The sequence below is a fragment of the Dendrobates tinctorius genome, unplaced genomic scaffold (assembly GCF_039654945.1).
Source record: "Dendrobates tinctorius isolate UK_male_01 unplaced genomic scaffold, ASM3965494v1 ptg000442l, whole genome shotgun sequence".
Lineage (NCBI taxonomy): Eukaryota > Metazoa > Chordata > Amphibia > Anura > Dendrobatidae > Dendrobates > Dendrobates tinctorius.
In genome coordinates, this window is record NW_027362105.1 from 1 (window position 1) to 288358 (window position 288358).

At 44.5% G+C, this 288358-nt stretch overlaps 2 protein-coding genes across 2 annotated transcripts; both read left to right on the top strand.

The window, feature by feature from the left end:
* The first annotated feature begins 361 nt into the window (after positions 1 to 361).
* TP53 (tumor protein p53) lies at positions 362 to 28313 on the top strand. Its single transcript, XM_073564265.1, has 11 exons — positions 362 to 520; positions 1577 to 1659; positions 4108 to 4156; positions 4265 to 4441; positions 4547 to 4733; positions 14038 to 14147; positions 14223 to 14332; positions 15560 to 15681; positions 16603 to 16685; positions 16757 to 16839; positions 28100 to 28313. Exons 2-11 carry the CDS (start codon positions 1589 to 1591, stop codon positions 28185 to 28187), a joined length of 1080 nt encoding a protein of 359 aa, XP_073420366.1. The 5' UTR covers positions 362 to 520; positions 1577 to 1588; the 3' UTR covers positions 28188 to 28313.
* Positions 28314 to 30469: 2156 nt separating this feature from the next.
* On the top strand, positions 30470 to 198502 carry LOC141077368 (uncharacterized). Its single transcript, XM_073564264.1, has 6 exons — positions 30470 to 30704; positions 146526 to 146870; positions 151072 to 151335; positions 151412 to 151471; positions 195730 to 196086; positions 198370 to 198502. Exons 1-6 carry the CDS (start codon positions 30668 to 30670, stop codon positions 198372 to 198374), a joined length of 1068 nt encoding a protein of 355 aa, XP_073420365.1. The 5' UTR covers positions 30470 to 30667; the 3' UTR covers positions 198375 to 198502.
* Positions 198503 to 288358: the final 89856 nt, after the last annotated feature.

Genomic DNA, 288358 nt, shown 5'->3' on the forward strand with positions numbered 1-288358 from the left:
GGGAGGGGAGGGCAGGACGGACGGATGACGCCGGATATAGAGCGTCTGTCACCTCAGGGCGCTGCTCACCATGGCAGCTCCGGTTACCGGCTGCTCACGCCTGTAGGACTCGGTTTTCCCACCTGTGGCAGCCCCCTGTGCACACCGGGTGTTGCTGCCGTCGGTCCCTCGCGTCTCCCGGGGCTTCACCTTCTGTCACTTTCTTGGTGACTCATTAACATTTAAGAGTGGGCGCAATAAAACAACCGACCAATGAGAAAGGCGAGAACAGGAACCGCGAGGCAGGTGGGCGGGGACCACTGACTGACATTTAACACTTTCACACTTAGTGAGCCGCTCCACCAATGCGCGGCCGCCCGGCAACGTGACCCGGAAGTGATCCTCTCTGTTTGCGTTCCAGCTGCCGGAAATGTTCCTAGCTGTCTATTAATGTGGGCGGAAACAGCGCAAAGCGTGTCGGGATCTGGGAAATTCCCAACACGAGGAAAGGAGCAGCGAGAACAGCAGCAAAGGAATACTGGTGAGAACTCTGACCCCCCTCCCCAGCACCGACTGTCGGTGCTCCCCCCCCTCCCCCCTGCGCCGACTGTCGGTGCTCCCCCCCCCCCCCCCCTCCCCACTGCGCCGACTGTCGGTGCCCTCCCCCTGCGCCGACTGTCGGTGCTCCCCCCCCCCCCCTCCCCCCTGCGCCGACTGTCGGTGCTCCCCCCCCCCTCCCCACTGCGCCGACTGTCGGTGCTCCCCCCCCCTCCCTCCCTGCGCCGACTGTCGGTGCTCCCCCCCCCCTCCCCCCTGCGCCGACTGTCGGTGCTCCCCCCCCCCCCTCCCCCCCCTGCGCCCGACTGTCGGTGCTCCCCCCCCCTCCCCCCTGCCGCCGACTGTCGGTGCTCCCCCCCCCCTCCCCCCTGCGCCGACTGTCGGTGCTCACCCCCCCCCCTCCCCCCTGCGCCGACTGTCGGTGCTCCCCCCCCCCTCCCCCCTGCGCCGACTGTCGGTGCTCCCCCCCCCCTCCCCCTGCGCCGACTGTCGGTGCTCCCCCCCCCCTCCCCCCTGCGCCGACTGTCGGTGCTCCCCCTCCCCCCCTCCCCCCTGCGCCGACTGTCGGTGCTCTCCCCCCCCCCCTCCCCCCTGCGCCGACTGTCGGCGCTCCCCCCCCCCCCTCCCCCCTGCGCCGACTGTCGGTGCTCCCCCCCCCCCTCCCCCCTGCGCCGACTGTCGGTGCTCCCCCCCCCTCCCCCCTGCGCCGACTGTCGGTGCTCCCCCCCCCTCCCCCCTGCGCCGACTGTCGGTGCTCCCCCCCCCCACCCCCCTGCGCCGACTGTCGGTGCTCCCCCCCCCCCTCCCCCCTGCGCCGACTGTCGGTGCTCCCCCCCCCCCTCCCCCCCTGCGCCGACTGTCGGTGCTCCCCCCCCCCCTCCCCCCCTGCGCCGACTGTCGGCGCTCCCCCCCCCCCCTCCCCCCTGCGCCGACTGTCGGTGCTCCCCCCCCCCCTCCCCCCTGCGCCGACTGTCGGTGCTCCCCCCCCCTCCCCCCTGCGCCTCTAGTCTGCTGTGACCTCAATTTTCCCCCTCCACAGTGATCTGCCCCCATGGAGCCGCTGAGTGATGGAGGGATGGAGCCTCCGCTCAGTCAGGAGACCTTCGAGGACCTCTGGAGCCTGTGAGTCGCGTCAGCCATAGTGATTGTCCACTGTGCAGACAGTATGGCTGCCATCGTGCAGCAGAGCCGTGTGTGCGATATTACAGCTTGGCACAGTGATGTAGTGTGGTGTGTGAGTCAGAGCTGTGTAGTCGGGTGGCTGTGACTCTGCCCGTGTGTGTATGGGGGGAGGGCTGTGGAGTCGGTAAGCCAAACCTGCGACTCCCACACATATATTGCTTATATTTAAGTGAACACCAGACATTGAATCATTGCTTTGTTACAATAATCAAGACGTTTAGACAGAACAGAATATCTGTTTATTGGAATACAACTTTAGAACAAAAAACTAATAAATTGTAAACATGTAATACACTGTATAATATCGATTACATATACACAGTACAGACCAAAAGTTTGGACACACCTCATTCACAGAGTTTTCTTTATTTTCATGACTATGAAAATTGTAGATTCACTCTGAAGGCCTCAAAACTATGAATTACCACATGTGGAATTATAGAATTAAAGTGAGAAACAACTAAAAATATGTCTTATATTCTAGGTTCTTCAGAGTAGCCACCTTTTGCTTTGATTACTGCTTTGCACACTCTTGGCATTCTTTTGATGAGCTTCAAGAGGTAGTCACCGGAAATGGTCTTCCAACAGTGTTGAAGGAGTTCCCAGAGATGCTTAGCACTTGTTGGCCCTTTTGCCTTCACTCTGCGGTCCAGCTCACCCCAAACCATCTCGATTGGGTTCAGGTCTGGTGACTGTGGAGGCCAGGTCATCTGGCGTAGCACCCCATCACTCTCCTTCTTGGTCAGATAGCCCTTACACAGCCTGGAGGTGGGTTTGGGGTCATTGTCCTGTTGAAAAATAAATGATGGTCCAACTAAACGCAAACCGGACGGAATAGCATGCCGCTGCAAGATGCTGTGGTAGCCATGCTGGTTCAGTATGCCTTCAATTTTGAATAAATCCCCAACAGTGTCACCAGCAAAGCCCCCCCCACCATCACACCTCCTCCTCCATGCTTCACGGTGGGAACCAGGCATGTAGAGTCCATCCGTTCACCTTTTCTGCGTCGCACAAAGATCTCAAAATTGGACTCATCAGACCAAAGCACAGATTTCCACTGGTCTAATGTCCATTCCTTGTGTTCTTTTGCCCAAACAAGTCTCTTCTGCTTGTGGCCTGTCCTTAGCAGTGGTTTCCTAGCAGCTATTTTACCATGAAGGCCGGCTGCACAAAGTCTCCTCTTAACAGTTGTGTGTGTGTGTGTATATATATATATATATGGGCGTAGCCAGGATCAAACCTGGGGGGGGGGGGCAGAATCTCATACTGCACACCTCAGCTGCTGCAGAACCTCATACTGCACACCCCTACACTTGAAAATAAAGCCTGCACCTTAAGATGTGGTGATGAATGCAGTCTATTTATTCCAACTATCAATTGATATTGATGTTACTGAAGACAAGCAATGCCTGTCCTGGGCGTCCTTTTGGGCAGCTATGAGGTGTACCTGACTGGTGCTTAAAAAAAAAAAAAGTGTTAGTCTGTGTGCTACCCAGCTTTCATTCTTTTTGGTACAGATACGATTTGGATAGACAGATATGGATAAATGGATATATAGATTCCTAATCTGCTTTTGCTATTGAAAACATTATCTATGAGCTCAAAAACCTTTCAGGTGATGCAGTTTTTTAAAAAGATGATCAACTTTTGCAACTGAAAAACGTATCCTCAAAAAACGCAGGAAAAACGCTGAGTGTGAATGTAGCCTTAGATCAGGAATAGAACAGCCATTTATAGGACATTTCATAACTTTCCCAAATTCCTATGAGAAAATATTCAGCACATCCTGCATTGAATTACTGCACCCAATTTATTATATATTGTCGGAGTCGGTCCATTTTATACCGACTCCACCAAAATGAGCTCCGACTCCACAACCCTGGTGGGGGAGGGGTGTGTGTGTTTGTGTATATGGGGGGGGGGGGGGTTGTGTGTGTGTGTATATGGGGGGAGGTGTGTGTGTGTGTGTGTGTGTGTATATGGGGGGGGGGTTGTGTGTGTGTATATGGGGGGGGGAGGGTTGCACGTGTGCTTTACACTTGTGTGCGCGGGGAGGTTTAGGCTAGTTTTACACTAGAGTTTCCTGGAGCTGCGTGTGTGGGGGGAGGGTCACACACGTGTGTGTGTGTGTGTGCATGCGCGCTGGGAGGGTTACACACGTGTGTGCGCGCGCTAGGAGGGTTACACACGTGTGTGCGCGGAAAGATACACACGTGCGTATTTGTGGGGGAGGGTTACACGTGCGTATTTGTGTGTGGGAGAGGAGTACACGTGTGTGGGGGGGGGGGCTTACGTACATGTGTCCATACATGTAGAGTACACCCAGGTGTCGTGCGTCGGGGTGTTGTCTCTGCCAGGTTCCGCCGTCATGCCCCTTCTGTCTTCCAGGCTGCCACCCGCTGACCTCCCGGAGGTGCCGTACAGTGCGGCGTTTATGGTGAGTGCCCCGTGTGTTTGGGGCTGGGGTCCTCCCTTCTGTGCTGGGTGTGGGTGGGTGTCACCGTCCGGCAGCTGCTGCTTCAGTCTCATCAGTTCTCTCTTCCAGGACTTCGGGTTCCCGCTGCCCCCCATGATGCCAGGGGCCTTACAGGAGGGCGGGGTGAGCAGCACGTTTGCCCCGGTCCCCAGCTCCGCCGTGCCCTCCACTGAGGATTACCCCGGGCAGCACGGCTTACAGCTGGAGTTCCAGCAGAACGGGACGGCCAAGTCTGTGACCTGCACGGTGAGTGTGAGGGAGACATGCCCGGACTAGTGGGTGCACAGCTCCTCCCACACACAGACCCTCGCGCGCACACACAGACCCTCACTCCGTCCCCTGTCCTTCCAGTACTCTCCAGACCTGAACAAGCTCTTCTGCCAGTCGGGCAAGACCTGTCCGGTCATGATCGGGATGCAGAACCCGCCCCCCGAAGGCGCCGCCATCCGCGCCATGGCCGTGTACAAGAAGTCCGAACATGTGGCCGAGGTGGTGAGACGGTGCCCGCACCACGAGCGGAGCGTGGAGGCCGGAGACGGTGAGTGCGGGGGTCCTCTCCCTGTGTATGGGGGTCTTCATGCTGTGGTATAGGTGTGTGGTGAATACTCTCCCTGTGTATTGGGGTCTTCGTGCTGTGGTATAGGTGTGTGGTGGGTACTCTCCCTGTGTATGGGGGTCTTCGTGCTGTGGTATAGGTGTGTGGTGGGTACTCTCCCTGTGTATGGGGGTCTTCATGCTGTGGTATAGGTGTGTGGTGAATACTCTGCCTGTGTATTGGGGTCTTCGTGCTGTGGTATAGGTGTGTGGTGAATACTCTCCCTGTCTATTGGGGTCTTCGTGCTGTGGTATAGGTGTGTGGTGAATACTCTGCCTGTGTATGGGGGTCTTCGTGCTGTGGTATAGGTGTGTGGTGGGTACTCTCCCTGTGTATGGGGGTCTTCGTGCTGTGGTATAGGTGTGTGGTGGGTACTCTCCCTGTGTATTGGGGTCTTCATGCTGTGGTATAGGTGTGTGGTGGGTACTCTCCCTGTGTATGGGGGTCTTCGTGCTGTGGTATAGGTGTGTGGTGGGTACTCTCCCTGTGTATGGGGGTCTTCGTGCTGTGGTATAGGTGTGTGGTGGGTACTCTCCCTGTGTATGGGGGTCTTCGTGCTGTGGCAAACCAGGGGAAGAGTCTTGAGGAGATCATTTGCATATTCCCAGTGCCTTCTGGGATAAGTGAAGAGTCTCCGCGAGCTCAACGATCACTGGGTTTTGGCCGTTGCAGCTGAAAAGAGGAAATCGGAAAACCAGGGGAAGAGTCTTGAGGAGATCATTTGCATATTCCCAGTGCCTTCTGGGATAAGTGAAGAGTCTCCGCGAGCTCAACGATCACTGGTTTTGGCCGTTGCAGCTGAAAAGAGGAAATCGGAAAACCAGGGGAAGAGTCTTGAGGAGATCATTTGCATATTCCCAGTGCCTTCTGGGATAAGTGAAGAGTCTCCGCGAGCTCAACGATCACTGGGTTTTGGCCGTTGCAGCTGAAAAGAGGAAATCGGAAAACCAGGGGAAGAGTCTTGAGGAGATCATTTGCATATTCCCAGTGCCTTCTGGGATAAGTGAAGAGTCTCCGCGAGCTCAACGATCACTGGGTTTTGGCCGTTGCAGCTGAAAAGAGGAAATCGGAAAACCAGGGGAAGAGTCTTGAGGAGATCATTTGCATATTCCCAGTGCCTTCTGGGATAAGTGAAGAGTCTCCGCGAGCTCAACGATCACTGGGTTTTGGCCGTTGCAGCTGAAAAGAGGAAATCGGAAAACCAGGGGAAGAGTCTTGAGGAGATCATTTGCATATTCCCAGTGCCTTCTGGGATAAGTGAAGAGTCTCCGCGAGCTCAACGATCACTGGGTTTTGGCCGTTGCAGCTGAAAAGAGGAAATCGGAAAACCAGGGGAAGAGTCTTGAGGAGATCATTTGCATATTCCCAGTGCCTTCTGGGATAAGTGAAGAGTCTCCGCGAGCTCAACGATCACTGGTTTTGGCCGTTGCAGCTGAAAAGAGGAAATCGGAAAACCAGGGGAAGAGTCTTGAGGAGATCATTTGCATATTCCCAGTGCCTTCTGGGATAAGTGAAGAGTCTCCGCGAGCTCAACGATCACTGGGTTTTGGCCGTTGCAGCTGAAAAGAGGAAATCGGAAAACCAGGGGAAGAGTCTTGAGGAGATCATTTGCATATTCCCAGTGCCTTCTGGGATAAGTGAAGAGTCTCCGCGAGCTCAACGATCACTGGGTTTTGGCCGTTGCAGCTGAAAAGAGGAAATCGGAAAACCAGGGGAAGAGTCTTGAGGAGATCATTTGCATATTCCCAGTGCCTTCTGGGATAAGTGAAGAGTCTCCGCGAGCTCAACGATCACTGGGTTTTGGCCGTTGCAGCTGAAAAGAGGAAATCGGAAAACCAGGGGAAGAGTCTTGAGGAGATCATTTGCATATTCCCAGTGCCTTCTGGGATAAGTGAAGAGTCTCCGCGAGCTCAACGATCACTGGGTTTTGGCCGTTGCAGCTGAAAAGAGGAAATCGGAAAACCAGGGGAAGAGTCTTGAGGAGATCATTTGCATATTCCCAGTGCCTTCTGGGATAAGTGAAGAGTCTCCGCGAGCTCAACGATCACTGGTTTTGGCCGTTGCAGCTGAAAAGAGGAAATCGGAAAACCAGGGGAAGAGTCTTGAGGAGATCATTTGCATATTCCCAGTGCCTTCTGGGATAAGTGAAGAGTCTCCGCGAGCTCAACGATCACTGGGTTTTGGCCGTTGCAGCTGAAAAGAGGAAATCGGAAAACCAGGGGAAGAGTCTTGAGGAGATCATTTGCATATTCCCAGTGCCTTCTGGGATAAGTGAAGAGTCTCCGCGAGCTCAACGATCACTGGTTTTGGCCGTTGCAGCTGAAAAGAGGAAATCGGAAAACCAGGGGAAGAGTCTTGAGGAGATCATTTGCATATTCCCAGTGCCTTCTGGGATAAGTGAAGAGTCTCCGCGAGCTCAACGATCACTGGTTTTGGCCGTTGCAGCTGAAAAGAGGAAATCGGAAAACCAGGGGAAGAGTCTTGAGGAGATCATTTGCATATTCCCAGTGCCTTCTGGGATAAGTGAAGAGTCTCCGCGAGCTCAACGATCACTGGGTTTTGGCCGTTGCAGCTGAAAAGAGGAAATCGGAAAAACCGCGCGCCTATCGGCGCGCGAATTTGGGCTCATCTTTCATCGTTTTTAAGAAATCTCAAGATGGAAGAGGCCAGGAGCCATTTGGTGAGCTGCATTTCTTGCTACATGTTCACAGACTTACCAGTGGAAAAGCCAAACTTCACATGCCACAAATGCAAACTTGTGACCCTGTTGGAGGAAAAGTTGCAAAATCTCGAAGAGAGGTTAGCTACGTTGAAGATCATTAAGGAAGGTGAAGAGTTCTTGGACAGAGCAGAATTATCTCTTCATGTTACAGAAAGAGAAGAAATTCGAAGTGCACCTGAAGAAACAGAGGAATGGAGACATGTGACCCAGAGAAGCAGGAGGATCAGGAGGCAGTCAGCACCCATACTGCTCAGAAACCAGTACCAGGCTCTCACGCAGGAAAACAATGAAGAAATACATCAGGATAAGACTTTGCCAACAAGCAGCAACCTTGTACGCCTTCAGAGTCCTCCTGGATGGAGAAAGAAAAATGTTGTGAAGAAGAAACGGAGAGTGGTGGTCATGGGGGATTCCCTGTTGAGAGGAACTGAGGCCGCTATCTGCAGACCGGATATAACTTCAAGAGAAATGTGTTGTCTTCCAGGTGCAAAAATTAAAGATGTGTCTGACAGGATATCAGGACTCTTCAGACCTACAGATGACTACCCATTCCTGCTACTACATGTGGGGACAAATGACACTGCAAGAAACGACCTGGAAACCATCTGCAGAGACTTTGAAGACTTAGGCAAGAAAGTGAAAGAACTGGGAGCGCAGGTGGTCTTCTCTTCCATCCTCCCAGTGGATGGCCATGGAACAAGGAGGTGGAATAAGATTCTGCAGGTGAACAACTGGCTACGTCGATGGTGCCGTCAGCAACGATTTGGATTCCTGGATCACGGAGTGAACTACTTATACGATGGACTACTTGCTAGAGATGGGGTGCACCTTACGAAGACTGGAAAGCATGTATTTGGAAGTCGCCTTGCTACACTTGTAAGGAGAGCTTTAAACTAGAACAACATGGGAAGGGAAGCAAAAGACCAGAAAAAGCCATACACCTGACAAATGCTATTGAGAACTCTTCTATTAGAAGTGGAAAGGAAGAACAAAGACGAAAGAATCTAATTAATAAAAATATTGGCGAAAGAGAAACCAATCACAAACTAAAATGTTTCTATACTAATGCACAAAGCATGGGCAACAAACAAGGAGAATTGGAACTACTAACACAGGAACAGAAATATGATGTCATTGGAATCACTGAAACTTGGTGGGACAATACACATGATTGGAATACAAGACTAGAAGGATACAACTTATTTGCAAGAAACAGACTTGATAAACGAGGAGGGGGTGTCGCATTGTATGTTAGAAACGCGTATATCTGCACAGAGATTGAAGCTTCAGAGACTGGGAGTTCTGTGGAAACTGTTTGGGTAAGAATACAAGGACAGAACAATGGAAAGGACACCATTGTAGGCATTTACTACAGGCCGCCTGTGCAAGCTGAAGCTATGGATGAACTCTTTATGCATCAAATGGCCAAGTTCTCCAAAAAATATGACATAGTAGTCATGGGAGATTTCAACTATCCAGACATTTGTTGGGAATCTCTCTCAGGCAAAACTAACAGGTCAAGGAAATTCTTATCCTCTCTTGCTGACAACTTTATCTTCCAAAAGGTAAAGGAGAAAACAAGGGGAACTGCTACCTTGGATCTAATCCTTATAAACAGGGAGGAAATGGTTGAGGAGGTAAAAGTGGCTGGGACCCTAGGAGGTAGCGACCATGCTATTTTAGAATTTTGGATAACTAGAGGCGGAAGACCTGTGAAGACTCAGACGTCAAGGTTAGATTTCAGAAAGGCAGATTTTAAGGGATTCAGAAAGAGAATTGGAGGGATCCAATGGCTGGATATCCTTAAAGACAAAAATGTCCAGGAAGGATGGGAAATCTTGAAAAATGAAATTCTCAAAGCACAGTTGTTAACAATTCCGAAAAGAGGGAAGAATAGGAAGCAGTTAAGGAAACCAGGATGGATGAACACAGAACTTAAGCACATGCTAAAAAGGAAGAAAAAAATGTTTATAAAATGGAAAGAGGGAGGCATATCTAAAGAAGAATATAATGCTGTCTGCAGAACCTGCAGGGCACAAATCAGATTAGCTAAAGCTGAAAATGAATTGAGGCTTGCAAGAGATGTCAAAAGCAATAATAAAGGATTTTGGGGATATGTCAAAAGTAAAAGAAAAGTCAAAGATGCTATAGGATTTTTACAGGATGAAAATGATGAAATGGTAAGACAGGATGTTGAGAAGGCTGAACTTTTAAATTCCTATTTTGCATCTGTTTTCTCTCAGAAAGGAAATGTAACATCAACTGTTATTCACTGTCCTATTAAGGGAATAGAAGAATCCAGGATATCTATAAACAGAAAGATAGTGAGGAAACACTTAGCTAGCCTAAATGAATTCAAGTCTCCAGGTCCAGATGAATTACACCCCAGAGTGCTGAAGGAGATAGCAGAAGAAATTTTTGAACCCCTCTCTATAATCTTTGAAAATTCTTGGAGAACAGGAGAAGTGCCAGAAGACTGGAGAAGAGCAAATGTTGTTCCTATCTTCAAAAAGGGGAAGAAGGTGGACCCAGGTAACTATAGGCCAGTGAGTCTGACTTCTATACCAGGAAAGATCTTTGAACAAATTATTAAACAACATGTATGTCAATACCTGGATAAGAATGAAGTGATTAAACAGAGTCAGCATGGGTTTGTAACTAATAAGTCATGTCAGACTAACTTAATTTCCTTCTATGACGGTATCACTGATTGGGTGGATCAAGGAAATGCTGTAGATATAGTATATCTTGACTTCAGCAAAGCATTTGACAAAGTCTCTCATACAATCCTTATTGAAAAAATGATTAAGTATGGAATGGACAAGGCAACTGTTAGGTGGATTCATAACTGGCTTAGTGATCGGACCCAAAGAGTGGTCGTAAATGGCTGCACATCCAGTTGGAAGAATGTCTCAAGTGGGGTACCACAGGGCTCTGTCCTGGGTCCTGTATTGTTCAACATCTTTATCAACGATTTAGATGAAGGAATTGAGGGTAAACTGATTAAATTTGCTGATGACACAAAGCTAGGAGGGATAGCTAATACTAGAGAAGAGAGAGAGAGGATTCAAAAAGATTTAAATAAACTGGAGAAGTGGGCAGCAACTAACAGAATGGTTTTTAACAGGGAGAAATGCAAAGTACTACATCTGGGCAATAAAAATGGAAAAAGCATATATAGAATGGGAGGAATAGGGCTAAGTGACAGCACATGTGAAAAAGACTTGGGTATACTAATAGATCACAGACTGAATATGAGTCAACAGTGTGATGCAGCAGCAAAAAAGGCAAATGCAATTCTAGGATGTATTAACAGAAGCATACAGTCTAGATCACGTGAAGTCATTATTTCCCTCTACTCCTCTTTGGTCAGACCTCATCTGGAATATTGTGTCCAGTTTTGGGCACCACATTTTAAAAAAGACATCAACAAACTGGAGCAAGTTCAGAAAAGAGCGACCAGAATGGTGACCGGTCTGCAAACCCTGTCTTATGAGGAAAGGTTGCAGGATTTGGGAATGTTTAGTTTGCAAAAGAGAAGACTGAGAGGAGACTTAATAGCTGTCTACAAATATCTAAAGGGCTGTCACATTGTAGAAGGATCAACTTTATTCTCATTTGCACAAGGAAAGACTAGAAGCAATGGGATGAAACTGAATGGGAGGAGACACAGATTAGATATTAGAAAAAACTTTTTGACAGTTAGAGTGATCAATGAGTGGAACAGGCTGCCACGAGAAGTGGTGAGTTCTCCTTCAATGGAAGTCTTCAAACAGAGGCTGGACAGACATCTGACTGGGATGATTTAGCGAATCCTGCTTTGAGCAGGGGGTTGGACCAGATGGCCCAGGAGGTCCCTTCCAACTCTACGATTCTATGATTCTATGATTCTATGATTCTATGGTATAGGTGTGTGGTAAATACTCTCCCTGTGTATGGGGGTCTTCGTGCTGTGGTATAGGTGTGTGGTGAATACTCTCCCTGTGTATGGGGGTCTTCGTGCTGTGGTATAGGTGTGTGGTGGATACTCTCCCTGTGTATTGGGGTCTTCATGCTGTGGTATAGGTGTGTGGTGGATACTCTCCCTGTGTATGGGGGTCTTCATGCTGTGGTATAGGTGTGTGGTGAATACTCTCCCTGTGTATGGGGGTCTTCGTGCTGTGGTATAGGTGTGTGGTGGGTACTCTCCCTGTGTATGGGGGTCTTCATGCTGTGGTATAGGTGTGTGGTGGATACTCTCCCTGTGTATGGGGGTCTTCGTGCTGTGGTATAGGTGTGTGGTGAATACTCTCCCTGTGTATGGGGGTCTTCTTGCTGTGGTATAGGTGTGTGGTGGGTACTCTCCCTGTGTATTGGGGTCTTAGTGCTGTGGTATAGGTGTGTGGTGGGTACTCTCCCTGTGTATTGGGGTCTTAGTGCTGTGGTATAGGTGTGTGGTGAATACTCTCCCTGTGTATGGGGGTCTTCATGCTGTGGTATAGGTGTGTGGTGAATACTCTCCCTGTGTATGGGGGTCTTCATGCTGTGGTATAGGTGTGTGGTGAATACTCTCCCTGTGTGTGGGGGTCTTCGTGCTGTGGTATAGGTGTGTGGTGGATACTCTCCCTGTGTGTGGGGGTCTTCGTGCTGTGGTATAGGTGTGTGGTGAATACTCTCCCTGTGTATGGGGGTCTTCATGCTGTGGTATAGGTGTGTGGTGGGTACTCTCCCTGTGTATGGGGGTCTTCATGCTGTGGTATAGGTGTGTGGTGAATACTCTCCCTGTGTATGGGGGTCTTCATGCTGTGGTATAGGTGTGTGGTGGATACTCTCCCTGTGTGTGGGGGTCTTCATGCTGTGGTATAGGTGTGTGGTGAATACTCTCCCTGTGTATGGGGGTCTTCGTGCTGTGGTATAGGTGTGTGGTGGATACTCTCCCTGTGTATGGGGGTCTTCATGCTGTGGTATGTGTGTGGTGAATACTCTCCCTGTGTGTGGGGGTCTTCATGCTGTGGTATAGGTGTGTGGTGGATACTCTCCCTGTGTGTGGGGGTCTTCATGCTGTGGTATAGGTGTGTGGTGGATACTCTCCCTGTGTATGGGGGTCTTCGTGCTGTGGTATAGGTGTGTGGTGGGTACTCTCCCTGTGTGTGGGGGTTTCATGCTGTGGTATAGGTGTGTGGTGAATACTCTCCCTGTGTATTGGGGTCTTCGTGCTGTGGTATAGGTGTGTGGTGGATACTCTCCCTGTGTATGGGGGTCTTCGTGCTGTGGTATAGGTGTGTGGTGAATACTCTCCCTGTGTATGGGGGTTTCATGCTGTGGTATAGGTGTGTGGTGGATACTCTCCCTGTGTATGGGGGTCTTCGTGCTGTGGTATAGGTGTGTGGTGAATACTCTCCCTGTGTATGGGGGTCTTCGTGCTGTGGTATAGGTGTGTGGTGAATACTCTCCCTGTGTATTGGGGTCTTCATGCTGTGGTATAGGTGTGTGGTGGGTACTCTCCCTGTGTGTGGGGGTCTTCATGCTGTGGTATAGGTGTGTGGTGGATACTCTCCCTGTGTATTGGGGTCTTCATGCTGTGGTATAGGTGTGTGGTGAATACTCTCCCTGTGTATGGGGGTCTTCGTGCTGTGGTATAGGTGTGTGGTGAATACTCTCCCTGTGTATTGGGGTCTTCATGCTGTGGTATAGGTGTGTGGTGGGTACTCTCCCTGTGTGTGGGGGTCTTCATGCTGTGGTATAGGTGTGTGGTGGATACTCTCCCTGTGTATTGGGGTCTTCATGCTGTGGTATAGGTGTGTGGTGGGTACTCTCCCTGTGTATTGGGGTCTTCATGCTGTGGTATAGGTGTGTGGTGGGTACTCTCCCTGTGTGTGGGGGTCTTCATGCTGTGGTATAGGTGTGTGGTGGGTACTCTCCCTGTGTATTGGGGTCTTCATGCTGTGGTATAGGTGTGTGGTGAATACTCTCCCTGTGTATGGGGGTCTTCGTGCTGTGGTATAGGTGTGTGGTGAATACTCTCCCTGTGTATGGGGGTCTTCGTGCTGTGGTATAGGTGTGTGGTGGGTACTCTCCCTGTGTGTGGGGGTCTTCATGCTGTGGTATAGGTGTGTGGTGGATACTCTCCCTGTGTATTGCGGTCTTCATGCTGTGGTATAGGTGTGTGGTGGGTACTCTCCCTGTGTATGGGGGTCTTCGTGCTGTGGTATAGGTGTGTGGTGAATACTCTCCCTGTGTATGGGGGTCTTCATGCTGTGGTATAGGTGTGTGGTGGGTACTCTCCCTGTGTATTGCGGTCTTCGTGCTGTGGTATAGGTGTGTGGTGAATACTCTCCCTGTGTATGGGGGTCTTCATGCTGTGGTATAGGTGTGTGGTGGGTACTCTCCCTGTGTATGGGGGTCTTCGTGCTGTGGTATAGGTGTGTGGTGAATACTCTCCCTGTGTATGGGGGTCTTCATGCTGTGGGTGTGGTTGAGCATGTGATGGTCCCACTGGTATATGGACTGAGGAGCCATGTTTGCGGCTGCTTCTTCCCCTCCCAGATTCTGCCCCCAGGAGTCACCTGATTCGCGTGGAGGGCAATGTTCAGGCTTATTACGCTGAGGACTCCAATGGTCGTCACAATGTCTGTGTGCCGTATGAGGAGCCACAGGTAAGGACTGGCTGCATCTTCTCCGCAGGTCATGGCCCTGTTGCTCCTCACTGACCTGCCACTTTCTCGCCTCAGGTGGGCTCAGAGTGCACCGTTCTCCTCCTGAACTACATGTGCAACAGCTCCTGCATGGGTGGAATGAACCGTCGCCCCATCATGACCATCATCACTCTGGAGACCAAACAGTAAGCAGCCGGTACTGCATACCGGGCATACGAGGCCTCCGCTTCAACTCCCATCACTACCCTCTTTCCCTGTACCCCCCTCCCTCAACAGCCCCCATCTCCCCTTTCCTTGCCCTCCCGCTCCTTTTGCCCTTCCTTGGTGGCCGCCCTCCCGCTCCTTTTGCCTTTCCTTGGTTCCCTCCTCCCCGTGCTCCTTTTTGCCTTTCCTTGGTACCCCCCCCCGCGCTCCTTTTGCCTTTCCTTTGGGGCCCCCCCTCTGCTCCTTTTGCCTTTCCTTTGGGGCCCCCCCTCTGCTCCTTTTGCCTTTCCTTTGGGGCCCCCCCTCTGCTCCTTTTGCCTTTCCTTTGGGGCCCCCCCTCTGCTCCTTTTGCCTTTCCTTTGGGGCCCCCCCTCTGCTCCTTTTGCCTTTCCTTTGGGGCCCCCTCTCTGCTCCTTTTGCCTTTCCTTTTGGGGCCCCCCCTCTGCTCCTTTTGCCTTTCCTTTTGGGGCCCCCCCTCTGCTCCTTTTGCCTTTCCTTTGGGGCCCCCCCTCTGCTCCTTTTGCCTTTCCTTTGGGGCCCCCCCTCTGCTCCTTTTGCCTTTCCTTGGTTCCCTCCTCCCCGTGCTCCTTTTTGCCTTTCCTTGGTACCCCCCCCCCCCGCGCTCCTTTTGCCTTTCCTTTGGGGCCCCCCCTCTGCTCCTTTTGCCTTTCCTTTGGGGCCCCCCCTCTGCTCCTTTTGCCTTTCCTTTGGGGCCCCCCCTCTGCTCCTTTTGCCTTTCCTTGGTTCCCTCCTCCCCGTGCTCCTTTTTGCCTTTCCTTGGTACCCCCCCCCCGCGCTCCTTTTGCCTTTCCTTTGGGGCCCCCCCTCTGCTCCTTTTGCCTTTCCTTTGGGGCCCCCCCTCTGCTCCTTTTGCCTTTCCTTTGGGGCCCCCCCTCTGCTCCTTTTGCCTTTCCTTTGGGGCCCCCCCTCCCGCTCCTTTTGCCTTTCCTTTGGGGCCCCCCCTCCCCGTGCTCCTTTTTGCCTTTCCTTGGGGCCCCCGCTCCTTTCCTCCCCCCCCCCCGCCCCTTTTGACTTTCCTTTGGGGCCCCCCCTTCCCGCCCCTTTTGCCTTTCCTTGCTCCCTCCTCCCGGTGTAGGCAATGCTTTTTTTTTCTCCCAATTTTTCCATTTCTTGGGGTTGATCATCACCAGCTGTACACGCCCACCCTCTTGTGAAGTGGTCTGACCTCCTCAGAATTTGTTTTTTAGGGGTGTACTTCTGGGACGTCGATGCTTTGAGGTTCGAGTCTGTGCCTGTCCTGGGCGGGATCGCAGGACTGAAGAGGAAAACTTCCAAAAGAAGAGGGAGCTGAAAACTGGTGGAAAACGAGGTAGATGGGCTGGGGGTACAGTGCTGCCTTAAGTATTCTGCACACTGTGCAGGCTGGGCTAGGAGGGCAGTGATGCCTGACATATTCCTGGCACGGTGCCAGCGGGGGTTCTGAAGCCTGACATTCCTGGCACGGTGCCAGCGGGGGTTCTGAAGCCTGACATATTCCTGGCACTGTGCCAGCGGGGGTTCTGAAGCCTGACATATTCCTGGCACGGTGCCAGCGGGGGTTCTGAAGCCTGACATTCCTGGCACGGTGCCAGCGGGGGTTCTGAAGCCTGACATATTCCTGGCACTGTGCCAGCGGGGGTTCTGAAGCCTGACATATTCCTGGCACGGTGCCAGCGGGGGTTCTGAAGCCTGACATATTCCTGGCACGGTGCCAGCGGGGGTTCTGAAGCCTGACATATTCCTGGCACGGTGCCAGCGGGGGTTCTGAAGCCTGACATATTCCTGGCACGGTGCCAGCGGGGGTTCTGAAGCCTGACATATTCCTGGCACGGTGCCAGCGGGGGTTCTGAAGCCTGACATATTCCTGGCACGGTGCCTGTCAAGGGAGTTTCAGTCTTCCAATTAGAAATCGTCCAGACCTGAATAAGTAAGATGCTTCTTTATTGGACATGCCGGCATGGAGAGAGAATGACGACCACACAAGATGTGAGGAGTCCTCTGTCTAACTCAATACATATTCTTAAGAGTTTAAATAGCAAAGCCGAAAGGGTGTTGGAACATTGCGTTTGCAGAAAAGAGTATATGGAATATGCTGAGCTTGTTAGAAATCCTTATCTACAGTTACCAGAGAAGTCACGTAAGACAAGGAAACCTGCTAACGTTCACAAAAAGTAATGCCCAGAAGTAACACCCCGCCAGCTGGGCTAGGGGGGCTCAAACCTGACTGACTCATTGCTTTTACTGACTTCAGCTCTTCCCAGCTCCCCGATCCAGGATCCTGTTCTCCTCAAGAAGAAGCCTCCCGCTGAGGAGGAGGAGGTGTTCACAATGCAGGTAGCGTCATGTGTACATGCTGCTCTTGCTCCTGATTATTTGCCACGCTCCTGACCCCTCTGTCTCTGTAGGTGAAAGGACGTGAGCGCTATGAGATGCTGATGAAGATCAATGATGCCCTGGAGAAACAGGATAAGGTCGATCAGCAGAAGCTGTAAGTGCAAGAGCCCAAAATCCAGTATTTGTGGTTTGCTGTGAAGATGTCTGTTACATTTCAGGTTATAACAGCCGTGATGGTCTCCACCCCATATAGAGACTAGACAGCAGCAGTGCTGCCATCCAGTGGCCACGTACATCTAATACTGCCATCCAGTGGCCACGTACAGCTGTCAGTGTATCGTGCAGGACCTAGAAACCTTCTGAATTGGCTGCCGGATGCCCATTCACTTAGAAGCAATATTAACCCCTTTCTGCCATATGATGTACTATCCCATCCAGGTGCCCTGGGCCCCTATGCCCATGGACGGGATAGTACGTCAGCGATCAGCTGCGCTCACGGGGGGAAGCAGAGCTGATCGCAGCAGGGTGTCAGCTGATTATTACAGCTGACACTCGGCACTAAGTGCCAGGAGCGGTCACGGACCACCCCCAGGGACATTAACCCCTGGCACACTGCGATCAAACATGCTCGCAGTGTACCGGGGGCACAGGGAAGAATCGCGCAGGGAGGGGGCTCCTGCCGTGCTTCCCTGAGACCCTCAGAACAATGTGATCGCACTGTTCCAGCGGCCTCCTCCCTGCAGGATCCAATATGGCCGCGGGGGCCTTCCGGGTCCTGCAGGGAGGTGACTTCTCAGTGCCTGCTGAGCGCCTCCTGCAGTGCCTGTCAGATCGCTGCTATGACACAGCGCTGGGCAAACTGTCAGATCAGCGATCTGACACTATATAGTAATGTCCCACCCTGGGACAAAGTAATGAAGTGAAAAAAGTGTAAAAATATTATTAAAAAAATTACTAAATAAATAAAACAAAAATATTCCCTAATTCTTTTTTTGTAAAAAAACAAAAAAAATTCACATTTTAGTATCGCCGCATCCTAACGGCCCGCCCTATAAAACTGTCCCACTAGTTAACCCCTTTAGTGAACCCTTAAAGCATTGTTTTTTGCCTTTTTTTTTTTTTTTTTTTATCATCATACCGCCAAGCAAAAAGTGCAATAACACGTGATCAAAAAGACGGATATAAATAACCATGGTACTGCTGAAAACTCATCTTGTCCTGCAAACAACGAGCTGCCATACAGCGTCATCAGCGAAAAAATAAGTTATAGCTCGCAGAATAAAGCAATGCAAAAATAATTTTTCTATAAAATTGTTTTTATTGTATAAAAGCGCCAAAACACAAAACGACATAAATGAGGTATTGCTGTAACCGTACTGACCCGAAGAATAAAACAGCTTTATCAATTTTACCGCACGCGGAACGGTGTAAACGCACCCCCCCCAAAAGAAATTCATGAAACACTGGTTTTTGTTCATTCTGCGTCCCAAAAATCAGAATAAAAGCGATCAAAAAATGTCACGTGCCCGAAAATGGTACCAATAAAAACGTCAACTCATCCCGCAAAAAATAAGACCTCACATGACTCGGTGGGTCAAAATACGGAAAAATTATAGCTCACAATATGTGGTGAAGCAAAAACTATTTTTACAATAAAAAGCGTCTTTTAGCGTGCGACAGCTGCCAAACATAAAAACCGCCATAAATAGTAAATCAAACCCCCCGTTATCACCCCCTTAGTTAGGGAAAAATAATAAAATTATTTACCCACTAGAGTTAGGGGTATGTTGGGGGTGGAGTTATAATTGGGGTAGTTTCCACTGTTTGGGCACATCAGGTGCTCTCCAAATGCAACATGGCGTCTGATCTCAATTCCAGCCAATTCAGCGTTCAAAAAGTAAAATGGTGCTCCTTCCATTCCAAGCTCTGCCATGCGCCCAAACAGTGGTTTACCCCCACATATTGGCTATCAGTTTACTCGGGACAAATGGCACAATAACTTTTGGGGTCCTGTTACCCTTGTGAGAATAAAATTGGGGGTGAAAAGATCATTTTTGTGGAAGAAAATGATTTTTTTAATTGTACGGCTGTACATTATAAACTTCTGTGAAGCCCTTGGGGGTTAAAGTGCTCACCACACATCTAGATAAGTTCCTTTGGAGCCTAGTTTCCAAAATGGTGTCATTTGTTGGAGGTGTTTCCATTGTATAGGTACATCAGGGGTCTCCAAACGTGACATGGCGTCCGATCTGAATTCCAGCCAATTTTGCATTGAAAAAGTCAAACGGCGCTCCTTCCCTTCCGAGCTCTGCCATGCGCCGAAACAGTGGTTCCCCCCACATATCAGGTATCAGCCTACTGAGGACAAATTGCACAATATCTTTTCCAGTCCAATTTCTCCTGTTACTCTTGGTAAAATAAAAAAAAATTGAACCTGAAGTAATTTCTTGGTGAAAAAAAGTTAAATGTTCGTTTTCTTATAAACATTCAAAAAATTCCTGTGACGCACCTAAAGGGTTAATAAACCTCTTGAAGGTGGTTTTGAGCACCTTGAGGGGTGCAGTTTTTAGAAAATACCCAAAAGTGACACCATTCTATCATATAGACCCCTCAAAGTGGCTTCAAATGTGATGTGGTCCTAAAAATAAAATGGTGAAAAAATGAGAAATCGCTGGTCAACTTTTAACCCTTATAACTTCCTAACAAAAAAAATTTTTGGCTCCAAAATTGTTCTGATGTAAAGTAAACATGTGGGAAATGTGACTTATTAACTACTTGTGCGCCGTATCTCTGTGATTTAAGGGCATAAAAATTCAAAGTTGGAAAATTGTGAAATTTGCAAAATTATCTCCAAATTTCCATTTTTTCACGCAAGTTATATGAATGAAATGTTCCCACTAACATGAAGTACAATATGTCACGAGAAAACAATGTCAGAATCACCGGGATCCATGGAAACTCCAGAGTTATCACCTCATAAAGGGACGGGGGTCAGAAGTGTAAGAATTGGCCCGGTCATGAACGTGCAAACCACCCTTGGGGGTAAAAGGGTTAAGTTAGGGGGACCTGCGCGCACACACATACCACCCACTCTGCTGGCTAGTAACATTATGAACCCTATGTACACACCAGGGTTATCAGCAGATGGTTGATCAAGCTAACTGGTTTACATGGGGATCGCACAATCAGGTCCCGAGTCAGCGATCAGCTGTAGGCAGTGAATCTTGTACTGGGTGTGCAGTGCTCCTGAGTGTGGGTAGTGCCTTCCCTTCTCCTATATGGGCAGTCACTTCCCTGTCTGATGTCACACATGGTCCTATGTGCTGGGTGTGCAGTGCTCCTGAGTGTGGGTAGTGCCTTCCCTTCTCCTATATGGGCAGTCACTTCCCTGTCTGGTGTCACACATGGTCCTATGTGCTGGGTGTGCAGTGCTCCTGAGTGTGGGTAGTGCCTTCCCTTCTCCTATATGGGCAGTCACTTCCCTGTCTGGTGTCACACATGGTCCTATGTGCTGGGTGTGCAGTGCTCCTGAGTGTGGGTAGTGCCTTCCCTTCTCCTATATGGGCAGTCACTTCCCTGTCTGATGTCACACATGGTCCTATGTGCTGGGTGTGCAGTGCTCCTGAGTGTGGGTAGTGTCTTCCCTTCTCCTATATGGGCAGTCACTTCCCTGTCTGATGTCACACATGGTCCTATGTGCTGGGTGTGCAGTGCTCCTGAGTGTGGGTAATGCCTTCCCTTCTCCTATATGGGCAGTCACTTCCCTGTCTGGTGTCACACATGGTCCTATGTGCTGGGTGTGCAGTGCTCCTGAGTGTGGGTAGTGCCTTCCCTTCTCCTATATGGGCAGTCACTTCCCTGTCTGGTGTCACACATGGTCCTATGTGCTGGGTGTGCAGTGCTCCTGAGTGTGGGTAATGCCTTCCCTTCTCCTATATGGGCAGTCACTTCCCTGTCTGGTGTCACACATGGTCCTATGTGCTGGGTGTGCAGTGCTCCTGAGTGTGGGTAGTGCCTTCCCTTCTATATGGGCAGTCACTTCCCTGTCTGATGTCACACATGGTCCTATGTGCTGGGTGTGCAGTGCTCCTGAGTGTGGGTAATGTCTTCCCTTCTCCTATATGGGCAGTCACTTCCCTGTCTGGTGTCACACATGGTCCTATGTGCTGGGTGTGCAGTGCTCCTGAGTGTGGGTAATGCCTTCCCTTCTCCTATATAGGCAGTCACTTCCCTGTCTGGTGTCACACATGGTCCTATGTGCTGGGTGTGCAGTGCTCCTGAGTGTGGGTAGTGTCTTCCCTTCTTCTATATGGGCAGTCACTTCCCTGTCTGGTGTCACACATGGTCCTATGTGCTGGGTGTGCAGTGCTCCTGAGTGTGGGTAATGCCTTCCCTTCTCCTATATAGGCAGTCACTTCCCTGTCTGGTGTCACACATGGTCCTATGTGCTGGGTGTGCAGTGCTCCTGAGTGTGGGTAATGCCTTCCCTTCTCCTATATGGGCAGTCACTTCCCTGTCTGGTGTCACACATGGTCCTATGTGCTGGGTGTGCAGTGCTCCTGAGTGTGGGTAGTGTCTTCCCTTCTTCTATATGGGCAGTCACTTCCCTGTCTGGTGTCACACATGGTCCTATGTGCTGGGTGTGCAGTGCTCCTGAGTGTGGGTAATGCCTTCCCTTCTCCTATATAGGCAGTCACTTCCCTGTCTGGTGTCACACATGGTCCTATGTGCTGGGTGTGCAGTGCTCCTGAGTGTGGGTAATGCCTTCCCTTCTCCTATATAGGCAGTCACTTCCCTGTCTGGTGTCACACATGGTCCTATGTGCTGGGTGTGCAGTGCTCCTGAGTGTGGGTAGTGCCTTCCCTTCTTCTATATGGGCAGTCACTTCCCTGTCTGGTGTCACACATGGTCCTATGTGCTGGGTGTGCAGTGCTCCTGAGTGTGGGTAATGCCTTCCCTTCTCCTATATGGGCAGTCACTTCCCTGTCTGGTGTCACACATGGTCCTATGTGCTGGGTGTGCAGTGCTCCTGAGTGTGGGTAGTGTCTTCCCTTCTCCTATATGGGCAGTCACTTCCCTGTCTGGTGTCACACATGGTCCTATGTGCTGGGTGTGCAGTGCTCCTGAGTGTGGGTAGTGCCTTCCCTTCTCCTATATGGGCAGTCACTTCCCTGTCTGATGTCACACATGGTCCTATGTGCTGGGTGTGCAGTGCTCCTGAGTGTGGGTAATGCCTTCCCTTCTCCTATATGGGCAGTCACTTCCCTGTCTGATGTCACACATGGTCCTATGTGCTGGGTGTGCAGTGCTCCTGAGTGTGGGTAGTGTCTTCCCTTCTCCTATATGGGCAGTCACTTCCCTGTCTGGTGTCACACATGGTCCTATGTGCTGGGTGTGCAGTGCTCCTGAGTGTGGGTAATGCCTTCCCTTCTCCTATATGGGCAGTCACTTCCCTGTCTGGTGTCACACATGGTCCTATGTGCTGGGTGTTCAGTGCTCCTGAGTGTGGGTAATGCCTTCCCTTCTCCTATATGGGCAGTCACTTCCCTGTCTGGTGTCACACATGGTCCTATGTGCTGGGTGTGCAGTGCTCCTGAGTGTGGGTAGTGTCTTCCCTTCTCCTATATGGGCAGTCACTTCCCTGTCTGGTGTCACACATGGTCCTATGTGCTGGGTGTGCAGTGCTCCTGAGTGTGGGTAATGCCTTCCCTTCTCCTATATGGGCAGTCACTTCCCTGTCTGGTGTCACACATGGTCCTATGTGCTGGGTGTGCAGTGCTCCTGAGTGTGGGTAGTGTCTTCCCTTCTCCTATATGGGCAGTCACTTCCCTGTCTGGTGTCACACATGGTCCTATGTGCTGGGTGTGCAGTGCTCCTGAGTGTGGGTAGTGCCTTCCCTTCTCCTATATGGGCAGTCACTTCCCTGTCTGATGTCACACATGGTCCTATGTGCTGGATGTGCAGTGCTCCTGAGTGTGGGTAATGCCTTCCCTTCTCCTATATGGGCAGTCACTTCCCTGTCTGGTGTCACACATGGTCCTATGTGCTGGGTGTGCAGTGCTCCTGAGTGTGGGTAGTGCCTTCCCTTCTCCTATATGGGCAGTCACTTCCCTGTCTGGTGTCACACATGGTCCTATGTGCTGGGTGTGCAGTGCTCCTGAGTGTGGGTAATGCCTTCCCTTCTCCTATATGGGCAGTCACTTCCCTGTCTGGTGTCACACATGGTCCTATGTGCTGGGTGTGCAGTGCTCCTGAGTGTGGGTAATGCCTTCCCTTCTCCTATATGGGCAGTCACTTCCCTGTCTGGTGTCACACATGGTCCTATGTGCTGGGTGTGCAGTGCTCCTGAGTGTGGGTAATGCCTTCCCTTCTCCTATATGGGCAGTCACTTCCCTGTCTGGTGTCACACATGGTCCTATGTGCTGGGTGTGCAGTGCTCCTGAGTGTGGGTAATGCCTTCCCTTCTCCTATATGGGCAGTCACTTCCCTGTCTGGTGTCACACATGGTCCTATGTGCTGGGTGTGCAGTGCTCCTGAGTGTGGGTAATGTCTTCCCTTCTCCTATATGGGCAGTCACTTCCCTGTCTGGTGTCACACATGGTCCTATGTGCTGGGTGTGCAGTGCTCCTGAGTGTGGGTAATGTCTTCCCTTCTCCTATATGGGCAGTCACTTCCCTGTCTGGTGTCACACATGGTCCTATGTGCTGGGTGTGCAGTGCTCCTGAGTGTGGGTAGTGCCTTCCCTTCTATATGGGCAGTCACTTCCCTGTCTGATGTCACACATGGTCCTATGTGCTGGGTGTGCAGTGCTCCTGAGTGTGGGTAATGTCTTCCCTTCTCCTATATGGGCAGTCACTTCCCTGTCTGGTGTCACACATGGTCCTATGTGCTGGGTGTGCAGTGCTCCTGAGTGTGGGTAGTGCCTTCCCTTCTATATGGGCAGTCACTTCCCTGTCTGATGTCACACATGGTCCTATGTGCTGGGTGTGCAGTGCTCCTGAGTGTGGGTAATGTCTTCCCTTCTCCTATATGGGCAGTCACTTCCCTGTCTGGTGTCACACATGGTCCTATGTGCTGGGTGTGCAGTGCTCCTGAGTGTGGGTAATGCCTTCCCTTCTCCTATATAGGCAGTCACTTCCCTGTCTGGTGTCACACATGGTCCTATGTGCTGGGTGTGCAGTGCTCCTGAGTGTGGGTAGTGTCTTCCCTTCTTCTATATGGGCAGTCACTTCCCTGTCTGGTGTCACACATGGTCCTATGTGCTGGGTGTGCAGTGCTCCTGAGTGTGGGTAATGCCTTCCCTTCTCCTATATAGGCAGTCACTTCCCTGTCTGGTGTCACACATGGTCCTATGTGCTGGGTGTGCAGTGCTCCTGAGTGTGGGTAGTGTCTTCCCTTCTCCTATATGGGCAGTCACTTCCCTGTCTGGTGTCACACATGGTCCTATGTGCTGGGTGTGCAGTGCTCCTGAGTGTGGGTAATGACTTCCCTTCTCCTGTATAGGCAGTCACTTCCCTGTCTGATGTCACACATGGTCCTATGTGCTGGGTGTGCAGTGCTCCTGAGTGTGGGTAATGCCTTCCCTTCTCCTGTATAGGCAGTCACTTCCCTGTCGTCACACATGGTCCTATGTGCTGGGTGTGCAGTGCTCCTGAGTGTGGGTAATGCCTTCCCTTCTCCTATATGGGCAGTCACTTCCCTGTCTGATATCACACATGGTCCTATGTGCTGGGTGTGCAGTGCTCCTGAGTGTGGGTAGTGTCTTCCCTTCTATATGGGCAGTCACTTCCCTGTCTGATGTCACACATGGTCCTATGTGCTGGATGTGCAGTGCTCCTGAGTGTGGGTAGTGCCTTCCCTTCTCCTATATGGGCAGTCACTTCCCTGTCTGGTGTCACACATGGTCCTATGTGCTGGATGTGCAGTGCTCCTGAGTGTGGGTAGTGCCTTCCCTTCTATATGGGCAGTCACTCCCTGTCTGATGTCACACATGGTCCTATGTGCTGGGTGTACAGTGCTCCTGAGTGTGGTGTAGCGCCTTCCCTTCTCCTATATGGGCAGTCACTTCCCTGTCTGGTGTCACACATGGTCCTATGTGCTGGGTGTACAGTGCTCCTGAGTGTGGGTAATGCCTTCCCTTCTATATGGGCAGTCACTTCCCTGTCTGATGTCACACATGGTCCTATGTGCTGGGTGTGCAGTGCTCCTCAGTGTGGGTAATGCCTTCCCTTCTCCTATATGGGCAGTCACTTCCCTGTCTGATGTCACACATGGTCCTATGTGCTGGGTGTACAGTGCCCCTGAGTGTGGGTAATGCCTTCCCTTCTATATGGGCAGTCACTTCCCTGTCTGATGTCACACATGGTCCTATGTGCTGGGTGTGCAGTGCTCCTGAGTGTGGGTAGTGTCTTCCCTTCTTCTATATGGGCAGTCACTTCCCTGTCTGATGTCACACATGGTCCTATGTGCTGGGTCTACAGTGCTCCTGAGTGTGGGTAATGCCTTCCCTTCTATATGGGCAGTCACTTCCCTGTCTGATGTCACACATGGTCCTATGTGCTGGGTGTGCAGTGCTCCTGAGTGTGGGTAGTGTCTTCCCTTCTTCTATATGGGCAGTCACTTCCCTGTCTGGTGTCACACATGGTCCTATGTGCTGGGTGTGCAGTGCTCCTCAGTGTGGGTAATGCCTTCCCTTCTCCTATATGGGCAGTCACTTCCCTGTCTGGTGTCACACATGGTCCTATGTGCTGGGTGTACAGTGCCCCTGAGTGTGGGTAATGCCTTCCCTTCTCCTATATGGGCAGTCACTTCCCTGTCTGATGTCACACATGGTCCTATGTGCTGGATGTGCAGTGCTCCTTAGTGTGGGTAGTGTCTTCCCTTCTCCTGTATGGGCAGTCACTTCCCTGTCTGGTGTCACACATGGTCGTATGTGCTGGGTGTGCAGTGCTCCTGATTGTGGGTAATGCCTTCCCTTCTCCTATATGGGCAGTCACTTCCCTGTCTGATGTCACACATGGTCCTATGTGCTGGGTGTGCAGTGCTCCTGAGTGTGGGTAGCGCCTTCCCTTCTCCTATATGGGCAGTCACTTCCCTGTCTGGTGTCACACATGGTCCTATGTGCTGGGTGTACAGTGCTCCTGAGTGTGGGTAGTGTCTTCCCTTCTTCTATATGGGCAGTCACTTCCCTGTCTGGTGTCACACATGGTCCTATGTGCTGGGTGTACAGTGCTCCTGAGTGTGGGTAGTGTCTTCCCTTCTTCTATATGGGCAGTCACTTCCCTGTCTGGTGTCACACATGGTCCTATGTGCTGGGTGTGCAGTGCTCCTGAGTGTGGGTAATGCCTTCCCTTCTCATATATGGGCAGTCACTTCCCTGTCTGGTGTCACACATGGTCCTATGTGCTGGGTGTACAGTGCTCCTTAGTGTGGGTAGTGTCTTCCCTTCTCCTGTATGGGCAGTCACTTCCCTGTCTGGTGTCACACATGGTCCTATGTGCTGGGTGTGCAGTGCTCTTGAGTGTGGGTAGTGTCTTCCCTTCTCCTATATGGGCAGTCACTTCCCTGTCTCATATCACACATGGTCCTATGTGCTGGGTGTGCAGTGCTCTTGAGTGTGGGTAATGCCTTCCCTTCTCCTATATGGGCAGTCACTTCCCTGTCTCATATCACACATGGTCCTATGTGTTGGGTGTGCAGTGCTCCTGAGTGTGGGTAATGCCTTCCCTTCTCCTATATGGGCAGTCACTTCCCTGTCTGGTGTCACACATGGTCCTATGTGCTGGGTGTGCAGTGCTCCTGAGTGTGGGTAATGCCTTCCCTTCTCCTATATGGGCAGTCACTTCCCTGTCTGATGTCACACATGGTCCTATGTGCTGGATGTGCAGTGCTCCTGAGTGTGGGTAGTGCCTTCACTTCTCCTGTATGGGCAGTCACTTCCCTGTCTGATGTCACACATGGTCCTATGTGCTGGATGTGCCGTGCTCCTTAGTGTGGGTAGTGTCTTCCCTTCTCCTGTATGGGCAGTCACTTCCCTGTCTGATGTCACACATGGTCCTATGTGCTGGGTGTGCAGTGCTCCTTAGTGTGGGTAGTGTCTTCCCTTCTCCTGTATGGGCAGTCACTTCCCTGTCTGATGTCACACATGGTCCTATGTGCTGGATGTGCCGTGCTCCTTAGTGTGGGTAGTGTCTTCCCTTCTCCTGTATGGGCAGTCACTTCCCTGTCTGATGTCACACATGGTCCTATGTGCTGGGTGTGCAGTGCTCCTGAGTGTGGGTAGTGTCTTCCCTTCTCCTGTATGGGCAGTCACTTCCCTGTCTGGTGTCACACATGGTCCTATGTGCTGGATGTGCCGTGCTCCTTAGTGTGGGTAGTGTCTTCCCTTCTCCTGTATGGGCAGTCACTTCCCTGTCTGGTGTCACACATGGTCCTATGTGCTGGATGTGCCGTGCTCCTTAGTGTGGGTAGTGTCTTCCCTTCTCCTGTATGGGCAGTCACTTCCCTGTCTGGTGTCACACATGGTCCTATGTGCTGGATGTGCCGTGCTCCTTAGTGTGGGTAGTGTCTTCCCTTCTCCTGTATGGGCAGTCACTTCCCTGTCTGGTGTCACACATGGTCCTATGTGCTGGGTGTGCAGTGCTCCTGAGTGTGGGTAGTGTCTTCCCTTCTCCTATATGGGCAGTCACTTCCCTGTCTGGTGTCACACATGGTCCTATGTGCTGGATGTGCCGTGCTCCTTAGTGTGGGTAGTGTCTTCCCTTCTCCTGTATGGGCAGTCACTTCCCTGTCTGGTGTCACACATGGTCCTATGTGCTGGGTGTGCAGTGCTCCTGAGTGTGGGTAGTGTCTTCCCTTCTCCTGTATGGGCAGTCACTTCCCTGTCTGATGTCACACATGGTCCTATGTGCTGGATGTGCCGTGCTCCTTAGTGTGGGTAGTGTCTTCCCTTCTCCTGTATGGGCAGTCACTTCCCTGTCTGGTGTCACACATGGTCCTATGTGCTGGGTGTGCAGTGCTCCTGAGTGTGGGTAGTGTCTTCCCTTCTCCTATATGGGCAGTCACTTCCCTGTCTGGTGTCACACATGGTCCTATGTGCTGGATGTGCCGTGCTCCTTAGTGTGGGTAGTGTCTTCCCTTCTCCTGTATGGGCAGTCACTTCCCTGTCTGATGTCACACATGGTCCTATGTGCTGGGTGTGCAGTGCTCCTGAGTGTGGGTAGTGTCTTCCCTTCTCCTGTATGGGCAGTCACTTCCCTGTCTGGTGTCACACATGGTCCTATGTGCTGGGTGTGCAGTGCTCCTGAGTGTGGGTAGTGTCTTCCCTTCTCCTGTATGGGCAGTCACTTTCCTGTCTGTCACTTGTGGTCATATGTGGTGACCAGGAGACCTTCCTCCCATCTTTTCTTCTGCAGGACCTTAAAGTGCAGGAAATGTCGTGATGATATCAAGCCCAAGAAAGGAAAGAAGCTGCTGGTGAAAGATGAGCAGGACTCTGAGTGACCGAACCCCAGACACTTTGCCCGTCACCTTCCCATTCCCTGCACCTCCCCTGTTCTTTCTACTTTTCTAACAATCACTGCCAATTTTATACATTGTTTTTTTTTTAATAAACATTCCATGTAATTACTCTGTGTCCTCTTCTTGCTGCCATATCTCATATTTGAGGAGGGGATTATGTCCTCTTTGAGGAGAGTGGTGGCTTAACGCTGGATCCCATTTTAGGGCAAACATGTTTGGGGGCAGTTGGTAGGAAAATGTTGCTCCTGTGTTGTCATGGCTGTGAGGGGTCAACTGCCGCGGCTTTGTGGTGTGGGGGGTAGGTCGATGCTGCGGCTGTGTTGGGAGGGGCAGTAGGGGCAGGTGCCGCGGCTGTGTTGGGAGGGGCAGTAGGGGCAGGTGCCGCGGCTGTGTTGGGAGGGGCAGTAGGGGCAGGTGCCGCGGCTGTGTTGGGAGGGGGGAGGAGGGGCCGGTGCCGCGGCATTGTTGTGAGGGGGAATAGGGGCAGGTTCCTCGGCTGTGTTGGGAGGGGCAGTAGTGGCCTGTGCCGCGGCTCCTTTGGGAGGGGGGAGAAGGGGCCGGTGCCGCGGCATTGTTGGAAGGGGGAGTAGGGGCAGGTGCCTCGGCTGCATTGGGTGGGGGAGTAGGGGCCGCGGCTGCGTTGGGAGGGGCAGGTGCTGCGGCTGTGTTGGGAGGGGGGAGGAGGGGCCGGTGCCACGGCATTGTGAGGGGGAATAGGGGCAGGTGCCTCGGCTGCATTGGGAGGGGGAGTAGTGGCCGGTGCCACGGCTGCGTTGGGAGGGGAAGTAGGGGCAGGTGCCGCGGCATTGTTGGGAGGGGCAGGTGCCTTGGCTGCGTTGGGATGCCCCTCCCAACACAGCCAAGGCACCTGCCCCTCCCAACAATGCCGAGGCACCTGCCCCTACTTCCCCTCCCAAAGGAGCCGCGGCACAGGCCACTATTGCCCCATAGTGGCCTGTGCCGCGGCTCCTTTGGGAGGGGGGAGTAGGGGCCGGTGCCATGGCATTGTTGGGAGGGGGAGTAGGGGGCAGGTGCAGGTGCCTCGGCTGCGTTGGGTGGGGGAGTAGTGGCCGGTGCCGCGGCATTGTTGGGAGGGGGGGAGTAGGGGACGGTGCCGCAGTTGTGTTGGGAAAGGGGAGTAGGGGCAGGTGCCTTGGCTGCATTGGGAGGGGCAGGTGCCACGGCTGCGTTGGGAGGGGAAGTAGGGGCCGGTGCCGCGGCATTGTTGGGAGGGGGAGGAGGGGCAGGTGCCTCGGCTGCGTTGGGAGGGGCAATAGTGGCCTGTGCCGTGGCTCCTTTGGGAGGGGGGAGTAGGGGCCGGTGCCATGGCATTGTTGGGAGGGGGAGTAGGGGGCAGGTGCAGGTGCCTCGGCTGCGTTGGGAGGGGGGAGGGGCAGGTGCTGCGGCTGTGTTGGGAGGGGGAGTAGGGGCCGGTGCAGCGGCATTGTTGGGGGGGGGGGGGGGGGGGGAAGTAGGGGCCGGTGCCGCAGTTGCGTTGGGAAGGGGGAGTAGGGGCCGGTGCCGCGGCTGCGTTGGGAAGGGGGAGTAGGGGCCGGTGCCGCGGCTGCGTTGGGAAGGGGGAGTAGTGGCCGGTGCCATGGCATTGTTGGGAGGGGGAGTAGGGGGCAGGTGCAGGTGCTGCGGCTGTGTTGGGAGGGGGAGTAGTGGCCGGTGCCTCGGCTGCGTTGGGAGGGGCAATAGTGGCCTGTGCCGTGGCTCCTTTGGGAGGGGGGAGTAGGGGCCGGTGCCATGGCATTGTTGGGAGGGGGAGTAGGGGGCAGGTGCAGGTGCCTCGGCTGCGTTGGGAGGGGGGAGGGGCAGGTGCAGCGGCATTGTTGGGGGGGGGGGAGTAGGGGACGGTGCCGCAGTTGCGTTGGGAAGGGGGAGTAGGGGCCGGTGCCGCGGCTGCGTTGGGAAGGGGGAGTAGTGGCCGGTGCCATGGCATTGTTGGGAGGGGGAGTAGGGGGCAGGTGCAGGTGCTGCGGCTGTGTTGGGAGGGGGAGTAGTGGCCGGTGCCGCGGCTGTGTTGGGAGGGGGAGTAGGGGCCGGTGCAGCGGCATTGTTGGGGGGGGGAGTAGGGGACGGTGCCGCAGTTGCGTTGGGAAGGGGGAGTAGGGGCCGGTGCCGCGGCTGCGTTGGGAAGGGGGGGAGTAGGGGCCGGTGCAGCGGCATTGTTGGGGGGGGGGGAGTAGGGGACGGTGTCGCGGCTGCGTTGGGAGGGGTGGGGTTGTCAGGGCTGGGGGGCATGTTTTGGGTGGGCAGATTTCTGGGCCGCAGGCAGGTGCTGGAGTCAAGGCTTGAGCTGCATGTCACTGGACAGGTGGGGGTCGGGCCGCTGTTTGAGCTTCCACTTACTGTTTACTCGGCCGCTTGCTCTTGATTTGTTATTCAAAGTAGACAGATGAAATCCAGACTGAGCCAAGTGCTGCGTCTGCCGCACTGTAAGTGCAGAAGGTGCTGAGATGTCACTGAGCAAAACCTTGTGTGTCTGCTGGCTACGTGAGTACAAACCCATTATCGTGATCTGTCCTCCATGATACCACTGCTACCCCATCATCTGCCCTCCTCTATACCACTATTCCCTTTGTCTGTCCTGCATGCCACTACTCCCCTCAATTATTTGCCTTCCTCCATGATGCCATTATTCCTACAATATTCGAGTTGGAAGGGACCTCCTGGGTCATCTGGCCTATCCTCCAGCTCCATGGAGGAGTCACTAAATCATCCCAGACAGATGTCTGTCCAGCCTCTGTGTGAAGACTTCTATTGAAGGAGAACTCACCACCTCTAGTGGCAGCCTGGTCCACTCATTGTTCACCCTCATGGTCAGTTTTGTAATCTGTATCTTCTTTTGTTTCATCCCATTGCTTCTAGTCTTTCCTTGTGCGTAAGAGGATGATCCTTCTACAATGTGACAGCCCTTCAGACGTTTGTAGACAGCTATTAAGTCTCCTCTCAGTCTTTGTTTTGCAGCTAAATCTCCAAATCCTGTAACCGTTCCTAGTAGCACATATGTTGCAGACGGCTCACCGTCCTGGTCGCTCTTCTCTGAACTTGCTCCAGTTTTTCAATGTCTTTTTTTATAATGTGGTGTCCAGAACTGAAGAGTATTCCAGATGAGGCCTGACAATCACATATCCCATATATACAGGTGTATATTATATTCCCTGAGCTTTATAGGAGGGGAATGAACATGAAATATATGTAGATAATAGAGGAATGAACACATATCCCATATATACAGGTGTATATTATATTCCCTGTGCTTTATAGGTGGGGAATGAACATGAAATATATGTAGATAATAGAGGAATGAACACATATCCCATATATACAGGTGTATATTATATTCCCTGAGCTTTATAGGAGGGGAATGAACAGGAAATATATGTAGATAATAGAGGAATGAACACATATCCTATATATACAGGTGTATATTATATTCCCTGAGCTTTATAGGAGGGGAATGAACATGAAATATATATAGATAATAGAGGAATGATCACACATCCCATATATACAGGTGTATATTATATTGCCTGAGCTTTATAGGTGGGGAATGAACATGAAATATATATAGATAATAGAGGAATGATCACATATCCCATATATACAGGTGTATATTATATTCCCTGAGCTTTATAGGGGGGGAATGAACATGAAATATATATAGATAATAGAGGAATGAACACATATCCCATATATACAGGTGTATATTATATTCCCTGTGCTTTATAGGTGGGGAATGAACATGAAATATATGTAGATAATAGAGGAATGATCACATATCCCATATATACAGGTGTATATTATATTCTCTGAGCTTTATAGGAGGGGAATGAACATGAAATATATATAGATAATAGAGGAATGAACACATATCCCATATATACAGGTGTATATTATATTCTCTGAGCTTTATAGGAGGGGAATGAACAGGAAATATATGTAGATAATAGAGGAATGATCACATATCCCATATATACAGGTGTATATTATATTCCCTGTGCTTTATAGGGGGGGAATGAACATGAAATATATATAGATAATAGAGGAATGATCACATATCCCATATATACAGGTGTATATTATATTCCCTGAGCTTTATAGGGGGGGAATGAACATGAAATATATATAGATAATAGAGGAATGATCACATATCCCATATATACAGGTGTATATTATATTCCCTGTGCTTTATAGGTGGGGAATGAACATGAAATATATGTAGATAATAGAGGAATGATCACATATCCCATATATACAGGTGTATATTATATTCTCTGAGCTTTATAGGAGGGGAATGAACATGAAATATATATAGATAATAGAGGAATGAACACATATCCCATATATACAGGTGTATATTATATTCTCTGAGCTTTATAGGAGGGGAATGAACAGGAAATATATGTAGATAATAGAGGAATGATCACATATCCCATATATACAGGTGTATATTATATTCCCTGTGCTTTATAGGGGGGGAATGAACATGAAATATATATAGATAATAGAGGAATGATCACATATCCCATATATACAGGTGTATATTATATTCCCTGAGCTTTATAGGGGGGGAATGAACATGAAATATATATAGATAATAGAGGAATGATCACATATCCCATATATACAGGTGTATATTATATTCCCTGTGCTTTATAGGAGGGGAATGAACATGAAATATATGTAGATAATAGAGGAATGAACACATATCCCATATATACAGGTGTATATTATATTCCCTGAGCTTTATAGGAGGGGAATGAACATGAAATATATATAGATAATAGAGGAATGATCACATATCCCATATATACAGGTGTATATTATATTCCCTGAGCTTTATAGGGGGGGAATGAACATGAAATATATATAGATAATAGAGGAATGATCACATATCCCATATATACAGGTGTATATTATATTCCCTGTGCTTTATAGGAGGGGAATGAACATGAAATATATGTAGATAATAGAGGAATGATCACATATCCCATATATACAGGTGTATATTATATTCCCTGAGCTTTATAGGAGGGGAATGAACATGGAATATATGTAGATAATAGAGGAATGAACACATATCCCATATATACAGGTGTATATTATATTCCCTGAGCTTTATAGGAGGGGAATGAACATGAAATATATATAGATAATAGAGGAATGATCACATATCCCATATATACAGGTGTATATTATATTCCCTGAGCTTTATAGGAGGGGAATGAACATGAAATATATGTAGATAATAGAGGAATGATCACATATCCCATATATACAGGTGTATATTATATTCCCTGAGCTTTATAGGAGGGGAATGAACATGGAATATATGTAGATAATAGAGGAATGAACACATATCCCATATATACAGGTGTATATTATATTCCCTGAGCTTTATAGGAGGGGAATGAACATGAAATATATATAGATAATAGAGGAATGATCACATATCCCATATATACAGGTGTATATTATATTCCCTGAGCTTTATAGGAGGGGAATGAACATGAAATATATGTAGATAATAGAGGAATGATCACATATCCCATATATACAGGTGTATATTATATTCCCTGAGCTTTATAGGTGGGGAATGAACATGAAATATATGTAGATAATAGAGGAATGAACACATACCCCATATATACAGGTGTATATTATATTCCCTGAGCTTTATAGGTGAGGAATGAACATGAAATATATGTAGATAATAGGGGAATGAACACATATCCCATATATACAGGTGTATATTATATTCCCTGAGCTTTATAGGAGGGGAATGAACATGAAATATATGTAGATAATAGAGGAATGAACACATACCCCATATATACAGGTGTATATTATATTCCCTGAGCTTTATAGGAGGGGAATGAACATGAAATATATATAGATAATAGAGGAATGATCACATATCCCATATATACAGGTGTATATTATATTCCCTGAGCTTTATAGGAGGGGAATGAACATGAAATATATATAGATAATAGAGGAATGATCACATATCCCATATATACAGGTGTATATTATATTCCCTGAGTTATAGGAGGGGAATGAACATGAAATATATGTAGATAATAGAGGAATGATCACATATCCCATATATACAGGTGTATATTATATTCCCTGAGCTTTATAGGTGGGGAATGAAAATGAAATATATGTAGATAATAGAGGAATGATCACATATCCCATATATACAGGTGTATATTATATTCCCTGAGCTTTATAGGAGGGGAATGAACATGAAATATATGTAGATAATAGAGGAATGATCACATATCCCATATATACAGGTGTATATTATATTCCCTGAGCTTTATAGGTGAGGAATGAACATGAAATATATGTAGATAATAGAGGAATGATCACATATCCCATATATACAGGTGTGTATTATATTCCCTGAGCTTTATAGGAGGGGAATGAACATGAAATATATGTAGATAATAGAGGAATGATCACATATCCCATATATACAGGTGTATATTATATTCCCTGAGTTATAGGAGGGGAATGAACATGAAATATATGTAGATAATAGAGGAATGATCACATATCCCATATAAACAGGTGTATATTATATTCCCTGAGCTTTATAGGAGGGGAATGAACATGAAATATATATAGATAATAGAGGAATGATCACATATCCCATATATACAGGTGTATATTATATTCCCTGAGTTATAGGAGGGGAATGAACATGAAATATATGTAGATAATAGAGGAATGATCACATATCCCATATATACAGGTGTATATTATATTCCCTGAGCTTTATAGGAGGGGAATGAACATGAAATATATATAGATAATAGAGGAATGATCACATATCCCATATATACAGGTGTGTATTATATTCCCTGAGCTTTATAGGAGGGGAATGAACATGAAATATATGTAGATAATAGAGGAATGATCACATATCCCATATATACAGGTGTGTATTATATTCCCTGAGCTTTATAGGAGGGGAATGAACATGAAATATATGTAGATAATAGAGGAATGATCACATATCCCATATATACAGGTGTATATTATATTCCCTGAGCTTTATAGGAGGGGAATGAACATGAAATATATGTAGATAATAGAGGAATGATCACATATCCCATATATACAGGTGTATATTATATTCCCTGAGCTTTATAGGAGGGGAATGAACATGAAATATATGTAGATAATAGAGGAATGAACACACATCCCATATATACAGGTGTATATTATATTCCCTGAGCTTTATAGGTGGGGAATGAACATGAAATATATGTAGATAATAGAGGAATGAACACACATCCCATATATACAGGTGTATATTATATTCCCTGAGCTTTATAGGTGGGGAATGAACATGAAATATATGTAGATAATAGAGGAATGAACACATATCCCATATATACAGGTGTATATTATATTCCCTGAGCTTTATAGGAGGGGAATGAACATGAAATATATATAGATAATAGAGGAATGAACACATCCCATATATACAGGTGTATATTATATTCCCTGAGCTTTATAGGAGGGGAATGAACATGAAATATATGTAGATAATAGAGGAATGAACACATATCCCATATATACAGGTGTATATTATATTCCCTGAGCTTTATAGGAGGGGAATGAACATGAAATATATGTAGATAATAGAGGAATGATCACATATCCCATATATACAGGTGTATATTATATTCCCTGAGCTTTATAGGTGGGGAATGAACATGAAATATATGTAGATAATAGAGGAATGAACACATATCCCATATATACAGGTGTATATTATATTCCCTGAGCTTTATAGGAGGGGAATGAACATGAAATATATGTAGATAATAGAGGAATGATCACATATCCCATATATACAGGTGTATATTATATTCCCTGAGCTTTATAGGTGGGGAATGAACATGAAATATATGTAGATAATAGAGGAATGAACACATATCCCATATATACAGGTGTATATTATATTCCCTGAGCTTTATAGGTGGGGAATGAACATGAAATATATGTAGATAATAGAGGAATGAACACATATCCCATATATACAGGTGTATTTTATATTCCCTGAGCTTTATAGGAGGGGAATGAACATGAAATATATGTAGATAATAGAGGAATGAACACATATCCCATATATACAGGTGTATATTATATTCCCTGAGCTTTATAGGAGGGGAATGAACATGAAATATATGAAGATAATAGTGGAATGATCACATATCCCATATATACAGGTGTATATTATATTCCCTGAGCTTTATAGGAGGGGAATGAACATGAAATATATGTAGATAATGGAGGAATGATCACATATCCCATATATACAGGTGTATATTATATTCCCTGAGCTTTATAGGAGGGGAATGAACATGGAATATATGTAGATAATAGAGGAATGATCACATATCCCATATATACAGGTGTATATTATATTCCCTGAGCTTTATAGGAGGGGAATGAACATGAAATATATATAGATAATAGAGGAATGATCACATATCCCATATATACAGGTGTATATTATATTCCCTGAGCTTTATAGGAGGGGAATGAACATGGAATATATGTAGATAATAGAGGAATGATCACATATCCCATATAAACAGGTGTATATTATATTCCCTGAGCTTTATAGGAGGGGAATGAACATGAAATATATATAGATAATAGAGGAATGAACACATATCCCATATATACAGGTGTATATTATATTCCCTGAGCTTTATAGGTGGGGAATGAACATGAAATATATATAGATAATAGGGGAATGAACACATATCCCATATATACAGGTGTATATTATATTCCCTGAGCTTTATATGAGGGGAATGAACATGAAATATATATAGATAATAGAGGAATGAACACATATCCCATATATACAGGTGTATATTATATTCCCTGAGCTTTATAGGAGGGGAATGAACATGAAATATATATAGATAATAGAGGAATGAACACATATCCCATATAAACAGGTGTATATTATATTCCCTGAGCTTTATAGGAGGGGAATGAACATGAAATATATATAGATAATAGAGGAATGAACACATATCCCATATATACAGGTGTATATTATATTCCCTGAGCTTTATAGGAGGGGAATGAACATGAAATATATGTAGATAATAGAGGAATGATCACATATCCCATATATACAGGTGTATATTATATTCCCTGAGCTTTATAGGAGGGGAATGAACATGGAATATATGTAGATAATAGAGGAATGAACACATATCCCATATATACAGATGTATATTATATTCCCTGAGCTTTATAGGAGGGGAATGAACATGAAATATATATAGATAATAGAGGAATGAACACATATCCCATATATACAGGTGTATATTATATTCCCTGAGCTTTATATGAGGGGAATGAACATGAAATATATATAGATAATAGAGGAATGAACACATATCCCATATATACAGGTGTATATTATATTCCCTGAGCTTTATAGGAGGGGAATGAACATGAAATATATATAGATAATAGAGGAATGAACACATATCCCATATAAACAGGTGTATATTATATTCCCTGAGCTTTATAGGAGGGGAATGAACATGAAATATATATAGATAATAGAGGAATGAACACATATCCCATATATACAGGTGTATATTATATTCCCTGAGCTTTATAGGAGGGGAATGAACATGAAATATATGTAGATAATAGAGGAATGATCACATATCCCATATATACAGGTGTATATTATATTCCCTGAGCTTTATAGGAGGGGAATGAACATGGAATATATGTAGATAATAGAGGAATGAACACATATCCCATATATACAGATGTATATTATATTCCCTGAGCTTTATAGGAGGGGAATGAACATGAAATATATATAGATAATAGAGGAATGAACACATATCCCATATATACAGGTGTATATTATATTCCCTGAGCTTTATAGGAGGGGAATGAACATGAAATATATATAGATAATAGAGGAATGAACACATATCCCATATATACAGGTGTATATTATATTCCCTGAGCTTTATAGGAGGGGAATGAACATGAAATATATGTAGATAATAGAGGAATGATCACATATCCCATATATACAGGTGTATATTATATTCCCTGAGCTTTATAGGTGGGGAATGAACATGGAATATATGTAGATAATAGAGGAATGATCACATATCCCATATATACAGGTGTATATTATATTCCCTGAGCTTTATAGGAGGGGAATGAACATGGAATATATGTAGATAATAGAGGAATGAACACATATCCCATATATACAGGTGTATATTATATTCCCTGAGCTTTATAGGAGGGGAATGAACATGAAATATATGTAGATAATAGAGGAATGATCACATATCCCATATATACAGGTGTATATTATATTCCCTGAGCTTTAGAGGAGGGGAATGAACATGAAATATATGTAGATAATAGAGGAATGATCAAATATCCCATATATACAGGTGTATATTATATTCCCTGAGCTTTATAGGTGGGGAATGTACATGAAATATATGTAGATAATAGAGGAATGATCACATATCCCATATATACAGGTGTATATTATATTCCCTGAGCTTTATAGGAGGGGAATGAACATGAAATATATGTAGATAATAGAGGAATGATCACATATCCCATATATACAGGTGTATATTATATTCCCTGAGCTTTATAGGTGGGGAATGTACATGAAATATATGTAGATAATAGAGGAATGATCACACATCCCATATATACAGGTGTATATTATATTCCCTGAGCTTTAGAGGAGGGGAATGAACATGAAATATATATAGATAATAGAGGAATGAACACATATCCCATATATACAGGTGTATATTATATTCCCTGAGCTTTATAGGTGGGGAATGTACATGAAATATATGTAGATAATAGAGGAATGATCACACATCCCATATATACAGGTGTATATTATATTCCCTGAGCTTTATAGGTGGGGAATGTACATGAAATATATGTAGATAATAGAGGAATGAACACATATCCCATATATACAGGTGTATATTATATTCCCTGAGCTTTATAGGTGGGAAATGAACATGAAATATATGTAGATAATAGAGGAATGAACACATATCCCATATATACAGGTGTATATTATATTCCCTGAGCTTTATAGGTGGGGAATGAACATGAAATATATGTAGATAATAGAGGAATGATCACATATCCCATATATACAGGTGTATATTATATTCCCTGAGCTTAATAGGAGGGGAATGAACATGAAATATATATAGATAATAGAGGAATGATCACATATCCCATATATACAGGTGTATATTATATTCCCTGAGCTTTATAGGTGAGGAATGAACATGAAATATATGTAGATAATAGAGGAATGATCACATATCCCATATATACAGGTGTATATTATATTCCCTGAGCTTTATAGGAGGGGAATGAACATGAAATATATGTAGATAATAGAGGAATGAACACATCCCATATATACAGGTGTATATTATATTCCCTGAGCTTTAGAGGAGGGGAATGAACATGAAATATATGTAGATAATAGAGGAATGATCACATATCCCATATATACAGGTGTATATTATATTCCATGAGCTTTATAGGAGGGGAATGAACATGGAATATATGTAGATAATAGAGGAATGAACACATATCCCATATATACAGGTGTATATTATATTCCCTGAGCTTTATAGGAGGGGAATGAACATGGAATATATGTAGATAATAGAGGAATGATCACATATCCCATATATACAGGTGTATATTATATTCCCTGAGCTTTATAGGAGGGGAATGAACATGAAATATATGTAGATAATAGGGGAATGAACACATATCCCATATATACAGGTGTATATTATATTCCCTGAGCTTTAGAGGAGGGGAATGAACATGAAATATATGTAGATAATAGAGGAATGATCAAATATCCCATATATACAGGTGTATATTATATTCCCTGAGCTTTATAGGTGGGGAATGAACATGAAATATATGTAGATAATAGAGGAATGATCACATATCCCATATATACAGGTGTATATTATATTCCCTGAGCTTTATAGGAGGGGAATGAACATGGAATATATGTAGATAATAGAGGAATGATCACATATCCCATATATACAGGTGTATATTATATTCCCTGAGCTTTATAGGAGGGGAATGAACATGAAATATATGTAGATAATAGGGGAATGAACACATATCCCATATATACAGGTGTATATTATATTCCCTGAGCTTTAGAGGAGGGGAATGAACATGAAATATATGTAGATAATAGAGGAATGATCAAATATCCCATATATACAGGTGTATATTATATTCCCTGAGCTTTATAGGAGGGGAATGAACATGAAATATATGTAGATAATAGAGGAATGATCACATATCCCATATATACAGGTGTATATTATATTCCCTGAGCTTTAGAGGAGGGGAATGAACATGAAATATATATAGATAATAGAGGAATGAACACATATCCCATATATACAGGTGTATATTATATTCCCTGAGCTTTATAGGTGGGGAATGTACATGAAATATATGTAGATAATAGAGGAATGAACACATATCCCATATATACAGGTGTATATTATATTCCCTGAGCTTTATAGGTGGGGAATGAACATGAAATATATGTAGATAATAGAGGAATGAACACATATCCCATATAAACAGGTGTATATTATATTCCCTGAGCTTTATAGGTGGGGAATGAACATGAAATATATGTAGATAATAGAGGAATGAACACACATCCCATATATACAGGTGTATATTATATTCTCTGAGCTTTATAGGTGGGGAATGAACATGAAATATATATAGATAATAGAGGAATGATCACATATCCCATATATACAGGTGTATATTATATTCCCTGAGCTTTATAGGTGGGGAATGAACATGAAATATATGTAGATAATAGAGGAATGAACACACATCCCATATATACAGGTGTATATTATATTCCCTGAGCTTTATAGGTGGGGAATGAACATGAAATATATGTAGATAATAGAGGAATGATCACATATCCCATATATACAGGTGTATATTATATTCCCTGAGCTTAATAGGAGGGGAATGAACATGAAATATATATAGATAATAGAGGAATGATCACATATCCCATATATACAGGTGTATATTATATTCCCTGAGCTTTATAGGTGAGGAATGAACATGAAATATATGTAGATAATAGAGGAATGATCACATATCCCATATATACAGGTGTATATTATATTCCCTGAGCTTTATAGGAGGGGAATGAACATGAAATATATGTAGATAATAGAGGAATGATCACATATCCCATATATACAGGTGTATATTATATTCCCTGAGCTTTATAGGTGAGGAATGAGCATGAAATATATGTAGATAATAGAGGAATGATCACATATCCCATATATACAGGTGTATATTATATTCCCTGAGCTTTATAGGAGGGGAATGAACATGAAATATATGTAGATAATAGAGGAATGATCACATATCCCATATATACAGGTGCATATTATATTCCCTGAGCTTTATAGGAGGGGAATGAACATGAAATATATGTAGATAATAGAGGAATGATCACATATCCCATATATACAGGTGTATATTATATTCCCTGAGCTTTATAGGAGGGGAATGAACATGAAATATATGTAGATAATAGAGGAATGATCACATATCCCATATATACAGGTGTATATTATATTCCCTGAGCTTTATAGGAGGGGAATGAACATGAAATATATATAGATAATAGAGGAATGATCACATATCCCATATATACAGGTGTATATTATATTCCCTGAGCTTTATAGGTGGGGAATGAACATGAAATATATATAGATAATAGAGGAATGATCACATATCCCATATATACAGGTGTATATTATATTCCCTGAGCTTTATAGGTGGGGAATGAACATGAAATATATGTAGATAATAGAGGAATGAACACATATCCCATATATACAGGTGTATATTATATTCCCTGAGCTTTATAGGTGGGGAATGAACATGAAATATATGTAGATAATAGAGGAATGATCACATATCCCATATATACAGGTGTATATTATATTCCCTGAACTTTATAGGTGGGGAATGAACATGGAATATATGTAGATAATAGAGGAATGATCACATATCCCATATATACAGGTGTATATTATATTCCCTGAGCTTTAAAGGAGGGGAATGAACATGAAATATATATAGATAATAGAGGAATGAACACATATCCCATATATACAGGTGTATATTATATTCCCTGAGCTTTACAGGAGGGGAATGAACATGAAATATATATAGATAATAGAGGAATGAACACATATCCCATATATACAGGTGTATATTATATTCCCTGAGCTTTATAGGAGGGGAATGAACATGGAATATATGTAGATAATAGAGGAATGAACACATATCCCATATATACAGGTGTATATTATATTCCCTGAGCTTTATAGGTGGGGAATGAACATGAAATATATGTAGATAATAGAGGAATGATCACATATCCCATATATACAGGTGTATATTATATTCCCTGAGCTTAATAGGAGGGGAATGAACATGAAATATATATAGATAATAGAGGAATGATCACATATCCCATATATACAGGTGTATATTATATTCCCTGAGCTTTATAGGTGAGGAATGAACATGAAATATATGTAGATAATAGAGGAATGATCACATATCCCATATATACAGGTGTATATTATATTCCCTGAGCTTTATAGGAGGGGAATGAACATGAAATATATGTAGATAATAGAGGAATGATCACATATCCCATATATACAGGTGTATATTATATTCCCTGAGCTTTATAGGAGGGGAATGAACATGAAATATATGTAGATAATAGAGGAATGATCACATATCCCATATATACAGGTGTATATTATATTCCCTGAGCTTTATAGGTGAGGAATGAGCATGAAATATATGTAGATAATAGAGGAATGATCACATATCCCATATATACAGGTGTATATTATATTCCCTGAGCTTTATAGGAGGGGAATGAACATGAAATATATGTAGATAATAGAGGAATGATCACATATCCCATATATACAGGTGCATATTATATTCCCTGAGCTTTATAGGAGGGGAATGAACATGAAATATATGTAGATAATAGAGGAATGATCACATATCCCATATATACAGGTGTATATTATATTCCCTGAGCTTTATAGGAGGGGAATGAACATGAAATATATGTAGATAATAGAGGAATGATCACATATCCCATATATACAGGTGTATATTATATTCCCTGAGCTTTATAGGTGGGGAATGAACATGAAATATATGTAGATAATAGAGGAATGAACACATATCCCATATATACAGGTGTATATTATATTCCCTGAACTTTATAGGTGGGGAATGAACATGGAATATATGTAGATAATAGAGGAATGATCACATATCCCATATATACAGGTGTATATTATATTCCCTGAGCTTTATAGGTGGGGAATGAACATGAAATATATGTAGATAATAGAGGAATGAACACATATCCCATATATACAGGTGTATATTATATTCCCTGAACTTTATAGGTGGGGAATGAACATGGAATATATGTAGATAATAGAGGAATGATCACATATCCCATATATACAGGTGTATATTATATTCCCTGAGCTTTATAGGTGGGGAATGAACATGAAATATATGTAGATAATAGAGGAATGATCACATATCCCATATATACAGGTGTATATTATATTCCCTGAGCTTTATAGGAGGGGAATGAACATGAAATATATGTAGATAATAGAGGAATGATCACATATCCCATATATACAGGTGTATATTATATTCCCTGAGCTTTATAGGAGGGGAATGAACATGAAATATATGTAGATAATAGAGGAATGATCACATATCCCATATATACAGGTGTATATTATATTCCCTGAGCTTTATAGGAGGGGAATGAACATGAAATATATGTAGATAATAGAGGAATGATCACATATCCCATATATACAGGTGTATATTATATTCCCTGAGCTTTATAGGTGGGGAATGAACATGAAATATATGTAGATAATAGAGGAATGATCACATATCCCATATATACAGGTGTATATTATATTCCCTGAGCTTTATAGGAGGGGAATGAACATGAAATATATGTAGATAATAGAGGAATGATCACATATCCCATATATACAGGTGTATATTATATTCCCTGAGCTTTATAGGTGAGGAATGAACATGGAATATATGTAGATAATAGAGGAATGATCACATATCCCATATATACAGGTGTATATTATATTCCCTGAGCTTTAAAGGAGGGGAATGAACATGAAATATATATAGATAATAGAGGAATGAACACATATCCCATATATACAGGTGTATATTATATTCCCTGAGCTTTACAGGAGGGGAATGAACATGAAATATATATAGATAATAGAGGAATGAACACATATCCCATATATACAGGTGTATATTATATTCCCTGAGCTTTATAGGAGGGGAATGAACATGAAATATATGTAGATAATACAGGAATGATCACATATCCCATATATACAGGTGTATATTATATTCCCTGCGCTTTATAGGAGGGGAATGAACATGAAATATATGTAGATAATAGAGGAATGATCACATATCCCATATATACAGGTGTATATTATATTCCCTGAGCTTTATAGGTGAGGAATGAACATGAAATATATGTAGATAATAGAGGAATGATCACATATCCCATATATACAGGTGTATATTATATTCCATGAGCTTTATAGGAGGGGAATGAACATGAAATATATGTAGATAATACAGGAATGATCACATATCCCATATATACAGGTGTATATTATATTCCCTGAGCTTTATAGGTGAGGAATGAACATGAAATATATGTAGATAATAGAGGAATGAACACATATCCCATATATATAGGTGTATATTATATTCCCTGAGCTTTATAGGAGGGGAATGAACATGAAATATATGTAGATAATAGAGGAATGAACACATATCCCATATATACAGGTGTATATTATATTCCCTGAGCTTTATAGGTGGGGAATGAACATGAAATATATGTAGATAATAGAGGAATGAACACATATCCCATATAAACAGGTGTATATTATATTCCCTGAGCTTTATAGGAGGGGAATGAACATGAAATATATGTAGATAATAGAGGAATGGTCACATATCCCATATATACAGGTGTATATTATATTCCCTGAGCTTTATAGGAGGGGAATGAACATGAAATATATGTAGATAATAGGGGAATGATCACATATCCCATATATACAGGTGTATATTATATTCCCTGAGCTTTATAGGAGGGGAATGAACATGAAATATATGTAGATAATAGAGGAATGAACACATATCCCATATATACAGGTGTATATTATATTCCCTGAGCTTTATAGGAGGGGAATGAACATGAAATATATGTAGATAATAGAGGAATGATCACATATCCCATATAAACAGGTGTATATTATATTCCCTGAGCTTTATAGGAGGGGAATGAACATGAAATATATATAGATAATAGAGGAATGAACACATCCCATATATACAGGTGTATATTATATTCCCTGAGCTTTATAGGAGGGGAATGAACATGAAATATATGTAGATAATAGGGGAATGATCACATATCCCATATATACAGGTGTATATTATATTCCCTGAGCTTTATAGGAGGGGAATGAACATGAAATATATATAGATAATAGGGGAATGAACACATATCCCATATATACAGGTGTATATTATATTCCCTGAGCTTTATAGGAGGGGAATGAACATGAAATATATGTAGATAATAGAGGAATGAACAGATATCCCATATATACAGGTGTATATTATATTCCCTGAGATTTATAGGAGGGGAATTTACATGAAATATATGTAGATAATAGAGGAATGATCACATATCCCATATATACAGGTGTATATTATATTCCCTGAGCTTTATAGGAGGGGAATGAACATGAAATATATATAGATAATAGGGGAATGATCACATATCCCATATATACAGGTGTATATTATATTCCCTGAGCTTTATAGGTGGGGAATGAACATGAAATATATGTAGATAATAGAGGAATGATCACATATCCCATATATACAGGTGTATATTATATTCCCTGAGCTTTATAGGAGGGGAATGAACATGAAATATATGTAGATAATAGAGGAATGATCACATACCCCATATATACAGGTGTATATTATATTCCCTGAGCTTTATAGGAGGGGAATGAACATGAAATATATGTAGATAATAGAGGAATGATCACATATCCCATATATACAGGTGTATATTATATTCCCTGAGCTTTATAGGTGAGGAATGAACATGGAATATATATAGATAATAGAGGAATGATCACATATCCCATATATACAGGTGTATATTATATTCCCTGAGCTTTATAGGTGGGGAATGAACATGAAATATATGTAGATAATAGAGGAATGATCACATATCCCATATATACAGGTGTATATTATATTCCCTGAGCTTTATAGGAGGGGAATGAACATGAAATATATATAGATAATAGGGGAATGATCACATATCCCATATATACAGGTGTATATTATATTCCCTGAGCTTTATAGGTGGGGAATGAACATGAAATATATGTAGATAATAGAGGAATGATCACATATCCCATATATACAGGTGTATATTATATTCCCTGAGCTTTATAGGAGGGGAATGAACATGAAATATATGTAGATAATAGAGGAATGATCACATATCCCATATATACAGGTGTATATTATATTCCCTGTGCTTTATAGGAGGGGAATGAACATGAAATATATGTAGATAATAGAGGAATGAACACATATCCCATATATACAGGTGTATATTATATTCCCTGAGCTTTATAGGAGGGGAATGAACATGAAATATATGTAGATAATAGAGGAATGATCACATATCCCATATATACAGGTGTATATTATATTCCCTGAGCTTTATAGGTGGGGAATGAACATGAAATATATGTAGATAATAGAGGAATGATCACATATCCCATATATACAGGTGTATATTATATTCCCTGAGCTTTATAGGAGGGGAATGAACATGAAATATATGTAGATAATAGAGGAATGATCACATATCCCATATATACAGGTGTATATTATATTCCCTGAGCTTTATAGGTGAGGAATGAACATGGAATATATGTAGATAATAGAGGAATGAACACACATCCCATATATACAGGTGTATATTATATTCTCTGAGCTTTATAGGTGAGGAATGAACATGAAATATATGTAGATAATAGGGGAATGATCACATATCCCATATATACAGGTGTATATTATATTCCCTGAGCTTTATAGGTGAGGAATGAACATGGAATATATGTAGATAATAGAGGAATGATCACATATCCCATATATACAGGTGTATATTATATTCCCTGAGCTTTATAGGTGAGGAATGAACATGGAATATATGTAGATAATAGAGGAATGAACACACATCCCATATATACAGGTGTATATTATATTCCCTGAGCTTTATAGGTGGGGAATGAACATGAAATATATGTAGATAATAGAGGAATGAACACACATCCCATATATACAGGTGTATATTATATTCCCTGAGCTTTATAGGTGAGGAATGAACATGAAATATATGTAGATAATAGAGGAATGATCACATATCCCATATATACAGGTGTATATTATATTCCCTGAGCTTTATAGGTGAGGAATGAACATGAAATATATGTAGATAATAGAGGAATGAACACACATCCCATATATACAGGTGTATATTATATTCCCTGAGCTTTATAGGTGAGGAATGAACATGAAATATATGTAGATAATAGAGGAATGATCACATATCCCATATATACAGGTGTATATTATATTCCCTGAGCTTTATAGGTGAGGAATGAGCATGGAATATATGTAGATAATAGAGGAATGAACACATATCCCATATATACAGGTGTATATTATATTCCCTGAGCTTTATAGGTGAGGAATGAACATGAAATATATGTAGATAATAGAGGAATGAACACACATCCCATATATACAGGTGTATATTATATTCCCTGAGCTTTATAGGTGAGGAATGAACATGAAATATATGTAGATAATAGAGGAATGAACACACATCCCATATATACAGGTGTATATTATATTCCCTGAGCTTTATAGGTGAGGAATGAACATGAAATATATGTAGATAATAGGGGAATGATCACATATTCCATATATACAGGTGTATATTATATTCCCTGAGCTTTATAGGTGAGGAATGAGCATGGAATATATGTAGATAATAGAGGAATGAACACATATCCCATATATACAGGTGTATATTATATTCCCTGAGCTTTATAGGTGAGGAATGAACATGAAATATATGTAGATAATAGAGGAATGAACACACATCCCATATATACAGGTGTATATTATATTCCCTGAGCTTTATAGGTGAGGAATGAACATGAAATATATGTAGATAATAGAGGAATGATCACATATCCCATATATACAGGTGTATATTATATTCCCTGAGCTTTATAGGAGGGGAATGAACATGAAATATATGTAGATAATAGAGGAATGATCACATATCCCATATATACAGGTGTATATTATATTCCCTGAGCTTTATAGGAGGGGAATGAACATGAAATATATGTAGATAATAGAGGAATGATCACATATCCCATATATACAGGTGTATATTATATTCTCTGAGCTTTATAGGTGGGGAATGAACATGAAATATATGTAGATAATAGAGGAATGATCACATATCCCATATATACAGGTGTATATTATATTCCCTGAGCTTTATAGGTGAGGAATGAACATGGAATATATGTAGATAATAGAGGAATGATCACATATCCCATATATACAGGTGTATATTATATTCCCTGAGCTTTATAGGAGGGGAATGAACATGAAATATATGTAGATAATAGAGGAATGAACACATATCCCATATATACAGGTGTATATTATATTCCCTGAGCTTTATAGGTGAGGAATGAACATGAAATATATGTAGATAATAGAGGAATGATCACATATCCCATATATACAGGTGTATATTATATTCCCTGAGCTTTATAGGTGAGGAATGAACATGAAATATATGTAGATAATAGAGGAATGATCACATATCCCATATATACAGGTGTATATTATATTCCCTGAGCTTTATAGGTGAGGAATGAACATGAAATATATGTAGATAATAGAGGAATGAACACATATCCCATATATACAGGTGTATATTATATTCTCTGAGCTTTATAGGTGGGGAATGAACATGAAATATATGTAGATAATAGAGGAATGAACACATATCCCATATATACAGGTGTATATTATATTCCCTGAGCTTTATAGGTGAGGAATGAACATGAAATATATGTAGATAATAGAGGAATGATCACATATCCCATATATACAGGTGTATATTATATTCTCTGAGCTTTATAGGTGGGGAATGAACATGAAATATATGTAGATAATAGAGGAATGAACACATATCCCATATATACAGGTGTATATTATATTCCCTGAGCTTTATAGGTGAGGAATGAACATGAAATATATGTAGATAATAGAGGAATGATCACATATCCCATATATACAGGTGTATATTATATTCCCTGAGCTTTATAGGAGGGGAATGAACATGAAATATATGTAGATAATAGAGGAATGATCACATATCCCATATATACAGGTGTATATTATATTCTCTGAGCTTTATAGGTGGGGAATGAACATGAAATATATGTAGATAATAGAGGAATGATCACATATCCCATAAATACAGGTGTATATTATATTCCCTGAGCTTTATAGGTGGGGAATGAACATGAAATATATGTAGATAATAGAGGAATGAACACATATCCCATATATACAGGTGTATATTATATTCTCTGAGCTTTATAGGTGGGGAATGAACATGAAATATATGTAGATAATAGAGGAATGATCACATATCCCATATATACAGGTGTATATTATATTCCCTGAGCTTTATAGGTGAGGAATGAACATGAAATATATGTAGATAATAGAGGAATGATCACATATCCCATATATACAGGTGTATATTATATTCTCTGAGCTTTATAGGTGGGGAATGAACATGAAATATATGTAGATAATAGAGGAATGATCACATACTCCATATATACAGGTGTATATTATATTCCCTGAGCTTTATAGGTGGGGAATGAACATGAAATATATATAGATAATAGAGGAATGATCACATATCCCATATATACAGGTGTATATTATATTCCCTGAGCTTTATAGGTGGGGAATGAACATGAAATATATATAGATAAGAGGAATGATCACATACTCCATATATACAGGTGTATATTATATTCCCTGAGCTTTATAGGTGGGGAATGAACATGAAATATATATAGATAATAGAGGAATGATCACATATCCCATATATACAGGTGTATATTATATTCCCTGAGCTTTATAGGTGAGGAATGAACATGAAATATATGTAGATAATAGAGGAATGATCACATATCCCATATATACAGGTGTATATTATATTCCCTGAGCTTTATAGGTGAGGAATGAAGATGAAATATATGTAGATAATAGAGGAATGAACACATATCCCATATATACAGGTGTATATTATATTCCCTGTGCTTTATAGGTGAGGAATGAACATGAAATATATGTAGATAATAGAGGAATGATCACATATCCCATATATACAGGTGTATATTATATTCCCTGAGCTTTATAGGTGGGGAATGAACATGAAATATATATAGATAATAGAGGAATGATCACATATCCCATATATACAGGTGTATATTATATTCCCTGAGCTTTATAGGTGGGGAATGAACATGAAATATATGTAGATAATAGAGGAATGAACACATATCCCATATATACAGGTGTATATTATATTCTCTGAGCTTTATAGGTGGGGAATGAACATGAAATATATGTAGATAATAGAGGAATGATCACATATCCCATATATACAGGTGTATATTATATTCCCTGAGCTTTATAGGAGGGGAATGAACATGAAATATATGTAGATAATAGAGGAATGAACACATATCCCATATATACAGGTGTATATTATATTCTCTGAGCTTTATAGGAGGGGAATGAACATGAAATATATGTAGATAATAGAGGAATGATCACATATCCCATATATACAGGTGTATATTATATTCCCTGAGCTTTATAGGTGAGGAATGAACATGAAATATATGTAGATAATAGAGGAATGATCACATATCCCATATATACAGGTGTATATTATATTCCCTGAGCTTTATAGGTGGGGAATGAACATGAAATATATGTAGATAATAGAGGAATGATCACATATCCCATATATACAGGTGTATATTATATTCCCTGAGCTTTATAGGTGGGGAATGAACATGAAATATATGTAGATAATAGAGGAATGATCACATATCCCATATATACAGGTGTATATTATATTCCCTGAGCTTTATAGGTGGGGAATGAACATGAAATATATGTAGATAATAGAGGAATGATCACATATCCCATATATACAGGTGTATATTATATTCCCTGAGCTTTATAGGTGAGGAATGAACATGAAATATATGTAGATAATAGAGGAATGATCACATATCCCATATATACAGGTGTATATTATATTCCCTGAGCTTTATAGGTGAGGAATGAACATGAAATATATGTGGATAATAGAGGAATGATCACATATCCCATATATACAGGTGTATATTATATTCCCTGAGCTTTATAGGTGAGGAATGAACATGAAATATATGTGGATAATAGAGGAATGATCACATATCCCATATATACAGGTGTATATTATATTCCCTGAGCTTTATAGGTGAGGAATGAACATGAAATATATGTGGATAATAGAGGAATGATCACATATCCCATATATACAGGTGTATATTATATTCCCTGAGCTTTATAGGTGAGGAATGAACATGAAATATATGTGGATAATAGAGGAATGATCACATATCCCATATATACAGGTGTATATTATATTCCCTGAGCTTTATAGGTGAGGAATGAACATGAAATATATGTGGATAATAGAGGAATGATCACATATCCCATATATACAGGTGTATATTATATTCCCTGAGCTTTATAGGTGGGGAATGAACATGAAATATATGTAGATAATAGAGGAATGATCACATATCCCATATATACAGGTGTATATTATATTCTCTGAGCTTTATAGGTGAGGAATGAACATGAAATATATGTAGATAATAGAGGAATGATCACATATCCCATATATACAGGTGTATATTATATTCCCTGAGCTTTATAGGTGAGGAATGAACATGAAATATATGTAGATAATAGAGGAATGATCACATATCCCATATATACAGGTGTATATTATATTCCCTGAGCTTTATAGGTGAGGAATGAATATGAAATATATGTAGATAATAGAGGAATGAACACACATCCCATATATACAGGTGTATATTATATTCTCTGAGCTTTATAGGAGGGGAATGAACATGAAATATATATAGATAATAGAGGAATGATCACATATCCCATATATACAGGTGTATATTATATTCCCTGAGCTTTATAGGTGGGGAATGAACATGAAATATATGTAGATAATAGAGGAATGATCACATATCCCATATATACAGGTGTATATTATATTCCCTGAGCTTTATAGGTGGGGAATGAACATGAAATATATGTAGATAATAGAGGAATGATCACATATCCCATATATACAGGTGTATATTATATTCCCTGTGCTTTATAGGAGGGGAATGAACATGAAATATATGTAGATAATAGAGGAATGAACACATATCCCATATATACAGGTGTATATTATATTCCCTGAGCTTTATAGGTGAGGAATGAACATGAAATATATGTAGATAATAGAGGAATGAACACATATCCCATATATACAGGTGTATATTATATTCCCTGAGCTTTATAGGAGGGGAATGAACATGGAATATATGTAGATAATAGAGGAATGATCACATATCGCATATATACAGGTGTATATTATATTCCCTGAGCTTTATAGGTGGGGAATGAACATGGAATATATGTAGATAATAGAGGAATGATCACATATCGCATATATACAGGTGTATATTATATTCCCTGAGCTTTATAGGAGGGGAATGAACATGGAATATATGTAGATAATAGAGGAATGATCACATATCCCATATATACAGGTGTATATTATATTCCCTGAGCTTTATAGGTGGGGAATGAACATGGAATATATGTAGATAATAGAGGAATGATCACATATCCCATATATACAGGTGTATATTATATTCCCTGTGCTTTATAGGAGGGGAATGAACATGAAATATATGTAGATAATAGAGGAATGAACACACATCCCATATATACAGGTGTATATTATATTCCCTGTGCTTTATAGGAGGGGAATGAACATGAAATATATGTAGATAATAGAGGAATGATCACATATCCCATATATACAGGTGTATATTATATTCCCTGTGCTTTATAGGTGGGGAATGAACATGGAATATATGTAGATAATAGAGGAATGAACACATATCCCATATATACAGGTGTATATTATATTCCCTGAGCTTTATAGGTGAGGAATGAACATGAAATATATGTAGATAATAGAGGAATGATCACATATCCCATATATACAGGTGTATATTATATTCCCTGAGCTTTATAGGAGGGGAATGAACATGAAATATATGTAGATAATAGAGGAATGAACACATATCCCATATATACAGGTGTATATTATATTCCCTGAGCTTTATAGGTGAGGAATGAACATGAAATATATGTAGATAATAGAGGAATGATCACATATCCCATATATACAGGTGTATATTATATTCCCTGAGCTTTATAGGAGGGGAATGAACATGAAATATATGTAGATAATAGAGGAATGAACACAAATCCCATATATACAGGTGTATATTATATTCCCTGAGCTTTATAGGAGGGGAATGAACATGAAATATATGTAGATAATAGAGGAATGATCACATATCCCATATATACAGGTGTATATTATATTCCCTGAGCTTTATAGGTGAGGAATGAACATGAAATATATGTAGATAATAGAGGAATGATCACATATCCCATATATACAGGTGTATATTATATTCCCTGAGCTTTATAGGTGAGGAATGAACATGGAATATATGTAGATAATAGAGGAATGAACACATATCCCATATATACAGGTGTATATTATATTCCCTGAGCTTTATAGGTGGGGAATGAACATGAAATATATGTAGATAATAGAGGAATGAACACATATCCCATATATACAGGTGTATATTATATTCCCTGAGCTTTATAGGAGGGGAATGAACATGAAATATATGTAGATAATAGAGGAATGAACACATATCCCATATATACAGGTGTATATTATATTCCCTGAGCTTTATAGGAGGGGAATGAACATGGAATATATGTAGATAATAGAGGAATGATCACATATCCCATATATACAGGTGTATATTATATTCCCTGAGCTTTATAGGTGGGGAATGAACATGGAATATATGTAGATAATAGAGGAATGAACACATATCCCATATATACAGGTGTATATTATATTCCCTGTGCTTTATAGGAGGGGAATGAACATGAAATATATGTAGATAATAGAGGAATGAACACACATCCCATATATACAGGTGTATATTATATTCCCTGTGCTTTATAGGAGGGGAATGAACATGAAATATATGTAGATAATAGAGGAATGATCACATATCCCATATATACAGGTGTATATTATATTCCCTGTGCTTTATAGGTGGGGAATGAACATGGAATATATGTAGATAATAGAGGAATGAACACATATCCCATATATACAGGTGTATATTATATTCCCTGAGCTTTATAGGTGAGGAATGAACATGAAATATATGTAGATAATAGAGGAATGATCACATATCCCATATATACAGGTGTATATTATATTCCCTGTGCTTTATAGGTGGGGAATGAACATGGAATATATGTAGATAATAGAGGAATGAACACATATCCCATATATACAGGTGTATATTATATTCCCTGTGCTTTATAGGTGGGGAATGAACATGGAATATATGTAGATAATAGAGGAATGAACACATATCCCATATATACAGGTGTATATTATATTCCCTGAGCTTTATAGGTGAGGAATGAACATGAAATATATGTAGATAATAGAGGAATGAACACATATCCCATATATACAGGTGTATATTATATTCCCTGTGCTTTATAGGTGGGGAATGAACATGGAATATATGTAGATAATAGAGGAATGAACACATATCCCATATATACAGGTGTATATTATATTCCCTGAGCTTTATAGGTGAGGAATGAACATGAAATATATGTAGATAATAGAGGAATGATCACATATCCCATATATACAGGTGTATATTATATTCCCTGAGCTTTATAGGAGGGGAATGAACATGAAATATATGTAGATAATAGAGGAATGAACACATATCCCATATATACAGGTGTATATTATATTCCCTGAGCTTTATAGGTGAGGAATGAACATGAAATATATGTAGATAATAGAGGAATGATCACATATCCCATATATACAGGTGTATATTATATTCCCTGAGCTTTATAGGAGGGGAATGAACATGAAATATATGTAGATAATAGAGGAATGAACACAAATCCCATATATACAGGTGTATATTATATTCCCTGAGCTTTATAGGAGGGGAATGAACATGAAATATATGTAGATAATAGAGGAATGATCACATATCCCATATATACAGGTGTATATTATATTCCCTGAGCTTTATAGGTGAGGAATGAACATGAAATATATGTAGATAATAGAGGAATGATCACATATCCCATATATACAGGTGTATATTATATTCCCTGAGCTTTATAGGTGAGGAATGAACATGGAATATATGTAGATAATAGAGGAATGAACACATATCCCATATATACAGGTGTATATTATATTCCCTGAGCTTTATAGGTGGGGAATGAACATGAAATATATGTAGATAATAGAGGAATGAACACATATCCCATATATACAGGTGTATATTATATTCCCTGAGCTTTATAGGAGGGGAATGAACATGAAATATATGTAGATAATAGAGGAATGAACACATATCCCATATATACAGGTGTATATTATATTCCCTGAGCTTTATAGGTGAGGAATGAACATGAAATATATGTAGATAATAGAGGAATGAACACACATCCCATATATACAGGTGTATATTATATTCCCTGAGCTTTATAGGTGAGGAATGAACATGAAATATATGTAGATAATAGAGGAATGATCACATATCCCATATATACAGGTGTATATTATATTCCCTGAGCTTTATAGGTGGGGAATGAACATGAAATATATGTAGATAATAGAGGAATGAACACACATCCCATATATACAGGTGTATATTATATTCCCTGAGCTTTATAGGTGGGGAATGAACATGAAATATATGTAGATAATAGAGGAATGATCACATATCCCATATATACAGGTGTATATTATATTCCCTGAGCTTTATAGGTGGGGAATGAACATGAAATATATGTAGATAATAGAGGAATGAACACATATCCCATATATACAGGTGTATATTATATTCCCTGAGCTTTATAGGAGGGGAATGAACATGGAATATATGTAGATAATAGAGGAATGATCACATATCCCATATATACAGGTGTATATTATATTCCCTGAGCTTTATAGGTGGGGAATGAACATGAAATATATGTAGATAATAGAGGAATGAACACATATCCCATATATACAGGTGTATATTATATTCCCTGAGCTTTATAGGTGGGGAATGAACATGAAATATATGTAGATAATAGAGGAATGAACACACATCCCATATATACAGGTGTATATTATATTCCCTGAGCTTTATAGGTGGGGAATGAACATGAAATATATGTAGATAATAGAGGAATGATCACATATCCCATATATACAGGTGTATATTATATTCCCTGAGCTTTATAGGTGGGGAATGAACATGAAATATATGTAGATAATAGAGGAATGAACACATATCCCATATATACAGGTGTATATTATATTCCCTGAGCTTTATAGGTGGGGAATGAACATGAAATATATGTAGATAATAGAGGAATGAACACATATCCCATATATACAGGTGTATATTATATTCCCTGAGCTTTATAGGTGGGGAATGAACATGAAATATATGTAGATAATAGAGGAATGAACACATATCCCATATATACAGGTGTATATTATATTCCCTGAGCTTTATAGGTGAGGAATGAACATGAAATATATGTAGATAATAGAGGAATGATCACATATCCCATATATACAGGTGTATATTATATTCCCTGAGCTTTATAGGTGAGGAATGAACATGAAATATATGTAGATAATAGAGGAATGAACACATATCCCATATATACAGGTGTATATTATATTCCCTGAGCTTTATAGGTGAGGAATGAACATGAAATATATGTAGATAATAGAGGAATGATCACATATCCCATATATACAGGTGTATATTATATTCCCTGAGCTTTATAGGTGAGGAATGAACATGAAATATATGTAGATAATAGAGGAATGATCACATATCCCATATATACAGGTGTATATTATATTCTCTGAGCTTTATAGGGGGGGAATGAACATGAAATATATGTAGATAATAGAGGAATGAACACACATCCCATATATACAGGTGTATATTATATTCCCTGAGCTTTATAGGTGGGGAATGAACATGAAATATATGTAGATAATAGAGGAATGATCACATATCCCATATATACAGGTGTATATTATATTCCCTGAGCTTTATAGGTGGGGAATGAACATGAAATATATGTAGCTAATAGAGGAATGATCACATATCCCATATATACAGGTGTATATTATATTCTCTGAGCTTTATAGGTGGGGAATGAACATGAAATATATGTAGATAATAGAGGAATGAACACATATCCCATATATACAGGTGTATATTATATTCCCTGTGCTTTATAGGTGGGGAATGAACATGAAATACATGTAGATAATAGAGGAATGATCACATATCCCATATATACAGGTGTATATTATATTCTCTGAGCTTTATAGGAGGGGAATGAACATGAAATATATATAGATAATAGAGGAATGATCACATATCCCATATATACAGGTGTATATTATATTCTCTGAGCTTTATAGGTGAGGAATGAACATGAAATATATGTAGATAATAGAGGAATGAACACATATCCCATATATACAGGTGTATATTATATTCTCTGAGCTTTATAGGTGGGGAATGAACATGAAATATATGTAGATAATAGAGGAATGAACACATATCCCATATATACAGGTGTATATTATATTCCCTGAGCTTTATAGGAGGGGAATTAACATGAAATATATGTAGATAATAGAGGAATGAACACATATCCCATATATACAGGTGTATATTATATTCTCTGAGCTTTATAGGTGGGGAATGAACATGAAATATATGTAGATAATAGAGGAATGATCACATATCCCATATATACAGGTGTATATTATATTCTCTGAGCTTTATAGGTGGGGAATGAACATGAAATATATGTAGATAATAGAGGAATGATCACATATCCCATATATACAGGTGTATATTATATTCTCTGAGCTTTATAGGTGGGGAATGAACATGAAATATATGTAGATAATAGAGGAATGAACACATATCCCATATATACAGGTGTATATTATATTCCCTGTGCTTTATAGGAGGGGAATGAACATGAAATATATGTAGATAATAGAGGAATGAACACATATCCCATATATACAGGTGTATATTATATTCCCTGAGCTTTATAGGTGGGGAATGAACATGGAATATATGTAGATAATAGAGGAATGATCACATATCCCATATATACAGGTGTATATTATATTCTCTGAGCTTTATAGGTGGGGAATGAACATGAAATATATGTAGATAATAGAGGAATGAACACATATCCCATATATACAGGTGTATATTATATTCCCTGTGCTTTATAGGAGGGGAATGAACATGAAATATATGTAGATAATAGAGGAATGAACACATATCCCATATATACAGGTGTATATTATATTCCCTGAGCTTTATAGGTGGGGAATGAACATGGAATATATGTAGATAATAGAGGAATGATCACATATCCCATATATACAGGTGTATATTATATTCCCTGAGCTTTATAGGTGAGGAATGAGCATGGAATATATGTAGATAATAGAGGAATGAACACATATCCCATATATACAGGTGTATATTATATTCCCTGAGCTTTATAGGTGGGGAATGAACATGAAATATATGTAGATAATAGAGGAATGAACACATATCCCATATATACAGGTGAATATTATATTCCCTGAGCTTTATAGGTAGGGAATGAACATGAAATATATGTAGATAATAGAGGAATGAACACACATCCCATATATACAGGTGTATATTATATTCCCTGAGCTTTATAGGTGAGGAATGAGCATGGAATATATGTAGATAATAGAGGAATGAACACATATCCCATATATACAGGTGAATATTATATTCCCTGAGCTTTATAGGTGAGGAATGAACATGAAATATATATAGATAATAGAGGAATGAACACATATCCCATATATACAGGTGTATATTATATTCCCTGAGCTTTATAGGTGGGGAATGAACATGGAATATATGTAGATAATAGAGGAATGATCACATATCCCATATATACAGGTGTATATTATATTCCCTGTGCTTTATAGGAGGGGAATGAACATGAAATATATGTAGATAATAGAGGAATGAACACACATCCCATATATACAGGTGTATATTATATTCCCTGAGCTTTATAGGTGAGGAATGAACATGAAATATATGTAGATAATAGAGGAATGATCACATATCCCATATATACAGGTGTATATTATATTCCCTGAGCTTTATAGGTGGGGAATGAACATGAAATATATATAGATAATAGAGGAATGATCACATATCCCATATATACAGGTGTATATTATATTCCCTGAGCTTTATAGGTGGGGAATGAACATGAAATATATGTAGATAATAGAGGAATGATCACATATCCCATATATACAGGTGTATATTATATTCTCTGAGCTTTATAGGTGGGGAATGAACATGAAATATATGTAGATAATAGAGGAATGATCACATATCCCATATATACAGGTGTATATTATATTCCCTGAGCTTTATAGGAGGGGAATGAACATGAAATATATGTAGATAATAGAGGAATGAACACATATCCCATATATACAGGTGTATATTATATTCTCTGAGCTTTATAGGAGGGGAATGAACATGAAATATATGTAGATAATAGAGGAATGATCACATATCCCATATATACAGGTGTATATTATATTCCCTGAGCTTTATAGGTGAGGAATGAACATGAAATATATGTAGATAATAGAGGAATGATCACATATCCCATATATACAGGTGTATATTATATTCCCTGAGCTTTATAGGTGAGGAATGAACATGAAATATATGTAGATAATAGAGGAATGATTACATATCCCATATATACAGGTGTATATTATATTCCCTGAGCTTTATAGGAGGGGAATGAACATGAAATATATAGAGATAATAGAGGAATGATCACATATCCCATATATACAGGTGTATATTATATTCCCTGAGCTTTATAGGTGGGGAATGAACATGAAATATATGTAGATAATAGAGGAATGATCACATATCCCATATATACAGGTGTATATTATATTCCCTGAGCTTTATAGGTGGGGAATGAACATGAAATATATGTAGATAATAGAGGAATGATCACATATCCCATATATACAGGTGTATATTATATTCCCTGAGCTTTATAGGTGGGGAATGAACATGAAATATATGTAGATAATAGAGGAATGATCACATATCCCATATATACAGGTGTATATTATATTCCCTGAGCTTTATAGGAGGGGAATGAACATGAAATATATATAGATAATAGAGGAATGATCACATATCCCATATATACAGGTGTATATTATATTCCCTGAGCTTTATAGGTGAGGAATGAACATGAAATATATGTAGATAATAGAGGAATGATCACATATCCCATATATACAGGTGTATATTATATTCCCTGAGCTTTATAGGTGGGGAATGAACATGAAATATATGTAGATAATAGAGGAATGATCACATATCCCATATATACAGGTGTATATTATATTCCCTGAGCTTTATAGGTGGGGAATGAACATGAAATATATGTAGATAATAGAGGAATGATCACATATCCCATATATACAGGTGTATATTATATTCCCTGAGCTTTATAGGTGGGGAATGAACATGAAATATATGTAGATAATAGAGGAATGATCACATATCCCATATATACAGGTGTATATTATATTCTCTGAGCTTTATAGGTGGGGAATGAACATGAAATATATGTAGATAATAGAGGAATGAACACATATCCCATATATACAGGTGTATATTATATTCCCTGAGCTTTATAGGAGGGGAATGAACATGAAATATATGTAGATAATAGAGGAATGATCACATATCCCATATATACAGGTGTATATTATATTCCCTGAGCTTTATAGGTGGGGAATGAACATGAAATATATGTAGATAATAGAGGAATGATCACATATCCCATATATACAGGTGTATATTATATTCTCTGAGCTTTATAGGTGGGGAATGAACATGAAATATATGTAGATAATAGAGGAATGATCACATATCCCATATATACAGGTGTATATTATATTCCCTGAGCTTTATAGGTGGGGAATGAACATGAAATATATGTAGATAATAGAGGAATGATCACATATCCCATATATACAGGTGTATATTATATTCCCTGAGCTTTATAGGTGGGGAATGAACATGAAATATATGTAGATAATAGAGGAATGATCACATATCCCATATATACAGGTGTATATTATATTCTCTGAGCTTTATAGGTGGGGAATGAACATGAAATATATGTAGATAATAGAGGAATGAACACATATCCCATATATACAGGTGTATATTATATTCCCTGAGCTTTATAGGTGAGGAATGAACATGAAATATATGTAGATAATAGAGGAATGATCACATATCCCATATAAACAGGTGTATATTATATTCCCTGAGCTTTATAGGTGAGGAATGAACATGAAATATATGTAGATAATAGAGGAATGATCACATATCCCATATATACAGGTGTATATTATATTCCCTGAGCTTTATAGGTGGGGAATGAACATGAAATATATGTAGATAATAGAGGAATGATCACATATCCCATATATACAGGTGTATATTATATTCCCTGAGCTTTATAGGTGAGGAATGAACATGAAATATATGTAGATAATAGAGGAATGATCACATATCCCATATATACAGGTGTATATTATATTCCCTGAGATTTATAGGTGAGGAATGAACATGAAATATATGTGGATAATAGAGGAATGATCACATATCCCATATATACAGGTGTATATTATATTCCCTGAGCTTTATAGGTGAGGAATGAACATGAAATATATGTGGATAATAGAGGAATGATCACATATCCCATATATACAGGTGTATATTATATTCCCTGAGCTTTATAGGTGGGGAATGAACATGAAATATATGTAGATAATAGAGGAATGATCACATATCCCATATATACAGGTGTATATTATATTCCCTGAGCTTTATAGGAGGGGAATGAACATGAAATATATGTAGATAATAGAGGAATGATCACATACCCCATATATACAGGTGTATATTATATTCTCTGAGCTTTATAGGTGAGGAATGAACATGAAATATATGTAGATAATAGAGGAATGATCACATATCCCATATATACAGGTGTATATTATATTCCCTGAGCTTTATAGGTGAGGAATGAACATGAAATATATGTAGATAATAGAGGAATGATCACATATCCCATATATACAGGTGTATATTATATTCCCTGAGCTTTATAGGTGAGGAATGAACATGAAATATATGTAGATAATAGAGGAATGATCACATATCCCATATATACAGGTGTATATTATATTCCCTGAGCTTTATAGGTGAGGAATGAACATGAAATATATATAGATAATAGAGGAATGATCACATATCCCATATATACAGGTGTATATTATATTCCCTGAGCTTTATAGGTGAGGAATGAACATGAAATATATGTAGATAATAGAGGAATGAACACATATCCCATATATACAGATGTATATTATATTCCCTGTGCTTTATAGGTGAGGAATGAACATGAAATATATGTAGATAATAGAGGAATGATCACATATCCCATATATACAGGTGTATATTATATTCCCTGAGCTTTATAGGTGAGGAATGAACATGAAATATATGTAGATAATAGAGGAATGATCACATATCCCATATATACAGGTGTATATTATATTCCCTGTGCTTTATAGGTGAGGAATGAACATGAAATATATGTAGATAATAGAGGAATGATCACATATCCCATATATACAGATGTATATTATATTCCCTGAGCTTTATAGGTGGGGAATGAACATGAAATATATGTAGATAATAGAGGAATGATCACATATCCCATATATACAGGTGTATATTATATTCCCTGAGCTTTATAGGTGGGGAATGAACATGAAATATATGTAGATAATAGAGGAATGATCACATATCCCATATATACAGGTGTATATTATATTCTCTGAGCTTTATAGGTGGGGAATGAACATGAAATATATGTAGATAATAGAGGAATGAACACATATCCCATATATACAGGTGTATATTATATTCCCTGTGCTTTATAGGGGGGGAATGAACATGAAATATATGTAGATAATAGAGGAATGAACACATATCCCATATATACAGGTGTATATTATATTCCCTGAGCTTTATAGGTGAGGAATGAACATGAAATATGTGTAGATAATAGAGGAATGAACACATATCCCATATATACAGGTGTATATTATATTCCCTGAGCTTTATAGGTGAGGAATGAACATGAAATATGTGTAGATAATAGAGGAATGAACACATATCCCATATATACAGGTGTATATTATATTCCCTGAGCTTTATAGGTGGGGAATGAACATGAAATATATATAGATAATAGAGGAATGAACACATATCCCATATATACAGGTGTATATTATATTCCCTGAGCTTTATAGGTGAGGAATGAACATGAAATATATGTAGATAATAGAGGAATGATCACATATCCCATATATACAGGTGTATATTATATTCCCTGAGCTTTATAGGTGGGGAATGAACATGAAATATATGTAGATAATAGAGGAATGATCACATATCCCATATATACAGGTGTATATTATATTCCCTGAGCTTTATAGGTGAGGAATGAACATGAAATATATGTAGATAATAGAGGAATGATCACATATCCCATATATACAGGTGTATATTATATTCCCTGAGCTTTATAGGTGAGGAATGAACATGAAATATATGTGGATAATAGAGGAATGATCACATATCCCATATATACAGGTGTATATTATATTCCCTGTGCTTTATAGGAGGGGAATGAACATGAAATATATGTAGATAATAGAGGAATGAACACATATCCCATATATACAGGTGTATATTATATTCCCTGAGCTTTATAGGTGAGGAATGAACATGAAATATATGTAGATAATAGAGGAATGATCACATATCCCATATATACAGGTGTATATTATATTCCCTGTGCTTTATAGGAGGGGAATGAACATGAAATATATGTAGATAATAGAGGAATGATCACATATCCCATATATACAGGTGTATATTATATTCCCTGAGCTTTATAGGAGGGGAATGAACATGAAATATATGTAGATAATAGAGGAATGATCACATATCCCATATATACAGGTGTATATTATATTCCCTGTGCTTTATAGGAGGGGAATGAACATGAAATATATGTAGATAATAGAGGAATGATCACATATCCCATATATACAGGTGTATATTATATTCCCTGTGCTTTATAGGAGGGGAATGAACATGAAATATATGTAGATAATAGAGGAATGATCACATATCCCATATATACAGGTGTATATTATATTCCCTGTGCTTTATAGGAGGGGAATGAACATGAAATATATGTAGATAATAGAGGAATGAACACATATCCCATATATACAGGTGTATATTATATTCCCTGAGCTTTATAGGTGAGGAATGAACATGAAATATGTGTAGATAATAGAGGAATGAACACATATCCCATATATACAGGTGTATATTATATTCCCTGAGCTTTATAGGTGGGGAATGAACATGAAATATATATAGATAATAGAGGAATGAACACATATCCCATATATACAGGTGTATATTATATTCCCTGAGCTTTATAGGTGAGGAATGAACATGAAATATATGTAGATAATAGAGGAATGATCACATATCCCATATATACAGGTGTATATTATATTCCCTGAGCTTTATAGGTGGGGAATGAACATGAAATATATGTAGATAATAGAGGAATGATCACATATCCCATATATACAGGTGTATATTATATTCCCTGAGCTTTATAGGTGAGGAATGAACATGAAATATATGTAGATAATAGAGGAATGATCACATATCCCATATATACAGGTGTATATTATATTCCCTGAGCTTTATAGGTGAGGAATGAACATGAAATATATGTGGATAATAGAGGAATGATCACATATCCCATATATACAGGTGTATATTATATTCCCTGAGCTTTATAGGTGAGGAATGAACATGAAATATATGTAGATAATAGGGGAATGATCACATATCCCATATATACAGGTGTATATTATATTCCCTGAGCTTTATAGGTGGGGAATGAACATGAAATATATGTAGATAATAGAGGAATGATCACATATCCCATATATACAGGTGTATATTATATTCCCTGAGCTTTATAGGTGAGGAATGAACATGAAATATATGTAGATAATAGAGGAATGATCACACATCCCATATATACAGGTGTATATTATATTCCCTGAGCTTTATAGGTGGGGAATGAACATGAAATATATGTAGATAATAGAGGAATGATCACACATCCCATATATACAGGTGTATATTATATTCCCTGTGCTTTATAGGTGAGGAATGAACATGAAATATATGTAGATAATAGGGGAATGATCACATATCCCATATATACAGGTGTATATTATATTCCCTGAGCTTTATAGGTGGGGAATGAACATGAAATATATGTAGATAATAGAGGAATGATCACATATCCCATATATACAGGTGTATATTATATTCCCTGAGCTTTATAGGAGGGGAATGAACATGAAATATATGTAGATAATAGAGGAATGATCACATACCCCATATATACAGGTGTATATTATATTCTCTGAGCTTTATAGGTGAGGAATGAACATGAAATATATGTAGATAATAGAGGAATGATCACATATCCCATATATACAGGTGTATATTATATTCCCTGAGCTTTATAGGTGAGGAATGAACATGAAATATATGTAGATAATAGAGGAATGATCACATATCCCATATATACAGGTGTATATTATATTCCCTGTGCTTTATAGGAGGGGAATGAACATGAAATATATGTAGATAATAGAGGAATGATCACATACCCCATATATACAGGTGTATATTATATTCTCTGAGCTTTATAGGTGGGGAATGAACATGAAATATATGTAGATAATAGAGGAATGAACACATATCCCATATATACAGGTGTATATTATATTCTATGAGCTTTATAGGAGGGGAATGAACATGAAATATATATAGATAATAGAGGAATGATCACATATCCCATATATACAGGTGTATATTATATTCTCTGAGCTTTATAGGTGGGGAATGAACATGAAATATATGTAGATAATAGAGGAATGAACACATATCCCATATATACAGGTGTATATTATATTCCCTGTGCTTTATAGGAGGGGAATGAACATGAAATATATGTAGATAATAGAGGAATGAACACACATCCCATATATACAGGTGTATATTATATTCCCTGAGCTTTATAGGTGAGGAATGAACATGAAATATATATAGATAATAGAGGAATGAACACATATCCCATATATACAGGTGTATATTATATTCCCTGAGCTTTATAGGTGGGGAATGAACATGGAATATATGTAGATAATAGAGGAATGATCACATATCCCATATATACAGGTGTATATTATATTCCCTGAGCTTTATAGGTGGGGAATGAACATGAAATATATATAGATAATAGAGGAATGATCACATATCCCATATATACAGGTGTATATTATATTCCCTGAGCTTTATAGGTGGGGAATGAACATGGAATATATGTAGATAATAGAGGAATGATCACATATCCCATATATACAGGTGTATATTATATTCCCTGAGCTTTATAGGTGGGGAATGAACATGAAATATATGTAGATAATAGAGGAATGATCACATATCCCATATATACAGGTGTATATTATATTCCCTGAGCTTTATAGGTGGGGAATGAACATGGAATATATGTAGATAATAGAGGAATGAACACACATCCCATATATACAGGTGTATATTATATTCCCTGAGCTTTATAGGTGAGGAATGAACATGAAATATATATAGATAATAGAGGAATGAACACATATCCCATATATACAGGTGTATATTATATTCCCTGAGCTTTATAGGTGGGGAATGAACATGAAATATATATAGATAATAGAGGAATGATCACATATCCCATATATACAGGTGTATATTATATTCCCTGAGCTTTATAGGTGGGGAATGAACATGGAATATATGTAGATAATAGAGGAATGATCACATATCCCATATATACAGGTGTATATTATATTCCCTGAGCTTTATAGGTGAGGAATGAACATGAAATATATGTAGATAATAGAGGAATGAACACATATCCCATATATACAGATGTATATTATATTCCCTGTGCTTTATAGGTGAGGAATGAACATGAAATATATGTAGATAATAGAGGAATGATCACATATCCCATATATACAGGTGTATATTATATTCCCTGAGCTTTATAGGTGAGGAATGAACATGAAATATATGTAGATAATAGAGGAATGATCACATATCCCATATATACAGGTGTATATTATATTCCCTGTGCTTTATAGGTGAGGAATGAACATGAAATATATGTAGATAATAGAGGAATGATCACATATCCCATATATACAGATGTATATTATATTCCCTGAGCTTTATAGGTGGGGAATGAACATGAAATATATGTAGATAATAGAGGAATGATCACATATCCCATATATACAGGTGTATATTATATTCCCTGAGCTTTATAGGTGGGGAATGAACATGAAATATATGTAGATAATAGAGGAATGATCACATATCCCATATATACAGGTGTATATTATATTCTCTGAGCTTTATAGGTGGGGAATGAACATGAAATATATGTAGATAATAGAGGAATGAACACATATCCCATATATACAGGTGTATATTATATTCCCTGTGCTTTATAGGGGGGGAATGAACATGAAATATATGTAGATAATAGAGGAATGAACACATATCCCATATATACAGGTGTATATTATATTCCCTGAGCTTTATAGGTGAGGAATGAACATGAAATATGTGTAGATAATAGAGGAATGAACACATATCCCATATATACAGGTGTATATTATATTCCCTGAGCTTTATAGGTGAGGAATGAACATGAAATATGTGTAGATAATAGAGGAATGAACACATATCCCATATATACAGGTGTATATTATATTCCCTGAGCTTTATAGGTGGGGAATGAACATGAAATATATATAGATAATAGAGGAATGAACACATATCCCATATATACAGGTGTATATTATATTCCCTGAGCTTTATAGGTGAGGAATGAACATGAAATATATGTAGATAATAGAGGAATGATCACATATCCCATATATACAGGTGTATATTATATTCCCTGAGCTTTATAGGTGGGGAATGAACATGAAATATATGTAGATAATAGAGGAATGATCACATATCCCATATATACAGGTGTATATTATATTCCCTGAGCTTTATAGGTGAGGAATGAACATGAAATATATGTAGATAATAGAGGAATGATCACATATCCCATATATACAGGTGTATATTATATTCCCTGAGCTTTATAGGTGAGGAATGAACATGAAATATATGTGGATAATAGAGGAATGATCACATATCCCATATATACAGGTGTATATTATATTCCCTGTGCTTTATAGGAGGGGAATGAACATGAAATATATGTAGATAATAGAGGAATGAACACATATCCCATATATACAGGTGTATATTATATTCCCTGAGCTTTATAGGTGAGGAATGAACATGAAATATATGTAGATAATAGAGGAATGATCACATATCCCATATATACAGGTGTATATTATATTCCCTGTGCTTTATAGGAGGGGAATGAACATGAAATATATGTAGATAATAGAGGAATGATCACATATCCCATATATACAGGTGTATATTATATTCCCTGAGCTTTATAGGAGGGGAATGAACATGAAATATATGTAGATAATAGAGGAATGATCACATATCCCATATATACAGGTGTATATTATATTCCCTGTGCTTTATAGGAGGGGAATGAACATGAAATATATGTAGATAATAGAGGAATGATCACATATCCCATATATACAGGTGTATATTATATTCCCTGTGCTTTATAGGAGGGGAATGAACATGAAATATATGTAGATAATAGAGGAATGATCACATATCCCATATATACAGGTGTATATTATATTCCCTGTGCTTTATAGGAGGGGAATGAACATGAAATATATGTAGATAATAGAGGAATGAACACATATCCCATATATACAGGTGTATATTATATTCCCTGAGCTTTATAGGTGAGGAATGAACATGAAATATGTGTAGATAATAGAGGAATGAACACATATCCCATATATACAGGTGTATATTATATTCCCTGAGCTTTATAGGTGGGGAATGAACATGAAATATATATAGATAATAGAGGAATGAACACATATCCCATATATACAGGTGTATATTATATTCCCTGAGCTTTATAGGTGAGGAATGAACATGAAATATATGTAGATAATAGAGGAATGATCACATATCCCATATATACAGGTGTATATTATATTCCCTGAGCTTTATAGGTGGGGAATGAACATGAAATATATGTAGATAATAGAGGAATGATCACATATCCCATATATACAGGTGTATATTATATTCCCTGAGCTTTATAGGTGAGGAATGAACATGAAATATATGTAGATAATAGAGGAATGATCACATATCCCATATATACAGGTGTATATTATATTCCCTGAGCTTTATAGGTGAGGAATGAACATGAAATATATGTGGATAATAGAGGAATGATCACATATCCCATATATACAGGTGTATATTATATTCCCTGAGCTTTATAGGTGAGGAATGAACATGAAATATATGTAGATAATAGGGGAATGATCACATATCCCATATATACAGGTGTATATTATATTCCCTGAGCTTTATAGGTGGGGAATGAACATGAAATATATGTAGATAATAGAGGAATGATCACATATCCCATATATACAGGTGTATATTATATTCCCTGAGCTTTATAGGTGAGGAATGAACATGAAATATATGTAGATAATAGAGGAATGATCACACATCCCATATATACAGGTGTATATTATATTCCCTGAGCTTTATAGGTGGGGAATGAACATGAAATATATGTAGATAATAGAGGAATGATCACACATCCCATATATACAGGTGTATATTATATTCCCTGTGCTTTATAGGTGAGGAATGAACATGAAATATATGTAGATAATAGGGGAATGATCACATATCCCATATATACAGGTGTATATTATATTCCCTGAGCTTTATAGGTGGGGAATGAACATGAAATATATGTAGATAATAGAGGAATGATCACATATCCCATATATACAGGTGTATATTATATTCCCTGAGCTTTATAGGAGGGGAATGAACATGAAATATATGTAGATAATAGAGGAATGATCACATACCCCATATATACAGGTGTATATTATATTCTCTGAGCTTTATAGGTGAGGAATGAACATGAAATATATGTAGATAATAGAGGAATGATCACATATCCCATATATACAGGTGTATATTATATTCCCTGAGCTTTATAGGTGAGGAATGAACATGAAATATATGTAGATAATAGAGGAATGATCACATATCCCATATATACAGGTGTATATTATATTCCCTGTGCTTTATAGGAGGGGAATGAACATGAAATATATGTAGATAATAGAGGAATGATCACATACCCCATATATACAGGTGTATATTATATTCTCTGAGCTTTATAGGTGGGGAATGAACATGAAATATATGTAGATAATAGAGGAATGAACACATATCCCATATATACAGGTGTATATTATATTCTATGAGCTTTATAGGAGGGGAATGAACATGAAATATATATAGATAATAGAGGAATGATCACATATCCCATATATACAGGTGTATATTATATTCTCTGAGCTTTATAGGTGGGGAATGAACATGAAATATATGTAGATAATAGAGGAATGAACACATATCCCATATATACAGGTGTATATTATATTCCCTGTGCTTTATAGGAGGGGAATGAACATGAAATATATGTAGATAATAGAGGAATGAACACACATCCCATATATACAGGTGTATATTATATTCCCTGAGCTTTATAGGTGAGGAATGAACATGAAATATATATAGATAATAGAGGAATGAACACATATCCCATATATACAGGTGTATATTATATTCCCTGAGCTTTATAGGTGGGGAATGAACATGGAATATATGTAGATAATAGAGGAATGATCACATATCCCATATATACAGGTGTATATTATATTCCCTGAGCTTTATAGGTGGGGAATGAACATGAAATATATATAGATAATAGAGGAATGATCACATATCCCATATATACAGGTGTATATTATATTCCCTGAGCTTTATAGGTGGGGAATGAACATGGAATATATGTAGATAATAGAGGAATGATCACATATCCCATATATACAGGTGTATATTATATTCCCTGAGCTTTATAGGTGGGGAATGAACATGAAATATATGTAGATAATAGAGGAATGATCACATATCCCATATATACAGGTGTATATTATATTCCCTGAGCTTTATAGGTGGGGAATGAACATGGAATATATGTAGATAATAGAGGAATGAACACACATCCCATATATACAGGTGTATATTATATTCCCTGAGCTTTATAGGTGAGGAATGAACATGAAATATATATAGATAATAGAGGAATGAACACATATCCCATATATACAGGTGTATATTATATTCCCTGAGCTTTATAGGTGGGGAATGAACATGAAATATATATAGATAATAGAGGAATGATCACATATCCCATATATACAGGTGTATATTATATTCCCTGAGCTTTATAGGTGGGGAATGAACATGGAATATATGTAGATAATAGAGGAATGATCACATATCCCATATATACAGGTGTATATTATATTCCCTGAGCTTTATAGGTGGGGAATGAACATGAAATATATGTAGATAATAGAGGAATGAACACACATCCCATATATACAGGTGTATATTATATTCCCTGAGCTTTATAGGTGAGGAATGAACATGAAATATATATAGATAATAGAGGAATGAACACATATCCCATATATACAGGTGTATATTATATTCCCTGAGCTTTATAGGTGAGGAATGAACATGAAATATATATAGATAATAGAGGAATGAACACATATCCCATATATACAGGTGTATATTATATTCCCTGAGCTTTATAGGTGGGGAATGAACATGGAATATATGTAGATAATAGAGGAATGATCACATATCCCATATATACAGGTGTATATTATATTCCCTGAGCTTTATAGGAGGGGAATGAACATGAAATATATGTAGATAATAGAGGAATGATCACATATCCCATATATACAGGTGTATATTATATTCCCTGAGCTTTATAGGTGAGGAATGAACATGAAATATATGTAGATAATAGAGGAATGAACACATATCCCATATATACAGGTGTATATTATATTCCCTGAGCTTTATAGGAGGGGAATGAACATGGAATATATGTAGATAATAGAGGAATGATTACATATCGCATATATACAGGTGTATATTATATTCCCTGAGCTTTATAGGTGGGGAATGAACATGGAATATATGTAGATAATAGAGGAATGATCACATATCGCATATATACAGGTGTATATTATATTCCCTGAGCTTTATAGGAGGGGAATGAACATGGAATATATGTAGATAATAGAGGAATGATCACATATCCCATATATACAGGTGTATATTATATTCCCTGAGCTTTATAGGTGGGGAATGAACATGGAATATATGTAGATAATAGAGGAATGATCACATATCCCATATATACAGGTGTATATTATATTCCCTGTGCTTTATAGGAGGGGAATGAACATGAAATATATGTAGATAATAGAGGAATGAACACACATCCCATATATACAGGTGTATATTATATTCCCTGTGCTTTATAGGAGGGGAATGAACATGAAATATATGTAGATAATAGAGGAATGATCACATATCCCATATATACAGGTGTATATTATATCCCCTGTGCTTTATAGGTGGGGAATGAACATGGAATATATGTAGATAATAGAGGAATGAACACATATCCCATATATACAGGTGTATATTATATTCCCTGAGATTATAGGTGAGGAATGAACATGAAATATATGTAGATAATAGAGGAATGATCACATATCCCATATATACAGGTGTATATTATATTCCCTGTGCTTTATAGGTGGGGAATGAACATGGAATATATGTAGATAATAGAGGAATGAACACATATCCCATATATACAGGTGTATATTATATTCCCTGAGCTTTATAGGTGAGGAATGAACATGAAATATATGTAGATAATAGAGGAATGATCACATATCCCATATATACAGGTGTATATTATATTCCCTGAGCTTTATAGGAGGGGAATGAACATGAAATATATGTAGATAATAGAGGAATGAACACATATCCCATATATACAGGTGTATATTATATTCCCTGAGCTTTATAGGTGAGGAATGAACATGAAATATATGTAGATAATAGAGGAATGATCACATATCCCATATATACAGGTGTATATTATATTCCCTGAGCTTTATAGGAGGGGAATGAACATGAAATATATGTAGATAATAGAGGAATGAACACAAATCCCATATATACAGGTGTATATTATATTCCCTGAGCTTTATAGGAGGGGAATGAACATGAAATATATGTAGATAATAGAGGAATGATCACATATCCCATATATACAGGTGTATATTATATTCCCTGAGCTTTATAGGTGAGGAATGAACATGAAATATATGTAGATAATAGAGGAATGATCACATATCCCATATATACAGGTGTATATTATATTCCCTGAGCTTTATAGGAGGGGAATGAACATGGAATATATGTAGATAATAGAGGAATGATCACATATCCCATATATACAGGTGTATATTATATTCCCTGAGCTTTATAGGTGGGGAATGAACATGGAATATATGTAGATAATAGAGGAATGATCACATATCCCATATATACAGGTGTATATTATATTCCCTGTGCTTTATAGGTGGGGAATGAACATGGAATATATGTAGATAATAGAGGAATGAACACATATCCCATATATACAGGTGTATATTATATTCCCTGAGATTATAGGTGAGGAATGAACATGAAATATATGTAGATAATAGAGGAATGATCACATATCCCATATATACAGGTGTATATTATATTCCCTGTGCTTTATAGGTGGGGAATGAACATGGAATATATGTAGATAATAGAGGAATGAACACATATCCCATATATACAGGTGTATATTATATTCCCTGAGCTTTATAGGTGAGGAATGAACATGAAATATATGTAGATAATAGAGGAATGATCACATATCCCATATATACAGGTGTATATTATATTCCCTGAGCTTTATAGGAGGGGAATGAACATGAAATATATGTAGATAATAGAGGAATGAACACATATCCCATATATACAGGTGTATATTATATTCCCTGAGCTTTATAGGTGAGGAATGAACATGAAATATATGTAGATAATAGAGGAATGATCACATATCCCATATATACAGGTGTATATTATATTCCCTGAGCTTTATAGGAGGGGAATGAACATGAAATATATGTAGATAATAGAGGAATGAACACAAATCCCATATATACAGGTGTATATTATATTCCCTGAGCTTTATAGGAGGGGAATGAACATGAAATATATGTAGATAATAGAGGAATGATCACATATCCCATATATACAGGTGTATATTATATTCCCTGAGCTTTATAGGTGAGGAATGAACATGAAATATATGTAGATAATAGAGGAATGAACACATATCCCATATATACAGGTGTATATTATATTCCCTGAGCTTTATAGGTGAGGAATGAACATGGAATATATGTAGATAATAGAGGAATGAACACATATCCCATATATACAGGTGTATATTATATTCCCTGAGCTTTATAGGTGGGGAATGAACATGAAATATATGTAGATAATAGAGGAATGAACACATATCCCATATATACAGGTGTATATTATATTCCCTGAGCTTTATAGGAGGGGAATGAACATGAAATATATGTAGATAATAGAGGAATGAACACATATCCCATATATACAGGTGTATATTATATTCCCTGAGCTTTATAGGTGAGGAATGAACATGAAATATATGTAGATAATAGAGGAATGAACACACATCCCATATATACAGGTGTATATTATATTCCCTGAGCTTTATAGGTGAGGAATGAACATGAAATATATGTAGATAATAGAGGAATGATCACATATCCCATATATACAGGTGTATATTATATTCCCTGAGCTTTATAGGTGGGGAATGAACATGAAATATATGTAGATAATAGAGGAATGAACACACATCCCATATATACAGGTGTATATTATATTCCCTGAGCTTTATAGGTGGGGAATGAACATGAAATATATGTAGATAATAGAGGAATGATCACATATCCCATATATACAGGTGTATATTATATTCCCTGAGCTTTATAGGTGGGGAATGAACATGAAATATATGTAGATAATAGAGGAATGAACACATATCCCATATATACAGGTGTATATTATATTCCCTGAGCTTTATAGGTGGGGAATGAACATGAAATATATGTAGATAATAGAGGAATGATCACATATCCCATATATACAGGTGTATATTATATTCCCTGAGCTTTATAGGTGGGGAATGAACATGAAATATATGTAGCTAATAGAGGAATGATCACATATCCCATATATACAGGTGTATATTATATTCTCTGAGCTTTATAGGTGGGGAATGAACATGAAATATATGTAGATAATAGAGGAATGATCACATATCCCATATATACAGGTGTATATTATATTCTCTGAGCTTTATAGGAGGGGAATGAACATGAAATATATATAGATAATAGAGGAATGATCACATATCCCATATATACAGGTGTATATTATATTCTCTGAGCTTTATAGGTGGGGAATGAACATGAAATATATGTAGATAATAGAGGAATGAACACATATCCCATATATACAGGTGTATATTATATTCTCTGAGCTTTATAGGTGGGGAATGAACATGAAATATATGTAGATAATAGAGGAATGATCACATATCCCATATATACAGGTGTATATTATATTCTCTGAGCTTTATAGGTCGGGAATGAACATGAAATATATGTAGATAATAGAGGAATGATCACATATCCCATATATACAGGTGTATATTATATTCTCTGAGCTTTATAGGTGGGGAATGAACATGAAATATATGTAGATAATAGAGGAATGAACACATATCCCATATATACAGGTGTATATTATATTCCCTGTGCTTTATAGGAGGGGAATGAACATGAAATACATGTAGATAATAGAGGAATGAACACATATCCCATATATACAGGTGTATATTATATTCCCTGAGCTTTATAGGTGGGGAATGAACATGGAATATATGTAGATAATAGAGGAATGATCACATATCCCATATATACAGGTGTATATTATATTCTCTGAGCTTTATAGGTGGGGAATGAACATGAAATATATGTAGATAATAGAGGAATGAACACATATCCCATATATACAGGTGTATATTATATTCCCTGTGCTTTATAGGAGGGGAATGAACATGAAATATATGTAGATAATAGAGGAATGAACACATATCCCATATATACAGGTGTATATTATATTCCCTGAGCTTTATAGGTGGGGAATGAACATGGAATATATGTAGATAATAGAGGAATGATCACATATCCCATATATACAGGTGTATATTATATTCCCTGAGCTTTATAGGTGAGGAATGAGCATGGAATATATGTAGATAATAGAGGAATGAACACATATCCCATATATACAGGTGAATATTATATTCCCTGAGCTTTATAGGTGGGGAATGAACATGAAATATATGTAGATAATAGAGGAATGAACACATATCCCATATATACAGGTGTATATTATATTCCCTGAGCTTTATAGGTGAGGAATGAGCATGGAATATATGTAGATAATAGAGGAATGAACACATATCCCATATATACAGGTGAATATTATATTCCCTGAGCTTTATAGGTGGGGAATGAACATGAAATATATGTAGATAATAGAGGAATGAACACATATCCCATATATACAGGTGTATATTATATTCCCTGAGCTTTATAGGTGAGGAATGAGCATGGAATATATGTAGATAATAGAGGAATGAACACATATCCCATATATACAGGTGAATATTATATTCCCTGAGCTTTATAGGTGGGGAATGAACATGAAATATATGTAGATAATAGAGGAATGAACACACATCCCATATATACAGGTGTATATTATATTCCCTGAGCTTTATAGGAGGGGAATGAACATGAAATATATATAGATAATAGAGGAATGAACACATATCCCATATATACAGGTGTATATTATATTCCCTGAGCTTTATAGGTGGGGAATGAACATGGAATATATGTAGATAATAGAGGAATGATCACATATCCCATATATACAGGTGTATATTATATTCCCTGTGCTTTATAGGAGGGGAATGAACATGAAATATATGTAGATAATAGAGGAATGAACACACATCCCATATATACAGGTGTATATTATATTCCCTGAGCTTTATAGGTGAGGAATGAACATGAAATATATGTAGATAATAGAGGAATGAACACATATCCCATATATACAGGTGTATATTATATTCCCTGAGCTTTATAGGAGGGGAATGAACATGAAATATATGTAGATAATAGAGGAATGAACACATATCCCATATATACAGGTGTATATTATATTCCCTGAGCTTTATAGGTGGGGAATGAACATGGAATATATGTAGATAATAGAGGAATGAACACACATCCCATATATACAGGTGTATATTATATTCCCTGAGCTTTATAGGTGGGGAATGAACATGGAATATATGTAGATAATAGAGGAATGATCACATATCCCATATATACAGGTGTATATTATATTCCCTGAGCTTTATAGGTGAGGAATGAACATGAAATATATGTAGATAATAGGGGAATGATCACATATCCCATATATACAGGTGTATATTATATTCCCTGAGCTTTATAGGTGGGGAATGAACATGGAATATATGTAGATAATAGAGGAATGATCACATATCCCATATATACAGGTGTATATTATATTCCCTGAGCTTTATAGGTGAGGAATGAACATGAAATATATGTAGATAATAGAGGAATGATCACATATCCCATATATACAGGTGTATATTATATTCCCTGAGCTTTATAGGTGGGGAATGAACATGGAATATATGTAGATAATAGAGGAATGATCACATATCCCATATATACAGGTGTATATTATATTCCCTGAGCTTTATAGGAGGGGAATGAACATGAAATATATGTAGATAATAGGGGAATGATCACATATCCCATATATACAGGTGTATATTATATTCCCTGAGCTTTATAGGTGAGGAATGAACATGAAATATATGTAGATAATAGAGGAATGATCACATATCCCATATATACAGGTGTATATTATATTCCCTGAGCTTTATAGGTGGGGAATGAACATGGAATATATGTAGATAATAGAGGAATGATCACATATCCCATATATACAGGTGTATATTATATTCCCTGAGCTTTATAGGAGGGGAATGAACATGAAATATATGTAGATAATAGAGGAATGAACACACATCCCATATATACAGGTGTATATTATATTCCCTGTGCTTTATAGGAGGGGAATGAACATGAAATATATGTAGATAATAGAGGAATGATCACATATCCCATATATACAGGTGTATATTATATTCCCTGAGCTTTATAGGAGGGGAATGAACATGGAATATATGTAGATAATAGAGGAATGAACACATATCCCATATATACAGGTGTATATTATATTCCCTGAGCTTTATAGGTGAGGAATGAACATGAAATATATGTAGATAATAGAGGAATGATCACATATCCCATATATACAGGTGTATATTATATTCCCTGTGCTTTATAGGAGGGGAATGAACATGAAATATATGTAGATAATAGAGGAATGATCACATATCCCATATATACAGGTGTATATTATATTCCCTGAGCTTTATAGGAGGGGAATGAACATGGAATATATGTAGATAATAGAGGAATGATCACATATCCCATATATACAGGTGTATATTATATTCCCTGAGCTTTATAGGAGGGGAATGAACATGAAATATATGTAGATAATAGAGGAATGATCACATATCCCATATATACAGGTGTATATTATATTCCCTGAGCTTTATAGGAGGGGAATGAACATGGAATATATGTAGATAATAGAGGAATGAACACATATCCCATATATACAGGTGTATATTATATTCCCTGAGCTTTATAGGTGGGGAATGAACATGGAATATATGTAGATAATAGAGGAATGAACACATATCCCATATATACAGGTGTATATTATATTCCCTGAGCTTTATAGGTGAGGAATGAACATGAAATATATGTAGATAATAGAGGAATGATCACATATCCCATATATACAGGTGTATATTATATTCCCTGAGCTTTATAGGTGAGGAATGAACATGAAATATATGTAGATAATAGAGGAATGATCACATATCCCATATATACAGGTGTATATTATATTTCCTGAGCTTTATAGGAGGGGAATGAACATGAAATATATGTAGATAATAGAGGAATGAACACATATCCCATATATACAGGTGTATATTATATTCCCTGAGCTTTATAGGTGAGGAATGAACATGAAATATATGTAGATAATAGAGGAATGATCACATATCCCATATATACAGGTGTATATTATATTCCCTGAGCTTTATAGGAGGGGAATGAACATGAAATATATGTAGATAATAGAGGAATGAACACATATCCCATATATATACAGGTGTATATTATATTCCCTGAGCTTTATAGGTGGGGAATGAACATGGAATATATGTAGATAATAGAGGAATGAACACACATCCCATATATACAGGTGTATATTATATTCCCTGAGCTTTATAGGTGGGGAATGAACATGGAATATATGTAGATAATAGAGGAATGATCACATATCCCATATATACAGGTGTATATTATATTCCCTGAGCTTTATAGGTGAGGAATGAACATGAAATATATGTAGATAATAGGGGAATGATCACATATCCCATATATACAGGTGTATATTATATTCCCTGAGCTTTATAGGTGAGGAATGAACATGGAATATATGTAGATAGAGGAATGAACACACATCCCATATATACAGGTGTATATTATATTCCCTGAGCTTTATAGGTGGGGAATGAACATGGAATATATGTAGATAGAGGAATGAACACATATCCCATATATACAGGTGTATATTATATTCCCTGAGCTTTATAGGTGAGGAATGAACATGAAATATATGTAGATAATAGGGGAATGATCACATATCCCATATATACAGGTGTATATTATATTCCCTGAGCTTTATAGGAGGGGAATGAACATGAAATATATGTAGATAATAGAGGAATGATCACATATCCCATATATACAGGTGTATATTATATTCCCTGAGCTTTATAGGTGAGGAATGAACATGAAATATATGTAGATAATAGGGGAATGATCACATATCCCATATATACAGGTGTATATTATATTCCCTGAGCTTTATAGGTGAGGAATGAACATGGAATATATGTAGATAATAGAGGAATGAACACATATCCCATATATACAGGTGTATATTATATTCCCTGAGCTTTATAGGAGGGGAATGAACATGAAATATATGTAGATAATAGGGGAATGATCACATATCCCATATATACAGGTGTATATTATATTCCCTGAGCTTTATAGGTGAGGAATGAACATGAAATATATGTAGATAATAGAGGAATGATCACATATCCCATATATACAGGTGTATATTATATTCCCTGAGCTTTATAGGTGAGGAATGAACATGGAATATATGTAGATAGAGGAATGAACACACATCCCATATATACAGGTGTATATTATATTCCCTGAGCTTTATAGGTGGGGAATGAACATGGAATATATGTAGATAATAGAGGAATGATCACATATCCCATATATACAGGTGTATATTATATTCCCTGAGCTTTATAGGTGAGGAATGAACATGAAATATATGTAGATAATAGGGGAATGATCACATATCCCATATATACAGGTGTATATTATATTCCCTGAGCTTTATAGGTGAGGAATGAACATGGAATATATGTAGATAATAGAGGAATGAACACATATCCCATATATACAGGTGTATATTATATTCCCTGAGCTTTATAGGTGAGGAATGAACATGAAATATATGTAGATAATAGAGGAATGAACACATATCCCATATATACAGGTGTATATTATATTCCCTGAGCTTTATAGGTGAGGAATGAACATGAAATATATGTAGATGATAGGGGAATGATCACATATCCCACATATACAGGTGTATATTATATTCCCTGAGCTTTATAGGTGGGGAATGAACATGGAATATATGTAGATAATAGAGGAATGAACACATATCCCATATATACAGGTGTATATTATATTCCCTGAGCTTTATAGGTGGGGAATGAACATGAAATATATATAGATAATAGAGGAATGATCACATATCCCATATATACAGGTGTATATTATATTCCCTGAGCTTTATAGGTGAGGAATGAACATGGAATATATGTAGATAATAGAGGAATGAACACATATCCCATATATACAGGTGTATATTATATTCCCTGAGCTTTATAGGTGGGGAATGAACATGGAATATATGTAGATAATAGAGGAATGATCACATATCCCATATATACAGGTGTATATTATATTCCCTGAGCTTTATAGGTGAGGAATGAACATGAAATATATGTAGATAATAGAGGAATGATCACATATCCCATATATACAGGTGTATATTATATTCCCTGAGCTTTATAGGAGGGGAATGAACATGAAATATATGTAGATAATAGGGGAATGATCACATATCCCATATATACAGGTGTATATTATATTCCCTGAGCTTTATAGGAGGGGAATGAACATGAAATATATGTAGATAATAGAGGAATGATCACATATCCCATATATACAGGTGTATATTATATTCCCTGAGCTTTATAGGAGGGGAATGAACATGAAATATATGTAGATAATAGGGGAATGATCACATATCCCATATATACAGGTGTATATTATATTCCCTGAGCTTTATAGGAGGGGAATGAACATGAAATATATGTAGATAATAGAGGAATGATCACATATCCCATATATACAGGTGTATATTATATTCCCTGAGCTTTATGGGTGAGGAATGAACATGAAATATATGTAGATAATAGAGGAATGATCACATATCCCATATATACAGGTGTATATTATATTCCCTGAGCTTTATAGGAGGGGAATGAACATGAAATATATGTAGATAATAGAGGAATGAACACATATCCCATATATACAGGTGTATATTATATTCCCTGAGCTTTATAGGTGGGGAATGAACATGGAATATATGTAGATAATAGAGGAATGAACACACATCCCATATATACAGGTGTATATTATATTCCCTGAGCTTTATAGGTGGGGAATGAACATGGAATATATGTAGATAATAGAGGAACGATCACATATCCCATATATACAGGTGTATATTATATTCCCTGAGCTTTATAGGTGAGGAATGAACATGAAATATATGTAGATAATAGGGGAATGATCACATATCCCATATATACAGGTGTATATTATATTCCCTGAGCTTTATAGGTGAGGAATGAACATGGAATATATGTAGATAATAGAGGAATGAACACATATCCCATATATACAGGTGTATATTATATTCCCTGAGCTTTATAGGTGAGGAATGAACATGAAATATATGTAGATAATAGGGGAATGATCACATATCCCATATATACAGGTGTATATTATATTCCCTGAGCTTTATAGGTGGGGAATGAACATGGAATATATGTAGATAATAGAGGAATGATCACATATCCCATATATACAGGTGTATATTATATTCCCTGAGCTTTATAGGTGGGGAATGAACATGGAATATATGTAGATAATAGAGGAATGAACACATATCCCATATATACAGGTGTATATTTTATTCCCTGAGCTTTATAGGAGGGGAATGAACATGAAATATATGTAGATAATAGAGGAATGATCACATATCCCATATATACAGGTGTATATTATATTCCCTGAGCTTTATAGGAGGGGAATGAACATGAAATATATGTAGATAATAGAGGAATGATCACATATCCCATATATACAGGTGTATATTATATTCCCTGAGCTTTATAGGAGGGGAATGAACATGAAATATATGTAGATAATAGAGGAATGATCACATATCCCATATATACAGGTGTATATTATATTCCCTGAGCTTTATAGGTGAGGAATGAACATGAAATATATGTAGATAATAGAGGAATGATCACATATCCCATATATACAGGTGTATATTATATTCCCTGAGCTTTATAGGAGGGGAATGAACATGAAATATATATAGATAATAGAGGAATGATCACATATCCCATATATACAGGTGTATATTATATTCCCTGAGCTTTATAGGTGGGGAATGAACATGGAATATATGTAGATAATAGAGGAATGATCACATATCCCATATATACAGGTGTATATTATATTCCCTGAGCTTTATAGGAGGGGAATGTACATGAAATATATATAGATAATAGAGGAATGAACACATATCCCATATATACAGGTGTATATTATATTCCCTGAGCTTTATAGGAGGGGAATGAACATGAAATATATGTAGATAATACAGGAATGATCACATATCCCATATATACAGGTGTATATTATATTCCCTGAGCTTTATAGGAGGGGAATGAACATGAAATATATGTAGATAATAGAGGAATGATCACATATCCCATATATACAGGTGTATATTATATTCCCTGAGCTTTATAGGAGGGGAATGAACATGAAATATATGTAGATAATAGGGGAATGATCACATACCCCATATATACAGGTGTATATTATATTCCCTGAGCTTTATAGGTGGGGAATGAACATGAAATATATATAGATAATAGAGGAATGATCACATATCCCATATATACAGGTGTATATTATATTCCCTGAGCTTTATAGGAGGGGAATGAACATGAAATATATATAGATAATAGGGGAATGATCACATATCCCATATATACAGGTGTATATTATATTCCCTGAGCTTTATAGGAGGGGAATGAACATGAAATATATATAGATAATAGAGGAATGAACACATATCCCATATATACAGGTGTATATTATATTCCCTGAGCTTTATAAGAGGGGAATGAACATGAAATATATGTAGATAATAGAGGAATGATCACATACCCCATATATACAGGTGTATATTATATTCCCTGAGCTTTATAGGAGGGGAATGAACATGAAATATATGTAGATAATAGGGGAATGATCACATATCCCATATATACAGGTGTATATTATATTCCCTGAGCTTTATAGGAGGGGAATGAACATGAAATATATATAGATAATAGAGGAATGAACACATATCCCATATATACAGGTGTATATTATATTCCCTGAGCTTTATAGGTGGGGAATGAACATGAAATATATGTAGATATTAGAGGAATGATCACATATCCCATATATACAGGTGTATATTATATTCCCTGAGCTTTATAGGTGGGGAATGAACTTGAAATATATGTAGATAATAGGGGAATGATCACATATCCCATATATACAGGTGTATATTATATTCCCTGAGCTTTATAGGAGGGGAATGAACATGAAATATATGTAGATATTAGAGGAATGATCACATATCCCATATAAACAGGTGTATATTATATTCCCTGAGCTTTATAGGAGGGGAATGAACGTGAAATATATGTAGATAATAGAGGAATGATCACATATCCCATATATACAGGTGTATATTATATTCCCTGAGCTTTATAGGTGGGGAATGAACATGAAATATATGTAGATAATAGGGGAATGATCACATATCCCATATATACAGGTGTATATTATATTCCCTGAGCTTTATAGGAGGGGAATGAACATGAAATATATATAGATAATAGAGGAATGAACACATATCCCATATATACAGGTGTATATTATATTCCCTGAGCTTTATAGGAGGGGAATGTACATGAAATATATGTAGATAATAGAGGAATGATCACATATCCCATATATACAGGTGTATATTATATTCCCTGAGCTTTATAGGTGGGGAATGAACATGAAATATATGTAGATAATAGAGGAATGAACACATATCCCATATATACAGGTGTATATTATATTCCCTGAGCTTTATAGGTGGGGAATGAACATGAAATATATGTAGATAATAGGGGAATGATCACATATCCCATATATACAGGTGTATATTATATTCCCTGAGCTTTATAGGAGGGGAATGAACATGAAATATATATAGATAATAGAGGAATGAACACATATCCCATATATACAGGTGTATATTATATTCCCTGAGCTTTATAGGAGGGGAATGTACATGAAATATATGTAGATAATAGAGGAATGATCACATATCCCATATATACAGGTGTATATTATATTCCCTGAGCTTTATAGGTGGGGAATGAACATGAAATATATGTAGATAATAGGGGAATGATCACATATCCCATATATACAGGTGTATATTATATTCCCTGTGCTTTATAGGAGGGGAATGAACATGAAATATATGTAGATAATAGGGGAATGATCACATATCCCATATATACAGGTGTATATTATATTCCCTGTGCTTTATAGGTGGGGAATGAACATGAAATATATGTAGATATTAGAGGAATGATCACATATCCCATATATACAGGTGTATATTATATTCCCTGAGCTTTATAGGTGGGGAATGAACATGAAATATATGTAGATAATAGGGGAATGATCACATATCCCATATATACAGGTGTATATTATATTCCCTGTGCTTTATAGGAGGGGAATGAACATGAAATATATATAGATAATAGAGGAATGAGCACATATCCCATATATACAGGTGTATATTATATTCCCTGAGCTTTATAGGTGGGGAATGAACATGAAATATATGTAGATAATAGAGGAATGATCACATATCCCATATATACAGGTGTATATTATATTCCCTGAGCTTTATAGGAGGGGAATGAACATGAATTATATATAGATAATAGAGGAATGAACACATATCCCATATATACAGGTGTATATTATATTCCCTGAGCTTTATAGGTGGGGAATGAACATGAAATATATGTAGATATTAGAGGAATGATCACATATCCCATATAAACAGGTGTATATTATATTCCCTGAGCTTTATAGGAGGGGAATGTACATGAAATATATGTAGATATTAGAGGAATGATCACATATCCCATATATACAGGTGTATATTATATTCCCTGAGCTTTATAGGAGGGGAATGTACATGAAATATATGTAGATAATAGAGGAATGATCACATATCCCATATATACAGGTGTATATTATATTCCCTGAGCTTTATAGGTGGGGAATGAACATGAAATATATGTAGATAATAGAGGAATGATCACATATCCCATATATACAGGTGTATATTATATTCCCTGAGCTTTATAGGTTTGGAATGAACATGAAATATATGTAGATAATAGGGGAATGATCACATATCCCATATATACAGGTGTATATTATATTCCCTGAGCTTTATAGGAGGGGAATGAATATGAAATATATATAGATAATAGAGAAATGAACACATATCCCATATATACAGGTGTATATTATATTCCCTGAGCTTTATAGGTGAGGAATGTACATGAAATATATGTAGATAATAGAGGAATGATCACATATCCCATATATACAGGTGTATATTATATTCCCTGAGCTTTATAGGTGAGGAATGAACATGAAATATATGTAGATAATAGGGGAATGAACACATATCCCATATATACAGGTGTATATTATATTCCCTGAGCTTTATAGGAGGGGAATGAATATGAAATATATATAGATAATAGAGGAATGAACACATATCCCATATATACAGGTGTATATTATATTCCCTGAGCTTTATAGGTGGGGAATGAACATGAAATATATATAGATAATAGAGGAATGATCACATATCCCATATATACAGGTGTATATTATATTCCCTGAGCTTTATAGGAGGGGAATGAACATGAAATATATGTAGATAATAGAGGAATGATCACATATCCCATATATACAGGTGTATATTATATTCCCTGAGCTTTATAGGTGAGGAATGTACATGAAATATATGTAGATAATAGAGGAATGATCACATATCCCATATATACAGGTGTATATTATATTCCCTGAGCTTTATAGGTGAGGAATGAACATGACATATATGTAGATAATAGAGGAATGAACACATATCCCATATATACAGGTGTATATTATATTCCCTGAGCTTTATAGGAGGGGAATGAACATAAAATATATATAGATAATAGAGGAATGATCACATATCCCATATATACAGGTGTATATTATATTCCCTGAGCTTTATAGGAGGGGAATGAACATGAAATATATATAGATAATAGGGGAATGAACACATATCCCATATATACAGGTGTATATTATATTCCCTGAGCTTTATAGGAGGGGAATGAACATGAAATATATATAGATAATAGGGGAATGAACACATATCCCATATATACAGGTGTATATTATATTCCCTGTGCTTTATAGGAGGGGAATGAATATGAAATATATGTAGATAATAGAGGAATGATCACATATCCCATATATACAGGTGTATATTATATTCCCTGAGCTTTATAGGAGGGGAATGAATATGAAATATATATAGATAATAGAGGAATGATCACATATCCCATATATACAGGTGTATATTATATTCCCTGTGCTTTATAGGAGGGGAATGAATATGAAATATATGTAGATAATAGAGGAATGATCACATATCCCATATATACAGGTGTATATTATATTCCCTGAGCTTTATAGGAGGGGAATGAATATGAAATATATATAGATAATAGGGGAATGAACACATATCCCATATATACAGGTGTATATTATATTCCCTGAGCTTTATAGGTGGGGAATGAACATGAAATATATATAGATAATAGAGGAATGATCACATATCCCATATATACAGGTGTATATTATATTCCCTGAGCTTTATAGGTGAGGAATGAACATGAAATATATATAGATAATAGGGGAATGAACACATATCCCATATATACAGGTGTATATTATATTCCCTGAGCTTTATAGGTGGGGAATGAACATGGAATATATGTAGATAATAGAGGAATGATCACATATCCCATATATACAGGTGTATATTATATTCCCTGAGCTTTATAGGTGAGGAATGAACATGAAATATATATAGATAATAGAGGAATGATCACAAATCCCATATATACAGGTGTATATTATATTCCCTGAGCTTTATAGGAGGGGAATGAATATGAAATATATATAGATAATAGAGGAATGATCACATATCCCATATATACAGGTGTATATTATATTCCCTGAGCTTTATAGGAGGGGAATGAACATGAAATATATGTAGATAATAGAGGAATGATCACATATCCCATATATACAGGTGTATATTATATTCCCTGTGCTTTATAGGTGAGGAATGTACATGAAATATATGTAGATAATAGAGGAATGATCACATATCCCATATATACAGGTGTATATTATATTCCCTGAGCTTTATAGGTGAGGAATGAACATGACATATATGTAGATAATAGAGGAATGATCACATATCCCATATATACAGGTGTATATTATATTCCCTGTGCTTTATAGGTGAGGAATGTACATGAAATATATGTAGATAATAGAGGAATGATCACATATCCCATATATACAGGTGTATATTATATTCCCTGAGCTTTATAGGTGAGGAATGAACATGACATATATGTAGATAATAGAGGAATGAACACATATCCCATATATACAGGTGTATATTATATTCCCTGAGCTTTATAGGAGGGGAATGAACATGAAATATATATAGATAATAGGGGAATGAACACATATCCCATATATACAGGTGTATATTATATTCCCTGTGCTTTATAGGAGGGGAATGAATATGAAATATATGTAGATAATAGAGGAATGATCACATATCCCATATATACAGGTGTATATTATATTCCCTGAGCTTTATAGGAGGGGAATGAATATGAAATATATATAGATAATAGGGGAATGATCACATATCCCATATATACAGGTGTATATTATATTCCCTGTGCTTTATAGGAGGGGAATGAACATGAAATATATATAGATAATAGAGGAATGAACACATATCCCATATATACAGGTGTATATTATATTCCCTGAGCTTTATAGGAGGGGAATGAACATGAAATATATGTAGATAATAGAGGAATGATCACATATCCCATATATACAGGTGTATATTATATTCCCTGAGCTTTATAGGAGGGGAATGAATATGAAATATATATAGATAATAGAGGAATGAACACATATCCCATATATACAGGTGTATATTATATTCCCTGAGCTTTATAGTAGGGGAATGAACATGAAATATATGTAGATAATAGAGGAATGAACACATATCCAATATATACAGGTGTATATTATATTCCCTGAGCTTTATAGGAGGGGAATGAACATGAAATATATATAGATAATAGAGGAATGATCACATATCCCATATATACAGGTGTATATTATATTCCCTGAGCTTTATAGGAGGGGAATGAACATGAAATATATATAGATAATAGAGGAATGATCACATACCCCATATATACAGGTGTATATTATATTCCCTGAGCTTTATAGGAGGGGAATGAACATGAAATATATATAGATAATAGAGGAATGATCACATATCCCATATATACAGGTGTATATTATGTTCCCTGAGCTTTATAGGAGGGGAATGAACATGAAATATATATAGATAATAGAGGAATGATCACATATCCCATATATACAGGTGTATATTATATTCCCTGAGCTTTATAGGAGGGGAATGAACATGAAATATATATAGATAATAGAGGAATGATCACATACCCCATATATACAGGTGTATATTATATTCCCTGAGCTTTATAGGAGGGGAATGAACATGAAATATATATAGATAATAGAGGAATGAACACATATCCCATATATACAGGTGTATATTATATTCCCTGAGCTTTATAGGAGGGGAATGAACATGAAATATATGTAGATAATAGAGGAATGATCACATATCCCATATATACAGGTGTATATTATATTCCCTGTGCTTTATAGGTGAGGAATGAACATGAAATATATGTAGATAATAGAGGAATGATCACATATCCCATATATACAGGTGTATATTATATTCCCTGAGCTTTATAGGAGGGGAATGAACATGAAATATATGTAGATAATAGAGGAATGAACACATATCCCATATATACAGGTGTATATTATATTCCCTGAGCTTTATAGGTGGGGAATGAACATGAAATATATGTAGATAATAGAGGAATGAACACATATCCCATATATACAGGTGTATATTATATTCCCTGAGCTTTATAGGTGGGGAATGAACATGAAATATATGTAGATATTAGAGGAATGAACACATATCCCATATATACAGGTGTATATTATATTCCCTGAGCTTTATAGGTGGGGAATGAACATGAAATATATGTAGATAATAGAGGAATGATCACATATCCCATATATACAGGTGTATATTATATTCCCTGAGCTTTATAGGAGGGGATGAACATGAAATATATGTAGATAATAGAGGAATGATCACATATCCCATATATACAGGTGTATATTATATTCCCTGAGCTTTATAGGAGGGGATGAACATGAAATATATGTAGATAATAGAGGAATGAACACATATCCCATATATACAGGTGTATATTATATTCCCTGAGCTTTATAGGTGAGGAATGTACATGAAATATATGTAGATAATAGAGGAATGATCACATATCCCATATATACAGGTGTATATTATATTCCCTGAGCTTTATAGGTGAGGAATGAACATGACATATATGTAGATAATAGAGGAATGAACACATATCCCATATATACAGGTGTATATTATATTCCCTGTGCTTTATAGGAGGGGAATGAATATGAAATATATGTAGATAATAGAGGAATGAACACATATCCCATATATACAGGTGTATATTATATTCCCTGAGCTTTATAGGAGGGGAATGAATATGAAATATATATAGATAATAGAGGAATGATCACATATCCCATATATACAGGTGTATATTATATTCCCTGAGCTATATAGGAGGGGAATGAATATGAAATATATATAGATAATAGAGGAATGAACACATATCCCATATATACAGGTGTATATTATATTCCCTGAGCTTTATAGGAGGGGAATGAACATGAAATATATGTAGATAAGAGGAATGATCACATATCCCATATATACAGGTGTATATTATATTCCCTGAGCTTTATAGGTGGGGAATGAACATGGAATATATGTAGATAATAGAGGAATGATCACATATCCCATATATACAGGTGTATATTATATTCCCTGAGCTTTATAGGAGGGGAATGAACATGAAATATATGTAGATAATAGAGGAATGATCACATATCCCATATATACAGGTGTATATTATATTCCCTGAGCTATATAGGAGGGGAATGAACATGAAATATATATAGATAATAGAGGAATGAACACATATCCCATATATACAGGTGTATATTATATTCCCTGAGCTTTATAGGAGGGGAATGAACATGAAATATATGTAGATAAGAGGAATGATCACATATCCCATATATACAGGTGTATATTATATTCCCTGAGCTTTATAGGTGGGGAATGAACATGGAATATATGTAGATAATAGAGGAATGATCACATATCCCATATATACAGGTGTATATTATATTCCCTGAGCTTTATAGGAGGGGAATGAACATGAAATATATGTAGATAATAGAGGAATGATCACATATCCCATATATACAGGTGTATATTATATTCCCTGAGCTTTATAGGAGGGGATGAACATGAAATATATGTAGATAATAGAGGAATGATCACATATCCCATATATACAGGTGTATATTATATTCCCTGAGCTTTATAGGTGAGGAATGAACATGACATATATGTAGATAATAGAGGAATGAACACATATCCCATATATACAGGTGTATATTATATTCCCTGTGCTTTATAGGAGGGGAATGAATATGAAATATATGTAGATAATAGAGGAATGAACACATATCCCATATATACAGGTGTATATTATATTCCCTGAGCTTTATAGGAGGGGAATGAATATGAAATATATATAGATAATAGAGGAATGATCACATATCCCATATATACAGGTGTATATTATATTCCCTGAGCTTTATAGGAGGGGAATGAATATGAAATATATATAGATAATAGAGGAATGATCACATATCCCATATATACAGGTGTATATTATATTCCCTGAGCTATATAGGAGGGGAATGAATATGAAATATATATAGATAATAGAGGAATGAACACATATCCCATATATACAGGTGTATATTATATTCCCTGTGCTTTATAGGAGGGGAATGAATATGAAATATATGTAGATAATAGAGGAATGATCACATATCCCATATATACAGGTGTATATTATATTCCCTGAGCTTTATAGGAGGGGAATGAATATGAAATATATATAGATAATAGGGGAATGAACACATATCCCATATATACAGGTGTATATTATATTCCCTGAGCTTTATAGGAGGGGAATGAACATGAAATATATATAGATAATAGAGGAATGAACACATATCCCACATATACAGGTGTATATTATATTCCCTGAGCTTTATAGGAGGGGAATGAACATGAAATATATGTAGATAATAGAGGAATGATCACACATCCCATATATACAGGTGTATATTATATTCCCTGAGCTTTATAGGAGGGGAATGAACATGAAATATATATATAGATAATAGAGGAATGAACACATATCCCATATATACAGGTGTATATTATATTCCCTGAGCTTTATAGGAGGGGAATGAACATGAAATATATGTAGATAATAGAGGAATGATCAAATATCCCATATATACAGGTGTATATTATATTCCCTGAGCTTTATAGGAGGGGAATGTACATGAAATATATGTAGATAATAGAGGAATGATCACACATCCCATATATACAGGTGTATATTATATTCCCTGAGCTTTATAGGTGGGGAATGAACATGAAATATATGTAGATAATAGAGGAATGAACACATATCCCATATATACAGGTGTATATTATATTCCCTGAGCTTTATAGGAGGGGAATGAATATGAAATATATGTAGATAATAGAGGAATGAACACATATCCCATATATACAGGTGTATATTATATTCCCTGAGCTTTATAGGAGGGTAATGAATATGAAATATATATAGATAATAGAGGAATGATCACATACCCCATATATACAGGTGTATATTATATTCCCTGAGCTTTATAGGAGGGGAATGAATATGAAATATATGTAGATAATAGAGGAATGATCACATATCCCATATATACAGGTGTATATTATATTCCCTGAGCTTTATAGGTGGGGAATGAACATGAAATATATGTAGATAATAGAGGAATGATCACATATCCCATATATACAGGTGTATATTATATTCCCTGAGCTTTATAGGAGGGGAATGAACATGAAATATATATAGATAATAGAGGAATGAACACATATCCCATATATACAGGTGTATATTATATTCCCTGAGCTTTATAGGAGGGGAATGAATATGAAATATATATAGATAATAGAGGAATGATCACATATCCCATATATACAGGTGTATATTATATTCCCTGAGCTATATAGGAGGGGAATGAATATGAAATATATATAGATAATAGAGGAATGATCACATATCCCATATATACAGGTGTATATTATATTCCCTGAGCTTTATAGGAGGGGAATGAACATGAAATATATGTAGATAATAGAGGAATGATCAAATATCCCATATATACAGGTGTATATTATATTCCCTGAGCTTTATAGGAGGGGAATGAACATGAAATATATGTAGATAATAGAGGAATGATCACATATCCCATATATACAGGTGTATATTATATTCCCTGAGCTTTATAGGAGGGGAATGAACATGAAATATATGTAGATAATAGAGGAATGATCACATATCCCATATATACAGGTGTATATTATATTCCCTGAGCTTTATAGGTGAGGAATGAACATGAAATATATGTAGATAATAGAGGAATGATCACATATCCCATATATACAGGTGTATATTATATTCCCTGAGCTTTATAGGAGGGGAATGAACATGAAATATATGTAGATAATAGAGGAATGATCACATTTCCCATATATACAGGTGTATATTATATTCCCTGAGCTTTATAGGAGGGGAATGAACATGAAATATATGTAGATAATAGAGGAATGATCACACATCCCATATATACAGGTGTATATTATATTCCCTGAGCTTTATAGGTGAGGAATGAACATGAAATATATGTAGATAATAGAGGAATGAACACATATCCCATATATACAGGTGTATATTATATTCCCTGAGCTTTATAGGTGAGGAATGAACATGAAATATATGTAGATAATAGAGGAATGATCACATATCCCATATATACAGGTGTATATTATATTCCCTGTGCTTTATAGGAGGGGAATGAATATGAAATATATGTAGATAATAGAGGAATGATCACATATCCCATATATACAGGTGTATATTATATTCCCTGAGCTTTATAGGAGGGGAATGAACATGAAATATATGTAGATAATAGAGGAATGATCACATATCCCATATATACAGGTGTATATTATATTCCCTGTGCTTTATAGGAGGGGAATGAATATGAAATATATATAGATAATAGGGGAATGATCACATATCCCATATATACAGGTGTATATTATATTCCCTGAGCTTTATAGGTGGGGAATGAACATGAAATATATATAGATAATAGAGGAATGATCACATATCCCATATATACAGGTGTATATTATATTCCCTGAGCTTTATAGGTGGGGAATGAACATGAAATATATGTAGATAATAGAGGAATGATCACATATCCCATATATACAGGTGTATATTATATTCCCTGAGCTTTATAGGAGGGGAATGAACATGAAATATATATAGATAATAGAGGAATGATCACATATCCCATATATACAGGTGTATATTATATTCCCTGAGCTTTATAGGTGGGGAATGAACATGAAATATATGTAGATAATAGAGGAATGATCACATATCCCATATATACAGGTGTATATTATATTCCCTGTGCTTTATAGGAGGGGAATGAATATGAAATATATGTAGATAATAGAGGAATGATCACATATCCCATATATACAGGTGTATATTATATTCCCTGAGCTTTATAGGAGGGGAATGAATATGAAATATATATAGATAATAGGGGAATGAACACATATCCCATATATACAGGTGTATATTATATTCCCTGTGCTTTATAGGAGGGGAATGAACATGAAATATATATAGATAATAGAGGAATGAACACATATCCCATATATACAGGTGTATATTATATTCCCTGAGCTTTATAGGAGGGGAATGAACATGAAATATATGTAGATAATAGAGGAATGATCAAATATCCCATATATACAGGTGTATATTATATTCCCTGAGCTTTATAGGAGGGGAATGAACATGAAATATATGTAGATAATAGAGGAATGATCACATATCCCATATATACAGGTGTATATTATATTCCCTGAGCTTTATAGGAGGGGAATGAACATGAAATATATGTAGATAATAGAGGAATGATCACATATCCCATATATACAGGTGTATATTATATTCCCTGAGCTTTATAGGAGGGGAATGAACATGAAATATATGTAGATAATAGAGGAATGATCACACATCCCATATATACAGGTGTATATTATATTCCCTGAGCTTTATAGGTGGGGAATGAACATGAAATATATGTAGATAATAGAGGAATGAACACATATCCCATATATACAGGTGTATATTATATTCCCTGAGCTTTATAGGAGGGGAATGAACATGAAATATATGTAGATAATAGAGGAATGATCACATATCCCATATATACAGGTGTATATTATATTCCCTGAGCTTTATAGGAGGGGATGAACATGAAATATATGTAGATAATAGAGGAATGATCACATATCCCATATATACAGGTGTATATTATATTCCCTGAGCTTTATAGGTGAGGAATGTACATGAAATATATGTAGATAATAGAGGAATGATCACATATCCCATATATACAGGTGTATATTATATTCCCTGAGCTTTATAGGTGAGGAATGAACATGACATATATGTAGATAATAGAGGAATGAACACATATCCCATATATACAGGTGTATATTATATTCCCTGAGCTTTATAGGAGGGGAATGAATATGAAATATATGTAGATAATAGAGGAATGAACACATATCCCATATATACAGGTGTATATTATATTCCCTGAGCTTTATAGGAGGGGAATGAATATGAAATATATATAGATAATAGAGGAATGATCACATATCCCATATATACAGGTGTATATTATATTCCCTGAGCTTTATAGGAGGGGAATGAATATGAAATATATATAGATAATAGAGGAATGATCACATATCCCATATATACAGGTGTATATTATATTCCCTGAGCTATATAGGAGGGGAATGAATATGAAATATATATAGATAATAGAGGAATGAACACATATCCCATATATACAGGTGTATATTATATTCCCTGTGCTTTATAGGAGGGGAATGAATATGAAATATATGTAGATAATAGAGGAATGATCACATATCCCATATATACAGGTGTATATTATATTCCCTGAGCTTTATAGGAGGGGAATGAATATGAAATATATATAGATAATAGGGGAATGAACACATATCCCATATATACAGGTGTATATTATATTCCCTGAGCTTTATAGGAGGGGAATGAACATGAAATATATATAGATAATAGAGGAATGAACACATATCCCACATATACAGGTGTATATTATATTCCCTGAGCTTTATAGGAGGGGAATGAACATGAAATATATGTAGATAATAGAGGAATGATCACACATCCCATATATACAGGTGTATATTATATTCCCTGAGCTTTATAGGAGGGGAATGAACATGAAATATATATAGATAATAGAGGAATGAACACATATCCCATATATACAGGTGTATATTATATTCCCTGAGCTTTATAGGAGGGGAATGTACATGAAATATATGTAGATAATAGAGGAATGATCAAATATCCCATATATACAGGTGTATATTATATTCCCTGAGCTTTATAGGAGGGGAATGAACATGAAATATATGTAGATAATAGAGGAATGATCACATATCCCATATATACAGGTGTATATTATATTCCCTGAGCTTTATAGGTGGGGAATGAACATGAAATATATGTAGATAATAGAGGAATGAACACATATCCCATATATACAGGTGTATATTATATTCCCTGAGCTTTATAGGAGGGGAATGAATATGAAATATATGTAGATAATAGAGGAATGAACACATATCCCATATATACAGGTGTATATTATATTCCCTGAGCTTTATAGGAGGGGAATGAATATGAAATATATATAGATAATAGAGGAATGATCACATACCCCATATATACAGGTGTATATTATATTCCCTGAGCTTTATAGGAGGGGAATGAATATGAAATATATGTAGATAATAGAGGAATGATCACATATCCCATATATACAGGTGTATATTATATTCCCTGAGCTTTATAGGTGGGGAATGAACATGAAATATATGTAGATAATAGAGGAATGATCACATATCCCATATATACAGGTGTATATTATATTCCCTGAGCTTTATAGGAGGGGAATGAATATGAAATATATATAGATAATAGAGGAATGATCACATATCCCATATATACAGGTGTATATTATATTCCCTGAGCTATATAGGAGGGGAATGAATATGAAATATATATAGATAATAGAGGAATGATCACATATCCCATATATACAGGTGTATATTATATTCCCTGAGCTTTATAGGAGGGGAATGAACATGAAATATATGTAGATAATAGAGGAATGATCACATATCCCATATATACAGGTGTATATTATATTCCCTGCGCTTTATAGGAGGGGAATGAACATGAAATATATGTAGATAATAGAGGAATGATCACATATCCCATATATACAGGTGTATATTATATTCCCTGAGCTTTATAGGTGGGGAATGAACATGAAATATATGTAGATAATAGGGGAATGATCACATATCCCATATATACAGGTGTATATTATATTCCCTGTGCTTTATAGGAGGGGAATGAATATGAAATACATGTAGATAATAGAGGAATGATCACATATCCCATATATACAGGTGTATATTATATTCCCTGAGCTTTATAGGAGGGGAATGAATATGAAATATATATAGATAATAGGGGAATGAACACATATCCCATATATACAGGTGTATATTATATTCCCTGTGCTTTATAGGAGGGGAATGAACATGAAATATATATAGATAATAGAGGAATGAACACATATCCCATATATACAGGTGTATATTATATTCCCTGAGCTTTATAGGAGGGGAATGAACATGAAATATATGTAGATAATAGAGGAATGATCAAATATCCCATATATACAGGTGTATATTATATTCCCTGAGCTTTATAGGAGGGGAATGAACATGAAATATATGTAGATAATAGGGGAATGATCACATATCCCATATATACAGGTGTATATTATATTCCCTGAGCTTTATAGGTGGGGAATGAACATGAAATATATGTAGATAATAGAGGAATGATCACATATCCCATATATACAGGTGTATATTATATTCCCTGTGCTTTATAGGAGGGGAATGAATATGAAATATATGTAGATAATAGAGGAATGATCACATATCCCATATATACAGGTGTATATTATATTCCCTGAGCTTTATAGGAGGGGAATGAATATGAAATATATATAGATAATAGGGGAATGAACACATATCCCATATATACAGGTGTATATTATATTCCCTGTGCTTTATAGGAGGGGAATGAACATGAAATATATATAGATAATAGAGGAATGAACACATATCCCATATATACAGGTGTATATTATATTCCCTGAGCTTTATAGGAGGGGAATGAACATGAAATATATGTAGATAATAGAGGAATGATCAAATATCCCATATATACAGGTGTATATTATATTCCCTGAGCTTTATAGGAGGGGAATGAACATGAAATATATATAGATAATAGAGGAATGAACACATATCCCATATATACAGGTGTATATTATATTCCCTGAGCTTTATAGGAGGGGAATGTACATGAAATATATGTAGATAATAGAGGAATGAACACATATCCCATATATACAGGTGTATATTATATTCCCTGAGCTTTATAGGAGGGGAATGAACATGAAATATATGTAGATAATAGGGGAATGAACATATAGCGCCTCCTGGGTTGGTCTCTCCTTCCATTATTACTCAAGCAGGTTCTGCAGACAGGGCTGGCGTTTGGGGCAGGAAGACAAGGCAGCGGCCTGGGGCCCCCCTGTGTCTTCAACCCCTTTATGAAGTGTTCAAAGGGAGTACAGCATTACTTAAGGCCCCGTTACATTTAGCGATGCACCAGTGATCCCGACCACGATATGACCCGGTCAGGATCGCTGGTGCATCGCTAAATGGTCGCTAGTGAGCTGTCACACAGGCAGATCTCACCAGCGATGCAGCAGTGGTCGGCGGTCGTCACTTACATGTCACACTCAACGAGGGTGAAAGTCTTCTGCCCGCGTCCATGGAGTCAGTCGTCGGCGCCAGCAGGAAGCCGACACCGAGAAATGGACCAGGACGATTTTGCGCGATCAGTGATATCCAGTGGTGGGGCCAGTCGGAGGCAAGTATCACATGTAGCGAGATCGCTAGCGATGTCGCTGTTGCGTCACAAAATCGGTGACGCTAGCGATCTTGCTATGTGTGAAGGGGGCTTTACAGTGAATAGCGCTGTGTATCCTCTGCAGTCCTTGATCGTCTCTCCCAAACCCCCTCTCTCCCCCCTGCAGTGTCAGGTTAGAAGATGAGAGTGAGGAGGAGTGGCACAGCAAAGGTCAGACCTGGGGCAGGACTTGCCTGCAGCCCTGTGTGTGTTCCCTCCTCATCATGGCTGCTGCTACATAACTGTCCTGAGATCTGCACAAGTGACATCAGGACCTGGTAAGTATGTGTGTATATGGGTAGTATACAGTGTGTGTCTGTGTATATAGTATGTGTGTATATGGGTAGTATACAGTGTGTGTCTGTGTATATAGTATGTGTGTATATGGGTAGTATACAGTGTGTGTCTGTGTATATAGTATGTGTGTATATGGGTAGTATACAGTGTGTGTCTGTGTATATAGTATGTGTGTATATGGGTAGTATACAGTGTATGTCTGTGTATATAGTATGTGTGTATATGGGTAGTATACAGTGTGTGTCTGTGTATATATAGTATGTGTGTATATGGGTAGTATACAGTGTGTGTCTGTGTATATAGTATGTGTGTATATGGGTAGTATACAGTGTGTGTCTGTGTATATAGTATGTGTGTATATGGGTAGTATACAGTGTATGTCTGTGTATATAGTATGTGTGTATATGGGTAGTATACAGTGTGTCTGTGTATATAGTATGTGTGTATATGGGTAGTATACAGTGTGTGTCTGTGTATATAGTATGTGTGTATATGGGTAGTATACAGTGTGTGTCTGTGTATATAGTATGTGTGTATATGGGTAGTATACAGTGTATGTCTGTGTGTATATGGGTAGTATACAGTGTGTGTCTGTGTATATAGTATGTGTGTATATGGGTAGTATACAGTGTATGTCTGTGTATATAGTATGTGTGTATATGGGTAGTATACAGTGTGTCTGTGTATATAGTATGTGTGTATATGGGTAGTATACAGTGTGTGTCTGTGTATATAGTATGTGTGTATATGGGTAGTATACAGTGTGTGTCTGTGTATATAGTATGTGTGTATATGGGTAGTATACAGTGTATGTCTGTGTATATAGTATGTGTGTATATGGGTAGTATACAGTGTGTGTCTGTGTATATAGCATGTGTGTATATGGGTAGTATACAGTGTGTGTCTGTGTATATAGCATGTGTGTATATGGGTAGTATACAGTGTGTGTCTGTGTATATAGTATGTGTGTATATGGGTAGTATACAGTGTGTGTCTGTATATAGTATGTGTGTATATGGGTAGTATACAGTGTGTGTCTGTGTATATAGCATGTGTGTATATGGGTAGTATACAGTGTGTGTCTGTGTATATAGCATGTGTGTATATGGGTAGTATACAGTGTGTGTCTGTGTATATAGCATGTGTGTATATGGGTAGTATACAGTGTGTGTCTGTGTATATAGTATGTGTGTATATGGGTAGTATACAGTGTGTGTCTGTGTATATAGTATGTGTGTATATGGGTAGTATACAGTGTGTGTCTGTGTATATAGCATGTGTGTATATGGGTAGTATACAGTGTGTGTCTGTGTATATAGCATGTGTGTATATGGGTAGTATACAGTATGTGTGTCTGTGTATATAGCATGTGTGTATATGGGTAGTATACAGTGTGTGTCTGTGTATATAGCATGTGTGTATATGGGTAGTATACAGTGTGTGTCTGTGTATATAGCATGTGTGTATATGGGTAGTATACAGTGTGTGTCTGTGTATATAGTATGTGTGTATATGGGTAGTATACAGTGTGTGTCTGTGTATATAGTATGTGTGTATATGGGTAGTATACAGTGTGTGTCTGTGTATATAGTATGTGTGTATATGGGTAGTATACAGTGTGTGTCTGTGTATATAGCATGTGTGTATATGGGTAGTATACAGTGTGTGTCTGTGTATATAGCATGTGTGTATATGGGTAGTATACAGTGTGTGTCTGTGTATATAGCATGTGTGTATATGGGTAGTATACAGTGTGTGTCTGTGTATATAGCATGTGTGTATATGGGTAGTATACAGTGTGTGTCTGTGTATATAGCATGTGTGTATATGGTAGTATACAGTGTGTCTGTGTATATAGCATGTGTGTATATGGGTAGTATACAGTGTGTGTCTGTGTATATAGCATGTGTGTATATGGGTAGTATACAGTGTATGTCTGTGTATATAGTATGTGTGTATATGGGTAGTATACAGTGTGTGTCTGTGTATATAGTATGTGTGTATATGGGTAGTATACAGTGTGTGTCTGTGTATATAGTATGTGTGTATATGGGTAGTATACAGTGTGTGTCTGTGTATATAGTATGTGTGTATATGGGTAGTATACAGTGTGTGTCTGTGTATATAGTATGTGTGTATATGGGTAGTATACAGTGTGTGTCTGTGTATATAGTATGTGTGTATATGGGTAGTATACAGTGTGTGTCTGTGTATATAGTATGTGTGTATATGGGTAGTATACAGTGTGTGTCTGTGTATATAGTATGTGTGTATATGGGTAGTATACAGTGTGTGTCTGTGTATATAGTATGTGTGTATATGGGTAGTATACAGTGTGTGTCTGTGTATATAGTATGTGTGTATATGGGTAGTATACAGTGTGTGTCTGTGTATATAGTATGTGTGTATATGGGTAGTATACAGTGTGTGTCTGTGTATATAGTATCATAGAATCATAGAATCGTAGAGTTGGAAGGGACCTCCTGGGCCATCTGGTCCAACCCCCTGCTCAAAGCAGGATTCGCTAAATCATCCCAGTCAGATGTCTGTCCAGCCTCTGTTTGAAGACTTCCATTGAAGGAGAACTCACCACTTCTCGTGGCAGCCTGTTCCACTCATTGATCACTCTAACTGTCAAAAAGTTTTTTCTAATATCTAATCTGTGTCTCCTCCCCTTCAGTTTCATCCCATTGCTTCTAGTCTTTCCTTGTGCAAATGAGAATAAAGTTGATCCTTCTACAATGTGACAGCCCTTTAGATATTTGTAGACAGCTATTAAGTCTCCTCTCAGTCTTCTCTTTTGCAAACTAAACATTCCCAAATCCTGCAACCTTTCCTCATAAGACAGGGTTTGCAGACCGGTCACCATTCTGGTCGCTCTTTTCTGAACTTGCTCCAGTTTGTTGATGTCTTTTTTAAAATGTGGTGCCCAAAACTGGACACAATATTCCAGATGAGGTCTGACCAAAGAGGAGTAGAGGGAAATAATGACTTCACGTGATCTAGACTGTATGCTTCTGTTAATACATCCTAGAATTGCATTTGCCTTTTTTGCTGCTGCATCACACTGTTGACTCATATTCAGTCTGTGATCTATTAGTATACCCAAGTCTTTTTCACATGTGCTGTCACTTAGCCCTATTCCTCCCATTCTATATTTGCTTTTTTCATTTTTATTGCCCAGATGTAGTACTTTGCATTTCTCCCTGTTAAAAACCATTCTGTTAGTTGCTGCCCACTTCTCCAGTTTATTTAAATCTTTTTGAATCCTCTCTCTCTCTTCTCTAGTATTAGCTATCCCTCCTAGCTTTGTGTCATCAGCAAATTTAATCAGTTTACCCTCAATTCCTTCATCTAAATCGTTGATAAAGATGTTGAACAATACAGGGCCCAGGACAGAGCCCTGTGGTACCCCACTGGAGACATTCTTCCAATTGGATGTGCAGCCATTTACGACCACTCTTTGGGTCCGATCACTAAGCCAGTTATGAATCCACCTAACAGTTGCCTTGTCCATTCCATACTTAGTCATTTTTTCAATAAGGATTGTATGAGAGACTTTGTCAAATGCTTTGCTGAAGTCAAGATATACTATATCTACAGCATTTCCTTGATCCACCCAATCAGTGATACCGTCATAGAAGGAAATTAAGTTAGTCTGACATGACTTATTAGTTAGAAACCCATGCTGACTGTTTAATCACTTCATTCTTATCCAGGTATTGACATACATGTTGTTTAATAATTTGTTCAAAGATCTTTCCTGGTATAGAAGTCAGACTCACCGGCCTATAGTTGCCTGGGTCCACCTTCTTCCCCTTTTTGAAGATAGGAACAACATTTGCTCTTCTCCAGTCTTCTGGCACTTCTCCTGTTCTCCAAGAATTTTCAAAGATTATGGAGAGGGGTTCAAAAATTTCTTCTGCCATCTCCTTCAGTACTCTGGGGTGTAATTCATCTGGACCTGGAGACTTGAATTCATTTAGGTTAGCTAAGTGTTTCCTCACTATCTTTCTGTTTATAGATATCCTGGATTCTTCTATTGCCTTAATAGGACAGTGAATAACAGTTGATGTTACATTTCCTTTCTGAGAGAAAACAGATGCAAAATAGGAATTTAAAAGTTCAGCCTTCTCAACATCCTGTCTTACCATTTCATCATTTTCATCCTGTAAAAATCCTATAGCATCTTTGACTTTTCTTTTACTTTTGACATATCCCCAAAATCCTTTATTATTGCTTTTGACATCTCTTGCAAGCCTCAGTTCATTTTCAGCTTTAGCTAATCTGATTTGTGCCCTGCAGGTTCTGCAGACAGCATTATATTCTTCTTTAGATATGCCTCCCTCTTTCCATTTTATAAACATTTTTTTCTTCCTTTTTAGCATGTGCTTAAGTTCTGTGTTCATCCATCCTGGTTTCCTTAAATGCTTCCTATTCTTCTCTCTTTTCGGAATTGTTAACAACTGTGCTTTGAGAATTTCATTTTTCAAGATTTCCCATCCTTCCTGGACATTTTTGTCTTTAAGGATATCCAGCCATTGGATCCCTCCAATTCTCTTTCTGAATCCCTTAAAATCTGCCTTTCTGAAATCTAACCTTGACGTCTGAGTCTTCACAGGTCTTCCGCCTCTAGTTATCCAAAATTCTAAAATAGCATGGTCGCTACCTCCTAGGGTCCCAGCCACTTTTACCTCCTCAACCATTTCCTCCCTGTTTATAAGGATTAGATCCAAGGTAGCAGTTCCCCTTGTTTTCTCCTTTACCTTTTGGAAGATAAAGTTGTCAGCAAGAGAGGATAAGAATTTCCTTGACCTGTTAGTTTTGCCTGAGAGAGATTCCCAACAAATGTCTGGATAGTTGAAATCTCCCATGACAACTATGTCATATTTTTTGGAGAACTTGGCCATCTGATGCATAAAGAGTTCATCTATATCTTCGGCTTGCACAGGCGGCCTGTAGTAAATGCCTACAATGGTGTCCTTTCCATTGTTCCGTCCTTGTATTCTTACCCAAACAGTTTCCACAGAACTCCCAGTCTCTGAAGCTTCAATCTCTGTGCAGATATACGCGTTTCTAACATACAATGCGACACCCCCTCCTCGTTTATCAAGTCTGTTTCTTGCAAATAAGTTGTATCCTTCTAGTCTTGTATTCCAATCATGTGTATTGTCCCACCAAGTTTCAGTGATTCCAATTACATCATATTTCTTTTCCTGTGTTAGTAGTTCCAATTCTCCTTGTTTGTTGCCCATGCTTTGTGCATTAGTATAGAAACATTTTAGTTTGTGATTGGTTTCTCTTTCTCCAATATTTTTATTAATTAGATTCTTTCGTCTTTGTTCTTCCTTTCCACTTCTAATAGCAGAGTTCTCAATAGCATTTGTCAGGTGTATGGCTTTTTCTGGTCTTTTGCTTCCCTTCCCATGTTGTTCTAGTTTAAAGCTCTCCTTACAAGTGTAGCAAGGCGACTTCCAAATACATGCTTTCCAGTCTTCGTAAGGTGCACCCCATCTCTAGCAAGTAGTCCATCGTATAAGTAGTTCACTCCGTGATCCAGAAATCCAAATCGTTGCTGACGGCACCATCGACGTAGCCAGTTGTTCACCTGCAGAATCTTATTCCACCTCCTTGTTCCATGGCCATCCACTGGGAGGATGGAAGAGAAGACCACCTGCGCTCCCAGTTCCCATGTGTGTATATGGGTAGTATACAGTGTGTGTCTGTGTATATAGTATGTGTGTATATGGGTAGTATACAGTGTGTGTCTGTGTATATAGTATGTGTGTATATGGGTAGTATACAGTGTGTGTCTGTGTATATAGTATGTGTGTATATGGGTAGTATACAGTGTGTGTCTGTATATAGTATGTGTGTATATGGGTAGTATACAGTGTGTGTCTGTGTATATAGTATGTGTGTATATGGGTAGTATACAGTGTGTGTCTGTGTATATAGTATGTGTGTATATGGGTAGTATACAGTGTGTGTCTGTGTATATAGTATGTGTGTATATGGGTAGTATACAGTGTGTGTCTGTGTATATAGTATGTGTGTATATGGGTAGTATACAGTGTGTGTCTGTGTATATAGTATGTGTGTATATGGGTAGTATACAGTGTGTGTCTGTGTATATAGTATGTGTGTATATGGGTAGTATACAGTGTATGTCTGTGTGTATATGGGTAGTATACAGTGTGTGTCTGTGTATATAGTATGTGTGTATATGGGTAGTATACAGTGTGTGTCTGTGTGTATATGGGTAGTATACAGTGTGTGTCTGTGTATATAGTATGTGTGTATATGGGTAGTATACAGTGTATGTCTGTGTGTATATGGGTAGTATACAGTGTGTGTCTGTGTATATAGTATGTGTGTATATGGGTAGTATACAGTGTGTGTCTGTGTATATAGTATGTGTGTATATGGGTAGTATATAGTGTGTGTCTGTGTATATAGTATGTGTGTATATGGGTAGTATACAGTGTGTGTCTGTGTATATAGTATGTGTGTATATGGGTAGTATACAGTGTGTGTCTGTATATAGTATGTGTGTATATGGGTAGTATACAGTGTGTGTCTGTATATAGTATGTGTGTATATGGGTAGTATACAGTGTGTGTCTGTGTATATAGTATGTGTGTATATGGGTAGTATACAGTGTGTGTCTGTGTATATAGTATGTGTGTATATGGGTAGTATACAGTGTGTGTCTGTATATAGTATGTGTGTATATGGGTAGTATACAGTGTGTGTCTGTGTATTGTGAGGTAGCGCTGTCATGTAAGTAAGGGGTTCTCGCTTGCAGCGATCGAAAAACACATCCAGCACAGGATTTTCCAACAAATCATAGTCTATGAGGTTTATTCATCCTTCATAAACCTCCAGCAGCAATATACACAGCATTACAGGAGAGCGTCCATTATACAGGCTATTTAGCCCCAGGGTTATCTCACCCACGTCAGGGTTCCCGTATGGCTGTTTCTCCAGGCCGCAGAAGTCCACTCACTCCTCAGGGACTCTCAGATAATGGCCGCCATTACACACACAGCCGCTCCACAGGCTGCTGTTAGTGAGGAGATCCTTCTCCTCACGGGACCTTCCAAACTGGACCAATCAGGTCCCAGCATTCACTCCATGTGACCTAACCTGGCCACATTATATGGTCCATAGCCACGCCCACCGGGTCACATGACTATGACCTCACCACAGGTCCTTCACACAGACATATATACTTTACAATAGCATTCATAAACATACATATGTCTCTATCTCAAGGTCACCCACCTTGAGATACATAATGGCTCTTCAACCACTCACACTCTTGGGAACTAGAACAACATGGGAAGGGAAGCAAAAGACCAGAAAAAGCCATACACCTGACAAATGCTACTGAGAACTCTGCTATTAGAAGTGGAAAGGAAGAACAAAGACGAAAGAATCTAATTAATAAAAATATTGGAGAAAGAGAAACCAATCACAAACTAAAATGTTTCTATACTAATGCACAAAGCATGGGCAACAAACAAGGAGAATTGGAACTACTAACACAGGAAAAGAAATATGATGTAATTGGAATCACTGAAACTTGGTGGGACAATACACATGATTGGAACACAAGAGTAGAAGGATACAACTTATTTGCAAGAAACAGACTTGATAAACGAGGAGGGGGTGTCGCATTGTATGTTAGAAACGCGTATATCTGCACAGAGATTGAAGCTTCAGAGACTGGGAGTTCTGTGGAAACTGTTTGGGTAAGAATACAAGGACAGAACAATGGAAAGGACACCATTGTAGGCATTTACTACAGGCCGCCTGTGCAAGCTGAAGCTATGGATGAACTCTTTATGCATCAAATGGCCAAGTTCTCCAAAAAATTTGACATAGTTGTCATGGGAGATTTCAACTATCCAGACATTTGTTGGGAATCTCTCTCAGGCAAAACTAACAGGTCAAGGAAATTCTTATCCTCTCTTGCTGACAACTTTATCTTCCAAAAGGTAAAGGAGAAAACAAGGGGAACTGCTACCTTGGATCTAATCCTTATAAACAGGGAGGAAATGGTTGAGGAGGTAAAAGTGGCTGGGACCCTAGGAGGTAGCGACCATGCTATTTTAGAATTTTGGATAACTAGAGGCGGAAGACCTGTGAAGACTCAGACGTCAAGGTTAGATTTCAGAAAGGCAGATTTTAAGGGATTCAGAAAGAGAATTGGAGGGATCCAATGGCTGGATATCCTTAAAGAAAAAAATGTCCAGGAAGGATGGGAAATCTTGAAAAATGAAATTCTCAAAGCACAGTTGTTAACAATTCCGAAAAGAGTGAAGAATAGGAAGCATTTAAGGAAACCAGGATGGATGAACACAGAACTTAAGCACATGCTAAAAAGGAAGCAAAAAATGTTTATAAAATGGAAAGAAGGAGGCATATCTAAAGAAGAATATAATGCTGTCTGCAGAACCTGCAAGGCACAAATCAGATTACTAAAGCTGAAAATGAATTGAGGCTTGCAAGAGATGTCAAAAGCAATAATAAAGGATTTTGGGGATATGTCAAAAGTAAAAGAAAAGTCAAAGATGCTATAGGATTTTTACAGGATGAAAATGATGAAATGGTAAGACAGGATGTTGAGAAGGCTGAACTTTTAAATTCCTATTTTGCATCTGTTTTCTCTCAGAAAGGAAATGTAACATCAACTGTTATTCACTGTTCTATTAAGGGAAAAGAAGAATCCAGGATATCTATAAACAGAAAGATAGTGAGGAAACACTTAGCTAACCTAAATGTATTCAAGTCTCCAGGTCCAGATGAATTACACCCCAGAGTACTGAAGGAGATAGCAGAAGAAATTTTTGAACCCCTCTCCATAATCTTTGAAAATTCTTGGAGAACAGGAGAAGTGCCAGAAGACTGGAGAAGAGCAAATGTTGTTCCTATCTTCAAAAAGGGCAAGAAGGTGGACCCAGGCAACTATAGGCCGGTGAGTCTGACTTCTATACCAGGAAAGATCTTTGAACAAATTATTAAACAACATGTATGTCAATACCTGGATAAGAATGAAGTGATTAAACAGAGTCAGCATGGGTTTGTAACTAATAAGTCATGTCAGACTAATTTAATTTCCTTCTATGATGGTATTACTGATTGGGTGGATCAAGGAAATGCTGTAGATATAGTATATCTTGACTTCAGCAAAGCATTTGACAAAGTCTCTCATACAATCCTTATTGAAAAAATGACTAAGTATGGAATGGACAAGGCAACTGTTAGGTGGATTCATAACTGGCTTAGTGATCGGACCCAAAGAGTGGTCGTAAATGGCTGCACATCCAGTTGGAAGAATGTCTCAAGTGGGGTACCACAGGGCTCTGTCCTGGGCCCTGTATTGTTCAACATCTTTATCAACGATTTAGATGAAGGAATTGAGGGTAAACTGATTAAATTTGCTGATGACACAAAGCTAGGAGGGATAGCTAATACTAGAGAAGAGAGAGAGAGGATTCAAAAAGATTTAAATAAACTGGAGAAGTGGGCAGCAACTAACAGAATGGTTTTTAACAGGGAGAAATGCAAAGTACTACATCTGGGCAATAAAAATGAAAAAAGCATATATAGAATGGGAGGAATAGGGCTAAGTGACAGCACATGTGAAAAAGACTTGGGTATACTAATAGATCACAGACTGAATATGAGTCAACAGTGTGATGCAGCAGCAAAAAAGGCAAATGCAATTCTAGGATGTATTAACAGAAGCATACAGTCTAGATCACGTGAAGTAATTATTTCCCTCTTCTCTTTGGTCAGACCTCATCTGGAATATTGTGTCCAATTTTGGGCACCACATTTTAAAAAAGACATCAACAAACTGGAGCAAGTTCAGAAAAGAGCGACCAGAATGGTGACCGGTCTGCAAACCCTGTCTTATGAGGAAAGGTTGCAGGATTTGGGAATGTTTAGTTTGCAAAAGAGAAGACTGAGAGGAGACTTAATAGCGGTCTACAAATATCTAAAGGGCTGTCACATTGTAGAAGGATCAACTTTATTCTCATTTGCACAAGGAAAGACTAGAAGCAATGGGATGAAGCTGAATGGGAGGAGACACAGATTAGATATTAGAAAAAACTTTTTGACAGTTAGAGTGATCAATGAGTGGAACAGGCTGCCACGAGAAGTGGTGAGTTCTCCTTCAATGGAAGTCTTCAAACAGAGGCTGGACAGACATCTAACTGGGATGATTTAGCGAATCCTGCTTTGAGCAGGGGGTTGGACCAGATGGCCCAGGAGGTCCCTTCCAACTCTACGATTCTATGATTCTATGACATCCACACAGCGCCCCCTCGTGGACACAGTGGTCATTACACCACATACCTCCCCCCTATGTTCAAACTTGTGGGGTTGAACACACAACATCACACCAGGGTCTCGAGACCGGGCACGTATTGCACCTTGCCCCACAGGTCGAGAGAACTGTCTCCATTTGTCATACGGCCTCATCTCTACATTAGGCCTCACCCGCCCCCAGCGGTCATAATACCGGTCATTGTCTTTGACCCTCCAGTCACGGTCTGTCTGCATCATCAGACACTGTTTAGTCACCACACTGTTACAGTGCCCCTTGTCACCTGATCTTTCTCTCATTGACCGTCTCTCTCGGTTGGTGCGGTCATAAGTCTTAGTCGATCCTGCTGTCTGGCACGAGTCTGACTCAGTCAACGTCTCACAGGAACTACAGCCCTTCAACCTCGTACGGTCTGTCGAATTGCCACTCGCTGACATTCTTCGGCCATCTGCCATGTCACTTCTTGGCGGTACCCCTGGGGTCCTTACATCTTGGTATGAAGGCGGCCGCCACCTGGTATTCCGCACTTCTTTATTAATCCGCTGGCGGTCCAGCTTCAACTGTTCAATCTCTTGCAGGTACCCCACTCTATACTCCAAGAGCAATTTAAAGTTCCTCAGGCTTTCCATGGAGCCAACCACCATCATGGGAATCCTTCCCACTTCACCAGACACCTGGTCTTCGTCATCAGGAGGGATCCTCACCCTCACCACACCGGAGACATTCACAAGGTCCTGCATCACCTTCCCGGACCTTCCAATGATTCTCCCAATCAGAGCTTTGGGTACCGGAACCACATCTTTCCTCAAACCCAACCGATCCATAGCCTCTCTTGCTATCTCTAGGCGTCGAGCAGCCTTCATATTACTCCGCCTAACCAATTGTTTGACACGTAGACACTGCAAATGCATCTCTTTCAGGACAGCTACTCGGTTTGATGTGTTTTCCCTAGCGGATACTATCACCAACTGCCGAGTCTCAGGTGCCCAGTGCACCTTACACGCTTTGACCGCCTCTTTGAAAGCCTCATGCACACCTTCCTCAGCACAGGCTTCTTGCATGTCTTCTGGTACATCAATTACAACCTTGAAGGTCGTGGACTTGCTCTCATCCTGGACAGATGGCTCTGGGTTCCCCACGGACACTTCCCTCAAGATATCTGTCATGACCGGATGACTGTCTTGTGCAGCTCTTGGCTCACCATCTTCCTGAAATTTACAGTCTTCAGGACCCTTTTCCAAGATGGGCTTTAGCAGTTCTGCCTTGCTATCAGTCGGGCAAGGCCGCTGTACATCTTTGCCCCTCCACTTCTCCTGCAGAAGACCTTTTACTACTCCACTGAGTTCTTGCAGAACTTTATCTTTCTCCTCTGCCAGGTAGCGACGCTCATCCTCTCTCCTGAGAATCTCCTGTTGATGCTTCTCTTGGGCCTCTCTGAGCACCTCCATATCTTCCAACAGGGTCTTGTTCATGGTTTTACACGCTGACAGGTGACCTCTGAGCTCAGAGACTTCCTTCTCCAGCTCATCCACTCTGTGCTCAGCTGCTTGCCTTAGGACTCTTTCCCGTTCGACATGTTCTGTTACAGTCTCCTTTATCAGCTGTATCTCACGATCCTGCTCTCTTTTGTCCATCACGTGTCTCACTACTACCTCTTTAAATTATATCGTTAAAGGGTACCACTGGGTCAGTCACCCCAGTCGAGTGAACCCTCCAGTTACCATCCAGCACCAATGTGTCTAGTCCAGTCGTCTCATCTCCCAGCCCACCATCTGTCTTATCACGAGACGTCAGGTCCGTCACTTGGGCAGATGTACTTCTTCCTCTGGTCAGTTCTACCTCTGACCTGTCCATGTCAGGAGCCGTCACTGTCTCAGTGTCCGCTTGCCCCACAGTCGAAGCATCTCCATCGTCAGACCAAACGTCATCAAACAAAAGAAAGTCCCGGCCCCTCTCCCAGGCATAGACTAAGTCCCGTGGTATTCCTCTACCTTGGCACTCACCACCTTTGGTCCCCTCAAACACTACTCTGTCTACTGCGTAGTTCACCGTGACCCCGTGTTTACAGCGAACCCTGACGTTTTTCTCGGTCAGAGAGAAAACGAGAGGAGTTCCTGTCAGAGTCACCTGACTCTCTGATTCCAGCCGACCAAAGGCTCCTTCCCGGTGCAGCATCACTGTACACATCTGTGGCCCATCATTACTCCCCGGAAAGGATATTCCACATTCTGAAAAAGACCTGCACATACACTGCGGTACTCCAGACATACCTACTGAGACACCCAGTGCTGTCACTTCTTCACACTTGGCCCCTTTCTGGACCACCACCCCGCTTTGGGTTGCCACCCCAATTTTGGTCACCGCCCCCTTTTGGAACTCCACCCCTTTTTGGGTTACCACTCCAATTTGGGACACCGCCCCCTTTTGGGTCACCGCCCCCTTTTGGGATTTCCCCATGTCCGTCCTGCAGAACCTCTTAGGCCACAGTTCACACAGTAGTTTGTCTTTTAACGATACCACACAAGTCTTTGCTGGCACCACCACAGCTCCTGCTGTCACTGATCACCGGCACCTCCGGCTGCTGTTCACACACATACACAGCGGCTGGTGTCACTGCAGCTCCTGCTGCGCCATCTTTGTGGACCCGCCGATCCACCGGAAGCCGCTTGTCACCTTCGTAACCCCGCCGGGTTACCGGAAGCCGCTTGTCACCCTCAAAGATAAAAAAGCCACAAAAGTGCACCCATAGGGACTTACCAGTGCAGGTATAATGGGTTACGCAGCAATAATACAGGGTACTCACCCTTAATAGTTGTGTAAAGCCACAACTGCTGTATCCGCTTAGTCACATGCAATAAAGCTGCAGCAGGATGGTGTAGACAGACAGCGTCTGCTACCAATGCTCCCAGGGCAGATCCCTTAAAGAAAACACCAGGTCCCTGTGCTGCGAGACCTTCGTGACCCCACTGAGCCACAGCAAGCACCTTCAGGTTTTGCAGAGGAAACGAGGAAAAGGAAAAAAAAACAAAAAAAAACACATGCACAGTCTCTCACGTGTCCTGTTCGTGTGCCACTCAGGACGTACCGTCTCCGCCTGAGACCGTCCAACACACAGTGCACACCGGGTGCTATTCAGGGAGCAGCCCTCCTCCCAGGGTCTCCCAACACACCGGCCTCACCAGGTCCAGGGGCTCAGCGGGTGCTCTTCAGGACATCCGTCTCCACCTGAGACTGCCCAACACACGCCTCACCAGGTCCAAGGTCATAGCACGTGCTTCAGGGCTCTTCCCAACACTGACCCTCCAGGAACACAGTCTTTACCACTGACCCAGGTCAGTAAAACACTTTTTTTTTTTTCCTCCTTCTTTCCCGACCGGCACCTGCTGGCCGCGCAGGTTCTCGGACCTCTCTACCGCAGAGGTATCCTATAAGTCTTTGCCACTGACTCCTGTCAGCACATCACATGGCTTTAAGACCGTCAGCCCTCCTGGCTCAGCGTTGCCCCCAGCAACCGAATCTGCAGCCCTTTTCCGTTGCCCCTAGCAACAAGGCTACAATATTGCCCTTTGCTTTCTCCACCATATGTGAGGTAGCGCTGTCATGTAAGTAAGGGGTTCTCGCTTGCAGCGATCGAAAAACACATCCGGCACAGGATTTTCCAACAAATCATAGTCTATGAGGTTTATTCATCCTTCATAAACCTCCAGCAGCAATATACACAGCATTACAGGAGAGCGTCCATTATACAGGCTATTTAGCCCCAGGGTTATCTCACCCACGTCAGGGTTCCCGTATGGCTGTTTCTCCAGGCCGCAGAAGTCCACTCACTCCTCAGGGACTCTCAGATACTGGCCGCCATTACACACACAGCCGCTCCACAGGCTGCTGTTAGTGAGGAGATCCTTCTCCTCACGGGACCTTCCAAACTGGACCAATCAGGTCCCAGCATTCACTCCATGTGACCTAACCTGGCCACATTATATGGTCCATAGCCACGCCCACCGGGTCACATGACTATGACATCACCACAGGTCCTTCACACAGACATATATACTTTACAATAGCATTCATAAACATACATATGTCTCTATCTCAAGGTCACCCACCTTGAGATACATAATGGCTCTTCAACCACTCACACTCTTGGGACATCCACACAGCGCCCCCTCGTGGACACAGTGGTCATTACATCACAGTATATAGTATGTGTGTATATGGGTAGTATACAGTGTGTGTCTGTATATAGTATGTGTTTATATGGGTAGTATACAGTGTGTGTCTGTGTATATAGTATGTGTGTATATGGGTAGTATACAGTGTGTGTCTGTGTATATAGTATGTGTGTATATGGGTAGTATACAGTGTGTGTCTGTATATATAGTATGTGTGTATATGGGTAGTATACAGTGTGTGTCTGTGTATATAGTATGTGTGTATATGGGTAGTATACAGTGTGTGTCTGTGTATATAGTATGTGTGTATATGGGTAGTATACAGTGTGTGTCTGTGTATATAGTATGTGTGTATATGGGTAGTATACAGTGTGTGTCTGTATATAGTATGTGTGTATATGGGTAGTATACAGTGTGTGTCTGTGTATATAGTATGTGTGTATATGGGTAGTATACAGTGTGTGTCTGTATATAGTATGTGTTTATATGGGTAGTATACAGTGTGTGTCTGTGTATATAGTATGTGTGTATATGGGTAGTATACAGTGTGTGTCTGTGTATATAGTATGTGTGTATATGGGTAGTATACAGTGTGTGTCTGTATATAGTATGTGTGTATATGGGTAGTATACAGTGTGTGTCTGTGTATATAGTATGTGTGTATATGGGTAGTATACAGTGTGTGTCTGTGTATATAGTATGTGTGTATATGGGTAGTATACAGTGTGTGTCTGTATATAGTATGTGTGTATATGGGTAGTATACAGTGTGTGTCTGTGTATATAGTATGTGTGTATATGGGTAGTATACAGTGTGTGTCTGTGTATATAGTATGTGTGTATATGGGTAGTATACAGTGTGTGTCTGTGTATATAGTATGTGTGTATATGGGTAGTATACAGTGTGTGTCTGTATATAGTATGTGTGTATATGGGTAGTATACAGTATGTGTGTCTGTGTATATAGTATGTGTGTATATGGGTAGTATACAGTGTGTGTCTGTGTATATAGTATGTGTGTATATGGGTAGTATACAGTATGTGTGTCTGTGTATATAGCATGTGTGTATATGGGTAGTATACAGTGTGTGTCTGTGTATATAGTATGTGTGTATATGGGTAGTATACAGTGTGTGTCTGTGTATATAGTATGTGTGTATATGGGTAGTATACAGTGTGTGTCTGTGTATATATAGTATGTGTGTATATGGGTAGTATACAGTGTGTGTCTGTGTATATAGTATGTGTGTATATGGGTAGTATACAGTGTGTGTCTGTGTATATAGTATGTGTGTATATGGGTAGTATACAGTGTGTCTGTGTATATAGTATGTGTGTATATGGGTAGTATACAGTGTGTGTCTGTGTATATAGTATGTGTGTATATGGGTAGTATACAGTGTGTGTCTGTATATAGTATGTGTGTATATGGGTAGTATACAGTGTGTGTCTGTGTATATAGTATGTGTGTATATGGGAAGTATACAGTGTGTGTCTGTATATAGTATGTGTGTATATGGGTAGTATACAGTGTGTGTCTGTGTATATAGTATGTGTGTATATGGGTAGTATACAGTGTGTGTCTGTGTATATAGTATGTGTGTATATGGGTAGTATACAGTGTGTGTCTGTGTATATAGCATGTGTGTATATGGGTAGTATACAGTGTGTGTCTGTGTATATAGCATGTGTGTATATGGGTAGTATACAGTGTGTGTCTGTGTATATAGTATGTGTGTATATGGGTAGTATACAGTGTGTGTCTGTGTATATAGTATGTGTGTATATGGTAGTATACAGTGTGTGTCTGTATATAGTATGTGTGTATATGGGTAGTATACAGTGTGTGTCTGTGTATATAGTATGGGTGTATATGGGTAGTATACAGTGTGTGTCTGTATATAGTATGTGTATATGGTAGTATACAGTGTGTGTCTGTATATAGTATGTGTGTATATGGGTAGTATACAGTGTGTGTCTGTGTATAGTATGTGTGTATATGGGTAGTATACAGTGTGTGTCTGTATATAGTATGTGTGTATATGGGTAGTATACAGTGTGTGTCTGTATATAGTATGTGTGTATATGGGTAGTATACAGTGTGTGTCTGTGTATAGTATGTGTGTATATGGGTAGTATACAGTGTGTGTCTGTATATGGGTAGTATACAGTGTGTGTCTGTATATAGTATGTGTGTATATGGGTAGTATACAGTGTGTGTCTGTGTATATAGTATGTGTGTATATGGGTAGTATACAGTGTGTGTCTGTGTATATAGTATGTGTGTATATGGGTAGTATACAGTGTGTGTCTGTGTATATAGTATGTGTGTACATGGGTAGTATACAGTGTGTGTCTGTATATAGTATGTGTGTACATGGGTAGTATACAGTGTGTGTCTGTGTATATAGTATGTGTGTATATGGGTAGTATACAGTGTGTGTCTGTGTATATAGTATGTGTGTATATGGGTAGTATACAGTGTGTCTGTGTATATAGTATGTGTGTATATGGGTAGTATACAGTGTGTGTCTGTGTATATAGTATGTGTGTATATGGTAGTATACAGTGTGTGTCTGTGTATATAGTATGTGTGTATATGGGTAGTATACAGTGTGTGTCTGTGTGTATAGTATGTGTGTATATGGGTAGTATACAGTGTGTGTCTGTATATAGTATGTGTGTATATGGGTAGTATACAGTGTGTGTCTGTGTGTATAGTATGTGTGTATATGGGTAGTATACAGTGTGTGTCTGTATATGGGTAGTATACAGTGTGTGTCTGTGTATATAGTATGTGTGTATATGGGTAGTATACAGTGTGTGTCTGTGTATATAGTATGTGTGTATATGGGTAGTATACAGTGTGTGTCTGTGTATATAGTATGTGTGTATATGGGTAGTATACAGTGTGTGTCTGTGTATATAGTATGTGTGTATATGGGTAGTATACAGTGTGTGTCTGTGTATATAGTATGTGTGTATATGGGTAGTATACAGTGTGTGTCTGTGTATATAGTATGTGTGTATATGGGTAGTATACAGTGTGTGTCTGTGTATATAGTATGTGTGTATATGGGTAGTATACAGTGTGTGTCTGTATATATAGTATGTGTGTATATGGGTAGTATACAGTGTGTGTCTGTGTATATAGTATGTGTGTATATGGGTAGTATACAGTGTGTGTCTGTGTATATAGTATGTGTGTATATGGGTAGTATACAGTGTGTGTCTGTATATAGTATGTGTGTATATGGGTAGTATACAGTGTGTGTCTGTGTATATAGTATGTGTGTATATGGGTAGTATACAGTGTGTGTCTGTGTATATAGTATGTGTGTATATGGGTAGTATACAGTGTGTGTCTGTGTATATAGTATGTGTGTATATGGGTAGTATACAGTGTGTGTCTGTGTATATAGTATGTGTGTATATGGGTAGTATACAGTGTGTGTCTGTGTATATAGTATGTGTGTATATGGGTAGTATACAGTGTGTGTCTGTGTATATAGTATGTGTGTATATGGGTAGTATACAGTGTGTGTCTGTGTATATAGTATGTGTGTATATGGGTAGTATACAGTGTGTGTCTGTGTATATAGTATGTGTGTATATGGGTAGTATACAGTGTGTGTCTGTGTATATAGTATGTGTGTATATGGGTAGTATACAGTGTGTGTCTGTGTATATAGTATGTGTGTATATGGATAGTATACAGTGTATGTCTGTGTATATAGTATGTGTGTATATGGGTAGTATACAGTGTGTGTCTGTGTATATAGTATGTGTGTATATGGGTAGTATACAGTGTGTGTCTGTGTATAGTATGTGTGTATATGGGTAGTATACAGTGTATGTCTGTGTATATAGTATGTGTGTATATGGGTAGTATACAGTGTATGTCTGTGTATATAGTATGTGTTTATATGGGTAGTATACAGTGTATGTCTGTGTATATAGTATGTGTGTATATGGGTAGTATACAGTGTGTGTCTGTGTATATAGTATGTGTGTATATGGGTAGTATACAGTGTGTGTCTGTGAATATAGTATGTGTGTATATGGGTAGTATACAGTGTGTGTCTGTGTATAGTATGTGTGTACATGGGTAGTATACAGTGTATGTCTGTGTATATAGTATGTGTGTATATGGGTAGTATACAGTGTGTGTCTGTGTATATAGTATGTGTGTATATGGGTAGTATACAGTGTGTGTCTGTGTATAGTATGTGTGTACATGGGTAGTATACAGTGTATGTCTGTGTATATAGTATGTGTGTATATGGGTAGTATACAGTGTATGTCTGTATATAGTATGTGTGTATATGGGTAGTATACAGTGTGTGTCTGTGTATATAGTATGTGTGTATATGGGTAGTATACAGTGTGTGTCTGTATATAGTATGTGTGTATATGGGTAGTATACAGTGTGTGTCTGTGTATAGTATGTGTGTATATGGGTAGTATACAGTGTGTGTCTGTATATAGTATGTGTGTATATGGGTAGTATACAGTGTGTGTCTGTATATAGTATGTGTGTATATGGGTAGTATACAGTGTGTGTCTGTGTATAGTATGTGTGTATATGGGTAGTATACAGTGTGTGTCTGTATATAGTATGTGTGTATATGGGTAGTATACAGTGTGTGTCTGTATATAGTATGTGTGTATATGGGTAGTATACAGTGTGTGTCTGTGTATAGTATGTGTGTACATGGGTAGTATACAGTGTATGTCTGTGTATATAGTATGTGTGTATATGGGTAGTATACAGTGTGTGTCTGTGTATATAGTATGTGTGTATATGGGTAGTATACAGTGTGTGTCTGTGTATATAGTATGTGTGTATATGGGTAGTATACAGTGTGTGTCTGTGTATATAGTATGTGTGTATATGGGTAGTATACAGTGTGTGTCTGTGTATATAGTATGTGTGTATATGGGTAGTATACAGTGTGTGTCTGTGTATATAGTATGTGTGTATATGGGTAGTATACAGTGTGTGTCTGTGTATAGTATGTGTGTACATGGGTAGTATACAGTGTATGTCTGTGTATATAGTATGTGTGTATATGGGAAGTATACAGTGTATGTCTGTATATAGTATGTGTGTATATGGGTAGTATACAGTGTGTGTCTGTGTATATAGTATGTGTGTATATGGGTAGTATACAGTGTGTGTCTGTGTATAGTATGTGTGTATATGGGTAGTATACAGTGTGTGTCTGTGTATATGGGTAGTATACAGTGTGTGTCTGTGTATAGTATGTGTGTATATGGGTAGTATACAGTGTGTGTCTGTATATAGTATGTGTGTATATGGGTAGTATACAGTGTATGTCTGTGTATATAGTATGTGTGTATATGGGTAGTATACAGTGTATGTCTGTGTATATAGTATGTGTGTATATGGGTAGTATACAGTGTGTGTCTGTGTATATAGTATGTGTGTATATGGGTAGTATACAGTGTGTGTCTGTGTATATAGTATGTGTGTATATGGGTAGTATACAGTGTGTGTCTGTGTATAGTATGTGTGTATATGGGTAGTATACAGTGTGTGTCTGTGTATATAGCATGTGTGTATATGGGTAGTATACAGTGTATGTCTGTGTATATAGTATGTGTGTATATGGGTAGTATACAGTGTGTGTCTGTGTATATAGTATGTGTGTATATGGGTAGTATACAGTGTGTGTCTGTGTATAGTATGTGTGTATATGGGTAGTATACAGTGTGTGTCTGTGTATATAGTATGTGTGTATATGGGTAGTATACAGTGTGTGTCTGTGTATATAGTATGTGTGTATATGGGTAGTATACAGTGTGTGTCTGTGTATATAGTATGTGTGTATATGGGTAGTATACAGTGTGTGTCTGTGTATATAGTATGTGTGTATATGGGTAGTATACAGTGTGTGTCTGTGTATATAGTATGTGTGTATATGGGTAGTATACAGTGTGTGTCTGTGTATATAGTATGTGTGTATATGGGTAGTATACAGTGTGTGTCTGTGTATATAGTATGTGTGTATATGGGTAGTATACAGTGTGTGTCTGTGTATATAGTATGTGTGTATATGGGTAGTATACAGTGTATGTCTGTGTATATAGTATGTGTGTATATGGGTAGTATACAGTGTATGTCTGTGTATATAGTATGTGTGTATATGGGTAGTATACAGTGTGTGTCTGTGTATATAGTATGTGTGTATATGGGTAGTATACAGTGTGTGTCTGTATATAGTATGTGTGTATATGGGTAGTATACAGTGTGTGTCTGTGTATATAGTATGTGTGTATATGGGTAGTATACAGTGTGTGTCTGTGTATATAGTATGTGTGTATATGGGTAGTATACAGTGTGTGTCTGTGTATATAGTATGTGTGTATATGGGTAGTATACAGTGTATGTCTGTGTATATAGTATGTGTGTATATGGGTAGTATACAGTGTGTGTCTGTGTATATAGTATGTGTGTATATGGGTAGTATACAGTGTGTGTCTGTGTATATAGTATGTGTGTATATGGGTAGTATACAGTGTGTGTCTGTGTATATAGTATGTGTGTATATGGGTAGTATACAGTGTGTGTCTGTGTATATAGTATGTGTGTATATGGGTAGTATACAGTGTGTGTCTGTGTATATAGTATGTGTGTATATGGGTAGTATACAGTGTATGTCTGTGTATATAGTATGTGTGTATATGGGTAGTATACAGTGTGTGTCTGTGTATATAGTATGTGTGTATATGGGTAATATACAGTGTGTGTCTGTGTATATAGTATGTGTGTATATGGGTAGTATACAGTGTGTGTCTGTGTATATAGTATGTGTGTATATGGGTAATATACAGTGTGTGTCTGTGTATATAGTATGTGTGTATATGGGTAATATACAGTGTGTGTCTGTGTATATAGTATGTGTGTATATGGGTAGTATACAGTGTATGTGTGTATATGGGTAGTATACAGTGTGTGTCTGTGTATATAGTATGTGTGTATATGGGTAGTATACAGTGTATGTCTGTGTATATAGTATGTGTGTATATGGGTAGTATACAGTGTGTGTCTGTGTATATAGTATGTGTGTATATGGGTAGTATACAGTGTGTGTCTGTGTATATAGTATGTGTGTATATGGGTAGTATACAGTGTGTGTCTGTGTATAGTATGTGTGTACATGGGTAGTATACAGTGTATGTCTGTGTATATAGTATGTGTGTATATGGGAAGTATACAGTGTATGTCTGTATATAGTATGTGTGTATATGGGTAGTATACAGTGTGTGTCTGTGTATATAGTATGTGTGTATATGGGTAGTATACAGTGTGTGTCTGTGTATAGTATGTGTGTATATGGGTAGTATACAGTGTGTGTCTGTGTATATGGGTAGTATACAGTGTGTGTCTGTGTATAGTATGTGTGTATATGGGTAGTATACAGTGTGTGTCTGTATATAGTATGTGTGTATATGGGTAGTATACAGTGTATGTCTGTGTATATAGTATGTGTGTATATGGGTAGTATACAGTGTATGTCTGTGTATATAGTATGTGTGTATATGGGTAGTATACAGTGTGTGTCTGTGTATATAGTATGTGTGTATATGGGTAGTATACAGTGTGTGTCTGTGTATATAGTATGTGTGTATATGGGTAGTATACAGTGTGTGTCTGTGTATAGTATGTGTGTATATGGGTAGTATACAGTGTGTGTCTGTGTATATAGCATGTGTGTATATGGGTAGTATACAGTGTATGTCTGTGTATATAGTATGTGTGTATATGGGTAGTATACAGTGTGTGTCTGTGTATATAGTATGTGTGTATATGGGTAGTATACAGTGTGTGTCTGTGTATAGTATGTGTGTATATGGGTAGTATACAGTGTGTGTCTGTGTATATAGTATGTGTGTATATGGGTAGTATACAGTGTGTGTCTGTGTATATAGTATGTGTGTATATGGGTAGTATACAGTGTGTGTCTGTGTATATAGTATGTGTGTATATGGGTAGTATACAGTGTGTGTCTGTGTATATAGTATGTGTGTATATGGGTAGTATACAGTGTGTGTCTGTGTATATAGTATGTGTGTATATGGGTAGTATACAGTGTGTGTCTGTGTATATAGTATGTGTGTATATGGGTAGTATACAGTGTGTGTCTGTGTATATAGTATGTGTGTATATGGGTAGTATACAGTGTGTGTCTGTGTATATAGTATGTGTGTATATGGGTAGTATACAGTGTATGTCTGTGTATATAGTATGTGTGTATATGGGTAGTATACAGTGTATGTCTGTGTATATAGTATGTGTGTATATGGGTAGTATACAGTGTGTGTCTGTGTATATAGTATGTGTGTATATGGGTAGTATACAGTGTGTGTCTGTATATAGTATGTGTGTATATGGGTAGTATACAGTGTGTGTCTGTGTATATAGTATGTGTGTATATGGGTAGTATACAGTGTGTGTCTGTGTATATAGTATGTGTGTATATGGGTAGTATACAGTGTGTGTCTGTGTATATAGTATGTGTGTATATGGGTAGTATACAGTGTATGTCTGTGTATATAGTATGTGTGTATATGGGTAGTATACAGTGTGTGTCTGTGTATATAGTATGTGTGTATATGGGTAGTATACAGTGTGTGTCTGTGTATATAGTATGTGTGTATATGGGTAGTATACAGTGTGTGTCTGTGTATATAGTATGTGTGTATATGGGTAGTATACAGTGTGTGTCTGTGTATATAGTATGTGTGTATATGGGTAGTATACAGTGTGTGTCTGTGTATATAGTATGTGTGTATATGGGTAGTATACAGTGTATGTCTGTGTATATAGTATGTGTGTATATGGGTAGTATACAGTGTGTGTCTGTGTATATAGTATGTGTGTATATGGGTAATATACAGTGTGTGTCTGTGTATATAGTATGTGTGTATATGGGTAGTATACAGTGTGTGTCTGTGTATATAGTATGTGTGTATATGGGTAATATACAGTGTGTGTCTGTGTATATAGTATGTGTGTATATGGGTAATATACAGTGTGTGTCTGTGTATATAGTATGTGTGTATATGGGTAGTATACAGTGTATGTGTGTATATGGGTAGTATACAGTGTGTGTCTGTGTATATAGTATGTGTGTATATGGGTAGTATACAGTGTATGTCTGTGTATATAGTATGTGTGTATATGGGTAGTATACAGTGTGTGTCTGTGTATATAGTATGTGTGTATATGGGTAGTATACAGTGTGTGTCTGTGTATATAGTATGTGTGTATATGGGTAGTATACAGTGTGTGTCTATGTCTATTATCTATGTAAAGTGCATGTGTGCAGTATGTTGTGAAATAGATGTATAAAGTGTGTATGTATGTGGGCATACTGTATATACTGTATGTGTGTCCTTGTACACACTGTGTCTGTATGGATAAAGTATACAGTGGGGAAAAAAAAGTATTTAGTCAGTCAGCAATAGTGCAAGTTCCACCACTTAAAAAGATGAGAGGCGTCTGTAATTTACATCATAGGTAGACCTCAACTATGGGAGACAAACTGAGAAAAAAAAATCCAGAAAATCACATTGTCTGTTTTTTTTTTTTCATTTTATTTGCATATTATGGTGGAAAATAAGTATTTGGTCAGAAACAAAATTTCATCTCAATACTTTGTGATATATCCTTTGTTGGCAATGACAGAGGTCAAACGTTTTCTGTAAGTCTTCACAAGGTTGCCACACACTGTTGTTGGTATGTTGGCCCATTCCTCCATGCAGATCTCCTCTAGAGCAGTGATGTTTTTGGCTTTTCGCTTGGCAACACGGACTTTCAACTCCCTCCAAAGGTTTTCTATAGGGTTGAGATCTGGAGACTGGCTAGGCCACTCCAGGACCTTGAAATGCTTCTTACGAAGCCACTCCTTCGTTGCCCTGGCGGTGTGCTTTGGATCATTGTCATGTTGAAAGACCCAGCCACGTTTCATCTTCAATGCCCTTGCTGATGGAAGGAGGTTTGCACTCAAAATCTCACGATACATGGCCCCATTCATTCTTTCATGTACCCGGATCAGTCGTCCTGGCCCCTTTGCAGAGAAACAGCCCCAAAGCATGATGTTTGCACCACCATGCTTTACAGTAGGTATGGTGTTTGATGGATGCAACTCAGTATTCTTTTTCCTCCAAACACGACAAGTTGTGTTTCTACCAAACAGTTCCAGTTTGGTTTCATCAGACCATAGGACATTCTCCCAAAACTCCTCTGGATCATCCAAATGCTCTCTAGCAAACTTCAGACGGGCCCGGACATGTACAGGCTTAAGCAGTGGGACACGTCTGGCACTGCAGGTTCTGAGTCCATGGTGGCGTAGTGTGTTACTTATGGTAGGCCTTGTTACATTGGTCCCAGCTCTCTGCAGGTCATTCACTAGGTCCCCCCGCGTGGTTCTGGGATTTTTGCTCACCGTTCTTGTGATCATTCTGACCCCAGAATGGGTGGGATTTTGCGTGGAGCACCAGATCGAGGGAGATTATCAGTGGTCTTGTATGTCTTCCATTTTCTAATTATTGCTCCCACAGTTGATTTCTTCACTCCAAGCTGGTTGGCTATTGCAGATTCAGTCTTCCCAGCCTGGTGCAGGGCTACAATTTTGTTTCTGGTGTCCTTTGACAGCTCTTTGGTCTTCACCATAGTGGAGTTTGGAGTCAGACTGTTTGAGGGTGTGCACAGGTGTCTTTTTATACTGATAACAAGTTTAAACAGGTGCCATTACTACAGGTAATGAGTGGAGGAAAGAGGAGACTCTTAAAGAAGAAGTTACAGGTCTGTGAGAGCCAGAAATCTTGATTGCTTGTTTCTGACCAAATACTTATTTTCCACCATAATATGCAAATAAAATGAAAAAAAAACAGACAATGTGATTTTCTGGATTTTTATTTCTCAGTTTGTCTCCCATAGTTGAGGTCTACCTATGATGTAAATTACAGACGCCTCTCATCTTTTTAAGTGGTGGAACTTGCACTATTGCTGACTGACTAAATACTTTTTTGCCCCACTGTATATGTTGTGAGTCCATGTACAGTGTATATGTGCTGCATATATAGTTCTGTAACTCTAGTGTCGCCATAATAGGGATCAGCAGTCTGATGCCTGTGTCTTACATTGGGGCCTGTTCACACCGTCCTTCTTTACCGCGCCCGGTGCGTTCTGCCTGAATCCCCTATAGAGCCACAGATTGCAATGACAGGAGTGGAGCTCACATGGATCCCACGTGGTTTTTTTTCTGAACGTTTCCATCTGTTCCAACAGCCACAGAAGTGTGGACACTTTTAGACAAGAAAAAAAAAAAAAAAACAGACTCTGAGGGTCGGTGCACACGGTCAGTAATCGCTGCAGGGTGGACGCTGTGTACGTGGGCAGGATCCAGATGTTACAGCATAGTGGATGGGAAGAAATCGCATGCCCACTATCCATCCACAGACGCCCGCGGCTCACCCGCAGAGACGGACATGTGTGCCCAGACGCCCGCGGCTCACCCACAGAGACGGACATGTGTGCCCAGACGCCCGCGGCTCACCCGCAGAGACGGACATGTGTGCACAGACGCCCGCGGCTCACCCGCAGAGACGGACATGTGTGCCCAGACGCCCGCGGCTCACCCGCAGAGACGGACATGTGTGCACAGACGCCCGCGACTCACCCGCAGAGACGGACATGTGTGCACAGACGCCCGCGGCTCACCCGCAGAGACGGACATGTGTGCCCAGACGCCCGCGGCTCACCCGCAGAGACGGACATGTGTGCCCAGACGCCCGCGGCTCACCCGCAGAGACGGACATGTGTGCACAGACGCCCGCGGCTCACACGCAGAGACGGACATGTGTGCCCAGACGCCCGCGACTCACCCGCAGAGACGGACATGTGTGCACAGACGCCCGCGGCTCACACGCAGAGACGGACATGTGTGCACAGACGCCCGCGGCTCACCCGCAGAGACGGACATGTGTGCACAGACGCCCGCGGCTCACCCGCAGAGACGGACATGTGTGCACAGACGCCCGCGGCTCACCCGCAGAGACGGACATGTGTGCACAGACGCCCGCGGCTCACCCGCAGAGACGGACATGTGTGCCCAGACGCCCGCGGCTCACCCGCAGAGACGGACATGTGTGCACAGACGCCCGCGGCTCACCCGCAGAGACGGACATGTGTGCACAGACGCCCGCGGCTCACCCGCAGAGACGGACATGTGTGCACAGACGCCCGCGGCTCACCCGCAGAGACGGACATGTGTGCCCAGACGCCCGCGGCTCACCCGCAGAGACGGACATGTGTGCCCAGACGCCCGCGGCTCACCCGCAGAGACGGACATGTGTGCACAGACGCCCGCGGCTCACACGCAGAGACGGACATGTGTGCCCAGACGCCCGCGACTCACCCGCAGAGACGGACATGTGTGCCCAGACGCCCGCAGCTCACCCGCAGAGACGGACATGTGTGCACAGACGCCCGCGGCTCACACGCAGAGACGGACATGTGTGCCCAGACGCCCGCAGCTCACCCGCAGAGACGGACATGTGTGCACAGACGCCCGCGGCTCACCCGCAGAGACGGACATGCGGCGCATATTTCCACATCGCATCATGTCTGCTTCTCTTGCGGAGATGCAATAAATCTCACCCGTACAATGTACTGGACACAGTGAATCCGCACGGTTCAGTGATCACAGAGGAGTCACCAGCGTTCAATAGCCGGCAGTGGACATGTGCTGCGTCCAAAGCGCTGCCAATCTGACTGACTTATTTCCTTAGGCCGGGTGCACACAATCAGTTTCAGAAAAAAACAAAACAAATTCATTTGACCTCTGCTGGTGTCAGTGCCGTCTGTGGCCCCATCGGGGCAGACACGGACCCCGGCCTGACACGGTACAGCGAGCAGACACGGACCCCGGCCTGACACGGTACAGCGAGCCAGACACGGACCCCGGCCTGACACGGTACAGCGAGCAGACACGGACCCCGGCCTGACACGGTACAGCGAGCAGACACGGACCCCGGCCTGACACGGTACAGCGAGCCAGACACGGTACAGCGAGCAGACACGGTACAGCGAGCAGACACGGTACAGCGAGCAGACACGGTACAGCGAGCAGACACGGTACAGCGAGCAGACACAGACACGGTACAGCGGCCAGACACGGACACTAGCCAGACCTGATACAGCGGCCAGACACGGTACAGCGAGCAGACACGGTACAGCGGCCAGACACGGTACAGCGGCCAGACACGGTACAGCGAGCAGACACGGTACAGCGAGCAGACACGGTACAGCGAGCAGACACGGTACAGCGGCCAGACACGGTACAGCGGCCAGACACTTTTTTTATTTTTTATAAACCTGTTGCAGTCATCTTTCAGCGTTTCTTTTCCCTATTCAAATGAATGGGACACAAATGAAAGTGAAAAGACTGCAAAAGAGCAGAATATTTCCTGCCAACACTGTAGATCAATCCGCAGCAAAAATAGTGCAGTGTGAACAGTGTCTACAGGGGATTTCTGATAATGTAAAAGTAATTAGCATGAAATGATAAACCCCCCGCGGCTCCAGCACTGATGTCTCTGCCAGTCTCAGCACTGGTCTACAGCGGTCTTGTGGCTCCGGGGGTCTCTGCCAGTCTCAGCACTGGGCTGCAGCGGTCTTGTGGCTCCGGGGGTCTCTGCCAGTCTTAGCACTGGTCTACAGCGGTCTTGTGGCTCCGGGGGTCTCTGCCAGTCTCATCACTGGTCTGCAGCGGTCTTGTGGCTCCGGGGGTCTCTGCCAGTCTCATCACTGGTCTGCAGCGGTCTTGTGGCTCCGGGGGTCTCTGCCAGTCTCAGCACTGGTCTGCAGGGGTCTTGTGGCTCCGAGGGGGTCTCTGCCAGTCTCAGCACTGGTCTGCAGCGGTCTTGTGGCTCCAGGGGTCTCTGCCAGTCTCAGCACTGGTCTGCAGCGGTCTTGTGGCTCCGGGGGTCTCTGCCAGTCTCAGCACTGGTCTGCAGGGGTCTTGTGGCTCCGAGGGGGGTCTCTGCCAGTCTCAGCACTGGTCTACAGCGGTCTTGTGGCTCCGGGGGTCTCTGCCAGTCTCATCACTGGTCTGCAGCGGTCTTGTGGCTCCGGGGGTCTCTGCCAGTCTCAGCACTGGTCTGCAGGGGTCTTGTGGCTCCGAGGGGGTCTCTGCCAGTCTCAGCACTGGTCTGCAGCGGTCTTGTGGCTCCGGGGGTCTCTGCCAGTCTTAGCACTGGTCTACAGCGGTCTTGTGGCTCCGGGGGTCTCTGCCAGTCTCATCACTGGTCTGCAGCGGTCTTGTGGCTCCGGGGGTCTCTGCCAGTCTCAGCACTGGTCTGCAGGGGTCTTGTGGCTCCGAGGGGGTCTCTGCCAGTCTCAGCACTGGTCTGCAGCGGTCTTGTGGCTCCGGGGGTCTCTGCCAGTCTTAGCACTGGTCTACAGCGGTCTTGTGGCTCCGGGGGTCTCTGCCAGTCTCATCACTGGTCTGCAGCGGTCTTGTGGCTCCGGGGGTCTCTGCCAGTCTCAGCACTGGTCTGCAGGGGTCTTGTGGCTCCGAGGGGGTCTCTGCCAGTCTCAGCACTGGTCTGCAGCGGTCTTGTGGCTCCGGGGGTCTCTGCCAGTCTCAGCACTGGTCTGCAGCGGTCTTGTGACTTCACCTTATATTATAGCTGCAAAGTGAATAATAACCATCAGGGACCCCGAACCATCGGCCACGGAGGCAGAGGGGATTTAGCAGAGTAGGTTGGGGGACATGTAGGACTTTTTTTTTAATCACTTTTTATTCTGCTGTTTGTGAGGTAGGGTGTAGAAAAAGACGGCAGCTCTGCTGTTTTCTATTCTGTGACTGTACGGCCCTTCACACGACCTGTCATGTTTTTCATAGATGCCACGTGTGCCCTATTTGACCTACGGTGCTGCTCTCGTGTCTGTGTTTTCCCAGCAGCACAGATGACAAGGGCCAATACAAGTCTATGGGTCCATGTGCCGTCCGTGTTTAACACGGAAAGTATATGAGAAGCTTTGTAATTTCATTCCCATTATCCATACCAGAAAAACACGGATGGCACATCTGCGGCACACTGATTCAAAACACTGGTGACACCGATATCGGTGTAACACGTATGTGTTTTATATGGACATGGGGGCCCCACTTGTCTAAAAGCGGCCCTGTCTGCTGAACTACCAGTCTCTGACACTTGGATCTCTGTGGACATATACACTTTCCTAACATAAAATGCAACAGCTACTTCCCTCTTGTTAAAGGGAACCTGTCACCAGGTTTGGCCGATAGGAGTTACGGCCGCTGCCCCTCCAGGGCTTATCTATTGCATTCTATAATGCTGTCGAGAAGCCCCCGACCCAACCTGCAAGAGAGGAAGAATGACTTTTATTATACCCACCTGCAGGGCGGTGCAGTCCGATGGGCGTGTCATGCGATTATTACAATGCGCTATGGAGACCGGGGACGTGGGTCAGAGTGAAGGCACGGACGCGATATTTTAGAATTCAATGTAATATATATATTGTAGAGAAACAACAGTGGTTTAAAGCACTAGGCAGAGTCAGGAATATGAGGGGTTATCAGTACAGACCAATGGTGCGAGTTCAAGTCCGGGAATGCAGGATCCAGAGGTCCGGAGCTGGACTGGGCTTCAAGCGGACAGCCAGTCGTAGTGGAGGTGAGTGCAGAGCAGGTCCGAAGCAACAGTCTTTCAGATGGATGGCGAATCTGGAAAAGGCAAGCAAGATACTAGTCCTTCTAGCTTGGCAGCAGGTGAGGTACAAGATACTCAAGCACTGTATGGTGTGCAGAGTCCCTTTATATACGCAGCAGACAGGAAACAAGATGGCCCTCGTGAAGCCATTAACCCCATCTTAGGTAAGGGCAAAGTCCAGCAGAACTAAGTGCAAGACCAAGCAGGAAACAAGATGGCCCCCGTGAAGCCATTAACTCCATCTTAGGTAAGGGCAAAGTCCAGCAGAACTAAGGGCAAGACCAGTACACAGTTCAGATCCTTACAGGGCGTCACTGGTCGTGGTCCGGCTCCTCCCACCTTCTTGTGATGCCGCCTTCCTGCTTGCATCGTCGCTCCCCGCCATGACACTTATGCGCAGGCGTACTTATCGGCCCTGTTGAGGGCAGAGCAATGTACTGCAGTGCGCAGGCGCTGGGCCTCCCTGACCTTTCCCGGCACCTGCGCACTACAGTACATTGCTCTGCCCTCAACAGGGCCGATAAGTACGCCTGCGCATAAGTGTCATGGCGGGGAGCGACGATGTCAAGTGTCAGTCATGCCTATGACATCGTATCTCTCTTCCGGTGTTAGCAACTTCAATTCTCCTTGTTAGTTTTGCATCATAGTGCCTCTGCGCCTCTGCCTCCTGACCTCTGTCTCTCTCCTCTGCAGTCTGTAGCCTCAGCCTCCTGACCTCTGCCTCTCTCCTCTGCAGTCTGTAGCCTCAGACTCCTGACCTCTGTCTCTCTCCTCTGCAGTCTGTAGCCTCAGCCTCCTGACCTCTGTCTCTCTCCTCTGCAGTCTGTAGCCTCGGCCTCCTGACCTCTGCCTCTCTCCTCTGCAGTCTGTAGCCTCAGCCTCCTGACCTCTGTCTCTCTCCTCTGCAGTCTGTAGCCTCAGCCTCCTGACCTCAGCCTCCTGACCTCTGCAGTCTGTAGCCTCAGCCTCCTGACCTCTGCCTCTCTCCTCTGCAGTCTGTAGCCTCAGCCTCCTGACCTCTGTCTCTCTCCTCTGCAGTCTGTAGCCTCAGCCTCCTGACCTCTGTCTCTCTCCTCTGCAGTCTGTAGCCTCAGCCTCCTGACCTCTGCCTCTCTCCTCTGCAGTCTGTAGCCTCAGACTCCTGACCTCTGTCTCTCTCCTCTGCAGTCTGTAGCCTCAGCCTCCTGACCTCTGTCTCTCTTCTCTGCAGTCTGTAGCCTCAGCCTCCTGACCTCTGCCTCTCTCCTCTGCAGTCTGTAGCCTCAGCCTCCTGACCTCTGCCTCTCTCCTCTGCAGTCTGTAGCCTCAGCCTCCTGACCTCTGCCTCTCTCCTCTGCAGTCTGTAGCCTCAGCCTCCTGACCTCTGCCTCTCTCCTCTGCAGTCTGTAGCCTCAGCCTCCTGACCTCTGTCTCTCTCCTCTGCAGTCTGTAGCCTCAGCCTCCTGACCTCTGCCTCTCTCCTCTGCAGTCTGTAGCCTCAGCCTCCTGACCTCTGTCTCTCTCCTCTGCAGTCTGTAGCCTCAGCCTCCTGACCTCTGCCTCTCTCCTCTGCAGTCTGTAGCCTCAGCCTCCTGACCTCTGCCTCTCTCCTCTGCAGTCTGTAGCCTCAGCCTCCTGACCTCTGTCTCTCTCCTCTGCAGTCTGTAGCCTCAGCCTCCTGACCTCTGCCTCTCTCCTCTGCAGTCTGTAGCCTCAGCCTCCTGACCTCTGTCTCTCTCCTCTGCAGTCTGTAGCCTCAGCCTCCTGACCTCTGTCTCTCTCCTCTGCAGTCTGTAGCCTCAGCCTCCTGACCTCTGCCTCTCTCCTCTGCAGTCTGTAGCCTCAGCCTCCTGACCTCTGCCTCTCTCCTCTGCAGTCTGTAGCCTCAGCCTCCTGACCTCTGCCTCTCTCCTCTGCAGTCTGTAGCCTCAGCCTCCTGACCTCTGTCTCTCTCCTCTGCAGTCTGTAGCCTCTGCCTCCTGACCTCTGTCTCTCTCCTCTGCAGTCTGTAGCCTCAGCCTCCTGACCTCTGCCTCTCTCCTCTGCAGTCTGTAGCCTCAGACTCCTGACCTCTGTCTCTCTCCTCTGCAGTCTGTAGCCTCAGCCTCCTGACCTCTGTCTCTCTCCTCTGCAGTCTGTAGCCTCAGCCTCCTGACCTCTGCCTCTCTCCTCTGCAGTCTGTAGCCTCAGCCTCCTGACCTCTGTCTCTCTCCTCTGCAGTCTGTAGCCTCAGCCTCCTGACCTCTGTCTCTCTCCTCTGCAGTCTGTAGCCTCAGCCTCCTGACCTCTGCCTCTCTCCTCTGCAGTCTGTAGCCTCAGCCTCCTGACCTCTGTCTCTCTCCTCTGCAGTCTGTAGCCTCAGCCTCCTGACCTCTGCCTCTCTCCTCTGCAGTCTGTAGCCTCAGCCTCCTGACCTCTGTCTCTCTCCTCTGCAGTCTGTAGCCTCAGCCTCCTGACCTCTGTCTCTCTCCTCTGCAGTCTGTAGCCTCAGCCTCCTGACCTCTGTCTCTCTCCTCTGCAGTCTGTAGCCTCAGCCTCCTGACCTCTGTCTCTCTCCTCTGCAGTCTGTAGCCTCAGCCTCCTGACCTCTGCCTCTCTCCTCTGCAGTCTGTGACCTCTGCCTCCTGACCTCTGTCTCTCTCCTCTGCAGTCTGTAGCCTCAGCCTCCTGACCTCTGCCTCTCTCCTCTGCAGTCTGTGACCTCTGCCTCCTGACCTCTGTCTCTCTCCTCTGCAGTCTGTAGCCTCAGCCTCCTGACCTCTGTCTCTCTCCTCTGCAGTCTGTAGCCTCAGCCTCCTGATCTCTGCCTCTCTCCTCTTCAGTCTGTAGCCTCAGCCTCCTGACCTCTGCCTCTCTCCTCTGCAGTCTGTAGCCTCGGCCTCCTGACCTCTGCCTCTCTCCTCTGCAGTCTGTAGCCTCGGCCTCCTGACCTCTGCCTCTCTCCTCTGCAGTCTGTAGCCTCGGCCTCCTGACCTCTGCCTCTCCCCTCTGCAGTCTGTGACCTCTGCCTCCTGACCTCTGTCTCTCTCCTCTGCAGTCTGTAGCCTCAGCCTCCTGACCTCTGCCTCTCTCCTCTTCAGTCTGTAGCCTCAGCCTCCTGACCTCTGCCTCTCTCCTCTGCAGTCTGTAGCCTCGGCCTCCTGACCTCTGCCTCTCTCCTCTGCAGTCTGTAGCCTCGGCCTCCTGACCTCTGTCTCTCTCCTCTGTAGCCTCAGCCTCCTGACCTCTGTCTCTCTCCTCTGCAGTCTGTAGCCTCAGCCTCCTGACCTCTGTCTCTCTCCTCTGTAGCCTCAGCCTCCTGACCTCTGTCTCTCTCCTCTGCAGTCTGTAGCCTCAGCCTCCTGACCTCTGCCTCTCTCCTCTGCAGTCTGTGACCTCTGCCTCCTGACCTCTGTCTCTCTCCTCTGCAGTCTGTAGCCTCAGCCTCCTGACCTCTGTCTCTCTCCTCTGCAGTCTGTAGCCTCAGCCTCCTGACCTCTGCCTCTCTCCTCTGCAGTCTGTAGCCTCGGCCTCCTGACCTCTGCCTCTCTCCTCTGCAGTCTGTAGCCTCAGCCTCCTGACCTCTGCCTCTCTCCTCTGCAGTCTGTAGCCTCGGCCTCCTGACCTCTGCCTCTCTCCTCTGCAGTCTGTAGCCTCAGCCTCCTGACCTCTGTCTCTCTCCTCTGCAGTCTGTAGCCTCGGCCTCCTGACCTCTGCCCCTCTCCTCTGCAGTCTGTAGCCTCAGCCTCCTGACCTCTGTCTCTCTCCTCTGCAGTCTGTAGCCTCAGCCTCCTGACCTCTGCCTCTCTCCTCTGCAGTCTGTAGCCTCAGCCTCCTGACCTCTGTCTCTCTCCTCTGCAGTCTGTAGCCTCAGCCTCCTGACCTCTGCCTCTCTCCTCTGCAGTCTGTAGCCTCAGCCTCCTGACCTCTGCCTCTCTCCTCTGCAGTATGTAGCCTCAGCCTCCTGACCTCTGCCTCTCTCCTCTGCAGTCTGTAGCCTCAGCCTCCTGACCTCTGTCTCTCTCCTCTGCAGTCTGTAGCCTCAGCCTCCTGACCTCTGTCTCTCTCCTCTGCAGTCTGTAGCCTCAGCCTCCTGACCTCTGCCTCTCCCCTCTGCAGTCTGTAGCCTCAGCCTCCTGACCTCTGCCTCTCTCCTCTGCAGTCTGTAGCCTCAGCCTCCTGACCTCTGCCTCTCTCCTCTGCAGTCTGTAGCCTCAGCCTCCTGACCTCTGTCTCTCTCCTCTGCAGTCTGTAGCCTCAGCCTCCTGACCTCTGTCTCTCTCCTCTGCAGTCTGTAGCCTCAGCCTCCTGACCTCTGTCTCTCTCCTCTGCAGTCTGTAGCCTCAGCCTCCTGACTTCTGTCTCTCTCCTCTGCAGTCTGTAGCCTCAGCCTCCTGATCTCTGCCTCTCTCCTCTTCAGTCTGTAGCCTCAGCCTCCTGACCTCTGCCTCTCTCCTCTGCAGTCTGTAGCCTCGGCCTCCTGACCTCTGTCTCTCTCCTCTGTAGCCTCAGCCTCCTGACCTCTGCCTCTCTCCTCTGCAGTCTGTAGCCTCAGCCTCCTGACCTCTGTCTCTCTCCTCTGCAGTCTGTAGCCTCAGCCTCCTGACCTCTGTCTCTCTCCTCTGCAGTCTGTAGCCTCAGCCTCCTGACCTCTGTCTCTCTCCTCTGCAGTCTGTAGCCTCAGCCTCCTGACCTCTGTCTCTCTCCTCTGCAGTCTGTAGCCTCAGCCTCCTGATCTCTGCCTCTCTCCTCTTCAGTCTGTAGCCTCAGCCTCCTGACCTCTGCCTCTCTCCTCTGCAGTCTGTAGCCTCGGCCTCCTGACCTCTGTTTCTCTCCTCTGTAGCCTCAGCCTCCTGACCTCTGCCTCTCTCCTCTGCAGTCTGTAGCCTCAGCCTCCTGACCTCTGCCTCTCTCCTCTGCAGTCTGTAGCCTCAGCCTCCTGACCTCTGCCTCTCTCCTCTGCAGTCTGTGACCTCTGCCTCCTGACCTCTGTCTCTCTCCTCTGCAGTCTGTGACCTCTGCCTCCTGACCTCTGTCTCTCTCCTCTGCAGTCTGTAGCCTCAGCCTCCTGACCTCTGCCTCTCTCCTCTGCAGTCTGTGACCTCTGCCTCCTGACCTCTGTCTCTCTCCTCTGCAGTCTGTAGCCTCAGCCTCCTGACCTCTGTCTCTCTCCTCTGCAGTCTGTAGCCTCAGCCTCCTGATCTCTGCCTCTCTCCTCTTCAGTCTGTAGCCTCAGCCTCCTGACCTCTGCCTCTCTCCTCTGCAGTCTGTAGCCTCGGCCTCCTGACCTCTGTCTCTCTCCTCTGTAGCCTCAGCCTCCTGACCTCTGCCTCTCTCCTCTGTAGTCTGTAGCCTCAGCCTCCTGACCTCTGTCTCTCTCCTCTGCAGTCTGTAGCCTCAGCCTCCTGACCTCTGTCTCTCTCCTCTGTAGCCTCAGCCTCCTGACCTCTGTCTCTCTCCTCTGCAGTCTGTAGCCTCAGCCTCCTGACCTCTGTCTCTCTCCTCTGTAGCCTCAGCCTCCTGACCTCTGTCTCTCTCCTCTGCAGTCTGTAGCCTCAGCCTCCTGACCTCTGTCTCTCTCCTCTGCAGTCTGTAGCCTCAGCCTCCTGACCTCTGCCTCTCTCCTCTGCAGTCTGTAGCCTCAGCCTCCTGACCTCTGCCTCTCTCCTCTGCAGTCTGTAGCCTCAGCCTCCTGACCTCTGCCTCTCTCCTCTGCAGTCTGTAGCCTCAGCCTCCTGACCTCTGTCTCTCTCCTCTGCAGTCTGTAGCCTCAGCCTCCTGACCTCTGTCTCTCTCCTCTGCAGTCTGTAGCCTCAGCCTCCTGACCTCTGCCTCTCTCCTCTGCAGTCTGTAGCCTCAGCCTCCTGACCTCTGTCTCTCTCCTCTGCAGTCTGTAGCCTCAGCCTCCTGACCTCTGTCTCTCTCCTCTGCAGTCTGTAGCCTCAGCCTCCTGACCTCTGTCTCTCTCCTCTGCAGTCTGTAGCCTCAGCCTCCTGATCTCTGCCTCTCTCCTCTTCAGTCTGTAGCCTCAGCCTCCTGACCTCTGCCTCTCTCCTCTGCAGTCTGTAGCCTCGGCCTCCTGACCTCTGTTTCTCTCCTCTGTAGCCTCAGCCTCCTGACCTCTGCCTCTCTCCTCTGCAGTCTGTAGCCTCAGCCTCCTGACCTCTGCCTCTCTCCTCTGCAGTCTGTAGCCTCAGCCTCCTGACCTCTGCCTCTCTCCTCTGCAGTCTGTGACCTCTGCCTCCTGACCTCTGTCTCTCTCCTCTGCAGTCTGTGACCTCTGCCTCCTGACCTCTGTCTCTCTCCTCTGCAGTCTGTAGCCTCAGCCTCCTGACCTCTGCCTCTCTCCTCTGCAGTCTGTGACCTCTGCCTCCTGACCTCTGTCTCTCTCCTCTGCAGTCTGTAGCCTCAGCCTCCTGACCTCTGTCTCTCTCCTCTGCAGTCTGTAGCCTCAGCCTCCTGATCTCTGCCTCTCTCCTCTTCAGTCTGTAGCCTCAGCCTCCTGACCTCTGCCTCTCTCCTCTGCAGTCTGTAGCCTCAGCCTCCTGATCTCTGCCTCTCTCCTCTTCAGTCTGTAGCCTCAGCCTCCTGACCTCTGTCTCTCTCCTCTGCAGTCTGTAGCCTCAGCCTCCTGACCTCTGTCTCTCTCCTCTGTAGCCTCAGCCTCCTGACCTCTGTCTCTCTCCTCTGCAGTCTGTAGCCTCAGCCTCCTGACCTCTGTCTCTCTCCTCTGTAGCCTCAGCCTCCTGACCTCTGTCTCTCTCCTCTGCAGTCTGTAGCCTCAGCCTCCTGACCTCTGTCTCTCTCCTCTGCAGTCTGTAGCCTCAGCCTCCTGACCTCTGCCTCTCTCCTCTGCAGTCTGTAGCCTCAGCCTCCTGACCTCTGCCTCTCTCCTCTGCAGTCTGTAGCCTCAGCCTCCTGACCTCTGCCTCTCTCCTCTGCAGTCTGTAGCCTCAGCCTCCTGACCTCTGTCTCTCTCCTCTGCAGTCTGTAGCCTCAGCCTCCTGACCTCTGTCTCTCTCCTCTGCAGTCTGTAGCCTCAGCCTCCTGACCTCTGCCTCTCTCCTCTGCAGTCTGTAGCCTCAGCCTCCTGACCTCTGTCTCTCTCCTCTGCAGTCTGTAGCCTCAGCCTCCTGACCTCTGCCTCTCTCCTCTGCAGTCTGTAGCCTCAGCCTCCTGACCTATGTCTCTCTCCTCTGCAGTCTGTAGCCTCAGCCTCCTGACCTCTGTCTCTCTCCTCTGCAGTCTGTAGCCTCAGCCTCCTGACCTCTGCCTCTCTCCTCTGCAGTCTGTGACCTCTGCCTCCTGACCTCTGTCTCTCTCCTCTGCAGTCTGTAGCCTCAGCCTCCTGACCTCTGCCTCTCTCCTCTGCAGTCTGTGACCTCTACCTCCTGACCTCTGTCTCTCTCCTCTGCAGTCTGTAGCCTCAGCCTCCTGACCTCTGTCTCTCTCCTCTGCAGTCTGTAGCCTCAGCCTCCTGATCTCTGCCTCTCCTCTTCAGTCTGTAGCCTCAGCCTCCTGACCTCTGCCTCTCTCCTCTGCAGTCTGTAGCCTCAGCCTCCTGACCTCTGTCTCTCTCCTCTGTAGCCTCAGCCTCCTGACCTCTGCCTCTCTCCTCTGCAGTCTGTAGCCTCAGCCTCCTGACCTCTGTCTCTCTCCTCTGTAGCCTCAGCCTCCTGACCTCTGTCTCTCTCCTCTGCAGTCTGTAGCCTCAGCCTCCTGACCTCTGTCTCTCTCCTCTGTAGCCTCAGGCTCCTGACCTCTGTCTCTCTCCTCTGTAGCCTCAGCCTCCTGACCTCTGTCTCTCTCCTCTGCAGTCTGTAGCCTCAGCCTCCTGACCTCTGCCTCTCTCCTCTGCAGTCTGTAGCCTCAGCCTCCTGACCTGTCTCTCTCCTCTGTAGCCTCAGCCTCCTGACCTCTGCCTCTCTCCTCTGCAGTCTGTAGCCTCAGCCTCCTGACCTCTGTCTCTCTCCTCTGTAGCCTCAGCCTCCTGACCTCTGTCTCTCTCCTCTGCAGTCTGTAGCCTCAGCCTCCTGACCTCTGTCTCTCTCCTCTGTAGCCTCAGGCTCCTGACCTCTGTCTCTCTCCTCTGTAGCCTCAGCCTCCTGACCTCTGTCTCTCTCCTCTGCAGTCTGTAGCCTCAGCCTCCTGACCTCTGTCTCTCTCCTCTGCAGTCTGTAGCCTCAGCCTCCTGACCTCTGTCTCTCTCCTCTGCAGTCTGTAGCCTCAGCCTCCTGACCTCTGTCTCTCTCCTCTGTAGCCTCAGCCTCCTGACCTCTGTCTCTCTCCTCTGCCTGCAGTCTGTAGCCTCAGCCTCCTGACCTCTGTCTCTCTCCTCTGTAGCCTCAGGCTCCTGACCTCTGTCTCTCTCCTCTGTAGCCTCAGCCTCCTGACCTCTGTCTCTCTCCTCTGCAGTCTGTAGCCTCAGCCTCCTGACCTCTGCCTCTCTCCTCTGCAGTCTGTAGCCTCGGCCTCCTGACCTCTGTCTCTCTCCTCTGCAGTCTGTAGCCTCAGCCTCCTGACCTCTGTCTCTCTCCTCTGCAGTCTGTAGCCTCAGCCTCCTGACCTCTGCCTCTCTCCTCTGCAGTCTGTAGCCTCAGCCTCCTGACCTCTGCCTCTCTCCTCTGCAGTCTGTAGCCTCGGCCTCCTGACCTCTGCCTCTCTCCTCTGCAGTCTGTAGCCTCAGCCTCCTGACCTCTGCCTCTCTCATCTGCAGTCTGTAGCCTCAGCCTCCTGACCTCTGCAGTCTGTAGCCTCAGCCTCCTGACCTCTGCCTCTCTCCTCTGCAGTCTGTAGCCTCAGCCTCCTGACCTCTGCCTCTCTCCTCTGCAGTCTGTGACCTCAGCCTCCTGACCTCTGTCTCTCTCCTCTGCAGTCTGTAGCCTCAGCCTCCTGACCTCTGTCTCTCTCCTCTGCAGTCTGTAGCCTCAGCCTCCTGACCTCTGCCTCTCTCCTCTGCAGTCTGTAGCCTCAGCCTCCTGACCTCTGCCTCTCTCCTCTGCAGTCTGTAGCCTCAGCCTCCTGACCTCTGCCTCTCTCCTCTGCAGTCTGTAGCCTCAGCCTCCTGACCTCTGCCTCTCTCCTCTGCAGTCTGTAGCCTCAGCCTCCTGACCTCTGCCTCTCTCCTCTGAAGTCTGTAGCCTCAGCCTCCTGACCTCTGTCTCTCTCCTCTGCAGTCTGTAGCCTCAGCCTCCTGACCTCTGTCTCTCTCCTCTGCAGTCTGTAGCCTCAGCCTCCTGACCTCTGTCTCTCTCCTCTGCAGTCTATAGCCTCAGCCTCCTGACCTCTGTCTCTCTCCTCTGCAGTCTGTAGCCTCAGCCTCCTGACCTCTGCCTCTCTCCTCTGCAGTCTGTAGCCTCAGCCTCCTGACCTCTGTCTCTCTCCTCTGCAGTCTGTAGCCTCAGCCTCCTGACCTCTGCCTCTCTCCTCTGCAGTCTGTAGCCTCAGCCTCCTGACCTCTGCCTCTCTCCTCTGAAGTCTGTAGCCTCAGCCTCCTGACCTCTGTCTCTCTCCTCTGCAGTCTGTAGCCTCAGCCTCCTGACCTCTGTCTCTCTCCTCTGCAGTCTGTAGCCTCAGCCTCCTGACCTCTGCCTCTCTCCTCTGCAGTCTGTAGCCTCAGCCTCCTGACCTCTGCCTCTCTCCTCTGCAGTCTGTAGCCTCAGCCTCCTGACCTCTGCAGTCTGTAGCCTCAGCCTCCTGACCTCTGCCTCTCTCCTCCGCAGTCTGTAGCCTCAGCCTCCTGACCTCTGTCTCTCTCCTCTGCAGTCTGTAGCCTCAGCCTCCTGACCTCTGCCTCTCTCCTCCGCAGTCTGTAGCCTCAGCCTCCTGACCTCTGCCTGTCTCCTCTGCAGTCTGTAGCCTCAGCCTCCTGACCTCTGCCTCTCTCCTCTGCAGTCTGTAGCCTCAGCCTCCTGACCTCTGCCTCTCTCCTCTGCAGTCTGTAGCCTCAGCCTCCTGACCTCTGCCTCTCTCCTCTGCAGTCTGTGACCTCTGCCTCCTGACCTCTACCTCTCTCCTCTGCAGTCTGTAGCCTCAGCCTCCTGACCTCTGCCTCTCTCCTCTGCAGTCTGTAGCCTCAGCCTCCTGACCTCTGCCTCTCTCCTCTGCAGTCTGTAGCCTCAGCCTCCTGACCTCTGCCTCTCTCCTCTGCAGTCTGTAGCCTCAGCCTCCTGACCTCTGCCTCTCTCCTCTGCAGTCTGTAGCCTCAGCCTCCTGACCTCTGCCTCTCTCCTCTGCAGTCTGTAGCCTCAGCCTCCTGACCTCTGCCTCTCTCCTCTGCAGTCTGTAGCCTCAGCCTCCTGATCTCTGTCTCTCTCCTCTGCAGTCTGTAGCCTCAGCCTCCTGACCTCTGTCTCTCTCCTCTGCAGTCTGTAGCCTCAGCCTCCTGACCTCTGCCTCTCTCCTCTGCAGTCTGTAGCCTCAGCCTCCTGACCTCTGTCTCTCTCCTCTGCAGTCTGTGACCTCTGCCTCCTGACCTCTACCTCTCTCCTCTGCAGTCTGTAGCCTCAGCCTCCTGACCTCTGCCTCTCTCCTCTGCAGTCTGTGACCTCTGCCTCCTGACCTCTGCCTCTCCCCTCTGCAGTCTGTAGCCTTAGCCTCCTGATCTCTGTCTCTCTCCTCTGCAGTCTGTAGCCTCAGCCTCCTGACCTCTGTCTCTCTCTTCTGCAGTCTGTAGCCTCAGCCTCCTGACCTCTGTCTCTCTCCTCTGCAGTCTGTAGCCTCAGCCTCCTGACCTCTGTCTCTCTCCTCTGCAGTCTGTAGCCTCAGCCTCCTGACCTCTACCTCTCCCCTCTGCAGTCTCTAACCTCAGGGTCCTGACTTCTGCCTCTCTCCTCTGCAGTCTGTAGCCTCAGCCTCCTGACCTCTGCCTCTCTCCTCTGCAGTCTGTGACCTCAGCCTCCTGACCTCTGTCTCTCTCCTCTGCAGTCTGTAGCCTCAGCCTCCTGACCTCTACCTCTCCCCTCTGCAGTCTCTAACCTCAGCCTCCTGACCTCTGCCTCTCTCCTCTGCAGTCTGTAGCCTCAGCCTCCTGACCTCTGCCTCTCTCCTCTGCAGTCTGTGACCTCAGCCTCCTGACCTCTGTCTCTCTCCTCTGCAGTCTGTAGCCTCAGCCTCCTGACCTCTGCCTCTCTCCTCTGCAGTCTGTAGCCTCAGCCTCCTGACCTCTGCCTCTCTCCTCTGCAGTCTGTAGCCTCAGCCTCCTGACCTCTGCCTCTCTCCTCTGCAGTCTGTAGCCTCAGCCTCCTGACCTCTGCCTCTCTCCTCTGCAGTCTGTAGGCTCAGCCTCCTGACCTCTGCATCTCTCCTCTGAAGTCTGTAGCCTCAGCCTCCTAACCTCTGTCTCTCTCCTCTGCAGTCTGTAGCCTCAGCCTCCTGACCTCTGTCTCTCTCCTCTGCAGTCTGTAGCCTCAGCCTCCTGACCTCTGTCTCTCTCCTCTGCAGTCTATAGCCTCAGCCTCCTGACCTCGGTCTCTCTCCTCTGCAGTCTGTAGCCTCAGCCTCCTGACCTCTGCCTCTCTCCTCTGCAGTCTGTAGCCTCAGCCTCCTGACCTCTGCCTCTCTCCTCTGCAGTCTGTAGCCTCAGCCTCCTGACCTCTGCAGTCTGTAGCCTCAGCCTCCTGACCTCTGCCTCTCTCCTCCGCAGTCTGTAGCCTCAGCCTCCTGACCTCTGTCTCTCTCCTCTGCAGTCTGTAGCCTCAGCCTCCTGACCTCTGCCTCTCTCCTCCGCAGTCTGTAGCCTCAGCCTCCTGACCTCTGCCTGTCTCCTCTGCAGTCTGTAGCCTCAGCCTCCTGACCTCTGCCTCTCTCCTCTGCAGTCTGTAGCCTCAGCCTCCTGACCTCTGCCTCTCTCCTCTGCAGTCTGTAGCCTCAGCCTCCTGACCTCTGCCTCTCTCCTCTGCAGTCTGTGACCTCTGCCTCCTGACCTCTACCTCTCTCCTCTGCAGTCTGTAGCCTCAGCCTCCTGACCTCTGCCTCTCTCCTCTGCAGTCTGTAGCCTCAGCCTCCTGACCTCTGCCTCTCTCCTCTGCAGTCTGTAGCCTCAGCCTCCTGACCTCTGCCTCTCTCCTCTGCAGTCTGTAGCCTCAGCCTCCTGACCTCTGCCTCTCTCCTCTGCAGTCTGTAGCCTCAGCCTCCTGACCTCTGCCTCTCTCCTCTGCAGTCTGTAGCCTCAGCCTCCTGACCTCTGCCTCTCTCCTCTGCAGTCTGTAGCCTCAGCCTCCTGATCTCTGTCTCTCTCCTCTGCAGTCTGTAGCCTCAGCCTCCTGACCTCTGTCTCTCTCCTCTGCAGTCTGTAGCCTCAGCCTCCTGACCTCTGCCTCTCTCCTCTGCAGTCTGTGACCTCTGCCTCCTGACCTCTACCTCTCTCCTCTGCAGTCTGTAGCCTCAGCCTCCTGACCTCTGCCTCTCTCCTCTGCAGTCTGTGACCTCTGCCTCCTGACCTCTGCCTCTCCCCTCTGCAGTCTGTAGCCTTAGCCTCCTGATCTCTGTCTCTCTCCTCTGCAGTCTGTAGCCTCAGCCTCCTGACCTCTGTCTCTCTCTTCTGCAGTCTGTAGCCTCAGCCTCCTGACCTCTGTCTCTCTCCTCTGCAGTCTGTAGCCTCAGCCTCCTGACCTCTGTCTCTCTCCTCTGCAGTCTGTAGCCTCAGCCTCCTGACCTCTACCTCTCCCCTCTGCAGTCTCTAACCTCAGGGTCCTGACTTCTGCCTCTCTCCTCTGCAGTCTGTAGCCTCAGCCTCCTGACCTCTGTCTCTCTCCTCTGCAGTCTGTAGCCTCAGCCTCCTGACCTCTGTCTCTCTCCTCTGCAGTCTGTAGCCTCAGCCTCCTGACCTCTGCCTCTCTCCTCTGCAGTCTGTAGCCTCAGCCTCCTGACCTCTGCCTCTCACCTCTGCAGTCTGTAGCCTCAGCCTCCTGACCTCTGCCTCTCTCCTCTGCAGTCTGTAGCCTCGGCCTCCTGACCTCTGCCTCTCACCTCTGCAGTCTGTGACCTCTGCCTCCTGACCTCTGCCTCTCACCTCTGCAGTCTGTAGCCTCTGCCTCTCACCTCTGCAGTCTGTGACCTCTGCCTCCTGACCTCTACCTCTCCCCTCTGCAGTCTCTAACCTCAGGGTCCTGACTTCTGCCTCTCTCCTCTGCAGTCTGTAGCCTCAGCCTCCTGACCTCTGTCTCTCTCCTCTGCAGTCTGTAGCCTCAGTCTCCTGATCTCTGCCTCTCTCCTCTTCAGTCTGTAGCCTCAGCCTCCTGACCTCTGCCTCTCTCCTCTGCAGTCTGTAGCCTCGGCCTCCTGACCTCTGCCTCTCACCTCTGCAGTCTGTGACCTCTGCCTCCTGACTTCTACCTCTCCCCTCTGCAGTCTCTAACCTCAGGGTCCTGACTTCTGCCTCTCTCCTCTGCAGTCTGTAGCCTCAGCCTCCTGACCTCTGCAGTCTGTGACCTCTGCCTCCTGACCTCTACCTCTCCCCTCTGCAGTCTCTAACCTCAGGGTCCTGACTTCTGCCTCTCTCCTCTGCAGTCTGTAGCCTCAGCCTCCTGATCTCTGCCTCTCTCCTCTTCAGTCTGTAGCCTCAGCCTCCTGACCTCTGCCTCTCTCCTCTGCAGTCTGTAGCCTCGGCCTCCTGACCTCTGCCTCTCACCTCTGCAGTCTGTGACCTCTGCCTCCTGACTTCTACCTCTCCCCTCTGCAGTCTCTAACCTCAGGGTCCTGACTTCTGCCTCTCTCCTCTGCAGTCTGTAGCCTCAGCCTCCTGACCTCTGCCTCTCTCCTCTGCAGTCTGTAGCCTCGGCCTCCTGACCTCTGCCTCTCACCTCTGCAGTCTGTAGCCTCAGCCTCCTGACCTCTGCAGTCTGTGACCTCTGCCTCCTGACCTCTACCTCTCCCCTCTGCAGTCTCTAACCTCAGGGTCCTGACTTCTGCCTCTCTCCTCTGCAGTCTGTAGCCTCAGCCTCCTGACCTCTGTCTCTCTCTTCTGCAGTCTGTAGCCTCAGCCTCCTGACCTCTGCCTCTCTCCTCCGCAGTCTGTAGCCTCAGCCTCCTGACCTCTGTCTCTCTCCTCTGCAGTCTGTAGCCTCAGCCTCCTGACCTCTGTCTCTCTCCTCTGCAGTCTGTAGCCTCAGCCTCCTGACCTCTGTCTCTCTCCTCTGCAGTCTGTAGCCTCAGCCTCCTGACCTCTGCCTCTCCCCTCTGCAGTCTGTAGCCTCAGCCTCCTGACCTCTGCCTCTCTCCTCTGCAGTCTGTAGCCTCAGCCTCCTGACCTCTGCCTCTCTCCTCTGCAGTCTGTAGCCTCAGCCTCCTGACCTCTGTCTCTCTCCTCTGCAGTCTGTAGCCTCAGCCTCCTGACCTCTGCCTCTCCCCTCTGCAGTCTGTAGCCTCAGCCTCCTGACCTCTGCCTCTCTCCTCTGCAGTCTGTAGCCTCAGGGTCCTGACTTCTGCCTCTCTCCTCCAGTTTCAGTGGCCTTTGCAGCTTATCCTCAGTACTACCTGGTGAAGCAGTCTCTCACGTGGCTGGAAGCAGTCTCTTACTGTAAGTCTCAGTACACAGACCTGGTCAGCACTCTCTCAGATGTGGAGGTTCTAGCAGTCGCTGCTACTGCCGGATGGAACGAGGCCTGGATCGGGCTCTACCTCTGCGCTCCGGGAGTCTGGCGCTGGAGCAATGGGGCAACAGGAACCTACAGCAAATGGAACTCGGGAGAACCGAGCCAGACGGTGAACTCCTGTGTGAGGGTCAGCTCCGGCAAGTGGAGCGACGCCGACTGTGGAGCGCGGTACTACGCAGTGTGCTACAAGCGTGAGTGTCAGAGACACAATGACTGCAGCACCTCCCTATCACACCCACCACCGTATACACAGGACGGTAACAGGTAAAACGACCGCAGCTCCTCTCTATAACACCGACTACAGTATACAGAGGACGGTAAGGCTATGTGCACATGGGTCGCCCTCCCAGGGCTGTGGGGTGCTCGGTACCGGGCCGGTGTCAGTGGGATGTGTCACAGCGGCGGTGACCTGGACCGTGGCCCTGGGCGCCCAAGTAATAGGAAGATGTGAATGTGGAATGTAGTTAATGGAATAGTTCGTGACGCCACCTGTGGTGCTCGGCAAGGGAGGTGTTAAGCCAACGCTGCATGCAGATCCGCTGGGACTGATGGTATGGTGCAGCAAAGATGTAATAGCTCCCCACAGGTGAAGTTATAGTCCCAGGGCAGTGTAGATGTGGTTGGCACGGGGATGTAGCAGTGCCGGAAAGGTAGGAAGCAGACGAGACACAGCGGGGTGCAATTTCTGTACCTTTACTTGATACCTGCAGTCCAGGTCCTGATTACAGATGGTACCAGAGCAGGCTAGCCTGGAAGCAATTCAGGGATTCTCTCTCAGCAGACGGGCTGTGCAGTCTCCTTACTAGCGCTTATTCGAATGAAGTACTCCCAGTACTGAGTTACACTGGAGTTCCTCCTGTCAGATGTTCTCAAGAACCTCACTTGCACGGCAGACAGCTGTAGCCTGCCTCGGGGACTCCTCTCTCCTGAGTCCCGGCTCACTATCCAAGCTGCTGTTGTGCCTCAAGGCTTAGATGGGAGCAGGGCATTTACAGCCTCCTGCCCCTCTGGTATCTGCTGCAGGACCGTTAGAATCCATACAGCCGTGGAGACCAGGCTCCAGTTCATGCGCTCTCTCCAGATATGAGCTCGTCCTCTCAGCTCTATCTCAGCGCTCCTTCCACGTCTGTACACTTCACCCTCCGCAGACTAACTGACCACTCCTTCCTCTTGGCCCTCAGAGATCACTCCTCCCATTAATCCTGGTTCAGAGTTCCCCCTGCTGGCCTGGAGTGGAACTGTGTTGCATGCATAGATTGACTGCGAGAGAGACCCATCATTGCCTCCAAGTCTGGCATTACCCTCCCCTGCAGGAAGGCAAAGCCACTGTGGCGACCATACTCCTGGGGGCGCCACACACACGTTGCGGATGCTGCTGCGTATCCGCAGCGGATTTGGCCCTGCGGATCCGCAGCAGTTTCTGCTGCGTTGTACAGTACCTTTATATTCAATGGAAATTGAAAAACGCAGTGCACATGCTGCGGATTTTTCAGCGCGGATTAGCTGCGGTTTTAAATCCGCAGCATCTCACTTCTTCGTGCGGAATCCGCAGCGGTTTGACACCTGCTCCATGACCAGATGTCAACACGCAGGGGAAAACCAGATTTAGCCAAATCCGCGGGGAAAAATCAGCAGCAGAATCTACAACGTGTGCGCAAACCCTAACAGATACAACGACCGCAGCTCCTCTCTAAAAATTCAAGCCCATGGCAGCTTTTTCTAAACCAGACCTGGTCAACTAACTTGACCAAGTCTGCACTTACTTTTACTTTGCACGGCAGCCACAGCTGTAGCTGTAATTCCAATGCACTGCAGCGGGTTCAATATGCCTCTAAGCACACTCTAAGGTTTAGATAATGGCCATCGGTTATATTTCCTTTCACTGTCTCACAGTATATATATTCAGAGGTGAGATGGTACTGGTACGGCCTAAAACTGAAGTACAAGGGTCCTTTGCGCCGTTCAGTCCCGAATATTCAAATGCCATTTTGAAGCTCTTATGGAATGCCGATCTCTCCAACGCAGGTCTTCCCTAAAGGCAGTTTTGGCATGTTAGATTTGTCTGGTCTGGTGTTAAAGTTTAGAGAAAGTTTAGTGTTGGAAAAAAAGTCATATTCCACAGAATGAGGTTTTGGCACAAAAAACGCTGGAAAAATTGATACCTGTCTTTTTGGTGTGTTTTTTCAGCATTTTGTCACCACCCATTCATGGATGAAAACCGCTGAAAAAACACTGAAAGAAGTGACATGCTCTGTGTGCAAAAAATGATGCAAAGCACACAAAACTGACGACAAAAAAAAAACAATGTGTGGGCATGAGATTTCTGAAATCTCATAGGCTTTGCAGGTACTGTAAAAAAACAGCTGAAAATCAACATAAAAAAACACCCAGCGTGAAGTTAGCCTTAGTCCTTAGAGATGTGGCCTAGCCCAAGATGCTGTGTACTTGATTGTTCACACCAAGTCGGCTCATGTCAAGCTGAACAATGTGTCCCAGAGTCACCAACAACAGATCCAGAGTCACACTGTCCTATCCAGACTTTCTCCAAGGTTCCGCAGCTTCACTTTCACCTCGGACTCTCCTTCGATTCCCCTCAACCACCAAAAAACCCCCATGGGCCAACTCCGGAATCTCTACGTCCCTGATGAAGCCGTGTCTCCCAGCGATACGCGTGGGCTGTTTGGGATCTCAAACCTGATGACTCTCCAAGGGTGGTACGGATTGACATTGTTTCCGGATATTTCTTCTGCCTTCCTGTGGTCCCATCTCTGCTCTGGGGACTTGTCTGGACCCTAACAGGTTGGTGTGTCACCACATGTAGATTTCCATAGTGCCTGATGTGGTGAGAACACTTGGCACTGCCATTTATGTGCTTAGGGTGTGGATTCACGGCATTATCTGTCACGTAGCACTTTCTGCCCCACTGAGTGGATAAAATATGCATTACCTGTATGGTGTCCACATTGTTTGGCCCAAGTCCATCCTCGGGAGATTGGAGATCTTCCATGTATGCTGTGATCTACTCATGTTGGTTGCTACACACATGGTGTGGACATGTGTATCAGGCTGTGCTGTTGTTTTTAGATGGTTTTATGATATCTAATGGTCTGTATGTTTACGGTTTATGCCATCTTTATTGCATTTCTTTTTCCAACTCCGTCCTCTCGACACTGCCCTCTACTGGCCAGAACATATATTACATCACAAATCTCCCACAATACAGTGATTAACCCTTACAGGGGCAGGGATTTGGTTTAGCCTTCCATTCTGCGCAGGCAGAGTTTGGGTTTGGTGAATCTTTCATGGGGCAGACGTTGGCCTTGGCTTTCTCCTTTGCAGAGACAGGGTTTGGTCTAAGCAATCAAGTATACCATTTATGGGGACAGGGGTTGTGTTCGGCTTTACCGCAAATGTAATAAGGGCACCAGGGGGGGTTATGGTGGCCGGGTTTTGTAAAGATACATTACAGGGGCAGAGTCCACTGAGCACACTATCAGCGAGCACCCCCGGTCCCTTGCACATAGACAGATGGGACCAACACAGTTCTTTCCTCACAGATTACCTTCTCCTCTGGTCACAGCGGTCCAGGCGAATAAGAGTCCGGAAAGCGGCTGTTGTCCAACAGGGAAAAATGTTTAATAAACAGGAACGGAATAGAACGGAAAGAAGAGTACAACACTGGATTTCTGAACTTACCCTGAAACTCTCCGCAGCTGCACCCACAGCAGCTGTAGCAGCCAAAGATAGCCAGTAGTCCACACACCAGGATTAACCCTTCAGAAGCGGGGGGCGCTTCCAGAGTCCTGGGGCCCGTGTTGCAGTCTTCAGTCCTACAGTCTTCGGGACCCTTCCTGAATCCCTAGGGTCCTTGAATTCCTTGATGTCCTTGAAGCCCGGGGCAACAGACCTCTCCCATCTTGGGGGCCTGGCAGTGCCCCGTCTGTGAAACACATCTGCCCTGGCCAATGTATCTGGGCAGTTCTGAGGAATCAACAGCTTCCTCTCTTCTGGTGGCTGCAAGTTCAGCCTCCCTGCTGCTGGCCCAGCCTACAATATTAACTGTTACTGTCCCTGCCTCTATTAGGTGTATGGCACACATGGCAGACAGCACATTAAAGGAAACATTCACATAATACAGAGTATAAACACATAGTACATTCAAATGCATAACATATATATATATATATGAAGGGCATGGGAGGTCACACGGAAGGAGGACAGGGTGCAACTGAGGGAACCTGCCACCTCCTTACACCTACACGGGCAGGTTATGGAATTAGCGCACCATTTATGAGGTAGGGATTTGGCTCTGTTTCTCTTTTTACATATAGTAATGATGCAGATTTGTTATTGATGTTTTCTTGCTAAATTTCACATAATTTGATCTTGCAGTTGCCAATACCACAGTTCCTGAGCTACCCTCGGACTGTCAGTGGCCGCTCAGCCCCACTACTTTACAATACATGCCTACAACATCTCCAGAACTTATTACTAACTGGAACATGACCGACTCCCAAGGTATCTCACAACAAGGCATGGGATCTGCTCCTGGTGCTGGTCCAGGTACTCGTCCAGGAATGAACTCTTCTCCAGTGGTTCAGCCCTTGACTTCTGCTCCAACTACAGCTACAGTACTTGACTTGACCACATCTGGAGGTAATGGATTTTTCCAAATTGTAAGACATCCACACATGTCCTGGAAGATCTATAAGGGGCGTTATCTGTTTTACAGGTACAATCGGATCTACTGTATTACAGGGGTCCACAGGAGCGAGTGGTGGGACAGTGGTTGGTAAGTTAGATGAAGGTTTCTTCTTTATATTTTTTGTTGCCCTTGCTCCTCCCTAGTAGAGATGAGCAAGTTTGATCAGGTCAGGGCTTATTCGCCAAGCTATAGCGCTCACCAAATAAGCTGCAAAGGGAACCTGGCTTCCTGGATCGCGCCTGCTGATCGGAGCCCAACACACAGTCTCTCCATGCATGTGTTGTGACTGTCACACAGCCACAACACATGCAGCTGCGGAGCCGGACAGCTGATCAGCAGGAGTGATCCAGGTATCCGGGTTCCTGATGCACCTTATTGGGTAAGTGCTTTAGCTTGCCGAATAAGCCCCGACTCAATCAGATTTGCTCATCTCTACTCCCTACAGCAGATTGTTGGTGATCACTGATGTTCCAGTCCAGTCCCTCCACATCTTCTCTCGTCATGTGATGTCGGAATCACTCCATCATGTTTTCTGCAATGAACCCCCATACACTGAAGACTTCTGTGGTCACCCATGTACGGTAATTTCCTAACTGCCATTGTCCAAAGGAATAGACCTCAAAAGTAATTATACCCCAACACACAACAATAAAGGGACACCAGCAGTACATGCCACACACTGGAGGAGACCTCAACTGTAATACTGCACACTGGAGGAGACCCCAGCTGTACATGCCAAACACTGGAGGAGACCCCAGCTGTACATGCCGCATCCTGGAAGAGACCCCAGCTGTACATGCCAAACACTGGAGGAGACCCCAGCTGTACATGCCAAACACTGGAGGAGACCCCAGCTGTACATGCCAAACATTGGAGGAGACCCCAGCTGTACATGCCGCATCCTGGAAGAGACCCCAGCTGTACATGCCAAACACTGGAGGAGACCCCAGCTGTACATGCCAAACACTGGAGGAGACCCCAGCTGTACATGCCAAACATTGGAGGAGACCCCAGCTGTACATGCCGCACACTGGAGGAGATCCCAGCTGTACATGCCGCACACTGGAGGAGATCCCAGCTGTACATGCCGCACACTGGAGGAGACCCCAGCTGTACATGCCAAACACTGGAGGAGACCCCAGCTGTACATGCCAAACACTGGAGGAGACCCCAGCTGTACATGCCAAACATTGGAGGAGACCCCAGCTGTACATGCCGCACACTGGAGGAGATCCCAGCTGTACATGCCGCACACTGGAGGAGATCCCAGCTGTACATGCCGCACACTGGAGGAGACCCCAGCTGTACATGCCAAACATTGGAGGAGACCCCAGCTGTACATGCCGCATCCTGGAAGAGACCCCAGCTGTACATGCCAAACATTGGAGGAGACCCAAGCTGTACATGCCAAACACTGGAGGAGACCCCAGCTGTACATGCCACACACTGGAGGAGACCCCAGCTGTACATGCCAAACACTGGAGGAGACCCAAGCTGTACATGCCACACACTGGAGGAGACCTCAACTGTAATACTGCACACTGTAGGAGACCCCAGCTGTACATGCCACACATTGGAGGAGACCCCAGCTGTACATGCCACACACTAGAGGAGACCCCAACTGTAATACTGCACACTGTAGGAGACCCCAGCTGTACATGCCAAACACTGGAGGAGACCCCAGCAGTACATGCCAAACACTGGAGGAGACCCCAGCTGTACATGCCAAACACTGGAGGAGACCCAAGCTGTACATGCCACACACTAGAGGAGACCCCAACTGTAATACTGCACACTGTAGGAGACCCCAGCAGTACATGCCAAACACTGGAGGAGACCCCAGCTGTACATGCCAAACATTGGAGGAGACCCCAGCTGTACATGCCGCACACTGGAGGAGATCCCAGCTGTACATGCCGCATCCTGGAAGAGACCCCAGCTGTACATGCCACACATTGGAGGAGACCCAAGCTGTACATGCCAAACACTGGAGGAGACCCCAGCTGTACATGCCAAACATTGGAGGAGACCCCAGCTGTACATGCCAAACACTGCAGGAGACCCCAGCTGTACATGCCAAACATTGGAGGAGACCCCAGCTGTACATGCCGCATCCTGGAAGAGACCCCAGCTGTACATGCCAAACATTGGAGGAGACCCAAGCTGTACATGCCAAACACTGGAGGAGACCCCAGCTGTACATGCCAAACACTGGAGGAGACCCAAGCTGTACATGCCACACACTGGAGGAGACCTCAACTGTAATACTGCACACTGTAGGAGACCCCAGCTGTACATGCCACACATTGGAGGAGACCCCAGCTGTACATGCCACACACTAGAGGAGACCCCAACTGTAATACTGCACACTGTAGGAGACCCCAGCAGTACATGCCAAACACTGGAGGAGACCCAAGCTGTACATGCCACACATTGGAGGAGACCTCAACTGTAATACTGCACACTGTAGGAGACCCCAGCTGTACATGCCAAACACTGGAGGAGACCCCAGCAGTACATGCCAAACACTGGAGGAGACCCCAGCTGTACATGCCAAACACTGGAGGAGACCCAAGCTGTACATGCCACACACTAGAGGAGACCCCAACTGTAATACTGCACACTGTAGGAGACCCCAGCAGTACATGCCAAACACTGGAGGAGACCCCAGCTGTACATGCCAAACATTGGAGGAGACCCCAGCTGTACATGCCGCACACTGGAGGAGATCCCAGCTGTACATGCCGCATCCTGGAAGAGACCCCAGCTGTACATGCCACACATTGGAGGAGACCCAAGCTGTACATGCCAAACACTGGAGGAGACCCCAGCTGTACATGCCAAACATTGGAGGAGACCCCAGCTGTACATGCCAAACACTGCAGGAGACCCCAGCTGTACATGCCAAACATTGGAGGAGACCCCAGCTGTACATGCCGCATCCTGGAAGAGACCCCAGCTGTACATGCCAAACATTGGAGGAGACCCAAGCTGTACATGCCAAACACTGGAGGAGACCCCAGCTGTACATGCCAAACACTGGAGGAGACCCAAGCTGTACATGCCACACACTGGAGGAGACCTCAACTGTAATACTGCACACTGTAGGAGACCCCAGCTGTACATGCCACACATTGGAGGAGACCCCAGCTGTACATGCCACACACTAGAGGAGACCCCAACTGTAATACTGCACACTGTAGGAGACCCCAGCAGTACATGCCAAACACTGGAGGAGACCCAAGCTGTACATGCCACACATTGGAGGAGACCTCAACTGTAATACTGCACACTGTAGGAGACCCCAGCTGTACATGCCACATACTAGAGGAGACCCCAGCAGTACATGCCAAACACTGGAGAAGTCCCCAGTAGTAGATGCCACACACTGGAGGAGACTTCAACTGTAACACAGCACACTGGAGCAGACCCCAAAAGTACATGCCACACACTGGAGGAGATAACAGCAGTACATGCCACACACTGGAGGAGATAACAGCAGTACATGCCGCACACTGGAGGAGACCCAGCAGTACATGCTGCACACTGGAGGAGATGTAAGGGGCTATATTATATCCTTGCATTTCTTGCTCATCCTGGTACCGTATGTTATAGTGTATATTTATGTATAATATAATGTTTTACTTTTGCATATTGCTATTGTGTACGTTTCATAATGTATGTATGTATTACTGCTGCTTTGTATAAGATGTTCCTTGTTTGTCATAGGGAAAGTGTAGTACCTAAATTTAGCCACAAGATGGAGTACATTATAGTTTAAGATATAGCACTGTAAATAGTTAATATAAGAGGGGTCACTGTGGTTAAGACAGGAGGACTTCCTAATTATAGTCAGTCGGGGACAGGGCGACTATTAGCTCGGGTGGGCTTTATAACCCGAGCACCATTGTGACCACGTAACAGTTAAGAGAGAAACCCAGCCATCCAGGGCAGCAGGCCAGAACAACAGCGGGCTACAGCAGTGTTGGAACAGAGGCTAAGGACAAGGCCAGGACAGTACGGATATGCAGGTGGCTCCATAATGTGGCAACTTATCTCATGGGCTGATGCCCTCAGAACCGGGACAAAACGGCGGAGGGATCCCCCAAGCACAGTGAGTTTGGACAGGGAGAACGCTGCATCACCACAAGAGACAGTGCAGGTCACTCACCATGTGGCAGCTGACTTTGTAGGCTGATGCTCTTATGTCGAGGGAACGCCTAACTGTGGCAAAGCTGGACAGGGAGGATGCTGAGGTACCGTATGATACGGTCTGACCCGGTTAAGTGCTGTGTGACAAGGAAAGGAGTACAGGGAGAGAGGAAGAAATGTGCATTGTGGAATCTGCTGTTAATGCTGTGTTGAATGTGGATGTGCTGCGTAAGGTTACCAGTAAAGTTGTTCATTTGAAAGTTGAAATGGACTGTGTCTCAATTTGTGTGGATCCATCTGGAGGGAGCCTTCAGAAATGCAGAGGAGACCCTGACGGAGCAGAAAGTGAAGCCACAGGTATGCTGAATGATGGACATTGTTTTCATGAGATGGGAGGTCAGGGCATGACTAAACAGATGGCCTCGGTCATGACTACGGCCCTCCCTCACAGAGACCCCAGCAGTGCATGCCGCACACTGGAGGACACCCCATCAGTACATGCTGCACACTGGAGGAGACCTCAACTGTAATACTGCACACTGGAGGAGACCCCATCAGTACATGCCGCACACTGGAGGAGACCCCAGCAGTACATGCCGCACACTGGAGGAGACCCCAGTAGTACATGCTGCACACTGGAGGAGACCTCAACTGTAACACCGCACAGTGGAGGAGACCCCAGCTGTACATGCCACATACTGGAGGAGACCCCAGTAGTACATGTCACACACTGGAGGAGACCTCAACTGTAACATCGCAAACTGTAGGAGACCTCAACTGTAACACTACACATTGGAGGAGACCCCGTCAGTACATGCCGCACACTGGAGGAGACCCCAGTAGTACATGCCGCACACTGGAGGAGACCTCAACTGTAACATCGCACAATGGAGGAGACCCCAGCTGTACATGCCACATACTGGAGGAGACCCTAGTAGTACATGCCGCACACTGGAGGAGACCTCAACTGTAACATCGCAAACTGTAGGAGACCTCAACTGTAACACTACACACTGGAGGACACCTCAACTGTAATGCCGCACACTGGAGGAGACGCCATCAGTACATGCCGCACACTGGAGGAGACCCCAGCAGTACATGCCGCACACTGGAGGAGACCCCAGTAGTACATGCTGCACACTGGAGGAGACCTCAACTGTAACACCGCACAGTGGAGGAGACCCCAGCTGTACATGCCACATACTGGAGGAGACCCCAGTAGTACATGTCACACACTGGAGGAGACCTCAACTGTAACATCGCAAACTGTAGGAGACCTCAACTGTAACACTACACATTGGAGGAGACCCCGTCAGTACATGCCGCACACTGGAGGAGACCCCAGTAGTACATGCCGCACACTGGAGGAGACCTCAACTGTAACATCGCACAATGGAGGAGACCCCAGCTGTACATGCCACATACTGGAGGAGACCCTAGTAGTACATGCCGCACACTGGAGGAGACCTCAACTGTAACATCGCAAACTGTAGGAGACCTCAACTGTAACACTACACACTGGAGGACACCTCAACTGTAATGCCGCACACTGGAGGAGACGCCATCAGTACATGCCGCACACTGGAGGAGACCCCAGTAGTACATGCCGCACACTGGAGGAGACGCCATCAGTACATGCCGCACACTGGAGGAGACCTCAGCAGTACATGCCGCACACTGGAGGAGACCCCAGTAGTACATGCCGCACACTGGAGGAGACGCCATCAGTACATGCCGCACACTGGAGGAGACCCCAGTAGTACATGCCACACACTGGAGGAGACCTCAACTGTAACATCGCACAGTGGAGGAGACCCCAGCTGTACATGCCACATACTGGAGGAGACCCCAGTAGTACATGTCACACACTAGCTCACATTACACACACCACTAGTACTTGTATCTGTTACAACGGAGATAACGGGCTACAAGAGTGGATCCTCTGGGTCGTGGCACCGAACTCTCCCCGAGCAAGCACACCAGGTGGAACCAACCCCTATACAGGGACTGTTGGGGACAGTCTCAGGGATCTCAAGTACCACGACTGCCAGGACCAGGGATCGGCTCGAGTAGAAGAACGGGAGCAGAGGCGAGACAAGATGACAGGGAGGAATTCAGAAGGAGTCGGGAGACCAAGAGGAGCGGGTATGGTGGAGTGCGGAGGAAGGAACGGAGCAGGACACCAGGAGGCCGTAGGACTAGAGCAGGCTTCTGGAAGAAACAGAGGGAAACACACATGGTTAGGAAACACAGCAATCAAGCGATGGCAGGCGGACGGTAGACGGCAAGCGGCAAGCTGAAGCAAGCAGAGGCAAACTAACGGAGGCAAGCGGGGCCTAAATACCAAGTTGGGAACTTAAAAGTCAGGCGCCTCCACTAAGGGAGGGCGGCCTGAAATACCTGATTGGACTGGAGGTGCCGCCGAGTCAGGTCAGGAAAGGGAATTAGTGTAATGAATGGGCGCGCGATCCTGCCCTAAGGCGTATGCGCAAGGACACTGTGCGCGCGGCCGTTGGGGTTGAGGGAACGCGCTGAGGCGCTGCACGCCAGGGAGCGCTGGAAGGAAAGGCACCAGGCAGAGTAGGTGCAGCGACAGTGAGCACAGAGCTGGCGGCGGCAGAACCCGGAGCAGCGGTGGTGAGCATCGAGCTGGCAGCGGCAGGGCCTGGAGTGGCGGCGGTGAGCAGGGCATGGGCAGCAGTGGTAACAGGATCCACAGCATCCATGCGTTACATCCACTAATATAATTTCAGCACTACCCTTATCTTCCAGTCATCGCATGGCATGGTGGTCTTTCTGCAGTATGACTATGAAGGGATTATCATAGGCCAGTAATTAGTGTTGAGCATTCCGATACCGCAAGTATCGGGTATCGGCCGATACTTGCTGTATCGGAATTCCAATACCGACATCCGATATTTTTTCAATATCGGGCATCGGAATCGGAAGTTCAAAGTTGATTGACAGCCGAAATTACGTCATCATGATGCGCGGTGTGTGCGCATCATGATGCGCCGTCATTTCGGGCCTTCCGGGGGTCTCTGCCGGCCTGCCGGGGGGCTGTGCCGGCCTGCACCAGCCTGCCGGGGGGCTGTGCCGGCCTGCCGGTGGTCTGTGCACCCTGTGGGGGTCTGTACCGGCCTGCCGGGGGGCTGTGCCGGCCTGCCGGGGGGCTGTGCTGATGTCCGGGGGTCTGTGCCGGCCTGCCGGGGGGCTGTGCCGGCCTGCCGGGGGGCTGTGCTGATGTCCGGGGGTCTGTGCAGGCATCGTCCGATGGGACTACAAGTCCCATCGGGCGATGCCTGCTACCATGACAGTGATTGACACATTAGCCAATGATGGGACAGTAGTAGTCCCATCATCCAGCTAATGTGTTAAATGTTTAAAAAAAAAATATATATATATACTACATACATACTACATGCATGCTACATACATGCTACATACATACTACATGCTACATACATACCACATATATACTACATGCATGCTACATGCATACTACATGCTACATACATACTACATATATACTACATGCATGCTACATACATACTACATGCTACATACATACTACATATATACTACATGCATGCTACATGCATACTACATGCTACATACATACCACATATATACTACATGCATGCTACATGCATACTACATGCTACATACATACTACATATATACTACATACATGCTACATACATACTACATGCTACATACATACCACATATATACTACATGCATGCTACATGCATACTACATGCTACATACATACTACATATATACTACATGCATGCTACATACATACTACATGCTACATACATACCACATATATACTACATGCATGCTACATGCATACTACATGCTACATACATACCACATATATACTACATGCATGCTACATGCATACTACATGCTACATACATACTACATATATACTACATACATGCTACATACATACTACATGCTACATACATACCACATATATACTACATGCATGCTACATGCATACTACATGCTACATACATACTACATATATACTACATGCATGCTACATACATACTACATGCTACATACATACTACATACATACTACATACATACTACATACATACTACATACATACTACATGCATGCCACATATATACTACATACATACTACATGCATGCTACATACATACTACATGCTACATACATACCACATATATACTACATACATACTCCATGCATGCTACATACATACTACATACATACTACATACATACTACATACATACTACATGCATGCCACATATATACTACATACATACTACATGCATGCTACATACATACTACATGCTACATACATACCACATATATACTACATACATACTCCATGCATGCTACATACATACTACATGCTACATACATACTACATACATACTACATGCATACTACATGCATGCTACATACATACTACATGCTACATACATACTACATATATACTACATGCATGCTACATACATGCTACATGCTACATACATACCACATATATACTACATGCATGCTACATACATGCTACATGCTACATACATACCACATATATACTACATGCATGCTACATACATGCTACATGCTACATACATACTACATACATACTACATGCATACTACATGCATGCTACATACATACTACATGCTACATACATACTACATATATACTACATGCATGCTACATACATGCTACATGCTACATACATACCACATATATACTACATGCATGCTACATACATACTACATGCTACATACATACCACATATATACTACATGCATGCTACATACATGCTACATACATACTACATACATACTACATACATACTACATGCATGCTACATACATACTACATGCTACATACATACCACATATATACTACATACATACTACATACATGCTACATACATACCACATATATACTACATACATACTACATGCATGCTACATACATACTACATGCATGCTACATACATACTGCATGCATGCTACATACATAATGCATGCTACATACATACTACATGCTACATACATACTACATACATACTACATGCATGCTACATACATACTATATGCTACATACATACCACATATATACTACATACATACTACATACATACTACATGCATGCTACATGCTACATACATACCACATATATACTACATGCATGCTACATACATGCTACATACATACTACATACATACTACATACATACTACATGCATGCTACATACATACTACATGCTACATACATACCACATATATACTACATACATACTACATACATGCTACATACATACTACATGCATGCTACATACATACCACATATATACTACATACATACTACATGCATGCTACATACATACTACATGCATGCTACATACATGCTACATACATACTACATACATACTACATGCATGCTACATACATACTATATGCTACATACATACCACATATATACTACATACATACTACATACATACTACATGCTACATACATACTACATACATACTACATACATACTACATGCATGCTACATACATACTACATGCTACATACATACCACATATATACTACATATATACTACATGCATGCTACATACATACTACATGCATGCTACATACATACTGCATGCATGCTACATACTACATATATGCATCATACATACTACATGCTACATACATACTACATACATACTACATATATACTACATGCATGCTACATACATACTACATGCATGCTACATACATACTGCATGCATGCTACATACATAATGCATGCTACATACATACTACATGCTACATACATACTACATGCTACATACATACTACATACATACTACATACATACTACATACATACTACATGCATACTACATGCTACATACATACCACATATATACTACATACATACTACATACATGCTACATACATACTACATACATACTACATACATACTACATGCTACATACATACCACATATATACTACATACATACTACATACATGCTACATACATACTACATGCATGCTACATACAATACATTCATACAATACATACATAGACATACAGTACATATAACATAGAGTAACATACTTACCAATACTTGTCACATTGTTCCCCGAAGCCATTGTCGTCTACGGAATAAATATTAACATAACAAACCACAAAAATACTCACCCATGATCCGAAGCAGTCCACGAGTGTGTCCCACGACGATCTTGGGTAGAGAACTGCAGCATCAGCTGATGCTGCCGCTCTCTACGGGCTGCAGGAATCCAATGGCGGAAGGTAGGTATCCTTCCGCACTGTATTCCTCCTCCACTTAAAAAAAAAAGTCCCTAGTCTCACTTTATGGTAAAAGCTGTGTGGGAATGTAGTATGTATGTAGCATGCATTATGTATGTAGCATGCATGCAGTATGTATGTAGCATGCATGTAGTATGTATGTAGCATGTATGTAGTATGTATGTAGTATATATGTGGTATGTATGTAGCATGTAGTATGTATGTAGCATGCATGTAGTATGTATGTAGTATGTATGTAGCATGTAGTATGTATGTAGCATGCATTATGTATGTAGCATGCATGCAGTATGTATGTAGCATGCATGTAGTATGTATGTAGCATGTATGTAGTATGTATGTAGTATATATGTGGTATGTATGTAGCATGTAGTATGTATGTAGCATGCATGTAGTATGTATGTAGTATGTATGTAGTATGTATGTAGCATGTAGCATGTATGTAGCATGCATGTAGTATATATGTGGTATGTATGTAGCATGTAGTATGTATGTAGCATACATGTAGTATGTATGTAGCATGTATGTAGTATGTATGTAGTATATATGTGGTATGTATGAAGCATGTAGTATGTATGTAGCATGTATGTAGCATGTAGTATGTATGTAGCATGCATTATGTATGTAGCATGCATGCAGTATGTATGTAGCATGCATGTAGTATGTATGTAGCATGCATGTAGTATATATGTAGTATGTATGTAGTATGTATGTAGCATGTAGTATGTATGATGCATATATGTAGTATGTAGTATGTAGCATGTATGTATGATGCATATATGTAGTATGTATGTAGTATGTATGTAGCATGTAGTATGTATGTAGCATGCATGTAGTATGTATGTAGTATATATGTGGTATGTATGTAGCATGTATGTAGCATGCATGTAGTATGTATGTAGTATGTATGTAGCATGTAGTATGTATGTAGCATGTAGTATGTATGTAGCATGCATGTAGTATGTATGTAGCATGCATGTAGTATACATGTAGTATGTATGTAGCATGTATGTAGTATGTATGTAGTATATATGTGTTATGTATGTAGTATGTATGTAGCATGCATGTAGTATGTATGTAGTATGTATGTAGTATGTATGTAGCATGTATGTAGCATGCATGTAGTATATATGTGGTATGTATGTAGCATGTAGTATGTATGTAGCATGCATGCATGTAGTATGTATGTAGCATGTATGTAGTATGTATGTAGTATATATGTGGTATGTATGTAGCATGTAGTATGTATGTAGTATGTATGTAGCATGTAGTATGTATGTAGCATGCATTATGTATGTAGCATGCATGCAGTATGTATGTAGCATGCATGTAGTATGTATGTAGCATGTAGTATGTATGTAGTATATATGTGGTATGTATGTAGCATGTAGTATGTATGTAGCATGTAGTATATATGTAGTATGTATGTAGCATGTAGTATGTATGATGCATATATGTAGTATGTAGTATGTATGTAGCATGTAGTATGTATGATGCATATATGTAGTATGTATGTAGTATGTATGTAGCATGTAGTATGTATGTAGCATGTATGTAGTATGTATGTAGTATATATGTGGTATGTATGTAGCATGTAGTATGTATGTAGCATGCATGTAGTATGTATGTAGTATGTATGTAGCATGTAGTATGTATGTAGCATGTATGTAGTATGTATGTAGTATATATGTGGTATGTATGTAGCATGTAGTATGTATGTAGCATGCATGTAGTATGTATGTAGTATGTATGTAGCATGTAGTATGTATGTAGCATGCATGTAGTATGTATGTAGCATGCATGCAGTATGTATGTAGCATGCATGTAGTATATATGTAGTATGCATGCTACATACATACTACATGCTACATACATACCACATATATACTACATACATACTACATACATGCTACATACATACTACATGCATGCTACATACATACCACATATATACTACATACATACTACATGCATGCTACATACATACTACATGCATGCTACATACATACTGCATGCATGCTACATACATAATCCATGCTACATACATACTACATGCTACATACATACTACATACATACTACATACATACTACATACATACTACATACATGCTACATACATACTACATGCTACATACATACCACATATATACTACATACATACTACATACATGCTACATACATACTACATACATACTACATACATACTACATGCTACATACATACCACATATATACTACATACATACTACATACATGCTACATACATACTACATGCATGCTACATACAATACATTCATACAATACATACATAGACATACAGTACATTTAACATAGAGTAACATACTTACCAATACTTGTCACATTGTTCCCCGAAGCCATTGTCGTCTACGGAATAAATATTAACATAACAAACCACAAAAATACTCACCCATGATCCGAAGCAGTCCACGAGTGTGTCCCACGACGATCTTGGGTAGAGAACTGCAGCATCAGCTGATGCTGCCGCTCTCTACGGGCTGCAGGAATCCAATGGCGGAAGGTAGGTATCCTTCCGCACTGTATTCCTCCGCCACTTAAAAAAAAAAGTCCCTAGTCTCACTTTATGGTAAAAGCTGTGTGGGAATGTAGTATGTATGTAGCATGCATTATGTATGTAGCATGCATGCAGTATGTATGTAGCATGCATGTAGTATGTATGTAGCATGCATGTAGTATGTATGTAGCATGTATGTAGTATTTATGTGGTATGTATGTAGCATGTAGTATGTATGTAGCATGCATGTAGTATGTATGTAGTATGTATGTAGCATGTAGTATGTATGTAGCATGCATTATGTATGTAGCATGCATGCAGTATGTATGTAGCATGCATGTAGTATGTATGTAGCATGTATGTAGTATGTATGTAGTATAAATGTGGTATGTTTGTAGCATGTAGTATGTATGTAGCATGCATGTAGTATGTATGTAGTATGTATGTAGTATGTATGTAGCATGTATGTAGCATGCATGTAGTATATATGTGGTATGTATGTAGCATGTAGTATGTATGTAGCATGCATGTAGTATGTATGTAGCATGTATGTAGTATGTATGTAGTATATATGTGGTATGTATGTAGCATGTAGTATGTATGTAGCATGTATGTAGCATGTAGTATGTATGTAGCATGCATTATGTATGTAGCATGCATGCAGTATGTATGTAGCATGCATGTAGTATGTATGTAGCATGCATGTAGTATATATGTAGTATGTATGTAGTATGTATGTAGCATGTAGTATGTATGATGCATATATGTAGTATGTATGTAGTATGTATGTAGTATGTATGTAGCATGTAGTATGTATGTAGCATGCATGTAGTATGTATGTAGTTTATATGTGGTATGTATGTAGCATGTAGTATGTATGTAGCATGCATGTAGTATGTATGTAGTATGTATGTAGCATGTAGTATGTATGTAGCATGTAGTATGTATGTAGCATGCATGTAGTATGTATGTAGCATGCATGTAGTATACATGTAGTATGTACACTCACTGGCCACTTTATTAGGTACACCTGTCCAACTGTGTGTTAAGACTTAATTTCTAATCAGCCAATCACATGGCGGCAACTCAGTGCATTTAGGCATGTAGACATGGTCAAGACAATCTCCTGCAGTTCAAACCGAGCATCAGTATGGGGAAGAAAGGTGATTTGAGTGCCTTTGAACGTGGCATGATTGTTGGTGCCAGAAGGGCTGGTCTGAGAATTTCAGAAACTGCTGATCTACTGGGATTTTCACGCACAACCATCTCTAGGGTTTACAGAGAATGGTCCGAAAAAGAAAAAAAATCCAGTGAGCGGCAGTTCTGTGGCCGGAAATGCCTTGTTGATGCCAGAGGTCAGAGGAGAATGGGCAGACTGGTTCGAGCTGATAGAAAGGCAACAGTGACTCAAATTGCCACCCGTTACAACCAAGGTAGGCAGAAGAGCATCTCTGAACGCACAGTGCGTCGAACTTTGAGGCAGATGGGCTACAGCAGCAGAAGACCACACTGGGTACCACTCCTCTCAGCTAAGAACAGGAAACTGAGGCTACAATTTGCACAAGCTCATCGAAATTGGACAGTAGAAGATTGGAAAAACGTTGCCTGGTCTGATGAGTCTCGATTTCTGCTGCGACATTCGGATGGTAGGGTCAGAATTTGGCGTAAACAACATGAAAGCATGGATCCATCCTGCCTTGTATCAACGGTTCAGGCTGGTGGTGGTGGTGTCATGGTGTGGGGAATTTTTTCTTGGCACTCTTTGGGCCCCTTGGTACCAATTGAGCATCGTTGCAACGCCACAGCCTACCTGAGTATTGTTGCTGACCATGTCCATCCCTTTATGACCACAATGTACCCAACATCTGATGGCTACTTTCAGCAGGATAATGCGCCATGTCATAAAGCTCGAATCATCTCAGATTGGTTTCTTGAACATGACAATGAGTTCACTGTACTCAAATGGCCTCCTCAGTCACCAGATCTCAATCCAATAGAGCATCTTTGGGATGTGGTGGAACGGGAGATTCGCATCAGGGATGTGCAGCCAACAAATCTGCGCCAACTGTGTGATGCCATCATGTCAATATGGTCCAAAATCTCTGAGGAATGCTTCCAGCACCTTGTTGAATCTCTGCCACGAAGAATTGAGGCAGTTCTGAAGGCAAAAGGGGGTCCAACCCCTTACTAGCATGGTGTACCTAATAAAGTGGCCAGTGAGTGTATGTAGCATGTATGTACTATGTATGTAGTATATATGTGTTATGTATGTAGTATGTATGTAGCATGCATGTAGTATGTATGTAGTATGTATGTAGTATGTATGTAGTATGTATGTAGTATGTATGTAGCATGTATGTAGCATGCATGTAGTATATATGTGGTATGTATGTAGCATGTAGTATGTATGTAGCATGCATGTAGTATGTATGTAGTATGTATGTAGTATATATGTGTTATGTATGTAGTATGTATGTAGTATGTATGTAGCATGCATGTAGTATGTATGTAGTATGTATGTAGTATGTATGTAGTATGTATGTAGCATGTATGTAGCATGCATGTAGTATATATGTGGTATGTATGTAGCATGTAGTATGTATGTAGCATGCATGTAGTATGTATGTAGCATGTATGTAGTATGTATGTAGTATATATGTGGTATGTATGTAGCATGTAGTATGTATGTAGTATGTATGTAGCATGTAGTATGTATGTAGCATGCATTATGTATGTAGCATGCATGCAGTATGTATGTAGCATGCATGTAGTATGTATGTAGCATGTATGTAGTATATATGTGGTATGTATGTAGCATGTAGTATGTATGTAGCATGTAGTATATATGTAGTATGTATGTAGCATGTAGTATGTATGATGCATATATGTAGTATGTAGTATGTATGTAGCATGTAGTATGTATGATGCATATATGTAGTATGTATGTAGTATGTATGTAGCATGTAGTATGTATGTAGCATGTATGTAGTATGTATGTAGTATATATGTGGTATGTATGTAGCATGTAGTATGTATGTAGCATGCATGCAGTATGTATGTAGCATGCATGTAGTATGTATGTAGCATGTATGTAGTATGTATGTAGTATATATGTGGTATGTATGTAGCATGTAGTATGTATGTAGCATGCATGTAGTATGTATGTAGCATGTAGTATGTATGTAGCATGTAGTATGTATGTAGCATGCATGTAGTATGTATGTAGCATGCATGCAGTATGTATGTAGCATGCATGTAGTATATATGTAGTATGTATGTAGTATGTATGTAGCATGTAGTATGTATGATGCATATATGTAGTATGTATGTAGCATGTAGTATGTATGTAGCATGTAGCATGTATGTAGTATATATGTAGTATGTATGTAGTATGTATGTAGTATGTATGTAGCATGTAGCATGTATGTAGCATGCATGTAGTATATATGTAGTATATATGTACTATGTATGTAGCATGGAGTATGTATGTAGCATTCATGTAGTATGTATGTATGTAGTATTTTTTTTTTTTTTTTTTTACATTCAACACATTAGGCGGATGATGGGACTACTACTGTCCCATCATTGGCTAATGTGTCAATCACTGTCATGGTAGCAGGCATCGCCCGATGGGACTTGTAGTCCCATCGGACGATGCCTGCACAGACCCCCGGACATCAGCACAGCCCCCCGGCAGGCCGGCACAGCCCCCCGCAGCCTGCACAGACCCCCGGACATCAGCACAGCCCCCCGGCAGGCCGGCACAGCCCCCCGGCAGGCCGGTACAGAACCCCAGAGGGTGCACAGACCCCGGGCAGTCCGCACAGCCCACCGGCAGGCCGGCACAGACCCCCGGCAGGCCGGCAGAGACCCCCGGAAGGCCCGTACAGACCCCCGAGAGGCTGTACAAGGGCAGGAAAGGGTTTTTCCAATTCCGATACCGGAAGTCTCATAGACTTGAATGGGACTTCCGGTATCAGCATCGGCGATACCGATACTTTTTTTAAAGATCGGCCGATCCATTCCGATCCGATATTTTGAAGTATCGGACGGTATCGCTCAACTCTACCAGTAATTAGTGAAGGGCAGTCATTGTGACTTCTTATTTCAAGCATCCTCCGCACTCTAGAGGAGACCCCAGCAGTACTTGCCACACACTAGAGGAGACCCCAGCTGTACAAGCTGTACACTGGAGGAGACCTCAGCAGTACCTGCCACACACTGGAGGAGACCTCAGCAGTACCTGCCACACATTGGAGGAGACCTCAGCAGTACCTGCCACACACTGGAGGAGACCTCAGCAGTACCTGCCACACACTGGAGGAGACCTCAGCAGTACCTGCCACACACTGGAGGAGACCTCAGCAGTACCTGCCACACACTGGAGGAGACCTCAGCAGTACCTGCCACACACTGGAGGAGACCTCAGCAGTACCTGCCACACACTGGAGGAGACCTCAACAGTACCTACCACACACTGGAGGAGACCTCAACAGTACCTGCCACACACTGGAGGAGACCTCAATAGTGCCTGCCACACACTGGAGGAGACCTCAGCAGTACCTGCCACACACTGGAGGAGACCTCAACAGTACCTACCACACACTGGAGGAGACTTCAACAGTACCTGCCACACACTGGAGGAGACCTCAACAGTACCTGCCACACACTGGAGGAGACCTCAATAGTGCCTGCCACACACTGGAGGAGACCTCAATAGTGCCTGCCACACTCTGGAGGAGACCTCAGCAGTACCTGTCACACGCTGGAGGAGACCTCAGCAGTACTGTCACACACTAGAGGAAACCTCAACAGTACTTGCCACACACTAGAGGAGACCTCAGCAGTACCTGTCACATGCTGGAGGAGACCTCAGCAGCACCTGCCACACACTGGAGGAGACCCCAACTGTACAAGCCTTACACGAGAGGAGACCTCAACAGTACCTGCCACACACTGGAGGAGACCTCAGCAGTACCTGTCACATGCTGGAGGAGACCTCAGCAGTACCTGGCACACACTGGAGGAGACCCCAACTGTACAAGCCTTACACGAGAGGAGACCTCAACAGTACCTGCCACACACTAGAAGAGACCTCAACAGTACCAGGCAACTATAGAACGGTGAGTCTGACTTCTATACCAGGAAAGATCTTTGAACAAATTATTAAACAACATGTATGTCAGTACCTGGATAAGAATGAAGTGATTAAACAGAGTCAGCATGGGTTTCTAACTAATAAGTCATGTCAGACTAACTTAATTTCCTTCTATGACGGAATCACTGATTGGGTGGATCAAGGAAATGCTGTAGATATAGTATATCTTGACTTCAGCAAAGCATTTGACAAAGTCTCTCATACAATCCTTATTGAAAAAATGACTAAGTATGGAATGGACAAGGCAACTGTTAGGTGGATTCATAACTGGCTTAGTGATCGGACCCAAAGAGTGGTCGTAAATGGCTGCACATCCAGTTGGAAGAATGTCTCAAGTGGGGTACCACAGGGCTCTGTCCTGGGCCCTGTATTGTTCAACATCTTTATCAACGATTTAGATGAAGGAATTGAGGGTAAACTGATTAAATTTGCTGATGACACAAAGCTAGGAGGGATAGCTAATACTAGAGAAGAGAGAGAGAGGATTCAAAAAGATATAAATAAACTGGAGAAGTGGGCAGCAACTAACAGAATGGTTTTTAATACGGAAAAATGCAAAGTACTACATCTGGGCAATAAAAATGAAAAAAGCATATATAGAATGGGAGGAATAGGGCTAAGTGACAGCACATGTGAAGAAGACTTGGGTATACTAATAGATCACAGACTGAATATGAGTCAACAGTGTGATGCAGCAGCAAGAAAGGCAAATGCAATTCTAGGATGTATTAACAGAAGCATACAGTCTAGATCACGTGAAGTCATTATTTCCCTCTACTCCTCTTTGGTCAGACCTCATCTGGAATATTGTGTCCAGTTTTGGGCACCACATTTTAAAAAAGACATCAACAAACTGGAGCAAGTTCAGAAAAGAGCGACCAGAATGGTGACCGGTCTGCAAACCCTGTCTTATGAGGAAAGGTTGCAGGATTTGGGAATGTTTAGTTTGCAAAAGAGAAGACTGAGAGGAGACTTAATAGCCATCTACAAATATCTAAAGGGCTGTCACATTGTAGAAGGATCAACTTTATTCTCATTTGCACAAGGAAAGACTAGAAGCAATGGGATGAAACTGAATGGGAGGAGACACAGATTAGATATTAGAAAAAACTTTTTGACAGTTAGAGTGATCAATGAGTGGAATAGGCTGCCACGAGAAGTGGTGAGTTCTCCTTCAATGGAAGTCTTCAAACAGAGGCTGGACAGACATCTGACTGGGATGATTTAGCGAATCCTGCTTTGAGCAGGTGGTTGGACCAGATGGCCCAGGAGGTCCCTTCCAACTCTACAATTCTATGATTCTATGATTCTATGATACCTGCCACACACTGGAGGAGACCTCAACAGTACCTGCCACACACTGGAGGAGACCTCAATGGTGCCTGCCACACACTGGAGGAGACCTCAGCAGTACCTGCCACACACTGGAGGAGACCTCAACAGTACCTGACACACACTGGAGGAGACCTCAACAGTACCTGCCACACACTGGAGGAGACCTCAACAGTACCTGCCACACACTGGAGGAGACCTCAACAGTACCTGCCACACACTGGAGGAGACCTCAATAGTGCCTGCCACACACTGGAGGAGACCTCAGCAGTACCTGTCACACACTGGAGGAAACCTGCCACACACTGGAGGAGACCTCAATAGTGCCTGCCACACACAGGAGGAGACCTCAATAGTGCCTGCCACATTCTGGAGGAGACCTCAGCAGTACCTGTCACACGCTGGAGGAGACCTCAGCAGTACTGTCACACACTAGAGGAAACCTCAACAGTACCTGCCACACACTGGAGGAGACCTTAGCAGTACCTGTCACACACTGGAGGAGACCTCAACAGTACCTGCCACACACTGGAGGAGACCTCAAAAGTACCTGCCACACACTAGAGGAGACCTCAACAATGCCTGCCACACACTGGAGGAGACCTCAATAGTGCCTGCCACACTGAAGGAGACCTCAGCAGTACCTGTCACACGCTGGAGGAGACCTCAAAAGTACCTGCCACACACTGGAGGAAACCTCAACAGTACCTGTCACACACTGGAGGAGACCCCAACTGTGCAAGCCGTACATGAGAGGAGACCCCAGCAGTACATACCGCACACTGGAGGAGACCTCAGCAGTACCAGCCACACACTGTATGAGACCCCAACACTACCTGCCACACACTGGAGGAGACCTCAACACTACCTGCCACACATTGGAGGAGACCCCAACACTACCTGCCACACACTGGAGGAGACCTCAGCAGTACCTGCCACACACTGGAAGAGACCCCAACTGTACAAGCCGTATACGAGAGGAGACCTCAACAGTACCTGCCACACACTGGAGGAGACCTCAACAGTACCTGCCACACACTGGAGGAGACCTCAATAGTGCCTGCCACACACTGGAGGAGACCTCAGCAGTACCTGTCACACACTGGAGGAAACCTCAACAGTACCTGCCAGACACTGGAGAAGACCTCAATAGTGCCTGCCACACACTGGAGGAGACCTCAGCAGTACCTGCCACACACTGGAGGAGACCCCAACTGTACAAGCCGTACATGAGAGGAGACCCCAGCAGTACATGCCGCACACTGGAGGAGACCCAAGCAGTACCTGCCACACACTGGAGGACACCTCAACAGTACCTGCCACACACTGGAGGAGACCTCAATAGTGCCTGCCACACAATGGAAGAGTCCTCAGCAGTACCTGTCACACACTGGAGGAAACCTCAACAGTACCTGCCACACACTGGAAGAGACCTCAACAGTACCTGCCACACACTGGAGGAGACCTCAACAGTACCTGCCACACACTGGAGGAGACCTCAACAGTACCTGCCACACACTGGAGGAGACCTCAATAGTGCCTGCCACACACTGGAGGAGACCTCAATAGTGCCTGCCACACTCTGGAGGAGACCTCAGCAGTACCTGTCACACGCTGGAGGAGACCTCAGCAGTACCTGTCACACACTGGAGGAAACCTCAACAGTACCTGTCACACACTGGAGGAGACCCCAACTGTGCAAGCCATACATGAGAGGATACCCCAGCAGTACATACCGCACACTGGAGGAGACCCAAGCAGTACCTGCCACACACTGGAGGAGACCTCAACAGTACCTGCCACACACTGGAGGAGACCTCAATAGTGCCTGCCACACTCTGGAGGAGACCTCAGCAGTACCTGTCACACGCTGGAGGAGACCTCAGCAGTACCTGTCACACACTGGAGGAAACCTCAACAGTACCTGTCACACACTGGAGGAGACCCCAACTGTGCAAGCCGTACACGAGAGGAGACCCCAGCAGTACATGCCGCACACTGGAGGAGACCCAAGCAGTACCTGCCACACACTGGAGGAGACCTCAACAGTACCTGCCACACACTGGAGGAGACCTCAATAGTGCCTGCCACACACTGGAGGAGACCTTAGCAGTACCTGTCACACGCTGGAGGAGACCTCAGCAGTACCTGTCACACACTGGAGGAAACCTCAACAGTACCTGTCACACACTGGAGGAGACCCCAACTGTGCAAGCCATACATGAGAGGATACCCCAGCAGTACATACCGCACACTGGAGGAGACCCAAGCAGTACCTGCCACACACTGGAGGAGACCTCAACAGTACCGGCCACACACTGGATGAGACCCCAACACTACCTGCCACACACTGGCGGAGACCCCAACACTACCTGCCACACATTGGAGGAGACCCCAACACTACCTGCCACACACTGGAGGAGACCTCAACAGTACCTGCCACACACTGGAGGAGACCTCAACAGTACCTGTCACACACTGGAGGAAACCTCAACAGTACCTGTCACACACTGGAGGAGACCCCAACAGTACATGCCGCACACTGGAGGAGGAAACCCCAGCAGTACATGCCGCACACTGGAGGAGACACAAGCAGTACCTGCCACACACTGGAGGAGACCTCAACAGTACCTGCCACACACTGGAGGAGACCTCAACAGTACCTGCCGCACACTGGAGGAGACCCAAGCAGTACCTGCCACACACTGGAGGAGACCTCAACAGTACCTGCCACACACGGGAGGAGACCTCAATAGTGCCTGCCACACACTGGAAGAGACCTCAATAGTGCCTGCCACACTGTGAAGGAGACCTCAGCAGTACCTGTCACACGCTGGAGGAGACCTCAGCAGTACCTGTCACACACTGGAGGAGACCTCAACAGTACCTGTCACACACTGGAGGAGACCTCAACAGTACCTGCCACACACTGGAGGAGACCTCAACAGTACCTGCCACACACTGGAGGAGACTTCAATAGTGCCTGCCACACACTGGAGGAGACCCAAGCAGTACCTGCCACACGCTGGAGGAGACCTCAACAGTACCTGTCACACGCTGGAGGAGACCTCAACAGTACCTGCCACACACTGGAGGAAACCTCAGCAGTACCTGCCACACACTGGAGGAGACCTTAATAGTGCCTGCCACACACTGGAGGGGACCTTAGCAGTACCTGTCACACACTGGAGAGGACCTCAACAGTACCTGCCACACACTGGAGGAGACCTCAACAGTACCTGCCACACACTGGAGGAGACCTCAACAGTACCTGCCACACACTGGAGGAGACCTCAATAGTGCCTGCCACACACTGGAGGACACCTTAGCAGTACCTGTCACACGCTGGAGGAGACCTCAGCAGTACCTGTCACACACTGGAGGAAACCTCAACAGTACCTGTCACACACTGGAGGAGACCCCAACTGTGCAAGCCATACATGAGAGGATACCCCAGCAGTACATACCGCACACTAGAGGAGACCCAAGCAGTACCTGCCACACACTGGAGGAGACCTCAACAGTACCTGCCACACACTGGAGGAGACCTCAACAGTACCTGCCGCACACTGGAGGAGACCCAAGCAGTACCTGCCACACACTGGAGGAGACCTCAACAGTACCTGCCTCACACTGGAGGAGACCTCAATAGTGCCTGCCACACACTGGAGGAGACCTCAATAGTGCCTGCCACACTGTGAAGGAGACCTCAGCAGTACCTGTCACACGCTGGAGGAGACCTCAACAGTACCTGTCACATGCTGGAGGAGACCTCAACAGTACCTGCCACACACTGGAGGAAACCTCAGCAGTACCTGTCACACAATGGAGGAAACCTCAACAGTACCTGCCACACACTGGAGGAGACCTTAATAGTGCCTGCCACACACTGGAGGAGACCTTAGCAGTACCTGTCACACACTGGAGGAGACCTCAACAGTACCTGCCACACACTGGAGGAGACCTCAACAGTACCTGCCACACACTGGAGGAGACCTCAACAGTACCTGCCACACACTGGAGGAGACCTCAATAGTGCCTGCCACACACTGGAGGAGACCTTAGCAGTACCTGTCACACACTGGAGGAGACCTCAACAGTACCTGCCACACACTGGAGGAGACCTCAACAGTACCTGCCACACACTGGAGGAGACCTCAATAGTGCCTGCCACACACTGGAGGAGACCTCAACAGTACCTGTCACACACTGGAGGAAACCTCAACAGTACCTGCCACACACTGGAGGAGACCTCAACAGTACCTGCCACACACTGGAGGAGACCTCAATAGTGCCTGCCACACACTGGAGGAGACCTCAGCAGTACCTGTCACACACTGGAGGAAACCTCCACAGTACCTGCCACACACTGGAGGAGACCTCAAGCCACACACTGGAGGAGACCTCAACAGTACCTGCCACACACTGGAGGAGACCTCAACAGTACCTGCCACACACTGGAGGAGACCTCAACAGTACCTGCCACACACTGGAGGAGACCTCAACAGTACCTGCCACACACTGGAGGAGACCTCAATAGTGCCTGCCACACACTGGAGGAGACCTTAGCAGTACCTGTCACACACTGGAGGAGACCTCAACAGTACCTGCCACACACTGGAGGAGACCTCAACAGTACCTGCCACACACTGGAGGAGACCTCAACAGTACCTACCACACACTGGAGGAGACTTCAGCAGTACCTGTCACACGCTGGAGGAGACCTCAGCAGTACCTGCCACACACTGGAGGAGACCTCAACAGTACCTGTCACACACTGGAGGAAACCTCAACAGTACCTGTCACACACTGGAGGAGACCCCAACAGTACATGCCGCACACTGGAGGAGGAAACCCCAGCAGTACATGCCGCACACTGGAGGAGACCTCAACAGTACCTGCCACACACTGGAGGAGACCTCAACAGTACCTGCCGCACACTGGAGGACACCCAAGCAGTACCTGCCACACACTGGAGGAGACCTCAACAGTACCTGCCACACATGGGAGGAGACCTCAATAGTGCCTGCCACACACTGGAAGAGACCTCAATAGTGCCTGCCACACTGTGAAGGAGACCTCAGCAGTACCTGTCACACGCTGGAGGAGACCTCAGCAGTACCTGTCACACACTGGAGGAGACCTCAACAGTACCTGTCACACACTGGAGGAGACCTCAACAGTACCTGCCACACACTGGAGGAGACCTCAACAGTACCTGCCACACACTGGAGGAGACTTCAATAGTGCCTGCCACACACTGGAGGAGACCCAAGCAGTACCTGCCACACGCTGGAGGAGACCTCAACAGTACCTGTCACACGCTGGAGGAGACCTCAACAGTACCTGCCACACACTGGAGGAAACCTCAGCAGTACCTGCCACACACTGGAGGAGACCTTAATAGTGCCTGCCACACACTGGAGGGGACCTTAGCAGTACCTGTCACACACTGGAGAGGACCTCAACAGTACCTGCCACACACTGGAGGAGACCTCAACAGTACCTGCCACACACTGGAGGAGACCTCAACAGTACCTGCCACACACTGGAGGAGACCTCAATAGTGCCTGCCACACACTGGAGGACACCTTAGCAGTACCTGTCACACGCTGGAGGAGACCTCAGCAGTACCTGTCACACACTGGAGGAAACCTCAACAGTACCTGTCACACACTGGAGGAGACCCCAACTGTGCAAGCCATACATGAGAGGATACCCCAGCAGTACATACCGCACACTAGAGGAGACCCAAGCAGTACCTGCCACACACTGGAGGAGACCTCAACAGTACCTGCCACACACTGGACGAGACCTCAACAGTACCTGCCGCACACTGGAGGAGACCCAAGCAGTACCTGCCACACACTGGAGGAGACCTCAACAGTACCTGCCTCACACTGGAGGAGACCTCAATAGTGCCTGCCACACACTGGAGGAGACCTCAATAGTGCCTGCCACACTGTGAAGGAGACCTCAGCAGTACCTGTCACACGCTGGAGGAGACCTCAACAGTACCTGTCACATGCTGGAGGAGACCTCAACAGTACCTGCCACACACTGGAGGAAACCTCAGCAGTACCTGTCACACACTGGAGGAAACCTCAACAGTACCTGCCACACACTGGAGGAGACCTTAATAGTGCCTGCCACACACTGGAGGAGACCTTAGCAGTACCTGTCACACACTGGAGGAGACCTCAACAGTACCTGCCACACACTGGAGGAGACCTCAACAGTACCTGCCACACACTGGAGGAGACCTCAACAGTACCTGCCACACACTGGAGGAGACCTCAATAGTGCCTGCCACACACTGGAGGAGACCTTAGCAGTACCTGTCACACACTGGAGGAGACCTCAATAGTGCCTGCCACACACTGGAGGAGACCTCAACAGTACCTGTCACACACTGGAGGAAACCTCAACAGTACCTGCCACACACTGGAGGAGACCTCAACAGTACCTGCCACACACTGGAGGAGACCTCAATAGTGCCTGCCACACACTGGAGGAGACCTCAGCAGTACCTGTCACACACTGGAGGAAACCTCCACAGTACCTGCCACACACTGGAGGAGACCTCAAGCCATACACTGGAGGAGACCTCAACAGTACCTGCCACACACTGGAGGAGACCTCAACAGTACCTGCCACACACTGGAGGAGACCTCAACAGTACCTGCCACACACTGGAGGAGACCTCAACAGTACCTGCCACACACTGGAGGAGACCTCAATAGTGCCTGCCACACACTGGAGGAGACCTTAGCAGTACCTGTCACACACTGGAGGAGACCTCAACAGTACCTGCCACACACTGGAGGAGACCTCAACAGTACCTGCCACACACTGGAGGAGACCTCAACAGTACCTACCACACACTGGAGGAGACTTCAGCAGTACCTGTCACACGCTGGAGGAGACCTCAGCAGTACCTGTCACACACTGGAGGAAACCTCAACAGTACCTGCCACATACTGGAAGAGACCCCAACTGTACAAGCCATACACGAGAGGAGACCTCAACAGTACCTGCCACACACTGGAGGAGACCTCAACAGTACCTGCCACACACTGGAGGAGACCTCAACAGTACCTGCCACACACTGGAGGAGACTTCAGCAGTACCTGTCACACGCTGGAGGAGACCTCAGCAGTACCTGTCACACACTGGAGGAGACCTCAACAGTACCTGCCACACACTGGAGGAGACCTCAACAGTACCTGCCACACACTGGAGGAGACCTCAACAGTACCTGTCACACACTGGAGGAGACCTCAACAGTACCTGCCACACACTGGAGGAGACCTCAACAGTACCTGCCACACACTGGAGGAGACTTCAATAGTGCCTGCCACACACTGGAGGAGACCTCAGCAGTACCTGTCACACACTGGAGGAAACCTCAACAGTACCTGCCAGACACTGGAGGAGACCCCAGTAGTACATGCCGCACACTGGAGGAGACCCCAGCAGTACATGCCGCGCACTGGAGGAGACCCAAGCAGTACCTGCCACACACTGGAGGAGACCTCAACAGTACCTGCCACACACTGGAGGAGACCTCAACAGTACCTGCCACTCACTGGATGAGACCCCAACACTACCTGCCACACACTGGAGGAGACCCCAACACTACCTGCCACACACTGGAGGAGACCTCAGTAGTACCTGCCACACACTGGAGGAGACCTCAGCAGTACCTGCCACACACTGGAAGAGACCCCAACTGTATAAGCCGTACACGAGAGGAGACCCCAGCAGTACATGCTGCACACTGGAGGAGACCCAAGCAGTACCTGCCACACACTGGAGACCTCAGCAGTACCTGCCACACACTGGAGGACACTTCAGCAGTACCTGCCACTCACTGGATGAGACCCCAACACTACCTGCCACACACTGGAGGAGACCTCAACAGTACCTGCCACACACTGGATGAGACCCCAACACTACCTGCCACACACTGGAGGAGACCTCAGCAGTACCTGTCACACACTGGAGGAAACCTCAACAGTACCTGTCACACACTGGAGGAGACCCCAACTGTACAAGCCGTACACGAGAGGAGACCCCAGCAGTACATGCCGCACACTGGAGGAGACCCAAGCAGTACCTGCCACACATTGGAGGAGACCCCAAAACTACCTGCCTCACACTGGAGGAGATCCCAACACTACCTGCCACACACTGGAGGATACCTCAGCAGTACCTGCCACACACTAGAGGAGACCCCAACACTACCTGCCACACACTGGAGGAGACCCCAACACTACCTGCCACACACTGGAGGAAGGCTCAACTGTAATACTGCACACTGGAGGAGACCCCCAGTAGTGCATGCCGCACACTGGAGGAGACCCCAATAGTACATGCCACACACTGGAGGAGTCCCCAGCAGCACATGCTGCACACTGGCAACATCCCAGTAGTATATGTTGCACACTGGAGGAGACGTCAGCTGTACATGCCGCACACTGGACGAGACCCCACAGTACATGCTGCACACTGGCGGAGACCCCAGCAGTACATGCAACACACTGGAGGAGACCCCAGCTGTACATGTCGCACACTGGTGGAGATCCCAGCTGTACATGCCGCACACTGGTGGAGACCCCAGCAGTACATGCCGCGCACTGGAGGAGACCCCAGCTGTACATGCCGCACACTGGAGGAGACCTCAGCAGTACATGCCGCACACTGGACGAGACTCCAGCTGTACATGCCGCACACTGGAGGAGACTCCAGCAGTACATACCGCACACTGGAGGAGACCCCAGCTATACATGCCGCGCACTGGAGGAGATCCCAGCTGTACAAGCCGCACACTGGAGGAGACCCCAGCAGTGCATGCCGCACACTGGAGGAGACCCCAGTAGTACATGCCGCACACTGGACGAGACCCCAGCTGTACATGCCGCACACTGGAGGAGACTCCAGCAGTACATACCGCACACTGGAGGAGACCCCAGCTATACATGCCGCGCACTGGAGGAGATCCCAGCTGTACATGCCGCACACTGGAGGAGACCCCAGCAGTGCATGCCGCACACTGGAGGAGACCCCAGTAGTACATGCCGCACACTGGACGAGACCCCAGCTGTACATGCCGCACACTGGAGGAGACTCCAGCAGTACATACCGCACACTGGAGGAGACCCCAGCTATACATGCCGCGCACTGGAGGAGATCCCAGCTGTACGTGCCGCACACTGGAGGAGACCCCAGCAGTACATACCGCACACTGGAGGAGACCCCAGCTATACATGCCGCGCACTGGAGGGGATCCCAGCTGTACATGCCGCACACTGGAGGAGACCCCAGCAGTACATACCGCACACTGGAGGAGACCCCAGCTATACATGCCGCGCACTGGAGCAGATCCCAGCTGTACATGCCGCACACTGGACGAGACCTCAGCTGTACATGCCGCACACTGGAGGAGACTCCAGCAGTACATACCGCACACTGGAGGAGACCCCAGCTATACATGCCGCGCACTGGAGGAGATCCCAGCTGTACATGCCGCACACTGGAGGAGGCCCCAGCAGTACATACCGCACACTGGAGGAGACCCCAGCTATACATGCCGCGCACTGGAGGAGATCCCAGCTGTACATGCCGCACACTGGAGGAGACCGCAGCAGTACATACCGCACACTGGTCAAGTCCCCAGCTGTAAATGCCGCGCACTGGAGGAGATCCCAGCTGTACATGCCGCACACTGGAGGAGACCCCAGCTATACATGCCGCGCACTGGAGGAGATCCCAGCTGTACATGCCGCACACTGGAGGAGACCCCAGCAGTGCATGCCGCACACTGGAGGAGACCCCAGTAGTACATGCCGCACACTGGACGAGACCCCAGCTGTACATGCCGCACACTGGAGGAGACTCCAGCAGTACATACTGCACACTGGAGGAGACCCCAGCTATACATGCCGCGCACTGAAGGAGATCCCAGCTGTACATGCCGCACACTGGAGGAAACCCCAGCAGTACATACCGCACACTGGCGGAGACCCCAGCAGTACATGCCGCACACTGGAGGAGATCCCAGCTGTACATGCCGCACACTGGAGGATACCTCAGCAGTACCTGCCACACACTAGAGGAGACCCCAACACTACCTGCCACACACTGGAGGAGACCCCAACACTACCTGCCACACACTGGAGGAAGGCTCAACTGTAATACTGCACACTGGAGGAGACCCCCAGTAGTGCATGCCGCACACTGGAGGAGACCCCAATAGTACATGCCACACACTGGAGGAGTCCCCAGCAGCACATGCTGCACACTGGCAACATCCCAGTAGTATATGTTGCACACTGGAGGAGACGTCAGCTGTACATGCCGCACACTGGACGAGACCCCACAGTACATGCTGCACACTGGCGGAGACCCCAGCAGTACATGCAACACACTGGAGGAGACCCCAGCTGTACATGTCGCACACTGGTGGAGATCCCAGCTGTACATGCCGCACACTGGTGGAGACCCCAGCAGTACATGCCGCGCACTGGAGGAGACCCCAGCTGTACATGCCGCACACTGGAGGAGACCTCAGCAGTACATGCCGCACACTGGACGAGACTCCAGCTGTACATGCCGCACACTGGAGGAGACTCCAGCAGTACATACCGCACACTGGAGGAGACCCCAGCTATACATGCCGCGCACTGGAGGAGATCCCAGCTGTACATGCCGCACACTGGAGGAGACCCCAGCAGTGCATGCCGCACACTGGAGGAGACCCCAGTAGTACATGCCGCACACTGGACGAGACCCCAGCTGTACATGCCGCACACTGGAGGAGACTCCAGCAGTACATACCGCACACTGGAGGAGACCCCAGCTATACATGCCGCGCACTGGAGGAGATCCCAGCTGTACATGCCGCACACTGGAGGAGACCCCAGCAGTGCATGCCGCACACTGGAGGAGACCCCAGTAGTACATGCCGCACACTGGACGAGACCCCAGCTGTACATGCCGCACACTGGAGGAGACTCCAGCAGTACATACCGCACACTGGAGGAGACCCCAGCTATACATGCCGCGCACTGGAGGAGATCCCAGCTGTACGTGCCGCACACTGGAGGAGACCCCAGCAGTACATACCGCACACTGGAGGAGACCCCAGCTATACATGCCGCGCACTGGAGGGGATCCCAGCTGTACATGCCGCACACTGGAGGAGACCCCAGCAGTACATACCGCACACTGGAGGAGACCCCAGCTATACATGCCGCGCACTGGAGCAGATCCCAGCTGTACATGCCGCACACTGGACGAGACCTCAGCTGTACATGCCGCACACTGGAGGAGACTCCAGCAGTACATACCGCACACTGGAGGAGACCCCAGCTATACATGCCGCGCACTGGAGGAGATCCCAGCTGTACATGCCGCACACTGGAGGAGACCCCAGCAGTACATACCGCACACTGGAGGAGACCCCAGCTATACATGCCGCGCACTGGAGGAGATCCCAGCTGTACATGCCGCACACTGGAGGAGACCGCAGCAGTACATACCGCACACTGGTCAAGTCCCCAGCTGTAAATGCCGCGCACTGGAGGAGATCCCAGCTGTACATGCCGCACACTGGAGGAGACCCCAGCTATACATGCCGCGCACTGGAGGAGATCCCAGCTGTACATGCCGCACACTGGAGGAGACCCCAGCAGTACATACCGCACACTGGAGGAGACCCCAGCTATACATGCCGCGCACTGGAGGAGATCCCAGCTGTACATGCCGCACACTGGAGGAGACCGCAGCAGTACATACCGCACACTGGTCAAGTCCCCAGCTGTAAATGCCGCACACTGGAGGAGACCCCAGCAGTGCATGCCGCACACTGGAGGAGACCCCAGTAGTACATGCCGCACACTGGACGAGACCCCAGCTGTACATGCCGCACACTGGAGGAGACTCCAGCAGTACATACTGCACACTGGAGGAGACCCCAGCTATACATGCCGCGCACTGGAGGAGATCCCAGCTGTACATGCCGCACACTGGAGGAAACCCCAGCAGTACATACCGCACACTGGAGGAGACCCCAGCTATACATGCCGCGCACTGGAGGAGATCCCAGCTGTACGTGCCGGACACTGGAGGAGACCCCAGCAGTACATACCGCACACTGGTCGAGTCCCCAGCTGTAAATGTCGCGCACTGGAGGAGATCCCAGCTGTACATGCCGCACACTGGAGGAGATCCCAGCTGTACATGCCGCACACTGGAGGAGATCCCAGCTGTACATGCCGCACACTGGAGGAGACCCCAGCTGTACATGCCGCACACTGGAGGAGATCCCAGCTGTACATGCCGCACACTGGAGGAGACCCCAGCTGTACATGCCGCACACTGGCGGAGACCCCAGCAGTACATGCCGCACACTGGAGGAGATCCCAGCTGTACATGCCGCACACTGGAGGAGATCCCAGCTGTACATGCCGCACACTGGAGGAGATCCCAGCTGTACATGCCGCACACTGGAGGAGATCCCAGCTGTACATGCCGCACACTGGAGGAGACCCCAGCTGTAAATGCGCACACTGGAGGAGACCCCAGCTGTACATGCCGCACACTGGCGGAGACCCCAGCAGTACATGCCGCACACTGGAGGAGATCCCAGCTGTACATGCCGCACACTGGAGGTGATCCCAGCTGTACATGCCGCACACTGGAGGAGATCCCAGCTGTACATGCCGCACACTGGAGGAGATCCCAGCTGTACATGCCGCACACTGGAGGAGATCCCAGCTGTACATGCCGCACACTGGAGGAGACCCCAGCTGTACATGCCGCACACTTGACGAGACTCCAGCTGTACATGCCGCACACTGGAGGAGACCCCAGCTGTACATGCCGCACACTTGACGAGACTCCAGCAGTACATGCCGCACACTGGAGGACACCCCAGCTGTATGTGCTGCACACTGGAGGAGACCCCAGCTGTATGTGCTGCACACTGGAGGAGACCCCAGCAATACTCGCCACACACTGGCTCACATTACATACACCACTACTACTCCTTTCTACCACATCCATGCATTACATCCACTACTATAATTTCAGCACTACCCTTATCTTCCATTCATTGCATGGCATGGTGGTTGTCAGGGAAACCCATTTTGTTTCAGTTTAGGAACGTGCGGCTCTCTGGCGCCCCCTTACTCTCAGGTCAGTCAGGGAACTGCATCTAGGATAAGTATTCGCTGGAAAGGTTGCCCTATCATGTACTGGCTATCGGACACTCTGCAGTGAGGGCGGTGTGTATATCATCAATCCCATGCCGGGATTACACACATAAACCTCCGCTCCGTCACTACCAGGATTCCAGAGGATAGAAATCCAATCTTATGGAACATATTCACAAGGAGTACACCACCAATAGGATTCTAGAGAGAGGGTAAGGCAAAGGGGAAAGTGAATATAAAATTTAAACTTTATTAATCATGTATAAAATTATTATTTACATGAAATGTACATACATCAATTGATCATAGTGTGTGACTGGTTATATTATGTACACCACCACAATCCACTGATTCCCCAGTGATAACTCACAGAAACATTATTGTAAATGGTATCACAGCTTTGACCCTGGGTAATATGCTGGACTTCAATTTATTATATGCACTTATAATGAATAGCTCTAACATTTGTCCCCTTATATGGCCAAATTCGATGCGACTCATGCACGCCTATCACCACACAGCTTGGAAATGTGAATATAGGCTGTAACAGAATGACATGACGGTGACGTGCTCCTCATGGATTATTGCAGATAGGAAGCACATCGGCAATGCAGCCATACTATTGTAGCCTAGATGATAATCATTGGGGACTTCTCCCCGCGCTTTGTGTTCTCATTGCCGCATGGTCTCTGTGCAGTGAGCAGATTTCAGTGTCCGCACACCCAGCCTCTAACACTCGGTGGGTAATGATCCGCTCCAGTGTGTGTTAGCACAATGGACATAGTGCTCCAAGACACTGTAACGGGGGCTAGGGTGTCAGTCGTGGTGAGGGGCTTTAACTCTTCCACACCCTGATGCTCCGCATTTTGTAATGAGCTGTGTGTGCGGTGCGTCACCCGCCTGCAGGCCAGCGTGCTCCTCCGAGTGCACGGTCCTTGTCTTCTCACGCACACACATTGTCAGAGTCTCTGTTCATTTTCTGCCACGCTTCACTTAACTCGTTCCCACGTACAGCAGTGACAGTCCAGTATCTCCCACATGACACAGACACATCCCTCTCTAGACTCTGGACTGTCTTCTGGCACAAGGTTTGGTCCCCAGGTACTCAGCACCACAGCTGACAGATGACAGTTCCACTTCTTCCAGGGGCTCCCCGTTCCTCTTCCATTCAGGAACGTCTCGGGAGTTGCCCAGAAGCCTCGCCATTTGTTCTCACGCACAGCAGAGACAGTCCAGTATCTCCCATGTGACACAGACACTTCCCTCTCTAGACTCTGGACTGTCTTCTGGCACAAGGTCTGGTCCCCAGGTACCCAGCCCCACAGCTAATAGATGACGGTCCCGCTTCTTCCAGGGACTCCCCGTTCCTCTTCCATTCAGGAACATCTCCGGAGCTGCCAAGAAGCCTCGCCATTTGTTCCCATGTACAGCAGTTACAGTCCAGTATCTTCCACATGACACAGACACATCCCTCTCTAGACTCTGGACTGTCTTCTGGCACAAGGTTTGGTCCCCAGGTACTCAGCACCACAGCTGACAGATGATGGTCCCGCTTCTTCCAGGGGCTCCCCGTTCCTCTTCCATTCAGGAACATCTCTGGAGCTGTCCAGAAGCCTCGCCATTTGTTCCCATGTACAGCAGTGACAGTCCAGTATCTCCCATGTGACACAGACACTTCCCTCTCTAGACTCTGGACTGTCTTCTGGCACAAGGTCTGGTCCCCAGGTACCCAGTCCCACAGATGACGGTCCCGCTTCTTCCAGGGGATCCCCATTCCTATTCCATTCAGGAACGTCTCGGGAGTTGCCCAGAAGCCTCGCCATTTGTTCCCACGTACAGCAGTGACAGTCCAGTATCTCCCATGTGACACAGACACTTCCCTCTCTAGACTCTGGACTGTCTTCTGGCACAAGGTCTGGTCCACAGGTACTCAGCACCACAGCTGACAGATGACGGTTCCACTTCTTCCAGGGACTCCCCGTTCCTCTTCCATTCAGGAACGTCTTGGGAGTTGCCCAGAAGCCTCGCCATTTGTTCCCATGTACAGCAGTGACAGTCCAGTATCTCCCATGTGACACAGACACTTCCCTCTCTAGACTCTGGACTGTCTTCTGGCACAAGGTCTGGTCCCCAGGTACCCAGTCCCACAGATGACGGTCCCGCTTCTTCCAGGGGATCCCCGTTCCTATTCCATTCAGGAACGTCTCGGGAGTTGCCCAGAAGCCTCGCCATTTGTTCCCACGTACAGCAGTGACAGTCCAGTATCTCCCATGTGACACAGACACTTCCCTCTCTAGACTCTGGACTGTCTTCTGACACAAGGTCTGGTCCACAGGTACTCAGCACCACAGCTGACAGATGACGGTCCCACTTCTTCCAGGGACTCCCCGTTCCTCTTCCATTCAGGAACGTCTTGGGAGTTGCCCAGAAGTCTCGCCATTTGTTCCCTCAGACTGCTCAGTCTTTACTTCCCTGTGTCTCCCCCTCTGGCCCTGCTCCTGTTCACTCTTTACCTCACAACTCCTTCTAGAACAGGGTTCCCCAACTCCAGTCCTCAAGGCCCACCAACAGAACATGTTTTCAGGATTTCCATAGTATTCCTCAGGTGATAATTGCATCACCTGTGCAATACAAGGGAAATCCTGAAAATATGATCTGTTGGTGGGCCTTGAGGACTGGAGTTGGGGAACCCAGTTCTAGAACAATCCAGTTACCTCAGAACTAGCTCCTCCCACTAGCTAGCTTCCTAATGGGCTAAACATTTAACTATTACTAGTCTGGCTAAAACCAGTGAACGATCTTATCTTACATGTGACTCTACACCCCTCCTCTGTAGTGCCCCCTGAACATTAGGCTTAACTATGTGGTAACTGTCTTTACCTTAGTCTCTAACACAGGGGTGGGGAACCTCAGGCCCCAGGGCCATTTACAGCCCTCGATGACCTTTTATCAGGCCCTCGAGCAGATTCTCCGGGACCGCATTCTTGGGCAGGGAGCTGTATCTTGATTGGCACAATCTCATTAATGTCTTCTTGCTCTGTGAGCGCACACACGCAGTGTTCACTACTGAACATTGAAGGGCATGCAATGAAAGATTAAGTCATGAAACCAGTGCCAGGGTCAGGATGTACTTTGTGGGCGGAGTTAGTACGGCCCCCGAAGGATGGTATAAATATCCAATTGGCCCTTGGCAGAAGAAAGATTCCCCATCCCTGCCCTAACACAATACGGGTATATAAGCATTACATCCCATGTAAGCGTATACTATAAGTGACATATACACATGAGCACATGAGTAAAACATCCACAGCGTCGCCGGTGTGATCCGGCAGATATGCTTCGAGGTGCACACAGTACATTACCAGACGCTGTCCCTGATCTGTGTATAACAGCTGGTCGGAGACTGCAGGGAGTGATTTATACACAGTTTTCTTGTTTAGGGCAGTTTACACTCCAATTAGTAGCGATGCTACAAGGGTATGTGCACACATTGCAGATTTGTCTGCAGAATTATCTGCACAGAATCTGCATCTCTTGGCAGAAAACGCAGGTAAAAATTTGCGCGTTTTTGACACGGATTTGATGCGTTTATTTCATGCAGATTTGTATGCATTTTTGTAGGCTAAATAAAGATCTATTATTTAACAAAAAAATGATGTAATTTCTTTGTCCAACGTCTTATTTTGCATACTCCATTACACACACAGATAGATCAATCTATAGATAGAGAGATAGATGGATCTATAGATAGATCTATAGGTAGATAGATCTATAGATATCCATCTATGTATCCATAGATATATGGATACATTTATCTATGGATAGATCTATCTATCCATAGCATGGACGGACATACCACATGTGCAGCCTCTATGGGTGCACCAGGGCCTGGAGGTGGAGGGGGGCCCCTGCAGGGTGGCTCACGTGCGGCTGGCAGGGAGTGATCCCTGCAGCTCCACTGCCTACAAGAGAAAATAGCAGTGGAGCGGAGCTGCAGGGATCTGCCCTGCTTCCTGCCTGCGATTCCCCTGAGACAGACAGCAGCGCCGCTGAATGACGTCATCATTCAGCGTCCGGCTGTGCCAGAGAGAGGAAGGCGACGGTGATGCTGCATCAGAGCGTGCAGAGAGGTGAGAGGTACTGTGTGTGTACATGTGTGGTGTGTGCTGGGGAATGTGCAGAGAGGTGTGAATGATGCTGTGTGTAGGGGGAGTAGAGTGCAATGATGGGGTGATGGAGAGGGCAATGATGGGGATGGTGGGGAGGAGGCAATGATGGAAGTGGTGGAATGGGCAAGGATGGGGATGGTGGGTGAGGAGGAAATGATGGATGTGGTGAGAAGGAGGCCATGATGGGGGTCGTGGAGGAGAAGGCTGTGATGGAGGTGTTGGAAAGGGCAATGATGGGGGTGATGGAGAGGGCAATGATGGGGTGGTGGAATGTGTTCAGAACAATAAAACATAACAATTATCAATGTAAATCAAAATGAATATCCCATGGAGGTCTGGATTTGGAATGATACTCAAAATCAAAGTTGAAAATCAAATTACAGGCTGATCCAACTTCAGTGGAAATGCCTCATGACAAGAAAAGATGCTCAGTATTGTGTGTGGCCTCCATGTGCCTGTATGACCTCCCTACTGTAAAACGCCTGGGCATACTCCTGATGAGGTTGCTGATGGTCTCCTGAGGGATCTCCTCCCAGACCTGGACTAAAGCAGCCGCCAAATCCTGGACAGTCTGTGGTGCAACCTGACGTTGGTGAATGGAGCGAGACATGATGTCCCAGATGTGCTCAATCGGATTTAGGTCTGGGGAACGGACAGGCCAGTCCATAGCTTCAAAGCCTTCAACTTGCAGGAACTGCTGACACACTCCAGCCACATGAGATCTGGCATTGTCCTTCACTAGGAGGAACCCAGGGCAAACCGCACCAGTATATGGTCTCACAAGGGGTCTGAGGATCTCATCTCGGTACCTAATGGCAGTCAGGCTACCTCTGGCGAGCACATGGAGGGCTGTGCAGCCCTCCAAAGAAATGCTGACCCACTGCCAAACTGGTCATGCTGAAGGATGTTGCAGGCAGCAGATCGTTCTCCACGGCATCTCCAGACTGGCTGTACTAACACGGGAGCAGACATAAAGCTTCTTTTCAGGGTCGCAAAGGCCACTTTCTCACATCCGCACCTTTACATGTAAGATCTGTGAGTGGTTTGACCACCTGTGAAAACCCTCGAATAAATTTGCGGTAATAATTGGCGAACCCCAAGAAGCGCTGAAGACCCTTAAGGTCTCTGGGTTGCACCCAATCCGCAATGGCCTGCACCTTCTTGGGGTCCATGCGAAAACCATCACAGGACACAATTAATCCCAAAAAAAGACAATTCTTGAGCAAAAAACACATTTCTCCAATTTGGCATATAGCTGATTTTCCCTCAGTCTTTGGAGAACGGTTTGTACATGATTCAGATGAGATTGACTGTCGGGAGAGTATATCAGAATATTGTCTAAGTAAATGACAACAAAACGACCAATGAGATCTGAGAATACCACGTTGATGAAATTCTGAAATATGGCGGGGGCATTTGTAAGACCAAACGGCATGACTACATTTTCAAACAGTCCCTCGGTCGTGAGGAATGCTGTTTTCCATTCATCCCCCTCCCGGACCCTTATCAAATTATATGCCCCCTGAAGATCCAGTTTGGAGAACCATTTTGCCCCTGAAAGTTGGTTACACAAATTGGGAATTAACGGAAGGGTGTACGTATTTCGTACAGTAATCTTGTTGAGCTCACGAAAATCGGGACATTGACGTAAACCACCATAATTTTTCTTTGCAAAAAAAAAGACCCCTGCCGCCACAGGTGAGACTGAGGGATGTATGTGTCCTTCGTGAAGAATCTCAGCAATGTAATCTTTCATGGCCAAGCGCTCAGGGCCAGATAAATTAAACAGACGGGCTTTAGGCAATTTAGCCCCCGGGACTAACTCGATAGCGCAGTCAAAGGGTTTATGTGGCGGCAACGTCTCGGCCTCGCTTTCAGAGAAGACATCTTCGAATTCTTTCAGGTACTCCGGAATACCTTCCAGCTCGACAGATGATACAGACACAGATTTAACAGGTTCAACCAATAGTGCAGACTTATCACATAACATCGAATCATTAAACCCCATTGAACAATCTCCCCTGTTTTCCAGTTAATAACTGGGTTATGGCGTTGTAACCAGGGCATGCCCAGCACCAATCCTGCTGGTAGATTGTCCAGAACCAAACAACTTAAGTTTTCCACATGGGTAGCGCCCACTTTGGGCGAAAACAAGTCAGACATAAAGAGAATTCCCTCTTTAGTGAGGGGGGAGGAGTCAATGGCCATCTCTTTGATCGGAACCTTAAGTCTAACTGTCCCTATCTTACAGCGTGTGACCAATTGGGAGTCAATAAGATTGATGGATGATCCGCAGTCCACGAAAGCTGTAGAGGGAAAACAACAACCGTCCACTAACAGTTCCACATGAAGCAACACCTTAGAAAACGAGGAAAAGGGTACCTGAGGGTCTGAGTAGTCTCCCCGCTGACTACCCAGACCTAGTCATTTCCCGTCGACCGGGTCAAGGATGGGCAATCAGGACACTCCCTTTTCCAATGTCCCGTTTTACCACAGTAGAAGCATAACTGCTTTTCTCTCCGGCGTTGTCTCTCCTTTTCCTTCAGGGAGAGAGCCCTTACGTCCATGGGCACAGAAACAGTCTCTTCCACTAGGGAACAATGGAGTCTCCGCCTCCATCACCCCCCTGGCCCGCAGCCTGCGGTCCATCCGGACTGCCTGGGTCATGGCGTCCTCGAGAGAGTTAGGTGGGGGATGTAATGCCAAGGCATCCTGTAACCGCTCGGACAAGCCTCTGCGAACGTGTCCTCGGAGTGTGTCGTCGTCCCAAGAGACCTCTGCGGCCCAGTGGCGGAATTCCATACAAAACCACTCAGCCGAGTGTTTCCCCTGACAAACGCTCATCACCATGTCCTCTGCCAATCGCACTCGGTCCGGCTCATCATGTATGTGCCCGAGGGCCTCAAAAAACGCATTCACAGACACTCTCTCAGGGGCAGTGGGAGGAAGGGAGAAAGCCCAAGCTTGTGGGGACCCTCTTAATAAAGACATAATGACCCTAACCTTCTGACTTTCGTTCCCAGAGGAATGTGGCCTTAAACTAAAGAAGAGTTTGCACCCCTCCATGAAGACCCTGAACACCTTTTTCTTCCCAGAAAAGAAATCAGGCAGTTTAACAGGTGGTTCTGGAGACACCAAAAACAACATCACTAACCCCAGCCCCCAGAGACCCAGCAGCTAAAGCCCCCCGCACTGTCTCAGAAACCTGCTGCTGAGAACGAGCCAGAGCTTGCTGCTTCAGAGATAAACCCTGAAACATCTGACTCAGATTTTTCATTTGTTCAGCCAGAGATTGTATGGGATCCATATTTCTCAGCAGAAAAAAAAACCCCAAAAACTTAATGGTCAGTTATAATGTCACGGTCCTGTTAAGGTCGGCGTGCAGTCACCACTGAGCAAGGACTCACCCACACTGCAGAGGGGCCTGGGGTCAGACACGGCTGGATAGTTCAGGCAAACAGGACCTGGAGAAGCTAAAGTCAGTGAAGGACCTACCGTCATGTGACTGCAAGGGGGCAGGGCTTAGCGTCCTGCTTTCAGAGATGGCAGGACACCAGTACAGGAATTCTCAAAGTCAGGCAAAACTGGGTCATACACAGAGATAGCAATAAAGTACCAGGGATGAGACAGAACGGAGAGTCGGGGACTGGCAGTGGTCAAAGCCAAACAGACATAGAAGGTACTAAGCAGAATCCAACAAGCAGTATCCAGAGAACAGGCCGAGTCGTACACAGAGTATCAAACAACCAGAACACAGCACAAACACACTCAGGGGTCACCACACAATGCCAAGGGCGAAAGTATAACTGATGGGGATAGGAGCGTCCTGAGGCTATAAGAAGCTTTCCTAGAACCAGGAAGAGGCCACAATCATAAGCCCCAGGTGTGCAGGTGAGCCTGCACTGGGATCACAACCTTTAACCCCAGGAATGCCAGTCATCAGCACTGGTTCCAGACATTAACCCCACATGTGCGAGTCAAACCCGCACTGAGATCATGACAGCTATCAGTGTGTCAAGAGTTTGAGAAGAGGGTTGCATTGACAATCCAACACAATGGGCAGCACCATGAACACATTTTATAAGTGGTCATAAACTTGTAAATAACTCATGAAAGAATAAAGTTAACGTTAAAACCAAGCACACCATTTCTTGTGAAATTTTCAATAAGTTTGATGTGTCACATGACCCTGTTCCCATTGGAAAAATAAAGTTGGATCCAAAATGGACGACTTTAAAATGGCCGCTATGTTCACCACCCATCTTGAAAAGTTTCTCCCCTCCCATATACTAATGTGCCACAAACAGGAAGTTGATATCACCAACCATTCCCATTTTATTTAGGTGTATCCATACAAATGGCCCACGCTGTAGATAGATATATAGATATATAATACCAAGACCAATGTTTCTTAATGAATAATATGTTTAATTTACAAAAAAAAACGTAAAAAAATGGCGTGGGCTTCCGCGCAATTTTCTGCGCCAGATAGGGAAAACTGACGACTGGGGGCAGATATTCATAGTCTAGAAAGGGACCATGGTTATTGCCCCCCCACGGCTACATACATCTGCCCCCAGCCGCCCCAGAAATGGTGCATCTGTAAGATGCGCCAATTCCGGCACTTAGCCTCTCTCTTCCACCTGCACTGTAGAGGGTGGCATATGGGGTAATTAGGGTTAATGTCACCTTTGTATTGTAAGGTGACATCAAGCCCGGTTAGTAATGGAGAGGTGTCAATAAGACACCTATCCAATACTAATCCTTTAGTTGTTAAGGGTTAAATAAACACACAGCCATTAAAAAAAGTATTTTAATGAAATAAAACACTACACAGTTCTGCCATATTTATTATCCGCCTAATCCATGTGACGCCCTCGATCTCCTGTAAAAAAATAAACAAACACTCCCTGTTCCGATGTAATCCATTTAATAACAAGTGTCCCACAATGATTTTCCCTGTAGAGCTGTCACATCAGGAGATGTGACCTCTCTACAGGGCCTCCAGTGACACACTGACAGGAGACAATGGCTCCTGCAGTGCATCAGTGAGGTTACCTGAGCTCAAGCTCTCACTTGTCACAATGCTGTGTGAGAATTAGGGTTAGGGTTAGGGGGACCTCTTTCCCGGCGGCAGAGAGATACATCGCAGAGGATTATCGCCGCCTGTCAGTTCATCGCGGGAGCCCCTGTAGAGCACTGACATCACCCGATATCACTGTTCTACATGGAAGATCGTCGTGGGACCCTCGTTACTAACTGGACTACGGCGGTAAGTATAGGTTGCTTTATTATTTTTATTACAGGAGATCGAGGGCTTCAGGGACTAGGTAATTGGTGAGTATGTACTCTATGTTATATGAATGTTCTGTATGTTATTTTTTTTACTACTAAACACTTGCATTGTCTGAAGGGACTACTTTCCCATCATCGTCAATGCTATCACTGTGATCATTCATAGCCGGATGGGAGCAGTAGTCCCATCAGACAATGGCTGCTTACACAGATCCGCACACACACAGCGACACACACACACACACATACACGCAGATCCCGGCACACAGACACACACAGTCTTCACACACATACTTACCTCCTCCCGATCTGCAGCGTTTCTGGTACCCACATCTGCAGCAAATCTGCGGTTTTGCTGCGGATATGCCTGATTCAATGGAAGTCAATGGGTGCGGAAATGCTGCAGATCCACAAAAAGAATTGACATGCTGTGGAAAAAAAAACGCAAATCTGCGCGGATTTTTCTGCAGGATGTGCACAACTTATCTCCATTTCCCATAGATTAACATTGGCTGTGCACTACACTGTGAATCCGTGCGGCCAAAAACGCTGCGGATCCACATCTAAATCTGCAACGTGTGCACACAGCCTTACAGGGATCGTGTGCGTATTCTCATTGCCGCATGTTCTCTGTAATGTGAAACGTGCAATGAACAGACCTGATCTTTATACAAATTTAGACAAATATTATGAGAGCTATTCATTATAAGTGCATATAATTGAAATCCAGCATATTTCCCAGGGTCAAAGCTGTGATACCATTTACAATAATGTTATCATTGGGGAATCAGTCGATCATGGTGGTGTATATAATATGACCAGTCACACACTATGATCGATTGATGTATGTACATTTCATTTAAATAATTTAATACATGATTAATAAACTATAAATTTTACATTCACTTCCCCTTTTCCTTACCCCCTCTTTACTGCCAGGATTCCCCAATAACACCAGAACGCTGAGCTGCCACCATTTCCTCGTTAGATACAAGCAAGGTCCATTACCAAAGCCAATATCGGGTCAGAAACCAACCCCAGGTAGTGGGAATTTGGAGAATATCCCCATGCGGTAAATCTTGCCGTTACTTGATCACAAGCAGCCATGAATTTATTTTAAATATGATTCAATAAAAATCCTGGATTTTAATTTCTGGAGTTGGACCTTCCTTTCTTTTAGTGGGAATTAGCGCAGAGTACGTGCTGGTTCGGTCATAGAGCAAAAAGAATGTAGCTAGTAAATTTATAAGTTTACTCCACAAAATATCAGCAGTGTTTACAAAAATATAAAAGATATTACAAAAAGAGACAAAATACAATATGTACAACAGTTAGAAAATAAAAAGGATGAACATATGAACTTACTATATCTTTGTCAAAGGTATGACGTGTCGATAAAGGGGAGGAGAGACTTAGGGTTAGGGATAGACTTCCCAAAGGAGCTATTCAGCAGCACAGCATGGTGTTCTTGGCTGTCTCTCTGGCTTCTGAACACCTCCCAAAATGTGCGTTTCTGTTTTATGCTTTGCCCACAAACCTGGAGACTCCTCCTTTTTGCTGACCTCACAGGTGGTCTGTGTTCAAGGGGTAACACCTCTTATCAAAAACTCTCATTTTCCATGTCTTTGGCTTGAAAGCTCGCAGGGCGACGATAGGGGCATTATAATTTTCCCTGCAAATCTACCATTCTTTTGAGACCAAACAAGGCATGTCTGCGTGTTACTGGGGGAGCAGAAATTCATTTCCCAGGTTTCTGGTAGCCCTAAAATGCCACCATGCATAGCCCTACATGCCCAGATCCTGGAAATCCAATTTTCATGTTAGGATTACTGTGAGTTTTTAAATTTGACTTTGAGAATTTTGGGATACGAACAAAGAAATTCTTGGCGGGAAAACCTTCTGTCCTTGCTGCTAGTTAGGGCCATAAACTGCATTCCAGAGGGGGGGAGAGTAGAGTTTCACAGAGGGGGCTTGCAGGCTTTTGGTTGTGCAGAAACCACTGAGGGGAAGGGCAGTAAGTCAGGTTTGGGTTGTGTAACCCGGACAATGGAAAGTGATTCATATTTTCCTGACAGTGGTCTTTCTGCGGTATGACTATGAGGGGATTAGCTCAGGCCAGTAATTAGTGAAGGGTAGTTATTGTGACTTCTCCCTTCAGGCATCCTCCACTTGGTGCAGACACCCATGACTTGGGCAAAATCTCGGACCTTCTGTCGGACCCACTACACAGACTTGGCCTCCATAACTTCCACTGAGGAGCAAACTGGTATTGCTGCCCTCCTGACTAACTACATTCCCAGCAAAGGATTTTGGTTTGGTTTAAAAAGGAATCGTTTTTGGGGAGATTGGCGCTGGAGCGGTGGTCAGGCATGGGGACAATATGCCTACTGGGGAGAATCAGAACCCAGTGACCCAATGTCTAAGCCATGCGGACTCATCTCAGGAGACCCTAGTAAAAACTTCACCTGGAGCTCTGAGTGCTGTGGGGAAGCCCTACCCTTCATGTGCTATGGAGGTGAGTACATACACATAGAGTAAGTTCGTGCCCCCATAGAAACGTAATGTATGGCCATACACCTTTAAATACAGTCATAGCCGAAAGTGTTGGCACCCTTGATATTGCTCCAGAAGATGAAGTATTTTTTCCCAGAAAATTATTGCAATTCCACATGTTTGCCATTCACACGTTTATTTCCTTTGTGTGTATTGGAACAATGCAAAAAAATCCCTTAATATTTGGTCACCCCCTTTGTAATAAATAACTGCAATCAATAGCTTCCTAAAGCCATCACAAGCTTCTTCCACCTCTCAGCTGGAGTTTTGTGTGACCCTTCTTTTGCAGACTGCTCCAAGTGTCTCATATTTGAAGGTGTCTTCTCAACATCGATTGAACGATCTTTAATCAGGTGATCAAAGGGATTTAGATCTGGGCTCATAGCTGCCACTTCAGAACTCTCCCAAAAATAGACAGTCGCACTCACAATGATTTGTTATTGCAGAAAAAAAGTATTTTTTTTGTTTTTAATTTTTTTTCTTTTCAATTCACCAAATAGTGTTTCACTGCAGTTACAAAGAGAAGGAAGAAAGTATCTCAGAAGTGTATTCTATATGGTGACGTTTCGACCTGACCATAGGTCTCTCTCAAACCATACTGCAAAAATAAGTATACGGAAAACAAAAAAATGGACAAAATAACCACAATATCAAAGAAACAACACAGAAATACCAAACATATTACATATGGATATATACCGATAAAATCGAAAAAAAAGGCCTTTAAATATTGCACACGTATATATACATAGGAAGAGGACAACATGGAAATCACTCGGAAATCCAAGAAGGCAGGATCTGTCTAATGAGGTAAACAGAGAGAGCGATTAGACTGTAGACTGCTGTAGACTGCTGTAGAGCTAAAACAGGGTGGTGGTGGAGGCGAGCTGTGAAATAGCCGAGCTTTGCAGGCAGTAGGTGTCCAGCTAGCCAGGAGATGGGGGTCTCCAGGAGCTTGGTGGCTGCTCCAGAGCGGGGGGCCGCTCCTAACATACGGACTGTGTTGCAGCATTGTTGTTTTGTTCCTGTTTTAGCCAGAAAGGCTGAGTTTTTATGTTGTCTGATAATAAACCCACAAGGACTTAAAGAGCCGGTGTACCCATTTTTTCCTACCTCTCTGTGCCGCCTCGCGAGTGAACTACCACAACATGTTCATTACAAAACATGTGTAATTGCAATAATTTTCTGGCAGAAATACTAAATTTTCTGGAGTAATTTCCAGGGTACCAATACTTTCATCCATTACTGTACATGTACATCTCATATATGATCACACAGTGCATATTGTTGTCATCATCAGCATGAGATAGTAAGTAGTTGTTGATGGATGATGAGGGTGGTGTGAGAGTATGATGGTAGTGAGTGCAGATGATGAGGAGGTGGTGATGTCTAGGAGTGGCATGGGGGTGGCAGGTGAAGAGGACGTGGAAGAGCGTGATGGTGGATCCTGAACATATGCTGGTGGTTGAGGATGATGAGGGGGCATGATGGTGGTGGCAGAGGATGATGAGGAGGGACATGGTGGGTGAGGATGAAGAAGACAGGCAGGGTGCTGGTGGCTAAGGATGATGAGGGGGTGTGGTGGTGGCTGATGAGGTTGATGAGGAGAGGGGCTTGTGGGTGAAGAGGAGGGTGGTGGATGAGGAGGGGGTGGTGGGCGAGGATGAAGAATAGAAGCAGTGTGCTAGTGGGTAAGGATGATAGGAGGCGGTGTGGTGGGTGAGGTTGATGAGGAGCAGCGTGGTGGTGGCGAGTAAGGTTGATGAGGAGGGGGTGGTTGGCGAGGATGAAGAATAGAGGCAGGGTGTTAGTGGGCAAGGATGATGATAGGAGGCGGTGTGGTGGGTGAGGTTGATGAGGAGCAGCGTGGTGGTGGTGAGTGAGGTTGATGAGGAGGGGGTGGTGGATGAGGAGGGGGTGGTGGGCGAGGATGAAGAATAGAGGCAGGGTGTTAGTGGGCAAGGATGATGATAGGAGGCGGTGTGGTGGGTGAGATTGATGAGGAGCAGCGTGGTGGTGGCGAGTGAGGTTGATGAGGGGGTGGTGGATGAGGAGGGGGTGGTGGGTGAGGATGAAGAATAGAGGCAGGGTGTTAGTGGGCAAGGATGATGATAGTAGGCGGTGTGGTGGGTGAGGTTGATGAGGAGCAGCGTGGTGGTGGTGAGTGAGGTTGATGAGGAGGGGGTGGTGGGTGAGGAGGAGGGTGGTGGATGAGGTGACATCTACAGATCTGTTTCACTTTCAGGATGATGACTGGTCCATGTCCTTCTGACTTGCTGCTGGCCATTGTTACCTCTACGTTGAGTGGAAGATACACAGTCCGGCTTCTTCTTGACGACATCTGCACTAGACGCCATGTCTGGACTCCTCAGAGATCATAACCCATGAAACTAAAAATAAAGTTTATAAAGTTAAACCTTCATATAATGTGGGTGCTATGTGCGGTGGAGGTCGCCCACACTGCGTCACTCCAGCTGTGTAGCTTTTATCTTCCTAACCTAAAAGGATGACAGAGTGGAAATAATATTATTTATTTGGAGTGCTATGCATGTTAAAGAGGTGGACCACTACAATGTATAGTGTGCCCATCGATTCCAACCTGTTAAAAAGGTATTTTTGTAAATAACTGTCAGGGATTTATTTTGTCTATTCCACTCTCAGCCCTGGTTTGGAACTTGCAGCTCTCTGGCGCCCCCCCTTACCCTAAGGTCAGTCAGGGAACTACACCTTGGATAAGTAGCCGCCAAAAAGGCTGCCTTGCCGTGTACTGGCTATTGGGCACTCTGCAGTGAGGGCGGTATGTATATCCCCAGTCTTGGAGGTGGGAAATACACACATAAACCTCCGTTCTGTCACTGTCAGGGTCTCCCGAATCCTCCAGAAGACTTTGCTGTCACTAGCTCCTCGTTTGACATTAAAACCAATATCGGGTCAGGAGCCCACCCACATGATAGCGTAATTTAGCGCGGAGGACGTGGCGGTTCATTCATAGAGCAAGGAAAACTAAACTAGTAAATTTTATAGAGTTACTCCAGAAAATATAGACAGTGTCTACAAAAATACAAATAATGTTACAAAAGAGACAAAATGCAGTATATATAGACAGTTAGAAATAAAAGGGATTAAAATAAGAACTTCCACATCTCACTTACTGGTATGCCGTGTGGATGAAGGGGGAAGGGAAACTTCCCAGAACAAAGGGTACAAATGCACAGCTTTCTGCAGCTGATTCCCCAGGCAAAATACAGCTTCCTAATGGGGCATCCTAGATTTATGCTCTTCTCTGGCTGACCTCACTGTGGGGGCTGAGTCAGAGAATGCACGCTGTCAGGAAAATATGAACCATTTTCCATGGTTTCAATTCCACCTCCAGAACTTTACGCTGCATCTAATGTGTTTGACATGCTGCCCCATCCCCCCTTAGGTTGTGAACTCCTCGGGCTACACCCCCCTCATGAAGCTGCGGCCCCCCTCCTCTTCCCCCTCCCTCGTTCTCCCTGTTGGAATGGCACATAGCTGCAGTCTCTGCCTGCGTGTATCTCTACCCCACTCTTGCCCCTCCCTCGGGAATGTGGTTTGTGATCAGCTAACTAAGCATTTGTTTAAAAGCACATGGTTCCTTTGTTTATTTCAGATCGAAAATAATAACACAGAATATTCACAGAGGCAGGAAACTTATATGAAGAAAAAGCTCCAAATATACATTTCAAACACATATGGTTGAATCCCAAAGTAATGCCTCATGCAGTAACCATAGCTGCGACTCTAACTAAATATGAAAAACTGGAGAAAAGGAGTCAAGCAAATTATATATTAAATATTAAAGTCCATAAAAAGACACACATGTGATATACAGGACATGTAATATTAAGTAGAATGGTCAAAGGGTGAATTGATCTGGAACAATAATAAGGTCCCGCGACAGGCGCAGTGTAAGTGGCCAAATATAGCATTGACATTAGGGTGAGTAAATATATGTCATGTGTATAATAACTAATTGTCATATATAGTAAGGTGTAAAATAATGACACAGACTGCAGACCACTGCAAACGGACCCTAAAGAAACCAAATAGTCTCATCTATATACTGGCATGTTGCCATGCATACAGCCACTGCAAGGATGAATATCCCCATAAGCAAAGGGCACTTATTAATATCTGAATAAGAGTGGCCCAAGATAAAGGCAGCTGGCTGTTAGCATCGCGGCCACAATCAAGGAGTACACTACAGAAGGGAGCTGCGATGTGCTGCAGACCTACATGTCAAGGTAACGTCAATATAACATAAGTAATATATTGCACAATGCCCACACACATACCCATCATGTCCAAAGCCTGTCGCAGGTCAGAAGCCCCTACGCGCGTTTTGCGGTATAATACCGCTTGCTCGGGGGGCGTGGCTAAAAAAGTAACTCCAACCCCTATATATCCGGTGACATCGAATCACATGGCTGTGATAAGCCAATAGTGGAGAACAGAGTGGCACATGCGCCCTGCGGTTGGATGATGCTACACCTCGTCAGCAATTCCCAAGCGCGCCAACGTCACCCAGGGGCGGCCGGCACCTGGCCGTCTCCCCGGCAACACCAGAGACACAAGGGAGGAATCCAAGCGCGCTGACGTCACACCTGGGAGGTCGGCGCCTGACCGTCACCAGAGCAACGCTGCAAACACTCGGGGACCGCTGCAGGGTATAGAGCATCCAAGCGCAGTGTGATGACAATTTTTTCTGTCTCCTGAAATAGATATATCGCCTGTACGGGTAACACAAGATGAAGTCATTGTTACAAATATATAAATATATAAATGAATAACCTCTAATGGAGGCCAAATAATTACAAAAGCATCAGTTGAAGAGTAAGCAGCATTAATCAACATGAAGACAGTATATATTGTAGTTCCAAGAAATTTCTTTCTTCTCATTGATTTTTCTGAGTTTTCTTCAAGGGCATGATATACAGCTCAATTAGCCGACACTCGCATGGATATAAATCTGGATATTGATGACAATGAGTGACATATGCACCTGGATATACAAAACGGAACATGTCAGAAGGAAAAGGTGAAAGTTAAAAACGGTGACAGGACAATTGTGTACAAGATAATTGTGTACGGACTATTGTGTACAGACAATTGTGTACAGGCCAATTGTGTACAATGACAATTGTGTACAAGGCAATTGTGTACAAGGCGATTGTGTACAAGGCAATTGTGTACAAGGCAATTGTGTACGGACAATTGTGTACAAGGCAATTGTGTACGGGCAATTGTGTACGGACAATTGTGTACAAGGCAATTGTGTACGGACAATTGTGTACAAGGCAATTGTGTACGGACAATTGTGTACAGGGCAATTGTGTACGGGCAATTGTGTACGGACAATTGTGTACAAGGCAATTGTGTACGGACAATTGTGTACAAGGCAATTGTGTACAAGGTCATGGAACCGTGTACAAGAGGCAATTGTGTACGGACAATTGTGTACAAGGCAATTATTTGTGTACAGGCCACTTGTACAGGCCACTTTCACACTGACGCTTACTTTCGGTTTCAGTGCTCACCCCTTGCAACTTTCACCATGACTTTTACTATGAGCAAGTCTGAAAAAGACAAAGATGTCCTTAGGCTTGGGGGACACGAGTATATCCTGCACAGGACACGTGATGACAGCATCAAAGAATGGCGGTGCAGGCAAGTCAACAAATTCAAGTGTCCCGCACGCATGCACACATCTGGAGCCGCGATTGTTAAACAGCCGACTGAGCACAGTCACTCTGCAGATCCAGTTCAAGCTGAAGCCAGAGCTACAATGGCTGCTCTGAGGCAAGAAGCAATCAGCTCTCAAGCATCTACTAGAAGCATTGTTGGACAGGTTCTTCGAGACAGGTCTGATGACGTGTTGTCTCGAATGCCCAAGCGAAGTGACGTTGAGCGAAATACACGTCGGGTCAGGCAGCGAGCAAACACCATGCTGGCTCCTCCTCAAAGCATCAATTTTGCTATCCCCCAGGAATACAGCGACATCATTTTATATGACTCTGCAAGAGATGACCCCCAAAGGATTCTTGTCATTGGTAGCAATGAACTGTTGCCTTATTTCGAAAGAGGAGACACATGGTTTGGCGATGGAACGTTCAAGGTGGTGCCAACCATGTTCTTTCAGCTGTATTCTCTCCATGCAAAATTCGGCAACTCCTATCCTCCCCTGATCTACTGCCTGCTGCCAAACAAGACTGGTCCAACCTATCGTCGAATGATCACGGCGCTCAAAGGGTTGATGCCAGGTGCAAATCCCCAGAAAATTCTTCTTGACTTTGAGATGGCAGCAATGTCAGCTTTCCAAGATGAGTTTCCAGCTGCAGCGATTTCTGGCTGCTTCTTTCATCTGAGCCAGTCCATTATTCGAAAGGTCAATGAGCTGGGCCTAAAGGCTGAATTTGAGGCTGAGGATGGAGAGTTCAATCTCAAGGTAAAATCTTTGGCCTCCTTGGCGTTTGTCCCACCAGCCGAAGTAAGTGCAAGGTATGACGAACTAGCCCAAATCTTCCCTGATGATGATGCTACCAATCAGCTCCTCTCCTACTTTGAGCATACCTACGTTAGGGGGCCAGGAGTAGATGGACGCTTTCGAAACGCAAGGTTTACTCCAGAGGTCTGGAATCATTATGCTGACGCTTTGGCCTCTGCCCCCAAGACCACGAATTGCTGCGAGGGGTTTCATAACGCCTTACAAGCACTCTTTCTTTGTGTTCATCCTACCGTGTGGAAACTGTTCAACGGACTCATTAGTGACATGGCAATTCATAGACTTACAGCCCAGAATGCTGAGGTACTGAATGTTGAGCATCCACGAAGCAAGTATGTCCAGCTAGCTGAACGACTGCGTGTGAAAGTGGCTGATTATCACAATCAAGGAGACAAGCTGCGGTATCTACGAGCGATCAGCAACATGCAGGCACGATAGACAAGACCAGCAATATTTGTAGAATAAGAATAGAAGAAGCTTTGAAACTGTTATTCAATAAGCAATCTTACGTTAAAATCAATGATGAATATAGTATTTTCTTTTTTTGGACGTTTAATTTTTTGTTTTCCCTATACTTGTCTGTAAATAATCGTCCGTACACAATTGTCCGTACACAATTGTCCTTGTACACAATTGTCCTTGTACACAATTGCCCTGTACACAATTGTCTGTACACAATTGTCCTTGTACACAATTGCCCTGTACACAATTGTCCGTACACAATTGTCCTTGGACACAATTGCCCTGTACACAATTGTCCTTGTACACAATTGTCCTTGTACACAATTGCCCTGTACACAATTGTCTGTACACAATTGTCCTTGTACACAATTGTCCTTGTACACAATTGTCCTTGTACACAATTGCCCTGTACACAATTGCCCTGTACACAATTGTCCTTGTACACAATTGTCCTTGTACACAATTGCCCTGTACACAATTGTCTGTACACAATTGTCCTTGTACACAATTGCCCTGTACACAATTGTCCTTGTACACAATTGTCCTTGGACACAATTGGCCTGTACACAATTTTCTGTACACAATTGTCCGTACACAATTATCTTGTACACAATTGTCATGGAACCGTTAAAAACAAGTACGTCACCATGTGTGTGCACACGAGAAGTGCACGCTCATGTGTACACGCTCTGTATGATCCTAAATAAAACAATACAAGGTACAAACAATGGGGAAAGAAGGAAAAAATAAAAGGAAACAGACTGAGGAGATCCATAACAGAGATTGGGCAGACACTCAATTTGTATTTATAAAAAAGACGCAAGTCCTAAAGAGTCGTTCAAGCCGTGCGGAGTGATGGTTCCCAAAACCATGATCCACCTACATTCCTTCTGGGCGAGAAGGCGTTTGCTGTCACCTCCCCTAATTCCACTCCTTACATGTTGGATACCCCTAACAAAGAAAGTCTTTGGATCACAATTATGTGCTATTTTGTAATGCCGAGGAATGGTTTTGAGTTGTGTCAGATCAGTGACTGTCTTGGCTGCCAAAATGTCACGGACATGTTCTCTAGTCCGTGTTTTAAGCTGACGGCTAGTTAGCCCAACATAAATTTTTGGGCATCCACATGTTGCGTAATATATCGCCTGTGAGGTGTTACACGTTATGTGTTGGCGTATAGAAAAAGTTTTTAAACCGTCAGCAAATTGAAAAGTTGAAATACGCAATATATTTTGGCACGCCACACAGTCACCACAAGGATAACATCCCAACGGGGGGCCACGAGAATTGAAAAGATTTTTATTGGGAGGGGCATAATGGGAATGCACTAACATGTCGCCCAGATTTGGACTTCTACGATAGGTCATAAGAGGGCGTTCAGATATAACGTTAGCTAAAGAAGGTTCTGTTTTCAAGATGTTCCAGTGTTTGCTGAGTATACTCCTCATATCATCCCATTCCCCGTTAAATGTAGAGATGTATCTGACAACTCCTCGCTGTTGTTTTTTATTATCAACAGTAGGGTGTAATAGAGATAATCGGTTGACCCTTTTTGCCCTATCAAAGACCCTTTTAACACATCGTCTACTGTAGCCTCTGGTTAGAAAACGATCCCTAAGGTCCTCCGCCTGATTATAAAATTTAGTCTCGGATGAGCAAATTCGCTTGATGCGTAGGAATTGGCCAACCGGGATGGCACGTATGGTTGTTTGGGGGTGGCAGGATCTAGCATGGAGGAGAGAATTGACGGAGGTGGGCTTTCTGTACATGTCTGTTTGTAAACTCAGGTGCTGATCCACCTGTATTTTAATGTCCTGGAAGTCCACCTCTACTGTACTAGATTGATAGGTCAATTTGATGTTATATCTGTTACAATTCAAATTCTCCATGAACTCCTGCAGTTGTAATTGTGACCCTTGCCACACCATGAATACGTCATCAATATAGTGCAGCCAGCACTGCACACGGTCCGCGGCCTGCCCGTCACCACCCACGAAGACCTCCCGCTCCCAGTACCCCAGGAAGAGGCCCGTGAAGGAGGGCGCACAGACCGCACCCACCATGGCAGTGCCGCGGAGCTGCAAATAAAATTTATCCCTAAACACAAAAAAAAGTGTGTTAGAACGTATTCCAGTAATTCCAGTATCAGATCACATGTAGGGCCATCCCACTTGCTTCCCAAAAGAAAGAATCTACAAGCGTCAATGCCATCTTGGTGGCGGATGCAAGTATGTAAAGACTCAATGTCCGCCACAACTAGAGACATGTCAGGTCCAATGACATGCCATCTATCCTAGCCAGAACGTCCATTGTGTCACGAGCATAGGAGGGCAGCGCCTCCACTAGGGGTTTTAAGTAATAATAAATTTGCAAATGGGTTCGCACAGCCCCCCAATGCCCGACACAATTGGATGCCCTGGTGGATCCACAGGATCCTTGTGGATCTTGGGTATAAAATATATTGTAGGGATCCTAGGAAATTTTGTGAGAAGACCCTCGTAGACCTGTTTTGGGATGAAACTGCATAGTTAGAGCTATACACAGGTGGGTTTTGAAGCTTTGGCGCTCATCAGGAATCGAGAAAAGGGTTCCCGCCGTCCATTAGCTCGCTGCTAGTTCTTGTTTGGTATCACTAGAAAGGTAATTTTGCAATAAGAAAAATAACCCTGTTGGCAACTTTTTTTTTGCTGAACAAGTTGTACTTTTTGTTGGAATGGCGTGGGTCCATAATTAAATTTTGATGCATATTATGACATTTTTGGCAAGGTGAGATTAAACAAAATGAATAAGTATGTGACGCGCCCCAGAGGCCGTGGGATACTTGGCGCCGGGTCCGTTAACGTCAATGGGAAATGTCACAGTGGCAGTGACCCAGTCCGTGGCCCCAGGCGGTCATGTAAATTGGTTGAATTGGATGGGGATAAAGGTTATGTAGTGATTCGTGACGCCAGTTGGAGTGTTCGATTGTAGTATAGCCGGCACTGCAGATTATCCATGGGGGATTAGATGGTGTTGGCAGTGCAGATGTTAAACCCTCTCCAACCAGGGCCGACCCCCAGAGATTGTGATGGAAGTAGAAGACACGGAGTCATAAGGCAGGAGACAAGGAAAGTCACTTTATCATTTACTGTAGTTCAGGGGCAGTTCAAAGGAGATATTACAACTCTCACCAGGTTACTGTCTGTTCTGCAGAATGGGAGTTATCCTTCGCTCTGCTTGTGACTCAGTGTAAGCTTCCTGCTATTCTAATCCCTTTAGGGATCAAGGCTTCCTGGAGTTTAGAAACTTCCAGTATAGCACTACTCACTGTGTATTTCCAATTTGGCAACTTGCAGCTTGGGTCCTTTGTGAAGCTCAAGTTCCCTCTTGCACAATCCTTCACTGATCCTAGTACATTGCAGTTTTCCTGTAGAAAACACAATGCTGTTGGTTGTATAAATCCACACAGTCTCTCAGCTTACCACCCTGCTCTGAAAGCATGGATGGTCTAGGGGCTGATGCTTCTAGCTTTCACTCCTGGATCGAGCACATGTCTAATGGCTCCCAAGAACGTTCCTCTTCACCTCCTACTTCACTGAAAACAGCTCTGCTCCTCCCCCTCGATTAGGGTGTGTCTGCAAAGCTCTAAGCTTCAGACAAGTGAGGGAGTGAGGTGAATTGTGTGTGTGTTGTGGTCTCTAGCAGAGAAAGCATAACTCCCATTGCTCACAAAACACATGCAAAACAGTACATATTTAAACCTTTTCTGGAAGTAAAGATGCAGGGCGCCACATATGGTAATTACTGTACAGGAGGAGAAGATAGTGTAGATAGTGACCTGGGACTGGGGGAGGTAATTACTGTACAGGAGGAGAAGATAGTGTAGACAGTGTCCTGGGAATGGGGGAGGTGATTACTGTACAGGAGGAGAAGATAGTGTAGATAGTGACCTGGGACTGGGGGAGGTAATTACTGTACAGGATGAGAAGTTAGTGTAGATAGTGACCTGTGACTGGGGGAGGTAATTACTGTACAGGAGATGATAGTGTGGATAGTGACCTGGGACTGGGGGAGGTGATTACTGTACAGGAGGAGAAGATTGTGTAGATAGTGACCTGGGACTGGGGGTGGTGATTACTGTATAGGAGAAGATAGTGTAGATAGTGACCTGGGACTGGGGGAGGTAATTACTGTACAGGAGAAGATAGTGTAGATAGTGACCTGGGACTGGGGGAGGTGATTACTGTACAGGAGGAGAAGATAGTGTAGATAGTGACCTGGGACTGGGGGAGGTGATTACTGTACGGGAGGAGAAGATAGTGTAGATAGTGACCTGGGACCGGGGGAGATAATTACTGTACAGGAGAAGATAGTGTAGATAGTGACCTGGGACTGGGGGAGATGATTACTGTACAGGAGAAGATAGTGTAGATAGTGACCTGTGACTGGGGGAGGTGATTACTGTACAGGAGATGATAGTGTAGATAGTGACCTGGGACTGGAGCAGCGATTACTGTACTGGAGGAGAAGATAGTGTAGATAGTGACCTGGGACTGGGGGAGGTGATTACTGTACAGGAGAAGATAGTGTAGATAGTGACCTGCGACTGGGGGAGGTGATTACTGTACAGGAGGAGAAGATAGTGTAGATTGTGACCTGGGACTGGGGGAGGTGATTACTGTACAGGAGGAGAAGATAGTGTAGATAGTGAGCTGGGAATGGGGGAGGTGATTACTGTACAGGAGGAGAAGATAGTGTAGATAGTGATCTGGGACTGGGGGAGGTAATCACTGTACAAGAGGAGAAGATAGTGTAGATTGTGACCTGGGACTGAGGGAGGTGATTACTGTACAGGAGGAGAAGATAGTGTAGATAGTGACCTGGGACTGGGGGAGGTAATCACTGTACAGGAGGAGAAGATAGTGTAGATAGTGACCTGGGACTGGGGGAGGTGATTACTGTACAGGAGAAGATAGTGTAGATAGTGACCTGGGACTGGGGGAGGTGATTACTGTACAGGAGAAGATAGTGTAGATAGTGACCTGGGACTGGGGGAGGTGATTACTGTACAGGAGGAGAAGATAGTGTAGATAGTGACCTGGGACTGGGGGAGGTGATTACTGTACAGGAGAAGATAGTGTAGATAGTGACCTGGGACTGGGGGAGGTGATTACTGTACAGGAGGAGAAGATAGTGTAGATAGTGACCTGGGACTGGGGGAGGTGATTACTGTACAGGAGGAGAAGATAGTGTAGATAGTGACCTGGGACTGGGGGAGGTGATTACTGTACAGGAGAAGATAGTGTAGATAGTGACCTGGGACTGGGGGAGGTGATTACTGTACAGGAGGAGAAGATAGTGTAGATAGTGACCTGGGACTGGGGGAGGTGATAACTGTACAGGAGAAGATAGTGTAGATAGTGACCTGGGACTGGGGGAGGTGATTACTGTACAGGAGGAGAAGATTGTGTAGATAGTGACCTGGGACTGGGGGAGGTGATTACTGTACAGGAGAAGATAGTGTAGATAGTGACCTGGGACTGGGGGAGGTGATTACTGTACAGGAGGAGAAGATAGTGTAGCTAGTGACCTGGGACTGGGGGAGGTGATTACTGTACAGGAGAAGATAGTGTAGATAGTGACCTGGGACTGGGGGAGGTGATTACTGTACAGGAGAAGATAGTGTAGATAGTGACCTGGGACTGGGGGAGGTGATTACTGTACAGGAGGAGAAGATTGTGTAGATAGTGACCTGGGACTGGGGGAGGTGATTACTGTACAGGAGAAGATAGTGTAGATAGTGACCTGGGACTGGGGGAGGTGATTACTGTACAGGAGGAGAAGATCGTGTAGATAGTGAGCTGGGACTGGGGGAGGTGATTACTGTACAGGAGGAGAAGATAGTGTAGATAGTGATCTGGGACTGGGGGAGGTAATCACTGTACAAGAGGAGAAGATAGTGTAGATAGTGACCTGGGACTGGGGGAGGTGATTACTGTACAGGAGGAGAAGATAGTGTAGATTGTGACCTGGGACTGGGGGAGGTGATTACTGTACAGGAGGAGAAGATAGTGTAGATAGTGAGCTGGGACTGGGGGAGGTGATTACTGTACAGGAGGAGAAGATAGTGTAGATAGTGATCTGGGACTGGGGGAGGTAATCACTGTACAAGAGGAGAAGATAGTGTAGATTGTGACCTGGGACTGAGGGAGGTGATTACTGTACAGGAGGAGAAGATAGTGTAGATAGTGACCTGGGACTGGGGGAGGTAATCACTGTACAGGAGGAGAAGATAGTGTAGATAGTGACCTGGGACTGGGGGAGGTGATTACTGTACAGGAGAAGATAGTGTAGATAGTGACCTGGGACTGGGGGAGGTGATTACTGTACAGGAGAAGATAGTGTAGATAGTGACCTGGGACTGGGGGAGGTGATTACTGTACAGGAGGAGAAGATAGTGTAGATAGTGACCTGGGACTGGGGGAGGTGATTACTGTACAGGAGAAGATAGTGTAGATAGTGACCTGGGACTGGGGGAGGTGATTACTGTACAGGAGGAGAAGATAGTGTAGATAGTGACCTGGGACTGGGGGAGGTGATTACTGTACAGGAGAAGATAGTGTAGATAGTGACCTGGGACTGGGGGAGGTGATTACTGTACAGGAGAAGATAGTGTAGATAGTGACCTGGGACTGGGGGAGGTGATTACTGTACAGGAGGAGAAGATAGTGTAGATAGTGACCTGGGACTGGGGGAGGTGATTACTGTACGGGAGGAGAAGATAGTGTAGATAGTGACCTGGGACTGGGGGAGGTGATTACTGTACAGGAGAAGAAGATAGTGTAGATAATGACCTGGGACTGGGGGAGGTGATTACTGTACAGGAGAAGAAGATAGTGTAGATAGTGACCTGGGACTGGGGGAGGTGATTACTGTACAGGAGAAGATAGTGTAGATAGTGACCTGGGACTGGGGGAGGTGATTACTGTACAGGAGGAGGAGATAGTGTAGATAGTGACCTGGGACTGGGGGAGGTGATTACTGTACAGGAGAAGATAGTGTAGATAGTGACCTGGGACTGGGGGAGGTGATTACTGTACAGGAGGAGAAGATAGTGTAGATAGTGACCTGGGACTGGGGGAGGTGATTACTGTACAGGAGGAGGAGATAGTGTAGATAGTGACCTGGGACTGGGGGAGGTGATTACTGTACAGGAGAAGATAGTGTAGATAGTGACCTGTGACTGGGGGAGATGATTACTGTACAGGAGAAGATAGTATAGATAGTGACCTGGGACTGGGGGAGGTGATTACTGTACAGGAGGAGAAGATAGTGTAGATAGTGACCTGGGACTGGGGGAGGTGATTACTGTACGGGAGGAGAAGATAGTGTAGATAGTGACCTGGGACTGGGGGAGGTGATTACTGTACAGGAGGAGAAGACTCAGCAAAAGGAAATCAGTGCATAGATGTCCAAGGTATGGTAAAATCCCAAATCTTTATTAAATAACACAGGTAGAAAAGCACAAACAATGACAGACAAAGGGTGACACAAGCAGAAGCAGAGCAAAGGGGTATACAGTGTCAAAAACCTCACTCTGACCCTTATCGTGAGTAAACACCTGGTGGTAAAGATAAATAAGTGTCCAAGTATAGACCCCCAATATATAACAGGCAGACCAGTGAAAAGCAGTAAGGGGTAAAATCCCCGGCAGGACAGCCATATAATCAGGGGTGAAGTTACAAAGACACAAAAGCAAGGTAAACATACCAGGAGGGGAGAGGGGAGAGACACTGGATCCCAAGCTCAGCTGACCCCGACGTACGTTTCGGAAATGATCTTCCTTCCTCAGGGGCGTGTCAATAGGGTGTTAATTGCGGTTTAAATAGGGGAAGTAAAAACAAGCACCAATCATGAGGGGTGACGCTGACCAATCCCCCCACATCCCCCATCGCTGCCTGGGCTGGCGCTGATCAGCACGGGGCCCCATGACGTCAGACGCCAGACTACAGGCAGACGGGGGCGGGACAGGAAGCGCGTCCACCCACATGTACAGGAACAGGAAAGATGGCGGCGGCCATCTTGGATATGGGCAAAAGGCAGGAAATCTGCCAGAACTATGAAGGGGAATAGTGAGCGTCCCTGAAAGGACCTTACAAGATAGAAGCGGGCTGAATAGCGCTAAGAATAATGAAGTACCCTAATATAACAATGTAGTAATGCATCACCAATGATATGAAAATTAATTAATATATAGGGGAGCGCAAATAGGGCATTAACAAGAAATGGAAATGTAAACTAAAAGTATAAATTACACCTGGGCAGCAAGAATAATCGGTGAAATGAGAGGCAGAGCACATAATATTACAGAGTTAATAACAGGAACCAGTGTTCAGTGCCCATACCTATCATATATGATCGAATACATGATTTTAAATACATAAAGCCGCACAAAAGCTGTATACGTGTCGATATATACATCAGTATACACATCCATAATACTGAGCCATAAAATACACCTACATATGGATACAGCAACATCATTAGTCCAGCATTCATAGTAATAGGATGGAGAAAGAATAAGGACTAGGGCACCACCATATTCTCCATGAAAATGTGCCATAGAGTAAACTGGCACATAAGTACAGAGGCATTGTTAGTCCAGCATTCATAGTATTGCGATGAGGCAAAGATGAGGCCTTGAAACCACCATATTCTCCATACAACAATGGAGGAGTAGATATATCTTCATCTTCACAAGTAGGATATCCATCCAACCCAACAAGGAAAGCCACAAGAAAACCATCAGACAGGTGCCTGCAATTAAAACTAAAATAAAAACAAATGTTAAAACCAAAGACACAAAGAGTCACCCAAATGGCAGCAGCAGAAAAGGGGATAGAGAGGACAATCATAAAAATGGAGCAAATGACAGACACTCATTCAGACCCCTCGGATGAACCGTTTGCAGCTTCCAGATCCACCTGGTTTCCAAGTGACCCAGCCTTTTAGATAGGCCCCCACCTCTGATATCTATTCTCAGAGCCTCGATGCCACGCACTTTAAATAAAGATGCATCACATTTATGATGATCTTTGAAGTGCCTGGGAATAGTTCTCAGGGTGGAGTCATCCATGTGGTCCCGTGCCACCTGGATCCCCAACACATGCTCCCGCACACGGACCTTTAGTTGGCGTGTTGTAAGGCCAACATAAATAAGATCACACGGACAAGTGGCGTAATAAATTACGTATCTTGTCGTGCATGTGATTCGTTGTTTAATGGTGAAAGTTTGATCACCATCCGAGTTGGTAAAATCATTGCATCGCAATATGTTGGGGCAGGCAACACAGTGACCACATGGAGAACAACCACCCCTGAGAGTAAAAGAGTCCAGGAATGAGGGTCTATAACCACCAGAATAGTGACTAGAGACCAAATGGTCTCTTGAATTTTTTGCCCGTTGAAATGCCAAAGACGGTCTTTTGGTGGTAAATTTATTAATGGCTGGATCAATACGGAGTATTTTGTAAAGCCGTACGAACGGCATTAGATCTGGAGTTGTAAGTGGTAACGAACCTCACAACCTGCCGATCCCTAGACTCAGTAGATGACCCCTTTTTATACAGTAAATCTTGTCTAGAAGTGTGTTTGTCACGATTATAGGCTCGCTTCAGTGATCTATGGCTGTATCCACGATCTAAGAAGCGTTGACGGAGCTCACTTGCACAATAGAAGAAAGTTTCATCCGTCGAACAAATACGACGTAATCGTAAAAATTGTCCAACTGGGACAGATTTAATAATATGTTCTGGATGAGATGACGTAGCGTGAAGTAAGGAGTTGGTAGCCGAAGTCTTTCTGTAGATGTCCGTCTGTAAAAACCCGGCAGGGTCCCTCCTAACAGTAACATCTAGAAAATCCAAAGCCTCTGAACTGTACGTAAACGTTAAATGGATTTTATGGTCATTGCTGTTCAAAATGGTCATCAACCGCTCAAGGTCGACGGGCGTGCCCTGCCAGATGAAGAAAACATCATCATTGTACCGCGTCCAAAAGGGGACGCGGCCCATTGACGAAACCTCATCTGACAGAAAGAGGTCCCTCTCCCACAGCCCCAGGAATAGGCCCGCATAAGAAGGCGCAAAGGCCGCTCCCATTGCGGTACCCTGGAGCTGCAGGTAGAAGGACCCCTTGAACACAAAGAAATTGTGTGTGAGAGGGAACTCTAATAGCTCCAGCAGAAGGTCCCTTAGGCCTAATGATAGGCCAGATGTATTCAAGAAAAATCTCACGGCTGTCAATCCGTCAGTATGTTTGATGTTAGTATAAAGGGACTCTACATCTGCTGAAACTAAAAGAGTATCACTCTCAAGGCAAAGCCCGTCGACCCTGCGCAGAAGATCCCCAGTATCACGGAGGAAGGAAGGAAGGCTGGACACAAGAGGTTTCAAAAGATCTCTGCAGGACGGCATTATCACCAAACCGCTATGTTCGGCATTGTTGGTATCTGAACCTGCGATCCCTACATTGTACTTACTTCCTAAGATACATAAGAATGCCTCCGTACCACCCGGACGACCAATTGTATCTGGACGGGGCAAGTTCCTGGAGAATGTTAATAAATGGATAGATTACTATCTGCAATCTCTTGTGTCCCTTTTGGACGCGGTACATTGATGATGTTTTCTTCATCTGGCAGGGCACGCCCATCGACCTTGAGCGGTTGATGACCATTTTGAACAGCAATGACCGTAACATCCATTTAACATTTACGTACAGTTCAGAGGCTTTGGATTTTCTAGATGTTACTGTTAGGAGGGACCCTGCCGGGTTTTTACAGACGGACATCTACAGAAAGACTTCGGCTACCAACTCCTTACTTCACGCTACATCATCTCATCCAGAACATATTATTAAATCTGTCCCAGTTGGACAATTTTTACGATTACGTCGTATTTGTTCGACGGATGAAACTTTCTTCTATCGTGCAAGTGAGCTCCGTCAACGCTTCTTAGATCGTGGATACAGCCGTAGATCACTGAAGCGAGCCTTTAATCGTGACAAACACACTTCTAGACAAGATTTACTGTATAAAAAGGGGTCATCTACTGAGTCTAGGGATCGGCAGGTTGTGAGGTTCGTTACCACTTACAACTCCAGATCTAATGCCGTTCGTACGGCTTTACAAAATACTCCGTATTGATCCAGCCATTAATAAATTTACCACCAAAAGACCGTCTTTGGCATTTCGACGGGCAAAAAATTCAAGAGACCATTTGGTCTCTAGTCACTATTCTGGTGGTTATAGACCCTCATTCCTGGACTCTTTTACTCTCAGGGGTGGTTGTTCTCCATGTGGTCACTGTGTTGCCTGCCCCAACATATTGCGATGCAATGATTTTACCAACTCGGATGGTGATCAAACTTTCACCATTAAACAACGAATCACATGCACGACAAGATACGTAATTTATTACGCCACTTGTCCGTGTGATCTTATTTATGTTGGCCTTACAACACGCCAACTAAAGGTCCGTGTGCGGGAGCATGTGTTGGGGATCCAGGTGGCACGGGACCACATGGATGACTCCACCCTGAGAACTATTCCCAGGCACTTCAAAGATCATCATAAATGTGATGCATCTTTATTTAAAGTGCGTGGCATCGAGGCTCTGAGAATAGATATCAGAGGTGGGGGCCTATCTAAAAGGCTGGGTCACTTGGAAACCAGGTGGATCTGGAAGCTGCAAACGGTTCATCCGAGGGGTCTGAATGAGTGTCTGTCATTTGCTCCATTTTTATGATTGTCCTCTCTATCCCCTTTTCTGCTGCTGCCATTTGGGTGACTCTTTGTGTCTTTGGTTTTAACATTTGTTTTTATTTTAGTTTTAATTGCAGGCACCTGTCTGATGGTTTTCTTGTGGCTTTCCTTGTTGGGTTGGATGGATATCCTACTTGTGAAGATGAAGATATATCTACTCCTCCATTGTTGTATGGAGAATATGGTGGTTTCAAGGCCTCATCTTTGCCTCATCGCAATACTATGAATGCTGGACTAACAATGCCTCTGTATTTATGTGCCAGTTTACTCTATGGCACATTTTCATGGAGAATATGGTGGTGCCCTAGTCCTTATTCTTTCTCCATCCTATTACTATGAATGCTGGACTAATGATGTTGCTGTATCCATATGTAGGTGTATTTTATGGCTCAGTATTATGGATGTGTATACTGATGTATATATCGACACGTATACAGCTTTTGTGCGGCTTTATGTATTTAAAATCATGTATTCGATCATATATGATAGGTATGGGCACTGAACACTGGTTCCTGTTATTAACTCTGTAATATTATGTGCTCTGCCTCTCATTTCACCGATTATTCTTGCTGCCCAGGTGTAATTTATACTTTTAGTTTACATTTCCATTTCTTGTTAATGCCCTATTTGCGCTCCCCTATATATTAATTAATTTTCATATCATTGGTGATGCATTACTACATTGTTATATTAGGGTACTTCATTATTCTTAGCGCTATTCAGCCCGCTTCTATCTTGTAAGGTCCTTTCAGGGACGCTCACTATTCCCCTTCATAGTTCTGGCAGATTTCCTGCCTTTTGCCCATATCCAAGATGGCCGCCGCCATCTTTCCTGTTCCTGTACATGTGTGGGTGGACGCGCTTCCTGTCCCGCCCCCGTCTGCCTGTGGTCTGGCGTCTGACGTCATGGGGCCCCGTACTGATCAGCGCCAGCCCAGGCAGCGATGGGGGATGTGGGGGGATTGGTCAGCGTCACCCCTCATGATTGGTGCTTGTTTTTACTTCCCCTATTTAAACCGCAATTAACACCCTATTGACACGCCCCTGAGGAAGGAAGATCATTTCCGAAACGTACGTCGGGGTCAGCTGAGCTTGGGATCCAGTGTCTCTCCCCTCTCCCCTCCTGATATGTTTACCTTGCTTTTGTGTCTTTGTAACTTCACCCCTGATTATATGGCTGTCCAGCCGGGGATTTTACCCCTTACTGCTTTTCACTGGTCTGCCTGTTATATATTGGGGGTCTATACTTGGACACTTATTTATCTTTACCACCAGGTGTTTACTCACGATAAGGGTCAGAGTGAGGTTTTTGACACTGTATACCCCTTTGCTCTGCTTCTGCTTGTGTCACCCTTTGTCTGTCATTGCTTGTGCTTTTCTACCTGTGTTATTTAATAAAGATTTGGGATTTTACCATACCTTGGACATCTATGCACTGATTTCCTTTTGCTGCTTCTTATTGATTACAGTGTGTCCTACACTGATTTTCCATGGGCTGATTGTGTTGGTTTTCTTTTCATCTGCACCCACACGTAATATATAATGTTATACTGTTTCAGCCTTGTGGTCTGTCATTTTTATTTAGGAGGAGAAGATAGTGTAGATAGTGACCTGGGACTGGGGGAGGTAATTACTGTACAGTAGATAGTGTAGATAGTGACCTGGGACTGGGGGAGGTGATTACTGTACAGGAGAAGATAGTGTAGATAGTGACCTGGGACTGGGGGAGGTGATTACTGTACAGGAGAAGATAGTGTAGATAGTGACCTGGGACTGGGGGAGGTGATTACTGTACGGGAGGAGAAGATAGTGTAGATAGTGACCTGGGACTGGGGGAGGTGATTACTGTACAGGAGAAGATAGTGTAGATAGTGACCTGGGACTGGGGGAGGTGATTACTGTACAGGAGAAGATAGTGTAGATAGTGAGCTGGGACTGGGGGAGGTGATTACTGTACAGGAGGAGAAGATAGTGTAGATAGTGACCTGGGACTGGGGGAGGTGATTACTGTACAGGAGAAGATAGTGTAGATAGTGACCTGGGACTGGGGATGGTGATTACTGTACAGAAGGAGATAGTGTAGATAGTGACCTGGAACTGGGGGAGGTGATTACTGTACAGGAGAAGATAGTGTAGATAGTGACCTGGGACTGGGGGAGGTGATTACTGTACAGGAGAAGATAGTGTAGATAGTGTCCTGGGACTGGGGGAGGTGATTATTGTACAGGAGAAGATAGTGTAGATAGTGACCTGGGACTGGGGGAGGTGATTACTGTACAGAAGGAGATAGTGTAGATAGTGTCCTGGGACTGGGGGAGGTGATTATTGTACAGGAGAAGATAGTGTAGATAGTGACCTGGGACTGGGGGAGGTGATTACTGTACAGGAGAAGATAGTGTAGATAGTGACCTGGGACTGGGGGAGGTGATTACTGTACAGAAAAGAGAAGATTGTGTAGATAATGACCTGAGACTGGGGGAGATGATTACTGTACAGAAGATAGTGTAGATAGTGACCTGGGACTGGGGGAGGTGATTACTGTATAGGAGAAGATAGTGTAGATAGTGACCTGGGACTGGGGGAGGTGATTACTGTACAGGAGAAGATAGTGTAGATAGTGACCTGGGACTGGGGGAGGTGATTATTGTACAGGAGAAGATAGTGTAGATAGTGACCTGGGACTGGGGGAGGTGATTATTGTACAGGAGAAGATAGTGTAGATAGTGACCTGGGACTGGGGGAGGTGATTACTGTACAGAAAAGAGAAGATTGTGTAGATAATGACCTGAGACTGGGGGAGATGATTACTGTACAGAAGATAGTGTAGATAGTGACCTGGGACTGGGGGAGGTGATTACTGTATAGGAGAAGATAGTGTAGATAGTGACCTGGGACTGGGGGAGGTGATTATTGTACAGGAGAAGATAGTGTAGATAGTGACCTGGGACTGGGGGAGGTGATTATTGTACAGGAGAAGATAGTGTAGATAGTGACCTGGGACTGGGGGAGGTGATTACTGTACAGAAAAGAGAAGATTGTGTAGATAATGACCTGAGACTGGGGGAGATGATTACTGTACAGAAGATAGTGTAGATAGTGACCTGGGACTGGGGGAGGTGATTACTGTATAGGAGAAGATAGTGTAGATAGTGACCTGGGACTGGGGGAGGTGATTACTGTACAGGAGAAGATAGTGTAGATAGTGACCTGGGACTGGGGGAGGTGATTATTGTACAGGAGAAGATAGTGTAGATAGTGACCTGGGACTGGGGGAGGTGATTACTGTGGAGAAGAAGAAGATAGTGTAGATAGTGACCTGGGACTGGGGGAGGTGATTACTGTACAGGAGAAGAAGATAGTGTAGATAGTGACCTGGGACTGGGGGAGGTGATTACTGTACAGGAGAAGAAGATAGTGTCGATAGTGACCTGGGACTGGGTGAGGTGATTACTGTACAGGAGAAGATAGTGTAGATATTGACCTGGGACTGGGGGACGTGATTACTGTACAGAAGATAGTGTAGATAGTGACCAGGGACTGGAGTAGGTGATTACTATACAGGAGAAGAAGATTGTGTAGATAGTGACCTAGGACTGAGGGAGATGATTACTGTACAGGAGAAGAAGATAGTGTAGATAGTGACCTGGGACTGGGGGAGGTGATTACTGTACAGGAGAAGATAGTGTAGATAGTGACCTGGCACTGGGGGAGGTGATTACTGTACAGGAGAAGATAGTGTAGATAATAACCTAGGACTGGGGGAGGTGATTACTGTACAGGAGGAGGAGATAGTGTAGATAGTGACCTGGGACTGGGGGAGGTGATTACTGTACAGGAGAAGATAGTGTAGATAGTGACCTGGGACTGGCGGAGATAATTACTGTACAGGAGAAGAAGATAGTGTAGATAGTGACATGGGACTGGGGGAGGTGATTACTGTACAGGAGAAGGTAGTGTAAATAATGACCTGGGACTGGAGTAGGTGATTACTGTACAGGAGCAGAATATAGTGTAGATAGTGACCTGGGACTGGGGGAGGTGATTACTGAACAGGAGGAGAAGATAGTGTAGATAGTGACCTGGGACTGGGGGAGGTGATTACTGTACAGGAGAAGGCAGTGTAGATAATGACCTGGGACTGGGGGAGATAATTACTGTACAGGAGAAGATAGTGTAGATAGTGACCTGGGACTGGGGGAGGTGATTACTGTACAGGAGAAGATAGTGTAGATAGTGACCTGGGACTGGGGGAGGTGATTACTGTACAGGAGAAGATAGTGTAGATAGTGACCTGGGACTGGGGGAGGTGATTACTGTACAGGAGAAGATAGTGTAGATAGTGACCTGGGACTGGGGGAGGTGATTACTGTACAGGAGGAGAATATAGTGTAGATAGTGACCTGGGACTATGTATGTCAATACCTGGATAAGAATGAAGTGATTAAACAGAGTCAGCATGGGTTTGTAACTAATAAGTCATGTCAGACTAACTTAATTTCCTTCTATGACGGAATCACTGATTGGGTGGATCAAGGAAATGCTGTAGATATAGTATATCTTGACTTCAGCAAAGCATTTGACAAAGTCTCTCATACAATCCTTATTGAAAAAATGACTAAGTATGGAATGGACAAGGCAACTGTTAGGTGGATTCATAACTGGCTTAGTGATCGGACCCAAAGAGTGGTCGTAAATGGCTGCACATCCAGTTGGAATAATGTCTCAAGTGGGGTACCACAGGGCTCTGTCCTGGGCCCTGTATTGTTCAACATCTTTATCAACGATTTAGATGAAGGAATTGAGGGTAAACTGATTAAATTTGCTGATGACACAAAGCTAGGAGGGATAGCTAATACTAGAGAAGAGAGAGAGAGGATTCAAAAAGATATAAATAAACTGGAGAAGTGAGCAGCAACTAACAGAATGGTTTTTAACAGGGAGAAATGCAAAGTACTACATCTGGGCAATAAAAATGAAAAAAGCATATATAGAATGGGAGGAATAGGGCTAAGTGACAGCACATGTGAAAAAGACTTGGGTATACTAATAGATCACAGACTGAATATGAGTCAACAGTGTGATGCAGCAGCAAAAAAGGCAAATGCAATTCTAGGATGTATTAACAGAAGCATGCAGTCTAGATCACGTGAAGTCATTATTGCCCTCTACTCCTCTTTGGTCAGACCTCATCTGGAATATTGTGTCCAGTTTTGGGCACCACATTTTAAAAAAGACATCAACAAACTGGATCAAGTTCAGAAAAGAGCGACCAGAATGGTGACCGGTCTGCAAACCCTATCTTATGAGGAAAGGTTGCAGGATTTGGGAATGTTTAGTTTGCAAAAGAGAAGACTGAGAGGAGACTTAATAACTGTCTACAAATATCTAAAGGGCTGTCACATTGTAGAAGGATCAACTTTATTCTCATTTGCACAAGGAAAGACTAGAAGCAATGGGATGAAACTGAATGGGAGGAGACACAGATTAGATATTAGAAAAAACTTTTTGACAGTTAGAGTGATCAATGAGTGGAACAGGCTGCCACGAGAAGTGGTGAGTTCTTCAATGGAAGTCTTCAAACAGTGGCTGGACAGACATCTGACTGGGATGATTTAGCGAATCCTGCTTTGAGCAGGGGGTTGGACCAGATGGCCCAGGAGGTCCCTTCCAACTCTACGATTCTATGATTCTTTGACTGGGGGAGGTGATTACTGTACATGAGGAGAAGATAGTGTGGATAGTGAGCTGGGACTGGGGGAGGTAATTAATGTACAGGTGGAGATAGTGTAGATAGTGACCTGGGACTGGGGGAGGTGATCACTGAACAGGAGGAGAAGATAGTGCAGATAGTGACCTGGGACTGGGGGAGGTGATTACTGTACAGGAGGAGAAGATAGTGTAGATAGTGACCTGGGACTGGGGGAGGTGATTACTGTACAGGAGAAGGTAGTGAAGATAATGACCTGGGACTGGGGGAGGTGATTACTGTACAGGAGAAGATAGTGTAGATAGTGACCTGGGACTGGGGGAGGTGATTACTGTACAGGAGGAGAAGATTGTGTAGATAGTGACCTGGGACTGGAGGAGGTAATTACTGTACAGAAGGAGAAGATTGTGTAGATAGTGTCCTGGGACTGGGGGAGGTGATTACTGTACAGGTGAAGATAGTGTAGATAGTGACCTGGTACTGGGGGAGGTGATTACTGTACAGGCAGAGAAGATAGTGTAGATAGTGACCAAGGACTGGAGTAGGTGATTACTGTACTGGAGAAGATAGTGTAGATAGTGACCTGGGACTGGGGGAGGTGATTACTGTACAGGAGAAGATTGTGTAGATAGTGTCCTGGGACTGGGGGAGGTGATTACTGTACAGGTGAAGATAGTGTAGATAGTGACCTGGGACTGAGGGAGGTGATTACTGTACATGAGGAGAAGATAGTGTGGATAGTGAGCTGGGACTGGGGGAGGTAATTAATGTACAGGTGGAGATAGTGTAGATAGTGACCTGGGACTGGGGGAGGTGATTACTGTACAGGAGAAGATAGTGTAGATACTGACCTGGGACTGAGGGAGGTGATTACTGTACATGAGGAGAAGATAGTGTGGATAGTGAGCTGGGACTGGGGGAGGTGATTACTGTTCAGGAGGAGATAGTGTAGATAGTGACCTGGGACTGGGGGAGGTGATTACTGTACAGGAGAAGATAGTGTAGATAGTGACCTGGGACTGAGGGAGGTGATTACTGTACATGAGGAGAAGATAGTGTGGATAGTGAGCTGGGACTGGGGGAGGTGATTACTGTTCAGGAGGAGATAGTGTAGATAATGACCTGGAACTAGTGGAGGTAATTACTGTACAGAATATGAAGATAATGTAGATAGTGCCCTGGAACAGGGGGAGGTAACATAGTAACATAGTTAGCAAGGCCGAAAAAAGACATTTGTCCATCCAGTTCAGCCTATATTCCGTCAGAATCCCCAGATCTACGTCCTTCTAAAGAACCTAATAACTCTAAGATACAATATTGTTACGCTCCAGGATGACATCCAGGCTTCTCTTCAACCCCTCGACTGAGTTCTCCATCACCACCTCCTCAGGCAGGGAATTCCAGATTCACACTGCCCTAACAGTAAGAATCCTCTTCTATGTTGGTGGAGAAACCTTCTCTCCTCCAGACACAGAGAATGACCCCTTGTGACCATCACCTTCCTTGGTATAAAGAGATCCTCGGAGAGGTATTTGTATTGTCCCCCTACATACTTATACATGGTTATTATATGGTCCCTCAGTCGTGTTTTTAATCCTAATTTTGCTAATCTCTCTGGGTATTGTAGTTCCTCCATCCCCTTTATTAATTTTGTTGCCCTCCTTTGTACTCGCTCTAGTTCCATTACATGCTTCCTGAGCACCGGTGCCCAAAACTGTACACAGTCCTCCATGTGTGGTCTAGCCAGCGATTTGTACAGAGGCAGTATAATGCTCTCATCATGTGTATCCAGATTTACCCAGTGGTCTCCCGTTCAGAGTGTAATGGTGATATTGATTCCTTCTTCCCATGTGTATAACCTTACATTTATCATTGTTACACCCCATCTGCCACCTTTCGGCCCAAGTTCCCAACTCATCCAGATCCAACTGTAACAGGATTCTATCTTCTCTTGTATTGACGGCTTTACATAGTTTTGTATCATCTGCAAATATCGATATTTTACTGTGTAAACCTTCTACCAGATCGTTAATAAATATGTTGAAGAGAAGAGGTTCCAACACTGACCCCTGCGGTTCCCACTGGTCACAGCGACCCAGTTAGGGAGTATACCATTTATAACCACCCTCTGCTTTCTATCACTCAGCCAGTTACTTACCCATTTACACACATTTCCCCCAGACCCGGCATTCTCATTTTGTGTACCAACCTCTTGTGTGGCACGGTATCAAGCGCTTTGGAAAAATGAAGATCTACCAATGACTCACCTTGGTCCAGTCTATAGCTTACCTCTTCATAAAAACTGATTAGATTGGTGTGACAGGAGCGATTCCTCATAATCCCATGCTGATATGGAGTTACACAGTTAGGCCGGGGTCACACTAACCTGCGCAAAATACGGTCCGCAGATTACAGGCGTAATACGGATGAATGACCCCTAAATAGTGCTCCGTAGGTCATCCGTAAGTAAGGTTCGGTTGCGTATTTTGCGCATGTCTGCATCCGTATGTAATCCGTATGGCATCCGTATGCAATCCGTATGGCGAGATTTTCTCACAGCCTTGCAAAATGGACATTTAACAGTTTTGAGGCCTGCAAACAATTTAAATCATTAGCCTGCACCCTATTTAGACACTCAGAAACAGGTGGCTGCCTCCATTCTGTCCATTTGTGAGCTTGCTTTCACGAGGTGTGTTGGTGTTCTTTGTGCAGCATGGCAGAGGGTCTGCGATTCAATACAACTGAGCAGGTTCTCTTTACCTGGCTTTTGTCACGGCGCTTTGGCCAACCATACCCAGTGATAGTGGATCCGCGGAGGAGGAGACGCATGTGGGTCCATCCACTTTTGAGGCAACGACTCACAAGAGGTCATTTTCACCGCCTCTATTCTTCTCTGCGGGAGCATCCGGAGAAATTCTACCAGTACTGTCGCATGAGCATTTCCACATTTGATCGCCTCTTGGAGACAGTGCGCCCTGGGATCACCTTTCAGGACACTAGGATGCGCAAAGCCATATCTGCAGAGGAGCGACTTCTACTCACAATACGGTATGTACTACACAACCACATTCTCTATGTTCATAATGTGTGTGCTAAATTATGTTTTTTGGCCTTCTTGGACTAAGTTTAATGCCCTCATCTTACTCCAAATATGTTTCACCGGACACAGCAGAATGTTACATCTAATATGTCCTGCATATCACTTAGTCATTGTGCCACCAAATATGTGTGTGTTATTCTATCTCAATTCCTCCCAAGTTTGGTCGGCATGTAACTGATGTTTTTGGACTTTAGGCATTCTAAACTTAACAATTTCTGTTGTTCTACAGCTTCCTGTCCACTGGCCTGTCTTATGCCGCCCTCCACCATGAGTTTCTCATTGGAAAATCAACCATTTCAGGCATAGTGAGGTCTACATGTACAGAAATCTGGACAAGACTCCATCAGGTGGTCATGCCCGAGCCCAGGATGGAAGACTGGTTGAGGATATCAAGCGACTTTGAGGAGGACTGCCAGTTTCCAAATTGTATTGGGGCCCTGGATGGCAAACATATCAGGGTGCGTAAACCGCCGAACTCTGGCTCCCAATTCTTCAGTTATAAACAATACTTTTCTGTTGTGTTGTTGGCTCTGGTAGACCCTCAATACAAGTTTATAATTGTTGACATTGGGGCCTATGGAAGGACGGGAGACTCTCGAGTCTTCAATACTTCCATAATGGGTCGGCGGCTACGCTCCAACCAGTTGGATCTACCACCACCACGACAGCTACCAGGCTCCCCTGAAGAATCGGTCCCTTATGTCCTTGTGGCAGATGAGGCGTTTCAGTTATCGCGCAATGTCATGAGGCCATATCCCCGGCGCAACCTTGACCACAGGCACAGAATTTTTAACTTGCGCCTATCACGTGCTAGGCGACTGGTGGAGTGTTCCTTTGGGATTCTTTGTGCCAAATGGCGGGTACTCCAGTCTGCCATTCAGTTGAGTGAACAAAATGTGAATGAAGTTGTGAAAGCCTGTGTGGTTCTGCATAACTTCACCAGGATCCATGATTGTTCCTCCTCTGCTGGTGTTGTGCGTAGGCCGGACAATGTGCGCAGGGTGAGACCACCTATCAACCCTCAACGTAGACCGCTCTCTGGCCTCAAAGTGCGTGATATATTCACTAATTACTTTATCTCACCTGAGGGGGAAACTTCTTGGCAAGAGCATGCTGTGTCTCTGTTATAATTTGTTTCTTTAAGTGTGTCTAAATATATATTACTCCACCCCTTATGATTCTATGAGTGTTTCATTGCATTGGTTAGTGTATGTTAGTATGTTGTGAGGGATTGTGAAAAATCACACAGAGACGTTAACTAGAGTAGACAAATTTTTAGTTTTGCCTTTTTTTTTGTTTCTTAAAGGCAAACATAATATTGCCATATGAATATTTTGGCAATGGGCAAAATGGCCCTTTTTGCCTTCTTAAACTTTTTTGAAAAGTAACATTATAGAACATAATCCAAAAAAAATTAGGCAATAACAACATTGCTGCATGAGAATATTTAGAATCAGAGAATCATAGAGTCGTAGAGTTGGAAGGGACCTCCTGGGCCATCTGGTCCAACCCCCTGCTCAAAGCAGGATTCGCTAAATAATCCCAGTCAGATGTCTGTCCAGCCTCTGTTTGAAGACTTCCATTGAAGGAGAACTCACCACTTCTCGTGGCAGCCTGTTCCACTCATTGATCACTCTAACTGTCAAAAAGTTTTTTCTAATATCTAATCTGTGTCTCCTCCCATTCAATTTCATCCTATTGCTTCTAGTCTTTCCTTGTGCAAATGCGAATAAAGTTGATCCTTCTACAATGTGACAGCCCTTTAGATATTTGTAGACAGCTATTAAGTCTCCTCTCAGTCTTCTCTTTTGTAAATTGCCTCTTCAGAAAGAAAGAGGACTTTTACTCTACAGCGCCACCTATTGGTAGTAGCGATCCTACAAGTCACAATCAACCCTTTAACGAGTCTTGTAGTATGACTTAGGATACAAGCCAAATCAGAATCTCAATTTGCAGACACGGTGTTTCGAGCTGTTGGCTCTCGTCAGTGCAAAGTATGAGATCTGATTTGGCTAGGTGAGAGGCTCTGGACTAGGGTCTAAGAAGTAAGGTTTCTCCTTGCGGAGAGTGACATGCCAGCTGTGGCTTGTCAAGGTAAGGAGACTTATTCGCCGTGCAATGCTCCTCTGGGAAAATAATATGCAAATTGCCTCTTCAGAAAGAAAGAGGACTTTTACTCTACAGCGCCACCTATTGGTAGTAGCGATCCTACAAGTCACAATCAACCCTTTAACGAGTCTTGTAGTATGACTTAGGATACAAGCCAAATCAGAATCTCAATTTGCAGACACGGTGTTTCGAGCTGTTGGCTCTCGTCAGTGCAAAGTATGAGATCAGATTTGGCTAGGTGAGAGGCTCTGGACTAGGGTCTAAGAAGTAAGGTTTCTCCTTGCGGAGAGTGACATGCCAGCTGTGGCTTGTCAAGGTAAGGAGACTTATTCGCCGTGCAATGCTCCTCTGGGAAAATAATATGCAAATTGCCTCTTCAGAAAGAAAGAGGACTTTTACTCTACAGCGCCACCTATTGGTAGTAGCGATCCTACAAGTCACAATCAACCCTTTAACGAGTCTTGTAGTATGACTTAGGATACAAGCCAAATCAGAATCTCAATTTGCAGACACGGTGTTTCGAGCTGTTGGCTCTCGTCAGTGCAAAGTATGAGATCTGATTTGGCTAGGTGAGAGGCTCTGGACTAGGGTCTAAGAAGTTAGGTTTCTCCTTGCGGAGAGTGACATGCCAGCTGTGGCTTGTCAAGGTAAGGAGACTTATTCGCTGTGCAATGCTCCTCTGGGAAAATAATATGCAAATTGCCTCTTCAGAAAGAAAGAGGACTTTTACTCTACAGCGCCACCTATTGGTAGTAGCGATCCTACAAGTCACAATCAACCCTTTAACGAGTCTTGTAGTATGACTTAGGATACAAGCCAAATCAGAATCTCAATTTGCAGACACGGTGTTTCGAGCTGTTGGCTCTCGTCAGTGCAAAGTATGAGATCTGATTTGGCTAGGTGAGAGGCTCTGGACTAGGGTCTAAGAAGTAAGGTTTCTCCTTGCGGAGAGTGACATGCCAGCTGTGGCTTGTCAAGGTAAGGAGACTTATTCGCCGTGCAATGCTCCTCTGGGAAAATAATATGCAAATTGCCTCTTCAGAAAGAAAGAGGACTTTTACTCTACAGCGCCACCTATTGGTAGTAGCGATCCTACAAGTCACAATCAACCCTTTAACGAGTCTTGTAGTATGACTTAGGATACAAGCCAAATCAGAATCTCAATTTGCAGACACGGTGTTTCGAACTGTTGGCTCTCGTCAGTGCAAAGTATGAGATCTGATTTGGCTAGGTGAGAGGCTCTGGACTAGGGTCTAAGAAGTAAGGTTTCTCCTTGCGGAGAGTGACATGCCAGCTGTGGCTTGTCAAGGTAAGGAGACTTATTCGCCGTGCAATACTCCTCTGGGAAAATAATATGCAAATTGCCTCTTCAGAAAGAAAGAGGACTTTTACTCTACAGCGCCACCTATTGGTAGTAGCGATCCTACAAGTCACAATCAACCCTTTAACGAGTCTTGTAGTATGACTTAGGATACAAGCCAAATCAGAATCTCAATTTGCAGACACGGTGTTTCGAGCTGTTGGCTCTCGTCAGTGCAAAGTATGAGATCTGATTTGGCTAGGTGAGAGGCTCTGGACTAGGGTCTAAGAAGTAAGGTTTCTCCTTGCGGAGAGTGACATGCCAGCTGTGGCTTGTCAAGGTAAGGAGACTTATTCGCCGTGCAATGCTCCTCTGGGAAAATAATATGCAAATTGCCTCTTCAGAAAGAAAGAGAAAGAGAATAAGTCTCCTTACCTTGACAAGCCACAGCTGGCATGTCACTCTCCGCAAGGAGAAACCTTTCTTCTCTTTTGCAAACTAAACATTCCCAAATCCTGCAACCTTTCCTCATAAGACAGGGTTTGCAGACCGGTCACCATTCTGGTCGCTCTTTTCTGAACTTGCTCCAGTTTGTTGATGTCTTTTTTAAAATGTGGTGCCCAAAACTGGACACAATATTCCAGATGAGGTCTGACCAAAGAGGAGTAGAGGGCAATAATGACTTCACGTGATCTAGACTGTATGCTTCTGTTAATACATCCTAGAATTGCATTTGCCTTATTTGCTGCTGCATCACACTGTTGCCTCATATTCAGTCTGTGATCTATTAGTATACCCAAGTCTTTTTCACATGTGCTGTCACTTAGCCCTATTCCTCCCATTCTGTATATGCTTTTTTCATTTTTATTGCTCAGATGTAGTACTTTGCATTTCTCCCTGTTAAAAACCATTCTGTTAGTTACTGCCCACTTCTCCAGTTTATTTAAATCTTTTTGAATCCTCTCTCTCTCTTCTCTAGTATTAGCTATCCCTCCTAGCTTTGTGTCATCAGCAAATTTAATCAGTTTACCCTCAATTCCTTCATCTAAATCGTTGATAAAGATGTTGAACAATACAGGGCCCAGGACAGAGCCCTGTGGTACCCCACTTGAGACATTCTTCCAACTGGATGTGCAGCCATTTACGACCACTCTTTGGGTCCGATCACTAAGCCAGTTATGAATCCACCTAACAGTTGCCTTGTCCATTCCATACTTAGTCATTTTTTCAATAAGGATTGTATGAGATACTTTGTCAAATGCTTTGCTGAAGTCAAGATATACTATATCTACAGCATTTCCCTGATCCACCCAATCAGTGATTCCGTCATAGAAGGAAATCAAGTTAGTCTGACATGACTTATTAGTTACAAACCCATGCTGACTCTGTTTAATCACTTCATTCTTATCCAGGTACTGACAAACATGTTGTTTAATAATTTGTTCAAAGATCTTTCCTGGTATAGAAGTCAGACTCACCGGCCTATAGTTGCCTGGGTCCACCTTCTTCCCCTTTTTGAAGATAGGAAGAACATTTGCTCTTCTCCAGTCTTCTGGCACTTCTCCTGTTCTCCAAGAATTTTCAAAGATTATGGAGAGGGGTTCAAAAATTTCTTCTGCTATCTCCTTCAGTACTCTGGGGTGTAATTCATCTGGACCTGGAGACTTGAATTAATTTAGGTTAGCTAAGTGTTTCCTCACGATCTTTCTGTTTATAGATATCCTGGATTCTTCTATTCCCTTAATAGGACAGTGAAGAACAGTTGATGTTACATTTCCTTTCTGAGAGAAAACAGATGCAAAATAGGAATTTAAAAGTTCAGCCTTCTCAACATCCTGTCTTACCATTTCATCATTTTCATCCTGTAAAAATCCTATAGCATTTTTGACTTTTCTTTTACTTTTGTCATATCCCTAAAATCCTTTATTATTGCTTTTGACGTCTCTTGCAAGCCTCAATTCATTTTCAGCTTTAGATAATCTGATTTGTGCCCTGCAGGTTCTGCAGACAGCATTATATTCTTCTTTAGATATGCCTCCCTCTTTCCATTTTATAAACATTTTTTTCTTCCTTTTTAGCATGTGCTTAACTTCTGTGTTCATCCATCCTGGTTTCCTTAAATGCTTCCTATTCTTCCCTCTTTTCGGAATTGTTAACAATTGTGCTTTGGGAATTTCATTTTTCAAGATTTCCCATCCTTGCTGGACATTTTTGTCTTTAAGGATATCCAGCCATTGGATCCCTCCAATTCTCTTTCTGAATCCCTTAAAATCTGCCTTTCTGAAATCTAACCTTGACGTCTGAGTCTTCACAGGTCTTCCTCCTCTAAATTCTAAAATAGCATGGTCACTACCTCCTAGGGTCCCAGCCACTTTTTCCTCCTTAACCATTTCCTCCCTGTTTATAAGGATTAGATCCAAGGTAGCAGATCCCCTTGTTTTCTCCCCTACCTTTTGAAAGATAAAGTTGTCAGCAAGAGAGGATAAGAATTTCCTTGACCTGTTAGTTTTGCCTGAGAGAGATTCCCAACAAATGTCTGGATAGTTGAAATCTCCCATGACAACTATGTCATATTTTTTGGAGAACTTGGCCATTTGATGCATAAAGAGTTCATCCATATCTTCAGCTTGCACAGGCGGCCTGTAGTAAATGCCTACAATGGTGTCCTTTCCATTGTTCTGTCCTTGTATTCTTACCCAAACAGTTTCCACAGAACTCCCAGTCTCTGAAGCTTGGATCTCTGTGCAGATATACGCGTTTCTAGCATACAATGCGACACCCCCTCCTCGTTTATCAAGTCTGTTTCTTGCAAATAAGTTGTATCCTTCTACTCTTGTGTTCCAATCATGTGTATTGTCCCACCAAGTTTCAGTGATTCCAATGACATCATATTTCTTTTCCTGTGTTAGTAGTTCCAATTCTCCTTGTTTGTTGCCCATGCTTTGTGCATTAGTATAGAAACATTTTAGTTTGTGATTGGTTTCTCTTTCTCCAATATTTTTATTAATTAGATTCTTTTGTCTTTGTTCTTCCTTTCCACTTCTAATAGCAGAGTTCTCAATAGCATTTGTCAGGTGTATGGCTTTTTCTGGTCTTTTGCTTCCCTTCCCATGTTGTTCTAGTTTAAAGCTCTCCTTACAAGTGTAGCAAGGCGACTTCCAAATACATGCTTTCCAGTCTTCGTAAGGTGCACCCCATCTCCAGCAAGTAGTCCATCGTAAAAGTAATTCACTCCGTGATCCATAAATCCAAATCGTTGCTGACGGCACCATCGACGTAGCCAGTTGTTCACCTGCAGAATCTTATTCCACCTCCTTGTTCCATGGCCATCCACTGGGAGGATGGAAGAGAAGACCACCTGCGCTCCCAGTTCTTTCACTTTCTTGCCTAAGTCTTCAAAGTCTCTGCAGATGGTTTCCAGGTCGTTTCTTGCGGTGTCATTTGTCCCCACATGTAGTAGCAGGAATGGGTAGTCATCTGTAGGTCTGAAGAGTCCTGATATCCTGTCAGACACATCTTTAATTCTTGCACCTGGAAGACAGCACATTTCTCTTGAAGTTATATCCGGTCTGCAGATAGCGGCCTCTGTTCCTCGCAACAGGGAATCCCCCATGACCACCACTCTACATTTCTTCTTCACAACATTTTTCTTTCTCCATCCAGGAGGACTCTGAAGGCGTACAAGGTTGCTGTTTGTTGGCAAAGTCTTATCTTGATGTATTTCTTCTTCGTTTTCCTGCGTGAGAGCCTGGTACTGGTTCCTGAGCAGTATGGGTGCTGACTGCCTCCTGATCCTCCTGCTTCTCTGGGTCACATGTCTCCATTCCTCTGTTTCTTCAGGTGCACTTCGAATTTCTTCTCTATTTGTAACATGAAGAGATAATTCTGCTCTGTCCAAGAACTCTTCACCTTCCTTAATGATCTTCAACGTAGCTAACCTCTCTTCGAGATTTTGCAACTTTTCCTCCAACAGGGACACAAGCTTGCATTTGTGGCATGTGAAGTTTGGCTTTTCCACTGGTAAATCTGTGAACATGTAGCAAGAAATGCAGCTCACCAAATGGCTCCTGGCCTCTTCCATCTTGAGATTTCTTAAAAACGATGAAAGATGAGCCAAAACCCAGTGATCGTTGAGCTCGCGGAGACTCTTCACTTATCCCAGAAGGCACTGGGAATATGCAAATGATCTCCTCAAGACTCTTCCCCTAGAAAGGAAAAAAATAGGTGAGCTCCATTACCAAAAGAAATGCTAAAAGATAACACTCACATTTCCTCATAATGTTTTCCAATCATAGAAAGATTCCACCATGACAGGCAAGGCTACCTCACGGCTTTCAGACAGATATTACCTGTCTGTTGAACAGAGAATATTTAACCATGCTATACTGGAAAGGATTAAAAAACAAAACTCACTTGTTAAAACATAGAGAGAGCGTGATATTCTGAAGGCTGGTCGCCTTGATTTGTTGCTATAGATTGCTAGCAAAAAAGGTGCCTACTTCACTAAGGCCAGCACGCCTTTCCTAGGCATTAGCAAGGGAGTAGTGTATTTTAATCCTTTGACTTTACAGTATAGGGCGTTTAAATATTCTCTTTTGCACACACATGTAATATCTGTCTGAAAGGCGTGAGGTAGCCTTGCCTGTCATGATGGATTCTTAATATGATTGGAAAACATTGTGAAAAAATTTGAATGTTAAATTTTGTAACAAAGTTTTGGTGATGGAGAACACCTGTTTTTTCCTTTGGATTTGGAGCACCAGTTAAACCGCACTGGACATCTACGGCCATCAGACTTATAAATCCTCATAGGTTGGGGAAGGGGAACGTGGAAGAGCAGCCTGTGGGTGCTGCTGGACACTGTGGCCAATGTGACGAACAGCCCACGGCCGTTCGTCCACTTACGGAGGCGACTAACGGGGGTCCCGCTGCCACCAAAACGTGACGGACAGCGGACCCTGTGTCACCACTATGTCACAGTCCCACCACTGACACGGGTGTATCAGCGGACGGAGGGACGAGACACACTGCCGGCACACGGCTATCACAGGCACCGTTGGGGCTTATCTTAGTTATTCCACCACTGGCACCATGTGACCAAAAATATCCAGGAAGCTAATCTCGCTCTACAATTTGCCGTAGGGGGAGTTTAATTTGGATGCCCCACCACTGCTATCAATCTTCCAAGTACTGCGGGGATTTATGTATATCCCAGTTTCTCAGTTCCACTTTGGAACTCGCAGCTCTCCGGCGCCCCCCTTACCCTCAGGTCAGTCAGGGAACTGCACCTAGGATAATTGGTCGCCGGACGGGTTGCCTGTTGTGAACCGGCAATCAGGCTTCTGCAGTAAGGGAATTATTAATGCTGTGGCTGCAGCCCCTCATTCAGCAATATAAGACCCTTCTAGACTGCCAGCAAGCCGCAATAGCCGTACACAACGCACTGCCACCAGTCACGGTTACTTAATTCACAGTGTTAAATTAAGAGGGTCCGTGGCAAACCCCTTGAATTAGTAGCGATTATCTATCAAAGGCGTATAGTTCGATACTTAGAGCATGGAGACAGATCTAAATAATTATTTCATTTATTTTCCGAAAGAGGACAGTGATTACAGATAAAAGTTGATATAAAATTGAGACCTAAAATATGTACAGTACAGGTATAAAATAAAAGTGGAGAAAACAAAGAGATTACACTCACAGTTTCATATTGTTGTTAGGCATCCCATGTGGTTTTAAGGGGGGTGGAGGCAGAGCTGCGCGTCTCCACTCATCTGAGTTCTTGTCAGCACGGACTCTGCAGCTGTTCTGAGCTGGTTTTGTCCAGGAAATGCTTTATAGACTTGCTATGTGACATCACGGAGAGATGCATGCTGGGTTAATCCCACCTCTCTTATCCAAGTCATGTTTTGGCTACAAAACTTAGATTAGCTATAACTTTATGGGAGAAGCTGGTATGGACTCATCAGTGGTATCATGTTACCCAGCGTAATGAGCCTATCAAGAAAACATCAAACATCTATGCGATATGACCGTCCATTTGGGCGCAAATCCTATCTCATGTTCTGGACAGGGTAGAACTTCGAAAGATACGCGGTATCGAAGCTGGGACCGCTCAGGTTACAAAAATATGATTTTCATATCTCTACTTGGTACGGCTTTCGCAGGGCAGGCTCTTAAAGTTTTATTTCAAACAAAGACCTTTTTCCCGCATTTTTTCTCTTTCAGCTGAGGCTGAGAGAAGCCAAATGGGGTGACAGGAAATTGGTTTATGGCACTCGGGGGAAGGGAAGCTGCTGTAGTGTGCAATGTAACTGAGACACTGGCAGGCAGCTTCTCAAAGAAAATGGAGGGTTTGTTACCACATTGCAACAGAAAACATATCTTGCAGACATTGTACATCACACCTCCCCCCTTAAGACTGCGCTAAGGAGGCATTACCTCTCGGTAATCGGCCATGCGCACCTCAGTGGGTTCGCCCCGGTGGGACAACCCATCGGCATTGCCGTTTTCACTGCCCTTCCTGTGTTTTACAGTAAAATCGTACTGTTGAAGGGCAAGGCTCCAGCGGAGCAATCTACCATTGGTTCCGGACACTGTGTGCAACCAGCTCAGAGGGTTGTGGTCAGTTACCACCGTGAAGGCGCGCCCATACAGGTAGGGCTGCAAACGCTGCAGTGCCCACACCATGGCCAGACACTCCTTCTCGATGGTCGAGTATGCCACTTCCCTCGGCAAAAGTTTCCGGCTCAGATACAACACAGGGTGCTCTTGGTCCCCCGAATCGACCTGGCTAAGCACCGCACCGAGGCCAAACTCGCTGGCGTCGGTCTGTACCAGAAACGGGCGACTGCTGTCGACTGCTCTCAACACTGGAGAGCTGCACAGGGCTGCTTTCAAAGCTTGGAAAGCCGCCTCACAGTCATCTGTCCAGTTGACTGTTTGGGGTAGCCTCTGCTTGGTGAGGTCAGTCAAGGGTTTGGCAAGGGCGCTATAGTCCTGTACGAACCGCCTATAGTACCCTGCAGTGCCCAAGAAGGACTTCACCTGTTTCTTGGTCCTGGGGGTGGGCCAGGACACGATTGCGTCCACTTTTTCTGGCTCCAGACTCATGGAACCCCCGCCTACCCGGTGCCCCAGGTAGTGGACCTTGCGCATGCCTATCTGGCACTTCCCCGGCTTGATGGTCATGCCTGCCTGGTGAAGATGCTTGAGCACCTCCTGGAGGTGCTGAAGGTGTTCCTCCCAGGTGGAACTGAAGACGGCAATATCGTCTAAGTACGCCACCGCGTACTCCTCCAGTCCCCGAAGCAGGTGGTTGACCATCCGCTGGAAAGTGGCAGGGGCATTCTTCATGCCGAAGGGCATGACCGTGGACTCGTACAGTCCAAAGGGGGTGATAAAGGCGGATTTCTCCTGCGCCTCAGGGCTCGGGGGAATCTGCCAGTATCCCCGACTCAAATCCATGATGGATATGTAGTTGGCGTTTGTCAACCGCTCGAGCAGATCCTCGATGCGCGGCATCGGGTGGGCATCAGAGGTTGTGATGGCGTTGAGCCCCCTGTAGTCCACGCAGAACCTGGTGGTTCGATCCTTTTTAGGCGCGAGGACTACAGGTGAAGCCCACGCGCTTTTTGACCGTCGAATCACCCCCAGCCTTAACATCTCATCGATCTCTTGGCGCATGACTTGTTGCACCGTTTCAGAGATCCGATAAGGTGTTCGCCGTAATGGGGCGTGATTCCCGGTGTCCACCTCATGAACTGCTAACTCCGTCCTCCCCGGTTGGTTGGTGAACACGGGCCGGAAGAGTTCCAGGATGGCCATCAACTGCAACCGCTGGGACACGGTGAGCGAACCACTTATCTCCATGTCCTCAATGGACCCATCGGCCTTGGCCTGGGCCAGCATGTCCAGGAGGGGATCTTCCTCCCCATCCTCTGGCAGATTGCAGACCGGTAGGATGCAAGCTTCACGTTCGTAGTGCGCCTTCAGCATGTTGACGTGAAAGGCCTTGCGCCTACCCCGAGCATGGTCAAGCGTGACCACGTAGGTGACCGGGTTGAGCTGTTGGTGGACGACGTATGGGCCTTCCCAGGCTGCCTGAAGCTTATCCGTTGGTACAGGGACCAGCACCCACACCTTTTGACCCACCTGGTAGGTCCGCTCCCGGGCGTTCTGGTCGTACCAGCGCTTCTGGTCAGCCTGAGCCTGCGTCATGTTGTCATGCACCAACTGCGTCAAGGTCTGCATCTTGTCACGGAAGCGCATGACATAATCCACGATGGACACTCCTGTGGGGTTTGGCTCATCTTCCCAGGATTCTCTTATCAACCAAAGGGGTCCCCGGACTTGCCTGCCATACAGGAGCTCGAAGGGGGAGAACCCGGTCGAGGCCTGCGGAACTTCTCTGTAAGCGAACAGCAGGTGTGGGAGGTACCGCTCCCAGTCGCGCCCTTGGGTCTCAACCAGTATGCGGAGCATCTGTTTGAGGGTACCGTTGAAACGTTCACACAAACCATTAGTCTGTGGGTGATACGGACTCGATACCAGCTGCGTCACCTGCATTTTCTCACAGAGAGCCTCCATTAGGCGAGACATGAATTGGGGCCCTTGATCGGTAAGCATCTCCCTGGGAAATCCTACTCTTGAAAAGATGGTCACCAGTGCGTCAGCCACCTTATCTGCCCTGGTTGAAGACAGAGCTACTGCCTCTGGGTACCGGGTAGCGTAGTCTACCACGGTGATAATGTATCGCTTTCCGGAGCTGCTGGGGACGGACAGCGGTCCTACAATGTCCACCGCGATTCTCTGGAAAGGCTCCTCTATCACCGGCAAAGGAATAAGGGGAGCCTTAAGAGCAGGCCCCGCCTTACCCACTTTTTGACAGGTGGCGCAGGAGCGGCAGTAGTGTGTTACATCTGTCCCCATCTTGGGCCAATAGAAGTGTTGAGACAGCCGTGCCTTTGTTTTGCTGATCCCCAAGTGTCCAGCGAGTGGAATCTCATGGGCAATCCGCAACAACTCGGTTCTGAACTGATAGGGGACGACCAGCTGTCTTTCCCTCAACCACTCCTTTTTAGGATCTCCGGGTACTGTCTCCCGGTACAACCTTCCTCGTTCCCAGAACACCCTCTCCTTATCAGACTTGGAGGTGGGCGTCTCGGCGAGACCTCTCAATTTCTCCAGGCTGGCATCTGAGTGCAGAGCAGCCTGGAACTCCATGCTGGAGGCTGCCAGAAGTGACGTCAGGGTCCCCTCTTTACTGGGACCCCCTGGAACCGGCTCTGGGTTCACCTCTGGTCCAGTCTCTCCTGTAGCAGCAGAGGGTCCAGAAGACAGTGCGTTACCTGCGATCTGGGCACTCTGCGTGTGACAGCTGCTATGTATGCTGCCTCCCTGGGGATTTCTACAGACCCACCAGCCGGTGCTGCCCTGGGCTCTACCTCCCCATCCACCCCCAACACTTCAGGAGCAGTGCTACTTATGGGCCAGTTACCTTCCTCGGTGGCACTGGTCAGCTGCATGGCATTACCTTCCTCATGGTCCCCATGCACCTCCCCATTTCCTTGAGCACCGTTGCTTGCTCCTGCCAGGGGTTCCTCAGCCGTCTCACTCCGCAGAGTGACGGGGCTGAGCACCTCGGTACCTGTGGACACATCTACCGCTTCAAAGAAAGGGTTAACGGGTTCAGTCGGCACAGATACATCAACATCATCATCATCCTTCCTAGGAGAAGAATGGTTATCAGTTTGCTTTGGCACATTCACATCAGCATCAGCATCATACCTGGGGAAAGAATGGTTGTTAGTTGCATCATTACTCATCAAGGCATTAGCAGGTAACACATTCAGTTTCCCATCATCGTCATCATCATCATCAGGGTTAACGTTACCCTTATTATCAGTTTGGGGAAGGGTGTCAGGGACGTAGTATGCAACCATCTGCCCCAAGTCAGTCCCCAATAAAACATCAGTGGGCAGGTTTTCAGACACTCCCACCTCCCTCAACCCGCTCCCGGCACCCCAGTCAAGAAAAACTCGTGCCACTGGCAAGGGACAACGGGTGCCTCCAATCCCGGTGACAGTCAGGGTTTTCCCCTCAACAAACTCTTCAGGGGCCGCCAGTCCAGGACGGATGAGGGTTCGTTCAGCCCCGTTGTCCTTGAGGCCTGTAGCAAGACGGGCCCCCACCTGAACAGGTTGAACGTTTTCGTCAGCCCTCCCAACCACACCTCCCACCAAAAGAACAGAGGCGTTGGGCCCGGGGGCCTTGGCTGGGGGGTTCTTCGGCCTATTCGGACAGGCGTAAAAGAAGTGACCAGGCCGCTGGCAGTGGTGACACAGGCGACTGTCAGTAGCCGGCCTGTTGTTGGCAACAGGGACAGGGCCTCCGGAGGGACGGCTAGCTGGGGCATTGGGGTTGGTTGCTGGCTTACCCCCTTTCCAGCTGGTGGCGACTGGCCTCCGCGTCTCGGGCTTCCGGTTGGCCTCGTAGTTGTCGGCGATCTGCGCCGCTTTGTCCGCGTTCGTTGGTTCGCGGTCCAGGATGAACTGTCGGACCTCAGCTGGGCAGAGATGCAGGAACTGGTCTTTGATCATCAGGTCCCGTAGCTGCTCAAAGGATTCAACGGACAGTCCATGGATCCACTGGTCAAAGTGGGTCCTGAGTCCTTGCACCACATCACTGTAGCTATCATGTGGGCCACGTTGGAGGTGTCGGAACTTCTTTCGGTATACCTCAGGTGTCAGCCGGTATTTGGCGATCAGCGCCTGCTTTATGGCGTCATAGTCGTCATCGGCTTCTGGCGGAAGAGAAGCAAATGCCTCCAGGGCTTTGCCTTTTAGCCCTGGGGTCAAGTACCTTGCCCATTGGTCTCTAGGCAGCTGGTACTGTCTGCAGGCTTTCTCAAAGGCTCGCAGAAACGTGTCCAAGTCCCCGTCCTTTTCCATCACGGGAAAATGCTCTGTCCGGGGTTTAGGAGTCTGGATGCTGCTGGGCTCACCGCTTCGGGCTGTGGGGGCATTCCCACCCCGCTGGAGTACCTCCAGTTCATGGGCCCTCTGCGCCTGGTGCTCGGCTCTCTCAGCCTCTCTTTGGCGCTCAGCTCTCTCCTGAGCTTGCTGGATCAGCTGCAGACGTCCAACATGGTCTTCGGCAGGGAGTTGCTGTAGAGCCAATTGCAGATAGGGGTCCAGGACTTCCCGGCTGGCTGCACCATCGGCACAGGCGCTGCCTTCTGCCCCCTGGCTCTCTTCCCATTGCACTAGAGCCGCGACCAACTGGGCTTTGGTCTTGTCGGCGACATCAATCTGCTTTGACGTGCACAGGGACCTCAGGATGTCCTTATTAAGCTGCTTATAATAAGAATCTCCCCACGTAGCCATGGTTGCCAAATAAAAGATAGAAAAGAAAAACGAAGAAATGGGAGGGAATACTTGTACGTACACACAAATGTCTCAGAACTAGTAACCACTGAGTCTGTTCTCCAAAACCTATGATGCAGGATTCCCGCAGGAACCGTGCAGGTTTTTAGTGAGAGGAATGATTGCTCAAACCAAATCACTAATGCTCTAGGATTATCCCACTGCTCTGCCACCAATATGTGACGAACAGCCCACGGCCGTTCGTCCACTTACGGGGGCGACTAATGGGGGTCCCGCTGCCACCAAAACGCGACGGACAGCGGACCCTGTGTCACCACTATGTCACAGTCCCACCACTGACACGGGTGTATCAGCGGACGGAGGGACGAGACACACTGCCGGCACACGGCTATCACAGGCACCATTGGGGCTTATCTTAGTTATCCCACCACTGGCACCATGTGACCAAAAATATCCAGCAAGCTAATCTCGCTCTACAATTTGCCGCAGGGGGAGTTTAATTTGGATGCCCCACCACTGCTATCAATCTTCCAAGTACTGCGGGGATTTATGTATATCCCACTTTCTCAGTTCCACTTTGGAACTCGCAGCTCTCCGGCGCCCCCCTTACCCTCAGGTCAGTCAGGGAACTGCACCTAGGATAATTGGTCGCCGGACGGGCTGCCTGTTGTGAACCGGCAATCAGGCTTCTGCAGTAAGGGAATTATTAATGCTGTGGCTGCAGCCCCTCATTCAGCAATATAAGACCCTTCTAGACTGCCAGCAAGCCGCAATAGCCGTACACAACGCGCTGCCACCAGTCACGGTTACTTAATTCACTGTGTTAAATTAAGAGGGTCCGTGGCAAACCCCTTGAATTAGTAGCGATTATCTATCAAAGGCGTATAGTTCGATTCTTAGAGCATGGAGACAGATCTAAATAATTATTTCATTTATTTTCCGAAAGAGGACAGTGATTACAGATAAAAGTTGCTATAAAATTGAGACCTAAAATATGTACAGTACAGGTATAAAATAAAAGTGGAGAAAACAAAGAGATTACACTCACAGTTTCATATTGTTGTTAGGCATCCCATGTGGTTTTAAGGGGGGTGGAGGCAGAGCTGCGCGTCTCCACTCATCTGAGTTCTTGTCAGCACGGACTCTGCAGCTGTTCTGAGCTGGTTTTGTCCAGGAAATGCTTTATAGACTTGCTATGTGACATCACGGAGAGATGCATGCTGGGTTAATCCCACCTCTCTTATCCAAGTCATGTTTTGGCTACAAAACTTAGATTAGCTATAACTTTATGGGAGAAGCTGGTATGGACTCATCAGTGGTATGTTACCCAGCGTAATGAGCCTATCAAGAAAACATCAAACATCTATGCGATATGACCGTCCATTTGGGCGCAAATCCTATCTCATGTTCTGGACAGGGTAGAACTTCGAAAGATACGCGGTATCGAAGCTGGGACCGCTCAGGTTACAAAAATATGATTTTCATATCTCTACTTGGTACGGCTTTCGCAGGGCAGGCTCTTAAAGTTTTATTTCAAACAAAGACCTTTTTCCCGCATTTTTTCTCTTTCAGCTGAGGCTGAGAGAAGCCAAATGGGATGACAGGAAATTGGTTTATGGCACTCGGGGGAAGGGAAGCTGCTGTAGTGTGCAATGTAACTGAGACACTGGCAGGCAGCTTCTCAAAGAAAATGGAGGGTTTGTTAGCACATTGCAACAGAAAACATATCTTGCAGACATTGTACATCACAGCCAACATCGCCCTGTGTGGGGCCATACTTTTGCCCATGATGTGGGAATTGTCCTGCCTCCTGGGACTGTTGGGGATACTGGCCAGAGTAATGATGATGGGGAGGGGCATCTTGTTGGCTGTGGTAGGCACGTGGCTCATACCCACCAAGATAGCCAGATTGTCCCCAACCAGGTTGGGACCAGCCTCCAACACTGGGTGGGTACAAGTGGCCATATTGGTGGGGTTGGCTTGAGGAAGACATTTGTGGCTGCTGAATAGAAGGTTGGGTAGTGGGAGGAAGGGGTAGAGGTGTAGGCCCACGTATTAGAGGATGTTTGGACCCTGCTTGAGCAAGCATCTGTGTGGATGGTCTCATGCGCATTAAATTTCTGGGGGAGAGCTGCCACCTCTCCAGATATTCAAAAAGCTCATATGGGGTATTGGGGGGGGAGTGCTTGCATCAAGCAGGATCTGAAAACATCCCCTAATACGGAGCCTGACCTCACGGGTAAGGGCACGGAGATAAAGGGTGAGGCTACGTGAGTAGGCCTCCTCCCCATCATCTGTAGTTACTCTAGACAAATAATTGAGCACCCCTGTGTCCACATTGGTCCTGCTCTCTTGAATAGTGACCTGGCGCCTTCTTCTTGTTCGCCGTGATGTAAGAGCAGCCTGTGGGGAGGACCTGATCTGGGCAGTTGGGCTGCTGCTCAAGTTGCCCGACTCTTCCAGGATGGGTGATGGGGCAGCAGCAGACCGTCCTGGTGGTGTTGTGTGTTTGGCAGCCAATGGGTTGTTCTGTGATGCCTCATCTTCTGCCATCCTTCTTGTAGGGGGAGAAGATGGGCCAGCCACCTCATCCCCTACAGAATCTATTATGGGCTCTGTCTCTGAGGCCGTTCCTCGATCCGTAAGGTTGGATTGAGTTCTGTTATGAAATAGAACAGAGGCAAAAATACATCAATATTTTTGGCCCTGTAAATTATTTGTGTAATGTGGTGTGAGGTATCTACTTACGGTCTCAGATCCAGAATTGGGGCGAGGAAGGACAGCCGGTCATAATAGATGTATTTCCTTTTGACGTATCCAGCATCCCCACTCCTGGACCGCTGCTGGCGTTCCCGGCGGTACTGGTCCCAGATGCTTCGCCAGCGTTTCATCACATCTTCCACTGCAATGTGACAGGAAATATTGTCAAATTCACATCTTTGATAGGTCTCATTTGCTACCAGTAGTCTAGGCATGGGGCCTTCTGGGGTGTGCCTTCTTCCCATGGTGGCATATGTAATTGGGCAGTTACACAGGGTCTCTTTAGCTACACTTAATAATTGTTTTGTCTAGGAGGATGAGGAGCTTGTGGCCTAACCCCAAATTATTGCTGTGTGAATCCACGTGTCACATCCAAATCTAACGGCCTCATGAGGCAAAAAGTACATGCATAGGAAGGGGGTGCTGATTCTAGATTCCTTTTTTGTTGCGCGCTAAGGTTACTCATGTTTTGCGTTGTACTTACGAATTTTATGCTGCTCCTCACGTGGTCGGTCACCAAAGTCATGGTACATCTGGCGACAGATGCGCCTCCTTTCTTGCCCGGTTTGAATAATTGGCATTGCGTTGGTCCCAGATTTCGGGACGCTCCTGCACCAGGACTATTAACATCTCCACATTAATGTAAGTGGACGCCATGCTGCTGCTGTACTCCGTGGAGGCGTACTTCCGGGATGTCTGGAGCGCTTTTTGAGCTCATTTGCATGTCTAGGCTTCCTGATGATGGATTGGCCCATTTCCTGTCACCAGCCAAAAGACCTGCGTATTGCTCGCAGGTCACACGTCTGGTCCGTGTGTAATCCATATTTTTTGCGCACCCATAGACTTGCATTGGCGTATTACGGGCGTAGTATGCTGACAATCGCAGCATGCTGCAATTGGCACGGACCGCAGAATACAGATGAGAAATATACGGCTGGTGCGAGGGACCCCATAGAGAATCATTGGTCCGTGTCTAATGTGTGCTTTTAGCGCCTCTCACTTGGCCGTATTCCTCGCCAGTGTGACCCCGGCCTTATTCTCAGTGAGATCATCCAGAATAACGTCCCTCAGAAACCCCTCACATATCTCACCAACAATAGAGGTTAGACTTACTGGCCTATAATTTCCAGGTCACTTTTATTATTATCACTAGCTGAAGAGTCCGGCATTGCCCGGGCCTAGTAACCAACTGTGGTTAGTTCTAACAAATTATAATGATTATATTGCACATAAAAACATTTCACATCATATATTCAACACTACAGATTTGCAACACAAATTCACTAAACGATTACCCAAGTATTGATAGTATTTTATTTTCAACTCATTCAAGATCCTTTTGATAAACAACATTTTTGGTTTTTCCTTTCGGTGCAAAGATGAACAGATTTTTGGCAGTTCCAACTCTTGAACAGACCACGTAGAGTTGACCATGAGAAAAGCATGGAGATTGCAAATCGATCCCTACTACTTTCAAGGACTGTCCCTGAGCCTTGTTAATGGACATTGCAAATGCCAGTCGAAGTGGAAACTGGAGGCATTTAAAATCAAAAAACAAATCAGATGGAATTCTTGGAATGAAAATGTCCTCTCCTTTGGCACATCCTGTTTCTGAGCTGTGTATCTAACCCTATCCTGTGTGATAATGTCTGCTGAGCTGTGTACCTAATCCTCTCCTGTGTGATACTGAATGCTGAGCCATGTATCTAATCCTATCCTGTGTGATACTGACTGCTGAGCCGTGTATCTAACCCTATCCTGTGTGATACTGGGCTTCCCTTCAGTCTGAGTCAGAGGGGGGTCTGTGTTGGCACGGTAATAAATTGTGTTATTTCCAGCTTTACAGAAGGACGATAACACCATAGAAATGATAAGAATAATAGGCAGAATTGTTTGGAGAATTGGAATGCGCGGGGTTAAAATTTCCCCTCACATCATAGCCTAGGACGCTCTCGGGGTCCAGACGTGTGACTGTGCAAAATTTTGTGGCTGTAGCTGTGACGGTGTAGATGCCAATCCCGGACATACACACACATTCAGCTGTATATATTAGATTATTATTTATATAGCACCATTGATTCCATGGTGCTGTACATGAGAAGGGGGGTTACATACAAATATGTAACTTTTAGAGCCTTTTTGAATATTGGTACCACATTTGCTATGCGCCAGTCCTGTGGAACAGACCCCGTCACTATAGAGTCCCTAAATATAAGAAATAATGGCTTGTCTATTCCATTCCTTAGTTCTCTTAGTACTCGTGGGTGTATGCCATCCGGACCCGGAGATCTCTCTATTGTAATCTTATGTAGCCGGTTTCGCCCCTCTTCTTGGGTTAGATTGGTGACCCTTAATATCGGGTTTTCTTGGTCTCTCGGCATTTCATTTTCCACTGTGAATACCGTGGAGAAGAAGGTGTGTAATATATTCGCTTTTTCCTCGTCATCTACAACCATTCTTTCCTCACAGTTTTATAAGGCTCCTACACGGTCACTTATGATTCTGTTACTACTGATATAGGTGAAGAACAGTTTGGGATTAGTGTTAAGGCCCCTCTACATTTAGCGATGCACCAGCGATCCCGACCCCGATACGACCCGGTCAGGATCGCTGGTGCATCGCTAAGTGGTCGCTAGTGAGCTGTCACACAGGCAGATCTCACTGCGATACAGCGGTTGTTACTTACCTGTCAGACGCGGCGATCCTGGTGTCCTCCCGCCCGCGTCCATGCGTCGCTCATCGGCGCCAGCAGGAAGCCCATCAGGAAGCGCCTGATGAGAAATGGAGCTGCGCGATCTCGTGCCATCAGCGGCAGACAGCGGGGGAGCGGTCGGAGGTAAGTATCACACATAGCGAGATCGCTGCTGCGTCACCAAATCTGTGATGCTTTAGCGATATCGCTATGTGTAAAACTCCCTTACTTTCCTTAGATTCTCTGTCTCCTTTTTGGCAGCTGTAATTAGTTTTTTAGATAAAGTATTTTCTCCCTGTAGTTGTTAGATCCTCAGCGGGGCCGTCCTGCTTTAGTAGTGTCAATGCTTTCTTGTTACTGGTAATCGCCCTCTTACTTCTGTGTTTGGCCACATTGGGTTTTTCCTATTTCTGGTCCTTTTATTCCCACAAGGTATAAACCGCTTACAGCGCCTCTTTAGGATGTTCTTACACAATTCCCATTTATTATCTGTATTCTTATTTCTGAGGACATTGTCCCAGTCACCAGATTAAGGGCGTCTCTCAGCTGGTCAGACTTTGCCTTCCTAAAGTTCAGTGTTTCTGTGACTCCCTGACAAGTCCCCCGAGCGAAACACAAGTGACACCGTACAATATTGTGGTCGCTATTTCCTGCAGATCTGTTATTCTGTCCGGTCTGATAGGCCTCTTTCACACTTCAGTTTTTTGCATCAGTTATAATCCGCCAAAAAGAGAGAGGGAGAGAGAGAGAGAGAGAGAGAGGGAGAGAGAGGGAGAGAGAGAGAGAGAGAGAGGGAGAGAGGGGGAGGGAGAGAGAGAGAGGGAGAGAGAGGGAGAGAGAGAGAGAGAGAGAGAGAGAGAGGGAGAGAGAGGGAGAGAGAGGGAGAGAGAGAGAGAGAGGGAGAGAGAGGGAGAGAGAGGGAGAGAGAGGGAGAGAGAGAGAGAGAGAGGGAGAGAGAGGGAGGGAGAGAGAGAGAGAGAGGGAGAGGGAGAGAGAGGGAGAGAGAGGGAGAGAGAGAGAGAGAGAGAGAGAGAGAGAGGGAGAGAGAGGGAGAGAGAGAGAGAGAGAGAGAGGGAGAGAGAGGGAGGGAGAGAGAGAGAGAGAGGGAGAGAGAGGGAGAGAGAGAGAGAGAGAGAGAGAGGGAGAGAGAGGGAGAGAGAGGGAGAGAGAGAGAGAGAGGGAGAGAGAGGGAGAGAGAGGGAGAGAGAGAGGGAGAGAGAGAGAGAGAGAGAGAGAGAGAGAGAGAGGGAGAGGGAGAGAGAGAGAGAGAGAGAATTTTTTTTTCTTGTTTTGTCCGGCACCCAGAAAGAATTTCGGGTTAAATCAGTGTCTGGAGGATCTGCCAGAGAAAAAAACGTTGCAAGCTCCATTTTGAAATCTTTGAGGATGGTGACGGACAGCAACTTTTGGCGGATCCTCAAAAAAAACGGATGCAACGGACAGCAATCCGTCACAATCCGCCATTAATGCAAGTCAATGGGGAAAAAAACGGATCCTCAAAAGAAAATTGAGGATCCGTTTTTTTTTCAAAACCTGGCGGATTGTGACTGATTGTAAAAAACGGAAGTGTGAAAGAGGCCTTAGATAGTATTAGGTGTAAAGTGCGGCTCCTCTGGTCGGATTCTGCACCAATAGTGAGAGATAATTCTTCTTGGCTATTAGCAGAAACCTGTGGCCTTTATGGGTTTTGCAGGTCTCTGTTTCCCAGTTAATATCCGGGTAAAGTCCCCCATAACAAGGCCCTCATTATGGGCTGCAGCTTCATCCATCTGCCTTAGTAGTAGACTCTCCATGATTTCTGTTATATTTGGTGGTTTGTAACTGTTAGGGGCTGGCGGAATGCACCAAATAATAAGAAGATGGTAGTAAGGTGCGTTTGCAGCCCGGGGTCCACCGTGCAGAGGTGGTAACTGCTGCTCGGTAATGGCGGACACAAAATGGCGGTATTGCACTGGACACACGTGGGTTAAACGCCACCCAGTGTGTAGGAGCGACGGGCTCTGTTGCTTCACAGAGCCACAGAACACAGATGCCGTACCCTGTTGACTGTCACAGGGCACAGCTGAGTCAGCACTAGTGTACGGTCACAAGACTCTGCCCCAAGGACGCGGGGTAAGAGTCTCTCTAGACCCACTACAGTAAGCGCACGGCGTTGTACCTGCGAATGCCACTAATAGACGCTGGCTACCATGGAGTGCAGACCAAGTGCACAGTGGCGCTCAGGTGATGCCACTACTTGGCGCTGAAGCTAGTTCTTGACTCTGCCTCCTACCTGCACTATCATCCTAGGCACTAACTGGCAAGGCTGCACAACACATGCGTACCAAGGGTAGGGGTTTCATAATGAGTCAGTCACCAGAGACATTCATATGTGCGTACAACACTCACTCCATATTGACTATACTAGCGCACAGCCGTGCAATCACTTTATAGCCGCAGCCTTCCGGGACCTTCCTGATGGCTGAATGTCTTTGATCATCCCAAAAGAAAAAAAAAAAAAACCCTGGTGTGCTGAGCCCAGCTGCCAAATTATCCTCAACCAGTTCCCACAATCCATCTCTTCTGACCCAGCAGTCTGGACTATAAATTTAGAACCATTCTTAGGGGTGCACGCATCACAGAAGCAAAGCGTCACGAAGATAAGCGTCGTGATACAGCAGTTATTACATGGCAGTTAGTCAGGGCTGGAGTCAGGTAACCCACACTCTGCTGTCCCATTTATCCATGTGCTTTATTCCTATCCTCCTATGTTCTCTTGCAATCCACTTTCACCGACCAATCCCCCCTCCATCACGACTCATACACATCAGCCTCTCTCCTTCCCTCCCATGTACAGCTCCCATGCACTTCTCACCTTCTTAAACAACCTCAGCCCATCTTGCCCAAACACATTCAACAAAAAATCTTCATACAATTCCAAAAACTACTTGCTCTTTATCTTCCTGCTCCTACTGATTTCAGGGGACATCTCCCCCAACCCCGGTCCACCATCCCCCAACCTCAACCCCTACCCTACCTCACATCGAAACCTTAATAATCTTAATAATATCATTTGCACTCCTTCATCTCCTTCTTTCAATTGTGCCCTTTGGAATCCACGGTCTGTATGCAACAAGCTTCCTTTCCTACACAATTACTTTCTGAAAAACTCTCTGAATCTGCAGGATTCTGACACTGTCTCTCCTGCTGCCATTTCCTATGGTGTCTTACAATTCTCCCACTCCCCGAGACCGACAAACAGACCTGGTGGTGGAGTCGGCATACTCCTGTCCCCACTAGAGTTGAGCAAAACGGGTCGAAAAATTTCAAAAGTCGCCGACTTTTGGCAAAGTTGGGTTTCATGAAACGAAACCCGACCCTAGGATGAGGTCGGCCACAAGGTCGGCGACTTACGCGCCAAAGTCGCGTTTCAAAAGTTTGTTTTGCGCTCTTTTTCAGCCAATCAGGATCCACGGACACTGTGGGCAACGTGATGACATAGGCACGGGTCACCACCATCTTTCAGAAGGGCATGCAAGTGATTGGCTTGCTTTGGTGGGCGTCACAGGGGGTATAAAAGGGCGTGCACGCTGACCGCCATCTTACTTCTGCCGATCTTAGCATAGGGAGAGGTTGCTGCTGATTCTGTAGGGAGAGCGTTAGGCAGGGAAGAAGAAAAAAAACTGCTTCTGCTGCTAGCGATTGTGCCTGTACAACACACCAGTCACTGTGTGTGCAGTGCAAGGGGAGGCTATATTGTGGTGTATCAGTGGTGTTGGTTGTTAGGCTGCCTTCTAAGGCTTCCTGACATTCCTGCATTGCTGTTTACCCACTGCTCTGCAAACTGCTTTTTTAAAAGCAATCCCAATTTTTTTTTTTGTCCTGCTGAGGTACTGAGCGTGCATTTATTCACACCATACAGCGGTGTACGCTGCTCACACAGTACCGTGTAACGGCTGTTATCACAGCCACAGTGAAGCTATCAGTGAGTCACTCTGTGAGAATAAGTCGAGGACATGTTCCGTTCTTACAGACCTGCACTCTAGGGAGATTCCTACTCTGCCCAATTCTACATACACCTTGTAGTTTGTGATACACTAGCCAATTTCTGCCTGTGACATAGCGCTCAGATATTCAGTGGGCCTCACACAATCCAAAAGTGTCCAGTGTCCACTAGTGTGTGCAGAAATTCAAAATCTCCCTTATCCTCTAGTCACTTTGGTCACAGCTGTGCCATCGAGCCTGTGACATAGCGCTCAGATATTCAGTGGGCCTCACACAATCCAAAAGTGTCCAGTGTCTGCAGAAATTCAAAATCTCACTTATCCTCTAGTCACTTAGGTCACAGCTGTGCCATCGAGCCTGTCACATAGCGCTCAGATATCATTGGGCCTCACACAATCCAAAAGTGTCCAGTGTCCACTAGTGTGAGCAGAAATTCAAAATCTCCCCTGTCCTATAGACACCTTGTACCTTGTTTTACATTACTATATAGTTTGTTGGATTTTATCTACATTTCTACCAAAAATGAGGAAGGCTGGTGGAAGAGGCCGTGGAATTGGGCGGGGGTTGGCAGCTGGTAATGATGGTGTTGGTGGTGGATCTGATGGTAGTGGCAAGAGCAAAATAGGACCGAATGCAGGAGGTGTTGAGCCTGCGTCATCGTCTGGCTCCATAAGGCTTCGAAGGCTTAGTTTTCTAGGAGTTGGCAAACCGCTTCTAAAGCCAGAGCATCAGGAAAAAGTTTTGTCTTACATTGCTGACTCAGCCTCCAGCTCTATCACCTCCTCTTCTTCAGTTGTAAAAAGTAAAAGCACTGAGTCATCATTGGAGGCTCATGTTCATGAACCACACCTTTCCTTGTGTCCCCAACCAAGATTGAAGGATGACGCAGGCCATACTACTGATTACTCCATGGAGCTGTTTTCACATACCTTGCCTGGATTATCAAGTGAAATGGTGAATTACCCAGGCCAAGATGAATCTGACATGGAGTGCACTGATGCACAGCCACTGATGGATGATTCTGCTGGTACATTCACTCAGAGCACTACATTGTCCTCGCAGTGTACAGAGCCAGATTCTGACCCTGATGAGACTCAGGTGCCCCTTCCCGCACACTATACCACCATACACGGTGACACAGAGGAAGGTGCACATGACATAGAAGAGGAGGTGATGGATGACCCAGTTGTTGACCCAGATTGGCATCCATTGGGGGAAGAGGGTGCTGCTTCCAATAGCTCAGATGAGGAGCATCCACAGCAGACATCGACATCGCAACATCTGTTATCTGGCAGGCCCGGAGCACTCCAAAGACAGGTTCCAAACATCAAAAGAGTTGCTGGACAGCTTGTCCAGAGGGTCAAAATATCACAGCGTGCTAGGCCACAAAATGTCTGCCAAAGTAGGAAGAGTGCAGTGTGGCACTTTTTTGAACAAAATCCTCATGATCAGGCCAAGGTTATCTGTAAGAAGTGCGCAAAGACCTTTAGCCGAGGGAAAAATCTGAAAAATTTGAATACCAGTTGCATGCTTAGACATTTAACCAGCATGCACTTGCAAGCGTGGACACAACACCAAACCTCAAGTGCCACATGTGCAACTGATCACAACGAAGGTAGTCAGCAACGCTACATTGTTTCCCCCACTGTAAGCCCACCGGTTAGCACAGCAGCAAATGTTGAGGTGTCGTTGCAAGGCCACAGCAGTCAGGGAATCCCACTGTTATATCAACGAAAGACTGATTCTAGGCCATCAGAAAGAACACCAACTCCATCACCATCATCAACCCTCTCTCAGTCCGCCCTGTCCACCGCTACTTCCACCATATGCAACTCTCAAGTCCAGCTCACCCTCCCAGACACTATGAGTAGGTCAAGAAAGAACTCAGTCTCTCATCCGCGTACACTGGGTTTGAACGCCCACATTGCCAAACTAATCTCGTTTGAGATGATGCCCTTTCGGTTGGTGGAAAGCGCAGCTTTCCGCGAACTCATGGCCTATGCAGTACCACGCTATGACCTACCCAGTCGCCACTTCTTCTCTCGCAAAGCCATCCCAGCCCTCCACCATCATGTGAAAGACCGCATTGTCCATGCACTCAAGCAGTCAGTGAGCGGAAAGGTGCACCTCACAACTGATGCATGGTCCAGTCGGCATGGCCAGGGCCGTTACGTGTCCATCACTGCGCACTGGGTTAATGTGGTGGATGCAGGGTCCACAGGGGACAGCGGTGGTGGGACAGTGCTGCCTAGCCCACGGTATAGGAAACAGTTGGCTGTAGGCGTTCGACCCTCCTCCTCCTCCTCCTCCAGAAGCGAAAGCTTGTCCACAGAGCGCAGTCGTACGAGCACTCCATCTGCAGCTGCCACTGTTGCACACGAGGTGTCCCCCTATCGAGCAGCTAGTGGAAAGCGTCAGCAGGCTGTGTTGCAGATGATGTGTTTGGGCGACAGACACACCGCCGAGGTGCTGGCCGAGTACTTGAAGCGACAAACTGAGTCATGGCTGGGCAGTGTACATCTTGAGGCAGGCAAGGTAGTTAGTGATAACGGCCGTAATTTTGTGGCAGCCATAGCCCTTTCAAAACTCAGCCACATACCTTGCTTGGCTCACACCTTGAACCTGGTGGTGCAGTGCTTCCTCAAAACTTATCCAGAGTTAACAGCCCTTCTCCAGAAGGTGCGAAGACTGTGCGCTCACATCCGCCGGTCGCCTGTACACTCCAGTCGTATGCAGAAGCTGCAGCGATTGCTCCACCTTCCCAACCACCGCCTCATTATCGACATTGCAACAAGGTGGAACTCCACCTTGCACATGGTGGAGCGGCTGTGCGAGCAGAGGCAGGCCATAATGCATTTGTGGGAGGATACACGGCCAGGCACTTTGAGAGCAGACATGGAGTTGACAGGTGTGCAGTGGTCGAAGCTGAAAGACCTCTGTAAAGTCCTTCAGTGTTTTGAGGAATGCACACGGCTGGTAAGCGCAGACGACGCCATCCTAAGCATGAGCATCCCACTTATGCGTCTGCTCATGCAAACTTTGACGCACCTTAAGGAGCAGGCGTATGCAGCCAATGTTGACGAGGAGGAAGAGGAGGAGGGAATCCTTGATCACATTCAGCCATTGTCTGCTCAGGGACCTCTCCTGGACGAGGTGGAGGAAGAAGAGGAGGAGGAGGAGGATGATGGGGATGATTACTTAGGGGAGGAGGATGCATCTCGTGGGGCAAGTGAAAATGTTGGCGTGGCAAGGTCTTGTACAGGGTTTGTGTGTGACTGGAGGGATGTGGATTTGCCAGAAAGTGCTCCTCCAACCAGCACTCGCAGTGCATCATTGACACCGGGAACATTGGCCCACATGTCAGATTATGCCTTGCTGATCCTAAAAAGGGACCCCCGCATTGCCAAAATGATGAACGATGACGACTACTGGTTGGCCAGCATCCTGGATCCACGCTATAAAGGCAAATTACAAAACATCATGCCACAGGAGAACCTTGACCTAATATTGGCTAATAAACAAGCAACTCTGGTAAATCGGTTGCTTGAGGCATTCCCAGCACACAGCAGCGGTGATGGTTCTCACACGAGCCGTACGGGCCGGGGGCAGCTTGGCAGAGGTGTTCATGGTGCACACAGCAGAAGTGGCGTTGGAGACAGGGGTTTCATGACAATGTTGTGGACTGATTTTTCAAGTACCGCTCACACAACTGGTAATACAGCATCGATGGAAAGTGACAGGAGACAGCAGTTGTCAACTATGGTTACAAACTACTTTTCCTCCCATATCGATGTTCTCCCACACAGGTCATTCCCCTTTGACTATTGGGCCGCTAAACTGGACACCTGGCCTGAATTGGCCCAATATGCCTTACAGGAGCTCGCTTGCCCAGCTGCAAGTGTGCTATCGGAAAGAGTCTTCAGTGCAGCTGGATCAATCCTGACAGAAAAAAGGACCCGTCTGTCAACCCAAAATGTGAATGATCTAACCTTCATTAAAATGAACCATGCATGGGTTTCCAAGGATTTTGTCCCACCTTCCCCTGATGACACATAGGGTGACAGAAAAATGGCTTGCTTTGGTCCACCTCTTCCTGGGACTTGACCTATTTCACCTTTTGCATCAGCTGAATGTCCAACATCAACATATGCCACTTTCTAAAACTCCCTAACTGTGCTGCCTCCCCCCCCCATGGCCGGGGTCACCACCTAGCGCACGACACCGTGCGAGTGCCGTTGCCCTGGACAGGTGGGTAGGCCGACTCTTGGGCGCGGGCACTGGCACAGGGTCCCTCATAGTGCAATCAAGTGTCTCTGACGGTGGTGGTGCACACCCGCCGTCAGACACACCGCCGTACTATGAGGGGCCCAGTGCCAGTACCGACGCCCACGAGTGGGCCCCCCTTGCTTGGGCAGGGCCCCAGCATTTGCAATCTTTACCTCTCCCTGCTCCTCCGCTGTGTAGTCTGGGCCGTTAAATCCATACTGTGCCTGACACCGTTTGAGCCTGCCTCCTGATGTATAGACATATATTTTGAATGTGTACGCTATCCATACATGTTATCTGGGGATACGGTACCCTTTCTAACCTTTGTGCAATCATGTGCAATCCATACTGGGCCTAACACCGTCTGAGCCTGCCTCCTGATGTATAGACATATATTTTGAATGTGTATGCTATCCACACATGTTATCTGGGGATACGGTACCCTTTCTCACCTTTGTGCAATCACCTGCAAGCCATACTGGGCCTAACACCGTTTGAGCCTGCCTCCTGATGTATAGACATATATTTTGAATGTGTACGCTATCCATACATGTTATCTGGGGATACGGTACCCTTTCTAACCTTTGTGCAATCACATGTAATCCATACTGGGCGTGAGAACGGCTGCCGAGCTGTTAAGCAAGCTACAGCACCTATGGTTTGCACACGTAAGTTTTTCATTTTTCAGGAATGACGGTTAGGCCTAATTCCGGAACTGCGGTTCACCTGCACTTACTGGGAAATCATTGTTCGCGGGTAATAATTGTAATCAGTGATCCCCATCACTAACGTTGTTCAGCGGGTTATCTGCACCTGTAAGCGACAAACGCTGGCCTTTTCAGTGTAGCGCACATGCAGCCACGGACATGTAAGGGCATGACACACCAGTTATTGGCCAATTTCATGTGCCAGAGCCTCACGTGTCCCTCTAATAAGCCGGACTCGGACCGCGGGGCATGACGGAGTCTCGTTCATTAACGGAATTAAGCTTGCAATGTGTGCATCTTTTCTGTAGCTGGCATGTTTGAGGTTTCCCAGGTGGAGTCGAATTTAACCGTAGGCTCCACTCCTGGTGGTGCCCTTCTGGACATTCCTTTAAGGTTCAGCTTTGCAACCATACTGCCCACGTAAAACAAACACTTTGCCTTCATGAATGCTGTTTGGAGGGTCATGACTCGTGGGAATAACGCCGCCCAATCAGTTAACCTGCTAGAGAGATCGTTCGTTGCTCCCAAGCATGACATCACACTCCCTAGGAGGAAGGTAATGCCACTGTGGCGACCGTACTCCTGGGGGCGACACAAGTGCACTGATGCCCAGCCACTGCTCGATGAATCTGCTGGTACATTGACCCAGACCACTACATTCCCCTCTCACGCTACACGGCCTGAATCTGACCCTGATGAAACTCAGGTTACCCTTCCCATATACAGTTCCATCTTACACGGTGACAAAGAGGAAGCTGCAGATGAAAGTGCAGGTTCGGCCCACCCGCCATCAGACACACCACCGTACTATCAGGGGCCCTGTGCCAGTGCCGTCGCCAATGAGTGGGCCCCCCCCTGCTTGCTCAGGATCACAGTACTTGCAAAGTTGAAATACTGTGCAGTGAGATGGAAGATGGGGACGACGAGGAGTCCAGACTAGTACAGGGATTCCCTAGCGAGGAGACTTATTTGATTGTTTTCAATATTGGGACAGCAATTTTTGGGGAGCACTATACTCTGGAGAATGATAGATGGGGCCCACCATACACTGGAACATTCCAAAGGTGGACATCAGACACTGGAGCAGCATTTACAGGGCCCATTATACACTAGAGCATTAGAAATGGGGCCCATTATGTTTGGAGCAATTTTTGGGCCCATAAGACAGTGGAGCTTCATCCATGGGGACCAACATATACTGTAGCATTATGTGGAGCTCATAATATACTGTTTCAAATATTATATGAGACCAATGATTCTGTATGGAGAAATAGATGGGCCTCGTCATGAGATGTAAAAAGTGAAGTATTTTTCATTGTACTATACCGCTATTTCTCTGCCGTATCGGAGCATGATGAGTTGTGGTATGTGTTAAAGGGGCGCTCTTTCGCCCAGGGCACATGAAAACCTGGAGCCAGCCCTACCCCCCCACAACTGTAGCCAAATAACCCCCATTTTTCAGTGCGTAACTTGTATTATGAAGTTAATTAAGGTTGACAAGCTTAAGTAAGCAGAATTGATGCTTTTGGCATTCAAATGGGCACTGTAGGTGTGTTTCCTGTCCTCCTCTCACTGCCGACTTTTATTCCCCATTGACTTACATTGGGTTTCGTGTTTCGGGACGACCCCGACTTTTCCCTATAATAGGACGATCTTGCTCGACCCGACTTTTGGAAAAGTCGGGTTTCACGAAACGAAACGCGACCCTAAAAACCAAAAGTCGCTCAACTCTAGTCCCCACAATGCACTTTCCAGGTCATCCCCCCAGTTCCATCACTCTCATTCCCTTCTTTTGAAGTCCACACCATCAGGCTCTTTCGTCCCCTCTCCCTCAGAGTAGCGGTCATATACCGGCCCCCAGGCTCACCCACCCACTTCCTGGACCATTTCTCTGCCTGGCTGCCGCACTTCATGTCCTCAGAACTACCAACCCTTATCCTGGGAGACTTCAACATCCCCATTAACAGCCCCACTTCCTCATCTGCATCCCAGCTTCTATCACTAACCACTTCTCTAGGCCTCTCTCAGCTCTCAACCTCTGAAACACACAAAGACGGTAACACCCTGGACCTGGTTTTCGCCCGGCTCTGCTCAATCTCCTACCTAGATAACTCACCGCTTCCCCTCTCTGACCACAACATTCTCTCCTTTACACTCACAAATCCTCGCTCACCCCAGCACCCTCCTACCTACCATTCAGTCAGAAATCTACAAGCCATTAACCCTCATACACTTTCAGACTCCCTACACTCATCATTGTCCCCAATCTCTTCTTTGTCCTGTCCTGATCTGGCTGTACATCACTTCAATGACACTCTTAGAAGCACCCTTGACCAAGTAGCTCCCCTCACCCTCAGAACCTCCAAACACAGAGTGAAACAGCCCTGGCTCACATCGCAAACCCGATTTCTCCAGCGATGCTCTAGGTGTGCTGAACGCTTATGGAGGAAAACACGCACACCAGAAGACTTCATACACTTCAAATTTATGTTAAGGACATATAACTCTGCCCTTCACCTCGCCAAACAGACCTACTTCACCACTCTGATCTCCTCACTATCCAACAACCCCAAGAAACTTTTTGACACCTCTCACTCCCTCCTCAGGCCAAAAGCACAAGCCCCTATCACAGACATTTGCGCTGATGACCTGGCCTCCCACTTTATAGAGAAAATAGACAATATCCATCAGGAAATCCGCTCCCAATCACCAAGTTCAGTGACTCCCATCCCTCCCTGCATTTCCCCTGGCTCACTCTCCACATTTGCTCCCATCACAGAAGAAGAAGTCTCCAGGCTCCTCTCCTCTTCTCGTCCGACTACATGCACAACCGACCCCATTCCCTCACATCTCCTCCAGTCTCTCTCCCCAGTCGTCACAACTCACCTAACTACAATCTTTAATCTCTCCCTCTCCTCTGGCATTTTCCCCTCCTCCTTCAAACACTCTATCATTACTCCATTACTAAAGAAACCCACCCTCGACCCATCCTGCACAAACAACTGCAGACCAGTCTCCAATCTCCCCTTCATCTCTAAACTCTTGGAGCGCCTGATATACTTACGCCTTACCCGTTACCTCTCCACTCACTCCCTCCTAGACCCTTCACAGTCCGGTTTCCGCCCCCTACATTCGACAGAAACTGCACTCATCAAAGTGACCAATGACCTTCTGACAGCAAAACATAATGGTGACCACTCTCTGCTCATTCATCTCGACCTTTCTGCAGCTTTCGACACTGTTGACCATCCTCTCCTACTCTCTAGGCTCCAGTCACTAGGCATTAAGGACACTGCTCTTTCCTGGTTCTCCTCCTATCTTTCCGACCGCTCCTTCAGTGTTCTGTTTTCTGGCTCCACTTCATCTCCTCTTCCTCTCACTGTTGGGGTACCTCAGGGCTCAGTCCTTGGTCCCCTTCTCTTCTCTCTCTATACGGCCCCAATTGGACAGACCATCAGCAGATTTGGCTTTCAGTACCATCTTTATGCTGATGACACACAACTGTACACATCATCCCCTGACCTTACCTCCGCTGTACTACAGAACGCCACTGACTGTCTGCAGTCTCCAACATCATGTCTGCTCTCTATCTGAAACTCAACCTCTCCAAAACTGAACTTCTTCTGCTCCCACCATCTACTAACCTCCCTAAATCTGACATTTCCCTCTCTGTGGGTGGCACCATAATAACACCCCGACAGCAGGCGCGCTGTCTGGGTGTTATGTTTGACTCCGATCTCTCCTTCACCTCCCATATACAATCTCTTGCCCGCTCATGCCGCTTACACCTAAAGAACATCTCTAGAATCCGCCCTTTTCTCACCATGGAAACAACAAAAACTCTCACTGTCACCCTGATCCACTCCCGCCTGGACTACTGTAATGCTCTATTAATTGGCCTCCCTCTCACTCGACTCTCCCCTCTCCAGTCTATCCTTAATGCAGCAGCCAGGGTTGTCCATCTGGCTAATCGTTACTCAGACGCGTCCGCTCTTCGCCAGTCGTTACACTGGCTGCCAATTCATTACAGGGTACAATTCAAAGTACTTGTTCTCACCCACAAAGCTCTCCACAGTGCGGCACCCCCTTACATCTCCTCCCTCATTTCTGTCTATCGGCCTAACCGACCGCTGCGCTCTGCAAATGACTTTCGACTAACCTCTGCCCTAATCCGTACCTCCCACTCCCGACTCCAAGACTTCTCCCGTGCTGTGCCAATCCTCTGGAATGCTCTACCCCAAGATATTAGGACCATCCACAATTTGCATAGTTTTAGGCGCTCGCTCAAAACACATTTGTTCAGAGCGGCCTATCACATTCAGTAATCAAAGTCATGTTTGTGTGTGTGTAGCTCATTCACTATCTCCATCTAACCCCCACCCCCTGAAGATGGCCGGACCATCATTGTAAATACAAACCTGTGCTTTGTATCTCCCCCACCTCATTGTAGATTGTAAGCTCCACGAGCAGGGTCATCTTATTTCATCTTATTTCGCTTTAATTATTGTATTGTTAACGTTGTTACTTATGACTGTTGTGTTTGAAACTGTTCAACTGTAAAACGCTGCGGAATATGTTGGCGCTATATAAATAAAGATTATTATTATTATGGCCCAATCCGAGCTGCTTGAGGACCTGAGCATGTGACCTCTGACCACCAATGAGCGGTCATCTCACGGGCTTGCTCAGATGTAGTCCCAGGAGTGTCTGCTAGCCGATGACTAATGCTGCATGCTATAGCTGAACATGGGGCGGCAGCAGTACCCCGACACATAGCATTAGCCTGAGCAAGATGCTGGGACCGATGTCTCTGCTGAGCAACAACCTCTGCAGCTGCAGAAGAATGGGAGACCGCAGAGGTCATGGCTTGAGATTCCCCCTGTGCAGTGGCGGGAACTCGATGCCTAACATTACCCCCCCTCCTAGGGCCCCCCCGTCCTTGGGCCTCGCTATGCTCAAAAGCTGCAATGAGCTCAGGAGCACGACTGTGCTCAATAGGTTCCCAGGTCTTGTCCTCGGGGCCATGACCCTTCCAATCCACCAGATAGTACTTTTTGCCACATACCACTTTGCACCCCACAATAGTGTTCACCTCATAATCATCCATGGACGAACCCTATGTGTGATGTTCCGTCTAAGTTATGCTTCCAAGTTTCCATAGATTGTATTATTTCCATTCTGTGTATTATTGTCTTGCATTTGCCCTGCTGCCACCTGTTGGTCTTTTTTCTGTATGGCAGCCTGCAGCTAATTAATCCTCATGCATGCCTTTAACTTCCGGTTCAGAGGTCACGCTTTCTTCTTCCTCCTTCCAGCCATTGTTAGTTTCACTTTCTCTGGGAGAGACATGCTTGTACCGAGCTGTGAAAGACATCAGTTTTTCGACCACTTTGCTGTATCACTTTGTTAACACTCTGCAAATCTGGAGAACGTATTGTATTACCAATCATACGCTGTATGTCCAGAATTCCAATTAAACAAGTCTGGACTGTACAATCCCTGGTGTGCATCATCTCTCCGGACGCTGAGCAACATGATCCTGTCTCCCCTGCATTAAGGAAATGAAGGTAGGACCTCTCCCAGCCCCTATTCACCAGCCACATCTTCATTCGCCTCATGCGGGGACAGAACACAATGTCCCTGCAGTTGACTCGGAAAACCGGGACATGTGAACGGGCTTTAGGAGGAACACATGAAAGGTGTCAGTGATACCTAGACGTGGAGGAAGGGCCAGATGATAAACCACAGGGTTAACCTGTGCTAACTTTGAAGGGACCTATGTAGCGAGGCACAAATTTAATGGACTCAATTCGCAGCCCGATGTTATGGGCGGAGAGCCACACTAAGTCGCCAGGAGCAAAGGTCGGAGCGGGGTGCCGGTGTGCATCAGTGGAGACCTTTATTCTCTCCTTGGAGGCCTGGATGGCATCCTATGTGTGGTCCCAAATGTCACGTGCCTCCACCGCCTAGTCTGCCATCCTAGAGTTGGTGGATGACCACGGGCATGGGCACAGGGACACGTGGATGCTGGCCATAGTTAAGGAGGAATGGGGTCTGTCCAGTAGAATCGGCTACGGCGTTGTTCAGTGCAAATTCCGCCCACGGTAGCAAGGATGCCCAGTCATTCTGCCTGGCCGAAACAAAATGTCACAGGTATGTGACCAGGGTCTGGTTGGCCCTCTCTACCAACCCGTTCATCTCGGGATGGTAAGCTGAAGAGAGATTCAGCTCAATGCTGAGTAGGCAACAAAGTTCTCTCCAGAACAACATGCAAACTGAGGACCTCGGTCAGACAATTTTGTCAGGCATACCGTATAGATGAAAGATGTGCTTAATAAACGCCGCCAAGGCCCATGCAGAAGGTACCCACGGAAGAGGCACCAAGTGCACCATTTTGGAAAAATGGTTGTTGACTACCCAGGAAATGGTGCAGCTACGAGACTTAGGTAAACCCTCCACAAAGTCCATCCCGACCATTTCCCAGGGCCTGTCAACCACTGGCAGGGGGTAAAGTAGCCCAGCAGGCCGTTGCAGAGGAGACCGCTTCTTGGTCCAGGAGACACACGCCCGAATATAGTCTCCGACGTCACGGGACATATGCGGCCACTAGTACGTCCTCGCCAGAACCTCAGATGTCCTCTTGTCCCAAAATGTCCACCCACTCTGGAGGAGTGAGCCCAAGAAAGAACCTCTGGTCACAAACTAGGTGGTACAAATCAGTCCCCAATAAAACATCAGTGGGCAGGTTTTCAGACACCACCACTTCGCTCACCCCGCTCCCAGCACCCCAATCAAAAAAACCCCGGCCATCGGCAAGGGGCAGCGGACCCCCCAATCCCAGTGACAGGGTTTTCCCATCAATCATCTCTTCATGGGTTGCCAGTCCGAGTTGGATGAGGGTTCATTCGACCCCGGTGTCCTTAAGGCCTCTAGTGAGACTGGTCCCCACATGGATGTGCTGCACGTTGTCATAAATCCTCCCAACCACCCAACCCACCAAAAGAACAGAGGCGTTGGGCCCAGAGGCCTTGGCTGGGGGGTTCTTCTGCCTCTCTGGACAGGCGATTGCAGGAAAAACACCTGCAAGTGTCTGAAGTAGGCCTGGGGTTGGCAAAAGAGACAGGGCCTCCGGAGGGACGGCTGGCAGGGGCACTGGGGTTAGTTGCAGGCTTACCCCCTCTCCAGCTGGTGGTGACTGGCTTCCAAGTCTCCGGTTTCCGGTTGGCCTCATAGGTGTCAGCAATCTGCGCTGCTTTGTCCGCATTCGTTGGCTCTTGGTTCAGTATGAACTGTCGGACCTCAGATGGGCAAAGATGTAAGAAATGGTCTTTGATCATCAGGTCTTTCAGCAGCTCAAAGGTGTCCACTGACAGTCTGTGGATCCACTGGTCAAAGTGGGTCCTGAGTCCTTGCACCACATCATTATAACTGTCGTGTGGGCCACGTTGGAGGTTCCGGAACTTCTTTCGGTATACCTCAAGGGTCAGCCAGTATTTGGCGACCAGGGCCTGCTTGATGGCATCATAGTTGTTATCTCTTTCTGGTGGAAGAGAAGCAAACACCTCCAGAGCTTTGCCTTTTAGCCCTGGGGTCAAGTACCTGGCCCATTGTTCCATAGGAAGCTGGTACTGTCTGCAGGCTTTCTCAAAAGACCGCAGAAAAGTGTTCAAGTCCCCATTCCCCATAACGGGAAAATGCTCTGGCCGGGGCTTTGGCATCTGAGCGCTACTGGGCTCACCGCTCTGGGCTGTGGAGGGTATTTCCCTCAGCCGGGCCAGCTGCAGTTTATGGGCCCTCTCAGCCTCCTTCTCGGCTCTCTCTTGAGCTTGCTGGATCAGCTGCAGACATCCAACATGGTCTTCGGCAGGGAGTTGCTGTAGGGTCATTTGCAGATAGTGGTCCACGACTTCCTGGCTGCCGGTCAGGCCGGCCTGCACCAGCTGGACCTCTGCGGCGGCACCATCGGCACTGGTGCTGCCTTCTGCGTCCTGGCTCTCCCATTGCACCAGAGCCGCGACCAACTAGTCTTTGGTTTTGTCGGCGGCATCAATCTGGTTTGCCGTGCACAAGGCCCTAAGGGTGTCCTTCTTAAGTTGCTTATAATAAGATTCCTCCCTCGTAGCCATGGCTGCCAAATAGAAGATAGGATAGAAAAACAAAGAGAAGGTGTAATGAACAGCCCACCGCTGCCACCACTATGTGACGAACAGCCCGCCGCTGTTTTCAAATTACGTGATGAACGGAGGTCCCGCTATCACCAAAACGTGACGGACAGCGAACCCTGTGTCACCACTATGTCACAATCCCACCACTAACACAGGTGTATCAGCGGACGGAGGGACGCGACACACTGCCGGCACACGGCTATCACAGGCACAGTGGGGGCTTATCTTAGTTATCCCACCACTGGCACCATGTGACAAAAATGCAGCAAGCTAACCTTGCTCTACAATTTACCACAGGGGGTTATTTTGGGTGCCCCACCACTGCTAACAACCTTCAAAGTACTGCGGGGATATATGTATATCTCACTTTTTCAGTTCCACTTTGGAACTCGCAGCTCTCCGGCGCCCCCCTTACCCTCAGGTCAGTCAGGGAACTGCACCTAGGATAATTAGTCGCCGGACGGGCTGCTTGTTGTGAACCGGAAATTAGGCTTCTGCAGCAAGGGAATTATCAATGCTTTGGCCGCAGCCCCTCATTCAGCAATATAAAACCCTTCTGGGCTGCCAGCAAGCCGCAATCACCGTGCACAACGCGCTGCCACCAGCTCCTGGTTTCTCCACTTAAGTTATAGACCCAAGGGAGGGGTTCAAAGCCAACCCGACAAATTAGTAGCGATTATCTAAAAGAGGCGCTTAGTTCAATTCTTAGAGCATGGAGACAAACTGAATAATTTTATAATTTATTCCCCAAAAAAGTCGGCAGTGATTACAGATAAAAGTTGCTACAAAATTGAGACGATAGATATGTACAATACAAATATAACATAAAGGGATTAAAGGCAGAAAGCAATTACACTCACGGTTGCATATTGTTCCTTAGGCAGACCATGCAGCTGAGGGGGGGAAGGAGAAGGCGGAGCCACACGTTCCACTCATCTGGGTTCTGCTCAGCACGAGGACTGGAGCTCTTTTGCCCTCCCTGTATGGGAGGGGTACCTTATAGCCCCGGGTGTGTGACATCACTGAAAGGGGCAGTCTGGAGAGTCCCACCTCCCTTACTATCTAGGTAGAAATCTTACTAAAACGTATAATAATCATAACTTAGCGAGGGAAGCTCGCACAAACACATATTTGGTATGATTGGTTGTAATTTACCGAATAGGATCCGAAAACACCAAACATGCCATAACTACGCAAAAGGCATTGTAGCGAAGCTGGGACCACTCAGATCACGGAAATATGACTATTATTCCTCTGTCAGATATGGTTTTTGCAATGTGACTTGTTTTAATACTTCCCATATTGATCCCAGCCTGTGTTTTTCTGAACAAAGAGATCTTTTCCCCCTGCTGTGCTTCGAGAGGAAGTTGTTGATTTCAAGTTTCACAGGCTCTGCACATGAAGACACTGGTATGGGTGTGTGATGAGCTGTGGGCAAAAAGATGAGGGGGGAAAGCTGCAGCTCCATGCCAGGCTGACAGTTTACAATGTCATAGAATGCTGGATTTTCTAGAAAGTTCCAACAGACAACATCATATTTTGCAGACATTGTATATCACACCTCCCCCCTTTAGAGGGCGCTACGGAGGAATTACCTCTCGGTAATCGGCCATGCGCACCTCAGCGGGTTCGCCCCGGTGGGACAACCCATCGGCATTGCCGTTGTCACTGCCCTTCCTGTGTTTTACAGTGAAGTTGTACTGTTGAAGGGCAAGGCTCCAGCGGAGCAACCTTCCATTGGTTCCGGACACTGTGTGCAACCAACTCAGAGGGTTGTGGTCGGTTAACACCATGAAGGCGCGCCCGTACAGGTAGGGCTGCAAACGTTGCAGTGCCCACACCATGGCCAGACACTCCTTCTCGATGGTCGAGTATGCCACTTCCCTTGGCAAAAGTTTCCGGCTCAGGTACAACACGGGGTGTTCCTGGTTCCCCGAGTTGACCTGGCTGAGCACAGCACAGAGGCCAAACTCGCTGGCGTCGGTCTGTACCAGAAACGGGCGACTGCTGTCGACTACTCTCAACACTGGAGAGCTGCACAGGGCTGCTTTCAAAGCTTGGAAAGCCGCCTCACAGTCATCTGTCCAGTTGACTGTTTGGGGTAGAGTTATGAATGAGTCACCGAAGGAGGAAAAAACAAAAATACAAGCTAAGTCCAGAAAACCGGAGAGGTTGGTAGCTATCGGATTGCAGACCCCTGATCCTATCCACAACAACTAACAGTAGCCATGGGGGGTTCTTACGATGCCCTAGACCCCTCGATCACAGCCGGAGAACTAAATAGGCCTAAAGAAAGAAAGGGGAAATCTAAACTGCCCCAGAGCAGACCCCAAAGCAATAGGCAGTCCCCAACATATAATGACGGTGAAGCAAGATGAAAACACTAACAGATAAAAAGATAGGTTGAGCAAACGATGGGGCCCAAGCTAACTAAAAAGGACAGGATAGAAAAGCTGCTGTCTGCAATCCGTAAAAAACCCTACCAAAAAATGTCCCAACCGTCTGATAGGAAAAACAGGCCCTGAAGTTGCTAGGACTTCAAAATGACTATATCAGCACTCAGGTAAATTCTGAAGACAAAGCAAAAAGACAAACTGATCAGAGACAAAATGGAACTCAGCACCCCCCCGACCGGGGATGGCTGAACTCCAAAAAACAAGGAAAACAAAACTAATAAGTTCAATAGCAGAGCAAAAACTTATCTTTGGGAAGCAGGAGTCAGACTGGTCTCCAAGAATCCAGCAGAGAAATCACCAGCGACTCAGAAGTGCGTCGGCTGCCTTATATCCAGTCAGAAGTTCCTGTTACCCAGTCATCATCTACCAGATCAGGTGTTTGGTAATCAGCCTCACTACCTTGCTTCACCAGAAGAGGGAGTTCATCAGACATTGACGGTGAAGGGAAAAATGAACTCACAACAGTACCTCCCCCTTGAGGAGGGGTCACTGAACCCTCATCCACGCCACCACGGCAATCAGGATGGGCCCGATGAAAGGCACGAACCAATCTTTCGGCATGAATATCGGATGCAGGGACCCAAGAATTATCCTCCTGACCCTAACCCTTCCATTTAACCAAATACTGGAGTCTCCGTCTAGCCAGGCGAGAATCCAATATCTTCTCAACCTCATATTTCACATTACCTTCAACCAATACCGGGTCAGGAGGTGCCACCACAGGAACTGCTGGCTCTACAAACCTCTTTAACAGAGACTTATGAAACACGTTATGGATCTTAAATGTAACAGGAAGAGCCAATCGAAAAGAAACTGGAATAAGAATCTCCAAAATCTTGTAAGGTCCAATAAATCTAGGTTTAAACTTTGGAGAAGCCACCTTCATAGTGATATTCTTTGATGACAACCAAACCATATCACCCACCTTAAACTGGGGACCAATGGCCCTATGCCGGTTGGAAAACCGCTGGGCCTTTTCCTGGGAGAGAGACAACTTATCCACCACTTGGTCCCATATCTGGTGCATTCTCTCCACCACAGTGTCAACACCTGGGCAGGCAGAAGACTCCACCTGCCCTGAAGAGAATCGAGGATGAAACCCAAAGTTACAAAAAAAGGTGACATCAAAGTGGCAGAACTAGCTCTATTATTTAACCCCTTCACGACCAATGACGCCACATAGGCGTCATGAAACCTGGTTCAAATCTGACCAGTGACGCCTATGTGGCGTCATGACTTCTAAGCCCCCCTGCGGGTCGGGTGACCGGGGTCACTGAAAGGTCACCCGACCCGCAGATACAGGGGGCTTTGTAATTCACCACAGGGGGCGTGGCTTCGCCCCCACGTGGCTACAATCGCTCTGATTGGCTGTTAAAAGTGAAACAGCCAATCAGAGCGATAGTAATATTTCATCAATGAAAATTGATGAAATATTACAATCCAGCCATGTCCGACGCTGCTGTAGCATCGGACATGGCTGGAGACACCGATTCCACCCCCCCACCAGCGATCGCCCCCCGCAACTGAATGACAGCGGCGATCTGCCGCCGCTGTCATCATCTGCCCCCCTCCCATTCCCTCTGCTCCCCGCCAGCCTCTGATCCCCCCCCTCACCCCCCCCGGTACCTCCTGAGTCCCCCCGTCCCTCCCGGTGTCCCTCGGGTCCGGATGATGGGCGCCGCCATCTTTGAAAATGGCGGGAGCATGCGCAGTGCGCCCGCCCGAGTCTGCCGGCTGCAGATTCCATTCTTTCATTTTGATCACTCTTACAGTGATCAAAATGAAAGAAAAAGTAAATAAACCCCCCGATTATCACCCCCTTAGGTAGGCACAACTAATAAAATAAAGAAAATATTTTTATTTTTATTTTTCCATTAGAGTTAGGGTTAGGGTTGAAAAGAGGGTTAGGGTTAGGGTTGAAAAGAGGGTTAGGGTTAGGGTTAAAAAGAGGGTTAGGGTTAGGGTTGAAAAGAGGGTTAGGGTTGAAAAGAGGGTTAGGGTTGAAAAGAGGGTTAGAGTTAGGGTTGGAAAGAGGGTTAGGGTTGGAAAGAGGGTTAGGGTTAGGATTGGAAAGAGGGTTAGGGTTGGAAAGAGGGTTAGGGTTGGAAAGAGGGTTAGGGTTGGAAAGGGATAGGGTTGGAAAGAGGGTTAGGGTTGGAATTAGGGTTAGGGTTGGAATTAGGGTTAGGGTTGGAATTAGGGTTAGGCTTGTGGTTAGGGTTATGGTTAGGGTTGGGATTAGGGTTCGGGGTCTGTTGGGGTTAGGGTTATGGTTAGGGTTGGAATTAGGGTTAGGGATGTGTTGGGGTTAGGGCTATGGTTAGGGGTGTGTTGGGGTTAGGGCTGGAGTTAGAATTGAGGGGTTTCCACTGTTTAGGCACATCAGGGGGTCACCAAACGCGACATGGTGCAACCATTGATTCCAGCCAATTTTGCGTTCAAAAAGTTAAACGGTGCTTCCTCCCTTCCAAGCCCCGACGTGTGCCCAAACAGTGGTTTACCCCAACATATGGAGTATCAGCGTACTCAGGAAAAATTGCACAACAACTTTCGGGGTCTAATTTCTCCTGGTACCCTTGGGAAAATAAAAAATTGGGGGCTAAAAAAATATTTATGTGGAAAAAATTTTTTTTTTTAATTTTCACGTCTCTGCGTTATAAACTTCTGTGAAGCACTTGGGGGTCCAAAGTGCTCACAAGGCATCTAGATAAGTTACTTGGGAGGTCTAGTTTCCAAAATGGGGTCACTTGTGGGGGGTTTCTATTGTTTAGGCACATCAGGGGCTCTGCAAACGTAATGACGACCGCAGACCATTCCATCAAAGTCTGCATTTCAAAACGCCACTATCATAGAATCATAGAATCATAGAATCGTAGAGTTGGAAGGGACCTCCTGGGCCATCTGGTCCAACCCCCTGCTCAAAGCAGGATTCGCTAAATCATCCCAGTCAGATGTCTGTCCAGCCTCTGTTTGAAGACTTCCATTGAAGGAGAACTCACCACTTCTCGTGGCAGCCTGTTCCACTCATTGATCACTCTAACTGTCAAAAAGTTTTTTCTAATATCTAATCTGTGTCTCTTCCCATTCAGTTTCATCCCATTGCTTCTAGTCTTTCCTTGTGCAAATGAGAATAAAGTTGATCCTTCTACAATGTGACAGCCCTTTAGATATTTGTAGACAGCTATTAAGTCTCCTCTCAGTCTTCTCTTTTGCAAACTAAACATTCCCAAATCCTGCAACCTTTCCTCATAAGACAGGGTTTGCAGACCGGTCACCATTCTGGTCGCTCTTTTCTGAACTTGCTCCAGTTTGTTGATGTCTTTTTTAAAATGTGGTGCCCAAAACTGGACACAATATTCCAGATGAGGTCTGACCAAAGAGGAGTAGAGGGAAATAATGACTTCACGTGATCTAGACTGTATGCTTCTGTTAATACATCCTAGAATTGCATTTGCCTTTTTTGCTGCTGCATCACACTGTTGACTCATATTCAGTCTGTGATCTATTAGTATACCCAAGTCTTTTTCACATGTGCTGTCACTTAGCCCTATTCCTCCCATTCTATATATGCTTTTTTCATTTTTATTGCCCAGATGTAGTACTTTGCATTTCTCCCTGTTAAAAACCATTCTGTTAGTTGCTGCACACTTCTCCAGTTTATTTAAATCTTTTTGAATCCTCTCTCTCTCTTCTCTAGTATTAGCTATCCCTCCTAGCTTTGTGTCATCAGCAAATTTAATCAGTTTACCCTCAATTCCTTCATCTAAATCGTTGATAAAGATGTTGAACAATACAGGGCCCAGGACAGAGCCCTGTGGTACCCCACTTGAGACATTCTTCCAACTGGATGTGCAGCCATTTACGACCACTCTTTGGGTCCGACCACTAAGCCAGTTATGAATCCACCTAACAGTTGCCTTGTCCATTCCATACTTAGTCATTTTTTCAATAAGGATTGTATGAGAGACTTTGTCAAATGCTTTGCTGAAGTCAAGATATACTATATCTACAGCATTTCCTTGATCCACCCAATCAGTGATTCCGTCATAGAAGGAAATTAAGTTAGTCTGACATGACTTATTAGTTAGAAACTACTACTACTTCCATTCCGAGCCCTTACGTGTGCCCAAACAATAGTTCCCCCCATATATGGGGCACCAGTGTACTCAGGACAAACTGTACAACAACTTTTGGGGTCTAATTTATCCTGCTACCCTTGTGAAAAAAAAAATTGCTGGCTAAAAATCATTTTTTTTGAGGAAAAAAAAATATTTTTTATTTTCACGTCTCTGCGTTATAAACTTCTGTGAAGCACTTGGGGGTTCAAGGTTCTCACCACACATCTAGATAAGTTCCTTAGGGGGTCTAGTTTCCAAAATGGGGTCACTTGTGGGGGGTTCCACAGTTTAGGTACATCAGGGGTTCTGCAAATGTAACATGATGCCCGCAGACCATTCCATCAAAGTCAGCATTTCATAATGTCACTACTTCCCTTCCGAGCCCCGACGTGTACCCAAACAGTGGTCATCCCCCACATATGGGGTATCAGCGTACTCAGGACAAACTGGACAACAACTTTTGGGGTCCAATTTATCCTGCTACCCTTGTGGAAAAAAAAATTGCTAGCTAAAAATCATTTTTTTTGAGGAAAAAAAAATATTTTTTATTTTCACGGCTCTGCGTTATAAACTTCTGTGAAGCACTTGGGGGTTTAAGGTGCTCACCACACATCTAGATAAGTTCCATGGGGGGTCTAGTTTCCAAAATGGGGTCACTTGTGGGGGGGTTCCACAGTTTAGGTACATCAGGGGTTCTGCAAATGTAACATGATGCCTGCAGACCATTCCATCAAAGTCAGCATTTCATAATGTCACTACTTCCCTTCCGAGCCCCGACGTGTACCCAAACAGTGGTCCCCACCCACATATGAGGTATCAGCGTACTCAGGACAAACTGGACAACAACTTTTGGGGCCAATTTATCCTGCTACCCCTGTGAAAAAAAAATTGCTGGCTAAAAATCATTTTTTTTGTGGAAAAAAAAATATTTTTTATTTTCACGGCTCTGCGTTATAAACTTCTGTGAAGCGCTTGGGGGTTCAAGGTGCTCACCACACATCTAGATAAGTTCCTTGGGGGGTCTAGTCTCCAAAATGGGGTCACTTGTGGGGGGGTTCCACAGTTTAGGTACATCAGGGGCTCTGCAAATGTAACATGACACCCGCAGACCATTCCATCAAAGTCAGCATTTCAAAATGTCACTACTTCCCTTCCGAGCCCCGACATGTGCCCAAACAGTGGTTCCCCCCCACATGTGGGGTACCAGCGTACTCAGGACAAACTGGACAACAATTTTTGGGGTCTAATTTATCCTGGTACCCTTGTGAAAATAAAAAATTGTGCACTAAAAAATAATTTTTTGAGGGAAAAATTTTTTTTTTATTTTCACGGCTCTGCGTCATAAACTTTTGTGAAGCACTTGAGGGTTCAAGGTGCTCACTACACATCTAGATAAGTTCCTTAGGGGGTCTAGTTTCCAAAATGGGGTCATTTGTGGGGGAGCTCCAATGTTTAGGCACACAGGGGCTCTCCAAACACAACATGGTGTCCGCTAACGATTGGAAGTAATTTGCATTTCAAAAAGTCAAATGGCGCTCCTTCACTTCTGAGCCCTGCCGTGTGCCCAAACAGTGGTTCCCCCCCACATATGGGGTACCAGCGTACTCAGGACAAACTGGACAACAAGATTTGTGGTCCAATTTCTCCTGTTAGCCTTGTGAAAATTAAAAATAGTGTGCTAAAAATCATTTTTGAGGAAAAAAAATTATTTTTTATTTTCACTGCTCTGTGTTATAAACTTTTGTGAAGCACTTGGGGGTTCAAAGTGCTCCCTACACGTCTAGATAAGTTCCTTAGGGGGTCTAGTTTCCAAAATGGGGTCACTTGTGGGGGAGCTCCAATGTTTAGGTGCACAGGGGCTCTCCAAATGCGACATGGTGTCCGATAACGATTGGAGCTAATTTTCCATTCAAAAAGTCAAATGGTGCTCCTTGCCTTCCGGCCCTGCCGTGCGCCCAAACAGTGGTTTATGACCACATATGAGGTATCGGTGCACTCAAGAGAAATTGCTCAACAAATTTTAGGATCTATTTTATCCTGTTGCCCATGTGAAAATGAAAAAACTGAGGCTAAAAGAAAATTTTTGTGAAAAAAAAGTATTTTTTTTTTTTACAGATCAATTTGTGAAGTACCTGGGGGTTCAAAGTGATCACTATGCATCTAGATAAGTTCCTTGGGGGGTCTAGTTTCCAAAATGGGGTCACTTGTGGAGGAGCTCCAATGTTTATGCACACAGGGGCTCTCCAAACACGACATGGCAACCACTAAATATTCCAGCATATTTTCCATTCAAAAAGTCAAATGGCGCTCCTTCCCTTCTGAGCCGTGCCGTGCGCCCAAACAGTGGTTTATGACCACATATGAGGTATCGTTGTACTCAGGAGAAATTGCCCAACAAATTTTAGGATCCATTTTATCCTGTTTCCCATGTGAAAATGAAAAAATTGATGCTAAAAGAAAATTTTTGTTGGAAAAATTAAAATGTCCATTTTTTCTTTCCACATTGCTTTAGTTCCTGTGAAACACCTGAAGGGTTAATAATCTTCTTGAATGTAGTTTTGAGTAGCTTGAGGGGTGCAGTTTTTAGAATGGTGTAACTTTTGGGTATTTTCTGCCATATAGACCCCTCAAAGTGACTTCAAATGTGAGGTGGTCCCTAAAAAAATGGTTTTGTAAATTTTATTGTAAAAATGAGAAATCGCTGGTCAACTTTTAACCCTTATAACTTCCTAACAAAAAAATATTTTGTTTCCAAAATTGTGCTGATGTAAAGTAGACATATGGGAAATGTTATTTATTAACTATTTTGTGTCACATAACGCTCTGGTTTAACAGAATAAAAATTCAAAATTTGAAAATTGCAAAATTTTCTAAATTTTCACCAAATTTCTGATTTTTTGACAAATAAACGCAAAAATTATCAACCTAAATTTACCACTAACATGAAGCCCAATATGTCACGAAAAAACAATCTCAGAATCGCTAGGATCCGTTGAAGCGTTCCTGAGTTATTACCTCATAAAGGGACACTGGTCAGAATTGCAAAAAATGGCCTGGTCATTAAGGTCAAAATAGGCTTGGTCATGAAGGGGTTAAAGCAAATTCGGCCAAGGGCAAAAATGAAACCCAATCATCCTGATCAGCAGAAATAAAACATCTCAAATACGACTCCAAAGTCTGGTTTGTTCTTTCCGTCTGCCCATTGGTCTGACGGTGAAACGCAAAGGAGAAGGACAACTGAATTCCCAACTTGGAACAGAAAGTCCTCCAAAATCTAGACACAAACTGAACTCCTCTGTCAGATACAATGTTCTCAGGAATCCCGTGCAAGCGAACCACCTGTTGCAAAAACAAGGGCACCAACTCTGAGGAAGATGGCAACTTAGGGAGTGGTACAAGATGGACCACCTTAGAGAATCTATCACAAATCACCCAAATAACAGTCATTCTCTGAGAGACAGGCATATCAGAGATAAAATCCATTGAAATATGGGTCCATGGCCTCCTGGGCACCGGCAAAGGCATTAACAACCCACTAGAGCGAGAATAGGGTTTAGACCGAGAGCAAGTCCCACAGGACTGCACAAAATTCCTGACATCACGAGACAAGGCGGGCCACCAAAAAGACCGACTCACCAAATCTCTAGTACCAAAAATACCTGGATGACCAGCCAATGCAGAGCAATGAACTTCAGACATCACTCTCTTCCTCCACTTGTCAGGAACATATCATTTTCCAATGGGACAACGCTCAGGTTTGTCCTCCTGAAACTCTTCCAGAGCACGTCTCAAATCGGGCGAGATGGCAGAAAGAACTACCCCCTCACCTAAGATGGTAGCAGGCTTGGTCACAACAGGAGAATCAGCAAAGAAACTCCTAGAGAGAGCGTCTGCCTTGACATTCTTAGTGCCCGGAAGAAAAGAGACCACAAAATCAAAACGTGTGAAAAACAAGGCCCACCTAGCCTGTCTAGGATTCAAGCGTTTGGCCGACTCCAGGTAAATCAAGTTCTTGTGGTCAGTAAGGACCACGACTTGATGTTTAGCTCCCTCCAACCAATGTCTCCACTCCTCAAATGCCCATTTCATGGCTAACAGTTCCCGATTCCCCACATCATAGTTACGTTCGGATGGGGAGAACTTTCGGGAAAAGAAAGCACAGGGATTCATTTTAGATGTTACAGGATCTTTTTGGGACAAAACAGCTCCTGCACCAATCTCAGAAGCGTCCACCTCTACCTGAAACGGGAGTGAGACATCAGGTTGCCGCAAAACTGGAGCAGAAGTGAACAGAAGAAACAGCCTCCAGAGACCAATTCAGCACATCAGCACCCTTCTTAGTCAAATCAGTCAATGGTTTGGCAATACCAGAAAAATTAGCTATAAATTTACGATAAAAATTAGCAAAACCCAAAAACTTCTGGAGGGCCTTCAAAGAAGTGGGCTGAACCCAATCATAAATGGCCTGTACCTTGGCCGGGTCCATTTCAATAGTTGACGGAGACAAAATAAATCCCAAAAATGAAATCCTCTGTACACCAAAGAGGCATTTCGATCCCTTGACATACAGGGAATTCTCCCTCAAAATCCGGAACACAGTCCGAACATGTTCCACATGAGAGTCCCAATCCTTGGAAAAGATCAAAATATCATCCAGATAGATGATCAAAAATTTATCCACCAAGTCTCGGAAAATATCATTCATGAAGCACTGGAAGACAGAAGGGGCATTAGTGAGCCCAAAAGGTATCACCAGGTACTCAAAATATCCCTCCGGAGTATTAAACGCCATCTTCCATTCATCCCCCTGCTTAATGCGAATAAGATTATACGCCCCCTGAGGTCAAGCTTTGTAAACCAGCAAGCACCTTTAACTCTGGAGAATAGATCAGAATTCAGGGGTAACGGATACTGATATTTAATAGTAATTTTGTTGAGGGAACGATAGTCAATACAAGGCCTTAATGACCCATCTTTCTTAGCCACGAAAAAAAAACAGCACCTAAGGGTGAAGAGGATGGTCTAATATGACCCTTCTCCAACGACTCCTTAATATAGGATCGCATAGCCTCGTGCTCGGGTACAGATAAATTGAAAAGTCGACCCTTGGGAAATTTACACCCAGGACTCAGCTCAATGGCACAGTCATAACTCCTATGAGGAGGCAAAGACGCAGACTCATTCTCACTAAATACATCATAAAAATCAGCCAAATAGTCAGGAACATCATGCGACTGGGGAGAGGTGGAGAAAACAGGAGCATCGCTAAGGGCACACCGACAACCCCAACTCACCACAGACACAGATGTCCAATTCAAAACTGGATTATGGATTTGCAACCAGGGAAACCCCAGAACAATGGTATCATGCAAATTATGCAACACCAAAAATCTGCAATTCTCTTGATGGTCTGGGGCGACCCGCATTACCACCTGGGTCCAAAACTGAGGTTTATTCTTCGCCAAAGGAGTAGCATCAATACCCCTCAAAGGGATAGGCGTCCACAGAGGTGTCATAGGAAATCCACAACGTTTAGCAAAATCCAAGACCATCAGGTTCAGAGCTGCTCCCGAATCTACAAAAGCCTTAGCGGAAAATGTGGACAGGGAGCAGATCAGAGTAATTGCCAGAAGAAACTTAGGTTGAACACCACCCACAGCAAATGTGTGTGCAAAACGTTTCTCTCGTTTAGGGCAGACAGAAATAATATGCGAGGCATCACCACAGAAGAAACACAGCTTATTACGCCTTCTGAACTCCTGACGTTGCGCCCTAGACAAAACTCTATCACATTGCATAGGTTCAGACATTTGTTCAACAGGTGGCAACACCTCTCGTGCGGTTTTGCGTTCACGCAAACGCCGATCAACCTGAATGGCTAATGACATAGAATCGTTAAGACCAGAGGGAACAGGAAATCCCACCATAGTATCTTTTACGGTTTCTGACAAACCCTTCCGAAAGAGAGCTGCCAAGGCACCATCATTCCAGGTAGTAAGGACCGCCCACTTTCAGAATTTTTGACAGTACAACTCTGCAGAATCCCGACCCTGGCTCAATGCCAACAGGGCTTTTCAGCTTGATCAATAGCATTAGGTTCATCATACAACAACCCCAAGGCCTGAAAAAATGCGTCCACATTAGTTAGAATAGGATCATCACGTGTCAAAGAAAACACCCAATCCTGGGGATTGCCGCACAGCAAGGAGATGACAATTTTAACCTGCTGCGCGGAGTTCCCCGATGAGTTAGGCTTCAAGGCAAGAAATAATTTACAATTATTCTTAAAATAGGTGGAAATTCCCCGCACTTCAGCAGTGAGCTGCTCCACACGATCAGACAATTGCTTCATCTCCATTGAGAAAAAAAAAAAATTCCCCATACGGCCTCAGAGACATAGAGGAAAAAATATACACCCAAAAAAAAAAAAAAAATTCTGACAAACTCTTTTTTTTTTTACAATTCTTTCCTGCTATTGAGTACCCTAGGATCTGTGGTATGTTATGAATGAGTCACCACAGGAGGAAAAAACAAAAATACAAGTTAAGTCCAGAAAACCGGAGAGGTTGGTAGCTATCGGATTGCAGACCCCTGATCCTATCCACAACTAACAGTAGCCGTGGGGGGTTCCTACGATGCCCTAGACCCCTCGATCACAGCCAGAGAACTAAATAGGCCTAAAGAAAGAAAGGGGAAATCTAAACTGCCCCAGAGAAGACCACAAAGCAATAGGCAGCCCCCAACATATAATGACGTTGAAGCAAGATGAAAACACTAACACAGATAGAAAGATAGGTTGAGCAAACGATGGGGCCCAAGCTAACTAAAAAGGACAGGATAGAAAAGCTGCTGTCTGCAATCCGTAAAAAACCCTACCAAAAAATGTCCCAACCGCCTGATAGGAAAAACAGGCCCTGAAGTCGCTAGGACTTCAAAATGACTATATCAGCACTCAGGTAAATTCTGAAGACAAAGCAAAAAGACAAACTGATCAGAGACAAAATGGAACTCAGCACACCCCCGACCGGGGATGGCTGAACTCCAAAAAACAGGGTAAACAAAACAAAACTAATAAGCTCAAAAGCAGAGCAAAAACTTATCTTTGGGAAGCAGGAGTCAGACTGGTCTCCAAGAATCCAGCAGAGAAATCACCAGCGACTCAGAAGGGCGTCGGCTGCCTTATATCCAGTCAGAAGTTCCTGTTACCCAGTCATCATCTACCAGATCAGGTGTTTGGTAATCAGCCTCACTACCTTCCTTCACCAGAAGAGGGAGTTCATCAGACATCGATGGTGAAGGGAAAAATGAACACACAACAGGGTAGCCTCTGCTTTGTGAGGTCAGTCAAGGGTTTTGCAAGTGCACTATAGTCTTGTACGAACCGCCTATAGTACCCTGCAGTGCCCAAGAAGGACTTCACCTGTTTCTTGGTCCTGGGAGTGGGCCAGGACACGATTGCGTCCACATTTCCTGGCTCCGGACTCATGAAACCCCCGCCTACCTGGTGCCCCAGGTAGTGGACCTCGCGCATGCCCATCTGGCACTTTCCCGGCTTGATAGTCTGGCCTGCCTGGTGAAGATGCTGGAGCACCTCCTGGAGATGCTGAAGGTGTTCCTTCCAGGTGGAACTGAAGATGGCGATGTCGTCTAAGTATGCCACTGCGTACTCCTCCAGTCCCCGAAGCAGGTGGTTGACCATCCGCTGGAAAGTGGCAGGGGCATTTTTTCATGCCGAAGAGCATGACTGTGGACTCGTACAGTCCAAAGGGGGTGATAAAGGTGGATTTTTCCTGCGCCTCAGGGCTCAGGGGAATCTGCCAGTATCCCCGACTCAAATCCATGATGGATATGTACCTTGCTTTTGCCAGCCGCTCAAGCAGATCCTCGATGCGCGGCATCAGGTGGGCATCAGAGGTTGTGATGGTGTTGAGCCCCCTGTAGTCCACGCAGAACTGGGTGGTTCAATCCTTTTTAGGCACGAGGACTACAGGCGAAGCCCACACGCTTTTTGACCGTCGAATCACCCCTAGCCTTAACATCTCATCGATCTCTTGGCGCATGACTTGTTGCACCGCCTCAGAGATCCGATAAGATGTTCGCCAAAGTGGGGTGTGATTCCCAGTGTCCACCTCATGAACCGCTAACTCCGTCCTCCCAGGTCGGTTGGTGAACACGGCCCGGAAGGGTTCCAGGGCTTCCACCAACTGCAACCGCTGGGATACGGTTAGCAAACCACTTATCTCCATGTCCTCAATGGACCCATCGGCCTTGGCTTGGGCCAGCATGTCCAGGAGGGGATCTTCCTCCCCATCCTCAGGCAGGTTGCAAACTGGTAGGGCGCAAGCTTCACGTTCATGGTGCGCCTTCAGCATGTTGACGTGAAAGGCCTTGCGCCTACCCAGAGCATGGTCAAGCGTGACCACGTAGGTGACCGGGTTGAGCTGTTTGTGGACGACGTATGGGCCTTCCCAGGCTGCCTGAAGCTTATCCGTTGGTACAGGGACCAGCACCCACACTTTTTGACCCACCGCTCCCGGACGTTCTGGTCGTACCAGTGCTTCTGGTCAGCCTGAGCCTGCGTCATGTTGTCATGCACCAACTGCGTCAAGGTCTGCATTTTGTCACGGAAGCGCATGACATAATCCACGATGGATACTTCTGTGGGGTTTGGCTCATCTTCCCAGGATTCTCTTATCAACCCAAGGGGTCCCCGGACTCGCCTGCCGTACAGGAGCTCGAAGGGGGAGAACCCGGTCGAGGCCTGCGGAACTTCTCTGTAAGCGAACAGCAGGTGTGGGAGGTACCGCTCCCAGTCGCGCCCTTGGGCCTCAACCAGTATGCGGAGCATCTGTTTGAGGGTACTGTTGAAGCGTTCACACCAACCGTTAGTCTGTGGGTGATACGCACTCGATACCAGGTGCTTCACCTGCATTTTCTCACAGAGAGCCTCCATTAGGCGAGACATGAATTGGGTCCCTTGATCGGTCCCTTGATTTCCCTGGGAAATCCTACCCTTGAAAAGATGGTCACCAGTGCGTCAGTCACCTTATCTGCCCTGGTTGAAGACAGAGCTACTGCCTCTGGGTACCGGGTAGCGTAGTCTACCACGGTGAGAATGTATCGCTTTCCGGAGCTGCTGGGGACGGCCAGTGGGCCTACAATGTCCACCGCGATCCTCTGGAAAGACTCCTCTATCACTGGCAAAGGAATAAGGGGAGCCTTAAGAGCAGGCCCCGCCTTACCCACTTTTTGACAGGTGTTACAGGAGCGGCAGTATTGTGTCACATCTGTCCCCATCTTGGGCCAATAGAAGTGTTGAGACAGCCATGCCTTTGTTTTGCTGATCCCCAAGTGTCCAGCGAGTGGAATCTCATGGGCAATCCGCAACAACTCAGTTCTGAACTGTAGGGGTACGACTAGCTGTCTTTCCCTCAACCACTCCTTTTGGGGATCTCCAGGTACTGTCTCCCGGTACAACCTTCCTCGTTCCCAGAACACCCTCTCCTTATCAGACTTGGAGGTGGGCGTCCCAGCGAGATCTCTCAATTTCTCCAGACTTGCATCTGAGTGCAGAGCAGCCTGGAACTCCTTGCTGGAGGCTGCCAGAAGTGACGTCAGGGTCCCTTCCTTACTGGGACCCCCTGAAACCGGCTCTGGTGTCACCTCTGGTTCAGTCTCTCCTGTAGCAGAAGAGGGTCCAGAAGACAGTGCGCTACCTGCGATCTGGGCACTCTGACTGTGTGTGACAGCTGCTATGTATGCTGCCTCCCTGGGGATTTCTGCAGACCCACCAATCGGCGCTGCCATGGGCTCTACCTCCCCATCCACCCCCAACACTTCAGGAGCAGTGCTACTTATGGGCCAGTTACCTTCCTCGGTGGCACTGGTCAGCTGCATTGCATTACCTTCCTCATGGTCCCCATGCACCTCCCCATTTCCTTGAGCACCGTTGCTTGCTCCTGCCAGGGGCTCCTCAGCCGTGTCACTTCGCAAAGTGACGGGGCTCAGCACTTCGGTACCTGTGGACACATCTACCGTTTCAAAGAAAGGGTTAACAGGTTCAGTCGGCACAGATACATCGTCATCATTCCTAGGGACAGAATGTTTATCAGATTGCTTTGGTACAATTACATCACCATCAGCATCATACCTGGGGAAAGAATGGCTGTTAGTTGCAGCATTACTCATCAAGGCATTAGCAGGTAACACATTCAGTTTCCCATCATCATCATCATCATCATCATCATCATCATCATCATCATCATCAGGGTTAATGTTACCCTTATTATCAGACTGGGGAAGGGTGTCAGGGACGTAGTATGCAACCATCCGCCCCAAGTCAGTCCCCAATAAAACATCAGTGGGCAAGTTTTGAGACACTCCCACCTCCCTCAACCCGCTTCCAGCACCCCAATCAAGAAAAACCCAGGCCACTGGCAAGGGACAACGGGTGCCTCCAATCCCGGTGACAGTCAGGGTTTTCCCCTCAACAAACTCTTCAGGGGCCGCCAGTCCAGGACGGATGAGGGTTCGTTCAGCCCCGTTGTCCTTGAGGCCTGTAGCAAGATGGGCCCCCACCTGAACAGGTGAACGTTGTCGTCAGCCCTCCCAACCACACCTCCCACCAAAAGAACAGAGGAATTGGGCCCAGAGGCCTAGGCTGGGGGGTTCTTCGGCCTATCCGGACAGCTGTAAAAGAAGTGACCAGGCCGCTTGCAGTGGCGACACAGGTGACTGTCAGTAGCCGGCCTGCTGTTGGCAACAGGGACAGGGCCTCCGGAGAGATGGCTAGCTGGGGCACTGGGGTTGGTTGCAGGCTTACCCCCTCCCCAGCTGGTGGTGACTGGCCTCCGCGTCTCTGGCTTCCGGTTGGCCTCGTAGTTGTCGGCGACCTGCGCCGCTTTGTCCGCGTTCGTTGGTTCACGGTCCAGGATGAACTGTCAGACCTCAGCTGGGCAGAGATGCAGGAACTGGTCTTTGATCATCAGATCCCGTAGCTGCTCAACGGACAGTGTTGTGAGTTCATTTTCCCCTTCACCGTCGATGTCTGATGAACTCCCTCTTCTGGTGAAGGAAGGTAGTGAGGCTGATTACCAAACACCTGATCTGGTAGATGATGACTGGGTAACAGGAACTTCTGACTGGATATAAGGAAGCCGACGCCCTTCTGAGTCGCTGGTGATTTCTCTGCTGGATTCTTGGAGACCAGTCTGACTCCTGCTTCCCAAAGATAAGTTTTTGCTCTGCTTTTGAACTTATTAGTTTTGTTTTGTTTACCCTGTTTTTTGGAGTTCAGCCATCCCCGGTCGGGGGTGTGCTGAGTTCCATTTTTTTCTCTGATCAGTTTTTCTTTTTGCTCTGTCTTCAGAATTTACCTGAGTGCTGATATAGTCATTTTGAAGTCCTAGCGACTTCAGGGCCTGTTTTTCCTATCAGACGGTTGGGACATTTTTTGGTAGGGATTTTTTACGGATTGAAGACAGCAGCTTTTCTATCCTGTCCTTTTTAGTTTGCTTGGGCCCCATCGTTTGCTCAACCTATCTTTCTATCTGTGTTAGTGTTTTCATCTTGCTTCACCGTCATTATATGTTGGGGGCTGCCTATTGCTTTGGGGTCTGCTCTGGGGCAGTTTAGATTTCCCCTTTCTTTCTTTAGGCCTATTTAATTCTCCGACTGTGATCGAGGGGTCTAGGGCATCGTAGGAACCCCCCACGGCTACTGTTAGTTGTTGTGGATAGGATCAGGGGTCTGCAATCCGATAGCTACCAACCTCTCCGGTTTTCTGGACTTAGCTTGTATTTTTGTTTTTTTCTCCTTCGGTGACTCATTCATAACAGAATCACCAGCCATACCGCAGATCCTAGGGTACTCAATAGCAGGAAAGAATTGTAAAAAAAAAAATTTGTCAGAATTTTTTTTTTGTGTATAATTTTTCCTCTATGTCTCTGAGGCCGTAGGGGGAATTTAGTTATTTTTTTTCTCAATGGAGATGAAGCAATTGTCTGATCGTGTGGAGCAGCTCACTGCTGAAGTGCGGGGAATTTCCGCCTATCTTGCTCATTCACATGCTGCTGAACCAAAAATTTTTGAATTTTAAGAATTGTAAATTATTTTTTGCCTTGAAGCCTAACTCGTCGGGGAGCTCCGCGCAGCAGGTTAAAATTGTCATCTCTTTGCTGCGCGGCGATCCCCAGGATTGGGCGTTTTCTTTGAAACCTGATGATCCTATTCTTACTAATGTGAATGCATTTTTTCAAGCCTTGGGGTTGTTGTATGATGAACCTAATGCTACTGATCAGGCTGAAAAGGCCCTGTTGGCATTGAGCCTGGGTCAGGATTCTGCAGAGTTGTACTGTCAAAAATTCTGAAAGTGGGCGGTCCTTACTACCTGGAATGATAATGCCTTGGCAGCTCTCGTTCGGAAGGGTTTGTCAGAAACCGTAAAAGATACCATGGTGGGATTTCCTGTTCCCTCTGGTCTTGACGATTCTATGTCATTAGCCATTCAGGTTGATCGGCGTTTGCGTGAACGCAAAACCGCACGAGAGGTGTTGCCACCTGTTGAACAAATGTCTGAACCTATGCAATGTGATAGAGTTTTGTCTAGGGCGCAACGTCAGGAGTTCAGAAGGCGTAATAAGCTGTGTTTCTTCTGTGGTGATGCCTCGCATATTGTTTCTGTCTGCCCTAAACGAGAGAAACGTTTTGCACACACATTTGCTGTGGGTGGTGTTCAACCTAAGTTTCTTCTGGCAATTACTCTGATCTGCTCCCTGTCCACATTTTCCGCTAAGGCTTTTGTGGATTTGGGAGCAGCTCTGAACCTGATAGACTTGGATATTGCTAAACGTGGTGTATTTCCTATGACACCTCTGTGGATGCCTATCCCTTTGAGGGGTATTGATGCTACTCCTTTGGCGAAGAATAAACCTCAGTTTTGGACCCAGGTGGTAATGCGGGTCGCCCCAGACCATCAAGAGAATTGCAGATTTTTGGTGTTGCATAATTTGCATGATACCATTGTTCTGGGGTTTCCCTGGTTGCAAATCCATAATCCAGTTTTGGATTGGAAATCTGTGTCTGTGGTGAGTTGGGGTTGTCAGTGTGCCCTTAGTGATGCTCCTGTTTTCTCCACCTCTCCCCAGTCGCATGATGTTCCTGACTATTTGGCTGATTTTTATGATGTATTTAGTGAGAATGAGTCTGCGTCTTTGCCTCCTCATAGGAGTTATGACTGTGCAATTGAGCTGAGCCCTGGGTGTAAATTTCCCAAGGGTCGACTTTTCAATTTATCTGTACCCGAGCACGAGGCTATGCGATCCTATATTAACCCCTTCCTGACATCCGACGTACTATCCCGTCCACGGTACCCGGGCCCGTATGACCGTGGACGGGATAGTACGTCTACCGCGATCAGCGGCGCCCACGTGGTGAGCGCCGCTGATCGCGGCCGGGTGTCAGCTGATTATCACAGCTGACACCCGGCACTATGTGTCAGGGGCGGTCACGGACCGCCCCGACACATTAACCCCTTGCACACCGCGATCAAACATGATCGCGGTGTACCGGGAGTTAAAGGGAAGCATCGGCAGGGAGGGGGCTCCCTCCGTGCTTCCCTGAGCCCCCCACGGCAGCGCAATGCGCAGCGCTGCTGCGGGGGGCTCCTATCCTCCAGGCCCCCGAATCCATGATGGCGATGGGGGCCTTCGGGAACCTGAGGAAGCTGGCTTCCTCAGTGCCTGCAAAACGCAGGCAAGAGGAAGTCTAATTCAATGCCTGTGACAGATTGCTGATCTGTCACAGTGATCTGTGATGTGACAGATCAGCGATCTGTCACAGGACAGAGATGTCCCACCTGGGACTATTTAATAAAGTAAAAAAAAAATTTAAAAAAACTGTAAAAATAAATTAAAAAAAATCGCCAAATAAATTAGAAAAAAAAAAAAAATATTCCCTCAATAAATCCATTTTTTGGAAATAATAAAAAAAAAAAACAATAAAAGTACACATATTAGGTATCGCCACGTCCGTAATGACCCACCCTATAAAACTGTCCCATTAGTTAACCCTTTTAGCGAACCCCTTAAAAAATAAAAATAAAAAACGAAGCAAAAAATAATGATTTATTATCATACCGCCAAACAAAAAGTGTAATAACGCGCGATCAAAAAGACGCATATAAATATCCATGGTACCGCTGAAAACGTTATCTTGTCCCGCAAAAAACAAGCCACCACACAGCATCATCAGCGAAAAAATAAAAAAGTTATAGCTCACAGAATAAAGCGATGCAAAAATAATTATTTTTTATATAAAATAGTTTTCATTACATAAAACCGACAAAAACATAAAAAAACGACCTAAATGAGGTATCGCTGTAACCGTACTGACCCGAAGAATAAAACCACTTTATCAATTTTACCGCACGCGGAACGGTGTAAACGCACCCCCCCAAAAGAAATTCATGAAACGCTGGTTTTTGTTCATTCTGCGTCCCAAAAATAGGAATAAAAAGCGATCAAAAAATGTCATGTGCCCGAAAATGGTACCAATAAAAACGTCAACTCGTCCCGCAAAAAATAAGACCTCACATGACTCAGTGGGTCAAAATACGGAAAAATTATAGCTCTCAAAATGTGGTGATGCAAAAACTATTTTACAATAAAAAGCGTCTTTTAGCGTGTGACAGCTGCCAAACATAAAAACCGCCATAAATAGTAAATCAAACCCCCCGTTATCACCCCCTTAGTTAGGGAAAAATAATAAAACTAAAAAAAAAGTATTTATCTCCATTTTCCCGTTAGGGTAAGGCTGTGTGCACACGCTGCGGATTAGGTGCGGATTCATCCGCAGGTGAAACCGCAGGTCAAAAGACCTGCGGTTTTACCTGCGGATTGCTCTGCGGTTTTGTCCTGCGGTTTTTCATCTCCTCAATAGAGGAGATGGCAAACCGCAGGAGAATCCGCAGAAAGAATTGACATGTCAATTCTTTCTGCGGATTGAAAACCGCGGAAAATTCCGCACCGTCTGCACTGCGGTTTTTGATTCCCATAGGGAATCATGGTACTGTACACCGCAGCAGAAACTGCTACGGGTCCGCAGCAGCCAAAACCGCTGCGGAACCGCAGCAAAATCCGCAGCGTGTGCACACAGGCTTAGGGTTAGGGCTAGGGTTAGGGCTAGGGTTAGGGCTAGGGTTAGGGTTAGGGCTAGGGTTAGGGCTAGGGTTAGGGCTAGGGTTAGGGCTCAGATTAGGGTTAGGGGTGTGTTGGGGTTAGGGTTGGAGTTATAATTGGGGGTTTCCACTGCTTGGGCACATCAGGGGCTCTCCAAATGCAACATGGCGTCTGATCTCAATTCCAGCCAATTCTGAGTTGAAAAAGTCAAATGGTGCTCCTTCCCTTCCAAGCTCTGCCATGCACCCAAACAGTGTTTTACCCCCACATGTAGGGTATCAGCCTACTCAGGACAAATTGCAAAACAATTTTTGGGGTCCAATTTCTCCTGTTACCCTTAGGAAAATAAAAAATTGGGGGCAAAAATATCATTTTTGTGGAAAAAAATGATTTTTTTATTTTCACGTCCGAGTGTTATAAACTTCTGTGAAACACTTGGGGGTTCAAAGTGCTCACCACACATCTAGATAAGTTCCGTGGGGGGTCTAGTGTCCAAAATGGGGTCACTTGTGGGGAGTTTCAATAGTTTAGGTACATCAGGGGCTCTCCAAACGCACATGACACCCGCAGACCATTCCATCAAAGTCTGCATTCCAAAACGTCACTGCTTCCCTTCCGAGCCCCGACGTGTGTCCATACAGTAGTTTTCTCCCACATATGGGGTGTCAGCGTACTCAGGCCAAATTGGACAACAACTTTTGGGGGTCCAATTTCTCCTGTTACCCTTGGGAAAATGAAAAAATTGGGGACTAATTGATCATGTTTCTGGAAAAAATACGATTTTTTTATTTTCATGCCCTGGCATTATAAACTTCAGTGAAGCCCTTGGGGGTTCAAAGTGCTCACCTCACATCTAGATAAGTTCCTTAGTGGGTCTAGTTTTCAAAATGGGGTCATTTTTGCGGGGTTTCCACTGTTTCGGTACATTAGGGTCTCTCCAAAGGCAACATGACACCCGCAGACCATTCCATCAAAGTCTGCATTCCAAAACGTCACTACTTCCCTTCCGAGCCCCGACGTGTGCCCATACAGTAGTTTTCTCCCACATATGGGGTATCAGCATACTCAGGACAAATTGGACAACAACTTTTGGGGTCCAATTTCTCCTGGTACCCTTGGGAAAATAAAAAAATGGTGACTAAAAGATCATGTTTGTGGAAAAAATACAAATTTTTTATTTTCACGCCCGGGCGTTATAAACTTCTGTGAAGCACTGGGGGGTTCAAAGTGCTCACCACACATCTAGATAAGTTCCTTGGGGGGTCTAGTTTACAAAATGGTGTCATTTGTGGGGGGTTTCCACTGTTTAGGTACATTAGGGGCTCTCCAAAGGCAACATGACACCCGCAGACCATTCCATCAAAGTCTGTATTCCAAAACGTCACTACTTCCCTTCCGAGCCCCGACATGTGCCCATACAGTAGTTTTCTCCCACATATGGGGTATCAGCATACTCAGGACAAATTGGACAACAACTTTTGGGGTCCAATTTCTCCTGGTACCCTTGGGAAAATAAAAAAATGGTGACTAAAAGATCATGTTTGTGGAAAAAATACGAATTATTTATTTTCACGCCCGGGCATTATAAACTTCTGTGAAGCACTGGGGGGGTCAAAGTGCTCACCACACATCTAGATAAGTTCCTTAGGGGGTCTAGTTTCCAAAATGGTGTCATTTGTGGGGGGTTTCCACTGTTTTGGTACATCAGGAGTTTTCCAAACGCGACATGGTGTCCGATCTCAATTCCAGCCAAAAACGTCAAATGGCTCTGCTTCCCTTCCGAGCTCTGCCATGCGCCCAAATAGTGGTTTACCTCCACATGTGGGGTATCAGCGTACTCAGGACAAATTGCACAATAACTTTTATGGTCCTGTTACCCTTGGAAAAATAAGAATTGAGGGTGAAAAGATCATTTTTGTGGAAAAAATATGATTTTTTAATTGTATGGCTTTATGTTATAAACTTCTGTGAAGCCCATGGGGGTTCAAAGTTCTCACCACACATCTAGATAAGTTCCTTAGGGGGTCTAGTTTCCAAAATGGTGTCATTTGTGGGGGATTTCCACTGTTTTGGTACATCAGGGGTTTTCCAAACGCGACATGGTGTCCGATCTCAATTCCAGCCAAAAACGTCAAATGGCGCTGCTTCCCTTCCGAGCTCTGCCATGCGCCCAAATAGTGGTTTACCTCCACATGTGGGGTATCAGCGTACTCAGGACAAATTGCACAATAACTTTTAGGGTCCTGTTACCCTTGGAAAAATAAGAATTGAGGGTGAAAAGATCATTTTTGTGGAAAAAATATGATTTTTTAATTGTATGGCTTTATGTTATAAACTTCTGTGAAGCCCATGGGGGTTCAAAGTTCTCACCACACATCTAGATAAGTTCCTTAGGGGGTCTAGTTTCCAAAATGGTGTTATTTGTGGGGGGTTTCCACTGTTTTGGTGCATCAGGGACTCTCCAAACGTGACATGGCGTCCGATCTCAATTCCAGCCAAAAACGTCAAATGGCGCTGCTTCCCTTCCGAGCTCTGCCATGCGCCCAAATAGTGGTTTACCTCCACATGTGGGGTATCAGCGTACTCAGGACAAATTGCACAATAAGTTTTAGGGTCCTGTTACCCTTGGAAAAATAAGAATTGAGGGTGAAAAGATCATTTTTGTGGAAAAAATATGATTTTTTAATTGTATGGCTTTATGTTATAAACTTCTGTGAAGCCCATGGGGGTTCAAAGTTCTCACCACACATCTAGATAAGTTCCTTAGGGGGTCTAGTTTCCAAAATGGTGTCATTTGTGGGGGATTTCCACTGTTTTGGTACATCAGGGGTTTTCCAAACGCGACATGGTGTCCGATCTCAATTCCAGCCAAAAACGTCAAATGGCGCTGCTTCCCTTCCGAGCTCTGCCATGCGCCCAAATAGTGGTTTACCTCCACATGTGGGGTATCAGCGTACTCAGGACAAATTGCACAATAACTTTTAGGGTCCTGTTACCCTTGGAAACATAAGAATTGAGGGTGAAAAGATCATTTTTGTGGAAAAAATATGATTTTTTAATTGTATGGCTTTATGTTATAAACTTCTGTGAAGCCCATGGGGGTTCAAAGTTCTCACCACACATCTAGATAAGTTCCTTAGGGGGTCTAGTTTCCAAAATGGTGTCATTTGTGGGGGGTTTCTACTGTTTTGGTACATCAGGGGTTTTCCAAACGCGACATGGTGTCCGATCTCAATTCCAGCCAAAAACGTCAAATGGCACTGCTTCCCTTCCGAGCTCTGCCATGCGCCCAAATAGTGGTTTACCCCCACATGTGGGGTATCAGCGTACTCAGGACAAATTGCACAATAACTTTTAGGGTCCTGTTACCCTTGGGAAAATAAAAATTGGGGTGAAAAGATCATTTTTGTGGAAAAAATATGATTTTTTAATTGTACCGCTGTACGTTATAAACTTCTGTAAAGCCCTTGTGGGTTCAAAGTTCTCACCACATATCTAGATAAGTTCCTTGGTGGGTCTAGTTTCCAAAATGGGGTCACTTGTAGGGGGTTTCCACTGTTTAGGTACATCAGGGACTCTCCAAACGTGACATGGCGTCCGATCTGAATTCCAGCCAATTTTGCATTGAAAAAGTCAAACAGCGCTCCTTCCATTCTGAGCTCTGCCATGCGCCGAAACAGTGGTTCCCCCCACAAATCAGGTATCAGCGTACTCAGGACAAATTGCACAATAACTTTTGCAGTCCAATTTTTCCTGTTACCCTTGGTAAAATAAAAAAATTGAACCTGAAGTATTTTTTTTGTGAAAAAAAGTTAGATGTTCATTTCTTTTTAAATATTCAAAAAAATTCCTGTGACGCACCTAATGGGTTAATAAACTTCTTGAATGTGGTTTTGAGCACCTTAAGGGGTTCAGTTTTTAGAATGGTGTCACTTTTGGGTATTTTCTATTATATAGACCCCTCAAAGTGGCTTCAAATGTGATGTGGTCCTAAAAATAAAATGGTGTTGTAAAAATGAGAAATCGCTGGTCAACTTTTAACCCTTATAACTTCCTAACAAAAAAAAATTTTGGTTCCAAAATTGTGCTGATGTAAAGTAAACATGTGGGAAATGTTACTTATCAAGTTTTTTGTGTGCCGTATCTCTGTGATTTAAGGGCATAAAAATTCAAAGTTGGAAAATTGCAAAATTTTCAAAATTTTTGCCAAATTTCCATTTTTTTCACAAATAAACGCAAGTTATTTGAATGAAATTTTACCACTAACATGAAGTACAATATGTCACGAGAAAACAATGTCAGAATCACCGGGATCAATGGAAGCGTTCCAGAGTTATGACCTCATAAAGGTACAGTGGTCAGAATTGTAAAAATTGGCCCCGTCATGAACGTGCAAACCACCCTTGGGGATGAAGGGGTTAAAGAGTCGTTGGAGAAGGGTCATATTGGACCATCCTCTTCACCCTTGGGTGCTGGGTTTTTTTCGTGGCTAAGAAAGATGGGTCATTAAGGCCTTGTATTGACTATCGTTCCCTCAACAAAATTACTGTTAAATATCAGTATCCGTTACCCCTGATTTCTGATCTATTCTCCAGAGTTAAAGGTGCTTGCTGGTTTACAAAGCTTGACCTCAGGGGGGCGTATAATCTTATTCGCATTAAGCATGGGGATGAATGGAAGACGACGTTTAATACTCCGGAGGGACATTTTGAGTACCTGGTGATGCCTTTTGGGCTCACTAATGCCCCTTCTGTCTTCCAGTGCTTCATGAATGATATTTTCCGAGACTTGGTGGATAAATTTTTGATCATCTATCTGGATGATATTTTGATCTTTTCCAAGGATTGGGACTCTCATGTGGAACATGTTCGGACTGTGTTCCGGATTTTGAGGGAGAATTCCCTGTATGTCAAGGGATCGAAATTCCTTTTTGGGGTACAGAGGATTTCATTTTTGGGATATATTTTGTCTCCGTCAACTATTGAAATGGACCCGGCCAAGGTACAGGCCATTTATGATTAGGTTCAGCCCACTTCTTTGAAGGCCCTCCAGAAGTTTTTGGGTTTTGCTAATTTTTATCGTAAATTTATAGCTAGTTTTTCTGGTATTGCCAAACCATTGACTGATCTGACTAAGAAGGGTGCTGATGTGCTGAATTGGTCTCTGGAGGCTGTTTCTTCCTTTCAGGAGCTGAAGCGAAGGTTCACTTCTGCTTCTGCTTCTGCTTCACTCCTGTTTCAGGTAGAGGTGGACGCTTCTGAGATTGGTGCAGGAGCTGTTTTGTCCCAAAAAGATCCGTAACATCTAAAATGAATCCCTGTGCTTTCTTTTCCCGAAAGTTCTCCCCATCCGAACGTAACTATGATGTGGGGAATCGGGAACTGTTAGCCATGAAATGGGCATTTGAGGAGTGGAGAGATTGGTTGGAGGGAGCTAAACATCAAGTCGTGGTCCTTACTGACCATAAGAATTTGATTTACCTGGAGTCGGCCAAACGCTTGGATCCTAGACAGGCT

Bases quoted from the DNA above. Each gene is read 5' to 3' on its own strand.
- TP53 (XM_073564265.1), top strand. From the start codon at position 1,589: ATGGAGCCGCTGAGTGATGGAGGGATGGAGCCTCCGCTCAGTCAGGAG. The intron at 1,660-4,107 runs GTGAGTCGCGTC...TCTGTCTTCCAG, and splicing joins TTCGAGGACCTCTGGAGCCT to GCTGCCACCCGCTGACCTCC. The intron at 14,148-14,222 runs GTAAGGACTGGC...TTCTCGCCTCAG, and splicing joins TGCCGTATGAGGAGCCACAG to GTGGGCTCAGAGTGCACCGT.
- LOC141077368 (XM_073564264.1), top strand. From the start codon at position 30,668: ATGTCACTGAGCAAAACCTTGTGTGTCTGCTGGCTAC. The intron at 151,336-151,411 runs GTAATGGATTTT...TCTGTTTTACAG, and splicing joins TGACTTGACCACATCTGGAG to GTACAATCGGATCTACTGTA. The intron at 151,472-195,729 runs GTAAGTTAGATG...TTCTCCCTTCAG, and splicing joins GAGTGGTGGGACAGTGGTTG to GCATCCTCCACTTGGTGCAG.